At 40.5% G+C, this 288,358-nt stretch overlaps 5 protein-coding genes and 1 long non-coding RNA gene across 13 annotated transcripts; 3 read left to right on the top strand and 3 right to left on the bottom strand.

Annotated features, from left to right (window-relative positions):
* Positions 1 to 30,609: 30,609 nt before the first annotated feature.
* Positions 30,610 to 35,908, bottom strand: stx19 (syntaxin 19). Its single transcript, XM_044019163.1, has 5 exons — positions 35,693 to 35,908; positions 32,190 to 32,483; positions 31,866 to 32,102; positions 31,322 to 31,534; positions 30,610 to 30,895 (listed from the first exon to the last, which is right to left on the bottom strand). Exons 2-5 carry the CDS (start codon positions 32,415 to 32,417, stop codon positions 30,659 to 30,661), a joined length of 915 nt encoding a protein of 304 aa, XP_043875098.1. The 5' UTR covers positions 32,418 to 32,483; positions 35,693 to 35,908; the 3' UTR covers positions 30,610 to 30,658.
* Positions 35,909 to 125,920: 90,012 nt separating this feature from the next.
* Positions 125,921 to 127,908, bottom strand: LOC122760621. Its single transcript, XR_006358451.1, has 2 exons — positions 127,833 to 127,908; positions 125,921 to 126,473 (listed from the first exon to the last, which is right to left on the bottom strand). It is a non-coding gene; the product is annotated as an uncharacterized LOC122760621 (long non-coding RNA).
* An 18-nt stretch (positions 127,909 to 127,926) lies between these two features.
* On the top strand, positions 127,927 to 271,081 carry LOC122760597 (ephrin type-A receptor 6-like). Its single transcript, XM_044015716.1, has 17 exons — positions 127,927 to 128,429; positions 135,619 to 135,683; positions 163,144 to 163,807; positions 206,958 to 207,113; positions 209,833 to 210,168; positions 245,185 to 245,309; positions 245,749 to 245,911; positions 248,858 to 248,966; positions 256,746 to 256,816; positions 258,820 to 258,945; positions 259,379 to 259,564; positions 264,656 to 264,717; positions 265,078 to 265,287; positions 265,406 to 265,555; positions 267,467 to 267,660; positions 268,081 to 268,230; positions 269,549 to 271,081. The coding sequence occupies exons 1-17, from the start codon at positions 128,321 to 128,323 to the stop codon at positions 269,661 to 269,663; spliced, it is 2,991 nt and encodes a 996-aa protein (XP_043871651.1). The 5' UTR covers positions 127,927 to 128,320; the 3' UTR covers positions 269,664 to 271,081.
* A 1,722-nt stretch (positions 271,082 to 272,803) lies between these two features.
* Positions 272,804 to 275,954, top strand: LOC122760607 (ADP-ribosylation factor-like protein 6). Of its 2 annotated transcripts, XM_044015726.1 has the most exons (9): positions 272,804 to 273,118; positions 273,312 to 273,362; positions 273,473 to 273,534; positions 273,624 to 273,692; positions 273,791 to 273,885; positions 274,648 to 274,777; positions 275,332 to 275,387; positions 275,487 to 275,499; positions 275,694 to 275,954. In XM_044015726.1, exons 1-9 carry the CDS (start codon positions 272,996 to 272,998, stop codon positions 275,725 to 275,727), a joined length of 633 nt encoding a protein of 210 aa, XP_043871661.1. In that variant the 5' UTR covers positions 272,804 to 272,995; the 3' UTR covers positions 275,728 to 275,954. The 2 variants fall into 2 exon arrangements, with proteins under 2 accessions (XP_043871661.1, XP_043871668.1); XM_044015733.1 differs by lacking the exon at positions 273,312 to 273,362 and having other exon boundaries at positions 272,805 to 273,118.
* Positions 275,955 to 276,255: 301 nt separating this feature from the next.
* LOC122765066 (F-box only protein 47-like) lies at positions 276,256 to 281,155 on the bottom strand. Its single transcript, XM_044019134.1, has 10 exons — positions 281,005 to 281,155; positions 280,598 to 280,753; positions 280,373 to 280,449; positions 279,931 to 280,005; positions 279,559 to 279,667; positions 278,997 to 279,173; positions 278,667 to 278,816; positions 278,276 to 278,418; positions 277,197 to 277,356; positions 276,256 to 276,487 (listed from the first exon to the last, which is right to left on the bottom strand). The coding sequence occupies exons 1-10, from the start codon at positions 281,153 to 281,155 to the stop codon at positions 276,387 to 276,389; spliced, it is 1,299 nt and encodes a 432-aa protein (XP_043875069.1). The 3' UTR covers positions 276,256 to 276,386.
* A 1,914-nt stretch (positions 281,156 to 283,069) lies between these two features.
* Positions 283,070 to 287,842, top strand: LOC122784807 (claudin-14-like). 7 transcript variants are annotated; one of them, XM_044050189.1, is made up of 5 exons: positions 283,071 to 283,278; positions 283,564 to 283,857; positions 284,726 to 285,054; positions 285,225 to 285,486; positions 286,402 to 287,842. In XM_044050189.1, the coding sequence occupies exons 4-5, from the start codon at positions 285,253 to 285,255 to the stop codon at positions 286,906 to 286,908; spliced, it is 741 nt and encodes a 246-aa protein (XP_043906124.1). In that variant the 5' UTR covers positions 283,071 to 283,278; positions 283,564 to 283,857; positions 284,726 to 285,054; positions 285,225 to 285,252; the 3' UTR covers positions 286,909 to 287,842. The 7 variants fall into 7 exon arrangements, with proteins under 7 accessions (XP_043906140.1, XP_043906149.1, XP_043906132.1 ...); XM_044050165.1 differs by having other exon boundaries at positions 283,460 to 283,857; XM_044050181.1 differs by having other exon boundaries at positions 283,071 to 283,520; positions 283,661 to 283,857.
* Positions 287,843 to 288,358: the final 516 nt, after the last annotated feature.

The following is a 288,358-nucleotide window of genomic DNA, read 5'->3' as shown; positions in this document are numbered from 1 at the left end:
CTCCCTCCTTGCAAAGCCTATGCATAAAGGAAGGAAGAATGAAATTACTTTTGAGAGGTAGCCACGTCCTTTGTCATCTGTTTCTCTGAGATGGATGATAATGTGAGCTATCAATCAAAGACTTGGGAAAACATTCTTTATGTAGCAAGTGACGTGGTGTACACTACATACCATTCGCAAGGAAAAATAAATACATTTAAGATATTTTAAATTGGCAAGGATAGGATCGCTCCCTGGCCTCACAGTCATTGTATGAATGCCACGAGTGATGTTAGAATGTAAGTCTGGAGCCAGAGATAGAACTGCTCAATTCAGCTCCCAGCTGTGGTGCATCTGACAAACAGCTCCCTAGCTAAACATTTTAACTGCATCATATAGCATTATAGGCTTTCGTATACTGGCGTGTTATTTCAGTTTCAGCAGTGTTACAGAGGCTACGTGTCACTGGTGGTCAGATCGCTGACATGTTAGCATATTATCAATATCCATGATACTTAATCACGTCAACCCTAAAGTACCACTTTATACCATCGGTATATAAGTGGTACTACCTACCAAGTAAACGTACACGCCTGACCGAGGGCTTTACCATTCCAAACCATACCATACTGTACCATGATGGAAACACGGCTTTAGTGTCATTGGGGTGTTTACAAAAGCTGCTAGATGCCACTTCTCTGTTGCCGTCGTGTTAAAGGTGACATAGAATGCTTGTGACACACATATAAGTTAGTTATGGAGGTCTACTTACATATATTAACTTGTTTTCGTGATTAAAAACCTCCTAATCGCTGCAAATGAGCCGATCAAAATATCTCCTCATTGACGCTCTCGTCAGCCGTGCTGTTTCAGACCAAAACCACACCCCCAGAACGTGGACTGTGTTGTGATTGGCCAGCCAACGAGAGCTTTCCCACTGTCCTGTGATTGGCCAGGTACCTGGAAGTGACATAATAGATAGGCCAGCTCTTAGATACACAGCTCCCCCTCTGGCACGGTGGTGAGAGGAGTGGTGAGGATTTCTGATGACGACATCAAATTAAGTGCCGATCCGCTTCACAGAGCCCAGGAAAACAATACAACACTATTTTCTCAGCAGTTGCTGAACTGTTTGTTCTGAAACTTTAGGGTTTCATGAACGAGGTAATGACGCAGATAGACACACACAAACGCAGCGTTAATTGGAGCTTCCGGTCTATGTGGCCTTTAAGCCCGTCTCTAGTGTGCCAAGGGAAATAACACATTTGTGATTGGTTCCCTCTTTTTAGGAGATTCTGAAGTTGGCCAAAACGGCGTCTTTGCCAGTCGTGTCTTTAGAGAGAAATTAAATTGCTGGGTTCACCCAAACTACTTAGATCTAGTACTGGACAAGAGTTATGCTAACCTGATTGCACAGGTGGCACAAGATGAAAGGTCGCAGGTTTCAAAAGTGATTACAATCAGAAGCTTATGATGGTTGACAAGGGCAGACATGAGTAAAACACAGCTATCGGGTGCATCATTGGGAACCATGAATTGCAGGAACAAGTTTTATGTTGAGGAATTAAAAAAAAATATCAATCTGAGGAAAATTAGGACCAACAGCTGGCACCAGAGTGAGTGGAGGAAATCACCAGTCATTGATTTAGAACACACATATTGTCTCACTTGGGAAGCAATTATTACTTTGGAGAGAAATCTGAGGATGATTTACAACCATTGTACTTTGTGTCTAAGAATGATACCTGTTAATAATCGGAGTTTCAAGGAGACCTGTTTTCTATTAATTACACACAGTAATTGCATTTGTCAGCCACAAATTCATTCTTTAGATCAACTGAATTACATTTCTAACTTCCCCGTGAACTGGAAGTTGAACAATCAATTCTTTCTTCTACAGTTCCGACCGCACTGTAACCACAACATACATCATCTTTGTTGTGCACCAGTATTCCTTACAATTAGTGTGTCGTGCCAAATCTTTTTCCGCTTTACTCAAATCGATATTTGCGCCGTCACCGAAGATAGTGTCACGTGTCATTTTTCCACTGTTGTCAAAGCTTCATAAAATAAAAGTTTTCACATTCTGTGTCTGTAAAAACTACCCTATAACAAATATGTTGTGTAGTTGGGTGCATGAGGAGTATGACTATTCGGGCATTTTGCCAAGACTCTGGGTGTAAAGTGGGGAGTATGGAAACAGCAGGTTTATTTCTCCCGAGGTTATTGTTCATATGGAACATAAATAAATTGTTTTTCCCCCCCGTTTCAAGTCATAAATAATTGCTCTGCGCACATGTATGCGAGTGTTCCTCTTTGTGTGGAAGTGCGCGTCGAAGGAAATGATTTACTCACCATGTGTATGAACTAATGGACTGTGGCCAGTAAACACAGTGTTTAAGATGTCCACAAGTTGCTGCCATGTGCTAAATAAAATAATGAAATTGTCTCTTTTTCACTTTATTACTTTCTTTTACTGCCAGCCCCCCGTTTCCTCCTGCTTGTTTCAACCCACCTCTTTTGCTCTTGCAAAGAAAAGCGTTCCGACATGCTGCCAAATTCATTTCCTGAGCATCCATTGTGCTCGCCGGATAATTGTTGAGTAGTTTCAAAAGACAAGGCTCGATCCATGGAGAAAGGTGGCGCCGTTGCAGATGTTTGTCCTGTCACTGTCACGTAACAGCATTTGCATCTGTTCTGCCATGTTGGTTCATCCTTTCATCCAAACTCTCTGCGTCTTATATGCTGCTCGCAAGAAAGCAGTAGGATAACGCCCCCCAGATTCTGTTGGTGCACCTTTATACATAATAGTGGGGTGAATTAATGGCATACCATTCTCACCTTGGACAAGCAATGGAAAAGAGAGTACTTAATGCCTCCCCGCTCATTTATCACGGCTTATATGCGTCACATTGTCGTCTTACACATTTTAATGGTCTTTCACCACCGTCTTATCTTCATATCCCATCTGGCGTGACTATACGTTGGTAACCCAAGAAAAGGTGAAGGGCATGTCGTGAGAGGGAAGGAGGTAGGAGACATATGGTCATCATCAAAGTGACCCGTATAAACATAATGATTGGAGCAGTTGATGCATTTTTTCTCTTGTGCTGAAAATAGTTATTCAAAAAAGTCATGTGTACAATGACTACAAGTGGTATTTGAATATAAATGACGTCCGTGAATTTCAAACCTTTTGTATGAGCAAAGACGCATTAGAAAATACAATTGAGGGAAATCTCTATCTTGGTAATGGTGATAGGAGTTCAGAATCACTGATGGAACGGATGAGGTTGAATGAGGTTTTGCTAATTAAATAGCATCATTGTAATTCCCTTTCTCTGGCATTCAGTCTGCCTCCCTCTCTCTTTTCTCATCTCTTCCTTTGTTTCACTCACACACACACACACACACACACACACGCTGGCGTAGTGCTGCATGTACAGCAGAGCAGGAGGTCTCAGAGGCCTAATCTCGGTGCTAGCAAGGTACAGCCATAAAACTGACAGGCCAACTAATTATCCCAGAAATTACAACATCTTAATGTTCATGCTCACAGCATTGTTCACAAGGAACTGCCTATGTGTGTGTATGTGTGTACGTACGTGTATGTGTGTGTGTGTGAGAGAGAGTTTTTATTATACAGGCAGCTGGAGGTGGTCCCCTGCATGCAGATTAAAGAGGACAGATGTGTGTAGCAGCTCTTTGTTCTGGTTCTGCACTGCCACTCTTCTCATAATCTAAAAAAAAAACAAACACGCAGAGAGGTTTAAGTGTCAACACTTCAAAACATTATTATTATTTTTTTTTAAATTGAGATCTTTATATCCCCCTTCATTTATAAATATACCACGTCTCCTTTTGTGCCTTGGTCTTTGTTTCATGTTGTGAGCGCCGTGTAATCCTTAGCTCCGTTCTTGACTGACGTGCTGTAATGTTCACATCTGTATCTAACCTTGCTGTCCCATGATCATCCGACTGAACTGAATCCTGCATTAGTTTATCATGTCGGGGGCTGTTTTACATTGTTCAAGTGTGACGTATGAAAGAAAGGGAAGAAATTATGGGGGGGAAAAGAAGGAAAAAGCTAAAACGAAATGAGGAAGAAGGAAAGAAATCATTTTAGCTATTCTCTCCTCCACAGCTGTCAGAGGCAAGGTGGAGGTGAAGGTAATCCTGGGGTTTCTACGACAGGAGATAGGCAGTGTGATAAGAACTGTGCAAATGCCATCATCGATTCACATCACTGCTAAAGCTCCAGTACGCTGTCAGAAATCAGACACAGGATTACAAGGGAACAGATGGGATTTACCCACTACTTCTGGCAAAAGAGCACAATGACTTGTCGGCCTGCCGTGTTACTAATGTATGGTAATGACCGTTCTCAAAGAAATGTTGAAGGATAAGGGAGATTATCTGCTGGTAATCCATACAAATAGCATTTTTAACATCATGCAATATCAAAATACTGAGAGTATTATCATTATACATATAGAAGTGTGTCTGTCGGCGCTATTTCCGAACTGACAATTTACAAATGGGTAGCAGTGGATATGATGTCTGCAGGTACTGACAGTCAGGTACCAAACTTTTTTTTTTTTTACATATTTAAAGAAAAGTGGCAAAACGGTACTTGCATTTAATAAGAAATACATGTCAGTCATCTGAGATGCCTGATGGTTTGTCACACAGAGCCACAGAGGTGGATTCGTTGGAGAAAAACGCTGCGTCTTCAGTTCTTAAACCTTAAAAACTCCTGCTTTTGAAAAAAAAATCAAGTTCAAACAAAACTTATAATGACCCATAATTTGTTTGAATGAATTTGAACACCCGATGCCCCCTCTAATACTCATTTGACTGACAACAGGAGCAAGCTCCAATAGCTTTAAGCTAAAATGTTATAATGTTACATTCTAGTCGAGGCAAACAGCCCAACTTAATTCCTCTATTATTTGCCTGAAACAGAACCTGATTGTTTACGATGTCAACCACGGACGAAAGCACGCACTCAGAGTGCACAGATGTGCCTGGCACACACAGATATTTTGGAGCCAGCTTACAGAGAGTTGCGGAGAGGAGTCTCCCTCATGTACGCTTGTATTTACGAGATGCTGTCGGTGCTTTGGCTGCCTTTGCCAATAGGCTGGGTCTTCCTGAACGTGCAGCTGACGAGGCAGCGCAGTCGAGATGAGGAGGAAGTCGGGCGCTCTGAGAAATTAGACTGGTCTAGCCCAGGGCTTCTCAATCAACCTGTCCTCCAACTGAAACGTACATATAGGTCGTTTTCTGAAAACGTGCCTGTGGGTCGTTTTTTTTCAAACCCCTGAATGCGACGTAAAGGTAGTATTTTCCAACTCGAATATGCACAGATGTTACTGAGGGTAGGGTTAGGGCAAAAAAGACAGGGTTAGGTAGTAAAAACGGCGCAGCGCTCTCGCTACTGAGCCGACTGCCGGTGCCGACAGTGGCGAAGCCACTAGATACAGCGTCTAAGGCGGAAGTGGTTGCTGTTATATATATATATATATATATATATATATATATATATATATATATATATATATATATATAACCGCTAGGGGCGCATGTTTTGAAAACGTAAATATAGGTCGTAATTCCTGCATACGACCTATGTGTACGTTTTATTGGAGGACAGTCTCTCTCAATCCTGGTCTGATAACTGATTTCAAATGGTCAGCTCATCAGAAAGTACTGCAGAAGCCTGTTAACAACCCTTTTATTTGAGTCTGGTGTGTTGGTCCCCACGACCAGGATTGATTATTTTGTATCCGTGTTTGGTATACAATTATCCAGGCTCCACGAGACCATTGTTGTACCAAGCAAAGAATTCATAACCTTTAACCCCCACTGCACAGTTTTTAAACATGCATTTCAATAATGAAAGAAAAAGAAAAAAAATATCTGAGTTTCAACTTTCTCCACACACGCACACACACACTCGACAAAGAAGCAGCAGGTGCGAGTCCTGCTGTTTTGCTAATGCCTCAAGATCATTATCCGTATCCCCAATTAGTAAGAAAAAAAAAAACTCATGCAAAGCCAGTGAGAGTTCATCAAGAATGAATACTGCATGAGAGGCACAGAACAAAAATGCAAATTGCTTTTGAAAGGCCCATTCATTTTTATGTGTTGCTTTCTCTTTTAGAGTAGTTTTTGCACGGACAAACTTTCTTACAGAGGGGACTGATGCCAGTCATTTTGGAAGAAAAGATGGGAGCAGAGAATGGAGATAGAAAGACTGATGAATGGAGATCGACAAGAGATAGGCTGAGAGATGGGGATGGAAGAAGAAGGATGGACGTGTGGGTCATAGCGCTGGAGCATAGATTGATTTGGAACGAGTGAGAGGAGCCAGAGCAGGTCAAAGCCACCACTGTATATTACTGTCCCAGGCTATTCATCTCATCTCCTGATGAACTACCTTGTCTGTTCATTGTTCAAAGAAGAGAACGGGAGAGTCTGTGAGACAAAAGGCAGAATTTACAGTTGCACATATAGGAGAGAAAATAAAATCTGATAAAGGTGAAGGAGACATAGTATTGCGGACAACTGATTTATAGCGTAGAAAAATGAATTTGTATAATTGCGGGCCACGAATGATGAATTACAACAAAAAACAAACACATTCTTCCATGTTTTGTGTATTAAAGTGTTATGACATGGTCATGTAAACCAGCCATGCCGATGTTTGTTGGATTTCTGAAGCGTTTTGTCATATGCATCTCGATTGGTAAACTATTTTTTTTGTATACAAACACAAACAACACATCCATGACGAAAGGAAAAAGAAAAAAATCATATACATCATAAAAAAAGTGGACTGACCATGGTTGATCAAAACATTGTTTTTTTTCATTGAGCCAGACATGTATCTCACACCGTGTGATCAACACTTACCCTATTTTTTTCTTGCCTTTTTACTAAATTCTTACACTAAAGAACCATCGTCCACACTGACAATATTTATTTTTCTATGATTTTGTTGTGGGAGGTGGAAAAAAGGAGCAGGTGGGGTAAATTAGTGGGCGCAGCTGTTCAGATGGCAGGCTGAGAATGATGTGTTACCTGACACCATTTTCATCACCATCACATTCATGAAACAAAATGGCATTGTCTGCCGCTGACACGTCCCATGTCCATGTGAGGGTGTGTGAAGATGGCAATTACACTTCACTTCCCCTGGGGATCAGAAGTGAAATAAACATGCTAGGTGAAGGTTTTAGTTGGAGGTGGACTAGGTTGTGAAGTGGTTTCTTCCTTCCAGTAAGCGTGGACCAGGCTTTAAAATTGCTTCACACCTGAGTTTGCCCAGTTCCTGTATGTTCACACATATTCTGTCTCAATACTGACATTGATAATTGTGGTGTTCAATGTCTCTGTCAGACACAACGACTGAGCTGTGGTTATGAACGATCTTCATCGCAATCAAAAAAACTCTCTGATGGCATCAAAGCAATCCTAAACATGGTCAGACTCTCCTGCAGCCAATATTGTACAGGACCAACCCGCAATTACAAAAAGTGACCCTTGAGGACCTCTATCTAGACTTGGCTGCTTTCTTGTCATGTAACCTTTGTCAGCTGAGGACACACAACGGTCAACTGAAGTGCATAAAGGTTTACTGGTTTATGAAATATGTGTATATGACAAACTGGTTATAACCGTTGATTTCATAACATAATATGTTTTTTTTTTTTTTAAATGGTTACATAATAAGATATACAGTACACAATAGCTTAATTTTCCTAAACATTCACTGAACAACTCTTATGCTCTCTCGCTCCTATCTCGATTATGTATTGACCCTGAAATGCACTATTTTCAATAAAGATGATTTGTAAACATCATTTTGAAAAAAAGGAAGTAGTAGTCCGCCAATTAGTATTGTTAAAAATCATTTTGTTATTTTTACCTCTACACATGTTGAGTTATTGAAATATGTTACACCTTCCCTAAGTTTAAGAGTGGTAACCTCTGTGCCAATGTACCAATGCTATTCTGCGCTCGGGGTTTATTGCTCTACAGTCTTAAAAAAACTAAATTCTAAAAGATTTTAATATCATTATTTAATTGGTCATAATAACATCATTTAATGGTGAACAAACACACATACATCATTTCTCTAATTCTAAATCAGGGCCAAATAAGCTCACTTTTATGATTTGTTGGTAAGAGTTAAGGACATAGAGTAAAACTACTGTGTACTGCACAGCATTTAAACTCCATAGATTTTTACGTTTGCTATATGCATCGCTGAATTGAGCGCATAGAGCACATAAAATATAAACGAAAGTCAAACACTTGTTTGTTTTTTTTAATCTCAAAAGCACATACTGAGTTTACTCTTAATGTCACTTCTCTGCCGTCATTATAACCCTCAGTGGTGCATTTATAGGCGAGAGTAGTAATCATATTAGCATACCTGGTGGATTGATTGCTACATGCCTCATATCTAAATAGCAGACTTTCAGGCACACACACACACAAGACCATTTGGACCTGTTCCCAGTCACAGAGTGGATTAATGGCTCTTGGCTGACAGTCGGTGCTACAGTACTGTGTCTATCTGCGTGTGTTCCCTTAGTCCTGTGTTTCCATATGGCTGTGCATGTGTGCAAAATGCAAATGACTCTCTCTCTCTCTCTCTCTATGTGATGTATGTATTGGGGATGATAATCCTGCATTATGAATGAGTAGCACAGGGAGTAATTGATTGTGTTTTCTCTGTGCACTGCAAGTTTATTCTCTCTCTCTCTCTCTCTCTCTCTGGTGCGAGCAAAAACCAGACGGATGACGGAGTGTCCTTCTCCTTCTAAGTCCAGCAGAGATCTTTCTCGGCTCTCCTCTCACTTCTCACTCTACTCCCTTTGATAAAGACCATTTGTCATATAAATTTCAGATAATGGATCATGTTGTGGTGAAATGTCGGAGGAGTCGGTGCCGGAGGTTGAAAGTTGGCGTGTTGAAACTATTGCTGTTGCAGATATTTTTCATGAATGTGTCATGAGCGAAATGTTACACTATACCTCCACGAGTGAGAAAGGAAGTGTGTCCAATGTGGGTCATAGGATCATGCTGGTAACAAGGAACTTGGGGCGTGTGATCATTACACACAGAGTTTGATTGAGAGGTAGACTGGAACATGGGGCATAAATCATTTACACATCAAACTTCAAATATTGTGTACAGCTATAGATTTTCCCACAAAGGAAAAGAAAGCTGTTATTAAGACGGCTATCTCTTGCCAAGGCATCTGCCATGTCCATCAGAAGTTAATAAAACAGTAAAAGCAGTAATAAAGCGAACTATACTGTAATTACTGCCATTATCATTACAAACAAGGTAAATTATATTTAAATGATGTATAAAAGACTGTATGACTTTATCTTGTGATGGACTCTAGCCACTCTTATGTTACCCCACTATTTTTGGTGAGTTCTGTAGCCTAATTAAATCCTTGTGGATGATTTAGCTCACGTCAAACAACACTAACAACTCAAAAATTGCAGCTCAGAGTTGAGTTGTTACTCACGGAAGTGCATTGCATGCATTAAAAAAAAAAAAAAACAACAAAAAAACATTTTACGTTTTACGGTGCAAATTTTTTTCTGTTTTCCATGTTATTTTTTTTTCTGAGTAATTTTTTTCCTGAATTATCAAGAACTCTCGGGATGTCTAACAGATCGGAAAGAGTCCTCAGCTGCCTGCGTGAAGTCGACAAACTAATGGTAATCAGATCAAAGTGGAACTTGATTCAACTAAACAAGCCGTCCAAGTTGCTATAAATCGAACTCTCAATGTTATAAAATGCACTCTAAACGCAGAAAAAAAAAATTCAGAAAAAAATTACTCCAAAAAAAAAACCAACCATGAAAAAAAACCTCTGAAAAACAGAAAAAAATAAATTACACAGAAAAACAGAAATAATTACTATTTCGTATTTTATCAATTCATTAATCACATTAAAAATAAAATGAAAACTGTTTCACTGAATGAAATAAAAATAATTATAATTTCAAAAAAATCCCACATGTAAAGTCACGTTTGCGGTAGTACACTGACTGGTCTGACCTACGACCTTCCGATTTGATGGTGCCAGGCACTAATATGTTTCAAATAAGTAGGTAACCTACTGCAATTGTTATAAGATGATCCTTCTTCCTGAAGGGTAATTCTTAATTAAATATCTGTAGGCAGTGTGAAGTAGCCTCTGTTGAAAGGGGCCACAGACGAGAAGGTCACAGGATCAGATCCCGCTTTGTGGATTTTGCATTTTCTCCCTGTGTGCACATGGGTTCTCTCCATGTACCCCCGCTGCCTCCCACAGTCCAAAAAAACATGCAAAATTGGGGATTAGGTTACTTAGACACTCTAAATTGACCGTAGGTGTGAGCGTGAAGGGTTGTTTCCTTCTGATGGACTCGTGATGGACTGGCAATGTGTCAAGGGTGTGCCCTGCCTTTCGCCCTATGTCAGCGAGGTTTGCTCATGTGGACGATAAAGCAGTAGAAAATTAATAAATAAATGAGTGTCTTTCATCTCATGTTTTTTAGAGAACTGGATGTAAATTTCTTCATTTTTTTGGATTATCGTGTCAAAGACGAGGGGGAATATATGTGGGTCGTTTGTTCTCTTGGTGGAAAATACCTTTGGATTGTATCGTAAGTGTTGCAGTGACTGTTGCTGATTTCCCCCGTTTTTTAATATAAAGTCAATATTACACTTTTTTCCGTTACCAACCACAGCACATCACTGAAAGCTGTGGGGTTGCACCTGCTGTGGCTTTGTAAGCCTTATGAAACACATTTGGCTCTTTGACTTGAATTGATTCGCCATGACATCTGGACGCAATATGAGCCTTCAAACACATGCTAGTCAATATACTTGGATAAGCGTCCACACGGACTTTTAACATTCACACGGCGACACCAGATCTCTCTCTCTCACACACACACACACACACACACACACAAGTGTTACTTATTTTGTGAGAAACTTCACTGTGTGTAATAATAAACGGTAATATTGACCAAATCAGTTCTTAATTCACAAAATTAGGTAACATTAAGACAGTTTAGTTGAAAAGACAAAAAAAGCGACATCACATTCAAGCAAAAAGAAAAAAAAAAACAAAGAAAACCAAACACTTAAATCTATGTTAAACTTCCAATCACGTCCAATTTCCCAACCAGAGTGGAGTCATGTCTTTAAAATGTCTCCACTCCTAATTCTCAGAGAGACAGAAGTATCAAAACATGCACACAAAGTGAAACTTGTGCTACTCAATCCTTGTCATCCCGTTTTAATTTATGGCAAAGAAGGCTGCTCCAGACATTGGTTCCAATTCCCCGTCCCCGCCTCGCTAGTTGACTCCCGCTGGTGTCTCATCATCCATCAGCGGGGGCTGGAGCTGAAGACGACACCCAACTGGGGCATAGCACGACACCACGGCTGTGTTTCCTGTCAAACACACCTCTGAGGTCTCTGTCTATATCCACTTTGGCTCTTAGTCCTGTTCTCTTGTGATATTTTCTCATTTGGCCCTTTTGTCTTTTTAGAAACTTTCTTTGTTATGTCTCCCTCTGCCATTTATTGTCCTAATCCCAAACGGCACATTCAAATGTTTCATCTTGATCTAAATTAGCCCACAAATCTGGATCGGGCCCTTTGTAAAAGATTGACAGGTGAGGTCAGGCAGAAGTCTCTGTGGAATTTTTTGTTTGCAGATGATATTGTAATCTGTAGTCTAGAGCTGAAACGATGAATCGATTATTAATCGATGAATAAATTAATCGACAACTGTTTTGATAATCGAATAATCGGTTTGAAGTTTTTTTTCATGATTAAAACGAGATTTCCGGTTGTTTATGCTTCTTAAATGTGAATATTTTCTTGATTTCTTTGCTCTGGATTACTAAGAAATCATTCTGGTTTGTGAACAAAACAAGACATTTGAGAACATCATCATTTCCAGGTTTGACGAACACCGATCAACACCGGTCTTCTGATATTCTGAACGCCAAACGATTAATCGAGAAAGTAATCGATAGATTAATCGATTATGAAAATAATCGTTAGTTGCAGCCCTACTGTAGTCAGAGTACGGGAACGGCAGAAGAGAACCTGGAGAAGTCGAGCTATGCACTGGAGGGAGGAGGAATGAAGGTTGGTGGGAGTAAGACGGAATACCTGTGAAGATGCAAGGAGTCGAGGTGGAAAAAGTGGATGAGATTAAATACCGGGGTGGGTCAACCAATGGACCGTGCAAAAGAAGAAGAGAGTGGGTGGAAACGAGTGTCGTCGGGGCTGATGTGTGACACAAGGACTGCAGCAAAAGTGAAAGGGAAGCATCTACAAGACGACGCTTAGACCTGCTGTGATGTATGGCTTGGACACAGTGGCGCTGTCTAAAAGACTGCAGGCAGCGCTGAAGATGCTGAGGTCAGGAGTAGAAATGAGCATGTTGGGAAGCTCACATTGAAAAGTTTGGAAATAAGAATAAGAGAGGAAAGTTTGTGATGGTTTGTTCACGTGCAGAGGAGGGGTAGTGGTTTATATTAGACAAAGAATGTTGAAGATGGCGCTGCCGGGCAGGAGGAGAAGAGAAAGACCACAAAGACGATTCATGGATGTTGTGGTGGAGGACGTGAGGACAGTTGGTCTAGCAGTAGGGGACACAAGGGATAGGACAAGATGGAAGCAGATGATCCGCCGTGGCTGCGGCAACCCCTAAAGGGAGACGACTTGAAGATGTAAAGCAGTGATGTGTGTGTGGATTTTTTTTTAATTTATTTATTAGATAAACCACATACTGACTCCAACCTCTGGTAAATGAATAGTTTTCACAAGTACGTGCAGCAGACCTTTAGATTCAGATTTTCAATAGCAATACCTACCGTCTTGTACCGTGAACATAGATTTTACAAACCGTTTAAAGTTTGTGGCCAAAAGAGAACAGCATTTCACTCCATAAATCTCAGGTCTGTCCGCTTCTGTGCAGGAACTCTCCTATATCCTGTCCTCATTTTAGTTTGTGTGTAGTTTTACTGCTCGTGTTTCGTTATGGTGATGATTTAAGACGACGACGATGATGATGTACTGTGTGTGTGTGTTGCAGTTGTTTGTGGCAGATGAAGCTCTATGCGGCGCTTGCTCTGGGTTTCTTGCATTCGCAGTTGTTCAGTGCTCAAAAGCTAAATGTAGACCATCTTCTCTTACCCGGGATTTATACACACGGGCACACACAATAAGTCTGACATTGTTACATTCGTCTTCTTTCCTTGAATGTAGGCCATAAGCGAAATGCGTAATGAGAGGGACGAGGTAATCTAAGACGTACGTGTGCGTATCACTGTGTTAAAATGCCCCCAGCGTTTTGTAATGCATCAACAGAGGCACATCACCATTCATTTATTTTAATTGCTCTCCACCTGCTATGTTAATCAGGACTTAAATAGAGAAATTTCCATTTTCAATTAGAAACTATTGCAAAGACATGGGTGTGTGGCCCACTTATTCCCTTGCTACTGTATATTTCGCACTGAGTGGGATAATCTCAAATGTCAAAAAGCAGCCATGCTAGAACACCGCAGGTAACAGTGAATTAGCTGTGGTCTCGTATGCCTTAGACTTGGAGTTAAACATAAGATCTGGGAAATCATATAGGCCTTACTTTTACTGCACGGCCGCCATTTCAGGTTTATCCCACAACACCAGCTGTTTCCGTTATCTTTTTTTCAAGTTGGCAGAAGCCTAATGTGTCCATGTATAATGTATACATAATGCAGATATTTTATTGTTTATCTTCAGGATGCAGGTATATTTAATTGGCAAGTGGGTGCATGTGAAAAAGAACAACAAAGAAAGCACAACGAGCAGCTTCAGGAAGGGAACATTGTGACATTGTCAGTAAATAATGCAAATGTAATTGTTTCACATATATGAAATAAGGAATTTACATGGTGCCGTCGGCTGGTGTAGTGGTAAGCACCACGGCCTTACAGCAAGCGAGTCCCATGTTTTAAATCTCGCCTCTACCGGGCTCTCTTCATGGCTCCAGCTCCCCCCACAACGCTCTAAAGAAAACCAGACGACAATTGAGTGAGATGACTTATGAGTTGTTACTCTTCAAAAGCTGTTCCCAAAAGCTTTTAATAACTAGAGTCATTATTCCAAATATCCCTACCATTTGATCCAATGAACCCCTACCCTACTCTGTAAATTTGGTTGTCTAAAGGATTCAGTTTTTTATGATTTGCCCCATGTCTTTTTTTTTTTACAAATTTTACTTTGCAAGTGATGTAATTTTCCAAAACTCCCCTAAACTGACTAATTATGTTGGTGGAAGTGTAACAGATTCCCCGCATGCTTTCCACATTAGGCTCTTTGTTCTTGTTTCATGTTTGGCACTGGCCCAACTCCACCACAGCAGATATGCCTCCCTGCTCAGCTTATCAGCCTTTGTTTGATACATGCGGTTGAGATTTTTTTTTTTTTGGGGGGTGCACAAAGAATCCTCTGAGAGCTTCCGTGAGCTACTGTAACCTTTTCTCCACTTTTGGTAAATATAGTCTTTCATATGGATCCTTGCAGATGATGCAGCCTTGAAGGGAGCGCCAATACCTGGATTGGACACAGACAGATGTTTTTTTCTGTACTGATAGATAATGTATGATGAGACTTTAGGAGATCAATCATAATCTTTGGCAACTGAACCCCCCCCTCCGGGATAGAGATTGAAGTGTGTGTGTGTGTGTGTGTGTGTGTGGTCACCTTGTCCCTGTAGAGATCATTAGCAGTCGAGTACCTCCTGGTCAATCAATGCGTCGGCCCCTCTAGGCTCCTCTCCATCTCTGCAATAGAGCGGAAACTAATTCACGGTGTTCTGAAATGTGCGAGACAATAAATGTACCACCACATCCAGGAAACTGTGGAATCAGTGGAACATCCCTGGGGTGACGTGAGGTGGTTTTTACACCCTCTGATGTGGTATTCCTTCTGGTTGTGGTGTGTAGGTTCAAACAGCAGTTGTTGCATTAGCGGCAGGTAATCTGCAGATACACACGGGATGTGTATTGGATTTTTTTAATTTGATAATCCAAAAGGTGTAATGATTCACTCCAATCCGAAACAGCACTGAAATGTTGGTGGTTTCGGGGGAAGGAAATGAGAGAGGGAGACGTACAGCCAGATAAAGAAGAAAAGTTGAATTGTTGTTGTATGAGGTGGACACAAATACAACAACGCAATGGCCCTAAATTGCATTGCATTGGCTAATGAAAACATGGCTGCCAGCAGGGACAAGCCACTTAATGAAAGGCTCACGAAAAAACATGTTAAGTCTGCAATATCTTATAAATAGGAATGCCATTACACAGCCTTTCTCAACTGGAAACTGAAGTTTGTCTTGCTTTGCTCATTTCATGCACCAAATTCCATTGAGAAAATCTGCATCAATGTTTACATCGTGGCACACAGGGGGTTGTTGATCCACTCCTACTTCCACAACTGTGGGTCGTTTTGGCCAACCCCTGAATACGACCCATGGGTACGTTTGAGCACACCTGTCCAGTATTTTTTGGACTGCACACAGGTGTTAGTGAGGTTAGGTGTGGGGCAAAAGTAAGACGGGGTCAAAATTAAAGATTAAAATTAGTAAAAAAAATTAGCAAGTGTAAAAATCTTATTGAGGGAGTCAAACCCATGCCGACCACGTACAATGCTTTGACCACTAAGCAAACTGCCAGTGGTAACCTCAGTGAAGTTTCTGGATGACGACACATCCAAGGTACCAGATTGCTGTCATTTATATTACCACTACATACAACACACACACATATATATGTATATATATATATATATATATATATACGTGTGTGTGTGTGTGTGTGTGTATATATATACATATGTGTGTGTAACCCTAACCCATATGTATATTTATTTTTGTGTATAAATATATATATATATATATCTACCCATTTTGTTGGAGGACAGCCTTCATATTGTGACTTTGTTTACATTCCTACATTCAGATTTTCAGTGAAGATCACTGTGTTCAGCTGCTCAGTGGGTCATAATTTAGATTTTAGTATTTGTCCCTGTTCATTGCGTGTTTTGCTTTTTCCAATCTTTGTTATTTATTTGCACATTCCTGTAATTATGGAGACATATTACATTATGTAAATTTCAGTAAATATTGGAAAAATGACGGGGGGGAGGGGGTGCAAAATGTTTGACCGGTGTGTGTATGTGAGGTGAACATATAATAAGCCACAGAGAAGGACAGATGCAGAGACGGGGAGGGCATGGTAATGACGATATCCATCACTATGACACACACCGGCACACTTCATGGATCAGAGGCTTTAAGAGCTGAGCTATGGTGGGTTCAACAATAATACACAGTACAATACCAACAAGGGAGTTGATTTATTATGGCGCTGACCTGCACCTATGCTGCTTGTAGGAACATAACCTTGAATATGTTCGGTTATGCGTTTGTGAGTGGTCTGTGAACAAAGGTGGAAATGAAATCTAATGGTTTCTCCTCCAACCGTAATGACTCTTAATGAATAGGACTGACTTCTTAGATCTTTAGTGATTGTAAACAAAAGAGTGAACACACTTAATCCATTTTGCTTGTTTGTAAAGAACAGTAGGAAACAGAACTGTGTTCACCATTTTGAACACACCATCGTCAAAAGGTCATCATATCAAAGGTTTTCTTTGTTATAAACAACTCATGTCATCTTGCTGCTCAGCCACAAAACGCCATCATCCTCTGTGAGGGCTAAATTATGTCCACTGCACATAAGCAATTAGAGTTCATCTCTTTTGTCCCGTCAGTACTGTTACAAAGAAGACTGGTGTTTAATCTGCCCAGTAAAATGACTCATCTAAATCCTGCAGCTTTGGAAATTGAAAAACCCTTACGTCATGTTCCGTTATACTGCAAGTACTACAGACATTACATGTATCCTTTGAAGTAACTTAAGTAAATTATTATTTAATTAAATAAACTGATTTTTATATATATATATATACATATGTACATACATACAGTATATGTATGTATATATATTTATATATGTATTAATACCATTTGCACCTATGTATTTTGTTAAATTAGCATAGCTTCAATTAAAAATAAAAGCATCACTGGTAGTGTACACCATCCATTTGAAGATGAGAGGAGTCTTCTGTCTGCAGCGCTTTGTCTCTGTCCTTTTTTATATTTTCATGGAGACGAGCATGAGAGACATGAGTCAATGGGAATAATGAACACAGGAATCTCTCATGTGCAGCATGTTTTATGGGAAATGGCATTTTAATTGCCCTGTAACCATGGAAAGATGATAAAAGCTAACACACAACTGAGCTAACTGGGGTACTGAACATATTAATTATAATTTCCAGCCTCGACTTGGTAATTAACGATTATAGTTAATTTTTTTTTACATTTATTCAAAATGTATCCAAAATAGGGAAAATGAAACATATAAATGTTATAATTGTATTACTGTTAATTGTATTAGAATGTTATTGAATAACTTAAATGGACAACTTTTCTTTTATGTGTAGTGTTTTATGGTGTGTCCAAATTTATTCTAGACTGAGTTTCATATTATGAGGTAAACCTATAAAAGCCTCATTTAGCACAGCAAGTACCCCCAGACAAGTTTTTTTTAAATTATTTCTTTTTAACTTGTTGGGACAATAAAATAAACCTGGTTGCTGGTTTAGGTTGGTGTTATTGGTTTACCAAAACATTGTCTTTCCACAGGCTGTTATTTTTTTTTTACACATTTTAAACATTTGAGTATAAAAATGAATAAATAAACAAAACTAATAAATCCACTTTAAGACTTTAATAGTTTTAATTTTCAAATGGCGGTTATGTGGTTCATTTATACAATTAACTCTGAACCAGTGACCGAAATAGCTTTAGTCAGCTGAAATAACGATCACAGAAACAACCAAATATAATATATATATTTATATATATATGTGTGTGTATATGTGTATATATGTATATTTGTATATATATGTATATGTATATATGTATATGTGTATATATACATATATATCTTTCAAAAACATAAACATTCAAACTGCCATAAAATTCAAACACTAAAACTATTTGTTCTGTTCAGGAATGCAATTAAATAACATCACTATAATTAACATCTTGTGCAAGAAATAATATTGTGCTTTATATTTTTCTGTTTTTTTTTTGTAAAACGGTACATTAATTTCATATATAACAATAATTATTATATTTAAGGATTAAAAATATAATTTTGGTTAAAGATCTTCTACATGCTGGTGTATTAACCATTACAGAAACATAAAATGTTTTGAATCACCAATGCTGTTAATTTAGGGAAGCTGTGGTTTTGGGTGGTGGTCTAATACATTTGTTAAGTACTATGTTTGTATATAGCTTGTATATTTGTAAGTTGTTTAAAATGTACTCGCAGTAAAAGTTACTTAGTTACTTTTTTTTAACAAGGTTGGGGTTTTTTCTTGTGTCATTTGTGAACATGTGTTTGAGTGTGTGTGTGGTGAAGGAGGAATTGTCCCAGTTCAGTACCTGCCTTTTCCGTTTCTATGTGTGTGTCTGATCCTCTTGTTCTTTTGACCCTCACTGTCTATCCGTTCAATTTGCTCTTCTTCCTCTCTCTGTCTCTCCCCTATCCGTCCTCATGTCTCAGTCAAAGGCAGCCACTGTCTGCAGCTTTGCCTTACGTGACTGGAGCTCATATCAGGGGGAATAATTTATGGCCACCATGAATAAGAGATGCTGTGGAGTTTCCAATGATTCGGTTCTGATATGGAAACAGTCTGAAATATTTGGACAGTGCAGGATTGAGTGATCATTGTTCACTGGTCTGTTGGCAAACACATGTCGGGGGGGGGAACCAGCTGTCAGTGAGACTCATGAGGCATGAGTACAGAACAGAGGAGAAGGAGACAAATATGAGCAAAGTAAAAAGAAGGAGAGGGAATGACGGCAAAGAGAAAGGGAGAAAAAGGCACGTCAGATTTCTTAGTCGCAACAAATGAACCACTTCATCAAATTGACTGTGCGCACCCTCAGGTGTCTAGCCTCTAATGCCTGGGAGCAGGTATACGTTTTATTTACGCTTACTCTGCTTCACACATAACAGTCAGATCATTTAATAATCATCAATTATAATGCGTCGTGAGGCTCTGTATGCGGCTCAGAAGATGGGAACAATCTTTAAATATAAACAAACGGGAGAATATTTATATTGATTCTTTGATGTGCTGGGTATCAAAAATGTCTAAATGGGAGGCTAAGGATTTAATCTTCAGTGTCGGTGAGCCAGTAAGTATGCTGCATGCCGGTGACCGAGATCTAACGGTGCTTGTGATTGGCTGTCCTGAGTCATGCAGGTTATGTTACGACAAGAGATTCCTCTTTTTCCATCTTTCAAGAGGAAGACTGGGCTTAATGCACGTGTGTGTGTGTTGTGTTTTCAGAGGCAGGGGCTTGTGAAATGAATAAAGGTTTGTAGCAAACATCTAAAGTGCACAGAATAACTGTGAGAGCAGAAAGTTGTGTTCGACTGCAGGAAGATGACAGGGCCGGTCAAAACTAAAGAATGTTTCCACAATGTGTATCATAGTTAAAAAAAGAAGATTTGATCCAATTGGTAAAATAAAAATCATATTATTCAGGGTTTAATGCCCAGCCCTATTCTCGTCGGTGGTTTTGTGTTTTAATGAAGCCTCCAACTTGGCAGCAGGCTTTTGGCCATTTTCCACTTCCCTCACTAGGCAAGAGAGTGATATTGTTTATGCATATAACATTTGTTGCAGTGTATTTCCTTGCCTATAGCATCCCACTGCAATGCAGTATATCCATATTTCCACCCCTGTATCAGGCTTTCGAGTAAATATCCAGTGAACCATGTACCGTATATCAATGTTTTCAGCGAGCATTTCTTTGATTTATGTTTGAGCAACAAGACAACTTCTCTAAACTGAAAGCGCCGTGTCTCAGTTAAAAATAACCAACTTGTTGAGGTCGGACGATTGCTGTCTTGGTGAAAACAAACCAACATTAAGAACGTCGACCCGCTGATGAATGGCCAACGCCAACTGTTGACACAAAGTCGCAGCAAGTCCAACTTTACTGTACCAGCAACAGTTCTGATGAATGTTCTCTCAGAGTAGTGTTTTCTCCTCGCTGCGGGGATTCCTGACAAGATGGATTAGACCACTACCTGGTTCCTGATGGCCACTGTGAAGAAAGGATCACTGAGTCCCAAAAGTCCTTAAAACCATTATCTGAAGAATGCTGCTGCATTAGAAAACCAGCTGTCCAAGAGTCAAAATGTCCAGTGAGTATTTATGTGTGCTATTCAAATCAGAAATTGTAGAAGCACAACTGTGGCAGCTGTGTCGTTTTCATGTTATGGGTTGTTGTCGGCATACATTTCCTTGCGTGGAATCCATAGGTATTGGTTTCATCTGGCATCAGTGGAACCTGGATGGAAGCACGACAGCCTCGGGGGGAGGAGACGGAGAGTGGGGTTTGTGCTGAGAGACACTCGGAGATACAGGAAGTGAAGAACAATACGCGCAGTGTGGCTTTGGATGACGAGCTGCATCCATATGTGCTATAACTCACTGGAGATTACAGGATACTGACTTATTATTCCAGCCCTCATGTATGTTTTGACATGGCAGGGGAAAATGACTTGTGTCGTTATAAATCGTATACAGTCAAAGCTCAGTTTTAAATAAGGATGAGAATCAATGCCTGTCGGTATCGGACAGATAAAAATTTAAAATCCGATACAATATTGATATATAGCACATGCTTCACAATGCTGTAAAAATGTAAATTAATATAAATATTAATATTTGTTACGCAGTTGGAGAATTATTTTTTTGAAATGACTCGGCACAAATGTGTTGTTGACAGCTTCATAGTTCATAAATGTTCTAAAATTACTGTATTGGACTAATACCAGTGTCTGTAGACGCTTGAGTTTGTTATATCGGTATTGGTAAAAACTTTATTAATGGTCATAACATACTGTACATAGACAACACAATTGAGTCATTCTCATGTACTTATATTCCTGTACTGGAATGTTGATGTAATGTTTAGTATGTATTTTACTGTCTTTTAACTCCCTGCTCAGGGACCACAGGAGCAAATTAGCTATTTAGCTAACTCTGGTATAGCTAACTCCGGTGTAGCTAACTCCGGTATAGCTCTGGTTCTGTACATGGTCCCTGTCAACTAAACTAATATATTAAACTAAACTATGTTTTATTGTATAGCTATTTTATATTTGTATTTTACCTGTATTAGTTTATTGCTTCTTTTACTGCTAACTTTTTCTTTTTTTCTACTGACATTTCCCAGCTTTATTGTACTAGAAATGGGTGTCATGGAGGAGTCGTCTCAGGCTCATCACAATTCCATTTCATTCACTATTCCTCCAGTTGTCTCATTCCCCCATTTAAGAGAGATGGCGTGTGTGTGTGTGTGTGTGCGCATGTACTTGTGCTGTTCAACTAAATGGTCTTTTCATGTGGTAGCAAATGTGGTTTGTTAATACAGAGTTTGAGTTTACACGTCAAGTCAAACTGTCAAACACAGTGTACAGTTCACATCAGTGTATTGTACACGTGTACATTGTGCACGCAGTGTATGGATGCGGGTGTATTTAGTTTACTGGCTTGCTTAACGGCATTGGAGTGGCACACGTCGGCCTCTTCTATGAATTTGTAGTTTTTGGTGTTATCTTTATTTAATCAAAATGGGATTTGGAGAATATGAAGTGCCATCTCACTTATCTCAATCTAAATGGGATTAAACATTTTTCTCACTTAACTTTGGGCAAGGAGAAAAGATTGTTTTATTCCTAAAAGACAATAAGTGTTTGCTCTCACTTTAATACATAAGACTTTCAAAATTTCATAAGTTTATTTGATGTAATGATCAGGATACTGACTCTTCACCTCCTTTTTATACTGACATCCTTTTACACCATCCACCAGATTAAAACTCTTGAACAGTCCGTAGCAGTGCCTGCTGCTTATTCCATTTTCCTCATGTGCTCTCTTCACTGAACACAGCGGGCCCAGTAATATCTGGTCTGTCATCTGGTGGAATCCCTCCCTTTTCCATTGCAATGCCTCCATACTGAATAGCTATTTAAATGCAGTTCACGTCACATTTATTTGAAATCTCATTAACCGGATATAAAGACCCAAAGAAAGGTGGTGTAAATAGAAAATCTCGGGCCACGTGGATAACGGGGGAAATTTATTCATGATTAGTCTTCTATTTTGTTCTTCTTCCATTCCAGGAGCTGAGTTTAGTGAATTTCTGTTGAGTGTCAGCAGTCATTTTCAGGGGCGAGTGCCAGTATCTCGTCTAAATATGCTCCGTTTGAGCAGACACGAGGACGTTTACAGACGGGGAGAGGAATGGATCGCGTTGTGAAATAGGCAAAGTAAATGCCATCGCTTCTTAAATGACATTCGTTCAAGACAAGCATGGAAGAGAAATTGTATATTTATATAAATTCTTATGTATCAGGGAAAACTGAAGGGATTATTTATAAAAGTGGATCGAGATAAATTGAATTGCCAGACATCTTAAATTCTATCAACTCTTTTTTTGGCACTGCTGGAAAACTTCAGCTCTATGTTGACATATGATTGTTCTTCTTTTTGTCAGAAATTAATATTCATTTCCTGCTTCTTTTTTTTTTAAGTCATTATTTTGGTGCCACAGCCCTGCTTGTTGATTAATAAGCTTTAGACATGTTAAGGGCAACTTGTCTTTTAAAAATAGTTGTTATAGTTTCATTAAATGTCTCAGGTCTTGTGGTTTGCATTGTTGTGGTGAAGTTAGTTCCTTCTGAAACGAAATTACAAAGGAATAACGGCAAAAACAAACCTATAATATTCAACTTATGATGAGAAAAGAATTGTCGGTTTCTGCGCCTGGGAAAATAATCAAAAGCCGCGAGTCTCTCTGTCTCTAATCTCATTGTTTCACCATACTGTGTGTGTATATGTATATATACATATATATGTATATATATCCTGTGATCCCTGGAGCCCCATCACCCTAACGCAGAGTGACGATAAATAAATGGTTGCATTTGCGAAGATTACGCACCTGAACTGAATCGTTCTCATGGCTTCCCTCGCCGATGTAAATCTTCCCAGGTCACACAGCACTACGTCTTAATATTATGTGCGCGTCGTCATACCGAGCGCAGTTTGGCCTCCCACATCTCGAAATTCAACGCAGACAGAGTACGACGACACTCGCCAAGAGCTGTCAGTCAGGGGGCAAAGGGATGTGTGGACCTAATGAGAGTCGGGAGCTTTTTAAAGTCCCCTAGGTGAGTCCTGGACTGGGGCGAAACCACTGTAATCCATAACCCAGTGACACTTAGGATTGTTGGCAGCGCGACTCTCTCACTGGAGCCGTAATTCATATTTCATCAGAAATGAACACATTGGGGATTATAATCATATTAATCAATTTCGAAGGAGAGACTTCCCTGTGGTTTTAATGTACACTATTTCTAACTTGGACCTTTTTTCTTTTTCTTTTGTCATAATTTGAGACACAAAGTTGCGTACCAATTTAAGTGTGTCTCATTATCTCATTATCTCAATTTCATTTAATGGCCAAGCTAAATGATGATCATGCGGAGGCTGAACGATACCAGTGACAGAGGTAGAAGTATCCGGTGATAAGACAGATGGAGAATAAGCAGCAATTATTTTCTGTACAAACAAACACACGCACACACTAAATGTCTTAATTTTTTAATAAGATTTCCATCTGTGGTTTCAGACTCTTATTTGGCCCAAACTTGTGAAGAAAAGTGAGGTAATTTAGACACATATGGCACATTTGTGGCATTACATTTCAAAATGAGTCTTAGCTCTAAGAATCTATTATTTTATAATATAATAAAAGTTTTCGAGAGTAATTTGTGTATATACTGTTATTGTCTTGTGGAGAAAGAAAACAGCTAAGATTAAACAAATGGGTGAAAAAAAACAATGAAAGGAATGACCTGACAGATACTGTTTGATTGATGGTGAAATCACACAGAGCAGATTTGTGTGATAATTCCCACACTTTTTCAGTGTCCTCAAACTACCCTGGCCAGAGTTTGCCAGCATGGTGTTACGATGGAAATCTTCCACAGTTTCCAGTTTAACTGAATGTCAGTGGTGCACGCAGCGCAGTCTGCCTCGTGGACCGAGACACAACTTTGCACTTTTGATTATGATGGCAGAAAATGCTGAATGCACTTACCGCTCCTGCACTGGACCACATAACTATTTCCTCACGCAGTTATCCAATAGAGTAAATAACATTATGAAGCTTAGGGAGCCATCTAATCAATTTTTGAGTATGATGACAGGGTTGGGTAGAGCATGTGGAGTCAGGATCGTATTACTTGTTACACACACTGGGGCTGGACTAGAACAACATCAGTGCAGTTGGCCTGAATAGCTTTTTTTATGATTTCATGAGGTCAAATGAAGGTCCTGCAAAGACAAAAATTGTTAATTAATTATTGCATTGTAAAAAAGCACATCCTTGTTTCCATTCCAATGTTGCTAGGTTTGTTTTTGACACTGGACGGGTGACGCATTTGGAGCTGAAAAAAACAGTCGATTATCAAGTGATCACAAAATATGTATTAAATACGTACACAATTGTGTGATTGTAGTGTTTGCTTCATTACTGAGAGGATGAGCCTTTAGGAAGACTCTCCATTCCTTGTGAGCGACGGAACAATTCGGCGTCCTCGGAGACGCGTTTTATTCCATTCACCCACGTCTCAGCTCATTTTCACCTTTTCTCTGCTCGGAGGTGTGTGTGTGTGTGTGTGTGTGTGTGTGTGTGTGTGTGTGTGTGTGTGTGTGTGTGTGTGTGTGTGTGTGTGTGTGTGTGTGTGTGTGTGTGTGTGTGTGTGTGTGTGTGTGTGTGTGTGTGTGTGTGTGTGTGTGTGTGTGTGTGTGTGTGTGTGTGTGTGTGTGTGTGTGTGTGTGTGTGTGTGTGTGTGTGTGTGTGTGTGTGTGTGTGTGTGTGTGTGTGTGTGTGTGTGTGTGTGTGTGTGTGTGTGTGTGTGTGTGTGTGTGTGTGTGTGTGTGTGTGTGTGTGTGTGTGTGTGTGTGTGTGTGTCAGCTGTGCCCTGAATGGCCCTCCCACTGTTCACATTTTATTGTCAAGCACATGAATCAATACTCAACACTGAGGAACAGCAAGGGATACTAAGGTGAAGGTAAAAGCACATTGATGGAACGCTGAATACAAGCACTGTTTTCCTTACAAGACTGTTTGTTACACACGGCGAGTGAGTGCAAAGCCATAGGTCAACTATTTTATTAGCTTATAAATGGCAGGGAAGCATATCAAGAGCAACTGGATGTGAGATATTATAATGCTTGGATATTAGCTCCCTCTGCTGGTCAATTCCCACATCTATTAGGGCCAAAGAGGAAACATATTAATGGTTTAGCAATGAAGACTAAACCAGGAATTACTATATTTCCTTCAAAACAAATTATCTTGGGATGTTCTCATCTACTGAGTAGCTTTATATTTCTTATAACGCTCACACATTCAGAAGCGTCATCTCAGAGCCGTGTGTTTTTCTTCGATTAAAGCAAAACACAGGCGGAGATTTCTCTCAGATTCATCAGATATGATTGACAGGATGATTGTACGCTCGGCTCGCCACTACAGCTGTGGCAGCATGCATCGTCTCCGCTGAGAGGGTCCCCACGTAGTCTCACTGTCCTGTTTTACATCTGTAATATCACAATGTCATCTGGCGGAGAAATTGAAAAGGACAAAAATCTGAAGGAAGCGGCTTGTTTGCATCTGAGCCAAAAGGAGAAGATATTTAGTCCGAGTGAGCCGGAGCTGGACCTCCCAAAAAAAAAAAAAGAAAGAAAAAGGCAGCTTATTTCACAGATAATAATTCCACAATACTATCGTGTTACTAAAGCTTCAAAAACTGCAGGAGCACGATTAAACCGTGGATATAATTTACAGTAACGCTGTGTTGTGTTCTTGTCCAGTGGCCGTTATAAAGATAATGTACGACGGTGACCCCGATGACATCAGTTTCACATGTGCTCGGCATTAACGGCACTGTCCATTCATCCACCCACCTGTCAGACAAGATGAAAACATCTTTTAAGTCGCTGTAGCTGCAACACACATGTGTCTCTTGCCGTTCACTCTATCAGGATAGGATCTCCACAGATGGCTCGCACAGATATCATGCGCTGACCTTCCCGTGCTCTTATTACTGGAGTTCATATATTACTCTGACAGTGTATTTTACGTGCGAACATGAATCATTTGATAGGCGATAAATAACGGTCGATATTTGAAAAGGTTACTGTAGTTCACCGTTAAATCTGAAGCACACGTTTGAGCTTTTTGAATGAATGAATGAATGAATGTTAAAAAGCTGTGGGGTCGTCAATGTTACTGCCCTATAGCATTGCCATGCTTTTAGGCCCATTATTAACCCTTTAACAGCGGGCGTATCACAGACGTAAGTGCACTTTGCATTGCGGTACTTGCACAACAGTTTGTGCTATTGTTTGTGCACACATTTTTTAAAATAAAACTTTTAAATTGTTTTTATTTTATTACTATTTTAACATGCGGTGAATTGTAAATAACTGCCAGATATTGGAAGTTATTCTGGACAAATGGGTCATTCTGGACATTTTTCTGTCCCTTTTTATGGTTAAAATAAGCAAAACAAATAAGACCTTATACCAGCACCTCTACACTCCCAAGTTTTAGTCCTGCTGAAAAAGTACACAACTTAAAGATCACATAATGTAGTGAATGACAACGAGTGTTGCAGCAGTTACTGTGTGGGATTTTATTCCCTTTTCAAAAGTGAACTTCATTTTTGACGAGCCAAGATAATTAGCTTCTGGCTCTCGCTCCATATTTTGTACAACGACATGAGAGGAGAGGTAAAGGAGAAGCTCGACGTACTCCGCTAAACGAATCAAGCGGCCGTTTCTGGAAAAAAAGAAGAAGAAAACAAACGACACTGTACAAAGTGAAGAATCTGAGTCAGTGGAGCCATTGCTTGCTGGTCAGTTTCCCTGTGATTTATCTCTTTGCCGGATATCTCTCTGTTCTGATTTTGATGGGAGTGATAAAAGCGGCAGTAAAGTAATGTCAGCTCTCTATAACCACAGCTGGTGTTACTCACAGGAGGGTCGCTTTGATGTTGTTCAGACATTAAAAGAGAGTCTTTTGCCGTCCTCCTCGTGTCTGACGGAGCAAACACAACAAATACGCGCCGCACACAGTCACCGACACGCGTCGGCGGTCGACTCTGACGCCCATTATCAGCGTTGTAAACCCTTTTGTGTGGCTCAGATGTTCACATTATCGCTGTATCAGACATGACTGATGGGCTTTGTCGGGAAAAGTGGGCGCAGCACTTACTGTACAGTGTGGTTCCAGAACTGACTGTGAATGTGAAGCGCGTGTACATGAAAACATGAAACTGCTCAAGTTACGCGATAAAAAGCCACAAATCGACACCGAATTAGTCATTTTTCCCCTCATTATTTCCGATAACCCATCAGCCCACGTCTGTTAAGAGCTTTTTGAAATGAAGGTAACGGCACGTGTGCGTTTACCGCGTTCACGTTTGGTGTCGGCAGCCGAAAACGACATCGTTAGTGCGGAGGCGATAAATGGGATTCAGGCAGGAACACGAAAGAAGAAAGTTCTGAAGCTTTGTTTCACATCAAAATAAACAACTCGAGAGCTGAAGGTAAATAAGGTTGAATCCACAGTGGAGCTAATAAACATGAGGGGGGGGAAAAAAAAAACAACTTGTTTTACAGGTCAGCTCCCAGAGCGCGTGCATCTGAATTTGAAGTAGGGAGATGCTGGGAAGAGAGGCGGCGTTACCTTTTTTTATACGCACACACACACAAACACAGATGGAGATAGAGCTTGGGAAAGGAAATGGGGAGAAGCCGGGCACTCTGATTGACCTGCCTGGAGATCAGATGTCTGGAGGTTTCTGAACTGACCACTCTCATGAACTTCTAAACCCAGGAAACTCTCTCAGGTCTGCAAATCAATCCCTACTCTGTCTTCGTATATTTAGAATAATCTCACTCACTTCCCTTTGACACATTTCCCACTTCTAGCTATTCTAATTTTTCTTTTTTGGTTGCGATCAATCCTCTCCACAGTGAAGGTTGAGTCTGGCTTGGTTCACGTTTAGGCGTAATCGTCAGATTCTGGGTTTTACCTTCACAGTTTAAGATGGATAAGTGGATCCAACAAAAGTGTAATTGCTGTTTATATTGTCTTTTCTAATGCTTCAAGACAGACTATTTCATTATTTAATATCTCTATGTGCTGCAGATAAAGTGCCCCACTCTGTTCTAGTTTTTGTGGGGACATTTAGTTCTTCAGCACCGACTGAAACTGAATTGTAAAATCTTGAAGGACTGTCTGCTGTTGGACCGTCACCACTCGCCTCATCACAAGTGGCGGTTTGCCCTTTAATAGCTTTTATTAAGTGATAACCTGTATTAACTGGCAATTACCTCTGTGAACACTGGATGGCATTGTTGCTGTTCAAGAGCCCTGCAATTTGCAGCAGCACTTAATTTTTTTTCCTCACTAGGTGTGAGGCTGGACGCAGCTCGCTGTGCTGCATTGTAGTGTAGCGTCGCTTGATTCACATATTGGGGGATTTTACCTGTTTGATGCACTTGTGAAAGAATGGCGTTCTAATCCGAGTGGAACTGATGCAAAAAAAACTAAAAAACACAGGGGATCAACAAAGTCAGATAGCAAAAAATCCTAACCTAAATAAAGATTGTGCTTCATCGTGTCCTCATAAGATGAATTGTTATCTTTTTTTCCAACTCTTGTTGAAGTGCAGGCTATTTCTTTTTTTTTTAATTATTATTTCCTGAACCGCGTAATTTGCTTGAAAAGAAGACGGCTCGACAGAGGTTTTGTCCTCTTACCGTCTGCTTCAAGTGAACAGCTCTGTTTACACTCTGTCTCCTACAGGAGCGCACAGCAGCTCTCCGGCAGCGACAGCAGACTAACCAGATTTTCCAGTCTGACTTGGGCACACCCAGTTCACCTGTATTTTGTTTGGGACATCGGACACCAAGTGTCATGAGGATCATCCCTATCACGGCTGCTGGGAAGCAGTGAGTGAGTGAGTGATTTACTGTAACTTATCGTAACATCAGAGAAAAGGAGAGTGCTGTTTCGACGTCGGCATTAAGTGAAACGTTAAAAAGTCAAAATGTGTGAGCGTGTTTATTGATTGTACAGCTGCTGTTATCCTCCCTCAGTTAAAAGCGGCATCACTTTATCTAATTTAATTATATCAATAATATGATACATATGGATGCCGGAATTAATCTTTGTAGATGCCAAATAATGTGTTAAAAACAGTTCCTGAAATGTAAGACTTCAAATATTCCATCGTTTTTTGATCAAGGCTTGTATTTCAGTTGTTCTTCCTCAACCTCCTGCAAAACTGAATAATTTCATAATGTCAGTTTTCACTAATAATAATAATAATAATTATGATAATAATAAAAAAAAAATCACCACAAGTTGAAATGCAAATGAGACTAAAATGATTAATCTTTCTTCATTATGTGGACTGAAAATGAATATGGAGTGACTCAAACTCTGTCAATAAATAGCATTTTTCTCCACTACATTACACATCGATCTGTGCTGAAAATGAAAAGAGAGAAATGGAATGTTAGTAATAAAGTGCACATACTATGTATGAAATGGTCATTAACTAGAGCTCCTGTGGCCTTTTTTTTTTTTTTTTTGTTTAAAGAAAGAAATTGTACTATATCAGTACATTTCCGCTGATGTTGCGGTGTCGGCTCTTCCCTCGTGTGTGACCTCTGTCAGTTGACAGTGAAGGTCTCCAATAAGCAGCAGTGTTTGGTGAGTAGCACTCACTGAACTGTCTCTTCCAATAGTGGTCGCTTCACATCCCGTTGAAAGAAACAAGTGCCTCAAATACCAATTCTGGCCCTTCCACCTAATTGTTTTCCATGCTCTGCTGAATCCTGTCTTCGCCTCTGCTCTGCTCGAGAACTACAGGACCATAACATTCACTCTAATGGTATTTGGATCCAGTGTTGCTTATTTCCAACTGCTAAGTGAGGCCTTTGAAATTAAGAAAGAAAGTGTATATGTATGTATATATATATATATATTTATACAGTATATATATATATATATATACATATATGTATGTATATATATATAAATATATGTATGTGTGTATATATATATATTTATATATATAAATATATGTGTGTATATATATATATATATGTATGTATGTATGTATGTATGTATATATATATATATATATATATATATATATATATATATATATATATATATGTGTGTATATATATATATATATATATATATATATATATATATATATATATATATATGTATATACTATATATATATATATATATATATATATATATATATATATATATATATATATATACATACATAAATAGATGGGATGAGGTAATATGTTGTAATGCATTATAAGCAGCATCTCCAGGGAGGGCAGCAGCAGCAGCACAGCTTCCGCAGAGGGTTGTTCTTCTTATACCTGGCTGCCAGCTTGAATTTCTCGTTCGACGCCGCCACATAGTCCTGCGTTCGCTCCACGTTGGTCTGGATGTGCTCCATGTAAGACCCTTGTTCCTCCACCAGCATGAAAATGTCCATGAACAGGTCCCTCAGCTCCTTCATGTTGTTCTCCAGACTCAACAGCTCCTGTCAGCGGAGAAGGATTATGGGATTAATGCTGTTGATATAAGGGACATTAGTCAGAGGCGGAAGGTGGCGGGGGGGAAAGACAACTGGGAGGATTTAAGGTTCAATTAGGAGACACATCCAGCATCATCACTGCGATAACAAAGGTGTGCATGCGGCAAATCAGCAATAAATTAGAGTGTATGTATCATTAATTAGGAGTTTTAGACGACTTGAAGCGTTAGGTGCGTGATTTATGAGTAAGTATCTGCGTTTCACACCCTTGCAAATTATTTAGTGACAAGTTGGGCATTTTTAGAGCCTCCAGATGAACCTGAGATTTACACTATAGGTACCAGATGGATGCTGACAACAAAGAAGAAACTTTCTTCACACTGAAGAAAAAAAGCCTTTGCAAAGGGGGTGGGGGCCTGTCACTGCCCTTACCTTATGCCGCTGCTCGATCTCAGAAAGTTGCGATCGCGTGATTCTGGCGTCGTTCAGCAGGTTCTCATTGAAGACCTCCCACTTCCCCGCGGCGACCATCTCATTCACCTCGTCCTCCGTCACGTCCCGGCCCAGGACCTCCAGCTGCCGAACGATGAAGTCCTTGCAGCGCTCCTGCTTTGTCAGCAGGTCTTCGTTATACTGCCGCATTACCTGAGCGTCACCGTGGCGATCACATTGGAAAAGACAGAGTCAAGAAGGAGGAGTGGGAGGGGAAAGGGGAAACGAGAAGGCATTTCAGTCCTGTCCTTTTTTTAGAATAGCGTAATTTATACCCATTTCCTCGGCCCTCTTGACACTACTTGTGATTTATTGGTTCTGCATTGTGCAATGGAGTATATGTACTGTGCCTTTTAGCACTGAAATGTGTTCATGAAGTGACTTGATCCACAAATTATACATTGTCTGGCTCTGGTAATGCAGTAAAATACTGACAAAATCAAAGTACTCCCACCAAATGTAGTCGATTTTAGACATGATCAACCTGCTGGAATTTGGAGTAGAGTGCTGCATGCTGGCAGCGTTGAATTCTTGTTGTAACTGCACATGGTCCCTGCTGGTCCTCGGTTCTTTCCACTTGTTTTGACAGTGCGTCTAGTCGCCGGTGGAGGCTTTCGGCCTGGAGCTTGATGTCTCGTGTAATGCTGCTCTCTTTCTTCATCACACTGAAGCGGCGCATGGTTGCCACCAGGGTTTTCTGCTGCTGTGTGAGCTGATGGATCTGTGTGTGTGGTTGAGATTAGACGAAAATCTTCATACAGCCTCACTTGTGGACAAAACCGTCTTAGTATGAGCGTGCTATTTTTACCTCGTTCTCCAGCACTGTGATGTCATCTCGGATTTTCTGGGCCTCAGACAAGTAGTTCTCTATGACCGGCTCTTCCTCAAACACCACGGCCTGTGGCATTGTGATCTCCACCTCCATAGCGTCGTCCCACTCATCCTCGCCCTTCACTGAGACGGGGTCGGTTATTTCAATTGCTGTCCCGGAGAACTCGTGGGCCCTCTGCTGCAGCTCTTCCAAGCGATCTCTCATTGTGGATCGCCAGTGCTCAGTCCTCAGGGCAGTGGTGTTGTGAAGGCGGGACAGTTCTTGTCAGCGCTGAGGAAAAACATTCAAATTTAATGATTCTTGTTGGCAAAACTGGGTTACAGGAGACAGTGATGACGAGATTAAAGCACGGGGAAGACAGACAGTGCCTGTGTTAAGGCAAAGGGTAAAAAGGAATACACATTGGTATTAAAATGACCGTCTCAGGTACAGGTAGCGAAGGAAAGCTTGTTTGTGAAATTGGTAGTAATTTGTAGTTTCTGCATCTGTGAGGCAGATCATGTGCTGTACATTGTCTTTTTCCACCCATGACTGCAAAGGTACACAGTGCAGCCCAACAGTGTGTGACCACACATGCTCTAGAGCACTGGTTCCCAACCTTTTTTTCCTTGAAGCCCCCCTTGTTCAGGGCACACACACAAAAAAGAATAAAGTAAAAAGTTCATATGCAAAAATAAACAGCAGTTGTAGGTTTGTCTTCCTATTCTCACAGTGTGTATAGATAAAAACTGTCCTGTGCTTCCATTAAATCAAAACGTGATCAAGTGTTGGTGATAGATAGCTTAATAAATTGGGTGATACTGACTTCTAATTATCCAGTAGAGTGTCTGATTGGGATGCACAAATATAATTACATTAACCTCACAAACTCAGAGCAGTCAAAGCTCATGTGATCTCTGGCACCCCCCAGGTTGGGAACCATGGCTCTAGAGCAAGGGTGTCAAACATATGGCCGGGGGCCAGAACCGGCCCACCAGAGGGTCCAATCCGGCCCAAAGGATGAATTTGTCAAGATTTCTTACTATGATTACAATCTAAACGTAATGTCAAATGGAATATTTTTCAATTCCAGATACCTGTGACTAAATGTTCATGCCTTTATAGATGATGCGTAAATAGTAAATTTAGGCATGATATTGTTGAAATTGCACTTGTAAAAATGTTTGTAAAAATATCCCTCATTAAATGTAAAACAAAGGAGAAAAAACAAAGGAGTTCATGTTGGTCATAGGTTATTATGCTATTATTTTACTAATTTTACTAGTCCGGCCCACTTAATATCAAATTGTGCTGTATGTGGCCCCTGAACAAAAATGAGTTTGACACCCCTGCTCTAGAGGTACAATATATTGGAATGGAACAGAATGTAGGGCCACACAGTTGATGCCTTCACAGCGAGAAGACCCGGGGTCGGAACAAGGGCCCATCTGCATGGAGTTTCCATGCGTGGGTTTTCTCCAGGTTCTCCGGTTTCCATCAGACCGATGCAGCCCATCACTTTGATGCTAGTGTAGCCACAGGTATTCATGCATGGGTGGAACAGTGACGCAACTCTTTGCACACGGAATGTGGACAGTTTGATTTAACTTGTGTAAACATTGCATTTGTCGGCATACACACAAAGGGAAAGGTTCGACATAAATTCCCAGCTCACGTATAGTTTGAAGTAGTAGTAATAATGTGTAGTATTGCGTGTATGGTTTTTTTTCAGTGACATTAGAATTACTGGAGATGACTTAATTTAATTCCAACAAATAGATACGTGTGTTGATCCGTCTCAGAGGTGATGAGGTCACTTTAGCCAAACAGTCACTGTAATCCCTCATTCAGGCATCACTTGGTGAGTGTTTCTGCGAGCGACCTTTTCACGGCCGATATAAAGACAGATGAGGCTTGTTGAGCTAAGCTAACACTCACTGTTGATGGTCAGTAAATATTTCTAAATGTTAGGGCCGGCTGCTTTTAAACTGGAATGTCCTGTTTGAAAGGAACTCACATGTTCATGTCAAAATGAGTGGTTTTTTTTAAAAGAAATGTATCCACATGAATACTGCTGAGTATTCTGAGCTGCACTTATAATAAATACAAAAAATATAAGTTTAAGAGCCTCACAGATGTTTAAATATTAAATAAATGTTTGGATGAGCAACCTAGTTTCCTAAAAAACACATTTATTTGTGGTTTCTGCTTTGCTTTGCGGGTAAGATTCCCTGCTTTTGGTGGAAGAGTGATGTCTAGAATAATAGCTCAGTAAACCATTATTTTTATTTTTATTCTTATACAGTCTACCCCTAGTATCGACATGTTTGCAGAAAATACTGCTGCATGTTTGTTTACATCACGGTAAATGCAACTGTCCTGCTAATATGGCTGTAAGTGATGAACCAGACCTGCAGAACTGCTGTGAACGCTCTGATGTATTTTTAACTCGCCGCGAGGAAAACGTCACGAGACGAACGAGCAGAAAGTTTATCTGCAACATCAGTCAAATTGACTGGAGTGCGGTTTTCCCATGGGAACTGAGTCTGTTTTTTTAGCAACAACATTAGCAAACGCAAAATAAGAAGGAAAAACAAATGCAAGTGGGAAACTTTGTCAACATAACAACAATAAGACGTGTCAGACAGACTGTTGGTTGTTGATTGTAAACAAGTGAGGTTCTTAGGATTAAATAAACGTCGAAATTAAAATCCTAAATGCCTTCGCTCGCAGATTTCTTAGCAAGTGGACATTTAGCGTCCTTAGCCACACAGGGATTTAAATCCGGCTGTAAAGATAATCTTTTAGAAGCACATGACTGTGTGTGTGTGTGTGTGTGTGTAAGGGTTGGTGAGTATTTTGACTGCATTTCAAATCACTTCAAACTAAAAAAAAGAAAAATGCAGTTTTTTGGCCTTGTGTGTGTTTATTTGTAATGATAACAAACTTCTCCACGCCAAAACAATGTGGTGATATGCTGTCCTATGGCCTGATCTTTCTCCACCCCCTTTAACCCTTTAACCCGGCCGATTAACAGAATTACTCAGAGGATCTGAGAGCACATACTCTAGTGTTTAGCCTTAAACTCACTGGAGAAAATGGAGCATGGTACATGGAGGAGTGTGTGGCTGAACACTGTGTTCTCTAAAACAAGCAAATATCTGCTTCCTGCCGTCCATCTGTTCCTTTGCCTGTGTTCCTGGAGGAAATGTGGTGTTGACATTCTCTCATCTCCGTGCAGGTGGAAGAGACTAGTGTACACTCTATGTTATCACAGGTCAAACATTTGCTCTGTGCATGCTGATCATTCTTTTCCAACTTTACCAGAAACAGTATGTGTAACAATATGTGTAAAATATTCCAAACGTTGTAGAAGTTTAAGTAAATGGTCCTTGTAAGTTCAAGGTGAACAATTTGTTGACATCAGAGAAGCAGAATCAGAAAACTAATACAGACATCGTTGTTATTTTACACACTTTGGCTTGAATTAAAGATTTTACCTTAAAGTTGTTTGTACTCCATACGTCTGTCTGATAAATAATCCCACTCAGAGTTCACCAGCAGTGTATTCCAAGACATTGTCAGATCTCCTCAGATTGAACTGATGCTCGTCTGCTGTGGTGTTACAGACCTGAACACTGTGGGTTTTTGTTTTTTTTTCCAGGACAGTTAGACTCTAAAGCAGGGAAAGTTTTGAGAAAGTCTGCCTGAGTCGGGGCACAAGCTCCTCCCCTCCCCTTTTGAGAAAAGCCTTGGTGTGACCAATGGGAAAGGAGCAGACTTGAGGCCCATTTGCTTATCCAAAGAAATGAAAGAGTGACGTGATTAGGAAGTAAGAAAGGAGAGACGGCGTGGGGAACACAGGGGATTCATGCATTTTACCCTCAGGCTGATTCCTGGACAGGAAAATGGAGCATAAGCACAAAGAGAAGTGTTTGTTTACAATGCTGAGGCCAAACAATGAGGACTGCGGTTAGAGTGTCAACCAGGGCGTTTGGTTTCTGATCCGCAAAGTTACTTTTTATGTGTGGGTTTCATGGGGTAAGCCCTCTTGGTCTGGTACTTTTTAAGCTCCAGTAACTCCACTGAGTTCATCTGACAGATTTCTACTGACAGGTTCCCCTAAAACCCAGGCGCCCTTTTCAACACGGGCAGGGATGCAGTCACTCTGTGCTGTGCAAAGCCGTTTGTCGCGCGGTGTCGGACGCAGTGGGGAGGGAGGAGTTTGGAGGATGAAAAGAGTTTGGTAGGGGGTCAATTGATTTCGGTCATCCTTTGGTCACTGGTCGCAGAATTTCCTGTCATTTTCCATTCAGAAAGCCTCCCAGAAACGTAATGCGGTGGCCTATGATGCAAAGGAGGAACACTTAATGACCCTTTGTACTTTTTGATTCCATCGAAGCAAAGTTTAAAATACTTTCTCAGCACAATGGTCCTTTTCTTCAGTGAGAATGGGGCCATTTAATCCTTTGGAAATCACCATGGGGTTCTTGACAAATAATTCTTCAGTGGGTGGTAGCGTGTTGCATCTTTAAGGAAAAAATTAAAGGCACATTAACCGTATGATGACGATGCAAAAATGAGGTTAGTCGAGTTTTATCTGCGCTGTACCAGATGCTGCTCTGCGCTTGTAATAACACCGCAGCCGTGTGTTAACTGTGAGTCATCTGTCCCTAACGGCAATATATTATGACAACACAGCAGAACCGGTTTTTGCGAGGTTAGAATCCACCTTAATCAGCATCGCAGGAGCAGGCTAACTGTCCTGAATGGGAATTTGCTTCCTGTGGCTGATTAATCGTCCATTATTTCTCTTCTTTCTTCCTCACGGAGGCACAGGTTGATGGAGAGTAGGTTGGGAGTTTGAATGTCACAGAATGTGTTCTTGTACACAGAGATTAGGTGTCACAATCTATGTACAAGCGCGCACAAATTCCAAAGCTCGGGACAAAAAAATATTTTGACACTGGAATAGAAGTGTTTATTCGCAAACTCGTTTCCTCCAACAAGTGCGTCTGATCTTTGTTTGAATTATGTCTAGCGACGTTTGACGGAGAGTTGCTAAGAGGCTCAATTTATGCAACAAAAGTTTGCAAAATGGAAAAAAAAAAAAAAAAGAGGAAGAGGAGACATTAAAGTTGCATCACTGTGCTAATGGATCAAATGACTACATGTAATAGGGTCATTAACGCACAAAAACAAATTATCATACTGTGCTGTAGTTTCCCTCAGCAAGAGTTTTGAAGCTGATAACTTTAGTTTTAGTTGTTTTTGGTGTTTGTTTGTTTTTTTTTTATTATTATTTATTTCCTAAAGGGTTGGTGAGGACTAAAGCAAAATGAATATTGTCCATCTACCCATCAATATTTAATTTAGATTTCATTTCCCTGTAGGAAGACAATAAATGATTAAAGAGGTAAAAAAAAAAGAAGAAGAAGCCTGAATTATATGCTAAAATTCACTAATATTTGCATACATGAGTAAAATCCGCCTTAAAATCCACATTTCCTTAGAATAAAATAAGTACATGACCGTACATACAACCAGACATTCCCATCGTGTAAAACAGATTTGATATTTAGAAATCGTCATGGAAAATTGGTATAAAAGAGAGCAGAGAACAAAGAACACGCTGCACTTTAACTTACAAGGAACGATGCATATATAGAAGTGACGAGAAGTGCATTAAATTACAACCCCTCCTTTACACAACATGTAGGAGCGTGTCAAGTTGTCTTGGCCATTGTATTACTGAGTAGAGTTTGTCTCACAATAAAGCTGTTGGAGAGCTCTCTGGGTATTCCTGTAATTGAAGCAATGTCAGCGGCAGAGCTTTGCTATTCTTCACTGTAGGGTCCAGAGAGAGAGAGATGGAGAGAATGAGAAGGAAGGCAAGACAACAACTCCCATGCAGCCTCTCAGCCTCAACCTTGAGAGCAATATTTAAACACTGCCAGAGAAAATATGCTGTGTTTTCTCTCTAAGGGAGGAAAAACCAGCAAGGATTAGATGTAACTGATATGGAAGTGTTCTAATAGTGATACAGTGAAACTGTTGGATATTTTCCACCATGGAAAATCAAAACTGACATCCATTCTTTTTTTTTTCTTCTCACAGTGAAAAGCCACCTACAAAATTAATAAAACAGCAGTTCTATCATGACACACAAAATGAAGGTTTCCACTGACAGCCAGAAGAATAACATTAGGACATATTATTTCAAAAAGGCTGCTCACAGAAATGATTATAGCTACGTCTGCTTTTACGGAATTACAGAAAGTTGCGTCCATTGGATGAACAGCCACACAACAGCCCGGATTTATTTATAGTCACAGAGTGATAAGGAGAGAAGACAAATGAGATGAATGAGTGAATGGGGGGGAAGAGAGCAGTAGATAAGGATAATGGGGTCAAAACCACTGTTATTAAGCCAATCAGAGAGATTGATACTGAGGTCTGTGGCCTTGTCTACTGAAATGAGACGATCAGAGATCTGGATATTATGTCTCCTCTTTGCTCTCTATGGGATTTGACTTTAGGTGGGTCATTTAGGTTTTAATTTACAGCTGATCCTGCCGGTGTCCCAGTGCTACACAAATGCTGTGTTTTCCACTAGCACGCCTCACCTCAGTGAGGTGCTCTGTGTGACGGCGTCAGACTGTCGGCCACCGATTGGTCAGAGTGAAATCTTTGATTATTCTCCAATAATTACCAGGGAAATGTCTAAAATGTCAGTATTTAACGGAGGAGTGTGGTGTATTCAGCTACAGCACTGCTGATCGTGTGAGCTGTGTTTCCGTTCATGCAGGTACTGAAGAAATATTCTGCATGAACTGATTCTAATGATTCAGTCACACTGAGAACAACAGCTTCATGACTCCGCCCACGTTGAGGAGGTACTATACTGTAATGGAAACACAACCTAAAGTGTGCCGTGATGAGGCGAGTCGAGCTGGGACTAAAAACTTCAACCTCAGCCTTTGTTACCGTCATTCTATCCACAATAATCAGCCATAGACATAATGTGTTAAGCCGAAAGAAAAACAACAAATGAAAAACCAAATGTTTACTGATGTTATAAACTCAGTGAGAGGCTAACCAGAAGACTACGTCCACTTTTTCTCCACCCAACTTGTTAGTGATCACGTGCATAGATTTGGAGATCAGGTGTGTGTCAGGTGAAAAGGCTTTAGTGTGGCTGGTATCTCAAGACTGATGGGGTAAAGGTGAAAAGGTGAAAGATGAACTCTGCCTAAAACCAGTAAACCTGAACCAAACACTCGACTTCTTAAAAACGTGGTTGACTGACGGCAGCACTTTGAAATATTGCTTTAAGCGCAGATCATTTCCATTTGTGTTCCAAACTTGAGCCAAAGTACTGCAATCCTGTTATCCCTCGACTAAACAGCGGTATGTCTCCTCCCACACGGATGCTTTTGTTAAATGGATGGAATGAGAAGCATTGAGACTCAGGAGGGAGAGAGAGAGAGAGAGAGATCCACCGCTCCACACCATCACCATCAGGACTCTCTGTGCTTATGTTTAAGCAAGCACTTCAAACATGGGTCATTTCACCACCTAGTGTCATGAGGCTGTTACATCAGCCTGGCTTGTGCATGCAGCAAAAAAAAGGGAGATATGAAGTGGAGCCTGGAAAGAATCACACATAACATTGTACGTGTCATACCGCAAAGGTGGTTGTCTTTCTCAGTCACTTTGTATCCAGGAATAACTCTCGAGTCATTACACTAACTACTGACACAGCTCATTTATGTAGATGGCGCGTGCCGTCACATTAGCGTGTATTATTCTCTTATTGTTTTTGTATGCATATTGGTAAATAGGTTTCATTTATTTTCTCTGGCTTTCGTTGATCTCGTGCGGCCTGTGCGTTCTGAAGGACACGCCGTGTTGACAGTGAACTATGTGGCAATAGATTCACGATGGACTAGCGAGTTCTGTGTCCATGTGAAGAGAGGAGCAAACACATTTAGTGAGGGCAAACAGACTGTGGAGGACAGCTCTGTGTGTGTGTGTGTGTGTGTGCTCTCCATGTTTGCCCGAGCAGGGATTAAACAATGGGATTAAGCAAACATCGGCCACAAAAAAACAGGTACACTTCTGTCAATGGACAGACTAAAATCTCAGGCTTGATAAAAAACACAGTTACATGAAAGTAATGTGATGCAGAATGTCCGTTCTACTAATTGTATAGGTCATCGTAGAAGAGGCTGATTCGGTTATCACTCCATTCTCCATACAGGCAATGGGAAATTATACTCTTTTTTTTTTTGGGTTCCTGTAAAAGAACTATTCAAACAAGTTAAACTGTATACTCAGATAACATTACTTTGATAACGTGAGATAAAAAATCTATAAAAATGTCAAACTATTACGGAAATACAGGCAGTGAGAAGAAAAAACACTGTCTATTATACATTTTACATTGGATTTGAAAGCATCAACTCATACAATTGGGGAAAAATAAGATGTGTCATTTCTACTCGACGGATGAGGGGAAAAAGAGGAGCTGAAGGAGTTAAAAATGCAGCAGAAAGACTCACAGGTTGAGAAAGTGTTTTTTTTCTGCATATGTGTTCAAGCCGACAGCTGACAGCGTAGCGTAGTATCGATCAAGTCTCCGGCCTCGTATCCATCATATGAGAGGTGGACAGTATTGACGTGTGCATGTGCGGCTATTGCACAAATCTCTCAAGGCCCTGAAATCTATGAGAAATAAACGAGCCACGGCAATTCGTCCGTTATCAGAAATAGCAGATCTGAGATTGGCTGTTGTTAGCTGCTGTTTCCCATCTCGAGGGGGACAGTAATTGTCATTGTGGAGGTAAAAGGGAGTTGTTCGTCAGATCTACAACATGACAATGGCATTGGCTTTGACAGGTGGATGACAGTGTGGAGGGAGAGGGGGGCGGGGGTGTTGCAGTGCAGGGTAGCGCTGCCTCAGACCCCACACACACACACACGCTCATCCACATCCACTGACTCGTTTCCAGCCAGCAGGCCACCCCTAATCGAGATGGAGGAGCTCTGTGGCAGATCAAAATGCCTGCAGATGACAAGGTGGGAATGGATTAGTTCCTGCACCCTTGTCAGTGTTGCTCCATCTGCACCAAAGAGAGAGGAAGACAGATGGATTCCATGGCAGAAGGCTGTGAGGAGCAGGCAGACAAGTAGACAGAGGACAGACAGCGGTATTTAAATGTTTAATCGTGGGGTTATTCAAAGTTTGTTCCTGACTGCGTAATCTGCTCCTTCATGGAAAACTGAAGGGAATTTTGACTTTGTTTGCTACTGGGTTTATTCACACTTGACAAACACTATTCTTCCCTAATCCTGACACCCAGGGGCTCCACAGAAGGGACACTGGGTGCAAACCAGGGGCGATCGCTCTAAGACGGCCAGGGGAGCTCAGCTTCCTCTGAAACGTAATTGTCAAATATGTAGTGTGATGTTGTATTTACATTTCAATACTAAACGGGCGCTGGAACACAATCAGGGAGGTGTCACTGGTTCATTCAGAATCCGCTGTTTTGTCACGGATTATGGATGCAACTGCCACTTGTGTTTTACTGTAATCTAGTGTTTGTCACTCCGATATAGTTCTTCAATCCACATTAATTCACCTTCTGAGATGGTCATGATAACTTCCACAGGTACAGGCATACACTATACGCCTTTGTTGTTGTTTTTTGTTTGTCTAGTGTCTGCAGTGATTTCCCGTTCTGACCTGTCATTGTTGTTAGCATGCATGGTTTCCGATCTCCAATACAATATTTTTTGAACATCACCATCGATGAGTGTTTCTGGGTTTTTCTGTGGCTGATGCCGATAGCTGAGACCCCTGATAAAGGATGTCAATATTCTGATTTTCTCTTTCTTTTTTTTTCCCCCTCCATCTGATCAAATAGAACAGTTTAATGATCACAAAGGATACACAACATTTCTTAATTTGAGTTATCATTTATTCAATAACACTGTCTCAGGGTCTGCATTTTCTGTCTGCACTGTAGTGAAAGATAATATATGAACTAAATATCAAATAAATGAAACAGGTCATCATAATTAGCCTTTGTCAAGATAAACTAAGGTTTTATAGAGCAACATTCATCAAGATTTTGAGAATATTGAAATTTGAGTACGTAAGTAAATTCATTAAATAAGAATTGGCCGAATTAAAAAAATGGCAATAAATCTACCTCACCAAACCCCATTAAAAATCAGATTAATACTAATATCTTAAAATGTGACTCAACACCATATATAAAATGAACGTAATGCAAGTCAAACTGAATGTCTGTAAATATTTAATAAATGTATATATATGTATATATATATATAAAAAAAACTTTCTTTTCTTTGTTCCACCTCTGTTTTTCCCAGAAATGAGAATAATCCAGGATGCTGGTGCCTCCATCCCTGCGAGAAAAACCCTCCTTTGTTAACTGTGAACATGTCACTGCAAAGGCGACTCCTATCTTAAGTGCTGCAGGTGCTAGAAGGCATACTTACTGTGGAGAGTGTATCCTATATCCACCTGCACAGGCTGCGCCGGTGAGACCTCGCTACCCCTGGCAGTCTTTTACGGGTCACTGATCTCCCATTACTGCTCGGAGATCTGAGCCACGTTCCTAACAATCCCTCTCCTTCTTTAGCTCGGCTCAAGCATCAGATAAGACCATAATACGGGGCATTTGGGGGGGCGCTGTTGTACTTTACAGTAGCGTAGATGGTTAATAGTCAGAACAGTAGTGCACAGTTAACACTGATCAGTCTGTGGTAATTTTTTCTAAGCAATACAAGCGTTATCCAAAGATTTGCATTAAATTAACGTCACTTAAACTCTCTGACCCGACTCTGAGGGTGGATGCGAGTTGTCGTTCGCCCGCGCTAATCTCATTGTCATTGGCAGCGTATTTAAAGTAGATGGCCGCAATTTTAATTAAGGATTCTGTAGAAAATGCCACCGTGTTTATAATCCAAACTGTATGGCGTAATATGCTGTTGGCAATTGGCCCGGTGTGTTTCACCTACGGTGATTTGGTGGCAAATGCTGAGAGACAGGTTAATGTTGTTTCCCCTCCTTAGGGGATTAATCACCTGGTCTCATAACAACCTGCCAACATAATCATCCTGGAGAGATAAGGAAACTCTGCCAACAGAAAACCTGGGAGAAAGCAGGGGGAGACGCGCAGTACAGAGGAGGAAGGATAAAGAAATTAGCCGCGTGCATTTTATCATTTTATCCACTAAATATTTCTGTCAGTCTGACACTCTTTCTGCTTGGTTCGCCCGTCTATTTTTGAGGCTGTCTCTGTTTATTTATTTCCTGTCCTCCCTCTCAGGAAAGGTGATTCAATCAAGGGATGTTTTTTTATTATTATTCTAAAATATATATATTATATATTCTCTCCAGCTGAGAGAAAATAACACAAATACTGCTGTACTTGTTGTTGTGAGGCAGAAACGGCAGGTTAAATTCATGGATAAGAGATAAGAACCTTAGCTTCAAGGAATATCTTTCTCATCTTCTAAAAGAAAAAAAAAAAAAGGAATTATTCTTAAAGGATATAGTTTCCATCCGTCTTGTCGTCGGCGAGACAGGTGTGCGGGCTTGATCGGCGTAGTGGACGGATGTCAGGGAGAGAGCGAAAGAAAGAGTGGATGCAAAGCGGACGACGTGTCAAATTGAGATCGAAGCAACCCAATTTGTTCCCGTTAGCTGGGCATCTCTCATCGACATCTGGTGATGACAGTTTGTCTTGGATGGTGTCCTTCATTTCACCTCCCAAGGTCTCTCCTGACACCCCCTCCCCTCCCCTCTCCTCCCCTCTCCTCTTTACACTGCTTTCCCTGCATTGAGATCATAAATTGCCGAATATAAAGCCTTGTTTCCAGTCCGTTAGATGCGGCAGCCAACGCCAAGGGCCTTCACGTCCCGTTTTGTACCTGAAGGCACTTAGACGGAAGAATGTGCCGCTCTCCCACATACACCACATACATAGCTCTGATATGTGCGTGCATCATTCAAGCAGCAACCCCCCCCGCACCCCAGCTTAAACTGTTTCCCCCTACAAGGCCATGACGTTTTGGCACCATTTATTGTAAGGGCCCACTTGGTTAGAAAACCAAAGATTAACAAAATGGCTCCACCAAAGGACAATATTCACCTTTCCTGATAGTCTGTTCTGTAATGACCCGTCGTTCGGGATGCTTTTTCCTTGGCGCTCATATTGCTGAATTGATCATAACATCGAGAAACCGAGCAACGTTCCTTCATCTTCATGTCAAGTGCAGCCTGGTAGTTTTAGCAGATGCATGAACATGGATGGAGCAGCCTAAATAATCTCTTTACGCTTTTATTTTTTTACTATGGGCTTCTTTTTGTACCCCCTTGAGTGTCCTGCCATCTAAACTGGGCAGAGTATCCAAATCTGACGACTAAATGTCTTAGTAGGCATTTGTCTCAATGTGGAATTTTGAATCTTTCCAGATGTTTGTTTGTAATTTAGCAAATATTCAGAATATATTTTTTTTTAGTGGTTTACTTAGGAAACATCCTACGATGCATTGGGACACATCATGAGTTGTGTTGCTGAGATCGCTGGGTGTTTCTGGGTCTTTCAACATCACACAGATCAGGGTTCTGGTTTTTAGTCACCGAGCCGCTGAGTGGCTTTTTCCTACTACCTCCATGGAAGACTCGATGGCTCTCCTCTCTGCTGCCCCTGTCATACGCAGCATCATCAGCATCAGCAGCAGCAGTGTGCACAGTAGGCGGTCATGCAGCCAACAGTAGCGTCCCTCCCCCAGGGCTATTGGGCAGCTGCTCAAGAGGCCCTCCAGGGACTCACTACCAGAGCTGTGTATAGCCTGGTGAGTCACTCTTGCCCCTAGATGTGGACAACATTATACTTATGTACTTATCATGTAATTATTTATTTTTGTAGATTCACATGCCATTTGCAGGAGTGTTTTTTTTTTTGGTGGTGTAGTTACAGTTTGATTGGCCATTAATATCAAAGTCCTCATGTACTACAGACTTAGGAATTTCTCCCTCGCTTCACAACCTGATTCTTATCACTTTAAAAGCCATTACAAACCCAGGATCCACCCACATACAGTGTGTGTTTTCAAAAACAACATGACATAACATGGTAATATAACAGGTTTTAAAAAGTCATGCGTTCTTTGCAGCTTATCCTAATCAATTATTAGGTTACTGCAGATTCTGTAAACTTCTCACAATTAGTAATCTTTCCAGATCATCATTCTATAGACCAGGGGTGTCAAACTCATTATAGTTCAGGGGCCACATCCAGCATAATTTGATCTCAAGTGGACTGGACTAGTAAACAAATAGCATAATAACCTATAAACAACAAGAACTCTGAATTGTTTGTCCTCTTTTTTTACATTCATTGAAGTATCTTTTTTTTAAAAAAAACATGACATTTCTTGAGAAAAATAAGTGCAATTTCAGAAAAATCATTTACACATGTGCATTACAAGCTATAGATCACAGTGGATCTATAAAAGCGCAAACATTTAGTCACATGTATGTGGAACTAAAAAATAAATGATTGTATTTGACATTACATTTTGACAAATCCATCCTGCGGGCCGGATTGGACCCTCTGGTGGGCCGGTTCTGGCCCACGGGCCGTATGTTTGACACCCCTGCTATAGACAAAGCCGTCATTAACGAGTCTTGTAAACACTGTTCTCATGAAATGCCAGTGTTATCACAAGCCTGAGCGCCGCGTTAAAAGCAGATCTTCTGACATTTTGAGGCTGATGCTCATGCACATATGGGTCACAAAACACAGGGACAGTCGGGCTATTTACCGGAAATCTCCTCAGATCAGTGACCAAAGCACAGAAGTCGCGTGCGTGACCTCTATAAGCGAACCGGTGAACGTTAACATACACGGAAACTGAGTGAACCCGCGGGCCGGTGTGTGTACAGATGCCCGCCCCCCATCCCCCGTTAAAAATGCTTGTTCTTACGGCTGCGTGACAAACAGGTGCTGCTCCGCTGCTCCCAGCACACGCAGAGACTAGTTGTTCTCGGGCTGTCACTGAGACAATTTCAGTGTCAAAGGAAATGGTTATGGAGCTTACTTTGGCGTGAATGTTCCAGCGTTGGTCGACGCGATGAATTGTTTGAGCGAAAAAGGTGCCCTTACTATTAAGTGGAAAGAATGTCTTTCTACCCAACCCCTCTTCAGCGTTGCCTCTGTATGAAGCGTCAATATTGAAATAAAGTATAATGAACAAGTTACAAGGCCAGATGACACCTCTGTAATCTATTCATTGTAATTCCTCTCTTTTCTCACCTTAATTGCTGATCTTTACTCTCTCGGGTGGTCGAAATGTTACACTTTGTGTTTCATCTGACTTGTTGCCATGGTTGCTACCAGAGAGGTGTTGATAGAGGGGGAAGTAATATTTTGGAATTGCTCCTCATCTACTTTAGGAAGTTTGTCAGCGACATCCAGTGCATACCTTTGTATAAACACCACTCACAACTGGATACTGACTAGACACAGACTGAAGATGTGTGTCTGTGATGGATTTGTGATGAAGTAGATCAGTCATTATTGACTTATGCAATTAAGGTGTCCTGGAAGTGTGTATTTAACCTTGTGATCAGGCTAAATACAGTCTGATCCCCTCCTCTCTCAAAAAAACACATTATTTCTCTTTTGAATAAACCTCCTCAAGTGTTGCCTCCCATCTCCTCCTTGACCTAATCCCATCTTTGCTTCCTCACATGGTCCTGCAGCATGCTCACACATTCCATCAGTCACACCGTCTTGTATGATAGCTCCCCCTGTTGGCCCACTGTTACTCATTTCCCTGTTGTGCATTTCACATCCAGTGTGTGACATTGTCTACTTTGACCTTGTAACTTGATTCCTGTTGTTTGTAAATCCTAAAACCTGCTTTCGGAGATTCCGTATTTGGCCGAAACGGCGCCCCTTGCAGATCAATACAACTACTGAGGTTCAGTGGCTCTTAATATCTAATACATTCTATAAACATTTGTCTGTATGTTAAGTCTGTTGTGTACCTGTTGTAAATCCCAATGTGCTCAACAATTACAGTAACCAGTTGATTAATGGAAATGACCCAGAGCAGCATTAAGTCCACTATGTAATGACAGATTTACTTGAAGATTACATTTTGATTGGATTATAATGATTTAATTCCATCGCTGCTTTGCTAAATAACAATGATTTTTGTAGGGACATGTTTTAAATTGTTCTATGAGGGAAGACAGACTGTCTTCTGCTAAAAATCCAATGCGTAACTATCGCCTTCAAACCTCTGTCTTCGGTCTATCGGTCTGTAATCCTTCATTTTCATTTTGCTCTACTTCAGGACAGACTAATTGGTGATTAGCGTCTGCAACTTGATCTTCCCATGTGTTGTGCGTTGTCTTTTGATAATACTGACGTGCATTAAGGATACATGTTTTCCTTCTGATCACAGGCCAGCGGTATTCTATTTCACCTTCTGTTGGCATGTGTTCACGACTGAAGCCCCTGGTTATTGGATCCATTATATATATATATTCTCTCCCTGCAAATATGTTTGCTGAAGCCTATCAAAGAAATGCCATTGCAACCTCTATTTCCTCTGCTGCTAAGCTTCTCTTGAGCCTGGCTAAATTAATTTCCCGTTTCCATTCCTCCTACTCAGCTTTCCTGGACTCCCTCAAATATAGACATCCAAAACTGAAATCCCATCAGTAGTTAGATGATTCAATCGTTTCTCTTAGGCATGCCTGTCGGAGAGCTGAGTGCAGATGGAAAAAAAAAAAAAAAAGGAAAAAAGATTGGCTCTCGGTTTCATTTGAAATATTTAAAACAGTCTGGCTAATTTCCAGTCAGCAGCTAAAAAAAACCCCGTCAGAGCTGAATATTCCTTTGAGATAATGACTCAGTGTTATCTTAGACCAACAAATGGAGTCTAAAATAATGTATTTTCCCCTTGAATAGCTTAAAAAAATCTACAAATAGTTGATCACTGATCTCTCTTTGTCTCACTACTTTATCAAACCCCGTGACCACAAATCAGTTTCAACTAGTTTCCTTGTCTGGCTTAAGGCACAAAGTCATGCATCAATCCTCCCTCATGATTTCGTCCTCTACCCTTTTTAATAAGGGTACTTTTGATGCCTGTTCTATGCCTGGGCAATGCAAATCGGCAGTTGTTAAATACAATTACTTGAATGTAAGAATAATTTCAAACATGACTTTTATAATTCACTATTGGTGAGCCTCCATTATTCTTTATTAACCTGCCTGCCGGTGGTTCAAGATACACGGATACTGACTGGTACTTCAAAGTGTGATCATCAGAGCCTTTCTTTCTTTTCTGGCTCCTTCCATTTTTTCTTTGTCTTACCACAGTCGTTCATATAATATTTTTTTTAGCTCCTAGGTGTCTTAGATCTGTCAATTAATCACAATGAATGTTAATGTTAATCTCAGCTGTGTGTCCTAATCCCCACATTGCATGTTTTTGGACTGTGGGAGGAAGCCGGAGAACCCGGAGAGAACCCACGCACACACGGGGAGAACATGCAAACTCCATGCTCGAACCCGGGTCTTCTCGCTGCAAGGCGAGAGTGCTAACCACTACACCACCGTGTGGCCCTCATAGATTGTGTTGATCTTAATATTGTTATCACGTGTTTGTAGAAATACCACTTAATATTGTAGTAGTACAACAATGACAGAGGTGATAATATTAACGTGTCATAGAAACCGTGAGCAGCCATCTGATAATGTTTGAATTATAAAGAGAAACAGATGACGCATTTGTAAAGTTTAATTCAGATCTAATCTAATTCAGTTTACCTTCATTTTGTATAGTTTTGCACTTATAAACCATGTGTTGTCTTTTTTGTGCTCCCTTAAACTGGTGAAGCTCCTCTTCCGAGAGGCGTTACCAATGGATGTAGCTCCAAATGCCCCTGTACGCATCGAGTAGACATCAGGACCAATCAGACCAATCATGCGGACAATGTCTGCGGAGTGATGAAAAAAACGTGTTTGTTGTAGTTTTTCAAGAGCGCGGTCTGAACGGTAATGGGGTTGAACGACTTTTGCCCCTCGTGGATAGCCGGATCAAAAGACAGCTGCGCTCCAGTGGCCGCCATGTTGGGTGTTTGCTAGACTTTGCTTCTCTGTCATCATTAGGTTCAGCCTGTCTCTGCCATAGCAGGGGATTCTGGAGGTTTTGGAGCTTCTGTAGTTGGCACATTTGTCTGGGTTCAGGTTAGACAATCAAAACACCTATTGAGATTCAGGAAACCTCTTAATATCGAATAAATTATATAAATATATGTATTTATGTCTGTTGTCTGTAGCAGGCTTTGTTCAACCTGGATGAAAAGGCTCATCAACTGCCTCACGGCTGTTTACACCTTGTCTATATTTGGCGTATCGGTGTTGCTGCCGCTCTCTGATAGTTTGATATGATGTTTTTGTCTGAGTGAGTTGTCATGCCCCATACATGAACCCTTGGTAATGTCAGCCGGAGAAGAGGGATGAGTTGAGGGATTTATTCCTTGTGTCGCTCAGCGTCTGCAGTGCTGAACAACATTTTTTTTTTTTTGCCAGAGACAAATAAGTCTTGGTGGGATTTCTCCTTTCAGACGTGGAAAAAATGAGAATCCATGTCACGCTTTCCTCAAAAAAAAAGCAAAATATTGGAAAGCTAAAGTGACTGCCCCCCTGCCTGTTCTATCAATGTTACGTTTTCAATCTATCTTATTGAAGCGCAGTAGTCATTTCCTGTTTGATCTCCTGTAACAAGATAATTGGGATGTGGAGGGATTATTGCAACACCTTACAGTTAAGTCTGCACTGCTTAGTTAGAGTTAGATTTTTCCAGTATTTTATTAAGGAATAACATATCCAGTCATGTCTCTTATAGAACTTTAAACTTCAAAGCTGTTTCACTTCACTTTCATTTTCTGTATTATCTCTCAATCTGAGTCTATTAAAGTCATGTAGGACACAGGTAATTTAATCCACAAACCAAGATTACAGTGAAGTTGATATGGCCTAATGATGAAGCATTGTGTTTGGGGGTTTGGTTAATAGGATTTTGTCATGGATGACAGAGACAAGGTTAATCATCAGCTATAAGGAGCACAACATACTATAAAACTGAACAACACGTTTTGTGTGACCGTCATCTAGTGCCATTTTAGATTTAGTCTTAGTCGTTTGGACTAAAATGCTAATTAGATTTAGTCACATGTTAGTCATTTCTATATGACTAACATTTACATCCATTCTCATCTCATCCGCGAAAACTCACACACGTCTCTTCATGTTTTAGTCATCAAAGATCCATATCCATCTCGTCATGAAAGAAAAGGGGCGTCAACACTGGCCAGGGTGAATTAAGATTCACAAGTTACAGATACATTTTAATGTCCCCGCCCTAACAGGACACCATGTCCCTTTACAAAAAACACTAGACAATATTTCTGCCATAGTGTCACATTCCCCCGTTCACCCTCTTTGAAACATTTGCAGTATCAGCTCAAGGGCATTTTTTTTCCCCCCAAGATGCTTAGTAAAGGAAGAGTGTGCCTCACCACTTACAGAGCATTTCCCCAGGCCAGGAACTCGGCTGCACTTTTACAAGACCTTGAGGTCTCTTTGATTTGGGCACAAAAGAGTATCTGAGCATCTTGTTCAAATGTCTCACACCAAGCTAAGCAGCTAAACAGGTCACTGCAGAAGCGATTTGCTGAGCATCAGTTAGGTTTAGGATCATCTCATTAAGTCGGCATTCATTTGGAAAGTTAAAAAATGCATTTGTCACTGACAGATTGCACCTTTTGGACAATTTTGTCTCTGTATCTGCCATCCACTCCCTCATCCCTCAGTGTGGACAGGCTTGATTGTTTTCAGCCGACACACTGGAGCTTAGATAAACCCGAATTTTCACCTGGGAGGTGTAGGGTCTTGACACGCAGTAATAACGCCCTCCTCCTCCTTTTTTGTCCCTTTCTCTCCTTTAGCTGGCAGCACATCCGCAGCTTCCTCTCCTATTTTTCAAACACATGAATAATAATTACACGCTGGGCTAATTCATTGTTTCTCTCTACCAGTATTTTTCGGAATTCATGCATACTTAAACTGCTATTATTCTGATATGGGTCATTTCATGGCAACAATAGGCTCTGCACTGCCAGGTCTGTGGTTTCTCCTTGGTCTCCTTCGATGTTTCATTGCCTGCAGGGGCCATGAATCCATTTGATTGTACAGCATCAGCAGACAGGTTGGCAGAAATATGCAGTTTTCATAGCCTCGAAAATGAATAATAATTAAAAAGAAGAAATACTGTTACGTCGGTCACCAATAGCTGGATAGGGATTTGTGTTTCGACAATGTGGCTTTGTGATGGTACAGTTTCAAAGGCAAGTTTATCCCTGTTTTATGATGCAACTGTAATAGTTTATTAAATGATAAATGTGTCCAATAATGTTCTAAACAATAAAATTTCACTGGCGAAAAAATTAAACGACTATAAGTGGTACAAATATGTCATACGTGGCTAAGCAGAACATGCTTTACAAGCTGCTCTGCCAGGTTAACACAGAAACACTCCTGAGAACTGGATTGTATTTCCTCCTCGTAGACTGCCATTAGTCATTGAAATGCTGCCATTTTCATTCATTGGATAATTGACTCTTACAGCCGGACCACACAATTTCCCGGGCTTTTACAGAATAATAAACAACACTGGGTAAAAACAGCAAGGCTCATTCACTAGATCTTTTATAAGCAGAGGTAATGAATAATTATTTCATGCACAGTCTCAACAACAGAACGGGAGGAAGGGAAGAAAAGAGGGAGATGGTTTTCCAGAGAGGAATGTGGCCTGCAGGAGGATATGGAGAATTAATAAAATGCAGTATTGTTTTACTTTATCTGCCTCTAGAAACTGTTTAAAACCTGATTAAATAAATGCACTGTTGTTTTCTTGTCGACAGACAAAACTCGCAGGGAACGCAAAATATTTCCGCACGGGTAGGATGCGATTTAGTCGATGTGTTGCCATGGGTACTATTAGTTGGCAGCAGCTTCGGGTTAGCGGGAGGAGCTAACGTGTAGTCGTGCGACGATGCCTACAACCACAACCCTGTTCTTTTACACCTCGGGCACGCCTGCAGGACGTCACACTGGGGGCGTGGTTAAATCCTCGATTCCACTTCTGCTTTTGAAGGTCCACATCGTGCCGTGGTTTCCTAGTAATAAATAATAAACATTAACCAACTTAAATTAACTTAAAGTGATGACTGCACGTGTACTTTCACAGGCGTTTGCCACTCAATCATGCATTCCCATGATGAGAAGTTCTACTCTTTCTCCCCGTCCTCCATCTGAACCCAGTGTTTATCTGCGCTGCCAACCCTCCTCCATCCTCACGCTACACATTTCTGAGGAAGCACAAGCTACTCATTTGCATCATCCAGTATGTTTTGCGTGTGTTTGTGCACGCGTGTGTGTGTGTGAGCACATGCATCGGTATGCGCCCTGACTTATTCTCTTCATTCCTAAATCTAATTATTCCAACTGGCCTGGGGACAGCGCCCACTCAATAAGCAAGAGGAGGAAGCTGGTCACAGATGAGAATGGAGCTGACAAAAACCAGTCGGGCTGCAGAGAGAGAGAGAGAGAGAGACAGAGACGGAGACGGAGACGGAGAGATAAAAAAGAACACAGTGCGTTCTTAAGAAGTGGGTCACTGTTTTCTATAACTCCATCCATTTTTGGAAGCGAGAGAAAACATTCTGTCCAAAATGGACTGACCCAGCCAATTATGAATCCACAGCTGCGGGCCACCATCCAATATTGTGCGAATTCAAAGACCGGCTTCTTTGTGGTGCACTTCATTAATTGTACCTGAAGTATAACAGCACGCAGTCACAGCGGAAAGCATATTTTTATACATATATATATATATATATATATATCCGAAGAATGCTGCATAGCGCTTTGTTGTTGCCACTGTCACCCCCCCATGTGATTATTTTGTATTTATAGTTTAGTTTAGCACGTATGATTCCTCGATAAAGTTGTTTCAACCCAAAATAAATAGTCTCTTTTTTTCAAGATTCAGGCTTGTTATTGTGAGGTAGGGCACAGATTTGGTGAAACAAAGCATAATTAAAAACAGGAATACAACTTGGAGTCACCACACTTCCCGCATTAGCGCTGCCGTGAATAGACACACGTTGACAAACGGTATTATTATTTTATTAGTATTTTCATGAGTTTGGTGGACTTTCTAGACAAGAAACACACTCGACAAAGTTATCAGGCAGTGGCAGTTCATTTATGTAAGAAACAGCATTACTGGATATGCTCTGCACCAGGGTCTTTTGCCATCCAAGTCCATCTGTGTCTTAATCCTCTTCAACTGAGCGATCACGGTGGCTCCACAGACGGAATGAGCACGAACTGGAAGACGTCGACGGACAGGCACGGAGAATACTGGGAGCCAGAGCTTGGCAGAGTTCCGATCCACACGATAATCTCCTCAGATCGGAATCCTGCCTTGACTTATGCAGATCCTCTCCCGCCCCACCTACCCAGCAACCCTCGCTCCGTCTTCTGCTTGCCTTCCTTCATCTCGGCCTCCCCCTCGTTAAAACTCTTAATTGACTTATTCACAGCTGCTCGTGGGCTGGTTCACTTGGGACGAGCCTCCACCGCCGGAGCAGATTTTCTCATCAACTCCAAGTTCACGAAGGTGCTTGCTGTCCTGTACTCGTCCACATGTGCACAACAATGATCGCAGAGTGTGTCTGCTTCGGTTCAGTGCGATGTGTGCGAGTATGTGCCCACGACTGCATCCTGTGCTCATATTTGTATTGGTAATTCCAAAATTGTGACAATTTACTCGTAAGAAAATCATTTCTATAGTGTTTTACGCAATAGGGAGTAGTGGCTGTGTACATAAAATATTCATGTAAGCAGGTAAAACAATAGAATATTATAGAATGTTCAACAATTTCACCTCTAAAATGACTTATTACAGTAATCTGCTTTACAAAGCATCAATAGAATTCATAGCAAACACACACACACAGGCCTCTGTCTCATTTGAAGATGAACCATTACATTTTTTTTAGCCTTTCAACCATCTCTCTCAACCCTCAACCCCCCATTCTCCTTTTATCTTGAATCTGTAATAATAAAGGCCTCTTCAAAAAGCGGGTGTCCTTAATGTAGATGTAACCTTTTCGAAGTGGCAGGAAATGAGATTTCCCAAAATACACCACGGAAGCAGGTCAGTGGAAGCAAGTGGCCAGTTGTTACCTGTCCAAACTGTCATCTGTCATCCAAAGACATATCCTGTCCTGCCAAGGTGTATGTCATCACTACATCATCCTGTCTCGCTGCTAATGCCTTCGATTTCTCTGCGCAGGCTGTGGTTGCAGTCCCCTCTCTTTTCTGATTTGTTTTTTCAGAAAAACACATTTTGTTTTTGTTGAATTGTTTTAAAATCCAGCTTCTTGGATTCATTCTCGCTCAAGTCCCAGTGGCCGCATGTAACGTTCACACCCAGACAATAAACTTTTTTCACTTTTATATCTTTATCGTTTCCCTCTTGTCTGTCTCTTTTCCCCACATTCCCAGTGCATTTCTCAGCTGTATTAAGACATCGGGGTCCGAGCATGTGTATGCGTATTTATTTCCCTTTTTAGGACCTTTTATAGCACAAACCCTGCGTTTATCAGGACCAGTAGTCCTAGTGGGGACCAAAACCTGGTCCTAAGGAGGCAAAACATTTGAATTGTGTTTAGGATTAGGGATTAAATGGTTCCAGTTTATGTTAGGGATGATGCTTTTAAGCTGTCCTAATGAATGGAAGTCAATGCAGTGTTTTTAAAAGACTAGATGCGTGAATGTGTGTGACCACAGGTCCAGAGGATGATAAACTGGTATTGTTTTTAACTATCAAAAACAAAGCGTTGCATATTTACCATTTATTTACCATTCATTTGATTTATTTTGAAAAAAAAAGTCACATATATTGTTGCACTGAGCACTACAGAATCCCATTAATAATGAGTCTTTACTATTCAGACTTGCATTAACCATTGTATACATACATTACATACATTATTACACGGAGCCATGTGATGCTCAGGCTGCAGCGGATAGATTTGGTGTAAACTTAATAAAGGATTCCAGATGCTTAAACGTGTCTATTAATCGTGTGCAGACAGACAAATTATTTCTGAGCATTAGCAAACAATCACGCAGTTAAAATTAACAATCTCGACAAGGAGCAGAGTGAAATTAGCTTTTAATGTTTTAGATTATTTGATGTATGAGAGTATGACAGAGGTTTACTGTTTGTGTACGGTCACACTTTGTATCTTTGTGTGGATCAATCACGTAGACACAGAGGTTGTTTTTTTTTTCTTTCCCAGAATGGGGATGCATTGCCTCAAAGGGCAGCTCGAAGAGAATTGATTTTTATAGGTCTTGAAGTCGGAGCTGGGTTTAGGTCAAAGTCTTTCAAATTCATGGTAAGGACTGGCCTTAGGCGTGAGGTGGCAAAGGTTATTTTTTTGGAAGGATATTTCGAAGGATTGTGGCGCTTGATAGATCAATTAATCCCATGTGCAACGTTACTGTAAACATCAGTGAGGTCTTTGACTTGTAGGGAAAGATTTCAGGTCGAGGTGGGCAAGATATAGCGTCTAAGATAATATCATGATTGTTGTTTTGAAGATAAGAACTTTGACTTTATCGGGTATTTCCTTGACTTCATGAAACCCCTGCTGCAGCAGTGTCACATGGTCCACCAGTGGGCCAGCCCCTGTAAGTTAGTCTTTGAAATAGTTGCATTAGTTGCTCTTTCTTGTTTGCTGCTCAATTTACCTTAGAGCATCTGCATGTTTACCCAGAGTTCAATGTTTATACACTGTAGTCCAATTATAAGTCTTAAGGTTTAAAGGAACAACGGTGTTTCCATTGATCTGTAAGCAACAATTAATGATTTAAACAATTAAAATCAAGATAATTGTGTTTTGCCCATGTCTCCCACCATTAATTTCAAATGCAGCATCTCCTTTCTCAGATAACGCTGAGATAATAATATGATGATGACATCAGACAGCGCCTGTTGGTGTGTAACATTCAATATTTTGTTTTATCTGCCTTTTATCAGAGCCACTAAGAGACGGGAGAAAAAAACCCAACTTAAAAACAATTGTTCTTACAGTTGTGTTCGTGCTCTGCGCCTTTCTCTGTGCCCTCTGTACCCCTCACTTCACACCACTCAGAGATTAGTTCCCAGAGTGGTGCTCGCTCCAGGAAAATGGCCTCATTAACAGCCAACGAAGCCACACCGAGGGCAATCTGACTCTGTCTGCGATTAGGCCACACAAGGCTCTTAATCTGCCCCGCACATGATGGACACTGGTGGAGAAATTGAAACCATCCACGGCAGGGCAGCTCTGTTATTATAACATAAAGAATGGTTATTAAAGTGTCTGCAGTGTGGGAGAGTCAATCCCAATCAGCTCTGGAGCTGCCTCTGTTCTCTTGCTCTCTGTGTACTCTCTCTCTCTCTCTCTCTGATTTCATTGTCATTCTTTTTCCTAAACACACACTCTTTCCAAACTCTCACTTCTGTGTCTCCCTCTGTTGAGGTGCTGTGGGGATATTGAAACATTAAGGGCTTTTTCGATTTCTCTAATTACATCTTTTCTAATCCAGTGCAATCTAACTTTCAGAAAGAGATTTAAGAATCAGGGAAAAAAAAATGACCTTGTGCAGCCACTCTGCAAAAGTTTAGTTTTTAAAATGTTCAGTTTTGTCAGTTTAACCGTGCCAGAGAGAAGATTTGATTTTTTTAATTATGTAGGTCTTAATGATAGCAGTGCTCTGCATTACAGAGTAGGTTCTTAACTTCCATTTGAATACATTTACAAATAATGTATGGAATCTCTTTTGAAACGATGTGAGCATCCATTCCTGAGGTGTACATGCCAGTAATGCATTTGTAACACACCAAAACAAACAGAACTGTCTCTATAACCTTAAAGACCTCACAGATTTGCTTTTAGCTTTGTATTACTAGAATTTTTTGCAAAATTGTGCTTCTCAACCTCAGTTTCCCCTGAGTTGAGAAATATCTTCATTCTTTCGCTAGTTCCCCCATTTTTAGACCCACTGGTAGGGGGTCATCTTTGCTAACAGTTAAGCTAACAGGACCAAGTATCATGTTAGCATAATACAAAGCTAAATGCAAATCGGTGAAGTATTCCTTTAATACATTTTCTGACTCGGCTACCTTCTTTCACCAAGACATCTGCAAGCATTAGCAATGTCCTGCTGTTGTGAAATGCTAAAATATGTTTGTTTTTTTATGTCACTGTTGCCTGAATTTAATGTATCATAATCATAACAGTTAGTGTTGTTCTGCGGTGGCTATTTCTTCTTCATCATCATCTTCTTCTGCCATTTATGTCTGTTATAGTTATTCCACATATTTCAACATGGAAACTTCAATCAAACTTAAGCTCAATTAGGCCATTATTGCTTGTATTTGTCGAACTGGAATATGAAAAAATATAAAATTCAAGAACACAAACCGTCAGTTTCTTACTAGTTCCACATACTTATATTCAACCTCTTACAAACCTCAAATGTTCATGTCAATGAGGACATTATTCTGTCCATTTAGAATTTTGGAATATTTCAGGTATTAGTATTCGACGTTTTTGAAAAACAATTTCTCATTCATTGAAACACACTTCAGACACACTTATTTTCCTATAGCTAGCTTAAAAATAGCTTCATTCAAACTTCCAAACATTCACAAAAAGTGAGACTTTCATCCCTCAATTCAGCTCTTTCATGATCTCCACAGATTTGTCACATTTCACGCAGTTAAAAATGTATGCAATTTTCAGCCTATTGCAGAATTTTACATTGGTGCTTACTGCATGGAAGGTTCAGAGCTCGGCTGGATGACTTAACATGCGAGAGTGGTCGCTTCAACTTGCTCTTCGGTTCCCAAATATCATGCTTCATGCATGATTTTCAATCAGAACGTCGACAAGTTTGCCTAGTGTCATACAATGTGACTACCAAAGCACAGTGAAATACAGAATTTTTACTGCGACTCTGCGAGTGAGAGGAGTATTCCATCGGGTACAGTTTTAAACTGACCTATTCCACCCTTGGGCAAAAAAACAAAAGTCCCCAATTTTACAACTGCCATTTCTCAGCTATTGTAGACTCAATCTTCACAAAACCAATATCGTGGTTGTTCAGCCAAGCCTTGTGACACTCGCGTTGAAGACATTTCAGCAATACAAACTGTGGTCTTTGTTTTGCAATGAGTAGTTCGGGAGCTTTGTCAGTGGTCTCTCTGTGTAGTGTTGTAATGGACCTGCTCTGCACCGTCACTGTAGCAACGACTAACTGCAGGTAACACACAGCTAATTCAGATGAGCATATTAGACTGCATGCAGGTAAACACACACAGTGACAATAATTCGGTTTTCTTAATGTAATGTAAGCACATTAGTCCGACTAAAATCCAGCTAGTCTAAGTCGGACTAACACACCAAAAAGAGGCGATTCATAGTCTGATTCATAGTCCGATTACTCCTGTATATGTATGCTAAGTTTGACTAAAGTCGGACATGGCATTCTGCGCATCCACCCAAAATTTCCTCCTACTTCCAAGTCAAAGGCCGTAAGTAGGAGGAAATTTGTTTAGGAGTGGGTGTATAAACTGTAATGTTGCCGGAAATCATACGGCATACACAGCAACCACAAGAGCCACACTTGATTTAATTTGTATCTGTTTGATAAACAGCAGGTACGAAACATGCAAAACCACAGCACGATCCATCTCACTGTCCATCTCGCCGTTGGCTGTTTGTTTTTCTGTGACAAGGTCAACAGGAAACTGATTAAATATGTATTAGCTTATAGAGAGATACAGCGCCACCTATGGAGGTGGAGTCAGACATACACAACCAATAAATAGTTTTTCTCCTCTCCGCATGTATACTCGGACTATGGCCTTAGCTCGATTAAACTGGGTTGTAAGGCTTTTATGTCCTGACTTTACAGAGAGCCATTGCTGAATATATACATGTCATACAGTGAATTAGCTAGAGTGTCACTAAATAACAAAGCGAGGATATTCCCAGTGGATTCATAGTCACGGTAAAAGTGCACCTGTTTGGGCACTAGTTTAGTGCTTATTGTTGCTGCCAGAACCAGTCTTAATACGAGGCGACGTCATGTGCGGCTGTGCTGTATCTTGGCTTCCTCTGAGATAGTCTTGTTCATACCACAATTATTTAATTTTAGTCATTACCACGACAGCCCTGATGGATGCGTTCAGATTTTAGATGTATTTCCTACCTTCAGTCCCTCGTTTTGCATTAATTTTCAACTTCTTTCTAAACATTCAGACATACAGTTGGAAATGAATTCATCATTTCAACTTCTCATTCATACAATGCGGTCATGCCAGATTGGCTTCAGCTCGGGCAAAAGGCTGCAATTTCTTCTTCCGAAAATTGCCTTGTCTTGTGGTCTTTAAAATAATTTTCTTTTCCCAGTAATTTTGTTGCCACCAGGCTTCTCTCCTCATAAAACCTGCAACACTCACTCTTTCTCGAGCATTCAAATTTGAAGTGGATCCAAACGACAAGCCATTTTGTTGCCGTCATGCTCTTTTCTCTTCACTGTACGTCACCTGGTCTGCTGCAGCCGTTGTGTTTAAGAGCGTCTTGGTCCAGTTTGGCACTGTTTTCACTCCTGCTGCACAGAATCAATAGGAAAATCATTTATTCATGCAGGAAGAGAAAAATTGCAACATAACCATTCAAACAATATAATGATATATAGGATTGCCATTGTTAGGAAAATGGATCTGTAATTTAAATATTCTCTCAGTACAATTCTCAAATTCTGATGATAAAAACTAATACTGCATCTTAAAATAGTCGAAGCTAAAAGAAACACGTATCGCGTTACAGCTCTGGAAATGGGTCATGTGATAGCAGGTGGTTGTCTATGGCGTGAAGGTCATAACCTATAATCTGTTGTCTCTGCTCAAGGATCTTTATTTGGGTCGGAGGTGGATGGCCTCCCTAATGTTTCTCAGCTGCCACAGACACCTGATCTATGACTCTGACCCCTTCCCAGTCAATGATGTTGCCAGTATTTCATACGCTGACAATGTTGTTGCTATTTCAGGCTCCGATCAGGTCAATTTCACAAGGAAGACAAGGTGTTGTTGGAAGCTCTATAACGCCCACATTTGGTCTTTACCTGTTTTTTGTTTTTTTTATGTCTCCTATTCCAAATGGTCAAGAATGAACAATATTTGATCATGCTGCAATCCATTTTTATGTCAGTCTTTAAAAAGGAGAGAAAAATACCTTTTACTTATGTACAAACCACAGATACATGAGGCAAAGCTTGTTTTGTATTTTTACCACATTCACCAAAGGACAAAGGTTGCACTATCTCATTCTGTACTTAGCCCCCTTTTCTCCACCCCGATCTAATGTTTGTCCTCTTCAAACGTCCGCGTAAAACAACTTGTCTGAACACACAACGCAGCAGACTGATTATGAAAAATCTGGTTGTTCTGATCTTGATCTACAGGCTTTTGACAGTAATATCCAGCGTACTGTCGTCCGAGCTATCTGTTAATAGTTCATTCAAACCCCCCAGTATAGTGTTGCCTCTCCAGATTGCTTAATTTGTCAACATGCCAGGGCTTTGCATAGAATGCATAATTACAAAATGATTTATGTGTCGAGCGACTACCAATATAGAACTTTCCTCATCAAGGCCCAGTATTGGTGATGAAACCGCGTGAAAGGCGCCGAGCTGGTGAAGAATTGTTTAAGGTTGTGTCAGTGGGCATAGCAATGACAGATCTGCAGTTAATCACCGACAGAGTCTCACTCTTTTGATCAGAATGCGTTGCAATGGTCACACTCGGTGATCATAGATGAGTTATTGACCTCCCACATAACGGAGGCAGTGAAACCGCCGCAATTCATCACAGGCCTCGTGGCGAGGGATAAAAGGCTTCTCTGGAAAGACTTTTAGGAAATAAGAGACACTCACGCCTCCAGTTTGCGTGTTGTCAGGTCTCTCGTGCAGTTTCTACCTGCAGAAACCCCACACACACACACAAACTCTACCTCGCATAGCACTGACTATAGCTGTTTGATGAAATTGAGCCATAAGGACTGTAAGCAAGGTACAGTTCAGTGAGTCTCCAGAGGGTAAATGCTTTACTTACAAGGCCACTTGGTGCCTGACGGAGTCTCAGTGGTCTGTTTGGTATTTGTTTGGTTTCTCTTCCGAATGAACACAAACAACGTTGCTCTGCCTCTGCCTCCCATGACTTCTACATGAGGCATGGAGACATTCTTCAGCCGTTAGGGGGTGGAAAAAAAAGGACTTTGTAGATCACATCGGGTGCTGAAGGGGAATCATCCTGAAACATACTCACAGGTCTGTTGCTACAGTGCACCTTCCCACCTGCCTCTGCTTTTGTTAACATGCCTGCCTCTGCCTGACCTTAATTTCTCACGGAATATGTCCGAAAGACGTTTTCTATTTGAATCATGTTTGAAAGTTCACTGCACTTTAAATGGTACATTTACAACCTACACGGTGATCGGGACAGGAGCCGTTTTCTGGGAATCCTTTAATCACTGTCAGCAGCCACATTTACACGCACAGAATAGCCCAGTTTTATAGTATAGTAGTATGTGTTTACAATACAACAAAAACTGCAATAACGCTAAATGCATCCATGACAAATCCACCCTTTCTCCCTTTTGCCCAGAGGATAAACTGTTGATATCCAAGGACTTAATAAACTTTATAAATAGGTGTTGTTTTTCTTTATGTGTAGTTGTTTTGAGTATGTGTCTCTCTATCGAATACAGGTCCAAGACTGCTCCTAATACACAATACAATATATGTATATTTACCTTAAAATGTTTAAAGCTTTTTATTAATGACTAGTAGAATGTGTCTTTCTTTTATAGCTGAGGTTTATCCCTCCAATTTAAAAAAAACCCCAAACATTTACAACAAGTTTTATCGTCTAAAATTCTCCTAAAATAGAGTTGGCGCCGTAGGGACTTTATGGTTCTATACAGGCAAATGTTTTTATTGCATTCGCGCACACACCAACGTTCAAACCCCATTTTGACAAGACGGTGGCAATGATCGAAGTCCGCCTACGATTCGCTACACACAGAATGCCACGATCGCATCTGTTACGTCTGATTCGCGCGGAATTGCTTGCGTTTTTCTTTGTTTGCTTGTATGTGTACATGTTTGTTTGTCCCCCACAAAAGCGCGTGCACGTGTAAGAGGTTCAGTCGGGATGCTTTGCGTGCACGTGCAGGAGGATTACCCACAAGGTGAACCCTGCTCAATTAGGAAGAACAAACAAAATGTGTGTCTTCCTCACTGTTGGAGCAGGAACACAGTCCTGATCAATAGCTGCCTCTATGGGCAGAGCTATTAGCAAACAGCACCGGTCCTAATAACTGAGGGCTGACCTTTTAGTTTAATGCCCCTCTACTCAGCTCCAGGCCCCAGTCACTGCGCTGTGGCTGCGTGGCAAGGAGAAAAGGTGAGCGTTGTTTTAGTCGTTTGTAAATGTAATGTGGATTGATCACTGTCTTGCGGCGGTTATTGTTGTTCGTCAAGGCTGCGGGGGAATAAAAGGGGACGGAGCTGAAGTTCTGTACGTAAGTGATTCATGGGGCTGCCCGTCTTTATTTATATTCAGTGATGGTGTGTGTCTATATGGATCAGGCATTTTTACACCCCATGCCATTTTCATCTTTCATGCATAACTGTGTGCCATAGATCATGGACGGGGAGGATATGCTCTATGTAGAATATTTACTGACGCTTCACATGAGCCCGAATTGGAAAAGGTGTATGAAGTGAATAAGAACACTTCAAGTCACATGAAGGTAAATATGAACGACTGGGCATTACAGGCTGTTAAAATGCAAAAGGTGTGACCCCTTTGAAACTCGTGACAGTGGCACAATGTCACTCTGTTTCCAACCCACTTTCATTTCGCAGGCCGTCTTTCATTCGTTCATTTGCACACTTTCATTGCTGCTTTTTGAGTTAATACTCCTCCATTCGACAACCCTGGCTCAGGTACTTCATCAGCTGTCCATCAAACTCTCTCTCTCGTCTCCTCTTTTCTGCAGGGATGACAGAAGACAGTAAAGGCTCCAGGCCCCCTGCAGTGAACACTTCTGCTGTGAGTCGAGCTTATTTTCACTAATGATATCGCTTTGGTTGGTTTTGTCTTTTCGGGGTGACGGGTTGAGGATGACGCTGGAAATATCCCATTTATCTTGGTGATAAATCAGTGTGTGTTTGGGTGTATGGCGGCAGGCAAACAGCTTTGGGTGAACATGCGGTTTTGTGCGAGACTGCAATGAGTACCGTGTGAAATTTGTGGCTGGAAGCAGCTGCTCTGCTACAACAAGTGAGCCCTTGTCCATAAACATTCATGTGTACATTAGTCTTCTCTCTCACTTGTAACATCCGTTTATTCTACACCATTTCCCTGGTGGTGAAGCGAGCAAAAATGTCCTCAAGCAAATGTCCAGAACTAGTGTAGTGTTGGTTAACTGTAACTCTGTATTTAAATATGTGCATCAGTGACAAATGACATCTCCAAAAAAACTGTCCTCTAATGTCAGGTGAAAAGTCAAATGAGATTTAATTACATTAAATTAAGTTAACTTCTTTAGCTTTTTGTTGACTAAAAATGCTTTACTCTTGATTAACCGTCATGACGCTGCTCATCTGTCGGTCCTGCAAATAATAAATCATTTAATGATAATAAATTCACAATAAAAAGTTTTATGCATTTGGTTACTTTGAGACAGGAACAGGCCGCGTTGTGCTCGTAGCATATACAGTAACTATAACCAGAGTTTATGCTAGAAAATATTTTTGATGGCCCATGTAGCTTTATATAATATTATATTTAGTACCGGACATACAGTATTCTTAAATAGACACGTAACGCTGAATTAACCAGAAAAACATTATGTGGAGTCCAACTCCTTTAAATTAAGATTACTTTACATGCTTATCTCTTGTGTTAACTTCAAAATAAATAAGGGAAATAAGTGCGACTTATGAAAATACCTGCGTTTGTGAAAACAAGTCTTTGTGACAAATTCCAATGTTCATCAACCTTGTCATTTTGTCCTCAGTGAGACGTCTTCTTTGGACTGTTTTTGAACAGATATAGACATTAAAACTGTAGTGAAAGATCATTTTCTTTATTTTCGCTGATAGAATACATGACATTATGTTATTAGATTAGATTTCTTTTTCCAAATTAGACTAGATTAACTGTCCCCCTGTACAAGGGGAAATCAATGTTTTTGCTCATTTACATCCCAATCCCAAAGCTGCAAGGCAGGAAAAAAGCATCTCATTCCTCCACAGGCAAAGCTGATCAAACATCTCTTACAAGTTACAGCCGTGTTCAGGTTTGCTTACTGTTGCTCGGTTGCGCATATTTGATTCCACATATACATCCACATTGATCCTTTTTCAATGGCTTTGAAGCACAGCTCATTTGCATGTAGCCAAATTGAAGCAGGAGCAGGACAAGCAAGACTCACGCTGGATTAGATTGGCCCGTGCCCCAGAGACATTGGCAGGTAAACAGACACTTCACAAGAGTTTACACAGTCATTTACAGCGCTGTTCCATGGGCAGTGGAATCTGCTAATTCAGCATTTGCACTTTGTGTCAGGGAGACAGAGGAGGTTCAAACAGGGTACGGAGAAACAACAATAGGGTTACCTGTTCATACACTGCTCATTTGAATATCATTTGTTTGCCCTCGATTGATGGCACACACATTTATACATGGAAATATACTTGATTTGATGTATGCATTTGCGGTTTGCATATGAATGAGCATGTGCATCATAATTCTAAGTCAAATGTTTCTAGAATTAGAAATATTAGTTAAAATCTGATACAGAATAAACTAGCCAGGACTGAAAAGTGTAGGAGAAGGAATCTGTAAGACCAGGTTCTGTCAGTGTCGTTACAAAATGTGTGGCTGCCCACCGCTGCATGTTTAATATTGCTGGATGTCCCTGGAGTTGTGTTGTGGCGTCTTGAATTCAGTGTGACATGTAACAGCTACGCAAGGAAGAAGGGATCAAATGAGTTTGTTTGTGCAAGTGTGCAGGTTTTTGCCAATGCTATGAATATACTGTAAGTACATGAATATGACTGAGTAAACCATATTTACAAGGTTCAAGTGTTGAGATTGTGCAAAGTTATAAAGGTGCAGAGATGCAAGGATTTGCAAGTTATGTGTGTTTGCCTTTCTGATTCAGGGGTAAATAATAAAAAAAACCTCACATATTTATGCAGATTTATTTTACAGGACACATGCATCTACATTACATACCTCTTAATAAGTTTATAGTTTATCAGAGATGCATATGTTTTCCAACCACTCAAATCAACTACTTGTCTGAGAATAAAAGATGATGCCGAGCCTCATTTCTAAAATTGTTGCACGTGATTCACCTGAAAAGTTGGAGCACATATGAAAAACAGAAAGTGCTTACAGACGGAAATTTTGTGATTTATGAAACCATGTGCGTGCAAGTTTTCCTTTTATAAATCACAATCCACTCATTATTTGTTTAGGCGTGTGCGCATGGGTCAGAGTTTCCGTGAAGGGCCGCACATTTTCCATCATATTTAGGTTGATTTTTTTTTTTCTTATAAATACCAAACTTTGCATAGAAAGTGGCGTACGGCGCCTTTTGTGCGCGGCAAACTATATAAACGAGGCCCCAGGTCTCATTCATCAAAAGAGATGACCTAAAAATAAACGGCACAAACACAGCTGTGATGTTTGTCGAAAACTGTCAGCGTGTGTGATGAGTCCAGGAAAGACGGTGAAGTGGGAGTATGCCAGTTCAGCTGTGGTGTCAACAGATGGAGAGGGAAAACATAGATAACACAGCTGGTCTTTTGCGGCGCCACTCATATTGATCACCAGGAAGTTTGCATGATTCTCACAGCCAGGGATTTCTTGTGCCTCTCAGGAAACCTCTGTTTGCTCAGATTTTTGCCTGCTGGCATGAATCTGCTGGCAAATTCAGCATCCAAAACAATCCCGTTTGTAAGATCTTCTTAAGATGAGTCGTACTTTGTCTTGTTTGGTGATTAGAAGCAATTGACAACACCTTTTTCGGAGATCTGAAATGATTTCGCTATGCATCGGTGCAAAAAGCTCCTTTGATAATTTCTCTCTCAAGATTCCACCTGGACACTTTTGAGACCGTCTTTCATGAGTCTGCTGCTGATTAGAAATTATACCCAAGCCGCCTCAGGAACCCTCTGCTACCCAATTACCTCTCAAGTTTCAGTCCACTGCATGCCATACACTCCCTGGAGGACTGCATTTCAAAATCTGAGGAAAACTTCATCCACTTTGCTTGCATACTTAAAGGCGCATCTCCAGTGACATAGCGTTATCTGCGGTATAGGCTTTATTACGCATCGTGATGATTCATTGTTGACATTCACTGGCAGTTATGCGTGAGCAACAACTAAAATCAAGCTAGTCTTAGTCTGACTACTATACTTGGATAGTGCGATTCATAGTCCGATTACGATACGCATAGTCGGACTGGAGTCGGACGTGGTGTCCCCCCTGGCTCTTTGACCGGAAGTAGAAGAAGGCGAGGTATAAACCGCAGTACTGTTGCTGGAGCTCATACGGTGGCGGCGTCTTTCTGTGCAACCACAAGAGCCATATACTGACAGGTCAGAACACAGACACGGCCCCATAACTTTGGAATGAATTAAGGATGAGTGAATAAATGATTTACCTGTCGGGAGAGACATCAGACATAATGAGCATTTTTCTTTGAAAGGCAAAAACCTGTTAAGTGTTTTTGCGTTGAAATGATAATATGCTTTTTTTTTAATGTCTGGGTGACATTACCGTTCTCATAGCTCCCATCCTTCCCAAAGCTTAAAGTAGTGCAACTGACTCAAACTTAAAAAGTGGTTGTAAAGTGAGAGTATTATTCGAGAATGTCCTGCATTCTGTGCGTAATATTTGCAATCCCTGTGTGGCTTTTTAAACAGAACTCGATACATAGTTTGTATTTTTTCTTCTGTATAGGAATAAGTTCATGAGCTTCATTCACCTTAATCCAATTCTCATGGCCCATCGATCGTAGCAGGGCCACAATTCTACAATAGTTCTGCATGGGGAGCCGTATTGACTGCAGGAGGCTGCTGTGTGTTGCAACTTAAAGGAGAGAAGATGAGTATGTCTATCCTGTTATGATGGATGGCTGTGGGCTGCGGAGGAGCTAATTGGCTCTTGATGAGGCTGGTGTTGCAGAGAGAAGGCATACCAAGGTAAATTAGCACATTAGCGGGGTTAATCAATGAGGAAATTGAGGTGTGCTGTTTCCCTTTACAGGTTTCTGTTTGTTGTCTCCCGACAGTTTTTCCTCTCTTCAACGTTGCTTCCCTGCTGTTGTCAAACATGTCAATTTTTGCCTTTTATCACCTGCTGTCCATTCTTTAAACACGTTGCATTGAGGCAAATTTCTATCACAATCTTCTTTTTTATACAATTATCTTTTTTTTTTGTCTGTTTTTTTTGACATGGTTTAATATTGTGCCCAATTAGCTTGTAGAATGTGTGAGTGGTCAGGGTAAAAGTACTGTCTGACCTATTCATCTACCATCACCACCTGCTCTGTATGGCAGCTTTGTTGTACCTTAAACGTCTTCACCAGTCTCACTGACAACTCCTTCTAAAGAAATGTTTTATTTTTGTAAGTCCCTTACAATCACAACCTTGTCATCCATGGTGTACACATAATAATAATTTATGAATCCTAACATCACCATCCAATCAGGAGTGAAACAAGCCATGCAAGAAGTCCAATGGATGAAGGAGTCTGCACTAGGAGTGAGATACTGCAGTATTCTAATTTAAACTCTCGCTGAACCCTGCATTTGAATTCTTTTGAAATCCTCTACAGAGCCGTCATGCAATTTTAAACATGTCTGTACAATATTTGCTGCCTTTCATATCTGTGAGCATATACCCTCCTTTTTCACACACTGTGGCACATTTCTGAAATAGATTTTGCTGAAATTTTCATCTGATTTCGTCGTACTAATCCTTTTTTTTTTTTTCCCCTGAAACTTTTTCTTTAATTTTACATTCATCCATCACATCTTTGCTCCTCACTGCCCCCCACACTCTCTCAAACTCATTCTCCTTTTTATCACTGCTCTCATCCTCCCACATACAGTATGCATCTCTTTATATCTGGCTCTCTTTTTTTTTCTTTAGACTCATAAAACTTTACATCCTGTCATCTGAATTGATTGGACTGAATAATTAGATCATACTGCGGTGCTGTGTTGCTCTCTGTGTGTGTGTGTGTGTTATTTAATGTGATGGGTATGATGTAGGGGCGTTCCTGCACGTGTGTCCTCAGGTTTATTTGTACATAACTATCTGGCACGATGCATGAGATATGATGCAAGTGTTGCTTTTGTTGACGGTACGTGTCATAAACCTCTTGGTTTTGTGTGAGAAATACTGATGTCGAGCCTTACAGTTTACAAACCAGATGTTGAGATGGCAGACAGCTCAATTTCTGTTTACAGCTTGGAAGTAGACATTGCTTTCAAAGTTTACAGTGGAACAACATTTTGCTGATTCACATCGGGGGAAATGACAGCTTTTGTTTAAAGCTGCTGTCAGAGAAATACGTTATATAAATATATGTATTAGATTTTAGAGTTGTGTAAGTCTCTTTTATAACGTCACAGTTTGCCTCAAAGGGCTTTTACATTATGTAGAGCAGGTGACACCCTCTGTCCTGTAGACCTTGCATCGAGTGAGGGGAAAACGCCCCGAAAAATAACCTTCTGCAGTGGAAGATTGGGAGAAACCTCAGGAAGAGCCAAAGACTCTTCCAGGACGGATAGACGTGCAATAGGTGGCACATGTACTCGCATACATGTACAATGTAGAAGATAACAGGAGTTATAACAGAAACTAGAAACAGAAGAGAGTAAAATGGTCACAGTAGCAGTTAATCAAATTAGTCGTGTTCACAAGGCTGTGGGTGGTCCACGGTTACAGGTCTGGAGGAAAGCGAGGTGCATCATCGCAGAAGCCTGCGTGTGATGCATCTCAGGCTGAGAGACGGCCACACCCGAGTCATAAGTTATTTTAAATCCTCTTAAATCATCTTAAATCTCTTCATTCTATAAGCATTAACATGTGACTAACTTAGAATATGATTTTCCAGCACAGATTTCACAGATTTGGAACCACTTTTACGATAGTTTAACAACAACATCGGAGTCAGCTATTCAACCAACGCAGTCAACAATATAATTATTATTAATTATTCACAGCAGATCATTTTCGGCATGAAGTAGTAGGACAAACAGGTTTGAAAATGTAAAATGAACAGGGATACGCTACTTCTTCTTCTTCTTCTAATTGCAAATTCTTAATCCAGATGGACATAAGCATGTCCACTTGGATGGACTGTTTACATCACTGCCTCTCTGATGTGGTGCTGTCTTACTCTAGGACTACCATGAACAAATACAGGCAGACTAGTATGCAAACGCACACAATTCACTGTTTAAATTCATGTCTATTCCCAGCTGTGGATCAATTAGACAGATCAGAGGGACCTTCATCACTCTGAAGAACCGTAGTTGGGCCGTGTGGAGTCAGCTAAGAATAAGGGTGCATGGAAGGGCAGACTGTGTTATCACAAAGGCTCATTCCAGGAGGAGAGTTGGTGGAAATCATGGATGAGAGAGAACAGTACTGACATATTGCTCCTTATATTGAATCATTTTATTTTTAGTTGAAATACAGGCTTGACTTACAAGGAAGATATGCTGGATTCATGCATGGCACATGCATTTGTATCTAAAGTGTAGTACTTTTAATGTATTAACAGGTTTTTCTCTAAATAAACGGTGAACAAAAAGATAAATTTGATGCATTCCAAGTCACGTCGTTGATGGGAAGGGAGAAACCAGCTTTACAGATAATAGCATGTCTTTCAAAATCCTTGTCTCTGGTGGACTAGCCGCCTCTCTGCTGACAGCTATCACCCATTGTGACTGGCTGCTGCTGCATTGACTTCCTTTCTAGTTGACCCTTGTGGCAACCAGCTGCTTTGCATTTGCATAATACTAAAATGACAGCTCATCAGCGTACTGGGTTCACAGGCTCCCTCTTCCCCGGTCGCACACACCCGACCCTGCTCTATTTCTCCTTGCCACTCTGTTTCTCAGTAAGGTAGTCTCATGCTGGAGCGACTGCCCTGTGACTGAGGCATTAGGTGTTTAATCCCATGATTTTAAGCTGCTTTTTAGGGATTTATGAAAATCTTTTTGTTATATCTGGTGACACTTGGTCAGAAAACTGTTTACACAAAGTCTTATTCAGTGTGCAAACACGTCTCTGAATCTGTGTGTGTGTGTAACAGTACATGGTGATGTACAACTTCACCGAATCAAAAACTACAATGCACTTACCTGTAGCATGACCCTCATCACTCCTTCTGTCAACTAGAGGTCCACATTTACTAAGTTAAGATTGCTGGAAACATTTATCAAAGCGTCTGAGCCAGCGACAGAGATTGCAAAGGCACCGCAAGTAATACTTCAGCGTTTCCCTCGTCCTTGCCAGCAGACAAACACTTGACTTTTCCAGGTTTTCACCAAGCTGATGTGTCTTAGACATTAAACTATGAGGACAGATTGCTTTTAATACATGTACAGACATTAAATGTAGAGGTTGCCTGACCAGATGTGGTTCAAGTTGTAGTCATTTATCTGTTTTAAGTCCATCTGACTGATTATCTGTGTCACAATATAAATTGCGCAGCTGTCTGCACCACATAATGACTTGTGCTTCACTTTTTTTGTATTTTGGTTCGTGGTAACCTTATACCACCATTCAATCTGCTGTTTTTATTCTAAATACAGACGGATGGATAGATTGATGCATCATTTGTCTGTAAATGAGCACTCACTGTCATCAGAGTGAACCTGGTTTAAAATGAAAGATTCAACAGTAACATAAAGGTAGAGATTGATGCAGGAAGACCGTGTGGCTGATGCATCAGGCTATGGCTGCACTGCAGCTTCAAGGAATGAATGATTGTGACCGTGTCTGTGGAGCACTGGTGCTAACGAAATCTCCCCTGTATGCATGGGCTCACCATGTACAATCAGTATTTACTGCTGCCTAAAGTTCCCTCAGAACAAAGGTTTATTTTGGATTAATTGTTTCTAATACATTTCTTCTTACTTATGAGAAAGTGCTGCCACTCCATAGATCATGTACAGTAACATGTAACGCCTAACATTAAATTTTTTTCTTCGTTTAAATCGTTGACATTCGACTTTTCCTCGTTCCTCCTATTCTTCCTTACCTCCTAGCCATTAGGTCTGATGGGCTTTGCCGTCCTCTGAGACTCATAGTTGATTGACAGGTGGGAATTAGCTATGTGCAAACACTTTACGCATCTATTTGCATCCTATCATCTCTGGCATCACTGATCCTAAAACACCCTGTACGTCTGCTGGTCCTTTGCACGTTGTGAAATGATAGAGAGAGAGAGTGAGAGAGAGAGAGAGTGAGTGAGAGAGAGAGTGTCACCTTCAAAAGTGGCAAGTGGTTGGATGAGGTGAAAATAGTCTCTTTACTGTATATTTCCCAGACATTCATCTGTGTGAAAAAAAAAAAAAGCAGGAGTGGGTGTCATACACATTATATCAACTTACAAAAGTTCTTTTTAATTTTTTTAAAATGTTTTTCAGTTGTAAAACAAAGTCTTAGCTGATAATTACCTGAACGTGACGATGAGGTGGATTCATCGCTCATTTCGTCAGCGTCTCCAGCTTGACTGGCTTCAGGGGTCACTTTTGACCGCTTTCGTCTCGCCATTATTGCTGTGGTGCTCTTGTAGTCTCGCGACGCGTAGCTCTCACATTCTCGCGCTCTCCTGCAAATTTCGAGTACCAACGTTTGGCACCGATTCATTAAAAATGAACCAATACTCGGTATTAGTACAAAAAGTACCGGCGTACTTTCGGTGCCCAATTGTTTTTCAATTCAACTGTGAGTATACACACTGCACCGTCAGACTAATAAATAGTCCTAAAAAGAGGTGTTGTATAGGATGTATATCAGAGTAAGCTTGACATGGACGTTTCAGTCCTGAAAAAGTAACACATTAGAAATAAAAGAAAATGAAAATACATTCAGTGGTTCCTTTTTTGACATGCATTTGTGCTGCAGGCTGGAACGCTAGCCCTCTGCTTCTGCTCTGTGCCTCACCAGGAGAGACAATCATATTGCCCTAATCCAGGAAACAGTGCTATTGATCTGCAATCATTTTACTCACCGAGTTCAAAAGTTATCGATTACAAAGCGGCAGGTTGTCCATTAAACTAAGAAGAAATTCTGGATCCTGGGAGGGAAAGGTCTGCAGGGATGGACAGAAAAAATATATTAACAGCAACATGTGTTCAATGCCACTAACATTAATTGGACGGTTTGATTTCAACAAGGGGATCCTTGAATCAGAAACACAGCCACCATTCTTATACACTTATATGAGCACATGCTGGGGAAAGTGATATTAGGCCAGAAAAGACAAATGTTATGTTTGTAAACATGTATATATCTACTATAAGTTTGTGCAAGCATGTGTCCAAGTGTGATGTGTTAAGGAGGGTGTAGCCATGCATGTGATAAGTACATGGAGCCCAGATTTTTATAGCCCTATTATCCTCACTCTAATATGAACAAACCATTACTCTCACCAGCCCTGACACTAATGTCCAAATGAGCAATAATTAACTCAGACACTAAACCTGAAGCATGAGCAGCTTTGCACGCACACACGCACACACACACACGTGTGCGCACATACGTGTGTGTAAGTAATTCCATTCAAGTTGGATTCCTTTTGTCCCGTATTATTACTTCAGCTCTTTTAATCAGTGCTTACCCAAGCAATAGGCAATAAAATGTTATGGAAATGAGTAAGAACTGTGCAGGGATAAATGTTATGCACAAATTAGTGTATTACCTTTAGCTTGAGTGAACTTGAACACTGTGTATTTCCCATAAACAAGTGAAAATGAAAATGTCCACTCGAGTGAGTTCCGCGACTCTCCGAGCAGTGCCGCCTTGTTTCGTGTTGTATAGCATCGCGGCGAGGCTGTTCCAGCCTCATCGTGGGCCGCAACAGCCTAATGTATAAATCAAGCCATTGCACACAAGATGCACGAGCATGTGTGCGCTCCCTTGTCGAGAGACTGTTTCGGCTGCCAGAGTGCCGCGAGTTTGAGCACGTCCTAATGACTGACAAGCGAGCGTCAGCTCATGCAAATCAGGCAGTGGTACCAGAGTTGAACCCCTGCATCTGTCTCTCTGTATTCACATCTGCACTGCTCCCAGTATCAATTATAACAGTCCTTCTGTGTGTGCCTAGTTAGATGTGTGATATAAGTTAGCTAAAGTTTTACTACATCTGTCGTATTACTATTAGTCTCTGTCTTTAAATGTGCAGTGTGTCAAATTTGGAAACATTTATCGGTGAAGTTGCATGTTACAGCTGAATATTCCTCACCTCACGCTTCCCCTCCAGGTGTGTGGTGAACCTGTGTAGCCTTCGGTATAAGACGTATAAGACGATCACCTACATTTTGCACACTGCTGCATTTAACTCGAAATAGGTTGTAACTCTGCACGTTTCCTCTGACTTGGAACTATTATTGATGCTTATTTTGTCACAAATACTTATTTTCTTAACATTTACATATTTGAATCCAAGTTATTGAAATAATAACAGAAAAAATAAACTTGGACACCCAAGTGCACCCTTACTCATGTGTGGATTTTCTTACATTTCAGCCAGCAGCACATGCTGGGCACCATCAAAGCTGCACTTAGTATGTGCCACTTATTGAAAATAGCTCTCTGCTATAACAACTGTAAAGCCCAGGAAGAAGAATGAAGGCGGCAAACAAGGTTTCTTCTCATCTATCCTCTGTAATCTGAAGGTGCCATCTAATTCTCAACAGATGGCACACAACACCAAGACTGACTGAATATCAATTTAGCTCCCCCATCTGTTTCCCCTGCTTACTTTTGATAACAGACACTTGACAGACTGTTCGGATGTTCCTTTATCATGAAATCCATTTTTTTTTCCAGGCAGGTTGAGATTGACTTCAACACATACTTATTGTTGTTTTGTGTTTGAATGTAGGCCAATAATATATATATATGTGTATGTATATGTATATATGATATTCAGTCAGTCAGTATATATGTATATATATATATATGTATATATATATATATGTATATATAATATATATGTGTATATATATATATACTGACTGACTGATGGTATTATATACTGCTATCTATTTAACCTCTGCATGTTTTTGGACTGTGGAAGGAAACCGGAGAACCTGGAGTAAACCCATGTGGGGACAGGGAGAACATGCACACTCCATGTAAAAAGCCAACCCTGTGCATCATCCATATTTACAAAATCAGTACTTCCTTTAATGTGACTAAACAGAGTTTCCAGAAGAAAGGACAATACAAAACAAAGTGAAACGCAACCTCCAAGACATTCAAAAAACACACTGATCAAAGTCTCAAGCAAGTCCAAAGTCCTTCAAGCGAGAATCACGCAAGTTGAGTTGAGTCCCTGCTTTAAATCAAACAAGATACAAGTCAAGTCGTGTCTCCCTCCATCCCCATCATTTAGCCTCGATCATTTAAACAGAGAAAGATGATAGATGATTTCCCAGATATTCCACATTTAAACATGCTAAAAGAAGATTTTTATCTGTAACGGAAACACATGTAAGGACTGCTTCATGGTCCCATACAAGTCTCAAGTCCTCAAATGTGCAACTTAGATCATACTCCCCCACTTCTGTTAAATGATGTTGCATTGTTTTTTTCCGACAATTTTTAGTGAAGATATAAAGAATATGCAGAGTTAGACAGCAGCACAGAGGGAGGGGTCGTTCCTTATCAACTCCCAAAAGTGCCATCACTAATCAAAACTCTTTCACCTTTCCTCCCTCCATCCCCATCATTTAGCCTCCATTCATTTTAGTCTCATTTCACAAACAGGCATTTCATTGCCAGCACTCACCACATCCTTAACATGCATAGCAATGACTTAACATTTTTTAATGGCAAGGGTTGCATAGAAGCGGAGCCTTGGGAGTAATATGGGGTGTACCAGCTGAAATGGAAGGCAACACCTGGGTCAAGGGGCAAAGAAATTTCTCTTTCTTTATGTCTATTTTTATGACAGCCCTATACACGAGCAGCAACTCGATATATTCCTGGACGGATCCGTGAAGCAGCTGGGAAATAAATAAAAACACCAACATATTAAATGAAATGCACTACTATAAAACACATCCTGGCCATGCAAACTCCGAGTCACATGTGGACGAGTGAAACCATGAGGGGTGTGTCCCCATCTGACCTGTGTTAATGAGGGGTCATGAGTCCAGAAAGGCCTCATCTCCAGGAGTCCAAGGTCAGCGGGGCCGTCGTCTTAAGCCGATGAATTAAACATCAGTCTATCTGTCGGGCAGGTATAACTGTTTCTCCTCCATTCTGATTGGAGCGCAGTGACACAAGGCAAAAGTCCTTCCACAGTATTGTCAACACAGTGTGACATAGGGGGGCAAGATGATGATTCTCGCTGTAATGGGATACTGGGTGAAGCATGGTTGTCGAGGAGGTTTCATATTAGGCCCGTGAAATTATGTCTTACTGCAGAGGAGGAATTGAAGGAGGTGGGTGTGAGTGTGTGTGTGTGTGTGTGTCGCTGTGAACCGAACTCATGGCTGCTTCTCAGCATGGCAGCGTTTCTGCGGGATAGAGATGCCGCGTGCTGTACAGAGGAGAGATATTATGGTGCAACTCCATGAACTTTCAAACTCATGGTCGTCTTTTCACTTTCCTAAAGAATGTGCCTTCCTTTCAAGAGGCTCCCTCTGCCTCTGCTGTGCAATTTATGGCAGTGGAGTGTGGAATAATCTTTACAACAACACTGCGTTACCAGACAGAAAAAAATCAATCAAACACAGAGAGAGAAAAGTGGTCCAGTGAAGCAATGATGCAATCACATCAGCATGTCACCTCCTCCAAGTTGTGTCTTTGTGGGATGCATTTTGAAACGGAGAGAGCGTGTTGTTGAGGGTGGGCAGCTACCATCGCTCCATCAACTGCAAATTCATATACTGTAGTTATTACTCACATTCAAGGTAATACAGATAGGGTCATGTAACACATTTATAAACCAGTGTTTTGTCAATGTGCTCATGGAGGCTGTTTGATCATAGACACCCGTGACCTACTTTGATGGAATACCATCCAAACAACTACACATGTAACACTCTTTTGCTTTTATAGAGCAGGTGGATGAGTTTCACCTTTCTTAAAACCCTTGCATGTATGCAATGCCTTTGCAATGTCTACATAAAAAAGTAAGGAAATTTATGTTTGGTCAATTATTTCTTTGTTGTAGCGATGCTTCTTGGCAGTGAATCTTATACCGATGGAAAGGCCTGTTTATTTAATTTAACAACTGATTCATTCAGTAGTATGTGGAAGAACCATACACAGAGACACTCGCTTGGCACCTCCTCCTCCTTATTTGTCCTAAGTCAGCTAGTGTGGTTGTGTTGGTCACTCTGGCATGGACAGCATGTCCGCCATTCCGGCCTCTCCCAAATTCTGGAGGTAGCCTCTGATAGATCTGTGGGGGTGATGGTCATCTTGGTGGCCAGGCTGTTGTGGCTGTGTATGGTTCTTCCACATGCTCCTGGGACCCCTGTTTGTTAAATGAGTCAGTTGTTAAGTTCAATTAAATTAAATTAAATTAAATTAAATTAAATTAAATTAAATTAAATTAAATTAAATTAAATTAAATTAAATTAAATTAAATTAAATTAAATTAAATTAACAGGCTTTCCAACGGTATAAGATTTATTGCCAAGAAGCATTGTTACAACAAAGTTATGAGTCCATGGGTCCTCAGCAATGCACCTGCCGAAGCTTGATCAGTGATTGTTGAGGTATTAGTAATACTTCATGTCGAGTATTTTTACTTGGAGCTTGTGCTATCCGTGACATATACCGTCCAACTGTCTTCTCGCCTCTCCTAGTTTTCAAACATTTTGAGTCATCTGGATCCTTTTCATGGTTTGAGAGGGAGAACAAAGGCCTTTGTTTTAAAATCACGAGGTCCACTGGAGGTCAACCCAACAGCCGATCAAAGAATGCATTTCCAGGAACTGAGGAAGTACATCCGTGTTTGATCTCCACCAAACTGTGGACGGGAAGGCAAACCACCGCCTGCAGCTTTGGATGTGTGTTTACTTTACGTCAAGAGTGCTTTTCTGGACGAAAAATTCATATTGTACTGAGTTAGGAGGGAGGATAAACACGCAGGCGGGTGGAGGGTTAAGATGAGGAAAGAAATCCAAATAACTTGAAAGCCGAAATACTGTGTATGGATACTTAAAAATCATCATATTCACTCAGCTTTGATCAAACCTTTCACATCTGAGCAGCCTCTTCACAATCAGCTATAGCTTGTAATCACGGTTCAGGGGCTGAGATGAGGAATGAGGAATTTAATATTTCAGAATTATACATTTACATTTGTTAATTCATGTTTCTTCTCTTAGGAACCTGCAACTTCACCTTCTTTGTGCAGTATTTATTTCCCTCATAATGCATCTTGTCTTCACATATTCTTTGCAGCACCGTGGGGCATACAGTATTAAGTCATTATTGGATGTTGGTTTTTTTCGTGACCGTGGAGAAAAACAGACGAGGGCAAGAATAAAATATTGGCACGACTATTGCAAGAAATCCCAGGCTGAACAACATATCCTTATAATACTCCTATGACTATAACATGCTGTTATCTTATCATCATACTTATAACTGTCGTATAACGGAGGATTCAATCTGGAGACAGCAGCAGAGGACACGCTCTCATATTACTGCACAGTCTGACCTGGAATCTTATAATAGTGTGTGTGTGTGTGTGTGTGATGGTGTGTACTGATGACAGCTCCTTCCATTTCCTCTTCACTCCGGTCTGTAAGAGATTTATACTTTATTCCTTTAACACTTGGTTCACATACATCAGTAATTTCTGTTTCCATCAGAAACGGGGACATTTGAGGTGGAGTCAGGCCAGAGCACAAAACCCCTCCCGACCCAGAGACACAGCGAGGCTTCCTAAATCGCTTCTTGTCACGCAAGCCTCCACTTTTTTTATTTATGCATGACTTTGTAGCTGAAAGGGAGTCCCTTTTATCGTGGCTGGAGTTTTATAACGCAGCACTGGATTTAGTTGTGATAATACTGTACAAAGTATTTATTCAATGAAGCTAAATGAAAAGAATCTGCTTTTGTTGAAGACGGCAATTCTAGCTCACCTTCACTTTGTTTGTCTTTAGCAAATTTGACAGATGCAAATCACAATTAGTATGTAGAGGAGTGGTGTGTGCTGTCACTTATTTATTTGTTCATATGCTTATTTATTTATTTAATATTTGAAGAAATATCTGTTATGAGACTTCAAATTGTACAACAATATTTGCGTGATCTATTCCTTAGTGGTGATGGGGGGAGGTATGGGAATTTCAATTTTATGTGTTCATTTGTCAGGGACCGTGCACAGAAAACATTAGACTCAGTCAGAGTAAAGATGCTCTGTACCTGATTATGAAAACTGCAGCTTTCTGGCTAATTTCCTTTTGCAGGGCCTGTGGCAGGCAAGAAAGAAAAAAAAAGATTAGGATAAGAAAACAAAAACAAGTTTAAAAAAGTGCATACTCTTGGTACACAGTGGCAAATATAACTACTATAACTAACTAATAACTACTATTTTACTATCTTAAAATGATGGAGTACATTTATTATTAAATGATCAGTTAGGCTGAGTAAATCAACATTTAATATCAAGCCTGAATATTTCACCAAAAGATTACTACTACTGTGTTAAAATGATGGCAATTCTTTTCTTTTACTAATTTAAAGTATTCGTTTTTTCAATCTAATAATTGTCAGCCCTGAAAAGCCTGCACCGATCGAATCACACTGCGTCTCTTGGAGTTTCTCACTCTGTCTGCCCCTCTGCACGCATCTGTCTCTCCGCCCGCATGTGTAACAAGCGCAAATTATCCTCTCAACATGCCCTTGCCCTTGTACCCTTGTTTTGATTCCTCTGTCCTCCCCCCTCTCTGACTATGTTCCCGTCTCCTCTCCTCTCCTTCCCTCCTCTAATGTCCCACTTCACAGTGTGCTGGACAGGTTTTGTCTTTATCATAAGCACCATTTAATCTGCTTTGGAAAACGCATAGCACCACAATCTGAGGGCCCTAATTGATTTATACAATGTAATTACTCCATTCTTGCACGTCTCATAAACGACAAACCTGGTCCCAGAGCCACTAATTAGAGGGGGAACAGGATTTGCAGCTAATATAATTAATTATTTCCAAATTGCAGCCAGATAAGTTGTCACAATATAATGATCGAGCAAATGAACGCAGTTGTTTTCTGCTGTTTAGGCCCTTTTTTCTTTTGTTTTTTTCTCTTCCTGAAAAGAGTTTGTCTATTAAGCTGTGCACGTTTGCCAGAAAAAAACAAATTCATGATTCTTGGATGGTTCTTATTGTTTTCATACAACCACTTCCGGTTTCATTCCACGATTACATTATACTTAAAAATCAAAGGTTTAGGCCTATTTTGCAGTGGAATTACCTTTTTTGTATTACTGTATAATTGGGAGATGTTGTGTTATTTTGTTTTTTATTATAACATTAATCACAGATGTTGGATGGCTAAGCTCTTTTCAGCCATGGGTGCCTACAAAACCTATAAGCAGTGATGTTTATACATCAAAGAAATACTTCACCAATTTGCATTTAGCTTTGTATTACTAGAATAAGGCTAGTATTTTTGAAAAATTGTGCTTCCAAACCTCAGTTTCGCCTGCGTCGAGAAATATCTTCATTCTTTTTTTCTGTTACGTGCCCACGAGCGACACTTGGTCCCGTTAGCTTAACTGTTAGCAAAGATGGCGGACACTGTTTACATTCTGGGAATGAGGTCCCGCCCCCCAACAAGTGGCTCTAAAAAGTGCGGAATTAGCGTTGCAGTTTCAAACCTCCGACCAAGCGGCACTGGTGGTTACGTAACAAAAAAAAATGGAGATATTTCTTGACTCAGGGGAAACTGAGGTTAGGAAGCACCGTTTTTCAAAAATACAATCCCTGTTCTAGTAATACAAAGCTAAATCTCTATAATCTTGTCACAAAAGAAGCAGCTTACTCAGAGGAGGAGGACATATTTGAAGATTGGCTGCATTGTTCTTATTCAAATTCTGCTGAGGCACAAATACGCCCTGTGTGTATCGTTGTAATGATCACACTACAGTATGTGTGTGTGTGTGTGTCCGTGTGAGTGCCGGACGCACGCAAAAAGTGAAGCAATTAATAATTCTGTCCTCGATGTTTATGCAGTTAGAATAAACAGCCTTGAGGGTGTGGCTGTCAACACTCATTAGTGCTGATGTCACCATCATCACTCCAATAATTACTGCCTCTGTGAACTCACTAGTGTCACTACTCCTCACACACGGCTCTCTGCAATGGCACTGGCCCATGATAATGTCGCCGGTCAATTAGCATGAGTCACAACAGATTTACTCACACGCTAACGCTGAATGTGCCGTTTGAAAGTCCTGCTGAGAGACGGGCGATTTCACAGAAGCAGGGGGTCGCCAATGGTCTTCATCATGATTTTCCCTTTAATAGTCCCGTCAACTTCAATTAATGAGCGAGCCGGCCCGTATACTGTATCTGCAAAGAAACGTGTAATAAAAAAGAAAATACACAGGGAACTTCTTTGAAGACTGTCCAGGTTGTCCGTTCTGTAGTTGTCATTGTATTATATATATTATGCTTGTTCGTTTGATTACTACAGTTTATTATGTATAAGTACACCAGTATTTGTTGATTATCAAAAAATTATAACGTACAAGTTCAAAAAATAAAGTACTGATTGTGAATAATAGCTAAATGTCATTCACTGGTAACTTTTCTTTGTTTACATCTCTTTAAGGACTTATTTGGTGAAATTATGCAGATTAATCAGCCATTTGCTATTCTTTGTATTGTTTCATATCTATTTTAATAGGCAAAAGCCCTTCAAAGTAAAACTTTTCGCCGTTTCTTCCATTAAACCGTTTCTTTTTTGCCCTCTTTCACTCTCTTTTACAGTCCCAAAACAGTATGGTGCTTATTGTTTTTATTTGTCCCACTGTGAAGTCACTGTAGATAATTAATGTTGCGGCTAATGCCAAAAAAAAATTGTATGTAGTGCATGCATGTGTTCCTATTGTTTAAATAAAGAACACAACAGCATTTGACTTTGGCAACACTGCACGGTTTGTTTCCCCAGTTATTGTTTTGCAAGGCATGTACTTAGCACATTTATTTTTTGTAATTTGACATTTCTAATATGCATGTTTTCAATTGTTACAGAATAATTGGTTGGCTGTAATGTGCTTGGTGCTCTAACTACGGCGCACCATGAATACCAATGTGGCATTCTGGCACAAAGAGACAGGCAAAGACATTACAGCTGTGAGGTTTAAATCATTAGGTTTCCGGGAGGAAAAAAATCAGCAGATTTGCACGGGAGACTGATGAAGTTTCGTCATCCGACAAGTATGTATAGCTGATAATAGTCGGTAATTTAAAGTAACGTTTTGCACCAATGGGAATGACCAAGGTTTGATACAAGGTGATTACATGAAATGGATATTTTCCCTGCATTACCCGCAACTCTCCACATTTAAATCATGTTATCATCAGCACAAGGACCCTGAGGTACGGAATGAAGGTTGAGTGATTTTCTTCACTTTTTCCAAAGAGAAATAAATTCTAGCCTACAATATAATTCTTCAATAAAATGTTGCATGCAGGTTGTTTTACAACTGTCACAATGGCATTGGGAGAAAAAGAGTGTGAGAGTAGGTGGGGGCGAATGAGAACGAGAGAGAGAGAGTGGAAAACAGGGCAGCAGGAGAAGAGGAGAGGAGAACCAAGGAGAGGTCGATCGAGGGTCAGTGAAGGCCCGGCGGCCATGGATCCTTCTCCAGGAGGACAGACACAGATAAGACCTAGGTAGCTCATACAATGCTGAGGTATAAGAGGGCACCAAGATAACAGCCTGCTGATCGGAGTAACCGACTCAGCTGGACTGCAAATAAGAGGCAAGGACTTGTTGCCCTCAACAGGAACAAGACAACTAATTCTTACACGAGTCTTTTGCATCGCAGCACTGCTATAAACCCAAAATTAATTCAGATTTTCGCCTAAAAACTTAATACGTGACACAAGAGGTCACGTCTGCGGACGGCAGGAAGTTGGCAGTTTTAAATTTACCTGCCATTTCACCAGGACACAGGAAGTGCCCTGTAACTTCGCCACGCCTAGACCAATTGCCTCGAAACATCATACGTGACACAACAGGTCACGTATGCTCTATCATTAGACGGGAGACGGTGAGGTCAGGGAACTGCTGCCCTCCCTGACTCGTGTGGGGGACACCTGCGAGGGGCCCATCATGACTGTGTGAAGTCCTCGTTAATGTACTGAAATTATACTTTATTCAGAATTGATAAATCACGTTCTCTTTTCTACACTATTTCTTCATACAGTGAGGGATGCACGATATTGTCTGCACCATATCGGTATCGGCTGCTAGCACACCAAGCTAACACGCCGAGAGAGTTTTTTTACATCTATTTTGCTCAATGAAGAAAATGTATTTCTACATCTGCTGTGACACAAGTAGACAAAATATTATGTTAATTTCACTTTAGAAGAAACTAAATGACCTCTGCAGTTGGGCAGAGGGAACAATGTATATGTATCGGTATCAGTTATCAGCCCAATCACTTCCAGATATATCGGCATATCGGCAAAAAGTCCAGTGTTGTGCATCCCTAGAAGAAATGTAATTATTTTGTCAGCATTATTTGGATCAGACAAAAAAAAATCTTTCAGTATAGTCAAAGCCTCATTTTTGCTGTTCTAATACAGTGTGTATTATTTATGACACGCAGCTGTGTGTGGTGCACACATCTACCCAGAGGCATGATGAGTCTGAGTCATGCTCTTTCTCTCCCTTTCCCTTTTACCGAGCATCAGCTGAAACACAGTTGTCAAATTTCCCTGCGGAGCCCCAAGGACACAAAATATGAGGTAGGAAGTGTTTTATTTTGGAAGTAACATTCTGGCACTCTGGTCATTTCCTATTAGCTTTTGTCTCTCTCCTCCTGCTCCTCCTGCAAACGTCGCTCACATCACAGTGATTCATCGCTGGCCACTGAAAGTAGTTCCTCACATACTTCATCAATATCAACTATCATCAATAATCATCATTTATTATACTGTATATTAGTACGTGTGTCTCATACACACGTCTGTAAAGCTGCATCCATTGTGCTTGTATGAGGGATGAATTATGCACAGTAAAAAAACTCGTTTTACAGGAATAGTTACATCTGCTTCATAATTTACCGTGGACAAAGGTCTTCCGGGAGGCAAGTCACGCAATTGGCAAACGTTTCGCATCTCGACTCTGTTTCATTTAGTCAGGTAAAATCAGACGTTGACAATACCCTCATTTTAAGTGTTGTGGTGCGGTGATTGCGTCCGCGGAGGTCTCTGATTGTGTCTCGGAAAAAGATACAGATCATTGTACGATGTTTGTGCTGTTTTGGAGAGAAAAAGTCATATCAATGGTGTTACAAACCCCTGCAGATATGGCCTATATTATATATTAATAACCCCAACCAATGTTTTACATCAAGGATTCCGTAGTATCTCTGTTTGTGTGTGTGTAGATGCAGCCTTTTAAACAATGGTGTGATGCACAATTAGCAGATATTGTGCGCAACCTTCTCATTTCATGTCCTCTTGGTTTTTGATCTGGGGCTTTGATTTGACATCTATAAATCAAACAAGATAACGGAAAACAAACATCTTTATTCTACTGCATGAGAGCGATGAGCAACAATTTAGATCATGAGATTGAAATTGTGAAATATGTTTATTTGAGCGACGCACGGACAACAGTCCACAGCATTTATTTTACAGCTTCATGAATTGTTTAAAAAAATGATGTCGCACTTTGTCGTGACTTAGAACATCCAACTGCACATGTAGCGGCAGGATAAAATTAGATGAGTAAAGGGAACTATTTTTAATGCCAGGCTAAATTAATTAAACATTAATATACGTGTACAATTTTAAAGGAATACTTCACCAATTTGAATTTAGCGAAATGCATTCCTTTAAGATGTAGACCACTGGCTGGAAGACAGGTTTTCATTTTAACTAATTAAAACTTTCCGTCACTGCTTTACCACATGGTTTTATGAAAGTAATACACCAGCAAAGAGTCCAAATACTTCTTCCATGTCATTGTCCTATGAGAACACAGACCCACTGATTTAATGCTTTTGTATATGGGAGCGACTCAGCTGAGCCAGGTTTTTAAAAAAACTGCAGCAATCTTTCTGGATTACTAGCGAGACACCTCCTCATGTGCTATGGTGAAGCAATTAAACCACACTTAAACCTTTTTGAGTCACTGTCATGTGTCCCTGAGCGGGCCGTCATTTTTCTCCCCTCACTTTGTCTGAATCAGTCTCCTCCTCCCTCCTAGATTCCCGTCTCGTCTTCTTTTTCTCACATCTTTCATGCGGTAACTCTATTTATCTATTCTTTCTTTTTGCCAGCGTTCACACTCTGCCTCCTTCTCTCCTGAGTCACCTTCACTCCTCCTCCTCCTCCCTGCTCTCCTCCTCCCACTCTGCTGTGTTTTATGGCTAAAAGCTGTTATTCCGCTCGGCTGCAGCCCGACTCCTCTCTGTAATATTTCATTCATCAGAACAATTAAAGCGGAACATTGGTTTCCAGGGTGATAATTAGGGCTTGATGAGTGAACCTGAACACCACCAGGACAAGACAGCTTGATTACTCTCATTTGCTGGTCTCTGTGCTATTCCAGGGTTATTATCCATTGTCTTGTCAAGCAAATAGAGGAAGAAAACAGCCATGAAATGGAGGAGAGAGATGAGTCCAGGAAAGACAGATTGCAATAGCGGTGTGGAGGTAGGAAGAGTCATGGGAGAGTTTGTTGGAGATGAGTGGCTTGTAATAGGACGGGGTCTTTTGGATACTGATACACCACATTAACTTAATCTCCTGCTACTTTTCAGTAAAACACCCATGACATATTTAACCCAGTGCCCTGGACCAGGGATCTTCTGCCCAGCTACTGAACACGCTTCCAGTCCTATTCTCAGCTTTAATTCTCTTTTATTCTATTCAAAACTTCTTCTTCCTCTTTTTTTTCCTTTTTAAACCCACACCACAGTTTTATTCATGAGACAGGTCACCTTCACACCTCCAAAGTGACTGAGAGGGAGACAGGCAGACGCATGGGAGTTTGCACCATTACAGATACTTATGTAAGGTGTTACAGTGTCCTTTGTTATTAGACATGAAGGGAAATAAACAATAAATAGCCGTGCTTGGGAATATGACTCTATTACTACTTAAAATAGCAATTTGGGAAGGCTTTCATTCAACCAAATTCAATTTAGCACCCACACAGACTTTAACTGGTTATAAATGTTGATCTGTGCCCTGTTTTAAAAGTTTAAGAGTTCCTTTTTTTCTGATCTTTAATGTCATCTTTCATAATTCCAGTGAAAAACACTGAGGATAGTGATAGTTAAAAACCCTTTGATAATTCATGGCTATTGAATCATATCAACGTGTCAGCCGTCATCGCAAACATACAGAGTCAGAGTCAACATTAAAACCACTCACCTGTTTTATTGTTGTGGCTGATCGGTGTGGACTTGCAATGCACTATTCTGCATGATATTCACCGATGGAGTCCAAAAAAAGACCTTGTTGCAGTAAAACGTTCACGTAAGAATCGAGCATGCACGTGTGAGAGAACTTGTCTCTCGGTGGCATGTGTGTGAGAATCACCTATATCCCCCATTTACCCACTATATACATTCTCTCAGAAGTAGCACCCAGTCAATGTCTGACATTACCAATTCAAGGTTGTTACCCTGAAGGGATCAACCACTGAAAGAACCGTTTAATCTTGACCTTCTGAATACCAAGCGGCACTGATCATTTGCCAATACACTTGTGTGTGTGTGTGTGTCTGTGTGTGTGTACTTTATGTATGTTTAAGCTTACGTTAACACACAAATCTATACACAGGATATTATTCGGCTTATGGTACAGTAAAGCAGGCCTTAGTGAAGTTCTGAAGCCTTAACAATTGAATCTTTAATGCTCAAAGTATACACAGACAAACAAGAGGGGTTCATTCAGATTATTAGTTGTTTTTTTTCCCGCTTGAAGGCAGCAATTATGCCCGTTCTAAATTATTCCTTGAACCTTTTGGACTTCATTTAGTATCTCAGTGAGCATTTCATTCCAGGACTTTGAAGTCCTGTTCAGTGGACTGACACTTTTAGAGAGGCATTGAGAGGAATCAAATCCCCTCAACTTTCCTTTCAGCTACAGGCAAATCAGCGTTTCTTCATCACGCGTCTTCCGATGCCTTGTTTCATGAGGCATTGGTTCACATTAGGAGAATTTTATTGTGATTATCTCAAACAAAATGAGTGTCGTGGAAGCTGTGTATGCTTCAGTTACATATTTAATACGGACAAGCGCTCAATATGCTTGTAAAATGACATTGTTGAGTGAAGCTAATTCCAAAGGGCTCACTTGCTTTCCCTTGCCACTGGACAACACTGTATATGTGTAAAATAAGTTTGCATCAGTTCAGAAGATAAGCAGCTGTCAGCGAGATGTAAATGTTTGACCTCCTGGAGAAGCTGTTTCTCACAGTGTGCTGCACTAGAATAATAGCAATGTTTGAAGCTATCGCTGACCTCTCGCCGTACACAAAAAACAGCTTTCCCACCAAGTGGAAGTAAATTGCTTCCAGTCAGTTTTCCTTCGTCTTCTTCTCTTCTTCTTCTTCTTAAGGGCAGCTGAGTGGCATTCCATGAATTCATGGGTCTGTGACACGTGCATCTCTGTAGTAATCACTTCAAACTTGTGACGCACCATTTGCTTAACGATTGAGCACGGAGAGGAGACTGGAAGAATGTTGCTGCTAATTCGATGCTTTAATGAGCCAGGCAATTAGAGCTAAATGTTAATGAACAGTAGGTACTGCAATGCAATGCCCAAGCGGGGGTTTCCAGCTAAACTCAGTGAGATATGAACTGCTACAATGGCTACAAGCGACATGAAATGATGGCACCACCATCACCATCTAGGTGAGGGAGGAGATACTTTATCGACAGTGCCCTCCAAAACTATGGAACATTGAGGTCAATTCCCTTTATTTTTGCCATGGTTTAATTGCAAAGGTTTTGCAACTAAATATTAAGTCTTATTCACTTGAACCCTTTTGAAGTCTACCTGTTCCAATACTTTCCTCACCTAAAAATGTTGTGTTCCATTACAAATAATGCTATCTTCTTACTTGTGTATCAGGTCCAGATGTAAAGTAAAATGTAAAATGTTGATCTCTTGTCACATATTCATCTTTTGATGTCAAACCAAAATGTGTTCAGGTCACGGCAAATATAAAGGCCTCACTGTTCCAGTACCTTTGCAGGGCACTGTATAAGCATCTGTAGAATATTAGCCGAAAAGCTCATAAGAATGGCGTTAAAGAAGTTAAGAATATATCAAGATGATTTACATGTAAAGTTAACACATCTGTCAGAAACTTAATGAAAAAGAGCAAACCTGAAGGGAGTGAGGGAAGGAGCCTCTCTGTGTGCATGTGGCAACGTGAGAGGGAGGGGGAGGGGGACTGGGAGGGGGGACAGAGGAAGTGGTGTTCTCCCTGCAGCAGTCTGTCGACACGGCGTTCACGGTGGCTGAGCAGACTGCAAGGCACAGCCTGTCCGCAGGGAGCACTTGGCACGCCATCAGCTCTGCACCAGGCACACTTGCCGCCCAGCCAGCCCAGCCCAAACACACACGCACTGGCGATCAAAACAACGCCAAACAAACACACACCAAACACGGGGTGGGGGCGGGGGCTTGGGGGTCTTGGGCCACAGCTGAGTAGTGGCGCGCTCTCTGCCGCTGGTGCCTCAGCCCGCTTTAGGTGCAAGTGAAAGGATTAGTCGACTCCACGGCTACTAATTTGAAGTTGCAAATGTAACCACTGTAATTCTAAACCTTTTCCCAGTTTACATACAAGTCACATTTAAAATATATCTCCTAAATAAAGCAATTACAATATACGTCTGATATACGTCCAATTTGATTTCTACATTTGGTTGGATGTAAAGATGTATGGTCATACACTGTAAAGGTATGCTGTTTAGTGATTTAAAATGACTTTAAACATGTTCCATGTGTGATTAGCGAGCGTGTGCTCAGAGTAAAACATGCAGCAGGCTTGAAGTCATTCAAAGACAGCTTGGTGCGTCGCTTGTAAAGTCAAAACACGGTGATTAGAAGTGGGCTTGACAGAGTAGTGAGGGAGGAGTCGTATACAGGGGAGGTTTGATGGTAAGCCAACAATGTCAAATCGTTGCCAGAAGCGGCAATGATGTGGCGCTGCCGGCTTTCATCTGGCACAGAAAAAAAATGGGATGTGAGCCTAAAGTGGCCCAAAATGTGGCCAGAATATCCTTAAACAAATGCAGGCCCCTTTTTTCTTTTGGCAGACATGTGGTGCCCTTGGCAATGTATAATCTGGATGTCACCCTAAAGTGGGCCGTGTCATAAATAATAAATATAGCCTCAGTATCTTCACACAAATGTGGGTCACCTTTGGTAAATGTGTGGCAGAATTGCTGACATGTGGGTATGCAGTGGCCGGTTTGTGGACCTCCCACATGCCATCATTCCCTGCCATATGTGGGCAGATTAAAGTGTCAGGTAATGAGCCACAAAAATGTTGATATCTGTTCTGATTTGTTCTCCTCCATGTCCTTTTATGTGAGACATTGAGTATGAGTCTGGAAACTGTGTCATCATCTCACAAGTAGTGTGACCAACGGACGTAGATCAAAAATGCATCTGTATGCAGCTGGATAGACCTATAACCAACCTTGTTCTAGTTTTCTATCAACAGTGACTATTGCCTGGGGTTGCCTGAGTTGCTTATTCGTCTTGCCAGATGTGTCTGCAGAGAGAAATCAAATTGTTGGTAGACTCGGCTGGGTTCACCCAGGCTCATAAAATAATAAACAACAACGCTCTTCTAAAGGTTAAATCAGGTGTTATTTGTATAAAAAAGCAGCGTTTGTGAGTTGTTAACATTATACTCAACGATCCCCATCTATTACGTTAAGTTATTTACTGTAAATAAAAGAGATACACCTGTCCTAAAAAGACCTGCATTTCTGCAAACATTTTTTTTCTTCTTCCACTCAGACAATGACAGTGTAGGTTATATTTTAGCCCATTTAAGATACACATATAACATGTTCCATTCTGATCATGAATATTGTTCTATATTATACTTTATATTATACTTATAAAGTAATATACAGATAACTAAAACTGTATATATATACATATATATGTATATGTATATGTATATACATATATAAAAACAGCCATTTACAAAGTGCTTTGACATACACAATCAAAACAGACACATACATATATATGTACAGTACAGATCTTTACATATCATGGTATGGAAAAAGGGGGAGATGGAGCAGCATTAGATGAAAAGGAAATTATTATTAGCATATTAGTAAATTAATTTAAGGTGCTTGCAAAGAAAGAAGAGCAATGAAATAAAAGGATAAAAAGACGGCATCGCATAAAGGCAAGTCTATAAAAATGAGTTTTAAGAAGTGATTTAAAAGATGACAAAAAGGGTTTGTTTTGATTTGAATGCATACATTTACAAGGTCTGAGACACGATTATAAAAAGTATGTCTTGGAACTTGTTCGTCTGCACGAGTCCCATAATAAGACATTGACAATACGGCAGCTTTCTGTGAGAGAATCTTTCAAACCACTCTGCACTTGACATTGCATTTTCATGAATGCTGAGCAGGACATACCTGTCATGACACAGTTACGTTCCCTCGCCACTGTCTGAATACTGTCTGGGTGATAGGGCGAGAAAGTGCCATTGCAGTTGAGTTCTGCCTGACTTAGTATCCTTGAATCTGCGCCCTGTAAATTGTACCCCTGCTTCACTGCCCTTGTTGTGTACCTCCAACTTCTCTTCACCTACAGAAGCAATGTTCCTGTTCCCTGAAAACTTCATACTTGACTCTAGGGATGGGACGGTACCATTTTTTTGTCCACTACCGATATCAAACTCGAGTATCTATTGATATTAGTCTGATACAGGTATTTTAGAACATTTAAGAACAATGAAGTGTCAAAGGCACTTCAAAGACATCATTCTCCAACTGTGCAACAAAAACAAGACATAAAAACAGACCTAACATGACTCTTTTATTTGCATTTTTAGTCCGTACATAGTGAAGCATGCGATGTATATATATATATATATATATATATGTATATGTATATGTATATATATACATATATATGTATATATATGTATATATGTATATATATATATATATATGTATATATATATATATACTGTATATATGTATATACATATATATGTATATATATGTATATATGTGCTTTATGTACGTTTCTTATGTACGTTTCTACAGCAGCTTGAACAAAAACACTGATATTAAATTTAAAAAGATAAATAAACACATTATCCAGACTTCTTTAAAACGTAATGCAATCCCATTTCAAAGTCTGATGTATTACAGATTTATTCATTTCAGTTCATATTACTATATGATTTTATACTTTAGATCGTAATGCTTGATGACAACCACAGTAAGGTCAGGAAAAGAACATGATCATTTACAATTAGTTCAACTCTTAATATAATAAGATATATGCTGGAGACTACTGCTGAAATAAAACATCTTCCACCTCCAATGCAGTGTTTCTGAACATTATGTCAGTTTCACACTGTGGAGCAGGGTGGTGAAATCGCCTCCTCGCTGTTCTCCTCATGAAGAAGAGCCACTGCTTTGGCCTCCCTTTCACGCAGTGCCAGTTGTCTACATGCCAGTGAAGCAAAATAAAAGGAGCCATTAACGGCGGTACCATCTGGAGTTTGTCGTCCTGCTGAAGAGTGAACAGAGAGGTGGTGGGGGTTGATTTCCAGTTGATTTCAATCAGCTCCTTTACAGCACAGGAGCCACTCCATCAGTCGCCCTGAGGCAGCGGCTCTCAGGATGCTTACATATTCCAACACAAATGCCAATGGGAACCAAGTCCCAGGTTTCAGGTTCCCTTCGGGCTGATGATGAACAAAACAGAGCTATTTATTGCCAATGTCGCCTTGGGTTTTAGCGGAGGAAAGAGCAGTTATTTTTAAGGCGAACATTGCAGCCTCGAGGATGAGACGGAAACACATCAGCATGAGATTAGAAGTGTTGATGCAACGATAGGAACACTTTGGTTAACGGGTTTGACTGGTTGGTGAGCAAATGTCTCTTCCTTTCTCACTTTCCAACATGTGCTACATGTAATCTTCAGGCTATGTTCCTCAATACTGACCTTGAAGAAAAAGCGCAAGGGAGTATCGCTTTTCTTTTGCCAAATTAGCTGGCTGTCGTGGGTCTAACTCCACCCATACTGTACCATACCATTATTCTGGTAATCCAAGGGAAGAGTGCCAAAAAAAATCTGTACTACTCTATACTGAACTGAACAAAGTTCAGTTGATAAGTTGTAGCTTATCATTAACACGTGCTATATGTATATAAATATATATATATGTATATATATATATATATGTATATGTATATATATATATATATATATATATATATATATATATATATATATATATATATATGTGTATATGTATATAGATATTTATATATATGTGTGCGTATATATATATATATATATAAATGTGTATATATATATATTTATATATGTATGTATATATATATAAATGTATTTATGTGTGCGTATATATACATATATACACACACATATATATATAGATATATATATAGATATAGATATATATATACACAGTGCCCTTGCAGTGTTCCTGAGAAGTTTTTATACCACAATTCATCAAAACACTCGCCAACTCCAAGTATCCAATACCAGTCAACCATGATTTATTAATTAATTAACAACTCCCTGTTTAATCCAATTAAACAGGTTGTCAGCACGGGACTCCAGCCTTGAGACTTTCATCACTCACCTTTTCTTGGATTTAATCCCACACAGTTTGACTTGTATGTAATTAGACAGGTGTAGCCATTTTGATAGCTTTTTTCCTCACGTTAATTAGCTGTGGATAATTAGGTAGGATGGACACTAATCTGGGTACTGTGCGTCTCTATCCTCCAGAGCTGAGGGAAGTCACGTACACGTGTGAAAAGTTGAAGCGCTACAGGTTCCTTGTTTTAATGGGAGTCAGCGGAGCAGCCACCTGTATTATTTTCACACTGTGACTCCATGTGGTTTTAAATGTCAGCGTGAAGGTTTTTGTGACAAAAACGTGGAAACAAAATATTCACTTCTATTTAAAAGGGTATTAAAGTGTAATTTACCTTCAATACATGATGTCCAACTTAAGTAGTACTGTGTAGAAACCCCCCATCCAAAGTCCATACATATGTATGTAATTTGTACATATATGTATATATGTGTATATATATATATATATATATATATATGTATAAAATGTAAGTGTTAAGAAAAAGAAAAAAGATTCACTTGCAAATATGACTATTGTGAAATCTACAAAACAACCTACGTAATGTCAATATTGGGTCAATATTTGTCCTCTCTGTCAGCAGGCATTCAAAAATGAACACTGTTACGCATCGCACCTCAACTATTACATAGGTAATTGAAAGAATTAGAACATAATGAGGTTTTCCCACAGGAAGAGAGATGACTCAGGTGGCAGTGAGACCACAGCAAATCAAATCTATCTTTCATTTTTCAAAGCAACAAATTGATTTTGTGGTATTTATTAAAGGTGTTACATTAAAAGACTGAAGGCGCCACGTAAACAAATGGGTAACGATGATTGTCATAATTGATGTTACACAACCCTGTTGTAAAAAGAAAAATTATTTATATATATATGTGTATGTGTATATATGTATGTATGTACATATATATGTTTATATATATAAAAAAAATATTTCTTTTCAAACATAAACAAGAAAAGCATATATATAAATATATACATATAAATATACATACACTTATATATGTATATACATATATATGTATATATGTATTATATTTTTGAAGAGAAAATGGGTAAAATCAGGGCATTTAAAGCCCAGGGATCGTAAAGAAAGAACTGATGCAGAGAGGTCGGCTGGACAGAACAAAAATTCTACATAAATGTAGAAAAGAAGGAGGGAGACAGTAAAGTCAGTAAACAGGAGGAAGTGTCTTTAACAACTTCTCACTTTTAATCAGCCTTTTTCAAGTCTGTAACAGGTACACGAACATGTGCATACGTATGAGTTAATGAGTCAAGATTCACACTTGACTACAAGTTCTAGATCCGCCCTCCCCACACGAGTAAATTGAATTTCCATTCATTTTCCACAGTAATGTGTTATTTTTATGCCGGTTCAAAGTGAAGTGTCCTCAAATATCAGAGTCCGCAACTGTATTAGCACCTATAAATTATATAAACCTATTTGGCTCTGAGAGCAGAGAGGATGGAGATAAAGGCCCTGTGCTTCATTAATAAATAACTATGTGAATTTACACATAGGCACACACACAGGACCACATACACAGGGACTGTGTAGCACAGCTCAATTTGTTTTAGGTAATGGTCAGTATGTAGCTTTTTTTTTTTATGTCCATTTACACAGTCAAAGATAAATGAGCACATATTCTATCACTATCAAATTCATCATTACTAAACTGGAATTCCCAGTGTTTGTATCAGCCGTCAAACATCACATCAATCAAATGGTGTTTTTTGTTAAAATTAAAAAAAAAATAATAATAAAAATAAATCTTGGCTGTAAATACCAACATGGTGGTCGCTCGAATCAAATCAATTCATCCCTGCTCTGTGGAGACACTGCAAATTGGACTGTCATTGGTTACCAATATGACATCGCCTTGAATCTCTCTCTCTCACTCGTTCACCCAGTAGGACCCAGTCTGTCCACAGAGCATAAAGTCTGGACAAAGAGATTGTGCTCGGTGGAGGTTAATGAGTAATGATTAGTGAGGGGGGGGGGACACGTGTGGGAGAATTGGCTGAAACAGAAACACATGTGAGACCTGGCATCCCTCGACTCAGGCTGGCATACCTGCAACGTCTCTGCTGTGTTGGAATGAGTTAAATGATCACAGGACACACAAAGTAACACATTATGTTACAACAACAACAAAAAAAACATGCTGTGTTTAGCATTGCTTTTCTTTCATTCATAAAGTTTCCTGATGATCTGTAGATAAAGCGACTGAACAGCTGCACAACTCGCCTCTACCCATAAAAGAACTTTCCCTGACCAAGTCTTTACTGTCCACTTCCGAGTGTCCGTGATGTGGGAGTGTAAAGGAGCTCATCTCCAGACTGTGCTGTCAGTTATGTGGCTGCAGTGAGCCATCAGTCAAAATTAACAGCCTCATCGAGCATTCAGGACAGGCATCAATTAAAACCAGTGGAGCTCAATATTATTTTATGGTATATTTACATTTTAAAGCTTGATTTAATTATCCTTGGACCAGAGAGCTTCCACAGTGGCCCGTCCTCCCTTTATGCCCCCACATCACTACTTCCTTTCATGAAAGTAATGATGGGACGTAAAGGACAGACTTCTTCTTCTCCTAGTGCTGAGTTGGCCACAGGAAGTAGCTCCTACATGATGAGAGAGAGTTTTTATGCACAAATGTGGCAATTGTGGATAAAGAAATAGTAATATTTATATACAGTGCTTAAGAAATGTATTAGACCACCACCCAAAGCCACAACAGCATTGGTAATTATCAAAATAATTGTTTTATGTTTCTGTAATGGTTAACCCTTAGTGCTCACGACATAGATCTGTGCCACTGGCACATCCATGGTAAATTGCAGTGGGAATAATACATAACTCATATGGACATCCTGGGTTATGTGTTTATAGATCATATCTTCAGGCTTTACAAAATATGTAACGTGTTGTTGAGTCAAAGTTATGAATAATTTCATATTACACTTTAAAGAAAACAAAAAAAAAAACGGGAAGAGCGATACTTGTGCAGAAGTGACAAATTAAACAGTTTTTCTTTTATTTGTGCTCATAAAATGAGCCAAGCGAACTTTGAAATGTGACATAAGATTTCCAAAATTCACAAATGTAATCTGATTTTAAAAGTGTTTATTATAGTTGGTGTGTGAAGTAATACACTCTATATTGTACATTCTTATACCCTCTCTGTATATGTTTTAGCATAGTGATGGGGAAAAAGCAGCCTAAATGCTCTGTGTTCTAAGGGTAAATACATTAGTAAGTCAAAGCTCTTTAACCAAAATTATATTTTGAATGCTAAAATGTAATTATTGTTGTTGTCTATGCATTTTCAAATTTACTGTTTTACAAAAACACAGAAAAAATAGTAAAGCACATAATAATTTCTTCATTAAGATGACAAATTATAGTTATATACTTGCTTTCCTGAACTTAAAAATTAGTTTTAGTGGTTGAATGTTATGCTTAAATAATTTCTGACCTCTGACTCAGAGAAGAAGCCCAGTGAGCCGGCTCAAAATGTGGGTCAATTTTTTTCAAGAAAAAATTACATTTTCAAATTTTAAAAATTACATTTTTAAAATATAATACATAATAACATATTTATTATACATACATGTGACAGACATTACATGTATACAGACATTTTCTGGCAGGGATAAAATGCATCACTAAAAAGTCCACACCTGCATTTTACACTGAGCATACACATTGGATATAAATTGTTTAACTTCAGTGTTGGGCAGCGTTTTATTTAAAAATGTATGCATTGCAAACTGAAAACACGTGTTTCAGATCATCTGTGAATATTTTAGATTCTCTTCATTTTGATGCAAAATGTGTCTGCTATTCATAATCAAATCTCATTATTTGTTGTGTTAGTGTTTTGTATTTTTTTGCCTTGAGGGTGAGGCCCTTTGAGAGATATAGTAATTAACTGACTACTTGTTATGACACAGAAACCTAGTGTAATGGAATATATTGAATAATGTATATCACCGTGATTATTGCTGGACACCATGCTGCTCCAGTGGCTCTGGTTTCCATAGCCGGTGCTGACATTGTTGTTTAATAAGCCTCCATGGTGCATTGCCACTAGGTAGTTGCTGTCCATGGTGCTGAAACAGCACTACTGTATGTTTTTCCTCAGTGCAGTGATTTTGTTCTGTTGGCACAAAGGATAACTTTTTGCGGGTCACTGGATTTTCTTTGCCCTCACTTAGGGATCTTAGGGAAGTGCTCTTTTTAAAGACTTCCCTTTTGAGTATTGTCGTACCAGAGTCACTGTCGGGAACAAGGCTGTTTGGGATATTTACAGTAATGCCAATGGATTATTGTAGATCAAATTTCTAAAAGATATTTTCTTTTAAACTCTCTAAATTTGGGGGATTTTTTTAGAGGTATGGATGTAAATATCTATATTTTCTGGAGCACCTCCCTCATGGCATTACATTATAAGCTCATACAGCATAGACACTTATACACCATTATGTACAATAATGCTGGAGGGAGGCAGATATGTAGGGTAGGTTGTGATGATATTGAAAGTCCGATCAGGCCGCTGTTTACAGGGTTTTCTCATCTCATTTGGCAGCATCCAAATAAAATAATCTTTAATTTAGCATTAATATGTTAATCTGCTAACTGAAATAAAAAAGAAAACGATAACTCTTTCAAACAGAGTACAGAGTCTTATTTAAATTAGGCCGCTTTAGTAAAGGTATTGTTCATTTCAGAAAAGGTCAGTAGCAACATTTAGGGGCCTTTTATGTGATACTGTATGTGTTGTGAATGGCAATTATGGCAAAGGACCCTCTTTCCTTAATATTTCCCTCAAACTGGAATAAAATTTGTGTTTGTTAGGGCCATTAAATTGTCTTGCCGTGGAGAAGGGAAGTGTGGCACAGACTGTAGAAACTGCAGCAGAGGAATCGGAGAAGCTGCTGGCAAAGAGAATGACAAACTGGGGGGATCATATGAAAGAAGAGGGGCTCAGTGTGGAGATGGATAAAGAGCATTAAATGTGTAGGAAACTGGAGGGAAGACAAAATGGCAGAACATTGAGGAGAGCCAGATGGACAAAGTGATTGGGAGAGAGGATTCAAAGATGGAAAGCTATGGTACTATTGTGGGTGGTATAGCATGATAAGGAGGGGACGTACAGATGAAGCTCGAGGCAGATATGTATGGAAGTAAATAAAAGAGAGAGAGAGAGTGTGAGAGGGAGAGAGGGGAGTCTGGTGCTGATGGACGAGGGAAGCGTGTTGAGGCAGAGGGAAAACCATGTATTAAGTCAATGGGATAATGATGTGTCAAAGCGTGACCAAGCTGTGAAAATGGGAAAATGTCTTTCATCATCACTAAAGTGTCCTCTCTCTGACCCCTTCAGGTGAAAATTAAAATGGTCCGGACTTGATGGAAAAACAGTTTCAATTTACTTTTAAGTGGAGTAACATTGATTCTGGGTAGAAAGCAGGGCCTGCAGGCACAGACACACCGGACACCCCGCCCCCTCTCTCCCTCTATCTCTCTCTCTTCCTCTCCCTCTCTCTCAACCATCAAACACAACACCCTAGTTCCTGTATCTCTGTTGCGATCGCATATTAAATTGCACATGTGCTAAAAAATCATCCACCACAAAATGCCACCACTTGTCATCTTAAATGTTTAACTTCTACTATAGTGATCACATTTTGTTTGGAAATTCTTGGAAATTATAATAGGACAAGTACTTATTTACACTTGACTCGCAGGTCTATTTTATAAACCAGGACAAAAACCGGGTCACCACGTCGGGCCTCTCTTAGCGATGAGAAGACCACACTTTTGCAACATACACCTCAAATTTCAATTGATGAGATGCTGCGTGTCATCATGTAAACATCACATTAATATCTCCCTTGCCTCTGTTCTCATCATGGTGTGTGCCGGGCTCCGAGGATGCTGTACAGCCCAGTGGCTACGAGGCTCCTGCGAGACTTTGTTTGGTCCCAGAGTCCCATGGCGTGTTGTGCGTGCTGTAACCTAGCATCAAGGTTTCCATCAATAGTGTGAGCAAGCAGTGACTTAAGAGCAGGAGTGAGAAGGGGAAAAAAAGGTGAAAGCCCCAGGGATTCACACAAAGGCTCTAGTATTTGAATGCAGCACAAGTGAATCAACAAGTCCTCCAACCTACACAAACACACCAGTCACTTCATTAGGTATTACGTAAAAGACAGTTCAGTTTGTCATCCATTCTGCATTCGTTGGTTGTAACAAGTGGTTATTCGAGTTTCTGTTGCCGGTCTTTCATCTCAGTATTTTACGACAATGTTTTCTTCCCATTTTTTGGATAATTATCTGTAAAAATCTGAGTCACAAAGTCACTTAAATCACCTTTCTTACACATTCTGATTCTGCACAGATTTGGGTCCTAATCTGGCTCTTCCAACAATTGTGGGTGCCTTTCAATTTTAGGCTCACTTGAACAGATTATCTGGCCAAATGATCCTGTAGTGTGAGGGATTAACGCTATCGGACATCTTCCTGATGTAACAAATTGTAAGTATTAAACATGTTTAATATTTATGACTGAACAGTGATTGGGAGCTGTGAGCAGAACCTGCAATAACCAATGAGAGCGAGTTGACCGGGAAACTGGGATGTTGCATACTTTTCATGGTTTGAGTTAAAGGTTGTGGACAAAGCAAACAACAATGACAGTTGCTCACACAGAGACCGGCCTCCTCTGTTGATGTCTTGTCTTTCCCGACCGATCCATTCAACTCTACGTCCCGTGAGTGCGTGGGCAACGTCACACGACCTCGTCTTTTGCTCCTTCTAAAAATGACCATCGGGCATCTCCGTGTCTTTAAAGGTTAGGGCCATAAGTTGTTTTGGGGGGCATTTGCTGGAAAGATTAATGTTGTTTCGCACAAGCCGCAAGAGGTAGCTCACCAATAAAATATAACAATGTGTCGTAATAAGTTTCCGCTGCAAACGACCTGCAGGGTTGTTGTTTTTTTTACGAGTGCGATGGTCTCAGGTAAATAAGCAGCATCATCGAGGATGAAAAACTAACGAATCCTTTGGGACGCATCATGGAGAAGAATTAATTTGTGATACGCTAATTTGCAACGCAGTGCATTATTGCTCATTTTCAACGTGTCCCCGTTGCCGAGATTTAAAAGATACAGATTGCGTGTTTGAACAGATTTGTTAACATTCGATGGGCCACATTTTGTGCGAGAGCAAGGACTTCTAACATTTGCCTTGCCTCAGTGTGCTTTGTGTGACTGCAGTCCCATAGTCACGGCTGTGCAACACGTATGAGTGCTTTGACAGAAAAGGCACTGTGACACATATTGACTCGTGCTGGGCTGGAAACGGAATTGATTTCCCTCTCTGAGATCCAAAGAGAGAGACATACAGCAGGGGAGAAAGAGGGCATATTAACTTGCCAGCTGTGCTCCGAGTCAAATAACTACCTCCACAAACAACTTTAAAACGGCGCAAAGCAAGTTTTCTCCACGAAATAAAGATTCCAAACACCAGAGGAAACACTTTCCCCGTAAGGAACATCGTTTTAAACGAAACAAATGCATTAGGTCGGCCAGTGTGGGTTTTTTTTCAGTGGTGTTGTTTTTCAAGCAGAAAAAAAAAGTCTTCATTTATCTCTAAATCGCGTGTAAGCGCGCACCTTTATCAGGAGTCTACGGCGACACGGAGCACACCTGGCCCGTGTGCTTGTGCACGTTGATGGCATGTCTGACATACGTTGCGCTGTGTTCACCTTGGTCAAGCGCGGCGAGGTTAATGGTGTCCACATCAGCAGGTGCCTTAAAAAGCATTTAGCAGTTATAATTGATGATGCAATTACTGTCCAGATAAAGCTGAGGTCTGTTTCCCCTCCAGCTTTATGCCCTTAGAGCCATATATCTTGCTGCAGACTGGGCTCTCCTCCTCATTCCTTTGCCCTGTCAGCTCCTCTACAGGGAAAATCGTGTCATCACCACAAAGGTTTTTTAGTTCAGTTTAGTTAGTTGAACATCGAAGCCAAGGGCTTGCACTGCACTGAAAATAGAAAATGTTTGACCTAAGCCTGAATAAATAAATTGCTAACTCCAGAATTAGTTCATTGTCTTCATAAAACTTGCTAAATTTATTCTGAATGAACATACATATGGAAGTACCCGGCTCTTTAAGTGTGCTAACCCCTACACCCACCGTGTACCCCCTGTTTTAAATATGTCTCACATAGAATCTCCAGTTATATATTCACTTTTTAATATAAAGCTTCATCTTGGCTAAATAGCTGAGAGTCATATTTTGGTAACAATTATTAAAAGTTTTGGATGGTGATGATGGAGTAGTTTCTTACCTGACGACGAGTATTTCAGTCACATGAGAATAATCACCCTGCTGTTCCTTCTTTTTTTTTTTAACCTGCAGGTGAACAAGTGCAGTTTTGGGTCACCAAAAAAATCAGTCAAGTCACCAAGTGTGTTGATTTGGGTTTGGATGGCAAACCTTTCACCTAATTAGAGCCTTGTGAGACCTCCCGGGTGGCTGCTGCTGGTGGTAACCTGCAATATAAACACAGCCTGACAATGTGAGGTGTGTGTGTGTGTGTGTGAGAGAGAGTGTGCGTGCGTGTGCGTGTGTGTGTGAGTGGCACTGATTTCACTCCACACAGCAGGTATAGGGCTTTTACTGTTATTACCTGAGGGCTGTTATGCAGACAGATGCCCTCTCAGCGGGGAGCATCCAAGTGAGCAACACACACTTAGATATGCCAGGTTGCACACCCACACCCACCTTGTTTCATTTATATCCACTCATAAACTCATGCATAACTGATTTTAAAAGAAAATGTTGATGACTGATGATCAGAAACTCAGGAAAGTCACGCTGACTTTAAAAGAAATTGCTCCATCCTCGAGTTGTGTCCTGTTTGTCCTGTTAAACAATCAGCATGTGGACTTGGACATGGGTGGGTTGAAATGTTTGACCTTTTTATTTCTGTATTTTTATTGTCATAAATCCAATTCATTAAACTTTCAATATCCGTGTGATGGTTTGATATTGAAAATCATTTTAGATCCATCAGCACAAGTTACTTCACTAGCCAGGGATGTTTCTTGGATGTCTATTGAGTCAACTGGAGTCCATTCTTTAAGGATTATTCACACAAGGAAATTGCTTAATTACTTAGATGAGGAACAGAACTATGGAATTAGATTTTTGTGTCAATATATTCAAGCAAAGCAAAGCAAGGAAGAAGAAGCAAAAAAAACTTGTTGTTCCGTCTGACAAATAATTTGAATTATCTAACGCTCGTCAGATCATAAACGTTAGAATTATTTTGTCGGACGGACAGCAACTCCAAGACTTCCGGTCCATTGAGCTGCCCTTTCAAAACTCAGTAGCCAATCAGCAGGCAGCTTCCCTCAGGGCCGCCCGTTAACAAAAAACCACGAAGCAAAAAATTCCGTACAAAACAATTGAATTGGATTACACGTTATTAAAAAAAGAGATTCCACACAGATTAGACACTGCATTAGAAATGGTTCAACCCTGTCGTACACTGGGGTAATTAACAACACATTGGCTTTGTTGTTGTCGTCGTTGCTTGTGGATATCATTCGCTAAAACATCTAAAAATATTAATATTAGTAGCTTATGAATTTCTTGTCCAGTTTTCTGTGCTTCATAATTTAGAATACTTGCCCGTGTATGTGACGTAGGACGCGCTGCGATCCTCTTCTCAGTTCACTATGTATGCATGTTTCTTTTGAAAAAAAAAAACATTATTAGAATAATAATCTGAGAAATCACAACACATTGGGATGGATGATTATTATTGTAATACATACGTCTCCTTGTTACGCTAAGCACTCGTCAGGCGGTTCAAATAGTCGTAGTTGTCACAGTTTACCGGTTTAGTTGACAGCTTCTCTCTGGCTCACTGATTTCCAGACACGCTGGGTGGTGACAGGGAAGGAGACGGTGGCTTGTGGCTCACCAGTTTACTAATTGGTAAGTCTTCCTCTGCCTGTGCTGCGGTGTCACCGACCCCGTCATTGTTTTGCTATTTTATTTTGGTAGAAAGTGTCGCCATTACACAGTGATCTGCAGCAGAAGCCTCTCACGCCGTGATATGGATTTCCTGTGGCGCAAAATAATGTTGCTAAATGTGTTTGTACTGTATGTGAAATATAATGAGGCACCAAACTAAAATTTGACCAGTGTTCCATGTTTTTTTGCTGCTGCTTTGTTTAGGGATACTTCAAACTACACTCAAAGTGTGTAAGTGTGTATTTTGTATCATATATTGATTATTGACCTCTTTGAAAGAAAATATAATAATGCGATATAGTACAGGTGTGCTGCAGTAAATATGTGTTCCTCCCACAGTCCAAAAACATGCAATATGTCAGCTAAGATTGGCAGCCGAGCAACTGTCATGTGGAGGATAAAGCGGTAGAAGATGGATGGATGTGTGGAGTGTTGTTCTGTTATTCCTCATTAATACACTCTGTGTTCCATTCTTTAACTGTCTGTTTGGCCGAGCTGTGAAGCAGCTGCACGGTCTGACCACGATGTGATTTGTTAACAAGTGCCTGTGGATCTGTGTGCAGGTTATTGCTTGACGTGCAATGGCTTAGTGGTTCTGTATGTGCATATGCATCAGTGTGCACGAGTAGCTTTTAATGTGTGCTGAAGGTTGAGTGCTGGTGGGATGCAAAGAGAGAGAGAGAGGGGGAGAGAGATTTAAACACGAGTCATAAAAATTGAGTGACAACGGAAAATCGGTTAATAAACCGTGGTTTGTCCACACGTGACTGTTTTTTGGAAATGAAGGGGAAGTTGTTTTGTGAGGTTGAAACTTACAAGTCAGTCTGAACAGCAAGTGACACCCTCTACCCTTAGACCCTCACATGGACACCACACATAAAAAACCCTAGTACAGGGGGAAAACTGGGAGAAACCTCAGGAAGAGCCACAGTGGAGGTTGTCCCTCTCCTAGGACGGAGGCGTGGCATACATTACAATAAATGTAACCTCGACTGGTAATAGTATGAGTGTTAATAAATCTGTGGCTTGTTCTCAGATGAAGGTCCAGCCTAAAGCAAGGAAAAGGGAAACTTTTTGGTCACATCTGAACAGTTTGACAACCCAGGACACTGCAAAACGGAACAACCGCCGAGGACAGACGGCAAGAACATGAGTCCAATAGAGTGTATAGAAGATTGCAGAATGTTAAGTAATCAATTTGTCGATCGAAAGAAGGGGTGGGGCTTGAGAAACTGCTGCGATTCCACTCCAAAGAGGTTGTGTTTGTCTTGGAGACTCACTGCTGTGTGAGTCTCAGTTATAGGTCAACTGAATACAGTAAAATACGTTTTTCCCCAGCCACAGAGTTAAACAGAGGCAAAATGAAATGTTATGAAACATGGTTCACTACATTATAATGTCTTTTATAATGACTTGGATGGCAGTGAGCTTCTGCTTTTTAATCACTCGTGCCACAGATTTACATTCTTATCGGATAACTGGGAACATCACGGTTGCACCCGGTGCCAACAGTCCTATGTGAACCAGTGCAACAGTACCACCGGACACAGCTTTGAGTCCTGTGACAAACCTCCATGTAACATTTATTGTTTCCCTGCGTGTGTCACAGCCCAGTGTGTAAAGTGTAAAGTCTGCTACTCTTTAATAATCCGACCCAACCTCTTTCTTTGCTCACATCATAATTACAATGGCCACGAGAGGGCTTTATTATTTGAAGATGTCGCTATGGGACACTGGAACCATTTTCTTTAGATGAGGTGTGAGCCAGTGGATGAACAACAATGACCTCTCCTCGCATGTCACATATTAAGTTGGCTTTTCAATCCCTATACACGCAGACCAAAATCAACATAAGGCAACAAACTCTCTTCCTGCACGTCGCTCCATGTGTCTTTCACTGCTCTCTCATTACTCAAGTAATTCTGTTACCTTGCACCGAGATGAGACATCAATTCCTCTGCCACTGATAATTGCAAATTAGCTTTGAGTTAGTGCTTGAGGAAATGGGAGGAGACAGGGTTGAGGGGTGGAGAGGAGCTGAGCTGATGAGCATGTATGAATTAGTTCTCGCATGCAGTGGGGGGGGGACGCACGGTGCTGGGAAATTTGAGACACTTGCGGTGACAAATTGGGGTATTTCAGTGTCATAAAAGTAATAATTTACACCGCACAGCAGCGAGGTGTTGAGCTGCATTCTGTTGTGGTTGAAGTCTTTGCAGAGCAGGTTCCAGCCAGGGGGGAAATTAAAACACTCCTGAACTTCAAACTGGCTTTGCAAGGTCTTACGAGCTATGAGCACCAGAAGAACACCAGAGGAATTAGACCCAAATAATGTAATGTAATGTAAAATAAAAGCAAAATTCATGTAATACATGTTACTTCCATGTTAATATGTTATTTATTAAAGCGCGTGATGTAGCATCAAACGCGACTTCCTTTTGATATTTGAACATTTTCCCTAATTCCCGTCCCGCACAAGCAAAGCAGGGGTAGATTACATTTCCGAGCATAAATAAATACGGTGAAAAGGTCACCTTTCCATCTGTTATTTGTGCAGCCTCTAAAAGTAATTACATACGGAACGGTGTCGGCGGTGCTGTTTGTGCGCTTCCGTTTTCTAAACAACACGTCTCCCAGAGCTCATTCCATATACACTTGAGGACCGTGGAATGATGAACAGGTGAGGTAAACAAGGCTAAATAAATATGAAATTGGATTACTTACAAAAAGGGCTTGCGGAATCATTTGGATTTAATTCAGTAATTATACACCACTTTGCCACAGTTTTGCTGATTTGTAAATATGGACACAATTAAACGGAGTCCGTTTTTAAGATCCGCTGTATGTTTTATTAGGCCTTCGTTTTCTCTCTGTCTCTGATCCCAAAGTCATTGGCCTTTTCTAGAAAAACAGACAATGAACGTGTCATCGTTCCAGTCAGACTTTATGAACTACCTTACAATAAGAAATGCATTATGAATGACACGATCGGCTGCGTCTTCCCTGCAGCGCAGGGTTGCGTGCGTGCCTCCGCTTAGAAGAGGCAACAGAAGGAGGTCAAACGTGACATCAGGACGAGGCAAGTGATGGCACTGAAGCACCACCGCGTTGCACTTTGAGGAGCGTCGACTTCCTCTTGGGGCTGATTTTTAAAGGGCAGGTGTTTCTCTGTGTTGTCTATCTTTAGGTTCGGGCTATACGGGCTGTTCAGGAGTTGTTGTTTGTTTTTTCTTCTTTTCTTACCCTTCTTAAACAATAGATAGATACATTTATTATTCTGTGGACATTGTCTTTTAGGACACTGTAAAGACTGACAGTCAAACATGACATTTCTCTTCACTTTGTTTTTGATAAAGCCATTTGAAAGGAATCTGTTTGGAAAATTCAAATGCGAGCCCAGTATTTGCAAATCCATGTGCTGCCACGGTAACACTTCCTCTGCCCAAAGCCCCATTTTCCTCACCATTGTCATGCTAAATTTGCCACAGATGATCGCTGTCAATGCAATCAACAGGATCATTTCAGTTCCAAAAAAAGATTCCTCCACTATTCACCTGTGAATTCACCCACTGAGGAATTGAGTCTGTGAATGGAGTGGAAAGAGAAAGATAACAGCTTTCTGTTAACTGTCTCTCTCAGAACACTCACACTCTGAATAAACCCACGACAATCTGGAGAGTGTTGCCCCTTCACCTTATTACAGCAGACAAGGGCAACATTTAAAGATGGCAATTTATTCGCTAACAAACAGCCTAATCTCACAAGCAGTCGGGCTCGCCTCTTCATGCACTCCGAGTTTCTGATTAAACAGTGTTGTGGAATACTCAACTAGTGTCTTGTGGATTTACTGTTGGCCTGAGAGACCCGGAGAATCTAATTGCGATTATTTTGACAGGAAATGCGCGATATCAGAGGGAATGGTAATATTTACATCATTGTTCTCATTTTCATTAAACAAAACATATTTTAAAAGGATTAATGAGTGATATTTGTGCGGCTCTGTGAGAAACGAAGATGTTCTCTTCAGTATGTAGATTTATTATTTTTTTTTTACAGCTGTGTTCATGATGCGATGAAGTTGTGCTTTGGCTGTTAGCGCGATTCTATGGTGCTTTTATTTCTGTACGTGAGATAGAACCCATGCCACTGGAGTAGTTCAGTGACTCTTTCACAGAATGCCCCCGAGGAAAGAGTTAATTTAACTCCAATTCTGGTAAGGACCAAATAAACTCGGACACAGTGTTGAATGAAAGTGTTGATTTAATACTGCAAAATATACTGTGTGTGAATACAAACCTCAGTTATAATATTAACGCTGCATTATTTAAGAAATGTCCACACTTTCTGTGAACTCTGAGGAAGGAAGTGCAGATAGAATACCCGCTCCGGGGTTGCGTGGCGGTGTTTTGACATTCTAGGATAGCACTTTTAAAAGCCGAGCCTTCTGTGCCAAGGTCTTATGTGAAACAGCTTGTCGTAAACTCTTTGTTGGCCTCACAGCCCAGGAACCACGAGGCTAATAACATCACTGTTTGTTAAAATTTACTGTGTCTCTACTTGGCAGAGTCATATCCCTCATTGATCAGAGTAAATCAACTCCCACCAAACCATAAAACATCATCTCGGAGTGATGCCATTAATGATCTGCCCCAGCAGACTAACCCACTGTCTGAAGGGCTGCTGCTGTATCAAAGCCACGCTGTCTGTCTCTTCCACCCCCATGGTTTTCTCACACTTCATCTCATAATTGGTATTTACTGCAGGTTTTCTTTGTTTTTTTTTTTGTTTGTCGTTGACTTGCTCGGTGAGATAAACAGGGCGATTGATGAATCAGCCGTAATGCACGGGCTTACGGGCACAGACGGCACGCAGCCCACAGTAAATATGTGCAGACAGGATCGGATTTCGGCATTAGCAGTGAGGAGATGCATTTATTTGCCTCTCACCCAGACTCATAACGGCACTGAGCCTCAATTACCACGTCTGAGAGGTGCAGATAATACATGCAAACGGCACCACTCCCCACCATTACCAGCACATAAATACAGTTTGCTTTTCGCACCGACTGTCTGGACCGCACTTCATCAAACAATGTTCGTAACGTTGACACGAGAGTGATTATGTTTTGGAGGGTGCGTGAGTGGCTTTGTTTGTTTTTCCAAGTGTGCGGCTCAAACGTGTGCGTGACCGTATTCTGTCATTTCGGCCTTTTCTGATCTCCATGATGGACCACAGGTGACACCTTTAGTAAAGTCGTGTGCTTCAACGGTGAACACGCTTCCTTTATTTTTATTTTATATGTGTGTCATCTGAAAAGGTGAAGAAATGAAAATGTTGAACATGTTTTGGGCTGTGGGATTTCTACACACTAATCTTACCTGTGTTCCAACAGAGACTGTGTTTACTGTGTTGTGTTACTGTAAATTAAGCACAGACAGGTCATACATATCAAGGGAACCATGGGAATTAAGCAATTTGGCCCACACATTAAACCCAGTATGTCTTAGCAGTGCCTCTGGTCCCCCAAGAACATAAAGTGAAACCCCTGTGTGTATATATATATTATTTATCCCATTTTTTACCATATTTGTGTGCATTTGAGAGTCCCTTCTGCTGTCATTTAGAGTAATGTTTCTCTCCTCTGCTTCCTGTCAGCACGTCTCCATGCACGCAGAGCAGAGCAAGGAGCAGGCATTTTGACAACCTCACATTAAGTGCAATAAAAGCTTTCCCCCCCAAAAAAGAAAAAGTGTCCAAATCCCTTTTAAAAACCCAAAGTGTTGACCTCAAACATGTAAAACCCAGGCCAAAATATCTGCTTTTCTGACAACAGTAGCACAGATGCAGTTGCTCTGCTCCTGATGGCAGTGAAGCTACTCCTGGCCTGTGCATGACTGTAGATCAGTGTTTGGAATAACGGCGTTATTTTTTCAGTAACGCGGTAATCTAACTAATTACTTTTCCTGTCGTTACAACGCCGTTAACGTTACTGGACGTAGAATGCGGTGCGTTACTATGCATTGATTGAATAAACTGTGTAATCCCAACGCACCCCTGGCTCACAGCTAGTGATGAGGCGGGTTAATAACGAGGTAAGCGATTATGATTGACCAAGGCAGAGTCACGTTTCACGCATTCCAGCATACGCGACACACACACACACACAACAGCTAAACAGAGAATCAATGAAGCAGCAGAGATGGCGAGTCAGGATTCCGATGTAAAGCATTTTCATTGTTTGTGGCGATGAAATCACTTCTTCAAGTTCATTGTGATCAATGTAATGTGTACATTATGTCCCGGAGCTAAAACTTTGTCCACATCCGTTGTAAGCAATTCTAATTTAATGAAGCATCTCACAATGGCACACACATCTACAAAGTTCGTTGCCAAAACCACCGATTATTGAGAGTTTGATTTATTTAATTAAGAATAAGACTACAGAGCTAAACACACTTTTTTGTTGTTTACTTTTGTTGTCTCAGGTTGAGAGAGTTTGATTTAATTTGCTAGAGTTAAATGCGTTTTGTATGGTGTAACTGATTACTTTTCTTACAAAGATAATACTTGAAGTGCAGGATAAACATCTTGCCGTCTGTCGACGCGCAATAAATATAGAAAGTTACGTACAAACATCTGTCTGTTCTACTCATTTCAACTGACTTGTGAAAACTACACAAAAAAATCAAAATTCTTTGACATATAGAAACGTTTTTTTAACAGTAACGCAAATAGTTACTTTCCCTGGTAACAAGTTACTTTTATTATGGAGTAATTCAGTTACTAACTCAGTTACTTTTTGGAACAAGTAGTGAGTAACTATAACTAATTACTTTTTTAAAGTAACGTTCCCAACACTGCTGTAGATGCACCCTGAAAAGCAGAGGCAGACGGGCTCTGACCCAGCTTAGCTGAATTTACAAGAGACAAGAGTTATCCTGATAAGTTTATATATGAAAACACAACACACACACACACACACACACACACACACACACACACACACCATAGACTTCAAATGTAGACATTTTTGGGGAAATACGTCTTCATCTTCACTGAGATTCCGCTCCTTGGATGCTCACTATTGAGTGTTAGGAGAAGCCTTGCTAAGGCAGCAGCTTAGCCGCAGTGCAGTGCTTGCAGCCTGGATAAGCTGTCACCCTCCCCTCCCCTCCCCCTCCCCTCCCCTCTCTGTTGCCCACTGGATGTCAGCCCTGAATTGTGTTTTGATGTTTCTTCAGACTCACAATTGAGCTCCGTTCTCAGCAGCCAAAACAGACATTTGTCAATTCACATGCATCAGGGCACTTTTTGTACCACCTCCCTCTCATCTGCCGCCTCTCTCTCTCTTTTTTTCTCTCTCTCTGCTTTACCACTGCACTCAGTAACATCAATCCAGTAGGAGGATATGAGCGGCCACGAGCCCCCCTGCTGCGAGTGGTGTCACATGTGATTACCATTATTTATAAAGCTCACTCAGGCTCGGTTGCGTAGTTGGCCTCTCCCGGCCCTCGGCCCTGCACACTACAGTCAATATTTGCACGCAATCCTGAACTGTTGAGTGTTTCCATGGTGGTGAGAGCCTCCATTACATGAAATATTCAGGGCACACGGAGACTCCCGTGAGGCCCAGTGCACAGTTTTTACTCCGATTTGATTATACGACATGATTTTTTCATGAGCTATGACAGTCCTGTTGAATTAGACTCAGCTCTGAATCCTTGTGATAGTCACGGAAGCAAAGGAGGAGGAGGAGGAGGAGGAGCAGGCTGTCCCCTTCCATGACTCTGTCTTTACTGAATAAGTTGGAAATGAATTGTAATGTATATATATATATCTCTATATATATAGAGATTATATATATATATCTATATATATATATGTGTGTATATGTATGTATACAGTATATATGTATATATGTGTGTGTATATATATATTTTATAAATATATATATATATATATACATATATGTATATGTATGTGTATATATATTTATATATATATATATATATATATATATATGTATATATATATATATATATGTATATATATATATATATATATATATATATATATATATACACATATATATATATATATATATATTTATATACACATACATACATATCGTGTGAACATGTGCACCTTGGTATATAATATCATCATGTCAGAGATAGTGGAGTTCAACCAGGGGTGTCATACTCAATAATGAAATTAAAAACTGTGTCCAAGTCTAGGGCCAGGTGAGGTCAAATAAGAAAACCTTCCGAACACATGATTTTCTATTTTCCATTTCCGTCTGTCTTGCCTGATTTCCTCAGCACAAACTGTCCTGTAGTCACATGTACTGTTCATTAGCCAATATTTTGCTGCGCTCGGTCATTTTTACTAGATGCTTGAAGCTAAAAAGAGAGGAAGCCAAATACAAATGAACCCACGCTGTGTTTTCAAAGTCTACATTTCATTTTTGTATTTATTTTAATGGCGAGGTAACTTGATAAGCGTGGTACTAATCAGTGCGTCAGTGGGTAGAAAAGTTATCTCGCGGGCTGAATACGATTGCTAGGCGGGCCGGATGTGGCTCGCGGGCCTTGAGTTTGACACCTGTTTGAAATGTGTCTGTTGTTCCCCATGTAGTTGCATCTGTAGCCTTGGTTGGAACAAGGGCCTTTTTGCATGGAGTTTGTGTGTGGGTTTTCTCCGGGTTCTCTGGGTTCTCTGGCTTCCTCCCACAGTCCAAAAACATGCAATATTGGGATTAGATAAATTGATCGTAGGTGTGAGAGTAAATGGTTGTTTGTCTCTGTATGTGGCCCTGCGATGGACTGGCGAACTGTCCAGGGTGTGACCCCGCCTATCGCCCTATGTCAGGAGGGTGAAGCGGTAGAAAATGGATGGATGGATGAAATGTGTGTGTGAAAATCAGTAAGAAATATCCAGTAAATAAGCCAGTACTCTGTTACTCCTGAACTCATTCACATTTTCAGTGCAAACTCTGCTGCCACATATTGTCAATGATCTGTGAAAGCTGCAGTCATGAAGTGGCCAGTGTTTTACTCTAAACCAATAAAAACAGCGGTAATCACAACTAAGCCGAGCAGGAGATCTAAGTTTGAGTGGTCAGACTAAAAAGCCTTGAGTATGTGAACACATAAGAAAGTGTGAATAATAGAGAGAGGGAGCGACAGGGGGGAAAATAATGAATGCAAAATAAAGTATTTCATGATAACAGTGGTGCCACAGACAGTCGTGGTATTATGAGCGTAAAATGATCATTAGGGGCTTCTAATGGCAAAATCAGTCACGCTACCACACAAACACAGCCTGTGTTAAAGGAAGTTAACAATATTGTGTCGTTGCTGTGTGATGATTTTATGCCCCATAAAAATCTGATTTATTTTTCCATGAGTGTCAACATCAGAACCAAGACCTGAATTAAACATCCTGCTTCGGCTAAATGTTTGACGACACTTCAAAACACACACACACACACACACACACACACACACACACACACACACGTTGTGTGAAAATATAATAAAGCCTTGTCTCGTTTTCTGGGAGCATTAATTGTTTATTTATTCACGTATTAATAATAAAAAAAAAAAGAGTTGTATTTAATCAAGCAAACAGTCATACACCATCCGGCTGCTTTGATTAACGTCGTCAGCTGTGGAATACGCAGACAACGCGGACCGCATTATAATACTCTTTATAATACTATTTCATTAACATGGAGTGGCTGTAAATGGAAATTAGACAGATAATATAAGATGTAGAAGATATGAGAAAAATGCAAAGTATACATGTCAACAGAAAAAAAATATGATGCAAATGTTATAATAAGAATAGAAAAGAATAAGTCTTTAATGTCCACCAAAATTATTATTAAAAACAAGACCTGAAAACCACATTCAAAGCACATTAAAAATAATTTATAATAGCAGTACATTTTATATTATATATTATATTATTAAGTCCAAAGACTTTAGCTTGTGCAGTGTCAGGAGTTATGTTTTTTAGTCTCATTTTAAAATGTATTGTTAATTTAATGAATTTAATTGTAATGTTCTTTTATTGTGGTTTTAGGTCTTGTTTTTAGTGTAATCAGTGTTTTGTTGTCTGTAGTAGGTGACAATAAAGATTTATTCTATTATATTCTATTTATACCACAGTAAAAAAAATACCATCAAACAAGTGAAACTAATTAAACAGTTATTTTTCTGATGGAAGACAAGTGCAGTAATCTAAGATACTGTTCCTTCACCGATGTTTCTTCACAATTAAGTTCTAGAACTTAGAGTACATGAATATCACATAGTTTGAAAGTAGTCAGTAACAATTGCTGTACCGTGACAACGACAAAAAAACGCTGTTGCCGTCATGTCATCATTGTTCTGCCACTGTGATGATACAAGAGTGCTAATAAACGTAACAAGTGACAAGCATATGTCAGACTGTCACTGAGCTGCCGTTCTCCAGTCCCAGCACACGTGCAAATCTTATATTCATATTTTATTTTTCCATCTTAAAACAAATACTATAGTATTATATTGATTTACATCAAATCAAACACTCACTTTCAATGTATATGTTGTAAATATTGTGAATGCTGATATCCCAAATGTCTCTGGAATATTGGGATATCATGTTAAGCTTATATTTGCCCCTGGTCTGCATAAAGGTGATTGCACTGTTTTTATGTGACTACAGTATCTATAGCATAATCTAAACATAGATTTATTTAGACACTGCGAGCGCCTGCTGCTGTCTACAGTCAAGGTCATTCTCATACCTGCCTTTGGTCCACTGCACCATATAATTGTCAGCTGAGTCCAATATTGTCGATTCACACACACAAACACACAATTATGAGGGATGTTTGGGCTCCTGACTCCAAACATACAGAATCCTGGTTGCCTGAACATAGACTTGTTTATGTGTGGCCCATCTTGAAGCAGTAGGATTGGTTGTGGGCCCACCAGTGAGCACAGAATGACAGCAGTGACAGTGTGTGTTGGTGTGTTGTAGTCTGGGCTGACTGCAGATGGCAGGATGCTCTCCTTTCATTGCCAAGCTAATTGCTTTCCTTAGCACAATGCTGTGACAACAGTTTACTTTTCTAATAACACCGTGCAATAATGAAGGAGGGGGTTGGCTTTCACGAAACCCTAACTTGGCATTAGTGTACGCCGTAATATTTATAGATTTTTGTAAACTAATCTTTAAATGAAATCAAAAATGGGAGAAATGGCATTTCCTTTTTTCGCCCACGTGTAACTGAAATGAGCGATGTTAGACTGACTGTGAACATGTTTGATTTTCCTTCCTGATGGACTTAAATGTGCTGCCATGAAGACACATCGACATATGTTTGTGTGTTTCTCTACAGTCATTCTGTGTTTGGTTACGCATTAGCGTCCTGGCCAGTGTTTGGCAAATTATAATCTTCAGTCATTTCATTTTTGGACTTCATTTCCTGCTCTTAAAAGAACTTTACCACAGTACATATTTAGTTGTAATTGCAGGATACAAGACGAACAAACAATCATAGCATTATTAATGATAGTATTCATTTTTATCACATCACCCCACAGCTTCAAATGGGAAAAGTGCTTTGCTTTAATCCACACAATGTTTCTTTAATAACTAACTATACAGTGAGTTAAAAAAAAAAAGCAAACTCCTCATATTTCTTATGGTTTAACCAATTTTGTGCAATGTTGGAATAACTACTGATCTGATTAAAGGATACGGGAATTTGTCAAGAAATGATTCAGAGATCATTTATTAAAAATGTGTTATTATGATCTATTATTTATGAGGAGGTGAATGTGTCTATTCAAACTCCAAACAGTCAAAATGTATGTATGTGGTCCACTGTGTATTATTTATTGTTTATTAAGATTTATTCATTTATGTATTTATTTATTCATTTTTACTAAATACAGGCATGGTAGTATTAAATTATGATGGAATGTCGTTGTTCACAAGTTTGTCATGAATTCTACTTACCAAACACTAATAAAATAAGATTACATTATGTAACAATATAAAGCACTAATAAAGCCAAGCATGGTTCGAGATGCCGGGTCAGCACACGTGATTAGAGCAGCCACACTGAGTGGCTTTCGGGTAAGAGCTCTGTTAATTATAGAAAATGGAACTTCTGAGCAGAGACATGTAGACGGCACACATTTTAATCATCAATCACAGTAAAAAAAAAAAAAAGATTCACTTAATACTTAATAAAAAGTTAAGGGTCACTTAAATATAGTGTGATTCATTTACAGTTTTTTATTGTATTTGCAGTCTCTTATATTATTTTTAAACACTCATTTAGAGTAACTTGACTAACTGCAGGGTTGTCGGTTGAAATCTTGACAGGTCAAGGTGCCCAATCCCTGTTGCTCCTCATTGATTGGGTTAATTGGACGCTCTAAATTGACCCCAGCTATGAGGGGGCACGGCACATCCAGTGTGCTCCAAATAGGAGTGTTGCATCAGGAAGGAAAATCTCTGATATTTGGTGACCGACCCCTAGAGATATAATAATAAAATAAAATACAGTCCTCCTTATTATTGCTCTTGGTCTATTTTCCACCTGACATTGAAAAGTACCCTGACATGAAAATATGAAATATGAAAATGATGTCAGTATGCCAAATTTCATTTGGAATTCAGTTGTATACATGTATATATATATATATATATGTATATATATATATTTATATATATATATATATATATATATATATATATATATATATATATACATATATATATATATATATATATATACATATATATATATGTATATATATATATATGTATGTATATATATATGTAATCAATGCATTTATTAGACATTAGAATGTTTTATAGTAAAGTAAATCTCATGAAAGTCTTGTGGTTCCTGCACAGACCCGTGATTCCTCTTATAGCCGCGCTCATCAAAACCGTCCACGCAGACCTCCAATTAATCAATTTTGTCAGCAGAAAAGGTCAAGTTTGCATATTTGCTTTTTTCTTAAGAAGCCACACACCGTGTTATTCAAACACGCTGGTGAAAGCCCTGCTGCTCTGAAACAAATCAAACCCATCACTGGAAAAGCGCTGCGTTTTCCGATGACAGCGGGGAGGGAACACACTGAGGAACTGTGTCTGATTATTAAACTCTCAGGAGCGCTGCTGCACAAACGGAAGACTGACTTGTGCTTGTTGTGTGGATGGATGCCACTTTGCCTCCGGATGGATTAAATGTTAAATATCCATTAACAAATGAATCCATAAAAGCAATGTCTTAAGATACCAACGTTTATAACCCACTGAATCTCAATAAATGCATGGCGAACGTGACATTTTGTCAACATGTCTACAATATAGCACAGCAGTTAAATACACTAGTGTGTTAGAAAGATAACTGAAGTTGTAAGCGCTTCATCACTGCAGCCAAAGGCTGTGAAGTAATGAGGAGTACTGACTGTGGTTATCTATTATAGGACTAATTATAGGGATATGCCTTGGGCTCAGCAAGTGTCCCTGGCACTATACTATCTGTGATCTATTCCAAACCTTGAGAGAGGGCTCTACAAGGTTAGAAATTGAATGAAATAGACAGCTCGGTGATTGTAGCTATTGTTATATTATCTCATGGTATTATTACCCAACAAAAACAACGAAATTGCCTTTCAAATTAAAGAAGAGGTTTGATTGGGACTATTTGGCTGCATGTGTGCGCGCACACGCACACAGCTGTCTGAGGGTGATTATGGTTTGACAGCTGCTGACAGAGAGCCCAACTTAAAGCGAGTGAAGAGGTCTTAAAAACGGCAGTAGCTCTCTGAGTAGCTGTACCCCTCTCCGTTCACGTTCCCCCTCTTCTCTGAAAAGCTGCAATTACCGTGTCAGCTGCTGTGCTGCTAACGTGAAGAAAATAGCTCAAGCTAATGATTCACTCACTTGTTCAGTCAGTAAGAACAGCGATGACTGGAGAAACAGGAACAACAACAACATTAGATGTGCGGTGTTAATTCTCAGGTGTGAACATTGTTCCAGCTTAGTGGAAACGCCATTATACTTCTGCCCTTGTTCTAGAAATAGAGCCGTTGTCTGGAAAACTAAATCAAGCAATTGTAGCCTCCATTATTCTCACCAGCAGCGTCAGGCGTGCAGTTGGAACGGACTGTGTTGTCTAATTGTCTGGAAGTTGCGGCAGAAGACAAAACTTCACTTCCGCTTTCGCAGTAAACAAACGCTGCACGCGTCTGCTCTTCCGCACCTGCGACTTTGTTTGTCCCTGCATTAGTCTTTTGTGGAAAGGAAACACACCGTGATCATTAGTTTAATACTCACGTTACCGTGGATCAGACACGTGACGGCGCCAAACCAGCATGTCATGTTCATATGAACACTGAGCCGAATGACGAAAGACTAATGCCAGGCTTCTCGTTCGGAATGAAATTTGTTTTTGTGTCTCACATGACATATTTTTTATTCCAATCAGGCTCTTTTATTCTCCATGTAAACATAGCTAATGATGATTGATTGACTTTTTTGAAAGGAAGGAAGGAAAGAAGCCTGAAAGGACTTTTCACAGCTTCTCCTTTTAACCTCTGTAAAGCAACAAACACAACAATAAGAAAAAGTAAAAGCTGCTGTTTCTTCCTTGTCCACTGGATGGCGTTATATAAAGTCCACCAATATTGATATGTTTGCCTTTCACACCCTGAAAATTATTGTTTCTCTCTCGGGTTTCAGATGTAGCGCACTTTTCTTAGCCGCTAATTGAATGGCTTAACCGCACTAGTTTACAACAATAAATGAACAATTATATGTTCGTTTTGTGATGTTCACATAATTAGTCACAATTAAGAATTAGGGCCCGTGTCGTACGGTGTGTCACCGTGTAGTTAAATCTGCAGGCTGCAGAGAAACACAGAGGTAGGTATAGTAGCGAGGTACAGAGCAATGACACACCAAAAAAAAGGAAAGAGACATTGTTGGTTGATTTATTAACAATAAATGTGCTTTTGATTTTTGATTTTTAAACTGCTAATCGTAAACATCCCTATTTGTCACACAAGGCTGCTTCCTGTTGTCAGTAGGTGGCACCATAAATTCTCTCTCGTGTTTTTCAACACAAAGCGATGCTCAACAGTTGCCTCTCCCGTCATGGTAAATGTAATGCTGATATATGATATACGGTATATGCTGATATATGAAAATATTTTCATAATCATGATGGTTTCCTTAGCTTGCAGTTCATTACAGATAAACCAGGATTCATTTTCCCTGCTGAACATGATTTTTAATGGGCTAGCTTAAAGTGTTTGAGGGGTTTTTAATATTCTACTTATCATTAAATGCAGCTGTGGTGTATGAGCCTCCTACTTTGGTCCCAAGAGCTTTGTGGATGTTACCTCTGAACTTGTTCTCGGTAGTTTCGTCTTTGTTTATGTTTTTGGAGCGATCCTCTATTTATGTCCCTGCGAATCAAATTTTTTTTTTCTGCAACCGAGTGAGCCTTTCAAGTTTCTATTCTTCTCGTGGAGAGCAAAGCTTCCTCAGGATTTAAGTCGTGTAACCGCCTCTCATCAAAATCAAACTCAAAGGTCATTCAGAACCTCTGTCACTACTTGCAATTAGCAGTCTCCCGGTGAGAGGTGCTTAAGTGGCTTGAAAGAGTTTATGTTGTCTGATGTTGAGCTTTTCCTCTCAGTGAAGTTTTACTTGCAAGTACTTTGTTTTCCTCCCACACGATGAATTAGACTAATGAGACAGCTCCTCAAGTGTGACTATCTCTGTCCGGTCTGCATAATAATCCTCGTATAACCTTTCACGTTGATGCTTCCAAGTATGAACCGTGAGAAGTGATATTCATGTCATTTTCGGAAGTTTGTAGTTGTTTTTCGTTTTCTTTTTAAGATAAATAGAAAATATCAAAACACATTATGACTGGCGACCTGTTCACGGTGTACCCTGCCTTTCACCCGATGTCAGCTGGGATTAGTTTTTATCTGAATCAATTAACCCTTAAACACCTCAAAATGTCTGTCTGGACTTTTTTTTTTTTTGGCTTATTTTAACCATAAAAGGGCCAGAAAGTGCTTTTGCCCATTTTTCCAGAATAACTTTCAATATCTGGCAGTTATGTACAATTTACTGCATGTTAAAATAGTGGAACAATTTAAAATGACACTGTAGTTGTACACAAACACCAGATTTGAAATTTGAAAATTAGAAATTTGACTTATTTAATATAACATTTGTTTGAGTCTTTGTCTCAATGTCCAAAAAAAGGCCAAACAATGGAAACTCATGCACAGACATTGTCTTTGCAGTGCAACTTCTCAGCTCAAACGTGTCGTCTGAGATACGCTCGGTGTTCAAGGGTTAAATTTGGAAAGTAATGCAAACTATTATGGCTCATAACTAATAGAAAAGCCTCACTGTGGTCACTTGCCAGCTCTTCTCCTCAGAGTATTTTTATTTCCCTTCACATTGTGTCTACTTTACACAGTGTCAGTGATTGTGCGATGGCTGTAGTGTTGTTGCAGGTTCTGCTGTCCTCTGATGGAGGCCGTGGTAAGCAGCAGAGTTATTAAGCTGCATAATTTATCAAGCTGCAGTACTAAAGTATCGTTGAGAACATTGGCTTCACACACAATGTACGCCGGCACTACCACACTGTGTACATGGCTGATATCTCTCACCCAAACTAACCTGAGATGTTCTGTGTCATTGTTTATCTCCCCCAACGCCATTGATTTAATTCAATTGGATAAACAAGCACAATTGTCACAAAAATCCATCAAATCATTTTTGTAAAAAGGCTGACATAGCAGTCTTGACACTGTTCCGTTGTCTCTTGGTGTGTGTTATCATTTTATCTCACACACAAACTGAAAACGCTTGTCCAAAACAGCAGTGGCAGGTTCCAAAGATACAATAGTAACTACGTTACAGGGCCACGATGCATTGAAAGGGAGAGGGTGACATGCTTTTGCATAATTGAATTCAGCTTTCACTTTGAAAGCGGTGGGTAAGGTTCCAGTTTACCATGTGACACTCATCAGGAAGTAAGAATATGTTGAATGGTCACCAGGGGGCAACGCTGCTGGTTGCAAAATAAAGAACTCAGTTTGAATAGACATGAAAATAGAAATGAGCCTAATTCTTACTTGATTGGTTAATTGAACAACCATTCACTCTCACTCCTAAGGTCAATTTAGAGTGTCCAATTTACTAATCTAATCCCCATTTTGCATGTTTTTGGACTATGGGAGGAAGCCGGTGGACACCAGAGTGACTGACAGCTGGTATCGTCCAATAGTTGCCTGGTTGCTGGTTGCTTGTTGCTTGCAAAGCATCTTGACCACCGGACAGACAAAATGTAAGGATTATAGAGAATGTAAGGAGAATAAATATGAATTCACAAGAGTAGAGATTAAACACACACACATCGTAAAAGTGAGGGGAAAAAGATGGGCCCTTACTTTTAATCCGCGGTGTTTTCATGCACAGGTGCTCTATTAGACAAAGGTTAGTTTCAGGTCTGAGTAAAATACTAACTTGCTGTTTTACAAATGTTCTTTGTTTTCTGTACGAGGGTATAACAATTCTGAGGTTATTATATTATAATAAAGTCAGAATTGAATAGCTGCCTAAATTTTGTTTTTCTCAAAGCTGAAAATGTGCTTTTTACAGTGAGTCAAATAAAGGCAGCCACTTCTGTGTCCTGTTACACAGAGGTCACGGAAACCAGGCTCTAAAAAGGCGTATCTGACAGAGCGGTGCTCTCTTACCCCATTTAGCCCCTATGATGGATAGATCATTTTATACACCATTAATCCATCCATTTGTCAATTACTACGGGACATTTTAGGGCTGAGGATCTGGCTGCCCAGCAGGTCTGGGGAACTGTCAAGTCACTGAATGCCACGTTACATCACTGTTGACTGTAATTACAGAGCCTGTCTGCAAAGTAACAGAAACGCTCATTAAACAAAAAGGTGCAATGGCTTATAGTGATGCTTTTTTGTGTGCTTTCAGCTATCAACATGGCGATTTCCATTTGTGGAATTTATTCTCCCTTGGTTCTGGGAACATGTCTGTGCTGAGGAGTATTTATTGTTGTGTTGTTTAAAAAGCTTTCACGGAAAGACGAGTGCTCTGCTGATGACACTTACTCTGCTGAGTGAGAAAATTATGCTCAATCTGCACTTAAGAACATCACATTTTGACACAACGGAGGAGTGAGATGGATTTGTTTCCAGACACCTTGTAAAACTCAGTTAATAAAAGAAAATATGAGAAAATTGCACAAGATTAGGCAAATTAGTGCACAAGGTTCTTGCCAAGGATTTGTTATGTTCTGTCCCTTTTATAGCAAATCTTAGTACATTACAAAGAAGTGTCTGCTTCATTTTTTTTGCATTATATGAACACCAGTCAACAGTTTATTTGGATAAGTGCTACTTATGCACACGTAATATTGTGCTATTTGTTACAGCTATATGAAGGTAGGGAAAAAAAGGTCGGCAAGAAAACTGTCCTCTACACATCCCTGGAAATGGCCTGTGCTTGTGAAGATGTCCAGTTTTCGTCCTTCATCTTCATCAGTGATAGGCGGATGTCTCTTTAACAGCTGGGGTTACAGACACACTGGCTCTCAGGCCCAATAAGCCGCTCTCTCTGTTTGCTCTGCTCATTCTCCTGAGCACCGTGGCCATCCAGATTAGAGCCTATGGCCTATTAGGCAACCAGGGAGGTGAGCAACCTGGAAGTGTGTGCATGCCTGTGTGCAGTGAGATACACACTGCAAGTCATTCTGGGTAAAACATTAGGTCTGTAGAGGAGAGTTTGTGCTCTTGTTCTTTTCTTCTTTTCTTCTTGCAAAAGTAGAGGCTAGAAAAAAAACATGGATTTCACGCCAATTCAATGTACACAAGGAGTTTTTTTTTTTACAAGTTAAGCATTATTTTTACTTAACACAGCATTTCCAGACCTCTGAATTTCTCTAACTGTACAGGTGCTGTACATACAGTGGATGCATCCAAGGATAAAACGTAATTAACCAACGTGTATAATTTAGCATGTATTGACTATTGTACGCCTGACTTCTGATTTTTTACATGTAAAAAAAATCATTGAACAAAAACAACGACTGTATCTTTCCTCATGTAACCATTGGCAGATGTTGACTTGTTAATCCAGTCAACAGTCCACACTGCAGTGCCTCACGTAGTATAAACAAGATTTTAGACACTGCATATTCACTCGCACTACTGTTAAAAAGAAAGCAGGAGCCACAAGAACTGACCAAGTCAAGTTGTTAATTCAATTTATTTTATTGAAAATTAATTATTTTTTCACTCTTTCATTCAAATGAATGTCTATTTCTTGTTTCATATTAAACGCTAACTTGATATTTCAAGGGGCTATATTGGGGCCACATTGAGAATAAAAAAAAAAACACAGACTGTGAATTGTTTTGTTCTGTGTGGCCCTAATACGCCATCGTAATTTTCACTAGGTTTGTAAAGACTTAAAATATTGTACGTGTGTTTTTTTTTTTAAATGTGAATGCACTGTTTGACGCTGAAAACCTAATTCATGTCACATTCTGTAGCATCTTTACGTGCTGAGTCTATGTAAGATGACGTGCAGATGGCTAAATCTAGACAGAATAAGCTGGGAAAGCATCCAGTGTGACACTGTGGCAGTCTCTTTAAAGCACTGGGTCTGTGACAAACACACACTGTTGCATATCGATACAAGCTCATAAATCAGCCATCATCCTCTCACACTGTGCACAGTGTAAGCCGGGCAGGGGACAACAAAACACACATCGGGAAATCTAATTTGCCGCGCTGGAACACAGTACTGATTTCACATGAGTGCCACTCTCGGAGACTTCCTCGTCTCTGTTCTCATTTTTAGTCGCGCGGCCTTCTAAATTCAGCCGTCGTTTGTTCCACGCTCATTGTGTCACCTTTTATCCGCTTTTTTTTTTTTATGCCGCACATTTCCTAACTCCACTGTGCTGTATTTTTATCAGCACCCGGCAGTGGACACGTTCAGCATTACCGGCTAAAGTGTCAATCGTTGCTCTCAGCAGTTGGTGGAGCTCACATTCAGAGTTAAAATGAGAATGCTGGCTTTCATTGTCTGTCATGCACCTACATGTACCAACATAAACTCAGAGGGGGCTATAAGTGCTCTTGCTATATATAGCCAAACATTATCATTAATAGTTGTTAACTCATCCACTGGAAACACAGTTGCCTCACTTTTGTTGTCGTAGCTGCCCATTTTATGTTTGTGTTGCTTCTATTGAATTTAGTGCGGTCAAGTTTTTCATAGTTTCATTCATATTGATATCAGTATGTGGACTTTTGTTTACATTACAGTAAATGTCTTCAGTCTCGGGAGGCCTGGACGTCTTCTTGTCTTCAGTGTCAGGAGGCCTGGTCGTCTTCTTGCGGTTGAACACAGAGCAAGTTTCTGCTCTCATATTTACACACGGTTGGTGTAGCAGGTGGGCAGGTGGGCAAGTAGCAAGACCCGGCTTCATGACCCGGCCGGGTCTTTCTGCATGGAGTTTGCATGTTCTCCCCCCGTTTGTGCGTGGGTTTTCTCCGAGTTCTCAGTCCAAAAACATGCAATATGGGGATTAGGTCATTTGGACACTCTAAATTGACCATAGTTGTGAGTATAAGAGTGAATGGTCATCTATGTATGTAGCCCTGTGATGGACTGGCTAATTGTCCAGGGTGTGACCCCGCCTATCGCCCTATGTCAGCTGAGATGTGGAGGATAAAGCGGTAGAAGGTGGATGGATGGATGGAAGCCTCTCAAAACACAACAAAGACACACTCGCACACATGAATTATGTCCCGTCCATGGTGAATGAGCTCCATCTCTGGTTGTATCTTCCTGTACACTTCAACAAAGCCAATCGTCAGATCTTAAACACAGCATGCTGCGTGCCTATTGGCTCACTGATGAGATTCACTCCTTAGATTCTGATACTTGCCATCACATGGCCACACGTACTTGATATTAGGTGATACAGAGGACGCATGTAAGTGCTGAAGTTTCATACCCAGCCCTGAGTTCGGTCAATACAACAGATGTATTGAAGTCCATGCAGTATCTCGTGGTGAACATGTGACGCGTGCAATGCTGCTGTTTTCACACTGAGGCTGTTCACACTCTCAGGTGTATCTATTTTTTGAGTTTCATGTTGTAGAACTATTTTAGCTGTATATGGAGAAAGTAGAGGCTACAACTACCAGAAAACCTCTCTCTTGCCCTATTTTTCAGTCCGAGTAAACGAAATTTAGTTTAAAACTAAACTCATAAATATGTTGGTGGTGTGGGTCGATGCACACATCAGGCGCGTCACGCGCCACACATCCAGTGTGAACCAGGCCTTGTGATCTCGACTGCGCTCCGCCTCTCGGGGGCCTGTGTTTTGACTTACAAACTCATCTTGTAAGTCAAAAGCTGAGCCTGATTCAAAGGAGAGAGGAAAAAAAAAAAGAACACAAAAACAAATCAGAAGACAAGGCAGACTGTAAATGGCCGCGGGCTATTCCGAAGCGGTGCAATCACGGTTTGGTTTGAGCCACTATTTTTCCTCTGCTGTGATATTTGAAAATATTTAGTGTCATCATCGCCTCGCGCAGTAGAATGAAACTTCACATTGATAACGGAGTGTTCCCGTAGGGCCAATGCAATAATCAAGAATAGGAAGATGTGTTAGCTGTTGCGGTGCAAATCTTCGGAGTCTCAGAAGTTTATTGTGGATGAAGTGCAACGTAACCCCACCATGGGGAAACATTTTGCTCATATTAAATCATCACTGAGTGAATGTCTCTATAGTCGATGTTATTTACTCTTCTAATCAGCAAGTCGACGTTGTATTAACTGTAGTTGATTAACAGGGAGATTTAAGAGTTGAACTTTATTGTACCGACCCAGAACAATGATGTTTAATTCTCCTCAGACAGCACAGCAACAGCTTCACGGCCAGTTTAATTGCTGTAGTTTTACTACAGCTTTAAGTGTGACTAAATTGAGATTTCTTTTTTTTTTTCAGCTGCTTAGGATTTTGTTTTTCAAAGAGACACAAAATGTACGAGCGTAATTGCTCAAAATGGCACTGTGCACCTGTGTAGGCTCTATAACGATCCTATGCAATAGTATAAATCAGAGACGGCAGTTCAAACAGCCACATTCAGCCATTGGTCTAAAGCAAATGACTAACCTACATTTATTCACATCTTCTACTTGCACTTTAGTTTTTTTTTTCTGATACTGCACTGCAGTCTCTGAACTCTTTTTTTGTCCTAAAGAATTGAGTTAAAAGCGCTAATGACTACATTGATATGTAAATGAGAGTCTTAGTTTTGATATTTTGAGTATATAATTATGCTAATAATTATGCTAAAACGTATGTGCCATTACCAAAATGTGGACGATCACACTATTTGAATATCTATTCTGGGTCTTAAGCTTCAACACCTTTTTTTTTTTGCTTATTTTAACCATGAAAGGACCAGAGCAAATACTGTTTTACCACATTTTAAACACTGCGGTTGTACACAAACAACAGTTTTTGCATGTTGAATTTGAAATTTTAACAGCATGAAACGTCATTTTTTTTTGATGTGCAAAATGTGCACAAACAGGCCAAAAAATGGAAACGATCTACAGTTGTTCTTCCCACTCTCTCCTCTCTAGTGACAAAAACGCTGATTCTCCGTGCGATGGCTTTCAGAAGCCATTGGAATTTTACCGATAGCCCAAACCGTTGTGTAATTATGGTAAGGCAGAGTGCGCTTGTTCAAATGTGTCGTCAGCGATACGCTCGGTGTTAAAGCCTTGAATATTACCCAAGTCAAATGTCCTAGTGCTCACTCCCAACCCCAACACTGCAGTATATGCTTGAGCTAATCTTTCCATCGATAGACCACACATGCCGCCACCACCATGGGAGATATGCTGCTTTAATTTTTATGTCATTCTGTCATTTTTGGCCAGTTAATGGAAGCATACGCACCCGCGTACAACACACTAACAACAAAACTGGACAAATGTGGTGCATTGCAAGGACTGGTGTTTAATATACTTTGTGTTGCATTTTCCCTCTCAGCCTCCTCGTTTTTTTAAAAGAATCAGTTTGGATTCAGTCCCGAGTCCGTGGGCTAGCTCTGTGCGTGGCTGGCACTTCATTGTGAGCAGAACATTAGTGAACCCATTAGCGTTATAAAGTCTCATTGTCTCTGTCAGTTGTGCTGATGTGGTCTCGTTCCAGCTCTTTGCTTGTGATGAGTACAGATGGACGGAGCTTGTTCTCTTTGGACAGGCGGAATCATAGCTCACAGTTAGGCCCCCTATACTCTACAGTCACAGCTCATTGACCACTATTACAGCAAAGGAAACCAAATCATTGCAGGGGGGGGGGTGGCGGCAGTAGAGGACCTCTTCTCAACAGTTTGCCCTCTTCATCATCATCATTCATCCGTCATCACCAGTCTCAGTATCTGCGGGGATGAGAGATGATTAAAGTCATCTGCAGCTTGCTCTGTCGAGAGTTTTTGCATGAGTCGGAGCAGCAAAAACAATTGAAAATATACGGTGAATGAACGTTTCACACAAACATTTGTATGTGCTATGAAAATACAAAGTACTGAGAATATTAATTGTCTCCTTTAATGAGAAAACAGTAGGTACAAAGTTATGGCTATAGTCTGAACGATCTCCCCTTTCACGGAGAGGCACCGCAGCGTTCATCCCTCCTTTATAGCTGCACCACATCTGCAGCGTGGTGTTAAAGAACGTTTCTGCGGAATGTCTCAGGCTACAATAGACACAAACGGGCCACTGTGGACAATTACATTCTATGCCACAACCCCCGTGTCCTCCAGTGTGTTTGCACATTGTGCCGCTCAAAGTCAGGATAGTCTGTTGGCAGCTTCTCTGCATTGTTTGGTGATTGGCTGGAAACTAAGTGGCGGTGACGGATTGTGATGTTGATGTATTTACCTCCTCCGCGCTGACAGGAAGCTGTTCCTACGTTCTGACTGACTGGCTCTCGTCACAGCAGCCGACGTCGCTTTGTTTAACCCGGTCAGGCTGGGGAGGGTTTGCTTACTCACTCAATGAGACGTCCATGAAGATGAGAGGAAGACCTTCCCTAATCTTGGCTGACATTGGTGGCTTTGGCAGGCGCAGCGGCTAACTCATGCACTGCAGATGAAGCTCCACTTCCTCTGGGATAAAGTTTGCTGTACTAACACGGCGAACACATAGTGCCTCTTCCACACCAGTGCTGCTGTAATCACTGTTTTGATCTGTATGGAAATAACACACCTGTGCGACAACACTTTTCTCCTCCGAAGTAAGACGCAAGAAATAAGGCAAGTTGAGCAGTCTTCCCTGATCGGTGCATTTTCACAGGTGGCCTTTCTACAGTCAATGAGTCACTGAGCTGTTGGATTCGTCTCCACATTATATCATCACCGCCGTCTGTCTGTCAGTCTGCTGGCAATTTAAGAGAGAGATATCTTCATATTTAGCCATTAAAACAATTTTTGTTTGGTCACAACTGCTGCCAAACCATAGTGTTAGAAACCAAATCATATATCTCCCCCCCTTACTTATTTCAAAGATGTGCATGTATTCATTTATTTTTTATTTAATTTGCCACTGGCTTCATCACCTAAGAACAACAACCATGAAGTTGATGAGGTCAAAGACAGTAGATGGAGCTATTTTAGTGTTTTGTAAGGTGACTGTGGAAAATTTAGGAAACCCTGTACTTGAACCATTGAACCAGTAGATAACACACACACATACACAGTGTCACACACACACACACACACGCGCGCGCGCGCGCACACCTTTGTCTTGTCAGCTAACCCCCTCTAGTGCCGAGCATCCTGCACAGATGCGCACAGTCTCCCAGTGTAGCCGCCGCTCCAGCTGCGCCTCCGCTGTATCCCACTCATTTTCTCTCTCCGCGCCGCTCACAGCTCGCAGCGGACGTGTTTGGAGACCGACAGCTGGCAGTCCGCGGCGCGTCCTCGTGCCAACAGCGGTGATTCGTTTAACCTGTGCGCCACGGAGACGCGGGCACTTCAGTCTCTCTTTGAAACAATGTAATACAGGAATCTGTGAAGTTGTTAGGAGCCAAAAGTACCTCGATTTCACTTCATATATCTCCGCGACTTTATCCGTCACAACCCGTCTGTTCCGCTGTCGCCAGGTACAGGATGGATCTCTTGTTCCGCCGTCCAGCAGTTCTCTTTGACCGGGACCAAATGTAAAGGATCGGGACCAGTAAGGACCGCTTTTGCTTCGACCCTCTCGGCCAGACTGCGTCCCTCAGATGAAGCCGATGATGGACGTGGCAGGAGACATGAGTTGTGGGAAGAGATTCTTCCTTGTTTCACTCTTTCTCGGAATTGTCCTCACTCGCTTCAGCCAGTGCAACCAAGGTGAGGCGAAGAAACGCACGCACGCACATGAAATGAACGACCCACTCAGGATTAATCAGCCCTATTTCCTATGAAGTAACGTGGACACCGTGTGTGTTTACCGCTCTGCTCCTGCTCTAAATGTCTGGTAAATTGTTATAAATTAGACTCCGTGTTAGTGGAGTGGGGTCCGATGATAAACTGAGAGCAAATCACCGCAACGCGACTGACATCCACGCGTGTACAGTGTGATATCAAAAAAGCAGTATATATATATATATACAGTATGTCTATATATGTATATATATATATACGTATGAAGGGATTTGGATTGCAGACTATATTAATAACTGCTTATACTGTCGTTTAAAAATGAGATTTAATGGCTTTACTTTTTAGTCCTTACAATGTTAAGGCTTGTGTGCGTAATCTAGACTTAAAATTGAAGTTTTTCTCCAATATACTTTATTGGATTGCTTCAGCAAAATTTTCATAGGCAAGAGAACAAGAAAAAAACACATTTTAATGGAAATCAACTGTGAAAGTGACAAACCTGAGACTTCTTTAATTACACAGCTTTTCACACACACACAGAAGAGCAGCCGAATATTGAATCCAAATGTGGGTGACAGTTCTGTGAAAGTGTGAGCTCAGACACTTAACAGGGAGATGCACGTGTTTGTGCCCAGGGTGTTTTTGATATGTGCAAAGTTTAGACGCCAAAGACGAACACATCCACTGACTGAAGTGTTGGTAGAGTGTACACAGGGCGACACTTTACCTCATCCACCTTTCACATACCTCTCCGAGTGTATTCCTCATGCATGTACACACACACACACACACACACACACACAGCTTCAGCATCAGTGAACTTTAAAATAGTCGTATTGATTGTGTGGGGGACTGAGAAGGATCAGCTTCTCTCCCACATCTTGGTAATGTTTTATTGTTCTCTTAGTTCAATAAGAGTAATGCGACGCCGCGCTCTCCCCCGACAGCTGCTACACAACAGCCTCACTCTGTGTTTTTCTCTGCCACAGATTGAATGATTGAACCGAGGTCTGCTTTCCACTGTACTTGAGTCTCTCTCTCTCTGTCTTTGGCTTGGTCTGGGACCTCAGCAGCACAATTGCAGCCTTTGTCTAGAGTAGTGTAGACATGATAATGACACAGATATAAAGAAAAGGTGAGGTTAGGTTAGAGAATATTAAAAAAAATTAAAAAAAAACTTTCTTTGTTAACCTTTCCAGTAAAATCCAGCTGCATTGTGACTGTGACAAAGAGAACTGTTTAACGCATGCTCTTCTATTTTTCTGCTCAGCTACAGTTATATATACACTGTGTACTTCGGGGACATTTCGGTGTAGTTTGATGCTTCTGAGCGCCGACAAATAGAACTCCAAAGATTGGGGATTTCACACACAAAGAAGATGTCAGCTATTAGGGGAACAATGGAAAAAAACAATCACCTTTCGCTCCTGGTTTCTCTGTTTGCACTCTTTTTCTCCCATCAGTACATCTCCCATCATCTCTTTTTATTCACCGTTCCCCCGTTTCCCTCCCCTGTGATCATAATGTAGCATTCACAAATTCCATTTGCTAACCTTTGTCATTTTCCCGAGCAGACGATTGCTTAGACCCAGCAAACCGGGGACGTCTTTGTTCCGCACTTCTGACATCGCTCAGATTGTTCCCTCTCTGAGAGCCAAATCCATGCATGAAAAATCATTCCAAACTCCAAAATGGAATCAAATGACGGCGCCACACGTTTGACACATTTTTACATTGTATTCATTTATTCGGTGAAATGAGACGCTGCTGGGTCTTTGAAAGCACAACTGCTGGAGGATGCGCTGCCCTCAGTCCTTCATGATGAGGATTTTATAGTTAACGCTTTTTTTTTTTCTTCAGTCTTTTCTTCAGACTGAAAAAAACATTCACTATAAAATCATCATGAAAATCAGCTCGCCGCTGATTTTTGAGGACGGCTGATTAAATTGTGTGATCTAACTGGTGCCACCCACAGAGTGCTGATAACACGGCCACTGCTGCAGATGAAGGAGATATTAAGCAGCAGTGTGCTGTCAAAGAAAATCAATCAGCCGCCAAGTCCCAGCCAGTCACCATAAGAAAATTAACTCTGCACGTCTGACTCACGCGGCACTGTGGTGTGTGTGTGTACCGCTTATGTCTCGATATTCACAGCTTTTGCTTTTCGCTACGACTGTGTTTGTAAAATAGTTCCTTCACTTTACAGTCAAGATGCATTTTTTGAGAAACCGAGACGTCTCCAAACCGGAGCGGAGGCTCTGCCTCCTGAACTTTATGAAATACTGCTGAACAACATCCATTTAATAGTCGACTCTTCAGCCAAACAAACCCTCACAATTCATGTTTATGCCTCGAGGGGGAAACTGTTTAATTTTCGAAATGTCATTTATATGAATTAGCTTTGGTAAAAATCGCTGTGCTGGTGTTGCATTCAAACACGCCCCCCCCCCAGGGTTTTGTCAGTATGCTATGAGAGTAGATGTGCTGACATCTTTAACTTAGTTGAAGCCAGGTCATTACACATCAACCCACGCAGGTGTCTTTTTCATTTGTTTCGTCTAAATTACAATTTGGCTGATTTCTCATGTTTTAAAAAACCCCAAAAGGTATCAAGATGATCACTGCCGTGTTTACTCTGCTTGTAAAAGCCCTCCTGCATAGTAAATGCACTTAAAAACTAATGGCACACTCTGAAAACGGCCAGTGTTGTTGTGGGAGTGCTGCTAACTATCGGCAAGTTTTGCTAAATGGAGAAAAAGTATTTGTTTATTCACAGAATGTCGCCACTAAAAGTGGAATTGACCATAACCGCTACTATAAAGGATCATTTGGCCACGCGAGCGCTTCTTTGTGGACACTTAAAGCGCCCTGCGTGTGCTTTGCATTTCAGGCAGAATCTAAACACCTGTTGCGCTGTCATGTACCGAGGTGTCGTCGGGAAGGCAGCGTGTCCGCTAATTCACCCTTTATTGGCACAAATTCCTGTCACTAATCTCTAATTTAAAACACTTACAACCTATATCAAACTCTAATCTGGTGTTTATCGCGTCGTCAGCAGTTTGATCTTGTGTGGAGACGTGCTAAACACCCTGTCATGCTTGTCTGACTGCCTCTGCTATTGATAATATCACGGCGTATCCCAGAACCCGTCACTAAAACACTCATCAGTATCCATTTCCACAAGTCTCTGTTTTATTTTATTCTATTCTTTTTTGTGTGTGTGTGTGTGTGTGTGTGTGTGTTTGTACTTATACGAGTCTTGATTAGAGAGATAAAGTATTACGACATACTCAAGTGTCTCCAGACTGGTCCAGTTTTACAAGGAATGCAGATGATGGACTGTCGACCTGTCCGGCGCCTACTCGCCCGCCGCCTGGATTGGCTCCACCCCCCCCCCGTGACGCTCAGGGACTGCGTTAAGAGCCATGCTGTTATTTATAGACATTTTTAATTGTACATCGAAACACGTTATTCTGTGACTCCGGGGTCACGTGAAGACTCGTTACCTTCGGCAAACTTTTAAATGTCACAACCTGGGTTTAGAATACTCGCACTCTTTGTAAAAGCTTCGTCCTTTTACTCATCGAAGGAGAACCTAAACTCGTTGTTGGTTACGGGTTTATAGGTTTACATATTCACACCTGCTCCAAATTGAAATTTACATGAAAGTAACAGTGGATGTGACTGCCGCTGGGTCGGTTGTTAGCGCTGTAGTTATTTCGGGGTGTTTTTGTGGCCTATGAGGGCTGCAGGCCAGACAAGAAATGTCTTCTGGTGCTCCATATATTTATGAGTTGGCCAGCTCATGTTCTATTTATATCCAACCATGGAAGTCCCAGAGGAGCCTCAGCTCCAGGCAGGGTATGTGGGTGCCTTGCTGAAAGATGACTTAATGGAGGGATAGAGGGAGAAACAAAGAAAGGTAGAATGGATGGATATGTATCCTGTTCAGGCAGTTTTAATGTACATTGGTACACGCTGTACTTAAACCCAAACACACAGTACATACAAGGGAAAGTGCACACACGAAAAAGTATGCTTACACAGACATTTAGGTTCCTTTCTTGTGGCCTAAATTTGTTGATGTATTTTTAATGGACAAAATGAAAAGTTTGTTAAAAAACCCACCGTGCGATAAAATACTGCGTCACAAAAACAGCACATCTTTGCTCAAGTTTTGGCATCCTGTCCCCTGCTGAGGTGTCAGATCACACTACTAACAAGTGTAATCCCACTTCAAAACAAAACCGGAGGTGTTTCATTTCGAAGTTGTTCACACACATAAAGCACACCTGTCGCAGGAGGGTGGGTTCAGTCACCTCGTGACACATTTCATCTCCGTCGCACTGTTTTTCCACAACTCCTGTGAAGTTTGCAACAGAAAGGTTTTGATCCAATGTCGCAGTGTTTTCTGCTGGATGCCTCCGCACTGCAGTCCGTCACGACACCGCACGTCCACTGTTCTGTATTTATGGCAAAGTGAGGTGTGAGACTGCTCCCCGCAGCCAACTGTCAGCGACTGCGCAGTCCGTCGGGGCTGCGCAGCTGCTCAGCTGCTCAGCTGCTCACAGTAGCCTCAAGGTGTGTCCATTAACACCATTGGCTGTGCCAGCTCGTCCTTCAGCCTGGCACTGGCACAGATGTGGTGCGGACCCATCGCTGGGCAGGAAAGAACAAACACACGGAGAACTGGACTCGATCCAAATCCAGTCAACATAGAGGTGGCAGGATTGGAAGATGGAAAGGTCAGCTGTGAGTCATTCTTTGTGTGTGACGGCACGGTCAATCAAAAGACCAATCTGCTGTTTCAGATTGATGTAGCACAAAATGTGCTACGAGGTGCTTTATGTGTTTAATGTGCGAGGTTCCTTGTGAGCCGTTTACAGTGAAATCACAAAGTAGTGGCCATACCTTTGTCCTCTCACATATGCACTTAAGTTCCACTAAACTTAAGTGAGACAATGGCTGAAGAGGGATTTCTCTTTTGTATATATATTAAAGCTGCAGTGTGCAACTTTTGGTGATTTGCTGATGTCATTATTCTGCTTCTGTTTGGCCTTTTGGAAACACTGCTATACGGATAAATACTGTCTTAATCAGCACTGTATGAACTCCGAATGTAAAGGATGTTTTTTTTTTATATTTAAAAATGATGTCACAATCAACATGAACAGTCAGAACAGCATTTTTGTTACACCTCGCCTCACCATACGTTATCAGACGAGCGATATGCTCACTGTTTATATGACAATGATCAGCCGTGTGTTTATGAGCACAATAAACTCTTTATGTCTCCCCAGTGCATTAGTAGACGTGTGGCAGTTGCAGTTCAGTCCTCGGATATTCTTCTTCCGTGGGTCTATCCACGGGGTAGATTTCAGCGTCGACTGGCGTGAAAAGATTTGTTTTGCGCTGCTATTCTGTTAGAGGATCGCGTATTTGTTACGCAGCACCGTGCCCGCGCAGATAGACACTCAGGGCTCGTCTCGTGTAGCTATGTGCACTCGTCTGCTGAACAGTCAACCTGTATATTTTGCCGTGTGTTTGTCGACTGTGACAACACAGACGTTTCATTCCCTGTATAGTCTTCTGGCTCCATCCCAAACAGGTGTCACGTTGTGTCTCTGAAGTGTGTCGTGTGCCAGTTCTCCGGGAGACGAGGGGGGGGGAGCTGAGACACATTTACGCGCAGACGAAAAAGTTAAAAACTCTGTGAGCAGACATAGGTCTTCATCAGAGTGGTGCAAAAGAAGTATCAACGTACTGTACATTCACAGACGTAAACATATTCAGTCTCATTCGTTGATAGATATATATTTCATGTTGTAATAATGTACACCTCCTTAGGTGTACATTAACTTGCTGTTAGTGGAATTGTTGTCACTGATAGAGATGTGCGTTGGTATAATAAGCTCTCCGAAGACTACTTACAGGGCTCGGAGTGGACATTCTGGACTGACTGGTACTTAAAACTTGATCATCATTCAAGTAGAAAAAGAGTAGAATCACTGTCACTGTAATAAACACGTGTGATTCTCAGCCTGCCATAACTGCATGTAAATTACAACCTGACCCGACCCGGCCCATCAAGCAGGCAGCCAGATTTACTCTTCACCACATGTGAACAGCGATGATTCAAAACAAACAACATAAAATTGACAACCTGCAAGAAACGTGTTTTTGGGATCCATGTCAGTGGCTGTTCTGATTCTGCAATAATGATTAATAGCTTGAGATAGAACCGACTCGCTTCAGACAAGTCTCTGTCAGTGAGGACTCGCTCCGCCAAATGCCAGTTGTTTTCTTCTGATTCATGAAGATGTACAGTACACGTACTGTAGGTAAGACGCTGTCTCGTTGTTGTTCTTACACACGCACTCACACCGTGAATTTGACACAGTAAATGAATGGGCTCCGTGTATTTTTTATGGAAGCGACCGTGTCTGCTCCATATTCTCCCGTATTGGCACGAGTGCGAGGAAATTGATGTTTTTAATTTAGTGATGTTATTCTGGCAACACAGTGGAGGTAAATCCAGGAAGCCGTTCTGCTTCTTGTCACTATAAATCACTGGTCACAATTTCCTTCGGAATATATCGTCCTCCACTTCCAGGACTAAACGCCGTCAAAGGTTTTTTTATTTTTTTTCTATTTTCCCGGGTAAAAATGCATTTGCTTTTCACATGGGACAATTATACCAATTTTAATATACCAAATTAAAATAACTGCATATTAAACCCCAGGGAAAGGCAATAACAGAGATGTAATTTACAGTAATTAATAGTTGGCATAATGAAAGAGATGAATGCAGAATTATCCCTGATTGTATCTCAGGAACACTCGCAGACACGCACACACATTGTTGTGAGCGAAACTGTGGGTGGGAGCAAAGGACAGCAGGTGAGGGAATGGACTGTTGACAGCAATCTGACGACAATCCATCAGTCCCCAAATTGTGTCACAAGAGGCAAAAACGTTGCTCTCACTGTATGCCCTGCTACGCTCATACATATTCATCTGGGAAAGTCATTTCTGCTAATATAAAAATGTCTAAATGAACATGTTTGTGACTGATATTTCAATTTCTCGTGTGAAAGTGGAGGCTTTTGTGTGTTGACAGATTGCTAATGGCTGTGTTCCCCCTTTCTCGTTTCAGTTGTGCTGCTGGATACGACGTCTGTGCTTGGAGAGCTTGGATGGAAGACATATCCCATAAACGGGGTAAGAGGGGCAATTCCATTTCCGATTATATATCGTTTTTAGTCCTGTGTGGCAGCTGCAGGATCAATAAGATGGATTATATTAATGCTAATAGGTCAATAAGAGTTACAGTTGACAGTTGTTTGTCCACATGGGAAAAAAACAGAAAAGTGGAGCCTTGGTCTTTTAAGTTCACCCATTTTATAAATGTTATCCAAGTACTTATTCATCTGAATTTAATACTTAGAGCATCAACATTACATTTAGATTTGGTTATGAGTCTAACTGTAATACATTTTTATTGATTTTAATTGGCCCTGATGATCTTCATGTTCAGGATTTCATAGAAAAGATAAAATAAAAAAAAATAAAAAAAGCTCAGGTCGCAAAGACTTTATGTTCAAGCCTCCATTTTATCTCCAGCTCTTTATCAGTTACCAGAGAGACAATGGTTGCATGAGCTGTACCTTATGCTGTATTTTTGTCAGTCAGCATCCCAAAAGGGGTATTTTCATTTTGTTCTGGCAGTAAGTGCCTCCAGCTCCAGTATTCTGTCTCGCTGAAAAATCTGTAGCAGCGAGTGCCAAACCGAGGCATATTGGCATCATAAAATATAGATGTGCTGACAACAAACTGCAATGTCCTCACATCAAAACATTCATGTTTTGATCTTTGTCCTGTCAGAATACCTGGAGGTTTGATTTAAAATGTCCTCCTGTTGGATGCGGCACAAGCAAAGGCAGAATTCTTCTCATGTGAGTTGTGACGGTCAAGTTTACAAACCTCTCTCCAAGTCCACTGTGTAATAATTAGTGACCTCTGATGGTGAGGCAGCGAATTATGGAGGAGTCTCCCGCTCACCCATCGCTTTTCCAGGGGCGTCAGGGAACGACGGGGGCCTCAAAGAATAAATGTCGCTCTTCTTCATGTCTGCAGTAAGCTTCCACTTCAATATGTAAACACAAGCTCTGGCTTGGATGTGGCCGCCGTAAAAACACGTTGGCGGAAGATGATGTTAAACCCTCTTTTATGTAGAGCCTTTTTCAATATGTCAAGTGTTAAGTGCTTCATGTAATGAGGTGAATTTGTAGTTGTAGTATTATCACCTTATAAGCTGTGAGCTCTCATGGCAGTGTTTATTTATATTTACTTTCAGAGTCAGGGGTCTATGATGTCTGTCAGGGAGAAAAAAAAAAAGATTGTTCTTTTCAGTATCTAATTCAAAGTGACTAAGACAATAACACTCTGTACATTTATAGGTCTAGAAAGTGATGAAACGTGACATTGTTTTTAAATGTGACGTTTTTTGCACAATTAAGTATGTTTTTTTTTAAAATTTCATTGGAACAGTATAGTTCTCCACTGTTTATTTATATTCACTCATGTAGCTTATGCCTTTGGACATAAAGGGCAATCCCGCAATAAACCGCTCATAATGCAAAAAGTGAGTATTAAAAATATAAAAAATTGAAAAGATAAACATAGGATAAAGGCAAAGATAATTTGGTCTTGTGATATGAAATAATATATCAGAATGTTATGTTCAATTTGAGTAAGTGCTGACTGAAGTCTAATTTGGATTAGAAAAGGCAACCGCTGGTGTCTGTTAATAAGTGATCTGAGGTTGTGTTGAATTATTTAGCTGTGATAGTAAACTTTTGCAGTGTTTCAACTTTAAATGATCCTCAGCTGGAAGATCCCTGAGGTCCTCCCTCTCCCTATGTCTCTCTCTCTCTCTCTCTCTGTCTCTGCAAGGCCCTTTGTGGCCCATATCAGTATTATGGAGGTGATTACATCATGTAGGTCGTGGTGACAGCCGCCCACAGCGTTTAGGATGAGGAGAGAGGGTGGCTGCTGCCTCCGTGATTAAGCTGTCAGCCCTCTCCCTCCTCACTCATCCACTATCCTCCGATTTACCATTAATATTTAAGGCATTGAGGTGAGAGTGCCTGAGGGAAGGTGTGAAGATCTTGGGAGGTAAAATAGTTTAAACCCTCCTCACTACCAGGGAGCCAGCAAGAGGAAGTCAATCCCCACCATATTAGACACAGCCTGGTATCAGGCCAATACAGCAGCACGCCGTGTAGCTGCCTATCAGAGTTACACCGCTTCTAGTTGTGGATATAAACTGTTGTCTGTCAGTCCGGCACGATTCACACCCTAAAATGATGTCATGTGCGGTAACGACTTCATCATGACCTCCACGTGTTTGGGAGGAATCTAGCTGCTCGTGTAAAATCAAATATTGGAAAGGATTGAAATTGGGGGTGTTTATTTATGGATGGACTTTTTATTGCAAAGCAAGTAAACGACTCTTGTAACACGAGGAAGGTGAGTGGCTGGGGAGGAGGAGGAGGAGAAGAAGGTTAACCACAGGAACACTCTGTGGTCTGCCAGCATTACATCACTGACTGTGGCAGGACACCAGATACCCATGGGAGGTCACACTGAAACTAAACGTACGAAGGCTACATGATGTGTTTCAGTGTACAGAATAGGCTGAGGTGACGTTTTTTACCTACAGATGTCTCACTATATTCCCCCTTTCGACACACACAGAGTCTGATCTCCATGAATTACCATGGCTACTACTAGCTTAACCCTAACCTCATCGTCTTCACCATAACATGTATTACACATACATACAGTAAGTATGACTTAATGACTGCAGGGTCAGAGTCCTTAAAAGAAGCTGTATACATGCAGTGTTGTACAAATACTTTGTTACTTGTATCTGTACTTTTACTATTACACCATACATTTAATACATTTCCTTATTAAAATGTGTACTTTTACTCCGATACATTTCCCTTAACCATCTTCGTTACTCGTTACGACAAATTAAAAAGTTGAGTTGGTGACCTGATTTGACCTGTTTGTTGTCGCTAGTTGTTTTTAGCGGCACCAGCTCGTAGCCGCTCAGCTGTTAGCTGCAGATTTCGGCTACATGTGGACTTGAAACACGCCAGCGGCTCGTTGTTTACCGTGTCCGACACCGAGGCTCTGGTCTCCGGGTTTCTGTTGTACACTCCGGACGCCAGGTTTCAGCTCTGAGCTGTCAGCTGAGCGGCCAACCGCTGAGCTAGCGAGCTCGCGCAGATAAACCGCAGATTTGGTCTCCAAGTTGAATTAAAACACAGTGTGACGTCTCGAAGCTCCACAGACTCCGAAAATTTAAAAAAATACAAGCAGCAACATGTCACGAAGCCAAAATAAATGTCAATCAAAATTGTAATCACTCACTTTGTTTAAATACGTTTACTTTTAATTCTAATACTTCTAATAAGTACATTCTATATCACAAAATTACTTTTGATAAGTACAGTAAATGTCAGTTACTTTAAGGTGACTTTAACTTCTACCAAAGTCATTTTCTGGTAAGATACTACACTTTTACTCAAGTGTTGCTTTCAAGTACTTTACTCATTAAGAAACACAGCAGCAGCCTTTCTGGCATGTTTTCCTATTTCCAGCTAATTCTTACAGGTCAGTTTTGTTTTAAAATCATCATGGGGCACCTTGCACTTGAACGGTGAGCACAACAAAGATGTACTATCATGTTTACCATGTTCACACAACTGTTTACAGCTTTCCACTGTGCCGGGGACGCCCTGAATGTGGACCGGGGCAATGCATGATGGGGGGTGGGGGAATACCTGGTGCAATTAATGCATTAATTGATGAAAGTGTCGCAATCTTACCAGGTAATTTTCACTGTAATTATAATAATGAACTGTGATAATCACACATAAGTGTGTGCTCGTTACAGGAAACTTGTTGTTCATGAATACATTACTGTATATGTATATTACCAGACTGGCAATCACACCTATACCATCTACCAATTTTAGAGAGTGTCTGTCCAATGAAGAAAGGAGAACTTGTAGTCTGAGGATGTATTTCTTCATTAAAAAAAGAACACATGTTGCTGTTTATGTTGCAGGGAACAGGTTTGCTGGAAACTAGAAACAAAAAATATTATTGTTATGTATGTTTAATATAGGAAAACCAGGTATTCTATCCGTGTGTGGGGACAATTTGGCTGGGCCTCACGTCATGTCACACCTAAAAGGGCTATTAATACCTTATTTATGAGTAACTGGTAATTTTTTAGGGGCCACACGACTGGTGTAGTGGTTAGCACTCTTGCCTTTGCAGCAAGAAAACCCGGGTTCAAGACCCCGGGTCAGAACAAGGGCTTCTCTGCATGGAGTTTGCAAGTTCTCTCGGTGTGCGTGGTTTTTTCTGCAGTTTCCTCCCGTAGTCCAAAAAAGATGCAATATAGGAATTAGGTAAATTAGGTGTGAATATTGTGAGCCCTGTGATGGTCTGGCAATCTGTCCAGGGTGTACCCCGCCTATCGCCCTATGTCAGCTGAGATTGGCACACCCCCCTGCAACCTTAATGTGGAGGATAAAGTGGTAGAAAAAGGATGGATGGATGGATGGTATTCATTTATTCACGCTGTCCAAATGAATGGCGTTCAATGCAGCGTCCTAAGGAGAATAGCTGTGCAAACCCATGTGTGTGTGTGCATGTACTATGGGTGCGTGTCAAGCTCATACTTTGAAGGAAAAAGTGTGGTCTCCATGAGAGGACGATGTGTGTGTCTATATTCTTAGTCGTTCTCGCAATTTTCTGAAATGCCAAATACTGATGAAAAGCAGGGCGTCAGAGGGGTGGAATAAAAAAAAAAGACACATGGAGCGAGGAGTAGGGAAAAGAGGGTTGATTTGGCGTCTGCATGTAACCACAACAAGCTCCACTCAGAATGGGCAGACACGCTGCTGAAATATGCATGAGTCACTTCCCCACTGGTGGGTGGTAGCAGTAAGGAGGAGGCAAAGGGAACAAGGCTTATTTATAAAATTACATGAAACAGCTTTAAGGCTTTAAAGAGTACCTAATGTTGTCTTTGGCTTTCAGCCGTCGATATTAAAATGCAAAGTGAGCGTAAGCAGCTCTGATGACAAAGAAAGACAGTTGACTTTCATAGAAGGAAGGAATAATCCTATTATGATCTATTGTCAGGGATCCCAAGCAGCCAAGTAATATCTACTGGGGGTGGATAAACAAACCCAGCAGTTTGCTCATTTAACTGCTCAGTTAAATATGAGGCTGTGCAGTCTTGGTACCCAGCGCACAGCAAGACATTTCAGAGTAAAAAACGCTCGAGTACAGAGGTGTGTGTGCAGGTGTTAGTTGGAGCAAGTGCAGATAGATCGGGGGTTTGTTTTTGCTTTCGGCAGCCACTGGAAACTCACTGTCTCATGTGATGTGGAAATGATAAAGGTTGTCATTTGGATTTTGAAATTGAGATTCAATACCACAGTTAAAAAGTGTATTGCGGCGCTGAATACGGCAACCTCAGCAGAAAATGCTCACTCGTGCTGTACGTGTGTATTAATCTGCAGAAAATTCTGTTCTCTTTCTCTGCTGCCCGTTTGGAAATATTTGCATCTTTGGTAGAAGTTGCCAAATTGAATCCGTCTGTTTTTGAGGGACTGGATAAAATTAGGCAAAAATAAAGAAGTGCCAGTTATATCCTTAAGCTTCGGAGTTCTATCCCTCAATTAAGTGTCAATCTCAACCATTAAAAGACGCTCCCACCCACCCAGCTTTGTTTGCGCAGCTTTCATCATGCAGCATCCCGCCGTGATATTGTGTGAAAATGCACTTGATAATACCCAGCATTCCCCTAAACAAACAAGTGTCAGCACAGGCACCCGCTAATGGACACAAAGACTCCAGAAAAAATTGGTCTTTTCAGATTTTTTTTTTCGGAGGATTGCTGTAAGATTTAGTTCGCAGAGAGGAGAGAGGTTGGCAGAGACAAGAGAAGGAAGAAGAACAAAAGCAGACAGATACTGCATGATACCATGCCGGGCGTGATTGGATATAGCATGAGAGTGAAAATGACAAACATACAAAACAAGCACAACTTCTCGAGCCTCTCTCTTCCTCTGACACGTACTGATCTTTAATCTTTCCATAGCAATATTTAACCATAGTCATGGATCCCAACTGCATGACCTAAGGCTTATCTCAAAGCTCTTCATCCATCCCTAATACCATTAGCCTTGACAGTAAAAACAGATCAACAGATAGAATATAAAAGGAACATTTGTATGTCAAGTGCCCTTCATATGGCTCAGATAAACTAAGGTGTGCTGCTGAGTGATGGCCGGCAGCGTTGCGAGGAAGAAGAAAAAAGAAGGGAGGAATAATCCGGAATCACTCAACTTCTCCCCATGGAGGCTCTAATATAAAAAAGGTATGATGATTTAGCACACCAGTGTTCATCGCAGGGACCTCTGCCATAACCGGGCTTAAGCAGTGCCGGGGGATTCCTTAATTGGCTTGTTTCTTGTCAGGGACACACCGAGGCTGATATCTAATGCGCTCCCACTCGGCATCTCACTGACAGCAGAACATATCCTGACAGCTTTTTGGGGCTAACCCTCACCATGTGAGAAATGCTGCAAAGAAAGAGAGAAAGAGCAGCGGGGAAGTGTTTGACTGGATGGGTGCAATTTGAAGAAAGAAAGAAAAGAAAAAAACAGAGAGGAGGAAATAGAGGGAGAGGAGAGTGAGGAGGTTATTAGGGCCCAGCTGAACACAGGAGCTGAATACATGAATATGGGAACTAGTGGCAACCGAGGAGGAAGAGCAGAGTATGGGGTTGTTGCGAGAGTTTAGACAAAATAGAGATGTTTCTTTGCACATGGAGTGAAATCTCTGTGGAAAAAAACATGTGTCAGATAAGACACGGGTCAACAGTTCAGTCTAAATAAAGAATACTTGAGAGTAAACTTTCTAAACAAAGAACGCGAAATGAAAGAAAATACGGCACCACACGTTTTTGTGGTTACATTTGCTGAACAAGCTTGGTAACTGTATTTTTCTTTTAATGCAATCAGTTTGTAATAATGTGTCGGTGTGCACAAAAATGCCACTCTAAATATGCTATACAATAAAGTAAATGGAGTAGACACAGAGGAATAAAGGAAATGCTCAGTTCTAAGAAAGCACTCAATATCAATGAGGCATCAGCATTCTGAGTGTGCTGAGCAGAGTGGCTTTATTTGTCTCAGTATCATATGCAGGGTTATTGTTTTTGCAACTTTTTTTTCCTGCCACTTAGTGTCAAATGCAGTGACATTTAGCAGAATAGAGTTAAATTGAGCACATGTTTAAGTGAAAAATGGCGCAATGTGGCTTTTAACTATTTAATGTTTTGGTTTTTCATCGAGACAAAGAGTGCGAAACGTTTCTGATGAAGTGATCGGTTGATCGATTAGCTGCATCCTCCGCGTTGTGTCTTTACCTTTCCCGCATATTGGCGTCAGTGCTGTGGAAAGAAAGAAAGAAAGAAACTTGAAAATACACAAAAGCAACCTCTAAATGCGTAAAGGAGACGGATAGAAAGGAAGGATAATGAAAGGTGAAGACAGTGGTATATGCTCTCTCTCTCCCCCCACTCCCCTCTCTCTCTCTCACACACACACACACACACACACACACAATTATACACACCTGGAGAACAGCGAGATGGCCCAGTTAGAGGGAGCCTGCCCAAGGTCACAGTACTTTATCTCCAGTAGGCTGTTTACTCCTGTCTGTTTCACTTGACTTGCATCAGAAAAATATATTACTGTGACACTGATGCATGTTGCCGTATTCCAAGCCTGAACCTCAACTCTGCACTTTTTCGAGCAATGGATTTATTGCAGTGCCAGCAGCGTGATTATGGTAGACCTAGGTTCACACCATGAAGACAAACACCTGGGTACAGCCTCAGTGAGACACATGGAGGTAATTACAGCATTGGTTTTCACCGATATTGAACACTTTGGATTTAGTATCAGTGGATTTTTTTTTTTTTTATTATTAATATGTCGCATTAAATCCATCTAAAATCTGTCTTTTGTGTCAAACAAGCTCCGTGAGCATAATCATGCTAAATTATCAACTTCAATGAGTGCATTAAAACTTGCCAAATGCACCATTAGCGGCCACTTTTGTGAATTACAGTGGAGAAAAAATTAGTGTCTGTGTGTTGTTGTTTTTTATTATTATTATTATTATTATTCCAACAAAACAGTGGAAATCACTGAATTACCTGATTTTGAGATGAGCGAGCAAATAGGGTTTGGATATATCGGGTATCTGCAATTGGCTGAGTTAATTTTTGTCACTCTTATCTTGCTAATTTCTGCTTATGAGGATTCACTTATAGCCCACATGATGTATAATTGTTTTAACTACATCCATTGGAGCTCAGACCAGCAGCATTACGTATAACGACGTGCCTCAAAGCACACTATCATGATGGACACTTGTACTGTACACGCTAGTTCACTGGTAATAATGAACAATGTGGATTTTACCTACACATTTTACTTTAGCTATTGTACTGGGAAAGTAGAGCGGAGCGGTTGAAAGGGGAAGCGATCAGAACCATGGACAGCGCTCAGTCCAAGTGCTGAAAGGTGAAAACAACGCAACTGAGCCAGAGCAGAGGCGCCGGTTAGCATCTCTGTGGTGCTGAAATGACCACTGCAAAAATGTCACATGGGGCGTCAGCTCCCAGTTTGGTGGCATGCTCGGCAGGATGGTGGATCTGCAAACGCTCATGCAGACTGGTCGCTTTAGAATCATTTACCGCTTTGGCAAAGACGCCAACTATAGGGGATTTTGTGTTCTCTTTTCCAACAAACTCTTTCATAATTACTGGCTAATGCTGTGTGGTGATTGCCTATAGCCCCGCCCCCACCCCGGGAATACATCAGCAATGGGCGATTGTTATGCTGCTGGTGAACAATTGGAATTTTTTTCCATATCGCTCAACCCTACATGCATACATGGTGCATGTTAGATGGTCTATATTTAGATTACAGTTTTTACTAATTCACTCACACATTCATACAGCGCATTGATGTGCAGCGATTTCCCTTTCACACACAGCCATCATGAGCAACTTGGGGTTAAGTGTCTTGTCCAGGGACACATCTACATGTAGACTAGGGATCAGTGACTTTCAGGTTTTCAGATGCCCCTCTCAAAAAAACCCAGTATCATCATTGTTAAAGCCCCATTGCTGCAGTGACATCTTCTGAAATAAATGAGCTTTAAACTTTGATGAGTTGTGAATCACAAACAGTCTTTTATTTATTGTCAGTGAAGAAGCTGTAAGGGCTTTATGACTCGTCCCTGCCCCAGATAACATGTTTAAGTGCGATGAATAAAATGTACACAAATCTGATTTCAAGGTGCTAAGGTATTTAAATTCTGTGCGCGAGAAAATGAACTCTCTCGACGGAGGTGCCCTGACTCTTTCTATCAGCGGGAGAACATCTTTCTTTGTCTCCCAGATTATGTGTGGTTGATTGAAACAGGATTTTCCTTTGGAGCTGTCTATATAGTTTTGTAATAGCTTTGTGCCTAGCAGTGCAATCGCAGTGCTCCATCAAGCTTTGACACATCCATTTGTCACACTCTCGGTGGTCAGATACAAAACCCGGGGAAGATGCACACGCGCGCACAAACTGAGATGTAACCGCACCAGTATAGTTTTAGGGTATTTGATGTCAAAACAGAACAAAAATGTGTCGACACTTGTTTTATTGTTTGGATGCGGACATGTCGGTGAACTGTTCCAACAGCCATTGATGAAAATCCAACCTGACAGAAATGGAAAAGAAAAGGTTCCGGAGAGAGATTGATCAAAGCAAAGTTGACATTTTGCGCTCGGTCTGATTGATGTACTCGCTGGAGTAACAAGCTAAAATGGAAAATGCATTATCAGCAGTACAATTGCACAAGAGGGCAATGCAGATTAGGGTCATTTGTTAATGTTTGGCACATACGACTTAATGACTGAAATGTTGCATTCGGAACATTTGGAGTCACTCCATTTCCGTATTTTTTGCATTCCCTGTGGTGTTTTACCTCATGAGAGGAAAGTGTGAGAGGAGCGAATCAAACGGAACAATGAAACGAAACAAAAAACAAAAAACATGATTTTCCTGTTAACTTTTTTTTTTTTGCAGTGTGATATTAAGTCTGCCGTGGGAGCAGCTGAGACTATTTTTACACCCACTCATTCTGGAAGGACTTACATGAGTGCAGAAAGCACAGGCTGGAAAATGTGATATTTTGGCCCGGGCCCACGCACTGAACCCTCACAGACTTATAGAGATGTCACCTGTGTGATCAGTGAGCGCAGCCAGGAGAGTGCTCCAAACTCTGCATGAGCAATGGGGCAGCACTTTGTGAAATCACATTTCACCCATTCCTGTGGCCAGTAAAGTAAATATGACATTGCACACTATGGTGTTGTGACGTGCCTTTGGTTTAAGGGTCCAACATTAAGGAGGATGCATTAGCAGAAAGTAAATATATGTTTAAGTGTATAATAAAATGGGATTTTGTAGCCTTAGAATAAGCCTTTTATAGGTTTGTACTGTAGTTTTCTAACTACAAGATTGGAGTAAGCAGAGGAGTCCTCCAGTTGTTACCATCTGCATTCTCACCCATAGATGTCGCCAATTCTTGCACACGGGACCACAGCCTATAGAGCTTTAGGACAAGAGGAGGAGGATGAGAGAAAAAAGATGAGCATTGAAAAGGGAGAGCAAGTACTACCTACTCTGACAAGGATAGGAGCTGTTGAAAGGAGCTATTGATTTAATGCATACTCACTCCGAGTCTCCTAAAACAGAAACGCACCTGGCATGTTGCATAGGCCAGTGAAGGTGCTGGCTGGGTTTAGCTTAGCACTAAATGCTGAAATAATGATGGGTCTCTCATCAGCTGGGACGTGTGTGCGTTCACCTCTACTGTCAGTGCGGTGAACACTCTCTTCCCGCTGTGTCTCATAGTCCCATGCAGCTCAGTGTTTATGCAGTGAGACAGAGAGTCTGAGTGGACACTTTCCAAGCAGATCATTTGAATTCAGATAAGACGGCTAAGAAATTAGTGTTGTACAAGAGAGAGAACATCATCAACTACAGCGTACTTGTGTTTTTTTCTTGTCTGTCTGGCTGGCTGCAGCCCCTGTGGAGGTTGTGTTGTTTATACTTCCTCTTCCTTTTCTGCTGCTTTAGCAAGTCACTTGCTGGAATTGTGTTTGGCTTCTTTCAGTGCAGTTGTCGCCTAATAGCGGCATAAGTGCATTGAAATCTTTTCAACATTTTACTTTCTTGGTGTAATTTCACTTTTGGCTATTTTGAATGAACTACAGGACAACTTTCATGTACACATTTCATCGCTGTAGTGTATAATTATGTGTCCTGGACTATGCGTTCAGTGTTATGAGAGTGGGAAATAGGGAATATTATCATGACAATTTGAATTTTAGCAGAACATTGAGAGACAAGCTTAAATTGAAAATGCATTTAGAGTGTGTATCCGAATCCATTTTTTACGAGATTGACAGCGTGAAAAAATGTTTCCAGTGGGATGGTAAAATGACATTTGCGTTACACTTTGTGCTGCGTTGTCAGTTTTCATTCTCAGACATAATAGCCCCATAATATGTTATACTTGCCTCCTCCTGGTCTTCTCTGTCACTCACCGTCTCATCTCAGTTGGAGTTCATACAGTAAAGATGACCACAATTCATCTCCGTAACACGTAGAGTTCAGTCGTTGCACTTGCTGCTGCTTCAGTCCATTGTTGCGGCAGACGAAGGTTATGTTTCCTGTCATGCTGAAAATTGAAGTGAGTAGCATACATAAAAGTCAAATGCTTTTTCGGTGAGTTCAAATAGTTCACATCCATATTCATAGCATGTGGCTACTCCAGTTTTATGGTCAGGAAACCAGGCGGAGATTTGCACAGTTGACTTCTGATATTGGAGCCTGTTTCTTCTTAGATAGCAGAGTTTACAGGATGTTTCTATTTAAAACCGCTGGCGGGAAAAACGTCCACTTTAGCTCATTCTGTCCAAAAACAAGTCACCCCATCCCCATGAGTATGATTGCAAGTTTATGGAGGTTGTGGATGGATTGTGGTTCTAGTGACAAAATGCTAGCGTGAAATATTAATTGCAGTGCTGCAGCACAAAAAAAAAACCCAACCCCGCCATCCTGTCTCCCTGTTTCTCTTTCCTTGTGGTGTCAATTTACTGAACCCCCCCATGATGATGGACTCCTCTCTTCTAATATAATTTGCCTCCAAGACATTTAAAGCCCACTCATAACCTTCTGATAAATTACTGAATGAAAGTCAACAAACTATCAGATTAGAGGGCTCAGATTTACGGCAATCGTCTTCTAATATGAGCTTGGTTAAATTACAAGCTTGGGGAGGGTCCGCCTCTAATGGACAATGTGCATGAAACTCGCAACACAAATGTTGTGTTAATCTGGATAATATTTGCAATGTGGTAAAAGCAGCATTGTGAGGATAGCATGCCATTTGTCTGCTTTTCATTTCTCTCCATCCCCTTCAAATAAGTGGAGTTAGAGCCGTGATAGAGGAGGGACAGGGTCACTTGGCAAAGATTCCAGAGCTCCACTGTTTATCCTCTTTGTCTCTTCTACGAGCTGAGACAAAGGGAACACAGAGACAAACATCTTGTTATTTTCTCACCTCGCGGGTGTAACTTCAATCTAAATCTAAATCCTCGTTGAGATGGTGGGTGGGGGCGTTTGAGGTCAGCGGATGGTGCCTACTACAGGGATATGGTTTCACTGGAGATGAATGTTTTGTCTGGCAAGCTCTCTAAAATGCACTTAACATTTCATACAAATTCGAAGGATGCTGAAAGCTGTGCCTCACCGCACACTTTCTCGGTCTCTTTGCTGCTCCCTCTAATCCTATCCTAATATCCTAATTGATCGAGCAGGCCGGGCAATCCCGCACTGTCTGCACTCATTTCCAGTCAGGCTTGTTTAAGCATTACAGATTGGAGTCATATGGCTTTGCTAAAGGGGAAGATGTCTCCTAGTGTTACCAGAAAGACAGGCGGCCCGACAGGCAGACGTGGGAGAGAGACAGCAGCACACGCTACCTTAAAACCCAGAAGACAAAACCTGGGATTAAAATGCTGTGCATCCTGGAAGCAGCTCTGCAATGTTTTACAACACTAATGGGCCGCTACTGTAGGCTAAGCTGTAATATGATTCTTCATTTAAATGTCAGAGACTGTTTGATATCACATATAAATCCCCATATAAATGTTATGCATAGCGTTCAATCAAATGGCACACCAATCTGCCCGATGCATATAAGGCGCGTTTCCACCGAGTGGGACGGTTTGGTTCAGTATGGTACAGTTTGTATTTTTTGTCCATCCATTAGGAATAATGGATGGACCGTTCCATTTTTTTTGTACCCTTCCCTTGGTGTACAAGAGTCACGGTACAGGTGGAGCTAGACCCACGACAATCAACTGATTGGGTGAGATAGAAGAATAGAATAGAATAGTATGGCCTTTATTGTCATTATATGGTGTACAACGAGATTTGAAGATGTACCATGATGGAAACATGGCAATAGAGGTCAACAGTCACCTCCTCCCTTTTAACCCTTGTTAGCTTTGTCTTATACTGAGTATGCTCCCAGGCATGTTAAGCTACGGTTGTAGCTTGACTACGGCGTTCATTTGGACCACTGCGCTTGTCTAAGTATACAAGCACACGTGGGGAATCGCTTGAAGGGTGTCTTGTTAGTATCAGGCAGTTTCCGGTTTAGCTTTTGGCTAGTCGTTAGCATCTTGAGTGCCATTTTGAGATTCCCTACTGTACCACACATGAGCTTTAAAATGTTAAATTCTTTTAGATGTTAGTCCAGAAAGTGTACCAGCATGAATTTGTCCAACTGAGTTTCCAGTCATTGCTTGATGTGCTGACTTTGAGGAAATTTGATCCAGTACAATTTCAGTCGGACTAATGCGTTTCCTCTTTTAGTCGGAAGAACAATAGTTTTTTTTCTAATGCCATGTAAACCCACTGACTGTCTCGTGACTCCTTTCATGTCCATCCTCCCCTGTATCTCTGGACTATATCTTGTTTTGTTTTTTTCCTTCCCATATGTCTGTAATGGGACGGCAGGGTATATAACAAAACGACATGCAAGCATTGAAGTGAGACTCACCGTGTCATTAATGATAACATTATTTCATTATTTTGGTTTTACCATATCTGCTCTTCACATATACCTGCCTCCCATGTGCACTCTGTGGAACTGTTAGTGGAGATCAATTTACACTAAAAGCCTTTTCACAAAAATAAGTTGCTCTTACACAAATAGTGAAGTTATAAAATGTGTTTATAAAAGAGAAAGAAAAAAAAATAGAAAGTAAGAAGCAGCATAACCTTTACTGTAAAGTGTCATTTTGGTGTCCCTCCTCTTTGCTTTCCGAATCACATTTAATTGACTTTGTAGGTTCCTGTATGTGCCTTCAGTATTACTGGATGGAAGCGCCACATTACTGGACATCAATCAATACAAAATTGTTTTTCAGAGTCTGTCAGAGCAATAAAGTCGACTTGAGGGTAAATGAATGGGGGCTGAGATAGAGATATGATGGAGAACGAGGGAGCGGTGACCTTTTGTGCAATTTAAAATGCCACAGTTGTCTTTGCCAGTGGCCCCCAGTGTTTGGCAAAAGTTAATAGCGGTTAGCGCTGATCTGAAAATATATACACAGAAAAGTTAGGGTTAAAAAGTTAAAAGAAAAGTTAGGTGAGTGACTTGGACTTATCTTAGCCGAGGGTGAGTGGGGTGGGGTGTGTCGTAACACTGTGTGCAGCCATCGCTGTGATCTCACATCAGTCAGAGGCAGCTGAGCCATGCATTGACATTCCAGACGGCGCTGCCTCTCTGGCAAAAAATAGATATGTAAAACGTCAAGCTCTTTCTCCCACGCATAGTTTGTCTGAGCTGCTGGGGTAAAAGAAAATAAAAAAAGAAAAGAAAGAAAGGTCTCTGGTCTGTGTCAGAGTCAGCATGTGTGGAGAGGAGTGACATGTCGCCGCTTTGGCAGTGAGACAGGAGGAGGACATGGGCAGTGGAGACAAGGTTCAACAGTGTTTATCCTGCAGAAATCATTGTATTTGTTTGCAGGTTATAAAGCTGCTGATGAAGCATATTTGTCCAGCAAATAGTCCATGAGTCATAGAGCTTTGACCAAATATAATGTTTATCTTGTGCTGGGCAGTACGACCAAAAATGTATGTCCTGTTATTTTTCAAAATTTCAATGGTTTCACAGAAAACAACAGTGTTTTTTTTAGGCATGAGCATGATTGAGTGATCCACATTGAGTGAACGGTTGCGTGAGAGAGGGAGCAGTGCAGTACTCGGTACACATTTTCACCTGCGTGTGATGCAAGGTTGACCAGGATGGACAGGATTAGAAATGGGCATATTCGAGGGCACAGCTCAGGTTGAACGGTTCGGTGAGAAATTAAGAGAGGCAAGATTGAGATGGTTTGTTCACGTGCAGAGGAGGGATAGTGATTATATTGGACAAAGGATGTGGAAGACGGAGCTGCTGCGGGAAACGAGGACGACCACAGAGAAGGTTTATGGATGCTGTCAAGGAGGACATGTAGACAGCTGGCGTAACAGAAGAGGACACAAGGGATAGAACAAAATGAGGGCAGATGATCGATCCGCTGTGACTAGCTGAAAAAAAGAAGAGTCTTAACGTGTTTTCCGCCAAGTAAAGTGCTCATTGCTGCAATTACTACCACAGTTACTTCTTCAGCTAAGCCCTAAGGATGTGTGGTGCAGCAGTGAAAAAGGGTCCCCCCTCAAACAATGACTTTTTTTTAACCTTTCCACCACCCAGCACTACCCTAATGCCTGATTTGAAAAACGCTAAAGAAGTGGGCTGAGCCCTGAGTAAGGGAGGGAGTGTGCAGAGCAGTTAGGGGGCGTGAACTGATAGTGAAATCTGACACCAAGTTGCTGCTTCACATGCTGGAGAGAGAAAGACAACATAGCAACAGAAAAAAAAATAAAGAGAAAGGGAAGCCTCATGCTGATTGGACTAAAGAGTGATGAAAGAGTGTACAAGTGATGCAAGCGTGGTCTAAAATAGTGCAGATTTGTATCACGACATGTTGAACTACAAGACTTTACTCTCAACTGTGGAGATTTGCACCTGGATCAAATATGATAACTAGATACCCTGCATGTTTTAGATGTTGCCCTGCTCCAGCATACCTGATTCATGGTCAGCTTGTCAACAAGCTCTGCAGAAGCCTGGTAACAAGCTGAATCAGGTGTGTTGGAGCAGAGCAACATCTAACACATGCAGGGCAGTGTTCCCTGAGGACCAGGGTTGGGAAACACTGTTCTAGATATGCACTGGTTTTCGTGGCTAACGTGGTTCAGCAATGAAGTGAGGTGTTTTCCATATTTTCTAAAAAATAATTATAGTGTATGGACGTTATAGCATTGCTAAAACAACAAATCTAATGGTGGCCCAAGAATACGTAACAGCACTGTACATCCCAAAAAATATTTATCAAATGTGGTCAAAGTCTGACAGACAGACAAATGAGGCCACAAACATAACAGTTGTGGCATGTGCAAACGTTTTGTTGCAACACCAAAAATTGATAACCCTCCAGATGGGTGATTAAACACCATGGCAATCTGTCCAATAGCTGTCAAGAGTTTTTCATTCGGAGCCATTAATGTTCACCGCTAATGCCAGCATTTGAAAAGTCAGAGAAACACCAAAGTTATTACAATATATTTCTGGGGGCTGCAAATGTCTGTTCAAATTTACACAGCCATGCCTTGATCGTGACGTTGCCATTCCTAAATCACAGACGGCTGAAATAATGTACATCAAACTGTGGCGTAGCTGAATTAGCGTCTGCAATTTTTCACAAGTGAGAAGTTTAACATTTGTTAATTTAATAAGTTAGGGCTCTTTTTTTTAACATCTCTAACTTCACATTGGGAGGTTAGAAATCTGACATTCTGACTGGAATGGACATTATAATGTGCTAAATAACACAAGGCATTGCTGCAACAGTTGTAGATATTATACACTGTGTCTAACCATGTTGCTATGGCAGTCTCATGGTCTTTTTTCCTTCAAGGAGATGCATTTATGTATGTCTTTAAAGCATTGGCATTTATCATCAGTCATTCTGATGTTCTTTTAAGGAAAACATGTGACTTTAAAAAGCAAATGAATGAGATGTGGTATGTGGAAATCAACAAAATCTGGATGGATGAACGTGGCCATTGGTTGTCACCTTCTTTTCCCTTCTGTTTCCGTCAGTCTTTTGTCTGTTGTTTGCTGGTTTCTTCCCTCTGTGCCCTCAATGTATTCAGGTTGGTTATCTAAATGAAAAAAAAAACTGCACAAACATACTCAGCAAAGATTGTCCATTGTTGCAGAAGGTAAGACGTGTAGTAACCTAAGCTGTGTACTTTAAAAAGTGAAAGGTTTTATCTGCCATTGTCTGTCTCCCCCTCATATCTGGGCATTATGGAAGTTTTCTCACTCTTGTGCTTCAATAAGAACTGAATGTCCAAACTAAAATGTAAAAGTGGAGATGTGTTAGCTTAGCTTACCCGCTAGATTGGTTCTGATGGCAAAGCAATCGTACGCTGTTCCGGCACAAATCAAACCACAAGTGATTTGTTTGCACAATTTAGTCCTGTGTCCTATGAATAGGTCATTCTATGCCACCAGAACATGTCTTCTCCTTCTGATGCAGCAGCAGTGAATCTTCTTATCATCATCAGATACTGTATATGGCATTGTTTTCAAGGCATAGCCTAGTTGCTCACTCAAACAGGAAATCTTTATATCCTGAACACGAGTACGTCACCATACAGAGAACAACAATAAATGCTATTGCCCACGCTCGCTGGTGGTAATCCATTTTTGGATACGGGACACTAAAGGATTTCCTGATTTCCTTCAAAATTCTGGCCAATCTCGAAACTGTTTAACATGGGGTTGAGTCTACACTGCAGTGTGAAAACAAATCAAACTAAAGTTAAGTGCAATATAGTAACATATTACCCCCTGAATCGGAACGAAGTACAGGTAATAAAAGCACTCTTAAAGTTTTAGAAGCACCGAAGCACAGGGTCACATTACATACACTTCCACACACACACTCTTTGCACAGGCCGTGGTTCCCTCTTACCTCATAAACTGCGATGTTTGCAGAATTGTTCTGTGATGGACCTTTGAGGGCTTACGTTCTGTGACCTCCATTCTTGCCCAAATCAAATCACCGATGTTCGTGACACCCGTGTTTACCTGCAGAGTGACTTAGGTGTGTGAAAATCTACTTAAACTAAGTGATACTGGCTGATGTAAACAGCATCTCCTCGACAAACACCTCTAGCCCCCTAACACTCTGAAGGTACAATTACTGTACACTTTCAGTGAACTTCTTTCCCTGATCCTTTGCTCTTTTGCAGTTTTTTTTATTGAACCGCTTTAGCACTTGGCAACTTCTGCAGGTTCTTCATCTGTCCTGCACACTTTAGTGTTGCCCCTCACTTGTAAGTGGCTTTGGATTAATGTTAAGTTTAGAAGTTTCTTTTTTCTCAGCACATACTGCTGTGGCAGATCAGTGTATAATGGATAAGGAATTCCGTCTTGTAAACCTGCCATTAGTGATACCCTAAGAGATAATGTGAACACTTAATTAACATCACATTATTAGTCTTGCTCTCACTGGTTTCCATTAATATTCGGATGTATTACACTATGATCAGAATGTACTTTAGAGGAAACTATCTGTGTCATTTGGGTGTTATGTAAAGACCCTGAAAAGGAGTTGCAAACATCAATCCTGCGTCAGTCAGCTTCAAAATATCATAGAGGTTGAACACCATCTTCGGTGCCCTCGGCTATCTTTGGTGGATGACTGAGGCCGTGACCAACAGGGCGTCACTTTGTGAGAGCACCACAGGGATGACAGATGGGTGTTCTGGCTTCACCCTGCTGGCTGCACATCCACTGTGATGGATGCAAGAATGAGAGGAGCACAGTCTTTGGATTTTATTTGCTCACTGCTGTTCACTTGTGCCTATTGATTTAGTATGTGTGGGCGTGTGTGTGTGTGTGTGTGTGTGTTGCATCTTACGCTGTGTTAAGTGATGATGAGAGAGTAGATATCTAAGAAGATAAAAACATATGCTGCACATGAATATTAAATCTAAAATGACTTAGTAGTCGTTTAATGATGAATCCAATTACTGCAGCAGTGTAGTTGTGATCCAAAGTGCACATTAGCATTATTTGCTTGGTATTCATGACAAATCAGCCTGAAAAATAGTGCACGTCTGTCATTTTTTTAACATGTCATTATAAAAACACTTGTCAGACCCTGCTATTACCCTGCACACCCTTAGTAATTGAATTGCTCCACAGAAATAGCTATCCTCGTTTATCAAACTTGCGTAGGAATCACTGTACGCCAAGTCTCGTGTCATGTGTGGGATTCATGAAATGTGCATATGTCACCCAATCTATATATATTCATAATTTAGAGACCTCGCCCCTAGAGTTTATGACACTGAGATGCAGAATACGACCAAGAAGAGAAGCTTCACAAGTTGAAAATAAGCATCATAATGCCCAAAAAACGTACATACACTGCCGCTCTGTCACGCCCCTTGGCCTCGCCTGACAAATTCCACAGAGGTGTAAAAATGTACATACAGGTACATTTCGGTTGGGGGACCAGAAAAAAAACATCTTTGTTAATTTCTATGCAATTTCTTAAGTATTATATATATATATATGTATATATATAATTTTGTTGCACCAGGCTTTCAGTTGACTCCAATGTAAACCTGGTAGTAGCTTGAAGCTCACAGTGATTAGGGAGTAGGGATGACACTGAGGGCAGCTGCTCTACATACGCCGCCCGGTACGTCTCTTTCAGCCACGTATGCTACGCCAGTGTCCACATTGACAAATGCCAGTCTTTACATGGAAAAAAGCACACCCACATTATTGTGTACTCACATTTGATAAATGAGGGCCAGTGACTCATCTGAGGTTGCCAGATACCGACAAAATCCACCAAGTTAGTCCCCACTTGTCCCTAATGAGCCCTCGATAGACCAACTCCTGAGACACACACACACATACACGTACAAAAATACAAGTCCGTGTTTTGAATATAAAACTGCTGTTCATTGTCTCTGAAATGAAATCATATTAAAAAGTGCAGTGAAGGGGTGGATGAGTAACTTTATTCCCTTCCAGTCATAATTTTGAGTCAGTGATCATTATGGAAGTTTTCATTTAGTTTTGCATTATATTATATCCTCTCTTTCTTTCACTCAGTTTTAGTTGTTTTACTTTCTTCTCGTGGTTTGTTCTTTTTTCCTATAAAGTCAAAGAGCTGACATCGAGTCCCCTAGTGAGCCAAGACTTTCATCCATCTCCCTAATACTTATTACTATCACTCACACTCTCACACACTCGGTGCACGCGCGGGTATTCGTGGGGGAGGTAGCAGTGGATGTTTTTCATCCATCACTGACAGAGACTCTTGGATTAAATAAAAATCTCTCAATCCCATTGACAGTGGGAACACACACACACAACAGAAATAGAGTGCATCAGGTAGACAGGATGAGACAAACAGAGGAGAGACATGGGAATAGAGGGGGGAAAAAAGGAAGGAGTGAGGAAATGTAGAGGTAAAAGACAGAGATAAAGTGAAGAAAGAGACAAGGGGAAAAGTCTTTGTAAACTTTAAGAACACAATGTACTTTTTGTTCAATTACCCAGTTTGCTGGAATGAAGTTCTAGTGTTGACAAATGGACCCTGGTAACTACGCAGGAATAATGAGCCACTAAAAGGGACTTCTGCCACTTGGACAGGTACAGCTCTGATAACTAGTGTTAACTAGTGCTATGTTTGGGGTTCAGAATTTGTTTAGTAATGCACAGGACCAAACTTTACCAAGGTAGATTGTGTTGATCATCACTCTCTGATGTTTATTACTAAACCGAAAGGACATAATCCCAGCTCTCCTTAAAAAATTGTAGTACATTCAGCCGGTACCTAAAATGTTAGCATTGTGAGCAGAGGTGAGAACAGATAAACTTAAAAGACGAGAGGAAAAATAAAAAAAAACATAGGTAAATATATTAATTTAATTAAAAGGCTGAGTGTGGGTGTTTTGTCTGCTACTTGTTTTCTTATTTTTAGTCTTTCGCTTTAATTGAGAGAGAAAGGCCTCGAGGGATCAGTGAAAAACCCACCTGCACCCAACTTTGCTGACACAAAGTGTGTTTGTGTGCAACTGCAGCAGAAATGTGTCTCGCCCCCAAGTTAAGCAGGTGAAGCTTTAGGGCACTTTGCACAGTCCCCCCCAATCTCTGGTGAGGACAAAAAGGAAAATAGGCTATAAATATTCATTCATATCGAGTCTCCCATGCTGTAATGAGCCCCCGTGATGTCACTGAATTCTTCCCTGCCAAAGACATTGAACGACAGCCAAGTCCTGTCATAAAATATTCCTAATTCCTGTTTAAAGTTGCTGTGGGACACATAGAATAATAAGATTGACCGCATTTATTTGCTTACATTTATTATTGCAATGCACAATCGGTGATACCGTTCAGGAGACTATTTTGTCCATTATGTACAGTAGTTGTATTCTTTAATTTGATATGTTTCATTATTTGTAAATAAATTCACTGTGGTTGTATGGGTACTTCATTCAATTTACATATATTTATTTGTATAGTCCCAATTCACCACATACATTATAATAAGGCAGAAACTTTACAATATTATAGGGTTAATGTACTAAAACAGCTAAGCTGCAGTGCATAACTTTTGGTCATTTTTGTTGTTGATGATGAAGTTATTATATATTATATGTAGCTTTTAAAAGACATTTGTTTACATGTAAAAGTTGCACATGACAGTTTTATGTTTGAATGTACTTATACGGTATATTTCAAATATTTCATATTTGCACTATAATTTAGAACAGTTGAAGGAAATAGAGACGCCTGTAGTGTCTACCAGCGTGGAGGAGGGTCAACTAAAATAAAAAAGTGTCCCTGATGAGGCTGTGCACCCTTTGCATACTCTGCCTCAGTGGGATCACAAAAGTCTGATAATCTGAGGAGACTCAATCAGATGAACTTTACTGGCAAGGTGTTAAGAAGTCCTCCAAACTCAACCTCTGTCTCGTTGATCCTGATGATGTGTGTGCTGCCTTTTGCTTTTTTTTCGGAAATCCACAATGCTCTGTGTGGTGTTACTGGCACACTAATTAGCTAGGTGCTGCATCAGTTGTGCTGTAGGGTGAATCATAACATTGTTGCTGTGGTCACATATTGTCAGGTCATCTGTAAACTTGATAGTGTTAACAGGAGTTGTACAGTAGTTGGAGTGGTAGGGGAGGGAGAGGGCCTAGCACACAGCCCTGTGGGACACCACTGTTCAGCCTGTCTAACTCAATAATCTGTTGGTGAAAAACTCCCGGAGTCTGTTGCAGATTAGGTGTTGCTCGAGGTTACTTAGATTTGTGACCAGTCCAAAGGGATTGATAGTGTTAAATGCTGAACTGATTGCTGTCCAGGTAGGAGAGGACAGGGTGTAGCACTGTGGGCGCAAGTCTGGTTTCAAGATGAACCGAAAGGCCGAAAATCATTCCACCTCACAGTAGAGTAGGATATTTTGGCAGTGGCATGATGGGAGTGTTTTCAAAGCAGCAGGGAAAGGTGTATTAACTTTGGTTAAGGTGGTAGAAGGTAGACTATAATAATGTGTGTCAGCTCATTAAGAAACCACCGCGTGTGTGCGCGTGTATCTGCATGGGCATTTAGCATTTATGCACAGTGATTACACATCTCCTGCTCATCTAATTGTAAACCATTGAAAGCACCATCCTGAAACTGCCCCGCTATTTTCTGCCTATAACGTAATTATTAAGTAATTCTTTTATAGTGGGTCATTCACACAGAGGACCATTTGACTTTTAAATTGTGTTTAATTCTTCTTCTTTACAACCTCACACCCAACCACTTGTCGGGAAGGTTTAGCATCACTAAATGTTTAATTTCGATTCAGGACAAGTGGAGCGGGTTATGACACTGTAGTTAAAAGTGCAGTTCTCAATGGAGCGCCAGGTTTCACAGTTTTAATAAAAGGAACTCACCTCTGGGCGAGTGGCCAGTGAGATGACTGGCTCTCTTTCATGTAAGAGAGATGGCCTATACAGGCCTCGGTTTCAGTCTGCAATCAATCAACCACATTCTCTGACCTTTTTTCCTCTTTTCTTTCTTTTTTTTTTTTTTTTTCAATTATACATGTTGAGGTTGGATGGCAAGAGAGTGAGGTGGCAGGTGAGGCTTCGTTTATAGATTTCTACTTTGACAATGACTGACAGAGATTATTAATCAGCTGTATACACCGTGAACTGGATTAATTAAAGGAATACTTCCCAACCTCAGTTTCCCCCCGAGTTGAGAAATGAAATCTTCATTCTTTTCTTTGTTACGTGCCCACCAGTGACACTTGGTCCTGTTAGCGTAACTGTTAGCAAAATGTTAGCAAATGGCGTACACTGTTTACATTCTGGGAATGAGGTCCCGTCCCCCTAGAGGTCTAAAAAGTGCGGAATTACCGTTGCAGGTTCCAGCCTCAGACCAAGGCTCGGACCAAATGTCACCAAGTGAAACTGAGGTTGGGAAGCACAATTTTTCAAAAAATACTAGCCCTATTCTAGGAATAAAAGAAGGAAGTGAAGGAGTCCTTTCATGTCTAACTGCTGCTTCTAAGTGCACTAAGGTCTAATGTTGTTCTACCGTTTATTTTTAAGCCAATTATGAGCAATGTTTCTCAGTTTGGAAAAAACAGACTTCACATGTTTCATTAATAGAAAGCAGCAGTGCTGCCACCACAAAGCTGCTTGACATCGTCAGCCTGCTGACAAGATGTGGAGGTCCTCAAGGCTTTTAGATCACACTGTGAGTGGCTTTAGTTGGGATTTCAAGTAGCAATGTGTTCCCACCCCTTCTGGTAGAAATCACTCTGACTTTTTCTCTAGCCACCGTTTATCTGCAATGGCACTTTAGCTCTGTTTTCATCCTCATGTCAGTGGTTCCATTGTAACTGCTGATGAACACCAACATAAACCTCTATATATTCTTCACCGACCGACCTTTCTTTGTCGGTTTCAGATTCAATACTTTTCCACTTAAGATTGTAGTCAAAAAGGGAGAATTTAGTCAATTCTATACTAAGATATTAGATAGTATCCAGAGAAACTGAGGGCTATGTCTGACCTCTATGTGTGTGTGCCTTGTCCTTACAGTCACACACACACACACCATAGTTGTCGAGTACAGTGAAAGTCATTCGCTCCTGATTTGTGATCGACTAGGATTTCACTCGCTTGGTTGGTCTTTAGCATCTGCTGAAGGAACGTAAAGTTTAATTTCGACACTTAATATCGCTAACTTTTATGACGGCACAATATGTTGTCCTAAACTAAACCCGGAGATAATTGTCAGTGACTAAAAATATTTCTCGTTGTTGCTGCAGGAATCCTCTCCAAGGTACTTATCATCAGGCTCATCAAATACACTGTCTGCTTGAGCTGGAAGCAGTTGATGCAGCTGTGCAATATTCCTTGCATGTGAACAAACCTTTTATCACCGTCCTCACTTGTAACTAAAATCTTGAACAAAAGATATGCAGTATTTCATTTCGGTGAATTTTTACGATGTTTTTTATAAAAAAAAACCAAAAAAAAAACCTCAAGTCATGTCTCGAGTGATACAATGTCAAACATCTTTTAAACTAAGGCAGGGCATTCTCTTGTGGAATATCAATTTCTTGAGTAAGTCTCTTAAGCTGCAGAGCTTACCATGCTTAAAAGAAAGTCTTTAAGCCCAAGGGTGCTGATGCATCTTTCCTCCTCCTACAAACTCCCCTGCAGGTCAACAGCTGACGGAGTGATGAAATCACACTGAAAAAGCCCGAAGGTTGGATTGAATCAGCCCATTCAATAAAGAAAGATTTAATTGAGTATCTGTATTAGGCTGGTAACTAACAATTATTTTCATTAGAGATCAATTATTCCCAGTGAATTGTTTGTTTGCAAAAAAATCCATCATAATTTATTTTTGAGCGGTAGTCCACAATCTGACAATAAATACAAGCGTATAAATAAATAAAGTTAAATATTATTATATATAATTCAGCATAGTAATTAAATATAATTGAATGATTTTAAATGCTTAAATAACAACGTTGCAGTGACTGAGCCTCCGTGAAAGTGCATTTGTGTGTCACAGTATCAAGGTAAATATGGAGGCATATATGTAGTAATTTATTTTTGAGCAAATTAGCTTTCCAATTGTTCAGATTGGGCTGAAGGTACTTAAATCTAAATGTTTATGAGGCAGTTTTGATGCTGAAATGTTGGACACAGTGAGTGAGCAGTCTCTACTAACTCATGTTTACTGCCATGTTGACATTGACGGTGTTTCATCATCAAAAGATGTTTTTGTTTTTTTGTTTTTTTTTAATGCAGCGGTGCTCTTAAGATGCGCGTGTGATGGGCAATATCACGTCTAATCAAAATCAATTTGCTTGACTGTAATGCCACAATTGCACCTCAAGGGAAGAGCAGATTAAAGCCTGTCGTCTTTGGATGATTGAATTAGAACATGTTATTAAAAAGGATAATGAGCAAACATTAGACTTTGATTACTACTCTCATCAAGAGGTAATGTTTAGTTCAGTGCAAATCCACTTATTAAATGTGCAATCTTATGGGGCAAATAGTGTTGCTACATTAACCAGCTCGAGCAACTCTCCAGACTGTTTTTTGTCTGTGGAAAAGCTACTTTGCGAGATAAAGTAAGGTTATTTAAATACAATATGAAGTATTAAAAGAGATAAATTAAGATAATTAAAAGTATGTCGCCTATGGTAGGAATCATCATTGGTATTCTTTGCTCAAATATGGGATGTCTTGCCTTTTGGTGGGACAAAAGTTATGAAGTAAAGCTAATCCATTCATCCATCTTTTAACGCTCGAAGGTTAGGGTTCCAAACCCAGGTAACATAGGCCTAAAGGCGTGGTACATCCTGGATAGGTCACCAGTCCATCACAGGGCCACATAGAGACAAACAACCATCCACACTCACATCACATTTGCCTAATCCCCGAGGTAAAGCAAACGTTTCTCATTAGCTATTTTACTCTACTATTGCATTTTAATCCATATTTTAAATCTAGTGAAAATGTACCCACAAATTTGTATTTGTGATTCGATGAAAACGCACATGTATCAGGTAAAGTGTGAATTGTGAAAACACACCAAGGCACCTATGGATGTTCCAGTGCTGCATTTTAGGTGAAATGAAGAGCCCTTTATTCCAAACAGGTCATTTGATTCTAGGTGGTTGATGTAGGGTGGTTTTGGGGAGATCCATTTTCCTAGTCCCCACTCTATAAATAAAACCAGAGACCAGTTCAGGACCAGGGGGGCTTAAAACCACCATTCATTTCTTTTACATCAACACAGGGACAAGTAACTCATGACCCTGCAAAGCTGCCATGCTTGCAGGTCATTATTCTTGGAGCAAGTCAGTAAATCTGGTCAAATATACCAATACAATACACCAAAGAAAGCCTTAAAATGTGAATTAGTGGCAAATTAACATTATGCAATAAAATAGGCGAAGGTACAAGTGTTTTTATAAATCTACATCGTGTGTTTCTTGTGTTGTTGAAAGGAGGAGGAGAATTAAAATGTTGTCAGTCATCGCTGATTCACTCCAAACAAGTTATGATAATGTAGACATTGGTTTCAATATGTTTAAATTGATATGTTTAAAAAATAATCTATTTCTTCCATCCAGAAATATTAAAAAATATACTATATTATTATAGAAATAGACCCAACACAAGTTATAAAGTTCTAGGTTATTTAACTTGCTATACTAAGTCTAACTTGCAGCCATTGTTTCAAACCACCTTTATTTCCCCTGCCTCCCCGCGTTTGTTTGTTTGTGTTTAGTGGTTTCTGTGTATTTCCTCCCGGTGTCTATTCAGGTTTATTTCAGTCTGCATTATTTCAGTCTTCAGTTCCACTATATTGCAAAGAAGAAAAAAACACAGCAATTTGATATCAGTAGCTATGGAGTGAGTGACTTTCCCATCCAGACAGTGGGTGAAAACAAGTGCAACCGTTGTTTGCGCACATCCATTGTGTCTATTTTTTAACAAAGCCATTCATGTGTCATTCAGGGAAAAAATGTCCTTGACTGCCAAATAAATGTGTAGCGTCACAATCAGGACAACATTTCTATTCATGCATTTACAATCATAAGGGTATTGTTCATTCTGTCCACGTGTCACTTTCATTTTTAAAACTGTTGTCTCGTGGGGTTTTAGACTTAGATCTTATTGTTTAATGACTTTTTTGTCTCTCTCTCCCTCCTCCTCTCCCCCCTGCCACATCCTCCTTCGTATTCCCTCTGTAGTGGGATGCCATCACAGAGATGGACGAGCACAACCGGCCCATCCATACTTTCCAGGTTTGCAATGTGATGGAGCCCAACCAGAACAACTGGCTGCGTTCCAACTGGATCTCTCGGCAGGCGGCTCAGAAGATCTATGTGGAGCTCCGCTTCACCCTGCGGGACTGCAACTCCATTCCCTGGGTGTCCGGCACCTGCAAAGAAACGTTCAATCTCTTCTACCATGAGACTGACGAAGCTCACGGTGTCAAATTCAAGCCCGTGCAGTACACAAAGATTGACACCATTGCCGCTGACGAGAGCTTCACTCAGATGGATCTCGGCGATCGCATCCTCAAGCTCAACACAGAGGTGCGCGAGGTGGGGCCCATGACCAGGAAGGGCTTCTATCTGGCGTTTCAGGACATCGGCGCCTGCATTGCCTTGGTTTCAGTGAGGGTTTACTATAAAAAATGTCCGTTTACGCTGAGGAACCTCGCCTCGTTTCCAGATACAGTGCCTCGTGTGGACTCCTCCTCATTGGTGGAGGTGAGGGGGGCATGCGTTGACCATGCTGAAGAAAAAGACACCCCAAAACTCTTCTGTGGAGCTGACGGTGATTGGTTGGTTCCCTTGGGAAAATGCGTCTGCAGCGTTGCGTATGAGGAGATCGACGGCTCGTGCGTCGGTGAGTTTCCCAAAATCAGTCTTTTTTCCTCATTGTCAGTAAATGTTGCATTTGTTAAAAGATGTCCCCCAGTTTTGATAAACTGGTCTTGGTCCTGTGAGGAGAAATCACAGCGGTTAAGACCTCGAACCTTAAATGCTTTGACTTGTTCGTGCAGATGCAGCCCTGGCTTAAATTATTGTGGTATTTATTTCAAGCTTCTAGCGCTTCATCGTTATTATTGTTATTATTTCATAGTGGCAAATGCAAGTAGCTATTGCGGTGACGTAGTCTACAGGATACGCAGGTGTATGCCATATACCCACTACAAAAGGGACAGGATTTCAGTATAACCCTTTAAAAATGTGCAGTGATACAAATCAGCGCTGTTCTCTGACAGAACTTACACTCAAGAAGTTTGTTTTTGCAAATGAAAGGTGGCCACGTCGGTCATTCTCATTAGAAAACTAGCTAAATGTAATAAAATGCAATATGTGTGGGCCTCAAGGTCTCAATGTCTGTGTATGCAGAGCAGTACTTTTCACAATATAATATTGTGTAAGATATTTTTCTTCTTTTAGTGTCTGGGTTTGCAAGTTATGTAGATAGCATTCACTTGCTAGCACTGTGCTCCATTGGTGAACCCAGGCACAGTATTGACATGATCTCCCTCCCTGTTGATCACTGTCACCATTTAGTGTTTGTGTGGTCTGTTTATGGGTCAAAAGGGGTAGGTTCAAAATGTGTTGATAATGTTAAGGTTACGTTAATGGGGGGAACAGGAATGTTATACTCAGTACAGTAGACCACACTATGCAACTGTGTTCGGATTGTTGGATTTTTCCTCACTTATATTTATCTAAATATGACCTTTTTTTACTTAATGCACGCATATAATCTCCCGTAAACATGGTCACACAGTATACGATGTACACAGCATAGCAACCTAGATTTTAACATAAGTACTGATTAATCAGTCAAATAGATAAAACTACTGCAACTACTATAAATTATGACTCATTGGTCGGTGACTGTCTATTTATCCGCTGGCTCCTCTGCTGTGCTCTCATACATCACAGATTTCTTTTTGGCAATTTTGCCTCCTCACTCCATTCCCTCCTTCATTTTCCTCTGCTCACTCCGTGTTATTGCTTGCTGCCAACTCTCTGGAGAATGGGGTGAAATAATTTGAGGGGATCAGACTGTTAGGGATTGTTAGTTTGATGGCAGAGAGTTGTCAGCGGCTGTGTGTCTGTGTTTGTTTGTTTGTTTGTATGACTAATGTTTTAATCAAGGTCTGCCAAGCACTGTACTTAAACTGTTGAAAATATCATCATCATGGGTTTTGGTTACTGCAGGGATATCCAGTAATGCCATTGCAATGAATGTTAAAGCTGAGTAATTGACTGGTTGCTCTGTTGAGATGTTCAAAGGACAAAGATATTGTTGTTAGTGAGTTTGTGTGATATATAGAGAAATGTGATTGTCTGGATGTTGTATTGTGTTGGGGTCTAAAACTGCTATCTCAGGGTCTGTGTTGGTTTGATAGATTGACCCAGCTGACATTGTAGCAGTTTGATCCTCGGCTCTTTGATTTGAGCTTTGGGTTATTACTGGGCACCACCGCTCACTGAGAATGCTACACAACAGCCGCACACCTCCACCAAGGTCGAACACTCGCTAAAACCTTAGAAATGCCTGACATCAACTCAGTGCATACATGTGACATGTGAGTGCAATCAAACAATTTTAAAGGCGACATAGAATGCTTATATCACACATATATGTTAGTTATGGAGGTCTACTTACATATATGAACTTGTTTTCATGATTATAAACCTACTAGTCGCTGCAAACGAGCCGATCAAAATATCTCCTCACTGACGCTCTCGTCAGCCGCGCCGTTTCAGACTAAAATCACACCCCCAGAACGTGGACTGTGTTGTGATTGGCCAGCCAACGAGAGCTTTCCTACTGTCCTGTGATTGGCCAGGTACCTGGAAGTGACGTAATAGATAGGCCAGCTCTCAGATACACAGCTCCCCCTCTGGCACGGTAGATGCTCTGTATCTCAGCAGCTACAACGAGAGTAGTTCTTCTTCTTCTGCGGTTGAATGTACGCAACCGGATGTGCCCGGACTAGTGCCCGCACCAGGAGGCGCTACGGTGGTGAGAGGAGTGGTGAGGATTTCTGATGACGACATCAAATTAAGGAAGTGCCGATCCGCTTCGCAGAGCCCAGGAAAACAATACAACACTATTTTCTCAGCAGTGGCTGAACTGTTTGTTCTGAAACTTTAGGGTTTCATAAACGAGGTAATGACGCAGATACACACACACAAACGCAGCGTTAATTGGAGCTTCCGGTCTATGTCGCCTTTAAAATTTGAATACACACGAGTAACACTGTGCCATAGTTGGTGCTTCTTGAACGACTTGTAGACACAAAACTCAAACTCTGTTCTGCGACTCTTCTTGTATCTGTAAGGACAAAATGAACACAAAAAAAATGTAACACTGTGTCATTCTGTTCCTCTCCAAAAAACATCCATCGGTCCTCTAGAGCTCTTTTGAAAAATGCTTTCAAGTCTACTCCCTGCTTTTCTCCATCCATCGACCACGGAGAACCAGATGTCCTCCTACCGTTGATTACAATTCATCTTGTGACACGGGTCAGCGAGGTTTCCCAGCTGCACTCACAGCTGCATTGCAATCAACAGGCCAAGGGTGAGACTGCAGCTGTGATTAGAGCCAGACTGGTTACTTTATTCATGTCTGGTCCTTTATTATTCTTCCCTATACTTGTACAGTACAGGCCTTAATTGTTGTGTGACAGGAGAAGCTTAGCAATGGTAGATAAACTTGCTCTTGGGGACTCGGAGGAAAAACAGATGGTAAAGTGAGTTTATTTTTTTCCAGACAGGCTGTGATGTACGCAGAATTGTACTTAATTTTACAGATCATGGTTTGGTTTGGTGCGGTGCATCCCTGTTGCCATGTTGCGTGCACTGTAGGAACTAATAACACAAAACCCAGAAGTTTTAATGCACATTTAAAATCTAATGTATTCTAAATGCTTGTCACAACAGCATGACACATATAAACACCAAGAAACTGTGCCGTGTTTACCAAACCACTGCTCCACATCATATATACAGTGCATCATAGAAGTTTTTTTTGCCATTTATAAACATAAACAACCACAAAAGGGTCACCTATCAGCACGCCTGTGGCCCTATAAACTAAAGTAATTTGTCTTCCTTCCTCCTCCTTCACCGCTCCGTCTCTGAGAAGCAGATTTCACAGTTGGGTTAAGTTTAGCCTTTTGGGCAACGTGATGGCATTTTACTGCAGTGTCAGCCCCGAAATGCAGCCGCTGCTTATTGTTCCAGGGTTCAAACAAGCGCTATTATTAAAAGCCTCCACACAAGGCACCGCACTGGAGCGCCTTGGGCATTGAAGGAGAGAGACCGAGGTGGCGGGTTAAGCTAATGCCTCAATCCCCAGTTTACAACCAATCCGTGCTTTAAATGTTACGGCTGGTTGGCTGTGTTGATAAAAAAAAATATATATATATATATGAGTTTGAATGATTTGTGATTCAAGTACAATCCCATGATTGGAAAGTGTTTAAACACATCAGTGACCTTTGATTTCCTCATCTCTGGTTGTGTGTTTGTTATGATATGGAATTAGCCTTTCATGCAGCCCATGCACTCAGCGTAGATTACTGAAAAAAAAAAAGAAAAAAAGGTCAAAGCCTGAAATTTAAATGCCGAATGCATATTGGACAAAATCCTGAAGTCTCTATTTGTAAAGAAAGAGAGTAGTATTTTGGGTCAACACTATATGATCTTATTCTGATTCATTCTCAGAAAAAAATCCCAATGCAGAGATTGAATCTTTCTGAGGCAGCACTGGAAGATCAATCAGTGAAGCAACCTTTCAACGACTTCTTCAAATGTGCCTATAAATGCATCCTTCCATCCGGAGCCATGAATTATCCAACGGCTGGAACTTTATCAGGCCAGTCTGTCCCAGGATTCATTGCATGCCAGGTCTTTGGTATTCAAAAAGACATGGTGGACAGTGATGAGACAGACTGTCATTTGTGGAATACACCTTAAAATAAAAGTGTCTGGCTTCAACTCAGTTGCACAGTATTCACACTGAAAAAACACAAAGGGGCCTTAAAAGTTTAGTTTTTGTGATTAGTGTCCATCTTCGTACAGCAGTCTTGTTTTGGTGTCTCCTCCAAAGGAGTCAGCCAGTTCCTAAATTGGATCACAGCTCCTTAATGCTGATCAGTTTTACTACACACATCTTTTTACTTGAAGATAACCCTTTACATAGGAAATCAGCTATGTGACGAACGCTCCAATCCTGCCTTAAAACCTCGTTTATCCAAGAAAAGGGGAGGAGCTTTCATTCAATACTGAGACTTTTTTTTTTTTCTTAAAGGAAATGTTGTCCAGCCAGTTAAAGCTAAATTTCCATTTATTTTTTTCTTTCATTCAAATTCAATGAATTTGTTACAATAGTGCTATAATCCCTCATCAGTTTCCTGGAATAAGTTTTGAATGTTCATGTTGTGCAGTCAGGCAAATTCATATCCTCTTCTGATCAATCTGTTTAGCCCACATTTACTGGTTTCATTATTTCCTTTAAAGGTTATTGCACAGAATCTGTCTCATAATGTTTTTTATATATATATATATTATTTATTTGTAATTGGAGCTTGGCCTTAACAATTTTCAGATTTTTATCTGGACTCGACATGTACCACTATGGTTTTTTGCATTCAAAATGACCCACGACTGGTTTGAAAAACATTTCACATGGCGTAATTGCAAAATAGACTTTTGCAAATATGTCATCCATAACTCTTGTGCTGTTGTTGCTCGTTTGGAGGAGAATAAATCATGTCGTGAGTTGTTTTGGCACAGACTACTGCAGCCCAACAGGGTGATGTAACTTGTGTTTGCCCTTTCTGACCAATTTGTTCCAGACACCTTTGCATTTACTCTGGGGTCATTCTTATTTCTTTTTTCTATTCTTGATTTGTAAATGTACAATTCAGACCCTTAAAAAAAAGATGCAAATTGCAGTTCCCGGTTGCTGGCACAACAGATGACGTCTTTAAGACAGTGGTTAAGGTCTTTAAATTGCCTCTCATTTTTATAAAAAGATGGACTCCGTGGTGTTAACGTGATGTTGCAGATCCACACTGAATTGCTTTTTAATGGTGTGATGTTAAGTGTAAATGTAATTGAACAATCTCTCTCTCTCTTGTTTTACCTTCTCGTGTGTACATACATGGGCATGATGGATGGTGCTCACACACCACACCTGCCCCCCCCCGCCAGTAGTATTATTTAAATAATAACAGGTCGGTTTTTCAGGGAGGTGTAAATTATGGCCCGTGGAAGAAAATATTGGTGCTGATGTTGTAAAGTGAGCAGCCTTGGCACAAGTGTCGGCTCTGTGAGTGCTTCTCTAGTATTATAAATATCACAGTTCCTGCTGTTTAATCATTACATTCAGCTTATGCTGTTCAGTTTGTGCTGATGTATCACGGCGTCGTGTTTTTATTCCGCATTAACTGTACGTTTTTAGTGTTTCCTTTTCAATTTTCTGAGGTTGTTTTAAGCCAATTTTTATGGCTGATTTTTATCACATTGCTTTAAGCGCTAAAGTAAAATGTTGCTTTATGAATGAGGTCTTTCAGTGATTTATGTTCCCTCCTCAGAGAGGCAACTGAGGCATGGAGACCGAGCCAAGGGAGAGAGAGAGAGAAAGTGCTTCTATTTGAAGACATCAGTACACCATTTATCTCTATGAGGTATTCTTGTTGCTATACTTATGGTACACTTGCTTCAGGTTGAGCATTGTTCTTTGGACGAACTGTAAAACCTACTGTATATTGTTTAATATCGTCTGCGCTGTAGCACAAATACCCCGTGTGTGTGTGTGTGTGTGTGTGCATGAACGCTGATCTTGTCAGAAGCAGTAGACCTTATGGGCGACCAAGGGCCTTGACCTAGCATTACAGATCTCAATTTCTGAGTTATTGGTTAATGTTAGAGGTAAAGGTGTGGATTTTGTTTAGTTGAGGGTTAGGGTTACACTTTATCGGGTTATGGTGGAGGTCAGGGGTAAGGTTTTGTCTCGGCTGTCCAAATGAATCAAAGTCAAAGCAGAGTCCTAACAAGAACGGTTGCCTTTGTGTGCAGGTCTGTCAGACAAGTGATATGACATAACACATGCACACTTTGAAAGTTCATGATGTATGTTATGTTGACATTGTGTAAACAGATATAAGTCTCTATTTTTCTCATTTATTCATTTACTATAACCAGTTGACCCTTAGAACACAGAGCATTTCAGCTGCTTCTTTCCATTATTTTTTAATATTTCCATTATAGTTTAAACATACAGTATACACAGAGGCTACAAGAATGTGCAATATCGAGTTTCTTCTATCCTTTTTTGCAGCACAACCTAAATAATCTGATAAAAAAAATATATATTTTCACCAACTATATAAAGACACTTGAGCAAAAAGTGCTAAAAATGTTTAGAATCGTTTGTATGGACAAAAAGAAAAGAAAAACGGTCCATTTTGTAACTCCTGCTACTTTATATCACGACTAAAATGCCACTTAACTTTGACTCAACAACACATAAGCAGACCAAAGAACACATTTTGTAAAGCCTGAATATGTGACCTGTAAACACACACCCCCAGGATGTCCATATAAGGAGTTGTGTATAATTCCCATTTTTCCCAGTTTACCATGGGTGCACCTGCGGCACAGATCCGTGCCGAGGGTTAATGCCGAGCCCTAACCTTAATCTAACCACAACTCAAATTTAACCCCTAAATTTAACCAACTGAACCAGTTTCTCATCTCATTAGGACCTAGTTTTTGATCTACATGAGGACTTGGCAAGGTATTAGTACAAGACGGCTCCTTCACTGCCCGACTGACTATATTCTCTCTCTCTGCTTGCCTGTAAGAGAATGTAACTGATGCTGTTTTACAGCAGCTCCTGTGTGTTTGTTTGGTTCTCCGTAAGAGCTCTCCGCAGTGCTATGAATAATGTAATAACAGTGTGTTTGTGTGTGTCTTTATTTATATGTGTGAGCACCTGTTTTTTGTTTTTGTTTTGTTTTTTTCACTGGGTGTCATTTGTTATTTGCCAAATCAAAGTCGCTCTTGCGCTTGTTTGGCTGGAGTAAAATGTGAGCCGCCTATTTTTACGTTACTTGTAAATGATGCTGTGCCACATGCATTCAGACTTAACTAAGTAAGTGAAAATAACAAATAGCACCGCAACTGATTAATTAATTCGTAATAGATGACTAAATTGAATAAACTGCCAACTTTTTGGCGATTTTAATTGATTAAATAAAAAAAAAAAAGATTTTGACGTGTTGAATGTGAATATTTGCTGCTTTCTTTGTTGTGTAAAGTGAATGTTGACATTTTATCATCTTTTATTTTCAGGTTTGGGTGACACTGAGTGACATATTTCACCATTTCCTGACATTCTATGGATTATCTTATAATTAATTCAAAACTTAGGATTGATTTGTATATATATAATGCCTTTTATATCCTGTCCTAATATTTCACTCAATCCAGCTAGCGGTGGCTGTCCGTCAGTCAGGTGTCTTGGAGTTGGGCTAAAAGGTAATTGGCCAGGTAACTGGCACAGCCGTGGTCATGTTAATTGGCATGCCGGTATAAACATCCTGCAGTTTCACACAGTTTCAAGACATTTTCAATTACAGCATGAAGACAGTCGGCCAACAATTACAGTACACAGCCTTCAGCCTGTCAGTCCACCAAATGAGATGTCACACGAGAGAGAGAGAGAGAGAGAGAGGGGCAACGCACAGGCGAAAGACACACACACATAATGAATCACACGGATAAAACACACAAACACCGGGGGCAAAGACACACAGCGGCTTCTACGGCGTGTGTCGAGCCGCCTTGTGTCACACAGTCAACACCACACAGCTCACTGACGCACTAAGGCATTCACAATGAGCGCAAAGTGTTAACGCGCGAGACAACATTTTGCTGTCACAAAAACACGCTCGAACAAACACACGCGAGGAGACGCGCGGGCTGCTTCCAGACGGGCCGCACTGCAGGGAGACACTGTGACATTTCAGAAAGGGATGGTTTTAGTTTAACAAGCATGGCCCTTCTGGCTTAATTGGGACTGTCTGGAAAGAGAGGCTGTGTGTGCTGGTGGTGCATGATTGATTGTCAGATACATTCTTTTTCACCGCTTTCAGCATCTGCACACACACATAGATGGAGGTTTTCAACAACATGTCACACCGTCTTTTCCGTTGTCCTGCATCAAAGAGAACCTCTGTAATGTAGTTCCGTTACATACTCCGACTTCACTTGCTTCCCAGATATAAATGCATGACGATCAGGATGAGGCGAAGGTGATTATGGCTACATAAAAGCAAATTGTACAGTATGGCTGAAATTGATTACAAGTTTTTTTTGTTGTTTGTTTGTTTGTTTGTTTTTTCATTGTGTACATAGCCGTCGTATTAGCATTTTGTTTTTGCAGCTATCACAAAGAATATAATTGAAAGCTCTTTGAATGCTGGCAGTATGCTAATGCCCGTTTCCCCTGAGTTGTCATTAAGCTCAGCGTAGCACTGAAAGGCGCGGAGTTTCCCTGCCAAAGGCTTGATGTTGCTTGAATCGTGCCCCGTGCAAGTAGCTGCTGTCAGTCCACTGCTCCATTTAGTGTCACTACGGGCTGTCGACGTGTAAAGAAAATGATCAATTCGGTGAGAATGAAATCATTCATTAAACGTTAGTCAAAAGATTGAAATTAAATATGTTTAACATCAAGTGAGTCATAACAAACGGATGACTCTCCAACGAGTGTACAGTAGATATAGTATTAATGCCACATATGAGCACAGTAACTGTGTTTTTGACGGACTGAAAAATCGCTTTCGACAAATACGGACAAAGTGTGAGACTTAGAACTCAGAAACAATGTCATGATATAATATAATATCGTTAAGAAAGGTGTAAAGGTAAACCGGCTGCTGTACGTCTCGCATTCAAACCTCATCAAGTTGTGGTGGGTTTTTTTTTAAAGTATTCATTAGCGATCGCTTGCATAAGACGTGGTCTTCCCGTCCTGCTGACCTTGAGTGTACTCTCAAACTTTTTTGTCCCACTGACGGGTGTTGACCATCTGCCATCTGGAGCAGGCCAGGGAGGTCGTCGAGTGGGCAGCAGCCAGTGGAGGGTGGGTGAGGTCTTATTCATATACAGTCGGTGGTTGTGCCACAGCGTTCCACCAACTCCAAGTGACACTGGAAGACTCCCTGACTGCTCTTTATTATCTCTGAAGCCAGTTTTAATTAGAGTCAAGTAAGTAAGTTGTATTGTTGCCAGTAGGGATGTGTCTGTTAAACTAATTTAATTTAACAAATTATGGAAAAAAAACACGACGGCTCAGCTGCACACAGTGTTACTTGTCACACCAAACAGAGATTTTCGTACACGCATTTTTCTGTGAACAACAGTGGGACAATGACATGTTACTGCAGCGGTAGCTGGCAGAACACAAGCACAACAAAAGCCTGGATGTGCCAAGCTTAAAGTGCAGTACAGCAACAAGATACAAGATACAGCATAGAGCGAGGCGGCACATACTGTAACTACACCGTTAATGCTTTGTTGCCACCTGGCATTAAATAACAGCTGCATGGCTACATTAGCTAATCAATGGCCGAAGTTACTTACTGAAACATTAAGCTGGTGCAGCAGTGAATCATATGTGAATGTTTCACTTGTAGCAGCAGTGAGTTGAGTGGTTGATGGGGGGTTTTCAGCACAAGGTAACCCAACAGCAGCCAAAACAGGTAAAGGAGAGTTGTATCTAGAGCCGCAACTAACCATTGTTTTCATAATCAATGAATCGCTTGGTCCATAAAATATCAGAAAACCTTAAAAAATGTTAATCTGTGTTCGTCAAAGGTGGAAATGATGATGTTCTCAAATGTCTTGTTTTGTCCACAAACCAAAATGATGAACTTTTAATGATTTCTTTGTTATCCAGAGCAAAGAAATGAAGAAAATACTCACATTTAAGAGGCTTAAACAATCGAAAATCTTGTTCTTCAAACCGATTCATCGATTATCAAAATAGTTGTTGATTAGTTGTTTTATCTAACTTTCTGACATGTCATCCACTCAAGGGTAATGTTGTAAATTCCACTGCATTATAACCGTAAAGGGTAACACTTTATGTTAGATATAACACATATTCACTATTGGTGCTTACTAACATGTATAAAAGCCCTTTATTGGTAGATATTAAGCACGTATTAACACACATTTGGGAAGGATCTTAGTATGCTACTTATATATGTTAGTAAGCATGTAGTTAATGGTGAATGTGTGTTCCCTAATATAAAGTGTTACCTCGTAAAGCCATGAAGTTTTTCTGCGGACAATAATCATACCATTATTCCTATAATAGTTGCCAGCATGGTGATGTTTTACAAATATGAAATCAGACTAAAGTTGCCATTTTTAAATGGTCTCTGGATGAACCCCCCCCCCGCCAGCTATAAATATGTTAATATTACACAAGTCGGAGCTTCTGCTCATACTCTGCCGTATGACGCAATAACCTTAAATCTAGATCATACCGTGAGTGGAGAAGCTGTTTGGAGTTGCACACACCTGACCTACTTTTGACAACTTATTGTTCTTGTGCATGGCTCGGCACATTTTGGTCGGTTTTCATAGCAAAAAAAAAAAAAATGAGGTTAGAGAATAAATTAAATGCTATGATTAGAGTGAGATTAGAGCCGAGGCTGAGTTGAGGTTAAATAGTTAGATTTTTTTTCTTTTGATTTTTACTTCTGTGAGTCGTGTTTTGACAATTTTCTTTGCTATGGGAGACGATGATGCTGACTGTTAAGGGGATTATAAAGCATGTTAAGCTCAATTAAAATGATAAAAAATACACAAAATCTAAAGAAATGTACTGTAGTGTGAGAGTAGAATGTTTCAATGCCTAAAATGTGTTGGATTGATTCACATGTTTCCTCACTTTCCTGCAGATCTTTGACACTTTTCTTTCTCTCAACACTGTCTCTTTAAATGGCTCACTTGATGAGCATTAGAGACGCTCATTTTGTTGCTCTTAAAGCCATAATTGAGAACAAATATGGAGGGGGGGGGGAGTATTTATTTGGGGTTGTCAAACAGAGAGGTGGGTTTATTGGGCACCAGGAGATCTCTGCATCTCTTTGCGTTTTAACAGTTTAAAAGAGTAATATATGCAGATTGCAGTTTCTGCGAGTCCTAGTTGCTGCGTGAACTTGCAGTGACTTCTGCTTGGCTCCCCACCCCCCACCCCCCCATTCGACGAGAGTTACTTCAAAGCCGGGGAAGTGATCAAAGACAGTTGAAAAAATAAATTCCCCAACGTACCGGCGCCCCGTGTGCACACACAGCTTCTGCCTGTCTCGACGCCATACACTCTTTCCCACTCAGAAAACAAAAGCAGGCGACATCGTCTGATGTTTTTCTGTCTTTCTTTCTTTTTTTCTTTCTTTTTCTTTTCTTTTCTTTCTTTCTATCTGTCTCTCTTTTCCCCCCTCCGGGAGCACGGTCCTGTCAGGCACTGCAACATTTCAATTGATTCTGCTTTTTCCCTGATATATGTGTGTTCTATTTTAGTATGTAAGCCAAGAGATGGAATTAGTCATTAAAGTGTATGTATAGCACGACATGGCCCAGATAACACATCACAGGCATCGGATTGAAGAGCAGACTTGTCATAAATGAAAGTACGTTTTAGGCGCGGGTGACAGCTCCTCCCCAGGAGAGAAAAAAAAGTGATGGGGTTACTGGGGGTTCAGCATCAGTATTAACTGTGTTTTGTCTCAGTGGCAGTTTGTTTATCCTGCAACGGTAAAGTAACTGATTTAATACTCATGCGCCCAATAATGATTTAAATATACACATGTTTCATCGACCATGTAAAGAAGCGATGATTTAAACAGCCCTCTTTAGGGAGTGGGGTGGTGATGGAGTTTTGGAAGTTCTAATTAAGATGTCGCCATTAGTAGCTGGATTTCTCTCATGCATATTGATAGACTGTATATGCATTAGTCAGAGCTCCTTGACCCACGGCTTCATCGACATAATTATTCATCTTAAGCAGTAAAGTTGGCGTCGCACCTGCATAGACGATCACAATCACTTTTGCATTTTTTTCTTGGGAACCAGTTTTCTGTGTGTGTGTCCAGGTATTACTAATGTAAACCTGTTTACACAGTCACATTATGGGGACTTGTCTTCCTTGTGGGGACAAAAAGCAAGTCCCCATAACGTAAATTACTACATTTTAAGGTGAAGGTTTTAAGGTTAGGCTGAGATTGAGATTAGGGTTAGGATTAGGATTAGGCCAGTAGTAATTGTGGTTAGGGTTAGAGTAAGTCTCCAGGAAATGAATGTAAGTCAATGCAATGTCCCCTCATGTCATGAATGTCGAACGTGTGTGTGTGTGTGTGTGTTCAAACTAGCAGAGCAACTTTTACCTATGTCTAGTGATAGGACAATGACACTTTTTTATGTCCAATACCCGACATCACAAACTCAAGTGTCTACTGATACAGATATTAGTCCAATACAGTCATTTTAGACCATTTATGAACTATGAATCATTTCAAAAACACAATTCACCAACTGTGTAACAAATATTGTTCTCCCGAAAAGAAACAGCCCATATTTTTGGTTTCTATCCGATTTTACTTTTTTATCCGTCCTATGTCAGATTCAGTGATTTCGACCCGATTCCCATCCCTACCTATAACCAACATAACACACATTTACATTTTTGGTAACACTTTAGATTAGGGAACACATATTCACTATAAATAAGTTGCTCATTAGCATGCAAATTAGTAACATATTGGCTCTTAATTAGTCCTGATTAAGTACTTATTAATGCCTTATTCTGCATGGCCTTATTATACAGCCATTACGCCGTTAACTAAGAGTTTTCCCTCAAAAACCTCAGAATTATTCTTTATTATTAGTAAGTAAGGAAGTGCTTTGCTTAGTATGGACAAGAATAGTTATACTGCCTCAATAACACCTAATGAATATGGTCTGTTCAAGTGTTAATAGTGTCCAAATAACTCTAAATGAAGTCTTTGTTACTTACGTGAATATGTTCCCCTTACTAAAGTGACATCTTGATCACTGCTAATTCACTAGTAGTTGAACACTTATTAACCAACACATGTTCCCTAATCTAAAGTTTCCTATTCTTGTGACACTACCACCTTCTAAAGTCCATACTAAGCAAAGCATATTGAGATCTTAATTCATATACAACAACTTCCTTACTTACTAGTACTAGCCAGTAAGCCATTACTTATTAGTTAATGGCTTTATGTGTTTATAATGTTATTCCAGAGACTTAGCAGTTCCCACCGTCACAAATCACTCTGCCACAGTGCCAAGTTAAAACTCATACAAACCCTCAGCACCTCGAGCAAAACCAGACTCAGGGTGGGCGGCCACGTGCCTCAATCTGCCTTAAGTTGTTAAGTCGAGGAAGGATGAGAGCGAGAGAACGGGAGGAAGGCGGCAGCACACACACCGCAAGTTACACAATGAATGAAATGAGGAATTCTGAGTGATTACCAAATCACTGCTGGCTCTGCCTCCATATGTGATGTCTGCCTAGGTGATCTTGCATAAGCCTTTATCCCGCGTGAAACCGCTGTATGTCCGGGGGTTTCTTCGGCTCCACTTCTGAAAGGTTGGCACTTAATTAGCAGGCACTTCTTGGCATTTTCCGCCACACTCAAATAGTTTGCAGCCATCCTGCTGTACGAGCGCCGTGCTACACGAACTGTGACGTGAAATGAATCGCTCTCCGTGTGAAGCACGAGACCCTCGTCGCGTGACGTGCTCCAACCGAACACTGCCGTGCTGAGAAATACAGAGGGAGACTTGCATGGAGCTGAGACGCTTCATACTGTAGGTGTTTCAGTGTAACAGGCATGATTTACATTTAACAGATGAGTGAAGGGTAGTCAGACAGCCGGATGTCAGTATGGAGGAAAACTGCACGCGGCAGAAACTCTGGGGACACAACAGGAGCCATGATATGATTGATATGAATCAAAATTGAATGCACAACTTTTGCTGTTGAAAGGTTGACTTGATTTGTTACGGTGGTTGTGATCCAGAAATAATTCATGTGTGCCAAGTTACGCGTGAGGGTTGCGTTTGAGCAGAACAGAAGGCACAGTGATAATGTATTAGATGTTTTTGGCGTGAGAGTGTATTTGCTCAGGTGATCTCTTGTCGTTCCTTTTTGTCCGTGGCTTCGTTCAAACGCGTCTCTGAACATTGTTTGTGTTTGAGATGAATGCATCCGACATGGTGCCAGGATGTAATGGAATATTTACCTGCTCCAAACACTAATTTAACACTATTTTTTATCCATGCAAAGGCAGCACACACGCAATTTTTGCACTGAGAAGATATAAAGATATAAAAATCAGCTGTCATAGGTGTTTGCAGAGTGTTTTTGTTGTTTGATTTGAACTCACAAAGATGACCTGATACAAATATGTTGCACTTTTTAAGAAAATGTTAGCCCACTGACTCTGCTTTGACCTGTTTTTAATGCTCTCCCTGATCCTGGCCTCTCTCATCTTATGTATGAGCAGCACCAGTGCATGATGGGAGCCGGTGACCTCAGGGTATGAAAGGCTTTAACTAGCAGTAGGTGTCTCTCAATCTGCTGAACTGCAACAGCCAAGCTTGTTAGTCACACGAGTGAAGCGTGGCACGCACGCACACACACACACACACACACACACACACACAGTCGCACATGCACGAGTGTGCCCGTGGATAGACTTAATCCAGCCATTGAATGCAGCAAGCAGCGTTAGCAGAAGTGGGTCAGTTCTACTGAACACCGCGGTGTGAAAACGTCGCCGTCAGGGTGGATTTGGGTGTGAACTTTGGCTGACCCCGCCAACGAATACAGACGTACAAAGAAAACTCAGAATATGCTGGAATCTGTTTGAATTAATGCTGACAACTTCATCGAGCAGGCTAAAACGTGGGCTTAAGCCACACGAGGAGTATTTTGGACATGGATAAAGTGGAGTGGCTGTAATTGGGTTTTCTTCATGCCGAGATTGAACTTAAATGTGAGGAAGTTGGGGGTGATGGAGGGTTGCACCTCCGGTAAAACAGGTAGAAATGTTAGGGGTTAGATGAAAACACCATTACAGTGAAGCCTGTATTTGTACTTGAGAATCACTCAACTATACATCCCATATGGACTCGTCGTGCATATATTCCAAATAATAATAGAACCGAATTGACTATTGTTTATATCTTGCAGAACACTCAAAAATCACTGCTGAAATTACAGCACTGGTTAAGGCTTTATTAGGCCGAGGCACATAAAAGACTTTGCGTTTAAACGACCACTTTGGTCATAACATTTAAATGAATATTTTAGTGCTTTATTCACAAATATGTTGCTTGAAATGTCCCCTACACGCCCGTATACAACCCGATAATAATCACAAGAGACAATTCTAGACTTGTTTAAATTGGATTCATGACAGACCAGATTTGAAGATTCACATTCTGAACTCCAAGCGCCTTGGAAACATGACACAACGATTCTGTGTTGATCAACATATATATATTGCAAGACAATTATAAAGTGATACATCACGATCCGTGAAAGGTTAAAGGTGCAGGACTTCTCCGCAGCACCACCACGAGGATTATCGCATTGCACGAGGAAGGACGGCAACACATTTTGACCCACCCCTGTTATGACAAAAACTCCATATGTCTAATCTAGATCTGATTTAGAAATCAGAATTGGTCTAGTCGTTTGTCTTCCATGTTTAGTTGTGTCCCTGCTGTGCTACTGGCTACTCCAAACACCATCGATGTGTTGATCACACCCTCCTTTAACTGGACATACAGTACGTCGATACGTGGAAGCGCCCAGCGCCCTGAGAGCCCCGTCAGAGGACTAATGAGAACAAATGAGGTTACAAATTACAGGAAGGTAGACACGCTTTAAAAAAAAAAATGGTTATTGTGAAAACTCAGTGGAATTACAGTAGGTCATTGCAAACTTAATTAACACATTCTGTGAATTTCATGTAGTTACCGCCAGAGGAATAAAACACACATCACGCTTCACTGTCGTAGTTCGGTTTTCTGTCGTCCAGAGGTTACGGGGGTTTGTGTTGTTGAAGTAATAAGCCGAACACGCTCTGCTGCAGTTACAAAATGAACTGTGGCGGAGACGCACTATCACCAGCGCATAGGGACCGGCATAGATCTGAATGCTGAATGCTGGCCCTCGGCCAGCGACATTAAACATGAACACCCCATCCCTCAATGAGCCCGTGAGTGTTGGCAGCCTACAATGCAATATTTATACAGTCTGTTCATCTTGCCAGGTGAGACGAATGACAGTGGAACTACAGCCACAGCTAATCTCGCTAGGTTTAACGCCTTCCTCTTGGGTAAAATTCAGTCCTTCCACTTTATGTAACAGTATTAATGGATAAAGTCCTGACCTGGAAAAGCCTGGTGATGGGAGAACTTAATGCATGTATAAAAAAAGAAAAAAAAAAGGTAAAATATTTCCTGCATGCACAGCTATGAACGCAGAGTCATTTTGAAGTGTAACTTTTTGTGGGGGTGCACTCGTGTACGGTTTGAGGTTGTGATTTAAGTGGTGGTGCTCGGCAACAAATCAGCTGAGCGTTGGAATATTGCCTTTTGTGTGGAGCCATTTCAAACTGCCATTAATCTTTGTAATGGTAACACTCTGCACCATTAGGCTTCCGTAACTAGTCAAATAGATGGTTCACGCTCAACTTTGTATAACCTCGGAAAAGCCAAAGAGGCATTTTATATCAGAGAAAAGGCCAATGGTTACAGAGACAAAGAGCACTCTGCAACTGTATGCATTTATTATAAGTGTGTGTGTGCATCTCTGTGCTGTTTTCTCCTCTTATTTTTCCGATTTCTTGTCGACGTGTAATGTTTTTTCTGGAGCATAAGTGCCTGTGTTTGTGTTGGAGTCTTTTCTGTCTCGCTGAATCTTATCGACATGTTTTCTACATTATTCTTTCTCATATTTGTGTGTTTGGGTGCACGTATCTATCAGCAGCTGCAGCGAGCAGGCAGCTCACCCCACGCCTTACATTAAAGCTGATGTATGCTTATTGAGCAACCAGAGGCGGGGAACGCAGAGCTGATTTATAAACCAATGCAGCTTGTTTTATGGGGGATTGATCTGCCTCTGTCTCTATCGGTGAAGTGTTCTCCTTGTCTTTATTCGGAGTGAAAGAGGGTAATAAAGGTGTGACAATGAAAGAGGACGATGAGCGCGTTTGTAATTATTATGTTTCGTGCCATTACCTTTCTGACATGATGCTTTCCGGTCGTGTGAAAAGGCTGAAAACACAGTCAAACACTGAAATACTGTATGTGCGACGTCTATATTTTTTATGATAGGTATACCGTCTTAAAGGGCTGTTTCACCCATTTTTTTTCCCACTTGGTCAAGTGAAGAATAAACTTCAAATCATTATGATGCTGCAGTATTTGTTTAATTAATTGAATTTGACCAGTTGTTGTTTTTATATTATTTATTTTATTTTTCAGATCTTTGACTCACTCATAAATCTTGTCATAAGTAGTGTAGGGCTTTTATGGAAGTGACTTTGACGTCCAATTTTTGTTAGCTTTATTTACTTTACTTCAAGCCCAACTTCCTCTGTTGTTGTGGGAATGAGACATGTCTCTCAGATCCACTGTGTGACGATCGAATAACACATTTATCTCTCGAAATTAGTAAAAAAAAAACGATATATTTTATGGGTAAAGTGGCCCTTTAAAGCTTTTTAACCTTTTTAATGCTCATTTCTCTATTACATTGGCACAGTTTTAGTTGTAATCACAAATTCTGTTCCTATTCTTTTATTCTAATCATTTCTTTGGTCTGATCATGTTAATATGTCACCAGTGGCTAAACCGCAGCGCACACACACTTATCAAATGGCACACTACATGTTATTTGCTCACTTGTGTCAGACTTATAGCGCTGACATGAGAATTACTCTCGTTGATGTAATTGTCTCTTTGACATCCCATTCTCACACACATCAACCTCAAGTGCCCTGGAAATGTAGCGCTGCTCAAAGTGTGTAATAAACCCTCTTGTCTTATAAACACTCAGATGACTGGAAAAACTTCCATTGCGCCTTTGTCTGACTCATAATAGTTCAGGGGTAAAGCCTAGTTGAAGCACATTATCTATTGAAACTTCCCAGTGTAGTTTTTTTTTTTTTTGTGCATATACATAATTTATATGTCTGGCCCCAGGACTCCTGTCTAACTGTGCATGACGGCATGGATTTGAATAAGTGTTTTAAAGTAGCCCCTGTCTGCAGAGTGTTAACAGCAGCAGGACCAGATCACACACACTGATTAACATTCTGTGTGTGTCAGGGCACAAGAAGACCCAGAGTATCAGACCCACACCTTTGAACCTGACTCCAGTCTGCCCTCTGTCTTTCTCTCGCTCGCACACAAGGAGCCACTGACTCGCTACCATTTCCTCTCCCTGTTTCACTGTCTTTGTCTCCTTTAATTCAAGTTAAAAAAAAAAAAGAAATTGCACTGTGAAAAGGTGCAAAACTCCAGCAGCTGCTGTGGTTCTCAGACCAGATAAGAGAACAAACACACACATAAACAGTCTTAGTTGCAGTGGTGCAGAAGTAACTGGGGGGTCAGTTCATGTGTGGGAATATGAAAGGGATCAGTTTGTTTCATCGTGTGTGTGTGTGTGTGTGTGTGTGTGTGTGTGTGTGTGTGTGTGTGTGCCTTCTCTAATCCATCTGATACTGATCTCTTTTTCATGGTCTCAGGTGGCCAGTAGGGCAGGGAAGTGTAGTTCACTTTTTTTTTTTATTGTCTTTTGAATTAAAAAAGTTCAATGATCATAACATCAGGACATCTATCATTTTCCTTATGTCATGTATCAGTAACAATCCACCAGTGATCTCTGTGCCTGTAGAAAAAGTGTCTTTTAATCAAAATGGTGTGAAAACAGAATGTAAATGTATTTTGTTGGATTCCTATTTTCAACATATGAAGGATTTTATTGCATATTTTATACAGTTTGTTCTACTTTTGTATATCTCATTCTATACTTTGCACAACAACTGTGTTCTAGTTTATTCTATTTGGTTCTGTTTCTGTCCTTTTGCTTCTGCGACATGTGAATTTCCCCAGTATGAGATCAATAAAGTCTAATGTGATCTAATGTAATCTAATGTAATCTAATCTGGAACCAGGGAATTGTATTGCACGTTCATTTCCAACAACACAACCCACGTATAGTTGATTAAATAGCAGAAACATTAACAGTGGTACCACTGTAATTTGGTAGGTAACCAGAAAAGTTGAACGGCCTCAAGCTGATTTTATAGTCTCTTGCAGACTTTTATACAGCCACATACTATTTATGTTTTCACCTTATAATACTCCTTTTTATTCCATTATCCGTGTCTATATTGGTGTCTTTTTTTTACCGTAAACTTGGTATCCTATTTGGTTTTCCGGTAAATAGGCAGTGGAAAAATAAACAACAATATAATATTACATGTACGGCTCAAAGTCACTGTTGCACAGTTTCTCTCACAAGGCTCCTCTCTCGTTTGCACTCTCCTCTGTGGGGAGGGAGAAAGGGTTTTCTGTCGTAGGCCAGAGGAAACAGGAGGGCACTTAGGTCTGCAGCCTCTGTGTGGCCTCCTCTTTTAGAACTCCAGCTGGATCCCAAGGAAAAGAGGAGGAAAAAAAAAAAAAGAGCAAAAACCCTTCGCCGCAGTTGGTTTATTAGAAGGGGTTTTACACCTCTGTTGGAAATGGCTTGCAGCTGTTTAGGTGCTTGGGAGGGTTGCCCACTGGAAAACAGGTGTTTGACGGAGTCACAGATGCCGGTGAATTTGAACAAAAGCAATTATATATTTTATGTTTATTGTTGTTGCAAACACATGAAATCTGCCTGCGCTCCTGCACCATCACAGTCTTGCAAATAGGGTAACTGATGATCAACCGATGATAGAATTTGCCATCCTTATGAGAGCAGCACCTCTTGTATTTGCCCCCCAAAAAAAGATGAAGTTTAATAAACACCTTTACTGTGAAGGATTCTTCCTACATTTCATCCTGTGCAGATCTGCTATTTTATTCCCTTCCACACGAGATCCTTCCAGCACCTATTTGATAGAGCATTCACTTTCATCACGTTCTGTCTCATATAGTCTCATCTTTTCTTTTCTTTTCTTTTTTTTCTACGTCGTCTATATCGGAGTCCCTCTCCAGCAAAATGATAGGTAGGATGGATTTGGGAACCTCAATCTGCCTTTCTCTTCGGTCTAAGTGATCGCGGGGATGTCTGGCTGTCCGCAGGCTGCCACGGTGAAGGCCGAGCAGCCCGCAGAAGCGCGCACAAACAGAAAGCGCGCTCAGTATTCTGATTTGTCGCTCTGATGGTGCTGTCAGAGAGACTGGGTGTCACACTGAAGGAATCTGTTACAGGATCGATTCAGCCGTGCAATTAGGCAGCAATAGGAATTTGTCATTTCACTTTTCTCTCTGTAACACTCGTCTCTCGGGAGCTTTGAGAGAGGGATAAAGTGATGCACTGTGATGGCTGGCAGAGGAACAGAAAAGTGGCAAGATTATTGGAAGAGGGAAAGTGTGTGTGTGTGTGTGTGTGTGTGTTGCTGTTTTCCTTTGACAGATGCGAGTGGGGTTTGTGCTATTCATAGAACCACGTTTAGAAAGTAGTGGTTGATGGCTTCATCTTTATCTGATTCACATATGCTATATTATGTGTCTTATTCTCTTGGCAAATTGGCTGTTACTCATGCTCCACTTTTAAAAATGCTCAACATCTTTTCCCCCGCTCGTCTTCTTTTCTCATCCCTTCTCTTTACCATTCAAGACAACCTCACTAATTGGCCATTCTGAAAACTTAAGAGCATGAGAAACTTTTCTCCTCAACTTTAGCTCTGTGAATGGGTGTGAAAGATGAGTGATAGCAAATGTGCCGCACGTGGCTTAAACTCTCGTGTCAAGCAGCTTTGAGTGGTCATCCCGACTCGAAACGTGCTAAATAAATACGGAGCACAGACCAGGATTTCTTTTTTTTCTTCTTCTGATTGACATCACAGACATTTTTCTTATGTGTGATTTTTATGTGTTTGAGCTTGAAGCAAAACCGTCCTAAACATCCGTTTCTTGTTCAAATTCATTCCTTGTTGGCAATTGCAAATGTACTTGCACTGTATTGCTTGATTATTAGGCTCTCGGGTAGTCTCAAATTGAATTTTGTCAAAATTGTAATAAACACACTACACAATACCAGTATCTATTATTTGTTGCATCCAGAAAACAAGACTGATAATCTGAAATTGATTGCTAAATTCATAATTTATCTGATTTTTCAGCTTATTAAATGTGAGTATTTGTTGTCTTTGATTTCTGGACAAAAAAAGACATTGTCATTTCTTAGGCTCAAGATTTATTTTATGGACCAAATTACCAGGGAATAAACAATTGTCAAGATTAACCAATAGGGTTAATGTTGAATTTGAGATTGAAGGTCTGATGGCAATGATCGTATCGGTCACTTAAAGGCAAAAACTAAAACTACATTGAATATGTCAATGGAAACAAAACAAGGTATAGTTATGAAGCAGATGCTGAAGCAGTTTCACTCAGACTGAAAGTACTGTGCATTAAGTTTTACCCTTCACTCCGACAATCCTGTCGTCGACGACACGATTTGGCATGCGTACGTCTCGTTACCATAACTCCTCGACCGACCAATATGGACTGGTGATCCGTCCAGGGTTTACCCCGCCTTTCACCCTATGTCAGCTGAGATAGGCACAGCACCACGTGCAGCCCTCATGTGGAGGATAAAGCGGTAGAAGATGGATGGATGGATGGATACCGCAAAGCCATGAAATAGAGCATTGCACGCATCTACTTGTCATTACGGTAGCCCTCAGGACTCAATATAAATCCAGGCAGCCAGATTATCATGATGGTCATAAGGTTAACATAATCTCTCTTTGTACATGTGTCAGTATATATGGTAAAAAATCACAGATGACCTTCTCGCCATATAAACATTAACGACAACACGTCGCACAGCATCACTCGAGAACACAACTCAATCAGTGACATCGACAGTGCAAAGATTGATACCCCCCATATACCAGGAAAATGGCCAAGCCGTCAGCCGTGTGAGCTGAGCGGTCGCTTTAACTGACTTCCTCTTGTCATTATGTGGTAGTCCTACCTGGCAGTGGGAGTTTTGTATCAGAACAGTGCCTGGCAGGATGGAAGAAGCCAGCGGAGAGATTTAATGAAGCTTCCTCTGCCGACTAATTAAAATCTTCCTCTCCCTCGCTCTGTCATTAGGCAATGTTTTAACAGAGAGATTGGAAAGGCGAGATAGCCGGGGAGTTTTTGTTTGCAGCTCACCTGCAGTCCCGAGTGTCTTTGTGTGGGTGATGAATACAGAGCATTGATTTTTGCTGGATCGTAAAATGATGTGGCCTGTAATGTTTGTGTTTTAAAGGTGATATTTGTAAAATATGCACAAGCGCTACTTTTAGCATTTTAAAATGGTTAGCATGTCAACAACTGGCAGACATTTGTGTGCCTGGAAATGTGTTTTGTGAAAACACTGGCACCATTGTTATCATTGAAGCCAGCATTTGCATTTAGCTTTGTATTACTAGAATAGGGTTAGTATTTTTGAAAAATTGTTCTTCCCAACCTCAGTTTCCCCTGATTTGAGAAATATCTTCATTTTTTTTCTCTGTTACGTGCCCACCAGTGACACTTGGTCCTGTTAGCGTAACTGTTAGCAAAGATGGCGGACACTGTTTACATTCTGGAAATGAGGTCCCGTCCCCCTACGAGTGGGTCTAAAAAGTGTCACTGGTGAGCACGTACCAAAAAAAGAATGAAGATATTTCTCATCAGGAAGCACCATTTTTCAAAAATATTACCTCTATTCTAATAATACAAAGCTAAATGCAAATTGGTGAGGTATTTCTTTAAATTTAACATCTCTAATGACATATTGTAGTCATTTTATGTATTAATAACATACATTTCTTACACGCTCTACATCTTTAATGTGTTTTGAGGTATTTAGTAGGGATGGGACGATACCATTTATGAACTATGAAGCTGTTAACAACACATTTGTACCGAGTCATTTCAAAGACAAGTATCGTTTCCCCTAAAAGACGGAAAAAACAGCCCAAACATGACTCGGCCAAAATGCTTTTGCTGATTTTACTGTCCGATCCAGTGATTGTGACCAGTATTGGCTTGATACAGATTCCCGTCCTTTGTATTAAGATTCTTCTTCCCTAAGTTTCCTCCTTGTGTCAGTGTGTGTGTGTGTGTGTGTGAGTTCATGCGAGCATGTGCCAGCAGACAGACTGTAGTCAGGTTCAAAGGTTTGGGTCTGACACTCCAGGGTCTTCTGTTGCCCTGACACACATATAATGTTAATCACTGTCCATGATCTGGTCCTACTGCTGTTAACACTGGAGGCAGAGGGTCCTCAAACACGTATTCAAATCCTTGCAGTCATGCACAGTTAGACAAGAGTCCTGGGGCCAGATGTATAAATTATGCAGATGCACAAAAAGAAAAAGAAAAAAGAAGAAGACTGCAATGGGAAGATTCATGAACAGTGTTTGCTCTCTGTAAAAATATATTATGCTAAAGTCAGGCTTTAAAATCTGACCTCCACCTTGTTTTTTTGAGTCAGTTAATGGCGGTGAGTTCTTGACAGCTCACTCGTAAAGGAAATCATTAAATATTATGAAATCTTGTAAGGTTAAGGTAAGGAAATGCTTAGTTATGCTTGCTACACTGACTCTACAAGAAATACAAATCAATGTCATATCCTCCGAGGTCTAGGGATGCAACGATTAGTTGACATTGTCAAAAATCTGTGGCAAAATGAGTTGCTGATTAATTTATTTGTCGATTTTTATTTGTCACTCTAAATTGACCGAGGTGTGAGTGGATGGTTGTTTGTGTCTGTGTGGCCCTGCGATGGACTGAAGACCTGTCCGGGGTGTTCCTCGCTTTTCGCCCTTTGTCAACTGGGATTGGTACCAGTGACGCCCCCCGCGACCCTCATGTGGAGGATAAAGCAGTAGAAGATGAATGGATGATGGATTTATATGTCAAAATACTAACACATGCCACCTTTCTGATACTTTGGTGTTGTGATTATCTGACGGACGGTGAGGTTGTGTCTTCCATTGTCACAGCAAGACAACAAAACATCCCTGTTTTCTGCGTCTGGTGAGCAAAGGATGTGGGCCGAGCTGTGCTCACAGCGCCCTCTGCTAGACAACTACTCCAAACAGCCTTTCCTGTGTGTTTATTTTACACTCAATTTGTTTGTTAGCACATGTCGAAAACAACAACAAGCTACTATCAGATTAGTTATTTAATTATTTCAATAATCAGTGAATAGTCATTAGTTGCAGCCTCCCGTCTGAGGTCATGGAGACTCTCCTGTGTGTGCGTGCCTGAAGAAACAAGCTTGCGGCCATAATGCTTCTTGAAATATAAAGTCTCTACCAAATATTAATTCCTCTCCACACACAGCCCCTATGCGCCCGTGGATAGGCTAATAGGCTGCAGCAGCAGCCTCTGACATGAGAAATTCTGTAATATGTCTGAACTGCTGGAGGACTCCACCAGGGTTTAATTGCAAGGGAAATACACAGATATGTACTTAATTAAATCCTTTTACCATGCCACGTCTGATATTTGCATTCCATTTATATGTAGAGCAGACTTGTTAACTGTGTTGTGATTTACAGAAGAGACGCTCAGTTCTTTATCAGAGAACTTTTCTTTCTCTCTCTCTCTCTCTCTTTCTTTCTTTATGTAGCAGACACTGTGGCTGACTCATGGGAGCCTTTTGGCTCAATAAACTTCTTGGAGAGCTGCACATTCAACAACTTTTTAAATTATTTCAATATGCTTATTTTTTGATATACCGTGTGTCTGCTGGAGGTTGTACCTGGCCCTAGAGCCTTGTACTGTATTAAACTTTATTATGTAGGCTTTGAGCTGCATCACAGCTGCATTATGGAAAATACACTAAAGACGGAGTGGATAGAAACAAGTGCCTTGCAGTGTGCAGCTCAAATATAATGTTAATAAACCATATGGAAATGGGTAAACTTTATACTCAATTTGTGCAGTTTTAAAACACTTTCAGCTCCTCAGTGTCATGCTTCCTTCAGCTAAACAACTGTTTGGGGAGCCTGGCTGATAGAATAAACAAAGTGTAGACAAAAGCAAAAACAGAGCTCCTATGGCTGTTCAAGACGCACATACTGTACAGTATCAGTGGCCCAGAGTTCATCTACACCAGAGGTGTCAAACTCAAAATGACCTGGGGGCCAGTGAACTTCTAGTCTGGTCAGGAGGGGCCGGGCCAAGTGAAAAAAGTCCAACAATTCGGGGAAAAAATGAACGGTTTAGTGATTAGAAATGAAAATGATATATTGATAATCCATCATGATGTTGCGATTTTAAATACTTAGGATGAAGTCACACATCATATTTCAACGTAAAAGTGTTTGTTTAGATCATTTCAAAATAAGTGTATAAGGGCGACTGGCGGGCCGCATGTGGCCCCGGGCTGCTAGTTTGAGACCCCTGATCTACACTCTATATGTAGCCTTTCCTCCCCATATTTTGTGCTGTTCATAATTAAATTTTTCTAAGAAAAATGATGTGTATCATTTTAGAGTTAGTTAGTTAAAGTTAAAGTTAGGAGTTAGTTTGTTTTTGTTTCTTTCCAGATAATAAATAGTTAATTTTCTCAATCTATAAAAAAAAGTGGCCTACAGTGAATCAGTTTTTTTTTCTCATGCCACATTATTTTGACATTGCAATGCTCCAGAGGTCAGACACTGGTGCGTTCAAGGCCCGTTTGGAAAATCAGGAATAATCCATATTTCATATAGTTTGATCCCTTGTGCTTACACTACAGTATGACAACACTTCAGACGTCATATGTAGCCTGTTGACAATGAAAAGGATTGTGTCCAAAACCTATTGGACTTACATGCTGTGCTCCTATGATAAAAACCAAATGTTTTTTTATTATTATTGCACTCTATGAAATAACACACAAACACCGTATGTGGATGAATTTAATATTAATTCTTGATTTAAGACAAAAAGGAGCTAAAATTAGCTAAAAAAAATAAAGTGACGGGGCCTTCATGAAATGGCAGTATCTACATGACACACTATGATAAGAACGGCCCCTCATGGTGGATCTATTTAACTACTGGACGCCACATTGCTCTGACCAGCGGCGTCCAGCGGCGGCGGTGACAGCTTTAATTTGGTAGCTGGCGGTCAACATGATTAGTGGACGGCAGGAGGCTTTTACAAAGTGGACCGACTGTCTCGGCCTCACACTGTGCGAGAGAAGAGGAGCAGAGTAAAACACTGGGATTTTTTTATTTTACAGCAGATATCCTGAGGCTGTGCAGATCATGTGTGATGCAGCTCTTGGCGGGTGTTACATTTATTGTTTTAGAACATCATGAAATCATAGAAAAAGCTTTTTCTTTTAGTGCATATATGTGGAACTTCACCTTCTCTTCATTACTTTGAATAAGATATTATTCTTTAACGTGCAGCAGAGGCGATTGCTGTATGATAGCAAGGGAAGCTGTGCGACATTTCATTAAATAAATGGTCAGATATGTACTGTTGTGTTTACTCTTTATTACTAAAGGGGGACTTTGCTTCAATTGATCTCTATGAGACAACAGAGAATAGCTTTTTTTTCACTGTAGTGACTGGAAGTGAATGGACCATTGGAATTGTAGGCGGAGTTTGCCAGTGAAGTCTAGAAACAAATAGCAGCCAGTTGTGTGTTATTAGCCCCATTTGTACATGTTATATACACTGGAAATAAAAAGTATTATTATAGCATTTTCCTTTTCTTTCAGACTTACATCATTATTTAGTTTCCTTGTTCCGTTTTTACCAACATCGGTTTGGTCGTAACCCTAACCCATAAATAACTGGGCCTGAAATGAGTCTCCGCTGTTATACAGTACATACACACACACATAAATGTAATTGCATGTATTACACACTGACATGTTATTTTCCACACACACACACACGACCTGGACTTTTAATTCATATGCAAGCAGAGGCCGAGCTGCTGTTTCATTTTCCAGTTGGCGGGGAGTTGATGTGTTCAGATATGATTTATTGATCATATTGAGCACATTCGTTTACCCACTGTGTTCAGTTAAAAAGCAATAACACATTTTACACCCTCTGTTCCATATGAATGCAATAACACTAAACTAATTACACAAACTGGGGACACCAGTGTGACTTGTTAAAGCCGGGGCTGTGCAGCGACTCCGTGGTGGCTTCTGATCCTGAAAGCAGACGTTCACAGTTATTCCTGGATAATGCAATGGGTTCATTCATATACATCTTCTCTCACTCATACGCTGATTTGTGGGCGCGGGGCTGTAGGTCAGAGGCAGTGATTGTGTTTACACCCCAGCTAAAGTGTTTTTGTCTTAGCTGCTATTCTCTGTCGAACATTGCCGTTCCAGTCTTGTGCTGTCACAAAACAATTTCCTCTGCAAGTCATTTCAATAATTGTCGTTGGAACAGATTTGATGAGTAAGGATTTCTCTCCAAAGGCTCAACATTTCACAGCAACACTTGCTTGTGTTAGTGATAAAAAAAAAAAATCAATCCTGCGTAGAAGAGAGACAAAAATGAAGCCATTTTGGTTATGGATCTCTCCCTTACCAATTTATTGCCTTGTTGCTTTGGCAGCATGGTGGTGGAGGTCCCTTTCTCGTTTTGCTGTGCCTTCATGGACCGTCCTGCTCCACAGATCTCTAATGACAGCAACCTCCTCCCAGTTGTTGAGGTTGAAGCGGCACTTTCTAACGTGGATGTGGATGTTGTCTTTGTACCTCGTCTTCCGGCTTTCAGATGTCAGCTGTACGTGGTCCAGCGATCAGCCCCGTAGATCAGGGAGCGGAGAGCGACTGCTTGATAGACAACAATAACTGCATACACTGACTGTGTATGCAAAGAGAGGAAGACCTTTACTTTAAAAAACGTCTGCTTTGTAAGAGGTTCCGCAAGAATCTATCATAGGTCCTTTCTTTTTCTTTTTCTAATAAATGCTGTACATGGAGTTGAAACTGTCACTGGATTCTTAATAAATAATGAATAAGAAGCCGAAACCTGCAGGCTGTATTCTAAACGCTTGTCATGTTCCTCTTGTAGGGTGCAGCCAGATTTTGACAGAGAGCACGTCCGTAGTGCCACCGTGCACATATTAGTATAAACTCTGCTGTTTGTAAACAAACTACTATATTGTTTTATTTCACTGTGTCAACCCTGGTTTTCTTGACTGCAGCTGCTTTTAGTATTAACGTCATATGGCGAACTTTACTTTTTCTGTTGTAAACCTCTTTTAAGATATTCTTAAGGAAAGTGTGTTAATGTTAATAACTTTCTTTATCGTGGAAGTTGCTGTGTTTTCCCCCTGAATCCTGTCTGCATGCAAATATGATGCATAATACTTCAACATTAACATGGAGACACACAAATCCACATCCACACACCACCCGCTCCTATGTCTTATTCCAATTGTTATTATTAATTTTTTCCTCATCATATGCTCTTATCGCACAGGAAGTGTCGCATCAGTCAGCTTTTTTCTCTCCGTCTTTCCCATCAGTGGTAATTGATATTTGAGGCTTCATTTTGTGCCCGGGCCTTCTTTTCTTGAAATGAGCTTTTGGAGCCCAGAGAAAACAGCTGAGGCGATGGAAATGGAATTGGTTGTGTGTCGGCGCATGAGAGAGCAGGATTATCCTAGCATAATGTCAGCCTTATTAAACACTATTACACTGTATAGATCAGAGTGGGATCTGGAGAGGATATAGTGCCTGCTCATCTGAGTGTGTGTGTGTGTAAATTGGGATTATATGCTCATAAATGAGAGTTTCTATTAGACATTAGATATGATCCTGTGAATATTGTCCACCTCTGATGAGATTTCATAGTTTTAAGGAGTCGTTATATAAAACATATGTAGAACGTGTATAGAACATTGAAGGACAATTGTCTAAATCCTGTCAATGATGCAAATGTTTATTCTGCTCCAAGAAGCATCACATACAGTACTGTATGTGATGCACTGAACGGCTGGTTAACAGGTTTTATAATTTAATACTATATGAAAAGATCATTAGTGAGCTGGAGAAGCTTGAGATGCTCTGGTGTAAACAAAAGATTTTCACACGACATCACATGACATGTTATATTTCTTTCTTGAAAGTGAAGCACTTAATGTGTTGTCTTCCATGCCTGTTGGGAGACATAAACACTCACATGAGCTGGTTTAATCAAACAAAGCTTACTTGCATGGGTTTCGGATGTTTTTAAATATTTTGTGAATGCGACTAATCTGTTCTGCAGTGGTGGATGTGGACGTCAGCCTTGGAAAAAATCTATTTCACGTCTACAATGTGCCGTCAGACTGAGGCACACGGTAGTTGAATGTTTGAACAATTGTGTAATGCAAACGTCAGCACTCATCATCACACCATGTCTCGTATTGCTGTAAGGCGAAAATTTGGCTCGTGTGCTGCTTTATTGAATCAATGCAGGGGAGAGTTGTCACAACAGTCAAATTGCATGTTACATGAAATGACAAGTTCAGCTCAGCAATTCAAACAAGCTGTTAGGAAACCAAAAAAAAGGGTGTTCATACAGAGCTGCTATGAAATACATACTGTATTTCTGACAGAAAATGGACTAACACATTTATTAACCACGCAGTTTTCACTCAGCAACTCAGCTATGACTAAACATTGCTGTGGTTTTTATTGTGACACTCACTTCACTCAGTTTAGTTATTATAAAAACAAAAAAATCCACAATGTGTTATTACCTGGTCATAGTCTGTGAAAACAAGCTGACTTTCACAGAGTAGACACTCGTGATAACTAAACGTGGCGTGCATTATTTCTCCTGCGCTTTACATTTAAACCATTCCAGTCTTATTTTGTCACTTCAGGTGTCGTTATAGGGACAGAACAACCCATAAAAGACAGCCCGTATATGCCAAGATGTGATTGCAGTCCCGACGTACCGACTGAATTTTGTCTGCTTCAAAATGAGTCACGAGGTAGTTCAATATGTTTCAAGACATTTTTTTGTATTTCTTTAGTAAGATAACTGTTCCTCGCCATTATAAATCCATTCTTGCACCTTTTATTCACAGTTGTCAGAGTGCCTTTTGGTTTCCCGGTGTACGATAACTCCGCCACTGTGGAAACACAAAGCCTTTTTTTATCTTTATGATTATGAACAGCATTCCGCAAACGGTGACTGCCTTTTGAAAGACTTAAAACATTGAACAGCGGGGGAAAAGGTGACAAATAATGAGATTGTTGGCCTTCCGTAACGTGGAAGGCACATTCTTCGCTCTGCTTGTTTGTTTTGAAAATGTCCTCTCGCCCCATCTTCTTAAACACGTACCTCAGCACTATTGATTGCCAGCCATAGTAATAAATATACAATTAAGAACCTGGGAGCGGTAGAATGCTGTCACTGAAACAGCAGCCACTAATTAGGACAAACAGTCACAGATGGAGATGTCTTTGCCAGAGTGAGGATTTTTCCGTCGAACACTGTGAATGTGCAGACTGAGCCCGGCTGTTTGTATGCAAACAACCCTCCGTCATTAGGCGCAGACGAGACGGCGGAGGAGAAAAGTGGCACTTTTAAAACAGAGATGACTCGAGTATTTATAAGCAAAGACGAAGCAAATGCTGCGTTGTAGAAGAAACTTTTTTTTTTTTTTTCTTATAAACAAATTCTGCCTCATTGGGCATCGTGCACCATATACTGTAGGACAACATGCTTTGCTCTACACTTTCAAGAGCAGTGTTGGTTTCCATTTGTTCCGTCAGCTGTCACATGACCGGACTGCCGACAAAACTGCAGTGACATTAAAAACAACCGCTATAAATGAGCCTGAAAATGTGTGCGTTAGTGATTTGGGTCAGCATGCGGGAGGAGTGTGTGGTCCTCAGATCATTAACAAGGGAAAGCTGTGCTCTGATTGTGGTCATTCTCTCCTAATAACTGGCAAATGCCTCCCACTAGTCCCATGAAGGTCCACTCCATCATCCCCAATGACTGCACTTGGAGAGCTTTCTGTCCTTTGCCAAGCAACTTCCCTAAAGTCTCCAACAGAAAGTATTACAGTGTACTGAATGGGATGCCAGCCATAAGTGCATTATATCTTAGACTACATGTTTGATTGCTTATAATGATTCTGGGTTACAGATGAAAGTCGTTTGACGTGAAATAAACGTCAGTTTACACAGGCTGCAAGGTTTGAGTAGCAAAGGTTTGATATTATGTGAACATTTTTACCAATACGGGTGTAAAAAGTGATCAAAATTGAAGCAGTCTCACAGTGATGCCGTGGTCCTTTAAATTGACGGAGCTAGTTTATTTTCACTCTCCATCACGACGTTGTCGGCGCCGCTAAAGGGCTGCCGTGTCATTAGCTCCCTCTCTTGTTTGTGCCGTTTTTAGACGAGACATTGCCGTGGTTCATTTTCCACAAGAAGGCCTTTATGCTAATACAACCTCGGCTAAAAATGATTCGCCGCTGATTTAACAGCGTGTTAAAGCCACATTCGGCATCAATCATGCACAGGGAAGGCAGAGAGGGAGGGGGGAGAGGGGAGAGATTGGGCCTAAGTCATGTTAATCTTCATAACACCTTATAATAAATTAATTAGGCACCCATGCACAAAACACACTGGTATGCATTCTCTCATTTCAAGAGCCGTATGGAGACGCAAGATTTATAATTAAATGTAGTCGCAGTAAAAAAGCAATAGGTGAAAGAGGGAATGTAATGAAAGTGATAAATGACTGTACTGTTCTGTATGCACGAAAAACTCATGACAAAAACCAAAGGTATTTTTACTCAAGGCGCCTCTGGGCTGCACTCCTGTTGCACCTTTTGTTACTTGGCAACCAATACCTGTTAGCTGCTGAGATGACAGTGAAGTTGCTGTGGCATCACTGAATTAATTAATGCATTCACCGAGGAAAAAAATACTTAAAAAAAACAACAAAGACTGTGGTTTGCCAGCACCACGTTTCCCTTCACTGCTCGTGTGGTAAAACACAAAAACTTGCAGAAAACTCTCCTGAAGCTGATTCAGCCCTGCGCTTTACCCCGAAATGTAGTTGTTTCTTGTACGTGATATACTTAGAAGCCATCTCTTCTTCCACTTTTCTGAGATTTCTCTCAAAATCCTCTATTGTAGTGAAAACTTCGGGACTTCTAGCTTGGGGAATGGTTGCCGGCGTACGTCACTTCCGGTACCACCGCCCTACGAAAAATCCTCAACCGCCCCGCCCCCTAAAGAGTGCAGAATTAGCCATGCAGTTTCAAGCCTCCGACCAAGTGTCACTGGTGGGCACGTAACAACAAAAAGAATGAAGATATTTATGGACTCAGCACAATTTTTCCAAACTACTACCTGTATTCTAGTAATACAAAGCTAAATGCAAATCGGTGAAGTATTCCTATAAATGCATTTAGTGTAAAAAGTGTACATATCCAACTTAAATATGACCAGTGGTTCAGCTCATCTTTTTCTAAATACTGTACAGATTTGACAGTGGTATTATTATTGTTTACCTGGACGTTATAGCCCACTGTGTCCCACCACATCTAGTCGTTGTTTGGGCTGAACAAACAAGTGTCACAAACCATTTGTTAGCGCCACAGTTTACAAGCCCAAAAAGTGTCACATTCCACCAGTAGTTTATGGGGTCGGCAACCACTGGCCGACGATAAGTGCTGTCGTGGATTTATTATTGTAATAATGCCGCTGAGATATCCTAATACAGGTCAGCGGTGTAACGTAGCCGGCCACTACATTATGTCAGCAGTCCAGCTGGAATATAAAAACACTGCTTTACTGTCCATCCTAAAGCCTCCACTCGCTACAGGCTCTTCTCCAGTGGAAGATTTAAAGAGGAACCGCGCTCTGGCTCAGAGTTAACGGATGTCTTTTGAGAGGTTTACTGCTCTGTTAGTTCATTTGGTACAAGCCTTTTTTTCTATGCTGCCATAAATGTGGCCATAAAGGGATCAGTGAGTCTGACCTCTGTAAAGTCCATAAAAAGATCTGTGATAACGTCACTGATACAGTGTATAAGTGATGGCGGCCCCTGCGGCGCTGTCATCCTCAAGAAGTGGCGCTTTCTTCCTCACCTTTTTGTGTTTTTAACTTCTCATTGTCTCTTTGTTAATTAGTTCATTTTTCTTTTCTTTTTTTCCACCACGGTTCTCTTTGTTCCCTTTGTATCCTAATCTCCCTTTAAAATATCCCAAAGCCTAATCTAACAGTACATTTCCCAAAGTGGGTCTCCCGTGTTACTTTAACTTTGGATTGACCAGAAGACACTTTAATGCCGTCTCAGTTGTGATTCTCCTGGAGTGTTGGAAAGTCACGCGACAGAACAAAGTTGTCTTTGATGCTAGTACTAAATAGTGTTGTGTATCTGAAGCTGCATGCACGGTGTGAGTTTTTATAACGCTGATTTCAGAAGCGAGACACTTTACAGCGCCTCTCAAATTCTCTTTGTTTTTCCCTTTACAAAAATCTCCAAAGTATAATAAATAGTGAACTAATTGTGTTTATTTATTAACCTGAAAAAGTCCAAATTATTCCAAGAGAAATACATGTGGGAGGTCACATAATATCAATTCTATTTACATAGCACTTTTGAAAGCAATTTCATAAAATGCTTTGACACACAAAGCAAAAACAAAATGGCAAAATACACAAAATCAAAGCGTAGTTGTCAAATTACATCAGAGCAAAAGAGCAATAAAGACGATAAGACGTCAGACAAAAGCAAATGGAGCAAATAAAAGAATAAAAACACACAAAAAAAGAGAAATTAAAAGGACAACCTCTCAATAAAGGCAAGTCACTAAAAATGGGTTTGTTTGTTTATTGGATTCTGAGTTCTTTGTGGTGATTAGTTTTACTTACACTGGCAGGGAATAAGGAGTCTAGTGAAAGAACTTCATCAAGTAAACATGTCAGATAGACATCATAGGATGACAAAATAACAATTACTTATTTGTAGATAAGAAGACTCTCCGTTTAATGGACAAACGTGTGATTTGTTGAGGAAGGAGCTGCTGTGAAGAAAGGAACACAAACATGTGTGAATTTATTAGCACAGCTGGTGAAGCTAGTGAATGTTAGGGTCTGGAAGCACCACAATGAAACCATCACCTGCAGAGGAAAATGTCTCTGTTGTGGACACGTGGCTTGGTGCCACCATTGCAGTCGAAGTTAGCTTTTAAACTTGAAGTCAAATCCTTTTTTCTCTAATGCTTTTAGTATGCATGTTGCTAATTAGCTCTGATCATCCCAGTTAACAGTGTTTTGTTGTTTCCCCCCTCGAATAAAAAATAGCCACCATTAAACGATCTTATTATCTCCATCACCTTATGTTTCGGTAATTCATCTCCAGACTGATTTAGTGTAATAAACCTCCATGCTACAAAATGCCAGTCTAATTAAACTGAGGAAATCAATGCAACAGGTGAAATTCAAATAGCCATGGAACGAGCGAACACAAAGAAACAAATTAACCAGCAATCGAAACTCAATCAACAGAGACTCGCTGCCTTCTCTTCACTATTATGTCAAGTTTGCCGTGTCCACATTACCCTTTGCTTTATTGTGAGCTACTGGCAGCACCAGACACGGTGGGAAAATTACAATCAGGACGCAAGTAGGAGAATGTGAATACAACAAAGTAAACAGTCACTGTAATGAAAGTAGAAGTGATTGCGTTGATGCTAGGATGTAAACAGCATCATCACCAAGTCAAAATCAGATCTTTTCAAATTGAGGTGAAAGTATTTACAATCACATGCTAATGGCACTTTTCCATTATACAGTTCTAGCACGGCTCGACTTTGCTTTTCCATTGGGGACACTACCTGGTCGACACGTTCTGGTTCGACTCAAATTCTGATTGGTCGCCTTTTTGCCGTGTTAATTTCACACAGTCTATGGTTAATTTGATTTCATCTGGAGGAATGTGCCAAGTGCTAATGGGGGTGTTTTCACAGGTAACAGCGTGTCTTCAGAGAACACGCCCCCTTGTTTTCAGTATTCTGAATTATCCCAACCCACTAGAGACAGATAGATGAAAGAACGTCCATTGGTTTTATTCAATTTTCAGCTACAGTCAGTCCTCCTCGAACATCCATGTCATCCATCATCCATGTACAAAAATAGATGGCGGCAAAAAAGTCGAATGCAAAGTTTGCCAGCAACCGTTTGCAAATCACAGCTCGACTACAAACATGGCATATCATATAAAAACAGTAAGCTAACTTGTCTTGCTCGTTTTGAGTATATGAACATATCAGAATGAGCATATTTCAATGTTTTAGTCTAATAATCGTTGATTCGTTTTATAACTGCAGGCGCAGTCTATGTGGCAGCTTTGCTCGCTGTACAGTGTGATTGTTTCTGTTTTTATCTCACGAGGAATAAATCTGCTTCCTGTGAAATGTCCATACTTTAATTTGGTATAGGCTAATTTACAAAACTCTATGTTGATAGTGGTTGTAGTGGTGGTACTTGCTATATAAAATTTGACAACACTATGACACAGTACGGACAAGGTATTCGTGCACTGCATATTCAGAGAAAATTTGAATTATCATACAGAAAATAAAAATGCATTTCAAATGGAATGTGCAAAGACAGTCCACAGCTGATGATTACATTTTCCCATCCGGTGTCTGTAAAGTGCAGAATTCGCACACGTTAGGTATGCATAATACCGTTATTATGACTTCCCGGAGATCTCACATCTGCTGCGTTTTCCTAACTAATTGAGCAAACACCGCACTCGACACTTCAGCAGAATATTTGGTGGAGAGGCCCACTAATCCTCAAGTGCAAATCAGAGATAGCGCTCAGCTAATGAAGAGACGGATGAAGGCTGATGAGTAAGGCAGATGGACTGAAAGTGAGAGGAGGAGGCGGGGGGGGGGGTTGGTGTTCTTTTTCTTTATGCGACGCTTTCACATACAGGTTACAGACTGCAAAGAGAGGTGAGACCCGATGGCTTCGAGCGTTATTAAAATGTTGCATAATGCATCGTAATTAGAAACAGTGTAGGTGTATGTGGTGTTCCTGGCTCGCCATCACACATGAAGTTTATCTCACCAATATCATGATTCCTCTCAGTGATATTGGCTGCGCTTCTGTTGTGAATATCACGCTGCAGTGGTGGGGGGTGAGATTTTCCCCTTGTGGAGTTTGATAAATAAAAAAATAAAAAAAAGTGTAACTTATGAAGGGAAATTGGACCACTGTTCTGCTAATATGGGAGATATATGTGGACAAGATGTGCTCCGTGTCAGCGCAGACAAAAAGCAATAAGGATTTCATTTTTGTTGTTTTATATTTCCCATGGATAGGACACCGCGGTGGGTAATATCTGTGTGGAATGAAACTGAAAATAGGCCACATCTTCCATTTTTTTTTCTTCTTTTTTTTACCCCCTCCATATGCAATAAGTTTGAGGCCGCATCGCACCTTATAATGCCACCATCTCTGCAATGATTTCTCATCCTTTGCATCGCCTCCTCACCACGCCGCCTTTGATTTCAAGAGCTGAACTATTCTGCAACATTTGTTGATGTGGTTCTGCAAGTAAATGCTGCAGAATTGTGCTCCTCTTGGAATTGTTCTTCTTCGCTGACCACCGGGGAGAGGAACCCACCATCATCGGCTATACACCGCCCAAAAACAAAAAAAAAAAAGAGCCAAAGAGTTTCATTCACTCGCGCACGCAGGCACAAAGCACACATCGCCGATGTGCTGCTTTTGACTGATTGCCACAGAGAGATGGACTCGGTGTGGAAAGTTGGCCATATCATGCTATCAAACTGCATTAACAAGAAGTTACTGTTAAATAGAGCATGCTTTTTTTGTATAAATTTTTTTTTTATTTTTGTACATTTTATGAATCTATTAGACAGATATAGTCAAACAATGACAGGAAATTGAGAGAGACAGTGGATGATGTGCCGCCGCACACACTGGCGGTCTGGATAAGAAACAGGGACACTGTGTTTCATGGTTATTACCCTGAATCTCCTCTGTCACAAAGGCAGCCCCCATTAAATTAAGTGTGATATATTTTCAGCGCCTGTTTAAAGTAATACTTTAAAGACCAATTTTGTAGGTTCACGGTGAAACTTGATTGAAGTGGAAATGTATTGTTTATTGTACAGGCCATACTCTTTTAGTAACCTGGCAATCTATCGAGCAGGGATCTGTAATTTAATTTCTTTCATGTCCTCTGTCAATCTTTCTGCTCTTCTTTGCTCAACATCACCACATAGTAGTTACACACCAGGGAGTATGGGATGGTTGTGGTTATAAAAAAGAAATTATACTGAATGTGAGGTCAGGCAAAGAAAGTATTTGAAGGCAGTCTAGGGCTGCAACTAATGATTATATTCATAATTGATTCATAATCAATTTATCCGTCAATTAATTGAGCACTTGTTTGGTCCATAAAATGTCAGAAAATGTTAATTAATCAGCGTTTCCCAAACCTGGACATGACGATGTTGTCAAATGTCTCGTTTTGTACACAAACCAACATGATGTCTTCTTATATGCAGAAAATATTCCCATTTAAACTTGAATCATCAACTATCAAAATAGTTGATGATTCATTTAATAATCGATTAATCGAGTAATCGCTGCAGCCCTAGAAGGCACACTGCTCTCTGTGGATGCAAATGCTATCATTGTACACAAATCACAGTCATGGGACAATTTTTCACAAGTAAATACATTTCTCTTTTAATGCATTCTGTCCTGTTTTTGTTTAAATTAACCATCAACAGAGGTTGAACCCCCTAAACCGACCAACCGCGAAGTAGCTTTTTTTTTTGCAGATTGTCATCGTCACAGCCAAAGTTTGAACTCCAATTTGCCTGCCAGTTGTTCCGCTGTTAAGGTCCACTGAGTATGAAGCAGCAGGCTTTACCAAACAATCTGCTGCCTCTGCGTCTCAGGGCCCAGCTCACGCTCCTGAGCCCCGGGGATTGAAGATGCTCTGGGTGACTTCCAGATCTCATTAACCTTGGGCTGATGGCCTTGGAACGATGTGATCAGAGCCTCAAAGGCCAGTGGGTCAGACTACTGGCCTACATGCTCCACAGGTGGACATGCATACATTTACTGGGGAGAGTGTGACTCAATTTTTAATATGTTTAAAAGAAAAACAACTTCTCTCACATTGGTATGCTATTATAATGATGAAACTTGTTGCTTTTATCCATTTTTCATGACATAATCGTTCCCTTGAAGTCTGTGCTCCAGTATATTAAACATCTACAGTACGACTCGGAGCCTTTTTAAGAGAAAGACATGCTTGACTTCTGTTGTCATTTACGATCCATCATCGTATGTGACGTCTGCTGAGACAGCCCTCAAATGGATGTGCTTCTGTTTCCCTTGTGCTAACAGACACTTTAAATGTCTGTCAGGGGCTTTGGTGTCAGGATCAACAAACAGAATGATGGTCATGTCATTCCTCTCTCTGACAGACAGACAAACACACACAGTACAGTATGTTTTCTTACAGTGTCAGCACACACGCATCTGGCCATAGCACCTTACATTATTTCATAATGACTCTAAATGATGCTAATTCCTACAGCTATTTTCACACTACTTTGTGAAGGTGTGTTTTACAGCTATACCATAATTTGTTTCTAAATCCTTGTCACATCCTGATAAAGAAAAAAGAGTAAAAATCCACAGTCTGTCGCTTCCTCATAATACTCGTAATAAACACGAGCAATTATTTAGTTTGGACCAGACATGTTGATACGATGCGATACGTGATACATGGTCCACGATACCGATAATATCACGATACAACAATTGCAGTAATCAATATATTGCAAGACAAAAGTGCAGGATTTTTTCTATTTATTTACAACATAGAGAACAAAGAGCATAAAGTCTTTGCATTTGAGCAGCGCCACCACAAGGAGACATGAAGTAGTGACGCCCAGTGGCGGGTGACCGTTTACTTTAGAGTGCCTTCATTTATAAATGAAAATATCAATATTTTGCCCTGGCCCTATCGATAATTATTGCACTGCAAATCCCCAGTACCTGCCACTCACCAACCTGCCTATCTGTGTGTTTTATTATGATAATATTTAAAGCTTTGGGTGTGTTTATGTGTCATTATGTCCAGACAATTTTATTCATCCATCTGGATGTGAGGACAATTTCAACAAATGACATAAAAATGTGATTGAAAAACGAATCATGGACTCAATCTTTCATGCAAAGTGCATGTTTTATGTGCGCACGTTGAGTTCTGATGTGGAAAATGGTACAATAACTAGTAATAAGTTGCATGTGTTACTACTAAAATCCTACATAGATTGTCTGTCTGTCCTTCTCACACACACACACACACACATCCCTTTCCCCACTGCCTCTTGTCACTGGACTGTTTTGTTCTGGCTCCCATGTGAAAGCCCCAGACCATCAGCAGCTGTGTGTGTGTGCAAATCCACTCAATGCCAAATCCTTTTCTCCTGTGTGGATCAGTTATCATATTCATAGGGGAAATAATACTATGAATTCTTGCATCCTTTATATGAAGAAGAAATCATTGTCCTTGATGGATTAGTGGCAGTATTTGATTTGCGGACTTGTCTTGTCTTTTCACACTCACAGCCTTCAGGCTCATTTGGCAGCCTGTCCAGTTGAGCAGAATATGCTGTTTGTCACTGCTGTTGCCATGTGAAGTGGCGTGTGTGTGTGTGTGTGTCTGTGTGCGCTAACCACCTTGGCACAATGTGTGTGTGTGTGTCTATCCTCACACGATGCACGTTGTTGCAGACAGTGGTGCTGACAGATTGCAGAAGGAAGGAAGCTGGAAGGTTTGAAAAGGAACATCCCCTCAGTTCAGTGAAGGTCGGGCAGGATTATCATTAGTTTGAGTCTGAAACAGGTTCTTGTGGTGGTGGTGGGGAGTTGAGTGACAGTTTTTGACTCAGGGACAGGTGCATATCAGAGGTTAATGGCACCGGCAGCCTTGATACACCATAGGGGATGTCACTTATCATTCTGATACAGATAATGTGTGTATGTGCGGGTGTGGTAGGAAAATAGTTTTGCACAGAATCAATTCCAATGTAGGTTTGACTCTTTTCATTTGTGTAATGTGGGTCATTAACCCTTTAACACCTAATCCTCAAAATATCTGTCTGGACTTTTTTTTTGCTTATTTTAACCATAAAAGGGCCAGAAAATGCCCTGTAACTAAAATGTTAAGTGCTTTTGCCCATTTTTTCCAGAATAACTTCCAATATCTGGCAGTTATTTACAATTTACATGTTCAAATATACTAACACCGGATTCTCCGCATTAAATTTGAAATTTGAACAGTGTAAAACATATTTAAAGTAATATTTGTTTGAGTTTTTGTCTCAATGTCCAAAAACAGGCACAAAATTGGAAACTTACAGTATGTATAGGCGTTTTTCCAGCGCTCTCCTCTCTGGTGACTTAAGACTCTGATTCGGTGGCTTCCTTGAACAGCGCGAGTAAAATGGCCACGATAACCCCACGTTGGCTTTGACGTGCAACTTCACAGCTTTCAGAAACCGTTGGAATTCTTCCGATAACACAAACCGTCGCATAATTACAGTAATTCAAACGTGTCGTCTGCAATACGCTCGGTGTTAAAGGGTGAATAGAAATTTGGATCATTTTATAAACTCCAACAAACAAGTGACCCGTGCTGTGCTTGCGTGCGTTTCCGTGCCTGCGTGTTAACCTCTTTGCCTCGGTCCTAATTGTCCCCATTTGATCAGAGCAGTCATGGTTGCGGGCCACTTCGTTGTCCTCCTCACGGCTCCATTTATCACGGGCAGCAATGGAGACACACAAAGGCATGCTATGCGTCAAGGTGAATCCCTTCAAATTGCTCAGCTTGTGTTACCTTGTTAAATCGATGTGCTTGGCGACGACCAGCAATGAAATCCCACCGGTCAGGAGATGTTTACACGTCTCTGTGAAGAGGACGTGCTTTGAAGATTATGAAAATGTAAGAGGAGGACAACTGTAATCATTTCTGTTTGTTTCCGTTTGATAAGAGGATATTGCTACATGTTATATCCATGCCTCACTTTTCACCCCCTCTTTTTTTTAGCATCAGCCTGAAGTTATTAACCAAATTCATGTCGGAGCAGTCACTTTCTTCATTTTCCCCTCTGATAAAGGCGTTATGAGATAAAAGCGGCTTCAGTGTTCTCTTTAATTTCTGCTGTAGACTTTCTATTTCCATGTAGACAATTCCCAGTGCGTACTTTCAATGCCACCTTTTCTATTCAATTTGGAAATTTTAATAGAAGTGAATTTGGGTCTGTAATAGTAATTCATGTGTTTGTGTGAATACGGAGGCAACAGAAAAACCACATTACACGCTTTCATACACAGAGCCTCTGGAATAAGATAAGCACATTTGGAAATATGTTTCATGCACCATTCAGACCAAGGCGTTGAAAGGCTTTCTGTAAATGTAGAATACAGGAAGGGAGGTACATCTTTTTATATGTTTTTATTACAAAATGAAATTAAAATGGTCAGAATTTATCATACACTTACTTGGTCATTCCAGGCCAGCAAAGCACTGCTGCTGAAAAAAGGATGCAGCATCATTTTTTATCTTTATTTATCTTTCTTAAATGATGCTGTGCTCCTAAAAAAAAAAAGTGCACTGGATTCCCACGCTAAAATGTAATGGCCTGGTGCAGAATGAGATGTAAGCGTTATCGTGCTACGAGGTCCAGTTTTACTGTGTAAATGTAAATTCTAATTATTCTATGCTCATTATTACTTAATCTTTCTCTGAACTAATGATGTTTTTAAGTGGCGCCTTGAAAGAGTTTGAAATGCTTAAAATAAATAAATGTTTAATTCTGCAAATTAAACTATTGTTGTCCATTTACTCACAGTGAAGTGTATTTTTTAACCATTTAGGAAAAGCACAGTCCTCTCATATACTTTTAATGCGCTGTTTGCAAATTTAATAATAGAAAAAATAACTCCTGACACTCTTTGTAACACTCCTTGACGGATCCAAGAGTGACTGCATCTTGATGTTGCCACTCAATTAGCCTTTCTGTCATCACATTTCACTCACAGTTTTGATTATTCACGCACAAAAGAACGCCCACTGTGAAGATGACTTGGTCTTGAAACTGTCAGTATCCTTGAGGTTATATATATATATATATATTGTATATATATAGTATATATATATATATGTATATATATATATATGTATATATATATATATATATATATATATATATATATATATATATATATATATATGTATTAATATATGTATTAATTTGAAAGAATCCAGAGTGTATATCTGCATTGCAACTGTGCAGAATAAACAAACAATGACATGAATTGTCAATACTAAAGAGTAAATGTTCCTGAAACCAAACAGATGGTCTCATTATATTTTAATGAACTGTGCTGCATCAATTTCAGATTTTATTCTCATTTATCTGTTGAAATTCTTTAATATTCTTTGATACAAAATTCTGATGAGTACTGCTGTCGTGCTGGATTCATAATGACTATTGACAGCCACACTAAGCGGCTCCTGTGCCTTTTGAGTTTTGTCGTGACGTATAATAATGATGGAAGTGTGAAAAGTTGAACGCAGAAGTTGTACTCTTTTTTTCTTTTCCCCTCATGTTGTCTTTCTGTCGCCACCAGCTTGCCACCCAGGATTCTACAAGGCATATGCTGGAAACATCAAGTGTTCAAAATGCCCACCACACAGCTTCAGCTATGGAGAAGGTGCTGCCATGTGCCGCTGTGAGAAGGGCTTCTTCAGGGCTGAGAAAGATCCTCCAACTATGGCTTGCACTCGTGAGTATAATACCATCACATACCAGTGTTGTAATGAACCAAGTACAAATACTTTGTTGCTGTACTTAAGTAGAATTTTCACATGTATTTCTGACAACTTTTTACTTTTACTCCGGTACATTTCCCTTAACCGTCTTAGTTACTCGTTACTACAAAATAAAAGTTGAGTTGGTGACGTAATGCCCGTTTGTTGTCGCTAGTTGTTTTTAGCGCCACCAGCTGTTAGCCGCATATTTTGGCTCCAAGTGGACTCAAAACACACCAGCGGCTCGTTGTTTACCGTGTCCGACACCGAGGCTCTGGTCTCCAGGTTTCTGCTATACACTCCGGAGACCGGGTTTCAGCTATCAGCCGTTTCAGCTCTACGCTCTCAGCTAAGCGGCCAACCCGTGAGCTAGCAAGCTCACGCAGATAAACCGCAGGTTCCAAGTTGAATTAAAAGGGAGGACAAAGGGAGGCCATTCATGACAGAAGGTTAATTTAAACGTTGTATGAAGTTGTTCGCCTGTACCTATGAGGCTTTCATTGTTAAGAAGCCAGAATAAATGTCACATTCAAAATTGTAATTTCTCACTTTGTTTAAATACTTTTACTTCTAATACTTACGTACATTTGATATCAGAAAATTACTTTTGATACTTAAGTACAGTTAATGTCTGACTTTTACTCAAGTAATATTCTAAAAGGCGACTTTAACTTCTACCAAAGTCATTTTCTGTCATTTTTCAAGTATTGCTTCCAAGTACTTTATACAAGACTGACCGTCACATACACATCCTGTGGTTAAGACTCTTAATAAATAAGTGAGTCATGACAAATAATGAGGATTAAGAGTATTCAGAAGATACAGAATGTTGTCGAAGTATGAATTTACATGAAAGAATGTAGAGCTGTGTGTACGTCCAATACACTGTGTAAGTTATTACTTTGGCTCTATGAGCTGTTGGATTTACCCCAGTGGTCCCTCTGAATTTGCTGTGGCTGTAAATCCAGTCTCGTCTCCAGCACTTATCTGGTGTGAAACTGTGCATTAGAGAGTCTCTGGATGAATTACATGGCTTTTGTTCAGCTGTGTTGTCTCCGTCGATGATTCACGGACTGTCATTACGACTTCATATTTGCATTAAATTACAGTTTAACTGGACTAATTCCACTTTAATTAAAAAGCCATTTAGCTGTCACAGAGATCGACAGGGGGGCACATATGAGAGCTCTCCACGCAGTGTGGAAGACTGCGTTTGCCTTTTACAGCAAGCCGGGAGAATGTGGCTTTACAGTTGCCAAAGCTTCTCTTTTCATACAAAAACACAGAATTGAAAATAAAAACACTGATGATGCACCTCGGATCTAGTAAGATCCAGTATGCAGACTACAGAAACAGGCAAAATGAGGGAAACACTGATTCATCCAAGGTGATATTTAAGTGCAGATGTTGTAAGTTGTTAAACTAAGTCTTAAAGTCTGAGGCAAATCCTTCAAGGAAACCTTTGCCCTTAATACAAACACACCTAGTCTATAAATGCTCGTGGGGGTGTGACAACCCAGCAAGCTAAAAGAAGTAGACTACCACGTTTATTTTTACAAGCTGTGAACTCATGTGAGCTTGTGGGCTAGAGCACAAAAAAAAGTTTTTGCTTGCTTAATGTCTATGACAAATGACAAAAAAAAAAGGACCAGGGATTAAAGAGTGATGGTGTGAGAGGAGGACAAAGGTAGAGAGGGAGAAAGACGGGGCGGTGTCACAGAGGAGAGATAAAAGTGGAGGGAGAGTGTGAAGCCTGGATGGAGAGGACAGTGGAGAGAGAAAGGAGGGAGGGTGATGATACCAATCTCCCCCCCGGGAGTAGAATAGGAGGTGACTGATGGCAGCCAGGTTGCGACGTAGTGAGGAGGTGAGTTGATTCTCCTTGATGGAGAGAATAGAGGCGGTGAGATAATGGTTGATAGGAGATTAAGAGAGGGAGAAGGGATGTGCGCTGACAGAAGTTGAGGAGAACTGGGAGGAGCCTTGCACTCTGCTGAGATTTTAAACCAAGTCAGGGATGGAGGGATTGGAGAGAGGAGGGAAGCATCCCATTGTCTAGGCAGACAGCGTGCCTGGCAGGATGGGAGTGTTCAAATCCCTCAGGCCTTTTAACTCCACCCTGTTGACAGCTGGCTGCCTGCTAAAGCACAATGCTTACCCTGACACACAAGCGCACATCCCCACAGCACCAAAATACCGAGGTGAACTAAGGGAGGGGAAATAACATAGGATGTTTACTGCACACGAGAGGAATACATTATCAAGAGTTGTGTGGTACAGTAATACTCTCTGCAATTATTTACACTGTAAATATGTATTGATATTTGTGTACATCTTTAGAATAGCATGCAAACTGTGGTCATTAGTGCTTTTCTCAGGAGTGCTTCCTCCTGTTTCTCGTATGTTCTCCAAAATGTGTTACCTCCCATTTCGTTAACAAAAGACAAACATTAATGCATACAAGAATAAAAGCAGAATTTAATTTGGATCAATTAAATCTGTCATCATTGTTTTTTTTAAGGTTGATTAACTCATTATCTCATCGTCCTTTGAATCACACAAAGCTGTCTGGTTCAAAATCTGCACCAAGAGCCTTTGCCACCAGTTTAAACTCGACAAACTTCATTTGCACGTCTTCTTTTCTTACCCCCCAACCAAAATCGACCTAATGTATCCTCTTTCTCCTGTCCACAGGACCTCCGTCTCCTCCTCGTAACTTAATGTTTAACCTGAATGACACCTGTCTGATGCTGGAGTGGTCGCCTCCAGGCGACACCGGGGGGCGGCGGGATCTCACCTACAACGTGCAGTGCAAACGCTGTGGCCCCGAGCCCAACCAGTGCCGCCTGTGCGAGGAGGACCTCCGCTTCCTGCCGCGACCGTTGGGCCTGACCAATGCCACCGTCACCGTCATGGACTTCTCGGCGCACGCCAACTACACCTTTGAGATTGAGTCGCTCAACGGGGTGTCGAATATCAGCTCTTTCCCGCGCCAGGTAGCCGTCATCACCGTCAGCACTGATCAGGGAGGTGAGTAACACATTTTGAAGTTATTTCACTTGAGCCACTTTTATATTTCTTATAAGATGTCTCACATGATAATAAAACAGTATTAATATCCATTGTCACACCACTTCATAAGCCATTGCAAGTCACTGAGAACAGATTCAAGAACATTTTCACAAAATTTGATAGTTGATGAACTGTATGAGCTGTATTGATAAATTAGGATAGCGCACAGCCAAGGGGAAAGAGAATTTGGCTTGTGACCAAAGGGTTGCTGGTTCAATTTCCCGCCAGGTCAAGGGCTGGGGTACCCCTGAGCAAGGTTGCTCATTGTTGATTGGACAGTGTACTCCTTGTGCCAGTGCCAAGCCTGGATAAATGGGTCAGGATATTATCAGATATGAAGAGGGAAAGAAAGACAAAGAAACAGATGTTGTTTCCACATATTATATCTGTCTGTAAATGCATGCGAGTGAAGTGAGTCTCTCACACTGATACTCGCTTCATAAGAAGAAGGCATTCAGCACATTTTTCAGACATCACACCCCTGATGTGTCGACTTTTTGGCAACTTGATTTTCTACTCTTCTTTTTCTCACTCTGTTTCTTGCAAATAAGAAATAAGTGAGAAGATTCTCTTATATTATTCCTGTAATCGTGTCCCAAAGCAACAGCCTGTCTGACATGATGTGTAAACCGTTGAAGATTATTGTTAAAGTTAATTCAATTTTGAGTTCAGATGCGTAAACTTGACTTGCAGGAGATGTATGTGCTCTGTATAAGGAGCTGTTGAAAGTCCCCGTCGTTCCTTTGGGACTTGGTCTGGTGTGTCAAGTGAATATGCATTTACTATGTGATTTGCAAGCATTGTGTTTTCTCACTCCTCTCACTAACACTTATCTCACCTCTTCAATTAGTCATTTTTCGATGTCTTCCTTTCTCTCTCTCTCTTGTTACCAACCTGATTTGTTTTAACCCCCCTCTCTTCTGTGTTCTCACCTCCCTTCATTTTCCTCCTTCCCTCCATCCTTGTGTTGCCGTGGGAGTCAGGGAAAATACATTTACTCATACAGTCAAAACACATTAAAAGCATTATTCTATGTCGCTGGGGACAGCCCACGTCTTTATAGCCAACTTAATGTTACATGCAGTCTTTTTGTTTCATTAAGATGCCCAGTTTAGTCGTGGCTGCTCCCCGAGCTGTACACAAGACTCATTTCATCACTAATACTCTGAGCTGCAGCTATTACAAATGCTCAAGGGAAAAGGCAGATTCCCGGAGCTCAGCCGGTGATGAACAGACTGACGTCGAGTTAAGTCTTTCATGGAGATCATAAACACTTACGCTGATACCCTCACATTATTTATTACATGGCTTTTACGGTGGCTTTCATTATACAGTCTGCCATCATTTGCACAACTGCTAATTATTCTGGTTTGCATTTTGTGTTTTATACCATGACTGACTTTAAAGGTGTAGGTTGTCACCGTTAAGACGAAGGAGGGTGATTCATGCTGCACAGTTAATCAGCCATTTATAGTTCATTTATAGCAGTTTATGCTATTTTTTTTTTTAACTTTCACTATGTTTTATTTAAGTCGTCTCTCGTCTTCAGCGATCCGTTTTTTCCATACACGGTGTATGAAAAGTGGACATAAACCATAAATAGAATAAAGCACATAATGAATATTCACCAAGGGCAAATCCACAGGTTGCAAAAAAGTGCTTTTAATTTTAATGGAAGTCTGCTCCTCCTCACTTGATTTATAATAATGTCAGTTAACACGTCACATCTTCTTCAATAGAACATGATGCCATTTTTGGAAATTTAGATTTTCATAGAAAGGAAAGTAGACAACAAAGCACACCACATATGAGTGGACACCGGTGGGATTGATGGCTGGTGTTGTCCACAAAACGGGTGTTAGGATTGATTTGATAAAGAGGTTTTTTTATAGTCCCATTGTGTGAAATGTTAATACGGTGGCTGTCAAAATGTCAGGATATTCATATTACGATGCATAGATTACCGCGCAAGCGCTCCGAAGAACAGGAAAACCTGCTCGCTGCACACACTCTACATACCAACGCTTATACACGTCACCTTCCCCCCCAGATGCGTCCACCTAGACTTGTCCGTGATGAGCCACTTTGGAAATGCGCTCAGAGAATACTAAGACCATTAGCATAATGTTGTCATCAGCAGAAACGAGGCGGCCGTGTGAAATTCTGTGTGCGTGTGTGTTGTGAGGAATACCGAGACTCTCCTGTAATAATGTGCTATAGCCGTAGATAAATTAAACTTAGTCATTAAAATGCAGATGGCCCCTTTCGGTGAATGCTGTTAGCTGCTTTTACACACACACACACACACACACATACATGAGTGGCGCTGAGAAGCTGAAGTTCTGTGATCATTTCCTGTCAATATATAAACTTTTCACTCTTTTGGGATTCATAGAGTGAAGCTCATCTTATGTGCGCATCAGTCTTTAGAACACACATGCTACAACTGAGTGGGGAGAATTATAAAATGAGGATTAACTCCTTAACTCTGAGGGTTAAAGGAAACTTTATTGTCATTTTGACCATATAGAAGAACAAAACACAGGACTCAGGTTTCCATAAATACCATTGTCAATCTGTTTTAAGCTGCCTGCATCAAATTCAAAGAATTGATGTTAGTCTACAAAGTGTTCCATTGGTTTGTTCCCGCCTACTTAAACGCTCCCCTAAGGCCTTATGTTACCCCTCGACTACTCCGTTCATCCAAGGATTGTCATGTGACAGTGCCAGCACCCTGCACAAGACAATCCAGACTCTTTTCATGTGTCGTTCCACGCTGGTGGAATGACCTACCGAGCGCTACCTGTCTATCTTCAAGAAGCTCTTGAACACCAGAGCTCCTCCAGAAGCATCTTCTGTCCTGGCACCTACACTACCCCCTATCTCCGTCTGCACTCGCATCCAATTCCTATCGAGTGGCGTTCTTTCCAAGATTTCTTCTATGTAGCTTAGTCCTCTCTTGTAAGTCACTTTGGATAAAAACGTCTGCTAGATGCTTGTAATGTAAATGTTGAATGAATAACTATAAACAAAATATGGTAAAGGGTTTGTATAATATTTACTCACACCTCCACACAGTGCATCTATGCACAGCTCCTTTCCTGTCACTCATCTTTCATACCCAGTCACACGCTGCCCGCACAGCCGCCAGCAGCCGTCAGGGGCAACATGGAGTTAAGTGTCCTGCCCAGCGACACATTGACATGTAGACGAGAGGAGCTGGGGATCTAACCCACGACCTGTTTCTGAGTTGAGTAAAGACTCGCTCGGCTACTGTCGGCCCCCGTAACTATAAAATAATAACTAAAGTCATAAATAAATGAACAATATAAAACTATTCAAAAGGCACTGCAAGGCGATAAATAAACAGCAGCATATGGGGACAGTGACAGGAGGTTAAAGTGCAGTATGTGCCCATAGTACATAATGCATAGCTGTGAGTGTTGGGCATGGTAGTGTGAGCAGTTCATCAGTCTGACAGCATCCCGGGAGAAACTGTTCTTCAGTCTGGTCCTTGTCCGGATGCTGCGCTGCCTCTTGCCTCAGGGCAGACAGTCGGTGTGCAGGGTGGGCGGAGTCTCTCATGATGAAGGGCTGCCTTGTCCTTGCGCCCGCTGATGTAGATGTATGAGATGGGCCGGTAAGCTGCGTCCAGCGGTCAGCAGGGGGTTGTGGAAGTATCGAGTCGAGTATTTGGAGGCAAAAGAGAGACTGTCAAACGGAAATCCTGTGTGCATTTGGCAAAAAGGAACATTCACACTCTGCAGGACGAACATGAGCAGGGGTTACGGTCGCTCTGTTCTCTTGAAGAAACATAAACTCGAATACTCTGTAGGCGAGCGCGGGTCAGCTGCAGGATAAGACGCAGCTGAATATGGATGTGAAAGGTTAAGTGAAATAAGGGAGTGAGCCTGAGAGACTTGAGAGAGAGAGGGAGAAAAATAGAGACGGAGAGGTGTTGTGAATGTGGAGAGCAGGGGCACAGTGGGAACGTGGACGGATGAAGTGACAGAGAAAACAAAGAGGGTGAAAAAGAAGACAGAAAATGAGACGCAGTGTGTGTGAAGATGATTGAGCGAGGGAGAGGACGACTAAAGGAGCAAGAGAAAGGGGAGGCAGAATGAAGAACAGGCTAAATTCGCTGACAAGAAACGTGGTGGGCCGAGGATCAAGAGAGTGTGACGGAAGAGATGCAGCCACGTTTAGTTTTAAAGGGTTTTAGAAGTCTGATTGTTTTTGGTGAAGCTAAAGGATTTTACTGGCCACTTCAATCATCGCAGCACATTTCTTTCATTACCAAATTATACTCGTTCCTTTTATGTCACTTAATTACAGAAACATAAATGCATCGGGCACAGTAGTAGATGTTTAACATTTTCACTGTTATTTGAGATGTTCATCTCGTACCTTGCAGCTGCCTGTGCTCTAATGAATTTCAACAGAAGCCTTTGTTTTATTGTTTTTAAGTTTCATGAAACCAGATTGATTACATTTGCCTAAGATTGGTCATTTAGACGTATCTGTTTTAAAACCTACAGCATTCCCCATAAGAAGAAAAAGAAAAAGTTATCAACTATCAAATGTAACTGTGCTAAAAACATAGACATCATAGATTGTTTCTGAAACTTCATTTATGAAGGTATTTTTTTCAACACATAATTACACCATAAAGTCTGAGTTTAAGTTTCAGACTCCAACTCAAATTTGCCCAATTAAGTTTAAACCTTGAAAAGTTTCATTTTGTGCATATTTTTACACTCAATAAACACCAGCGATTCTGGCGTGTCTGTCCATGTCATGTTCACAAACCTGTCCACCTACAGTTTGTGAGCGGTTACATGTGTGTGTTTTAAAAATACCGAGGATGCATATATGCAAAAAGTTTGTTCAGGTGGGAATTTGAAGTGAACAGCTGCGTTTCATAATGCAAAATAAAAAGGGGGAGGTGTATGAGTGCTGAGAGGAGCGCAGGAGGCGGAGATGTAGGAAATGGCCTAGAAACATGAGGGTTGCTTTAATCACAGGAAGCAGCTGAGTAATTGTGAATGTCACCGAAACCGATCGGATCCTCACTTGTGGCAATGCATCACAACAGTCTTGCAGCAACTCGAGAGGCTGTAATCAGACGTGCGTTTGTAGATGAAAAGCCGACGGGCGAGGCGAACAGTCTGAATCATTGGGGAGGAGCTGGCGAGAGGAGCGCCGCTCATCGACTCGGCATCGACTCCAAGTGTCCAGATCATTTCCATTTGATTCACTCCCCCGAGGGCAGATGTCGAATGGCATCCGCAGTGACATTATCTCATCAACTGTCAAAGTCTAAAGTTGTGCTTGTCTGTGGCTTTAACTGGCGGCACGTTGGCGTCTCTTCTCATCTGCTTCCTACAACAAAAAAAGTGCTGTACCACCTGGATATGCCAGTACAGTGCATTAACCGAGACTTCATCAAAATCTAAATTCATTTAAAAAAAAAAGAAAGAAAAAGTGCTTATGTGGCATGTAAGCTTACAAACCAAGCACACAGTGAGACTGCAGTTAATGGTGTGTAAAGAAGGTTGTAGAAGTGAAAGATTCTGTGGTAAACCTCATGACGTTCACTATGAACTCTTATTTCTATTATCTAACAGACTTTGTCAGTATGTTGTGAAAGTTCATTGTGTCTACTGATTGAACTTAGTGGTATGGTTTATTTTTTTAGACAAAATGAAGTTTTCTTGATTCACAAGGTCAAAAAACTGAATGAATCGTCAACTAATTGGAACTTTTTTTCATGTTTAAAACAAGATTTCAGATTGTTTCAGCTTCTTATATTGTTCTTCATTTATTTGCTCCATATAACAAAGAAATCATGAAAAGCGAATCATTTTTGTTCCGTGGTCAAAACAAGACATTCGAGAGCATCATCGTCATTTCCAGGTTCGACAAACACTGATCAACATTTTTGTAGCGTTTTCTGAGGGAACATAGAATCAAAACAAAATAAATACAAGTGAAACCGTTGAGCTGAGCTGCTTTTCTCTGGATACTGGAATTTTTTTTAAATCCCTCATTTGTGCTTTGCTTAAATGTATCACCAGCAGACCTGATCATCAGAATATATATAACACAGCCAAATCGTGGAGCTTTAAAAACAATCAAAAGAACAAATCCTGACATGAGCAGGGGAGCCAGTGAGCTGCATGGATATCCATTGTTAAGATGAATGTGTCATTTCCCAACGTTAAAATCCAACATGGGCAAAGAGGTGGTGTTCGCATGTTAGGAAATATTGTTCCACGATGTTGTTAACGCAAACATGCGGCGTATTTGACGCTGCATCGTAACTTAACTGTTATTTAGCGCCTTCGACCCAATATCGCCGCAGGGACAATGAAGAGAGCACAGTGACGTCGTTGCATCTGACAACTCCCGCCCTATAAAACTTTTTATCGCGGTCCGACCTTTTATTACCATTTGTCGTACTTTTTGTTTATGGGCGCTGGCAGTACAAATGTGTTCAAATTACTGCTTCAATTTTTCAATAACGCTGAGCCAAAAAGATTAAATCCACAGCTACACGAGTCACGCTCCTTTGCCTCTTGAGGCTTATTTATATTTCACTGTCATGTCTATAGAAAGTAAACGAGCTGAATACTAAAACTTATGTGTCTCTGGCAGAGAATCTCGAAATAAAAGCACGGACGCTATTCGTTGTCAAGAAATGTAAGTAAAACAAAAAAATGAAGAAAGCCTCTGAAGCTTTCCTCTGCAGTGGCCTCCTGCTACGCCTCCAGTCAGCGCCAAAGTAAATGCACAACAGTGGCTCTAAATGAATTGTGTGTATTAACGTCCCGTGCTTCGGAGCCACCGCGCCGATCCCAGGCAGCCCTCTACTGGCATTGTGGCAAATTAGACCCACGTTTAATTACTCGCCTGGGAAAATCAAAATGATGTTTGTGAGGCGCGGCGTCATAAAGCAGCGTGTCCGTGCCCCTCGACCGGAGCGCCGTGCCAACGCAACACTAATAACAACAACAGCCGTACAAATTGGCAGAGTGTAATGACCAGGAGCCCCGGGGCAGCAGCCAGGGTGGAGTAAAGGGGAAGGTGACTTTCTGTGAATGAATCAATACTGTGCTGAGCAACCGTGGAACTGTGTGTATGTGTGTGTGTGTGTGTGTGTGTAGCACTGATTTATCTGTGAACATTACTCCATTATGGGTTATAAGAAAAAAAGAGGCGCTGATTAAAAAATGCAGAATACATCATGTTGGAGAACTTTCTTTTTTTATTTCCTTGACACGTAGTCGTATGAGCACGTTTATCTTGGCGGTCCTCTGTCTGATAAAGAATAAGTGTGTGTGTGTGTGTGTGTGTGTGTGTGTGAGTGTGTGTGTGTGAGACCACAGCCGGGCCTGTGGCACTGGCCTTGTAGCGAGCGCTTGTAAATAGAGCCTCCATGCTCGCCGGCTTATTAACAACTGATTTATCTGCCTCTTTGTAAGGAATGCTCGCCCTTGGCACCCGAGCCCAGAGATCAGCCCCAGGGGGCCCCAATTACCCGGTGCCACGTGTGTGTGTGTGTGAGAGTGTGAAGCAATATTTTGTGTATCATATCATAAGTGTTGTGTGTGCCATATATTGCCGTATACATCAGTGCAGCACCAGGGTCATCTTCGTCATCACACCCCCTCTGTTTCTTATACACGCTCTCTTTTTGGAGGGAGGAACAACAGGATGGGATAAATATATTTGACAGCCTCTACGGTGATTTATTTGAGTATTTATCCCAGTGATGAGTCTTTATCGTGCTCTCCTTTCTCCTCTTCCGTCTCCTCCCGATACTTCCACATTGAAGCCATGTACACGCTTGAATCGCTGAAGTGTGCGTCATTTAAAGCACCGGACAACACGCACCGTTACATTTTACTGTGTCGCGACAGTTTTGCGACGGTGATTTACTGCGTTGACGATGAAGTGTAAAGGCCAAATCTCTCTTTATCCATAATGTTTGGCTCTCTCCCTGTGTGTAGTTCAAAGATGTTTGCTTTATAATCCTATCAGCAAAATGTCATTTTGATCAAAAGTTGTTGTTGTTTTGTTTTTTTTCTCCTCCCTGTCTGGAGATTTTTGTCTGATGAGAGAAGTTCGGCAATATTTCACATATTTTGCAGTTTCTGCTGCATCTTTTTATCGCCCTCAGGTCATCATTGTAACATTAGTACCGCTGACATTATTGATTGTAAGTGCTGTAAAGTTGAAAGAGGAAACGAGCTGTGTTTTCTGATAAATCTTCAAGCGCAGGAAGTAAAAGGTCACGGCGACGACACGTCAATATTCGTGCTGCACGGGGTTATTTATTACTCTAAAGTGAATCTAATTAGACACACAAATGTGTGAAGTACGAATGATTCAGACTCTTCACAGAGAGTGAATGATAGTTTATGCCCCCTGTCTACACATTAATAATTCTATTATTCCTCTAACTAACCATCTTCTTTGACATGTTAAATAATCCATTATTCTTTGCTGCCTAAGCTCAAATGTGATTTAACTTTAGTTTCATTTGAAAGTTTCTTTTGTGGCACTTAAATAAAATATACACACATGCATTATATTATTAACTTCTGTTGTTGTCCCCTCACTCTGGACTGACAGTCTAGAATCTGCATTACAGCGCTCCTGCAAGGAAAGTGAGGCCATCAACTTGCTCCAGACTGAAACTTTTGCTTAAAATGTTACTTCTTGTGGATTTAATGAGGTTGTTTAGAACAACATGAAATTAAATGTCTCGTAACGTGCCGATAATTGGAAAACATGGGAGGTTTTATCCACACACAAAAAATTAAAAAAAAAGTCCCCCTCACAAAAGTGTGATCCTATGAGTAATTGCTCAGTAAAACTTTTCTGAGAAATAATGAGAAATGTAATCAGCTCACATATCACTGTCTGTGTTAATTTGTTTTTCTTGTCAGTTGCATCTTTTGAGAGATGGAAATTTAATCCTGCATCTGCATCTTTCTCTGAATTCCAAACCTGTTTTCTCCTGCTGTACGGTGAGGAGATGTGTGCCGACTGACGCCAAACACGTGCTAATTACATTTCGCAACATGTTGACATGTAAAGCTCATATCACTCAGTTATCTTTTTAGGTGTTTGCTCATCTTATTGGTGCTCAGGTTACATCTCACGAATTTCTAGTTGTTGTTTTTTTACATATATATTAGTTACAACTACAACTTGAGGCAGAACTCGGTAACGTCGCACTCTTTGTCGCTGATGACAATCTCGTATATCTCATGGACATCGATACTTCAAAAAACAAAGCTCAAAGAACAGTCAGGGTTTGAGATTAATTACACAGTCTGCGTCCCAATGCTGTTCAATAATGCAGCCAAAAATGCAGTAACGTCAGGCCTACTCCTCATATTGACAAAAATGACATATTTAGAATTCATTTTTTCAAACTAATAAAGGATAATTGGAAATTTGTTAGTCAAAATTCATCATGAACCCTTTCAGTTTTGCCCTACCCTGACCTGGTTTGATGCTAGGTAACTTGTAGAAAGACCTTCACGACATACTTCTTTTTTTTTTGATCCATTCACCGTCATCAAATGTATGTTCAAATTGTCCTTAAAGAGAAGTTAGCATGATGGTCCTGTCATTATGAACGCAGAAAACAATTTGGGACGAGGCCGGCCCAACGGCTTGTGACATAATATAGATTGCATTGATTGCAAACAGGACTCTAAACGTATTATTGAGGTTTATAGCAAAAAACTGGCACAGTCACTTTGTATTTGTATCTGTATGTGTACTTGTTGCAGTTACAATATGACCCTACACAAAATGTTATTACACACACAGCTATTTTAAAGAGACCGCTGACAATAACGACTGACTTCTTCCTGGCCACATGGGGGCAGCAGAAACAAGCCAAAACACGTCAGTGACTCAAATGCTGCTAAAAACACCGGGCGATGCAGGAGCCGTCTGTGTGTGCACTGAAAAGAAAATCTGCCGCACGTACACAGCTCACGGAGGGATTTATGTTATGTTTCCAATAAGAGTGATATAACGTGAACCGTGGTCTGAGTATGTGTGTTGAGTTCTATTTCAACTGATATTCCAAAAACTTACTTAGCCCACCTTTCAGAGCAGACGGCCGATTTACGCACCAGATATGGACTAGAATTTGAATACATTTTAGTCCATACACTACTCGAGCAATCAGAGTCCTGAATACTGATACTGGCCTGCTCCAACACACCTGATTCATGGTCATGTCGTCATCAAGCTCTGCAGAAGCCTGGTAACGAGCTGTTCATCTGAATCCGGTGTGTTGTAACAGTGCAGGGCAGTGTTCCCTGAGGACCAGGGTTGGGAAACGCTGTGTTAGAAGATAAATGCTCCAGTGCTGACAAAATGACATCAACAAAAACACAGGCAGTACAATGGCGCTCGATAGAATTCCAGTAAAAACAGCATCTTTTTCTGCAGCTGTCTTTCCATCACTGCGGTCGACACAGAGTGCTCGAAGCTGGAAGATTCACCTGCTGTGGGGGTTCTAAGTGTCTACGCTCTCACACCAGTGTTATGGTTTCTCTGTGGTTGTTTTCCGGCCCTGTCGTGACCTCAACACCCAGGAGTAACTGATCCAATCACACACCCACCAACACCGACATCCGCAGAGTCTTTCACTTCCACTTTCCCACACTTAGTCTGTGCTCCCCGGCACTGATGGTGAAAACCATGGTATGTATGAGGACACTTCAGCTGTGGCTGTTTTTATTGGAAATAATGAAAACTGCCTTTGTTCTCTTCTTCATCTTTACATGAAGAACACGGAGGACCCGGATTGTACGATAGGAGCCGCTTTTGTTGAAGTAATGATTGAAAGACCCAGTCGTTCAACAACAGAGCACTGTGCTGTTAGATGAAAGGGAGATGTCTGTGTGCACTTGTGTGTGTGTGTGTGTGTGTGTGTGTGTGTGTGTGTGTGTGTGTGTGTGTGTGTCTGGAGGACACATTTTTGATTCAAACCTGTCTTTGTGGGGACATTTTCAATTTGTGATGGCATTTTTTTCTGGTCCTCACAACAGATCTGTGTCACAGGTGCACCCATGGTGATTTACCATGGGAATAGTATGCAACTTGGAGGGGTGTGTTTATAGGTCACATATTCATCTTATGTGTTGTTGAGTCAAAGTTATGATTCATTTTGTGTCACATTTTTAGTCGGGATATAAAGTAGTAATAATTATCCACAAGTCACAAAATTAGACCTCCTCTTTATTCATGAAAGGAGCCGTGAACTTTGAAATTCAATTCGATTTTAAAAAATCTTAATACTTTTTTTGCTCATTTGTGTTTATATAGCATAATCAGATTGTCTAGTTTGTGCTGAAAACAAGGATACACGACTCTCTATATTGCACATTCTTATACCCTCTGTGTATACTGTATGTTTAAAGATGTAATGGAAAAAAGCAGCCAAAATGCTCTGTGTTCAAAGGGTTAAAGGGCTTTTTGTGGGTTAAGTGTTGGTTTTAGGGTTAGATTTGGATTTAGGTTAGGGTAACACATGCAGACATTCATATCCTATTACCCTTTTTAAAGTAAGAGTTAAGTTTAACACTATTTCAGAGTGTATTTGGTCCCATGGTTTTCTTTCCTCCACTTGCGACCACACAAGATCAATAAAAAACAAAACGTAACAACCTAAACAGATGAATTCCTCCATTATGGATTCTTTTGCATGTTTTACCCACACATCAGCACTGGAGAGCCACAGTACGTTGCTCTGGCATAAACACGACTCCACTTTTCTGAGACATATTCATCTATGTCACATACACACACATCAATCTCATTGCATGTTTATACAGTATATATATATACATCCATATGGGATGCATCTGTGCATTTATATACATAAGTCATACGGCTGAGTTGATTTTGCGCACGGTGTGTGCATCGTTGATTTACATGTTATTATTAGAACACGTCGACGTACGCGTGGCAGATACTTGACACGTACACTCAACCACCCCGTCTGTAACAAGGCTTTGCTTTGATTATGGAGATATGGAGCACTATGGATTTTATGGAATATTGATGCGATACATGATGTCGCCTACTATATTGCAGGAACATTTCAAAGACATGGCATGGTAAAGCCTTCTGACACCATTATCTTGGTCATCTTTGACTTCCTAATGCAAGTCTAAGTAAGAGACGTATACTTAAGTTCTAAAATTTAGAAGATACAATTGAATTAAGTTAATCATGAGTAAATGAACTGTCTATGTGAAGGAAATTAAGTGTGAGGTGTTAATGGGCCACGTCTTTAAAATAACCACTGTACCAAATAATGTGCGGCATATTGCCAGCCTTAGCCTCTTAATTCTGTGTGATTTAAAAAGCCATAGAAGCGTGATACTGTGGTTGATGATTGTTTCTAACACCTAGAGCTGTGTCCCATTGTCTGTCTGCCACTATAGCTGCATGGAGGGTGTCCACCCTGACCTGGGATCATCTCCTCGTCTCTGTATCACCCGCCGTATCGATTTCTGCTCTGTGTGTGATGGCCACAACCTTTGAAGTGGGACACAAACAGATAAAGCAGAAAACAAGTACTCGAGAGACCAGAAATAAAGGAAGGACAGTGTTTTTTTTGTTAGAAAAGCTGGAGAGAGTAGATTCTATGATAGGCAAGATGTCCCATCGTGTTATCTTTGTTGTGTCAGCTCAAAGTCCAAAAGGCTGTTCATTTAAAAGGATGCTCTGCATTTTTACCATACTTTTTAAGGTAATACCCTCAAAATGATATTGTCATTGACATTTTGTCTATACCAGCGCACATAATACACACACTTTTACCAAAACCTTTCTTTGTTGTTGCATGTTATTGCTTGGTCGCCACGGGAAGACTTACTCAGCAGATGAAAAGGTGTCAGTGGCAACTACTGTATGTTCGATGTTTACACTCAATACTGTAAAACAGAGTAACTCTGTGTGTGTGTGTGTGTGTGTGTGTGTGTGTGTGTGAAGGGAGACAGTAAATTTTGTTTGTTCTATTCTTGTGCTTGTGCTCCTGACTTTATACAGTGGGAAATCTAGAAGGAGAGTAAGGAGACGCTCGCTCTCTCACACACAAACACTCAGAGAGAAACTTTCTTCATCTCTCTTCAAGATGCATTTTTAATATTCACAAAGCCATTCTCTCCATGAACCTGCTGTCACTTTGGAGATTCAAAGTCTCTTTGTTTTGTGTGTGTTTGTTTTTGTTTGTTTGTCTAACAAAGAACAGCGTGGTGTTGAGCCAGGCAAAATTTGATGGTTTAAACTACATCCATAACTACTCAACAATACTTTGAAAGAAAAATGATGTTAATGTCTATTTTTGGATATTTGACTTTGCATTGTTATTGTGTTTTATCATTAATCAGTGAGGTCTTAAAATAATAATGTTTCTAAATATTTTTCTATATAATTTATATAAATATGAAAATAAAGCATTTACCAATTTGTCTTATTTTTACAATCTATATTTTAGGCATAGCTTGTTGACTAGTTATCTCAGGCAATTGATGAGCAGGATTTCTCAAAAACTACTGAAACTACTTGAAGTATATGGCATCACGCAAGGAAGAACCCATTCAGTAAGATTTTTATTTGTTTGTTTGTTTATTTAGTTATTATTGTTTTTAACATGGGCATTTTAAATTGCCCGTAAAGCAAACGCAGAGTTTCTCCCCCTCACATAAGAAAAATAAGTTGCTGAGAACATGAAACAAAATTTGTGGAGTAAAGACTGAAAACTCTTTTGTTTTGTTGAGGATTTTTAGGCATTTCTTGAAATATGTCTCGATGACATACCGGAGCCATAGTTAGCACAAGTCCTTGTCAGAACTCTAATCCTTCTTTTATTAGGAGTTTACCCCGTAACTGGACCTGAAGAGATATTTTCCATCACTCTACAGGTATATGTATTTGTTCTTCTTTCTAATTATCAAGTACTAATTACAGAAAAAAAGCAAGGTTTTGAGCATATTTTGTTTTTGTTATTTCCAGTTGTTCGTGCATTCGATTTTTTAAAATTTCTTTTCAGGTAAAGTGTGGACTACAAAACTGGCAGTGAAACAGGTTACATGTTCCATCTTCTCTCTATTAAGTAACCTGGAACCTGTGTGTTCTGGTGTCCTCGTCGGTCCTTTTACAAAAGCTTAAAGAGGTAAACGCACAGCTTTGTCCGCGCCACTTAAATACTGCTGTAGTCGTGAAAAATTTGCATGATTGAGTGCACTTGTCAGGACAGACTGTTCTACGTGTAAAGAACGCAGAGTGCTGTGTTTGCAATTGTGCAAATACCACTGTACACATGCAGAAGAAACGCACAAGGGAACAAGGGAAGAGCCCTGCACCTGAAAGAGAAGTGATAATGCTGAGTAAGAGACGCACACAATGACACATAATGACTACAGCTCCATCAAACTAGCGTGGACTGCAGAGAAGTGACCTAAATGAGTTGGGATTGCAGCATCATTGGTAATTACCGTCAGACGCCGTGTGATGTACAGCGCCGATAAACAGACTATAGGGGGACATGTTCACGAGAACACAGAGAAGCTCCATACAGAGAAAGAGCCATATATCGAATACTTAATCTCTCATTATGACGCACTGCATAGCCACCGGGCTTTAGGATTAATATTGTCACCTACTTTTAATATTGGTCATCACATTCCAGAGACAGAAACAAAACAGTTTGTTTCAATCTCACCCTTTTTATTTACTGTCTGTAACTGTATCAGCTCCTGGTCTCTCTCTTCTGACTCCACCTCACGTCCCTCTTTCACTTTCTCTCCCCCATGTAGGCCTATGTGCAGTGCCGCTGAATTTAATTGTTTTTAGTTACCACCTTTATGGAACTTTTGAACCAATGTTTGGTTCATCTTTACTGGGCTAATGTAGAACAACTCAACAAAGTGTTCATTCTTTTGTGAATATTGAATGTATTCCTCGTTTCAGGTCATTATTGTGCAGTCTGGCTTATGGAGCTGTCTTGGTTTTGTTAATGAAAGGTAAATGTTTGAACTTAATAAGCAGGTGATTGATATTGTAAGACAGTTGTGTGGTCCTGTGTATTGTGTCCTGTCTTTTGTTGACTCATTCATTCACTCTGATATCTTCTTAATTTGGACTTTGTTGAAGTAACTTTTGGATACAATACAAAAACCAAAATGATGTAGACCCATAGACTGTGTATCAAAATGGACATAGTCTTCCAGTTTACTGCTTCAAGCCAACAGGGAAGTAAGAATATTTTGAATAGCCACCAGGGGGGCGGAGTTAATAGTCTCAATCGTCAGTTTCAGGTCTTCCTCAACTGCACATGATGTCAATTTTGGAAATAATGTTTCCATTTAGAGGAAAATAGACGATATAGCACAGCAAATATGAGTGGACACCGCTGTGATTGACAGCTTGTATATCCAATAGGAGCCTGGTTGCAGGTGAGGCAAAACATCAAGGCTTTATGACCGGTTGTCACTCGTGTAAAGCATATTTTATCATATTATGTCCTTTCTTCTTAAAAAATTCTCCAGAAATTACTTCAGACAATCAAGTGAGATTAAAAAAGAAAAAAAAAAACTGCCTGTAGCAAACTCAATAAATCGCACAGATTTTTTTTGGCCCTGGCTCTGAAAGGAGTGAAAACACATATATTCCACAGTAAATTACTCAGTTTGGTTTATGGAAAAACCTCTGTAAAACACCTTGCATGTCTGTAAGGGGGGGTACACACATTTTTTACTCGCGGTGTTTATTTTCATCTACACACCTGTGCACTATTAATTTTGATGTTATTAACACGCGAGAGGTTGCTGGATGCAGGACGTCTGAATATATCTCGCTGAGAGTCACAGAGAAGTCACATCTATTCACATTCGTATGTGTGGACATTAAATGCCCATCTATTCATCTGTTCACCGCTGTGTGTGTGTGAGACCCATAAATGGATAACACACAAAACTCATGCGCACTCATCTGGCATTAAATCCCCAGCATACTCCCGTTACTCAAAGGTTTTTTTTCCATCAAAGTGTCCTTGAGTAAGACAGTCGAGCCCTGCCTGGTCACTCATCATAAGTCGGATAAGAACCTCTGCGAAATGAATAAAATATTTTGTGAATATTCTTCTGTAGACGGCATAGTGTCCCAATCGAAGCATATAAAGGTACAGGGTTTCAGGTTGGGTTTTTTTGTTTTTACCCCCAAGTAATTCATACTCCTACTCAAGCTCTTCTGCCAACGACAACTATTTTTAATCTCCATTTTCTCTCCTCTCTTCTCCCTGTGAACAACTATGATGTCATATTCCATGGTGCTGACCATAATATTTCTTATGTAAAGATGAATAATCTGTCTCCTTCCTGCTGTACTGTACAAACATGTAGTCAAAGTATCGCAGATATAGAAGAAAAAAAAAGAAAAGAGATGTGCTGAGGGGGGGATGAGGTTTCAGGAAAGAAGGACAGAAGGAGTGAAGGACTAAGTAAAATGGATTTTCCTATGTGTGTTAAGAGCCAAGAGAGAAAAGAAATAAAAAGTTGTATTATTTATTAGTTCATTGCTATTTTACAGAGAGATTATGTTTTAAAATCAGTTACTTATCTTTGTATTGTTACAAAAATTACTAAACCTTTTATGATATGTTTGAAAAGTTCAAAAAGTGTGTGGCAACACACGTAGGGAGACTATTTGAAGGCCAAATGGTACACAGATAAATTAAGTGAATAAATAAAGATAATATCTCCAAGTCTCCCCTCTGAAAACTATACTAAATACTATACTAGACTAAATACACTCTCACAGATTCAGTTTCTTGCCTCTTGTTATTGTTATGACTCTATATATTGTCACTGCAACAAGCCAATTTTCCCCAAAGGAATCATTAAAGTTTCATCTTATATAAAGATGATTTTGGGAGAGTTGAGGATCGCAGCGGTGGATTAGGAAGTGTCACTGTGAAAAGAAAGAATGGGGGGAGGGGGGAGTCAGTGGGGCGTAGCGGCTACTAGCCCATGTTGTCATTGACAGGAAGTGAAGAGTACATGCCTGCTGACCTCATGGGAGACGAAGTGTGTGTGTGTGTGTGCGTGTACATGTGCGTGTTACACGCAGAGAGAGAGAAAGAAAGAGGCCCCAACTTCTCATTGTCTTTCCCTCCATGTCTAGAATGAATGATGCTCCCAGCGGCATGGTTTCACCCTGGTCGACACACACACACAGCTAAAGATAAAGCTGTGTGTGTGTGTGTGTGTGTGCATGTGTGAAACTGTATGAAAAATAAGCATAAAATAAGGGGTCACATTTTCATCGAATTACTGAGCTGGAATTGACAGCTTTTGTGGGTTGAACTTGTCATTTTGATGTTAACACTCGTGTAATGGCGATAGAAAAAACAAGAAGCCTCACTTCCACTGTTTCTCTCTTTGCAACCAGGACGAGGTTTTCCCAGAAACATTACGACTCGATTTACAGCTCAAATGAACTGCATTATTCTGTTTCCAAAACACTGCAGAGAATAGCATTTACCCGATATCTGTTGTGTTTTTCATGCAGGGGGTGCTTATTATAACACAGCTCTGGGAAACAAATATCTGTCCTTACTGGCATTTTGCTGCTGCTGCATATTCACGTACGGTGACCAAACTGGAACCACTGGGGACAGGGAAACTGTGTGTTGCTTCTTTGAAGGACATATTACAAATGATGACAATGACACGTCTTTAATGATACTAGCTTAATACATTAGTGTATTACGGAGTAATATTACTTTTCGGGGCGTTGAGAAAAATATTTCCAAGCCAAATGTTTATGGTAGATGTACTGGGTTAGACTTGAGTATAAGTACTCTATCATAAAGTGACTTGAGTAGAAGTGGAAGTGTTCTTTAAGCACCACACTTAAGTGGAAGTACTAGTGTTCAACATTTTTTTGTAGTAGTAGTATTTTAAAATGTACTACTCAAGTGCTGAATGTATTGTGTAATATGTGAGGAACCGCGGGTAGCTACTTACTGATATGTAGTGAAGTATAAGTGGAAGTAGCAGGGGGAAAAAAATACTCCATTAAAGTACAGGTACAGCATTTTAGTACTTAAGTACAACAGTGAAGTAGTTCTACTATACATCTCTGCACTTCACCTCCTTTTTCGCTGGTGCTCAGGTGAGCTGAGGTTCAGCTAAAAATACTTTTATTTAAGTGTTTTTGTCATGAGGTGAGTACAAAAGTGAAATACAACAAGAACAGTGGGTAGATAGAGACACAGTGTTAACATGCAGTCTTTCTTTTGTCACCTTTTGTGCCACAAAAGGTGTCGATCTTAAACTAGCACCTCAGTATGTTCACTATACCATAAACACAAACCCTGAATGAAATGCATGGCTTTAGTGTGAGCAGCCCTACGTGGAATGTTTAATGGAGTAAATTAAAATATAAGGCTCAGTTATAACTGTAAAGACATATTACACATTATATTATATTATAAATGTAGATAAAGTGGCTGTCATTTGTAAGAGACACTGAGAAAGTAGCGTAAAAACAAACTGGTTGTCAGAATGTAAGAAGTTTTTTAGCAGAATACAGGAGGAGCAGTTTAGGACACAGAGGAAACACTGTGGTATTTAAGATGCTGGACACATGCTCACAGACTGTAATTGAGTTTCTCACTCCACAGTGACACCTCCTTGAGATTATTGGAAGTCATAATCAATTCCTGTGAGCTTAAATTGAAGAGGGATGGAACAGACTATAGGGTGATTTGGCAGTGGTGCAAGAGCAGAGGAGCAGGAGTGACAAACTGGGATGTTAATGAAGACCCAGATAGTCAGTGATGGAGCACAGGGATCACCTGCAGAGAGACGTAATTATCCAAGACACTGACCTTGCCACAAAGTTACTCTTCAAAGTACATTATATTTGCATTATTATATGTGATGTTATTATGGTTCTTAACATGACTGTTAAGTGGAGTAACACTGACACTAATTTGTGACGACAGCTTTTGCTGTTTCCACTTTCCCTGAAGACTGGAAGGTGTCGGCTCAGTGGTAGGACCTCGAAATAAGGAATTCACCCCAGACTTTTTTTTACTTCTTTAATTTACTCCCCTTGAAGTCATTACTGTGCTAAAGCCTATGCAGTTTTGTTATTTAAAGCACTTGTTTACCTTTGTGGTTTTTAGTATCTGGATTTGGTCACTTGGCTACCAAAGTAGACCACATATTTTGCTTAAACTGTATACCAGTTCTAACTGTATAGTATACCCATCTAAATATAAAGTATTTTGCACCAATTTCAATAATTTCACCTCTTCAAGAAATCTATGTACTGTTTCCATACAGTTAACTAGGGCTGTTGAATAAATATCTAATTGGGATTATTTTTGACTGAAATTGCGATTGCAATATGATTTGCAATATCAGCGGGAAAGCAAGGGTAATTTTTACATATAACATATTTTTGAATGATTACTGTGTGATATTTGTGCAGATCTGTGAGAAACAGAGATGTTTTCTTCAGTCTTTAGAATTTAATGTGTATAGGTCAGGACAATGTTTAATCAAAAAAACGGTAATTGAACGCACATTTTGGCTTTAAGAAATATTGCGATTTGAAAAATTGCAGTAGGCAGTATTGCAAATTTTGCTATCAGCCCCACAGTTGTGCAGCAACAAATTAAACGGAAACAAATATTTGCCAAGCTCTTTTATGCACTCTGTCACTCACACTGACAATATTTATATTAACAATACAACACAACAAAACAAAGACAAACAAGACAAACTTAATTACACATTCACTGCCAGTTAATCTGGCATGATTTTGGAGAAAAGTAATATAAACAGTGACCGCAGTCATGGTATGTTTAGGTTCAGGCACAAACAAATAAAATAAACTTCGGTAAAGATAGTATTATTTATTCCACATGGAAAACAGTCAGCAGTCACCTGTGTTGAAGTCTTATGCCGTACAAACTGATTCATTCTGCTAACATTGACTTTTTGCTCTGTATTCTACATCACATACAGTAACTTCCCTTGTCACCTGACATTAAAACACAATAAACTGCAAATACTAGACTCTACATATTCTAACATTGTGGATGCATGAATCTGGAACACTGCACCTATAGTGCCACCCTATGAAGAGTTGCTGAACTGAATTTAATGCAAAATAGAACTCAATTTACTGTTTAATTTTCTTATAACCTTTTTTTCTGTATTTTGTTATTGGGGGAGTGGGGTGTGTGTTACCTGGCACATTGTCAAGCCCCTGACCTCCATTATTGAAAAAAGATGTTGCTGCAGGCAGTTTATTATGTATTAATTAGACTGTATGAATTGCCATAAATACTTCCACAAACCACTGTACAATATTTTTTTTTTACATCTCTGGAAGAGGCACGCGTCACTGGTTGGACTCACATTTGTTTTAATTCTGTACGACTTCACAGGAGTCCGTAAATAGGACATACAGTGGGTTAGAGGCGGATACAACATGCTGAAGAAAGAAAAATACAGGATACAAATAAAATGGACTTCAAAATGAACACGGGTCAAGTCATTGTAACTGAAGGAGTTATTATTATTGCATCCTATATTTACTGCTCTTTAAGCACATTAAAACCCCAAACACTGATCACATGTTGTTGGGAAATTAGTAACAAGCATTTAAACAAGATGAGTCTTTTTTCTTTGGAGCCACTCATGTCATGTACTATACATATTTTGCAGCACCTGTGTGTATTGGTAATTACATTTACATTTACACGTCCTGCCACTGGATGAATCATGCGTCTGCTGTTACCAGTGAATATTTTGGGAATTTACTGTCGCTGCGATGTTGTGCCTTGAAGATTAGCTTACTTTCACTGGATGTTTAGATGTGAGAGTTAAAGCTCGGCTTATTGATGTGGGAGTTTGGGTTTTGGTGTGTGTGTGTGTGTGTGTGTGTGTGTGTGTGTGTGTGTGTGCAGTGCTTCACTTCATTCACTTATATTCTTCCTCATTGTGTCCTCTGTGCCACAGTGAGGTGTTGCAGGTCTTGGCTGCAGTCTTGCATCATGTTCTAAAATACGTTGTAGCAAATCGTCTTTTATTAACCATCACATCTACACAATTATGCTGAAACCTTATCATAAATGCACACTCTCGGTAATTTACTTTTATGTGTAGGGCCAAGTAAGCTGCATACACGTAGACATTCATGAAGGTTTGTGTAGAGACAATGGAAATGATGATGTGGAGTCAAGAAGTGTGATATAGATGCAGAGAGAAAGGAACTAAGTCTCTGTGTATGTGTGTGTCTGTGTGTGTGTGTGTGTGTGCATCAATATGACAGCTTTCAGAGCAGCACTTCTTGGCCAGCTGATTCTCTCCCATCAGAAATCTTGAGTGAGGATTATAAAACCAATCAGCAGACAGTGATTGCTGCAGCCAGTCTGTGATTGGATCACAACCCAGCTGCTGCCATCAGCTCGACAAAGAAAAAAGGAACAAGAGAGGAGAAGAATGAGACGCAGGGAAAGCGATGAGAAAGGAGATAAATAAAGAGAGCCGTGAGAGGGGAGGTGGCGGCGGCGGCGCTGGGTGGAAGAGATACAGAAGAGATGAGGCAGACAGAAAACATAAGATCAAGATCTTCAGTCTTTGCTCGCCACGTTTATTTACTACCACCAGCACGTAACACATTGACTGTAAGTGTTGCCAGTGTTGGTTACCAATCATGAGGACCACTTTAATGGTTGCTGTCTCTTCTATTCAGCTTTATAATGAAACATAACTAGTTCTGTGTTGATGCTACTCCACATCCCAAAGCACGTCCACAGCATACTGTCCTACAGAGCTGTATGATACTGTAAATGGAAGAGAGTCACTCAGAGGGCCAAGTCTGACATCTGTGTTCCCTGTCTGGTTTAAGTGATGACATGATGTCTTTTTTTTCTATATATTTCATTTTATTCTTTACGTGGGGTCTAATGCAGGAATTGTATGAAGTGGATTGTGTAAGTCAGCTGTTGGCTTGTCCGTGTTTGTCCGGAGTTTTGTCGACATTTGAAAACTCAGATATCAAATATATTAAAAAAAAAAAAATTTTTGATGATTTAAGTGCTTGACGCATGGGACCTACAGTACATGTATGCATTTGCATGTTGCAGCCTCCGAATCACAGTGAAATACATATATAATAGATATTTCTGCTTACCCACACAGCTGCTTTCCCCCTCCTTAATATAAAGGAATGTCCGTTAATTCCAAACAGTGGTCAGATTGGTTCACAAAATGCTGATTCAGCATGTCAGCGCCACACGACCCTCTCTGCTTTTCTCAGCACAGCTTTGTTGTCATGACGTCATCACTGTCTGAGGTAACCGAGGGAAGGCGGAAGCACAACAACTACACTAGCGAAGCTAGACGGCTGCACATTTTAGATTAAGGAATCAACCCCAGTTCTCTGAAACATGAGTGATGGAGTGAAATGCCAAAACAAAAGACAACTGTTGGAATGTTAACCAAGAGGCTTCCTTTCAGAAAGCTCAACCTGACGAGTGGGGAAAGTCTGATGTCAAAAGCCAGAAGCACAAAAGCCAAGACGTGCTGTCTCCATGTGTGTACGTGTGTTTGTGCACGTTTTTATATCTTTGTACTTGCCTATCTTTGTGAGGACATTTTGTTTGGTCCCCATGATTTTGAAGGTTTTTTTTCCGAGTTAAGACCTGGTTTTAGGGTTAGGGTTAGTTGTGATGGTTTAGGTTAAGGTAAGGGGCTAAGGGAATGCATTATGTATATGTTTGTGTGTGTGTCCTTAATTGGCCTAAAAACTGACCTTGTCAGGACCAGTAGTCCTCATAGAGAGCAAAGCTAGTCCTACTAAGGCAGAATCATTTTTAAAGGAGCTGGTTAAGTTTAGGAATAAAGTTTGAATTGTGGTTCAGTTCAGGTTAGGGATAACACATTGTGTGCGTAGCTGTGCAAACCTGTGTCTGTGTGTGTGTGTGTGTGTGTCACAAGATTTAGAGCATCACTGCTGAGAAACTGGTGACGCCACCAGTGTTTTGGTAACAGAAGTTACACACTGGAGCTTAAGGTCCTTTAATGTCCCTGACCACACCATATTTTATTACCAACGCACCATTAGGCACTCAGATGGATGCAAGCACCTTTGCTATTTAACCAAATAGATGGGAAAATCCAGTGCCCATTACCGTCTCTATGTGCTACTAAAGACCTAAAACAATTGCATTCTGCTTGGTGTTGCATTGTGCTGCATCTTACACATTTAAGGCATAATTAAATTAAAAATCAATTACATTTAAAATGAAATCACACCTTTTATTGTTGTTTTTCTTCACCCTTTCCAGAATAAAAAAAAAATCCATGTCATTTAACAAATGTTTTGTGAGTTCTTGAGAATTCCACAGGTCCTCGCAGTAAAGCGTCCAGAGTCTCTCTAAGAGCCTGACGAGTCAAGCCACTTAATGTTACCTTCCTGCTCTGCTATTAGCTCCTTCTCCTCTCTGCTGAGATTTCTTTTTCTTTTTTTTTTAACTAACTCGTTTAATCGTGTACGTTGCCGTCTCCACCGCTGTTTTATTTGAGCCAGAGAGAGTGAAGTGACAGTGGGTTTAATGGAGACAATGGTGTCCTCATCATATATCATCATTATACTTAAACTCTGTCGTCTACATTCAGCACTTGGTTTTGCAAAAGCAACCGCCTCCATCTTCTGCAGCATCGCTGCGCTCCCGCAGGAAGTTGAACACTCCAGCTCCTCCCGCTGTGCTGTTAGAGTCTGCGAAGGAATCACTTGATATTTTCATTTCAAAGCATCAGCGATTCATAATTACCTGTGGATCGTTTTCAAGAGACGGGAAGGGACGCAAAGGCAAATATGAGTCTTTATTAAGTTTGTTGTTATTATTAACGCGGTCATTAAAACAAGACCAAACTTCCTCAGCGTTCTGTTGTGTAGTTTTTGTCTCTCTTGTGCATTTTTATACCTTTCATGTTTCGCAGTTGGTGACATTTTTTGTGTGCCGTCGTATGTGGTTGTGGCACAGGAGGTGGTGCTGAGTGTTCACTAATTGGACGGTTTGTTGTTCAATCCCCAGCTCCTCCAGGCTGCAACACTGAATTGTGTGTTTTTTTGTCTCAGTGTTTCACTGTCTTCACAGTTCTTATAACAGAAATGCAACTAGACATCTGTCTTTTGGATTAGCACCGTAGATAAATCCATCTTTCTTTATATAGCACCTTTCATACAACAACACGTAATTGCTTTATATAAATACATACATTCACACACCTTGATAAACACGAAAACACTATATGACTAGGAAATAATAGGCAGAATTTAAAAGATGTGGTAAATCAAATAAATAAACAAGTCAGTAAAAAAAACAGATAGATTAAAAAAAATACAATACTGGAATACATGAATACCCAATAAATAATCAAGCAATGAATAAAAATGGGACAAAAAATGAATAGGAATTCAATTAAAAGCCAAACTAACAAGGCTTGAGTCTACTCAAACACGGCTGTTCCACAGTAGTGGGCTGTAATAAGAAAAAGAAGTCTCACTATCAGTCTTTGGAATCATTAAAAGGCGACTTCAGGAAGACCTGAGGGCTGGTAGGTTAAAAGTAAATCAGAAAGATAAGAAGGACCGTTAAGAGCTTTAAAGTTATTTGAAAACTGATTCTGAAGCACACAGGGAGCAGTTTACTTACTCTGGTGATGTTCTTAAGGTGATTAAAAAAAACAATCTTAGTTTTATTGTGATTTTTGTGATGTGTGGATTCAATTTAAAATCTGCACCAAAATATTTTAAAGTTGGATAGCTGAATTTAAAGTCAGTACTATTCACTTCATCTAAGACAGGAACCTGATAAAGAAAAACATCTTTCATAACATCTTTCATAACATCTTTCATAACACAAAAGCAGGAGACACGCCGTGCCATGTCTCACCAAGAGGCAGCTTGCAAAGTTCAGGTCCTGTACCCTTAAATAATAATGGGTCTGATTTTTTTTTTGACTCTGTAAGCAACAATCAGTTTGGGCGTGTGTTTGTGTCGATGTAATAAACGTGTACATCTGCAATATGATGCTCGCAGATGGTCGCTTACTGTTTTTGTTTCCGCTGGTTTCCCAGGAGGCTTCGTGTGACCCGGGGCATCTGTTGTCCTCTACCCATTTTCTGCCCTTTTAGCGCCCTCTTTTTTCTGCGTCCATGACCTGCTGCTGCTACTGCACTCGCACACACACGCACACATACAGCTATCCTTTAAAGGAGTTCAATTTGGACAGCCTAACCAAAGCGTTATCTTAACCAGAACTCAAATCTTGGCCCTAAACTTAGCCATTTCCACAGACATGAGATTTTCTGATTTATGCCAGAAAAGTGAACAAAAGTATAAGAAAATTGTGCCAAATTAGAGTCAAATAGATGATAGCTGCTCCAAATGTGTGAATGTTGCCATGTCAGCTCTCAGCATCCAGGTAGACACTATTAAAGGACTGTGAGAGAGAGGGAGGACAAGGGCAAGAAGGAACGAGGAGGTGAGAAGAAGCCTTATTATAGCACAGCTGGGCCAAGAGAGATCAGAACCTTTGTTGGCCTCATATCTGTTTATTTTGTATTTAAGTTGCCACACACAAATACGCACCTGATTATTATGGGTAACATTAGTTTAGAAGGGCGAGGGACAAAGTCAAACAGTTACCTTGTTACTGTGAGGTATTACATTATTGCTTGGCCAACAAAATCAATTGAGTTACAATGAAATGAATTTGCTAGGCACCATATTTTCCCCTCATTATTCCAGATTCTTTTATATATTGTTGGCTATGTAAGGGACACTTTAAATATCAATTCAGAAGCTGCGTTTCTGCTGTCTCTGTTCAAAGATAATCAAATCAAATAGGACCATAATTATCTCTACAAATCTGCTCGCTAATAAATTCAGCATCTGGAATATTAGTGAACGCTCATAACTGGAAAGATTAGAGGCTACGACCGAGCCGCCCACATGAACACTGTTGTGTGTGTGTGTATGTGGCCATAAATATTGTCAGCCACCTCCTCTGAGCTTTCCAGACATAATAGTAACTCACCTATTCACCAGCCAGCATTAAGAATAGCTATTTCCCAGGACTGCTATTCAGCAATGTTCAGAGCAGGGGAGTTTGAAGGAAAAAAAAAGGATTAGCTGCTGTATTTCTACACCACAAAATGATTTATGCCCAGACTTTTATCAGGAAGCTTCTTCTTTCTTCCCCCCCCCTGCAAAGATCATTTCCCCCGACTTCACCTCACAACGGGAACTATTTTAAGCGTTGGCTCATTAATGCGGAGTGATTGGAGTCATTGTTCAGCAATCCTGATGGATGTTCTCTGAAGTTTTCTCTCTCTACTCCCACCTCAATCCCCTCTTCAATCTTCGGGGAGAGTTTCCCTCCCCAGAATGCAGCGCCATTGTCTCCTAAAAGTTAGATAAATCAGTTCCCCATGCCCTTTGTCACTTCAGTTCATTCAAATGACATTGCATTAGCCTCACTCCATCAAAGCTTTCATAACGACAGCAGTTGTAACCTAAATCTCCCTGGGCCTTTAGACACACTCAGCTTAAGGTAATACAGTTTGTATTCAATTTTCAACAGTGTATGCAGATTATGTTCAGAGTGAGACATCAAAGACATTGACAAGTTTGTTGGGTTGTTTTTTTTGGGGGGGTTTTGTTTCTTTACTCTGCCTTTTTCTGTGAAAATCGTCAGATATGTGACTCCAGGTCATTCGTTAAGGTCAGAGAGTTTTTATTAAAATGGGAATCTGAACGTATCACCGGAGTGGATTTAGCCTCTTAATGCACTGTCCTCCCTGAGGAAATGTGCCTAATATTGATTAGTCCGGCTGTTTTATTTTTCCGGAAGCAACATTATGCTACTGCTGTATTCACTTTTAAAATCCTGACGGTTATGCCTCATTCCCACTGTCCAACGACCCAGTTTAAGCTCTAAATTTGGTTTGCTTGATATTTATTGACCTCTTCCCCAGTCTTCTGCTTGGTTTTCACGCACAGCACTGCAATGCACATTCATTCCGACGGTTAGCGTTAATGTCCTTAACTTTTGGACAGTGCTCAATTTTTATTTCATCGACCAGGTTTTCAGTAAACAACATAAAATATGCAAAATAGTAATGAACACATAACTGAGAGCTTATGAAGTATAAGTGATTCATGTTATACAGGGGGAAAAAAAGAGTTAAATGGTGTCTTTTTTAGCATCTTCACCAAGTTTAAAAATCCTATGTATACAGTATCTGCTTCTTTTAGTGTGAAAGAGACTATAGAGAGGGTGATTGGCAGCCTTTTATTACCTCTCCATATCGGGAACATATGTTCTTGCACTGTGAGCGAGTTTGGCTCACATCAGCATCACTTCATGAATGATAGTCAGTGGCTTAAACTGTCAGAATGGATCATTCTGAACACTAAGATCACGCACCAAGTTTAAGTCATTAAAAAACAGAGTTTATTGCCGATACTGGGTGGAAACTTAAATAAAAATCAGGAGAACTTCCAGAGTTTGGTGTGTTCCTTACATCGAAACTATGTTCCGTCGTTTGAACCACAAGTAGTGGATTAACTACTACTTGTGGTTTGAGGAGCTACTGTTGCTCAGCAAAAAAAAAAAAGTATAGCTTTATGTGTCTCTTTGTTCCACTTTTGTTAGCTGACACAGAAAAACACTGTTGTGTCGTCAAATAAAACAAACCACAGAGAAAAGATTGAAAGGAAAGTTCCCCTGGGTGGTGGCATTTTCTTTGATTTAAAACCATGGAACTGTGACCTTTTACACAATAGCAGAAGTTACGAGTGACGGTCTGAACAGCGGAGTTTAATATTCGTCAACGTTTCACTGCCGTCCTGTGCATGTGTTTAAAAACGATATATACCGTCCTCTGTACTCGAGCCGTCCTTCATGACCATTTCACATGGCAGTGTTTCAATATTGTGGGTTATTTTTAACTCCGGCATGGTTGACTTTGACAGCAGCGTTGTGTATAGATGGCTCAGCTTGAAATGAGCGCCATAGGATACAGTGTATTGCCACGCTGCCTGCTGTGTGTTCTGCTGCAGTAAGTCTGCTGTGGGTGCGATGGGGAAGGGTGGGGGTTGGACTACTATTTATACTGTACCTCCACTGCAGAGGCACTCCACTCCTGTCCTTGTATGCACTTCACTTCAGAGAGGAGAGGAGATAACAAGGGACTATATGAATCTATGTGAAAAAAGTTTTTCTTTTTTTTATTATTATTCTCTTCTGAAAAGTCAGTGTTAACTATATTTCTGTTTTAAAAATCTAAGTGTCTTTCTGCACCACAGACTCATTTCCACTATAATTACCACTGTAGGTGGAGACTTTTCAAACATTGAAGTTTAAACAAAGTCAAGTAACATTACACGAACATGAAAATTACCCCTCGAATGCCATCGAATGCTTTATCTTGTTGTAGAAAGAAACGTTTCAGTTTAGGGTTTTATCCCGTAATGTTTAAAAATACTCTGCACCTCTTCATCCGTGTCACCCTGTAGCTGTGTCACCTTCCATTACTGACTGCTTGGTTTCATTTATAATGAAGCGTTTAAGTATAGGTATGAGAAGTGGCCAGGCTGTTAAGGACAGTGACCGGCAGGGAAATCAGCTGTCAGGAGCCACATACTTCTGTTCTTCTCATTAATTACTTTTGGGGAAAGAGAGGCGGAGGCAAAATGAGTATTGATTTTGGTGGGCCGGCACAGGGCGGGTTTCTCTGGCCTTTCCCACATTTCATTGCCTCTCCACATCCCCATTAAGTGGGAACAAGAGGGATCAGTGGCAAGCTGGGGCCCTATTAAAGACGGGACCTCAGACTATCAGACAGGCCTGCTAGCACACAGACCCTGTTACCACGTGACAGAAGGCAACACTTCCTCTTTTCACTTTGTATCTGCAGGTCTGTCGTTCTTCTAAGCCCTCTGTCACTGCGTCCGTGCAGGTCGTCAATAAGAGAACAAAGGCTTAAATGTTACAAGCCAAAGACCGTCCAAAGGCAAACTTTGTCTTGTGGTTTCTTTGATTTGTCTCTGTTTTGTTTTTTGTTTCTTTTTTCTCTCTCACCTGTCTCCCATTACAACTAAAAGTCACCGAAATAGGTGCAAACTCTCTCTTTTCCCCCTCTTTCTCTCGCTGCCTCCCCATTCCCTGCTATTGTTGCATGACCGATGATTTTAATTACCTGTTAACTCCCTGTACTCAGCAGATACAAATGATAAATGGTCTGGGTAGCTATTGAAGCCACCATCTGGATGGGGCACAGGAATTTAAAGAGGCTTTCTCCGCGGTCATGCTATAGACAGGAACTGTAGGGGAGGATTGCAGGTGCACCAAGGGAGAACAAGAAACTGTCCCAGTTTAGGTCCTGTTGACAGCTATTTAGTGTCACCGGGGTCACATCCATTTTTCCTATCTGAGACTGCAGGCAGTGACAGTTTGCCTCGAGAAAAAGAAGCCCATATCACCGCAGTGGGGTGATAGATTGCTGTAGATGATTTTGCCAACAAATTGCAGCACTTTATATGGAGATTATAGTGGAGCTACCATGGGTACATGGTGGAATGGATTCAGAAACAGATACTATGCCCTGATGCACAGGTGCAATGGCCAGCAGGGAGGATAATAAGAAGCTCCCAAGAGTTCCATAAAGTCCCTCCAAAAATGAAAGGCACTCATAAATGGATCTAAAAGCTCAGCAGAGCAAGAGTGCATAAAAGTCTTCACATCGCCCAGTGTTGGGAGTTTATCTGTGTTTAACCACATCTGCATGACGCTCACACGGTGTTGGATACGGGTGTGAATGAGATCATGGGACGCGATGCACAGACAGACGGGATGACGCTGAATCTGAAACATCTTCCAGTAGATTGTTCAGTGTAAAACTCGGGTTTTTCAGCGCAGACAGAAGTCTGAGTGAGAAGCCGATGACAGCTGTCTGGTGTGATGAGGTCTGCTGTCAGAAACGGCATGAGCAGAGTATCAAGTACATTGTAAAAAAAAAAAAATAGAACAGAAATAATTGCTAAACTTTGTTGCTTGCATGTTCTAGTATGACTTCATATCGACCACCAGAAGAGCACAACTTTTTAACAACACATTCATTATGTTCTTAAACTACAACACACTAACAATGGGTGGTTTTCTCTCAAACCTTTTTAGGTGCATCGTTGCATTAAGAAAAAAAAAACTTCTTTTCTTTTCCTAGCTATTTGAAAATTTGGTGAAACATTTCACTGGAGACCGAGCAAATGTCGATTGGATGGAAATTGTTGGACGCAGTTTTTGTCAAATAGGCCAACATTTGGGTGAGAGTGGGCTAATTTGGACATCTGGTAGAATTACATGACAGTAAGGAGAACACTAGACCTCTGCTGCCTCCATAGTTCCAAAATATTCTGCCTTAACTTGTTGGTAAAAACACAAATTTGAGGCGTTGAGAAGAGTTAAAAAAAAAAATACAATGAAGTGCATAACTGTCACAGGAAAAGAGGAAGACCATAGAGAAGGATCATGGATGCTGTGAAGGAGGATATGAAGACAGTTAGGGATGAAGGGAGAAGCCAAAAGAAGAAGATGTGCTTTATTTATTCATTTTTTATTTTTTATTTGATCTCCTTTTTACATTGCAATCTAACAAACAAGGCAGGGACTGCTGGGGTGCAGAGTTTCTCCCAGGTGGATGACATAGAGGTCGGTGCTAATTAAGGTGCAGCTTCTATTATACTGTGCTTAACTGAGTCGAAAAGGATCATTTATTTGATTCAGATTTCACATCAACTCTCCGTTATTACACTTAGACCTCGCTGTTTTTTGTTTTTTTTTGTGTGCCATTGTCAGGTCCCTGTGGCGTCAGTGTTTATGCCGAGTTCATGGTGCAGAGCAGATGACCCACTGTGCAACAGGAATGCGCTCCAGCATTAATAAAGGCGAATGTTGATAGTTCCCCAAGCTGACCCAGTGTCACTTTGTTTCTGTCTCACGGGTCGTGGAAGGAGCTCACACAAAGCCACGTTCACGCACACGTTCACACACACACACACACACACACAGACGTTATGGACTCTATCAATGTGACTTCACTTTACCAGATTGTTCGAGGTCCCAGCGGTAACACTGGAGACGAGTTCAATCCATTCATTCGTTCCCGTACCTCCCTGAAGCGGCGACGAAGTGCCTCTGAAGCACGTCACGTACTTGACAACGGCAGGCGGTGAATGCAAGCCGCTGGAATATATGTACGTTTCTTTTTGGTTTTTGTTTTTTTAAAGCTGACGCGCACAAGCGTACGTCTGCTCGCCAACGCAAACACATTTGATCCCATTTTTCTCCTGAAGCTGAATGCTGTTTCGACCAATTTCCGCCGGCTTCAAGACAAACACAAGCAGACACCCGGCAGAGAGACAGATATATCAATGTGAAAGTTGTAAACAAGAGCACCTTCTGTATTTTATGTGTGTGTGTGTGTGTGTTTCTTGCTCGTTCTATCTCTCTATCAGTGGCGAATTGGTGGAGCGTTAGGACATCGTTTAAACTCTCGCGCAGCATCAATACTGGGTCTATTGACTTTTTTAAACAGTTAATGGAAGCCTTTAGGGCAGGAAAGCTAATTAAAATCATATGCAGGTCAAGCTCATTTAAAGACTCCCAATTAGTTTATGTTGAGCTTAACCACGCTTGACTGGAAAATCCATCCATTGGGTTTTATAATTGACTGGTGTTTCTAATGGCTTTCCAATGCTCCTGCATTTCACAGAAACCAAGTTGGTTCCTCTGGCAGATTTTGTGCTGCAGCTCTAATAACCCACATAGAGAATCATTGAAGATGCCTTTACTGTGTCCTCAAAAGTATGTTGTCAGTGCCTGGAGACAGTGATGTGTTTTGGGTTGTTTTTTTTCTTTTTTTTTCTTTACTTCAACCTTTGCAGATAAACACAGAGGCTGACAAAATTGACCGTATTGTCTCGGGCAATTTTTGTGGAAATATTGTGATCTATATTTTTCCGATAGAACAAACAACATGTGCAAAATGAGTCCTCAGTGGATTTATGGGTGACTATCATGATGATTAGGGTCCAGACAACCTGGATTATACATTCACAATCAGAGGTGGTGGAAGACAATGTGATTAAAATGTGACTTATCTGAAAGTATTATTGGGTGAAAAAATCCAGTTAAAAGAGTCCAACTGGGTATTTGTCATGTCTCAGTCAGGACTCCAGTTAAAAGAATATGCAGTGTGTATGTTTTTTATCTTTACAATGGCATAATTACAACAAATGTGTTTTTCATTTGCTCTGGGAAAGCACTGTGTCTTATATTTTTTGCGGTGGGAGGCTGATTTGAATCCGTGAGTCAGGGGGAGATTGTGCTGAGGCTTTGCTCATTGTTCCCTGTTTGGAGCCCGTATGCTAACAGCAGACGCCGACCGCCTTGCTGGGTCTTAGTTCGATGCCTTCATCGGCAAGACTCTGGCCACACACTGCACTCTCTGCTGCCGCTGTTTTACCAAACTACCACAAGCAGCGTAGAAAAGCCTGCAACCGCTTAGCGTGGACAGAGTGGCTCATTAGACAGAGTTAGATCAGATAAAATCCCCAGAGATGAATGTTCTCTAACACACTGGACAGAAGGAGCAGAGAAAACAAACACACTCTGAGTTGAATGGCTGTATATGACATTATTTATTAATAATACAATGTCACTGGCATTGTATTATTGTTTTGTGTAAAGGCAGGGCTTTATTTTCTACTCCAGCTGCTTCACACCCCGTTTTTAAAGTCACCAACAAACACACACACGCACGCACCTACATAAACCCTACTACACACGTGTGCGTACACACACACACACACACACACACATCGTGCCCTTTGAGCCCACCGATTATGTTAATACTTAAATTATTAGCAGTTTTCACTCACGCATGATATTGCATTCTTCTCTGTTCACTCGCATTTTAGCCAACCTACCACATTTTAAATGGTTATTATGTGTCGGTTATTAAGGTGAAGCCAAGCATTGAAATGCATGTAATAATATGCATGTAAAAAAAGTGACTGTAAACCGCAGCCTTTCAGCCCTATTTCACCGCTCACCTGCTTGATTGACTGCAGGATCGAGGCACTTGTCGTCACCACGAGTGCGTCACGTTAATCGCGGGCAACATGTTTGGAAAGTGTCGTCTCAGAATTTGTGTAAAAATGTGTTGTTTTTGCATTCACAGGCCTGCATCTCTGCTTTTTAGAGTGTAGTACATTACAGTAGAGCTGAAACAATTCATCGATTACTAAATTAATCAATAACTATTTTGAGAATCGATGAATCTGTTTGATTTAACAATAAGAATTTGTCAAATTGTCATTTGAGATCATCATCATCATAATTTTATAAGTTTTTCTGATATTTTATGGACCAAGAGACTAATCAACAGGTTAATCGATTATGAAAATAATCATTAGTTGCAGCTCTACATTACAGCATGTAGATAAAATACTACTAATATTATATAATACTATTGAAATTAATGCAAATTGTAAAGAGGTTTTATTGAAAACCTTATTTACTTAAAAACAAAGAAAGAATAAAAACCAATGAATGTGAAGTAGTTCTTTTTGGAACTTTGAAGTTCAAAATTTTGAAACTTCATCCATGAACATGAACTTGGAACATGTTCTTTTTAGGTGTGAAGCGGCACCAACACCGTGTACCTGCTGCCACGTGTACCACTCGTTTCACACCGCTCCAAGTGAAGAGTGAAATTTGGGGATGTGGATCATTTGACGCTTAACAACATGCGCAATGATAAAAAGAGTTGAAGTGCCTGAGAAGGAGGGAACAGAGACGTTCACTTCCTTCTTATTCTATTAGATTTTTAGCAGGAGGTCTCGCGCTACCTCGCTAAAATGCTCAAACCCTGTACAATAGCGCGACCTCTAACCCCCACACCTTCCACCACCCGTCATTTTCCCTGCACACAAATCTCCCCGCACCATATTGCATGGACTCGGTCCAGGTAAGAAACCTCCAGACACAGCGCCACAGAAAGCATGGGGAAAAACCTCCCGTCAGTAGCCGGTGCCATTGTGTCAAATTGAATGCACACGAGAAAAGCAAGCCTACATTTTTTTACAGCCACATAATGGCTCAGCGCTGTAACATTAGATGATATAATATATAATAATGACTCTCGTGGCAGTTACATCTGCTGACCTCTCCTGAGAACCCAGCGCAATTATTTACCCGGCAGAAATTCACAGAGCAAATCTAATGCATCCAAGAAAAGATAGCTCCCACAACTTATTTTCAATTAAAATCAGATGGTCTTGTGGGGGAATGGTGTGAATGCTTTTTTCACAGTGATTGAGTGTGAGCATGGGATAATTATTGCTGACAAGGTGGTCAGGTGTTCTTCTACAGTGTGTCTGTGTGTCTGCCACTGGTTGTACCATGAGAAAAAAATAAATAAATAAAACCCCTCACTATTTAGTTCACATTCACATGCAGCTAGCTGCTGGGGTCAGCTGCTTCTCCACAGATTAAAGTCTACTTTCAAGTTGTGCTGCGAGGCTTCACTCGGGCTAAATGGCACCTGAATAGTAACATCAGCATGGATTCAACTAGAAGACATGCCCAGAATGAACAAATGTCTGCCACTGCATAGAAAAACACAAGCTAAAAGCTGTTTCAAAAGCGGGTTAAACTCTTTATTGTGTCAACGCAACATCAAAATCTTTATCTCATTAAGATAATTGTGTTTTTTTGTGTGTGTGTGTGTGTGTGTGTGTGTGTGTGTGTGTGTGTGTGTGTGTTTAAACCAGGTCCATCGGTTGTAGGGGCTCTGAAGAAGGACTGGGCCTCTCTCAACAGCATCGCTCTCTCCTGGCAACAACCTGAACAAAGCATGCTGTCCATCCTGGACTATGAGATCAAATATTATGAGAAGGTGAAGTGACGCCAGGGTTGTGTCCCTGTCTTATCTTAAATGAGAGCAATACTAAGGTATAGACCCATCTCTGTCTGATGAAGTCATCATCGCAGCTCAAAGACTATTTGAAGCAGCGAATTTTGAGAGTCCAAAAATAATTCATGGGGGTGGAAACAAAAACGTAAAGACACTTTATGTACTGTATTACGTCCTTATTTATAAAACAGTTGGATCAGTTGTCAGATATTTTATCAGCGTTATCAGAGATGTTAATGTCAGTGAATCTCAGGGTTAAGGTATATCTTTGGTTTGGAGGAGAGGAGGACCTCAGGGAGGACTGCGTATCGGTCCTTTGCCTCAGTTTGGTTAGGTACAACAAAGATATAATGAGGAACACTGTAAGTTGCTCATTTAAAGAAGGCCAAATAATAACTTTTTCTCTTCCATCCCTCCCCAGGAACGTGAACAGTTGAGCTACTCATCGACACGCACCAAGGTGCCCAGTGTGATCATCTCAGGTTTAAAACCAGCCACTTGGTACATCTTCAGTGTGCGTACGCGCACGCCAGCCGGATACAGCTCCTACTCGCCCAAATATGAATACGAAACCACGGGGGACTGTGAGTACTGTATCATCTACAGAACTTGTATTTATAGTTTCTTCAACAACACAAGAGAAACGTCCTCCATTAATATGCATGTGTACTCTTTTATTCCGTGGGTTTGCTCGGTAAGTAAAGTTGCAGCTGAAAAGAGAGGAGATGCCTGCCGAAAATAGCAGCACAGGGTCAGATGAAGTTCACTTAGCCTGGAGCGGCACCAAGGCAGTTTGCATTAAAGCCACGACAGGAAATGATAAACCTGGATATTAGCCCACAAACCAACACACGAAAAGTAGATTTTTTGACTTCGTGACTCGAGCAAGTATCTAGGAAAGATGCCATGTACCGTCTTCGGCGTCACACACGTGACTAGGTGTCATTTTCCATCCCATAGTCCACAGTCTGTTGCATCGCTTTTTTAATTTGATTTGATTTTACTAAAGCAGTGAGAAGTTTTCAGAAATTAAACTACAAATACAAAATTCACATTATTCATTTTTAAAATTACACAGTTTTATGTTTGCTCATGCGCCAAGTTAAATGTGGAAATAGCATAGTACACTGTTACCAGTGTAATCTTACTTCACTTAGGTCTCATTTGTACATTTTGCTAAAAGTACTTTATTTCTATGCTTGCTTTATATATTTTCTCTCCCTTAAAGAAACATTTCTATGTGTTAAAGCAAGTGACTCCAGTAAAACGGTTACTTGTAAGCGTGTTCTTAAACGAATATCCATAATGACTTTTTGATCGCAATATTTAGGCACGTGTTAAATACATTCACATGAGCAAATTGTCTACAATATATGTACTTTCAACTTAAATTATTCTAAGTTTTTGTTATAAGTAAAGAGACACATCTATTTGACATCAACTGGCACACTATTATGAGTCCTAGCATTTGTGTGCAAGTTAATATTTGATGACAAAGTTTGAAAGTCACTTCTCTCTAACAGAAAACATTGCTCCTGAAAAGCCTGTCCTGGCCGGCGACACCACGTAACATAATACCTGCCTCCTGGACAGTTTGTCTGGACATGGTACGGCAGAAGCGATGACGCCATTTGCCACAGATACGGCTTTATTTATCGCTGATCGGATGCCTCTGGATAACACAGAACGCGCTCTAAGTGGTTAAGCAATTACAGACGCGAGGTCCTGCCGATCAATCCCAGCAGACGGGGCTTTTTTTTTCGGGGAGGCAGGCTGAGACGGAGCGCTTTCGACCGAGGGTGAAATGAGGTGCTAAAGCTACACCACCTGTATATGACCACATTATTGACACGAACAGGTGATAAAAATGCACCTGCGAAGGCAATGTTGTTTGTTGATATTTGATCTCGAGAGTGATTTGTAAGCACAAATTTCATATAGCGTACAATAAACCCATGAAAGGACAGGACGGGATCGCCTACGCGCCACAATACAGCCTCAGCGCTCAATATATAACGAATCAATGTTTTCCGTGTGTGTGTGTGAGAGAGAGAGAGAGAGAGAGAGACTAGTAGCTTTATTGCAAGTCGACTCATAAAATACAAAGGTCCAGCTGCCCTTTTATGTCAGGTCAGGTATTGTAGAGGGGTGATTTGGCTTCACAGTAGCCCTCTCCTTTCCAAAGCTGCAGAGCTTTGCTTTATCTGTGGATCCAACAGTGTTTGTCCAAGCCTTTGTACTGCCTGGCCTTTTATCTGAAAGAGGAAGCGAGTTTTGGACCCTGTCACTCTCTGTCAGTCTGTCCACCTGTCAGACTCAGACTCATGAATTAATTTTGCCACCCATCTGTTTACGTCTCCCTCCCTCTCTCTCTCTCTCTCGCTCTCCGTCTCTGTTTTTAATGCACATTTTCGATTGGCACATAAAAACACCTGAGTGAAAAGTCTAATATTCTGTGGTGACGCGGACTTTTGCGCCACCCATTGATCGTCTCAGTGAATTAACTCCCGGTATTCGCGATGGGAGTATTCTTTTTTTAAAGTATAGTTATAACTTGAGTTGAATTTGTTCAGAAACCAAACCACTGGCTTCTAGTTTGTCTTCAACTCTCCTGTCATTCCTCACTTTTCCTTCGTCATCCTCTCCTCTTTCACCATCTCACTGTACACACACACACACATACTTTACAGTAGCACCAGACACATGTGCTTAGTTAGTGATGTGTGAGTGTGTGAAGCTGATGGCTGGGAGAAAATGTCGCGTGTAATCTGGCCACCGCCACTTTCACTCTCCCTCACTCTGAGTGATCTGTAATTACTTTCAGCCGCACACACACACACACACACACACACACCGTGTCCGTGCCCATATACTCTTGACTTTACACTCACACACTTAATGTACAGTATAACTCTACTCACTAGGCCGGTGGCTACGCAACCTGATCTTCTATTCGTATTCATTTAGCACAGAATATTCTAGAAATACATTTGGTAATAGCAATCATCTTTCAATTATCTGGGATTCGTTAGCCTTGTGACAAGACACAGAGAGGGAAAAACCATTAATATCAAATGGAACCAATTTAACCAAATGATCATGGACTAAATCACAATTTCATGAATGAATAATATTAATTAAACAGACGCAAGGCATATGAATCATTTCGGTGTGAAAGCTGACGGGGGATTTTTGCATGACAAAGAGCTGATCAGACATCTTAGCAAACTATATCTGCCTATAAAGAGAGCGCGTATAGTCTATGTACGATGCATGAATGGAGGGGATTATTTAAGATGTTGCTGAATTAAAATTGTCTTTTTCTTCTCCCTCATGCCTCCGATCTCATTTCCCTCCTTTCTTCCCTCTGCTGTTTTCATCATCCCGACTCGCACCTTTACATTTAAATTCTCACACTTTCCAATTCCATATTTTCCTCTCTGGCCTTTGGTCTTCTGCGCCGTTTTGTTTTTCCCACATCTTCCTTCTGTCATTCTAAATCAACCGCTCGCCACCGCGTCCACCTTCAGCGTCAGATATGGCTTCCGATCAAGGCCAGGTGTTGGTCATCGTCACAGCGGCAGTTGGCGGCTTTACCCTCCTCGTCATTCTCACCCTCTTCCTCCTCATCACTGGAAGGTAAGGAATTTCATTAGTATGGTTCGATTTATGTGTGGACCGATGTACGACCGAAACCTGGTAAAAAGCCAACGACTAATGGTGGTGAAACTTGAGGTTTTTGATTGACATAGCTTTCGCTCACTATCTTGGGGTTTGTTGCACATGATAGCCGGACAATTTTGCAGTGTGAGGAACTTTGCGAATCGTAAGCTCGGCTCAATAACTCTGGGACTTTAGTCAGTATCGATGTTCTGCTCAGATTATCTGGTAATATGAAGATTTGATAGAAGCAGTTCCTCCCAATTTTTTGCAAAGATACTCTAAATCATGTCCTGCAGTGTGCGACGTGCTTCTTTGAGATTACAGAGAAGGATCACGGACATTTATTTAGTCATGACTAAATACTGTCTTTTTGTTGTACAGTAAATCTCTGCTTTTTCCTCCTGAAGCACATTCATGAATATATTTGATCAGTGTGAGGGCTCACTTCAGGTCATTTCTGTCTTAGCCACCACTAACCAGAGGACAGGTCCAATCAGCCACAATGACTCACACACCCACAGTATGTGGATGTGTGCGGGGCCTTAATAGGCCTTTCTCACAGCAGACATTTTGACTTGTCACAGTGGGAAAGACACGAGGCTCTGTCCTTGTGATTAATTTCATTATTTTCTACTGTGACATGTCAAAATGTCTTCTCTGGTCTCCTCTGAAGGGTCTAAATGTCCCCGAGAGTCACTGCAATTCTTCTAAATGCATTGTGTTATGTGAACAAGGTCCACTGGTATGATAAAAGAGACTGGGATGCTGGCTACATGGTTTAAGATGAGAGACATTTCAGTTTCTTGTGACACACAGAAACTGTTAAAACTGCGTCACCTTTGTTTCATTAGTGCACCAGCACCATGTTCCTTCCAATAACTCCTCCAACTTACAGTATATTGTAAGATTTGAATGAAGTACCTCCTTAACATCAGGGGATCTTTGTTGTCATGTTGCAATAATGACATTTTGGTGAAGGTTTCAGAAAGGTCACGGATAAAGTGAATCATTTTGGTTAGCAACACGGACTGTCATAATTACTTTTGCCATCAAAGGTCTTCTAATAAAGGGCAAAGTACATTTATTTAACGCGCCATTCAGACATGAAACAATTATTAACAAAGACATTGAAGTTGAAATAAAAAAATAAAAAAACAGCACATTAAGGTGACATCAAAGTCCAGTTCAAAAGACGGTAGAAGAAGGGATTCAAGGTGTTTTAACACAATAATTAAAAACCCTTGAAATAAATCAGTGAGAACACATTAGCATTTTTAAAATGAAATGAATACAAAAGCAAAAACAAGAAAATAAAAAAGTAAATAGAAAAGATAAACTTCATTCATTAAAAGACAATGGTTTTTGCACAGGAACACACGTGGGCCTTTCATCTGAAGCTCAAGCTTCACATTTCTGGGCTTTTCATTATTTTCTCGGTGGAACTAACACAACTTCACAAGAGACTGAATTACATTTTTGCTCTTTAACACAAGACGCCACTAAAAACAGTCGATGGTGCAGACGGGTGAGATGGCCAATGATGGAACCTCTGCAGTCAGTGATGAGTTTAAGTTGAAGGATTTTATTGAAGACAGCTCAGATCCTAAGAGAGCATTATACAGAGCATTAAACATAGAATAGCACAGGTTCAGATTTCTTAAAGCCATTTCATCTTTCACATTTCATCCAAGAGGCTTCTTCAGTTCTCATGCTTTTTATCACCACGTACACAGGAGGACAATGAAGCCACATCTTATATATACATATAAACACCCTATACACTAGTGTGTCATATCATCCCTACATTACTGAAAGCATCTGATCTGTTAGCATAATATGCTAACACATGTTAACCCTTAGTTTTCCCGCCACAGTACAGTAGACCATCTACTAACCTCCGAGTGTTTCCGGTGTGAGCAAACATCGTGGATTAACAATGAAATTGGCCATAAGTGAATTACATTTAAATGAATACAAATGTATAAAGGACTGACAGAATCCATGGTAGTTTATGCAAATCCTTTTTCAGTATTATTTGGTCTATATATAAAATACATCTTACATCAACATCTCGTCACAGAGTAAGAACCGTGAACAATCTCTCAGCAAGGTAGTCCAAAAAAAAAGTAGTATTTTTTATATATATATTATATATATATATGTAGTATTTCTATTATTCTGTGCTCCTAATTTATTTATTAAAAAACTCCCAAGATAAAAGAGCTTAAAGAAATTCAGTATTCTATCACCCAGCAGCCAAAAAGCCTTAGAAAATTACATCTCTTTGCAGTTTTTTGAAAAGTGAGATCTTTTACAAGAGCAAACTTGTTCTACTTTGTGTTTACCTTGACTAACCTGTCAGACACTCGGCAACTTTTCTCTATTCTTTTTGTCGTCTTTTTTCTTCATCTCTCCTCTCATCCCTTCTTTCTTGCGAAGCGTCTGCGGCAGCGCGATGTGCCGTGGTGAGGTGACGGCGAGGGATGTTAGGGCAGGAGAGGAGCAGTTTGAATTACACTGATGCTTTGATTAACACTCTGGGCAAGGCTGTGCGGGTGTGAAAGGAGCTTGTGAATATGCATGTGTGTGTATGTGTGTGTATGTGTCGGAAACAATGCTAAAAAGCTCAGAGAGCAGTGAAAGCAGCCAAGGTCTTTGTGTGCGATAACTGTGTCTGTGTGTGCAGCCTCTTTTCATCATGAAAGCCAGTGAGACAGAAGGATAGGTGGATAAAGGGGATCAGAGGGCAGGACTGGAAAAGACTGATAAAGGTGCATGCCACCGTTTCTTTAATGAACAGCTTGACCCCATCAGCAGAGGTCAACAGTAGCTTTCCAAATCCCCTTCTTGTCCTCTCTGTTAGTGTTACTCGCCATGTTATCTGCTCTGTCTGTCATTGTCCACGATCCCACAGCCTTCACGTACACAGCCGAATCGCAATCTGGCAACCTGTGGCTCACAGCCCTCTGACACCTGCTTTAATCTGGCAAGCCGGATTATGTTAAGTCTTCAAAAAGACGGCAGGCTCGCATATGATCATATGATCAGTCCTCACACAATCGTACAATATTTACAAACGCATTTTCCGTAAGTGCCGGTGTTGACATTCTGCACTCATCAGGTGGCAGTTATCCCACCATTTAAGCAGGAAAATGCTGGTTTTCTGTGGATCCCGGCGGTTAACGGTGACAGCGCTCACCTTTAAAGCGCTTCAAAAGTCATTTGGATGATGATCAAATGCAGGGATCGCGAAAGAATGTAACATGAGCAGATTATTTAATGTATCAAAGGGATGAAATGACCATGTGTTCTTGCAGAGATGTTACTTTTAGACAGATCCTGACTTCCTGAGTCTCATCCATTGTACACCTCCATAATCGTCGTAGAGAACTCCAACAAGATTTATTTTATTTAAGATTTATTTAATGATGTAGAATTTACCTTATTGTCTCGGTGGGAATTTGTTCACTCATGTTGACACAAAATACAACAGTAAACCATCAGATACATATGTAATAAAAACATGGCAACTGCACATGGTGTGCTGAGGATGTAAATGGACAGAGGGGACAAAGGAATATTTGAAACATTTGACTGCAGGTGCACAGAGGCTTTAAGTGACCAGCAAAAGCCACTTAGACCCAGTGAAACAATAAATCTACACACCAGCCACCGGTCATCGCGCATTGGGGCCCACTTTGAAATCTCTTAAAATCCTCTGAGGTCCACACGCAAACCTTAAATCACGACTCTGATCAACAATTCACATGTATATTGCTGTTTTCAGGTGAACAATGGGACACAAAGATCCAGTGCAGATGACCGGTTGACACTGGATATTCACACATAAAATATCACAATATTGTGATATATACTGAATCTCAACTGCTACACTAGGTCAGATAAAAGAAAAACAGCACATCATTTAAATGCCATGGCTTTGTATTTCGTTAAATCTTTCATACAGATTTTTACAGCAATTTAAAACTTCATTACAAAACTGAAAATTCAAAACACAACTATTTATGTTGAATGACCTTTTCGCGGCCCACTTGCAGCAGCGTCACGGCTCACTGTGGTAGTAGGAGTTTAGTGGCGGTGCAGTGTGAGTGCACACCGAGGGAAAAGTGAAGTGCCTTATTTATTTATTCCATAATACACTGTCCTTCACCGGAGTGGCGAAGAAAACTGTGTATATTCCCTGAAGTGACTCCTTGTGCTGTGCCGCCGGTGATGTACAGACACAAGTTCCAACAACGCTGTGCAGCTGCAGCGGATGGAAAATATTTTGTTAGTTATGTGTTTGTTTGGAAGCGATTTGCCTTTTATTCAAGCACTTTGTCACAGTTATAGGTATTTAATGTGAGGAGTGCACCATCAAAGGCTCCATGAAAAAGGTGCAGCGTAGTTTTACTCTAATGTAATGCAGTTTAATTTGTGTAAATTGTGCCACATCCGTGGATGCAGTTATTTCCCGTTGGAAGCCCATAGTCACTTTCAATTTACTCTCTAATTATTAACAAGTATATTCATTTATTTGTTTCTTTTCTTATTATATCACGGGATTGGGAGCGAGGATGTAGGGGAAGTAGTTTGGGAGGTGCATGAAGCAAAAGGGAGATTTATTAATCATACGGCATTAACATTAGATATTTTACAATAATAAAAAAAGACTCCTCAGTTCCTCAGCTCCACCAGCTGTCCAAGAGGGAGACACTATCTCTCATTCAGACCACAGGGGGTGTTTGGAGGCTCAGGGCACACTTTCCTGTAGCAGTGACAGTGAGGAGAGGATTTTGCTCTGAAGTGACAGTCTGACGATGTGATATCTCTGTTTCTGTCTCTGCGCTGACACTGTTGGGGGTTTGGGTCAAGGCCCCGTTTCTGCTCTTCTGCTCGCAGCCGCTCCTTCAAAGTCCCCTTCAGACGTGCTTTTCATCACGTAAATGTGTTGGCGGTTTAACATGTCAGTCTCATGTTTGGATAAATGCCAGCTTTATCCATCCATAACACCAACACCTTTACAGAAAGGATACACAAGAGGAAAAATGACATGTCCTTTTCATGTTCCTAGGAGCATGCTACTAACTACGTTAACGTGCAAATACAGTCATATAAATATATACTATATAAAGTGCAAATTATCTGCTGAGATTATCTTGATATTTGTCTTTAACCTGTCCCGGGTGTACCCCGCCTTTCACCCTATGTCAGCTTGGATTGGCACCAGCGCTCCTCGCGATCATGTGGAGGGTTAAAGCGCTAGAGGAGCAATGAGCTCATGACAAAATATTTGTCTTTATTCCTGTCGCCGTTTTAAAAGTGTGATATTCACACAACGCTGATGAAGTCTATCAGCTCCCCGCAGCTCTCTCAAGCGGAAATTTGTCTCATCACATTTAGATCTTGTGTTGCCCACTGAGATTCCCAAGGCGCACACAGGAAGTGAGTCATTTTATATCGAGAACGATGAAAGCAAACGGCAACATTGCACTGATAAAGCAAGTTTCAGAGGAGAATTCTACTGGATTTGTGTGAATATGAGAGTTTAGATTTGGTTTAGCAATTTGGAGATCAGGTGGGACAGTGAGGCGGATGGAAGGAGGAAGGCCTGTGAGTGTGGATGAGCAACATCCAGAGAGTAGATGTAGTTATGGATGACTTCTACCCTGGAGACAGTGAAGCTGCTGAAGGACAGGCGGGATGTGATTAACGGAGGAGGTTGTGGTGACGATGAGAGAAAGCGGTTTGGACCAGTTGAGGCTCATGAACAGACTGAATTTGAGCAAACGTATGGCACTGCTGGACTGTGTGAAACAGTGGCTGTGTGACTTTTATTTAATAAATAATGAAATATGGGAGAATGTATTAGGGGGATCCACAAGGGAGACGTGGGAGTAAGCACACGGCCATTAATTAAGTTTTGAAATTCATCACTGATTTCCTCCTGTGCCCGAGCACTCGGAGCACCTTCTTCATTATTTTCCATCTCAGTGCGCTTCTTCGGCTTCTTTCCCCCCCGGGAAACTAGTAAGTCACCAAATACACAAAATATGAGCATTTTCCGGTCATTTGTTAACAGTGCACCGTGAGTTTGAGTTGAGCCATTACCAAACATTGAGGTAATGGAGAACTATATTGGGATGACAAACGGTCATTAATTGAACATTAGACCAGATGTTTGACTTAATGAGCAAGTTTAGCTTTGTTTGTGTTTATTTGTCGGTTTATGCATTGAAGGCTAAGTTAGTTAGTGCATTGAAAACTAAGGGTTGTAAATTCATGATATTATAAACACTCAACAGATTTTTTTGCAGATGTTGCCATCTCATCATTCGGCTTTCAGACTTTTTTTTTTTTTTGGCAGCGGCGTTTCAGCAGTCATTGGGCCAGATATGTCACTGAGGCCAGATAAACGCTCACACAAACCCGCACTGGCAGTGTGAGTGTCTGTTCTTTTCATTCATTTTGGCAAGCATTTTCAAATCTGTAGCAGCCAAATGGTTCGATGGCTCTCGCTGGTTTCTCCCACTGTATGATTAAAGTTAGGTTAACAGGAAACTGTAACCTCTGTAACTCTGTAAAAGGCTGATGAACTGTCCAGCCTCGACTGTGACTCCTCATCAACTCTGAGGTCGACGGATGGATTGATTTCTAATTTGTTTGCACTTGCACTATTTCCCTGTGTTGCCCAATCACATGAACTCCATCTTCATTATTTTATCCTGAAGTCACCATTTGATTGTTACCCTCTCTGAATTGTTTTCTACAAATCATACGTTTCTGTCATTTTATACTGTAATATTGTCTGGTTCTGTCACTGTGAATGGTAAAAAAACGTTCCTATGAATCTAAAACTGTGGCCTTTGAGGTATAACCCTACATCACATCATTCTTGTTCTACTTGCTCAGTGTAAGGTTGTGAAATAACACATGTAATCTGCAAATTGGTGCTTAAGTATAAAAATAGAAACAAAGTGTTTGTATGTGCTGCAAGTTTTACATAATGAATATTTTATCGCAATGTCTCACACATGCTCACACATGGTTGTGTAGTGAGGATGGTCATTGATATAGCGCATTCCCAAGCGCCTTACCTTAACTTTAACCATCACAACTAAATGCCTAACCCTAACCTTACTCTAATCCTAACCTAAAGCCAATTCTAACCCTCACCAGCTATTTTAAGTGGTGACAGAATGTGAGGTCAACATGTCCTCTCTCCCTATATAGCAGAGGTGGAAAGTAATGATTGTGGGGGTTTTTGGAAGTATTGTTCTTCACTACTGAGTAAAAAAATGTTGGCCTGAATTAAAAAATAAATAAACAAATAAAAATCATGTACTAGAAACTTTGGCAGTGAACGATGATGACAAGTGAACGATGATGACAGGTGAATGACGAGGACAGGTGAATGATGAGGACAGGTGAATTGGCGTTAATGGCCCTGAGTGAGTGACATTTGTGACCTTTGACCCATTTTGACTGACACATTATGTGTTTACATATTTTATTTTGTCAGCACTTTAATTTGTAAAGATTTTTGTGAAGAACCCCAACCTTGTTAAAAAAGTCTCTGAGGAAATTTTAAACAAGCTACTTTTTTACATTTTACATTAACTTGAGTACATTTTGCTTTTACTTGTACTCAAGTCAAATGTTATCAAAATAGTGGTTTCCACCTCCGCTATAATGGTGTATAGATATTTTTTTCACAATCGCCTCTCAGTTTCATTCAAACTGTTTGTTTTTCAGGTGCCAGTGGTACTTTAAGGCCAAGATTACCTCAGAGGAGAAAAGAAGGACCGATTATCAGAATGGACTTGGTAAGTCATTAGTCTCCTCTCTCCTGTTTTAACTCAGCGTTTGCCCGGTGCCTGTAGATATCAGACAAATCAAAATCTTTTTCCCTGTTTTTTTTTTTTTTCTCTCCACGTTAGATGTTTTCAATTTCAGTATGGGAAAAAAAAACACAGCGTTGTCTGATAACATTAATGATGGCTCTTTTGGTTCAATTATTTAGGACAGTGTGACAGCGAGCCAGTAGGCAGCCTGAAAATGAAGAAATGAAATGGAGCTCAGCCGTCATTAATTTTACTATTACCTCCATCAAAGAAGGATGTGTTTTTGGTCATGTTTATTGATCTATCCGTCTGCCTTTGAGCAGCATAACTCAGAGAGTAAAGGACTGATTTCGATCAAATTTTCTCGGGATGTAGGTAATAACTCAGTGAAGAGATGATTACATTTTGTTGGTGATCTGGATGCAGATAAGGATTCAGGACGTTTTGTATTGACGCTGTGAGAGACTGGCCTTGGCAGAGGTTTGTTTTCTCTAGTTTGCACCTGTGCTTTTCCCACTGTGACGTGACATTTCTTTCAGTGTCAAATCAGATAAAGTGTCTAAATGGTGGCACTGAACTGAGTACAATGAGGACAAAAATATGAAGACCGGAATAAAAATTACAAAAGGAGAAAGTAAAAAGAAATGATGAGTTTGAGGGCAAACAGTGAGGAAGATTTTTTTTAAGAGGAAAACTGCTTTTAGACTGCAGTCAGACACAAAGAGGCTAAGGTTAGATCACATAATAAATTAGATTTTAAAGTAGCTAACAAGCTGCCGCACGGCTCACTGCAATCCACACCTTTGGGCACAGGAGCACTGAGTGTTGTGTTCAACACTCTTTTTTGGGAAAAGGTATTGGTCACAAAAGAAAAAAAAATCTTTGTTACCACCCCTTCCATTGACTTGCTCAAGGACACTTCAGCACAGGTGGATGTCCTGCCTTGATAAGGAGCTAGAATCAAACAATCAGGCGCTCTGATACTGAAACGAAGGACAGAAAAACACGTTACAGGTGTTCGCGTGTCTGCTCTTTCAGCAGACAGGGTGACCCGTCTGATTTCTCATGATCAATTTCAGTGGAGTCTCTACGTCTCTTGAGACATTTTGTCAACATGTCTTGTGTTTGTTATTCCATGTCCTGTGACATCACTGTTAATGATGAATGCAAAAATAGAAGGAAAAAAAAAGTCTTTTGGCAGAATGCAAAATCTAAGTTGAATGGACCGTGCAGTGTAGGCATTCTTGGTGTTTGCATGATTAATTATTTAAGGATAAAGTAGACATTGATCTTGTGGGAACTGACTTTTCTGCACACTCACAACACAGAGGCATCGGTGTGTGTGTGTGTGTGTGTGTGTGTGCTGTGTCCTGTGCAGTTGACTTACTTTGGTAACTGGTTCATTGTTTGATTCCCGGTTCCTACCTTATATTTTTAGCCAGCGAAGAAGGCAGCAGAGTGTGAATGTTGAAAGGTTGAGTGTGAATCGAGACTAACAGAAGCTACCGTATAGCCTCACGTTTGTTTTTATTTCTAAACTAAAATGCATTTCATCTTAAATAATAAGTTATTAGAGTGTGAATTATATAGTCATCTGAGGTCAGCTACATTTCCCTTACGCCGGGGGCGTCAAACGTACGGCCCACCAGAGGGCCCAACCTGGCCCTCAGGATGAATTTGTGTGAAGTACTGTCATTTTCAGTCTCAGAATCATACAAATCCACTGTGATCTGTAAGTTATAATGCACATTTGTAAATGGTAAATTAAGCATAAAATTCTTGACATTGCACTTGTTTTTCTCACAAAATGTGGTTATTATTTTACTATTATTTTACTAGTCCGGTCCACTTGATATCAAATTTCGCTGTATGTGACCCCTGAACTATCATGAGTGTGAAACCCCCCCGCCTTACATGCCTAGACGCATATAAAACACCGCAGTCACACTCTCTGTCTCTGTCCTGTTCTCTTTCTATATCCACAGTCCCCATCCCAGGAATAAAGACCTATGTAGACCCTGACACATACGAGGACCCCACACAGGCTGTCCACGAGTTCACCAAGGAGATCGACCCATGCAGGATCCGCATCGAGAGGGTGATCGGAGCTGGTAAACACACACACACATTTGTTTCCCACTCATTCATGCTGATCAAAGGATCATTTTAACAATAACTTTAAATGTGCCAAAAGAGATTATCTGATTTCATTACAGGCCTATGTTTGCTGTGATCTCCCTCTGCCCCATTATACAGACTAAAGAGGGTGCCCTTTTTTTCCCATTTCCCAGTGTCTCACTGTCATTTTCTCTGCGCTGACTGCAGGAATATTAAAGCTATAATGGCTTAAAGAACAAAAGAAGGTGTAAGAATAGATTCTGGGCTTTTTTTAGAAGAGAGGGAAAGAATCTTATTATGCTATGTCGAATCAGGCACGTAATGCTGGGGTTTTGATGAGAATTGCAACACTGCCCCCAGGTGGCACATGATGATGATGGTGTTGAGTTGCCTGTGTGTGTTTCTGTGTATGTGTGTGTACTGTAGGTGAGTTTGGCGAGGTGTGCAGTGGTCGCCTGAGAACACCTGGAAAGAAGGAGATCTCCGTGGCGATAAAGACACTTAAAGGAGGCTATGTGGAGCGACAGAGGCGGGACTTCCTGCGTGAGGCGTCAATCATGGGCCAGTTTGACCACCCCAACATCATCCGGTTGGAGGGCGTTGTCACCAAAAGTAAGAGGAGATTTGATTTTGTATATATGTGCCACATGGTCATTTGTGGAGCCTGTAAAGTCCGTTGTTTTTCAAAAATAAGTCATTTGATCCTACTTTCCACTTGATTTATAACCTCGATAAACATTTTCCTGAGGAGGAGGATGTCCGTTTTGTATTATGTTCCTTTTTGCAGGAAAATAGACTAGAATAGATAATGTCCAGCACATATGAGTGGACACCAGTGTGATTGACAGCTGGTGCCGTCCAGTAGGTGCCTGGTGGCCGACCAAATCACAAACCTGGAGGTTTCACAGCGGGAAGTTCAGATTATAATGGGTGATGTTTTGACCAGTTGCCACATTAACTGTGCTTTGTTTTTTTCAGATGAATGAATTTTGAACATGAATTAAAAAGTTTAACAAAGATATAAAGATAAACAACTGTGGGTGAAAAAAACAAAAAGGAGTAGGTTGAAATAAACTCATATGTCCCTGTTGCTACCGATACCTGAAGTGAGTCGGTGCTAAACAATTCAATGTTGTGTTATATACACATTTTTATTATTTTTAGTATTATTTTTCTATTGAAATACTAGAATTTTAGTATATACTATATAATACTACTATTAAAAAGAAAATTAATCCTTTGGGTTGTTTGAATGGTAAAATATTTATTATATATACCTATATACTTATACATTTTTAAACTTATAATATATTAATATATTGTAGTCCATAAAAAAAGATACAGTTCTTTTTGTTACTGTGAAACAAAAGAATTTGTGAGCGTATAGTTAACACAGTGTTTTTGCGCGTGTGTGTGTATATGAAGTTGTTAATGAGCTCTGTTTTACGGGGCTCACCTGGTGCAACATATGGTTGATTTTACAGGGGGCATATAAACGAAGATATCACTGTGAATATAAATGTGTCTCGTGGAGACTTTCAAACTGTCCCCCTCGTGCATTTAGGGGACACCGCTCAGCTCTGACCCCACTGACGCGGATTCAACGGATAAGAGTTTTTTTTAAAAGGCTGATAATACCATTATTATGATTATCAAATCTCCAGATTGTTGATGTTTCGCCACTAATAGATTGATCATTTTCCATCTCTATAGCAACTAAAGACGACTAAAAGACTCTCTGGCTGAACCAATTCAAGCAATTATCAGTATTATGTTTATTATCTTGGTTTTTAGCACGACATGGTCGCACTCTACTCAACTGCTGTCCTAATTGTGTCATCTTTTTATAATTAACATCCTAAAATACCAACATTTGAATATGGAACAGTGTCGCCTTTTTAAACATTTCACATCTCAAAGAAGGAAAACGTTGTAAAACGGTTGAATGTGGGTCGTCCAATACGAGAAAACTGGGATTACCAGGTTTGAACTCGTCTGTGTTTATGAGACAGGAGGTCTATCCCATAGTGTACACACACACACACACACACTCACACACACATGCATACACTATATAGTCTGAATCACACAAGCAGCAGCCACCTCAGCTTGTCAGTGGGACATACCATATAGGTATGCATAAATTCACAGTATACCTGTCAGTTTGTCTTTCTCTCACTGCCTCCGTCTTCCATTCCTCCCCATCTGTTGTTGTTTCTTCAGAGACTAATTATGGGAAGTATTGTGCTGTGACTGACTGCCATACCTGCACCAAAAAAAACAGGTGACACATTAGACTGTGGTAAACAGGTGTGTTTGTTATTGTTCAGGCGCTGCACTGCATATTGTTTTTCCGGGCCTTGCTAATTAGCACAGGAAAGCCAAGCTTGATCAAATAATTCCCCGTCTATCCCTGCTGGGCTTGTGTGCAGAGACGGCATCTGTACATTTAAGGATATAACGCTAAGAAGTTTGATGGTTTAAAAATAGCATTGACGTGTTCGGTCTTAACCCTGAGAACACAGAGCGTTTAGGCTGCTTTTTTCCCCATTACTATGTTAGTTAGTGAAGTATTAATATGTTTTTTTTTATTAAGAGTTGTTTCTATATAAACACACCTGAGCAAAAAGTACTGTTTGGTTGTTTTTTATGAACAAAAATAAAAGAAAAATGTAATCTAATTTGTGGCTCCTGCACAATTATCGCTACTCGTTTTTTTGTTTGATTTTAAAATATGCAAGATAAAATGAGTCATAACATATAAGAAGACGAAAAAATGCGTGTGACCTATAAACACTCAGGGTTAAATAAGTGAAACCCTTAATATTCACGTTTTACTCTGTTGATTTTAAGCTTGTGCTGATGTTGTGTGTAGGTATCCTCACAAGTAAGCTTCAGAAAATAGTGTTTCTTATCGTGCGTATGCTGAAATTTTGTATTTGCAAGGCCGTCCTTACTGTCGCCCTCCTTTACAAATGACAGAAACTACTTGAAACAGAGAATTCCCATTTGTGCATTTTCCTCCGTGTTATTAGTAACCTTTGGTGCCTCGGGTGTTGATTATGAGGAAAAGTAAACACTTTGTTAGGAAACTGTGCTTAGAAAAGCAACACAAAGGTGAGATACTATACTGTATCTGCTTGATCTAAAGCTTTTAAACACAGTATGTTGTGTTTTAATGAGGCTAAACCAATAAGGTCTGAGCAGTTTGTTGTTGTTGGTTTCTTTCCTTCTTTCTTGTCGTCTGGACGCCCCCCACCCCGGCACCACTCCATCTTGCACAGACATAAACACAGATACACATTAAAGGAATACTTCACGGATATATGCATTTAGCTTTGTATTCCTAGAATAGGCGTAGTATTTTTGATAAATTGTGCTTTCCAACCTCAATTTGAAATATATTCATTCTTTTCTTTGCTACGTGCCCACCAGTGACACTTGGTCCTGTTAGCGTAACTGTTAGCAAAGATGGCGGACACTGTTTACATTCTGGGAATGAGTGGGTCTAAAAAAAGTGCGGAGTTAGCGTTGCAGTTTCAAGCCGCGGATCAAATGTCACTGGTGGGTACGCAACAAAGAAAAGAATGAAGATATTTCTTGACTCTGAGGTTGGGAAGCACCATTTTTAAAAAATGCTACCCCTATTCCAGTAATACAAAGGTAAATGCAAATCGGTGAAGTATTCCTTTAAATACGCCACTTAAGCAGCCACTGTCACTGTGCTTATCATTGTCTGTCTGTTATAAACATCTACAAGGCTGTCAAACAATGACAGATGTCGTTTCGGTTTGTTGTGATGTGGCACGAGCTGCGTTTGCCTGTAACTGTATCTGTAGAGCAAGGGCAGCAATGTTGCTCGGTCTATATTTTTATGGAGTTGCACAAGCCCGTGAAATTGTAATCGAATGCTTTAACTCCATAAAGACCCATTGCAAGTGGTCTCGTAATGAGAAACAAGGACAGATTCTGCATCCATTCAGATGAACACTCTTTTACATTACACGCATTTGTACTGATATTGCGGCACTACACCTTTTATTGATTTGACACGTTCCCATTTGAGTGGTTAAAAAAAAGGAGCTGGAATTTAAAGTGATACCACGGTCTTACTCCACTGCAGCAACTCTTTTATTTATCTTTGCAGCTGTTCACAACAGTTTACTGCTCACCAGCGCATAAGCCCTGGAACACTGCGTCGCAGCTGTAAAACAGTTTTACATCTGCTTGTAATCAATGCTTTGTGTCAAAGATGAATGCACAACAGGTCACACACTGAGCAGTTCAACATGGAAAGAGAAAGTAGTTGATGGATCAATCCACAGTCACAGTGTTTCCACAGCTCACTCTATTTTATTTCACTGCTTCTTAATGTCTTCCACTGGCAGCAATATTAAACACACTTTCTCCTGCTTTCTTTCCTCTTAAGACTTGCTGTTTTTATGTACAGTATATGTATAGATGGATGAATGGACGGACAGGCGGACTTTATTGATTCCACACTGGGAAATTGTTACAGCAGCATAGAAAGTAAGACCATTTTGTGCTAAAAGATAGACAAGAGTAAAAGAATAGCAAAAAATTGCAAAATGATATATATATATATATATATATATATAAACAAACATAGACAGCATTACGGAAGAGTGTAAGAAAAAATTGAATGAAAGAAAGAAAAATTAAACAGCATGAATTCTGAGAAAAAGGTGTTACTTTCTTTAATCTCAGAATTCTGATTTTCTTTAATCTCGCAATTCAGACTTTTCTCAGAATTCTGACTTTCTTTAATCTCGGAATTCTGAATTTTTCATGGAATTCTGACGTTTTTCATGGAATTCTGACTTTAATCTCAGAATTGATTCTGTTTTCTTTTTCTTTTTATATGTGGCCCTAATACTCTTTGCTACGGTATAAACTTGGAATATAAATGTATGAAATTATAAACTGAATGTGTATACAGTAATGCAAAAAATGTAAATGTATGCGTACAGTACGTGTATATGTATACGTACAGTATGTGTATATGTATATGTACAGTATGTGTATATGTATATGTACAGTATGTGTATATGTATATGTATATATGTACGATTTCCCCGCTCTGATAAACATGAAACTGCACTTATTGTGAGAGACATTACTGAATCATCCACTCTTGTAATAATGAACATATTACACTATCATCAGTGGCTTTAAAGTAGATCCCACCACTAAGTAAGTATTACGCGTACGTACACACACACACACACACACACACACACAGCATTGAGGTCAAATGACTAAATATTCCCATGAAACTCTGCCTCAGGTGGTGTCCTTGATCTAAAAAACAACCACACCGGCCTTTGATATTTACTTCAATAAATAATACGACAAGTAGATCATGTCCTGATATGTGGATCACATGATGTTTTTGAAAGCATCAGTCTCTCCACACGCACACAGAGAGAGCAACAACCCTTTAGTGTTACAGCCTTTGTTAACAGGGAATCTTTTGGAGACGCAGATAGAGTTTGGTCTAAAATAGTGCACTGATCTCAGATCTCAAACACACTTCATAAGCATTGGTTTAAGTCTTGTGCTCCCGTTCTGTTTTAGTTTCCTGCGTGTTCTTTTTTCACTGTGGACTGTTCTCCAGCGATAAGGAGACACACAATTGTGATTTCTCTGTGTGTGCGTGTGTGTGTGTGTGTGTGTTTACAGGCAGACCTGTGATGATTGTGGTGGAGTACGTCGAAAACGGATCGCTGGACTCATTTCTGAGGGTGAGTCCGGAAATGATCAAAGAGCTCAAGTGTGTTTCTGGCTTGGCGGTGGTTTGTGTAAACCACTGATACACAAAGACAAAAGCATAGCACAGCGATGCCTTTGCCTTGCTCTGTGGAAACTGCACTACATCATGTTGTGTAGCAGTTCATTTAACAGCCTCGCAGGCACATAGCAAGATCACTCTGTCACTTCACAACTTTGAGCTTAGTTGCTCAGGTGATGATGGAAAAAAACCTGTTTTTACAAACTCTACTGTATCCACAGTATCTGGGTTGTTTTGTTGTCTTTTTTTTTGCAATGACCCATTCTCCGTCCGCTCATTTTCTTACCTCTGTATCATCCTCTCCCGGGGTCAGCAACACGACGGCCACTTCACTGTCATCCAGCTGGTTGGAATGCTGCGTGGCATCGCCTCGGGTATGAAGTACTTGTCAGACATTGGCTACGTTCACCGAGACCTGGCAGCGCGGAACATCCTGGTCAACAGCAACCTGGTGTGCAAAGTGTCAGACTTCGGCTTGTCCCGAGTGCTGGAAGACGACCCGGAGGCTGCTTACACCACAACGGTACGCCTGGTTATTCAAAAAACGTGGTCATGTCTTAATGTGTGTTAAGGCTTTTGATGAGTCCACTATTTACCGCCCATTTGTGTCTTTATTTTAAATATTGTTTGTCTTTGAACAGGGGGGTAAAATTCCAATCCGATGGACGGCACCCGAGGCCATCTCATACAGGAAGTTCTCCTCGGCCAGTGACGCATGGAGTTATGGCATTGTCATGTGGGAAGTGATGTCGTACGGGGAACGTCCATATTGGGAGATGTCCAATCAGGACGTGAGTATTGAACGATATCGATTGTGAGCAGATAATCTGTGTTAACTTCATGTAAGCTTGCACATGCACATATTTCAGATTTAATAACGCTCTGCAGAATCCTACAATTTTGACTTTTGACGGGAGACGCAGCTATTTTTGTCGTTTATTTTCCATCACGTTCAGTCCGTTCGCTCTGCCGTATTTTGTCCCACTTAGATCCTGCAGGAAACATTTCAATCAAGTTTTGTTATTTTATGTTTATTCTAAAAATATCACAAGCTGTTTTCTCACCAGAGGATTCTCAGATACATCTCATTTGGGCAAAATAAATGTGGACTTCATTATATTCCACTTTCTCTTTTGCACATTATTGAAGGTAGATGTAGTTTACTGCTGGGGTGGCTTTATGAAGCAATGTCAGTGAGAGAATTGTTGATTTTTCTGTCTCTGTGTCACTTTGTGGCTCCATGTAGTGACACATACAGTATGTGGACTGATTGTGTTTCAACTCCAGGTATGAAGGTGATTGTTGTGTTAAACGCTTCAGGCTTGATTTCTTATCCACGTTTTTATTACATTATAACTGTTATAATTGTCGCCCTTTTTTGATCTGACCCCTGATGGTTTTCTAACATCAAAAACCAACCTCTTGAGTGAGAGGAGGTTAGGAGCAGAGAATCACCAAAAGGACGAAAAAAGCTGAGCGAGACCGAGCAGAAAAGAGCAGTAAAGGTCAGAGGTTCAGAGGACTTCGTCCAGCGGGGGTTTAAAGCCGTGGATTGACTGTGGCTGAGCAACCCGCTGATCCGTGAGCTGTGGTCAGGGATTGGAAGGGCCATGGAGGAATCAGATTCATCCCTCTCTCTGCTGAGTGTGAAAGCTCCACTGTAATCCCTTCAACCCCTTACACAGACTCATCTCTACATGTACACACACACACATACACATCCACTAAGGTCCCAGGGTCTGGGGAGGATTTGGGGATTGTTTAGATGTTCTTTCCAAGGCAAAGGGCTGGCCAAGCTGCAAAAACAGCCAAACTCTTTTTTTTTTTTTTAATCCCAGTCAGCCACTTACTCCTGCACCCTTCAAACATACACGTATCTTCCCATTACAGTTCCCGTAATGTGCGCTTTGAACCTGATTGATAACTGAGTTGGAACAGGAAGTTCTAGATGAAGTCGACTTCAACTTATTTTTTAATTCACAGGACCGCAAAGAGGAAGCACTGTGGGGAATAACAAGAACATGCAAAAAGAATTCAGTGTGATTTTTTCCCCTCCCACTTTGATTCATTTTATTCATTAGAGCTATAATCATATATTCACGCATCTCACACTACACTCTCTGTGGATGTTTACTGTCTCATAGTGACATGACATCACCGCAGCTCAAACAATGTAATGCAGACTGAATGGATTATACTAACAATTTCACCATATTTACTCATAGTAATTTGGGGCCACACTGTTAATTATTCTTCATGTGACCGACCCTGAGATTCTCAGATCTTATTTACGAAATGCAAATACGAAACAATCTGTTATGATTGAATCAAATATGTTATATTGGTTGTAACTCTTGCCTTTGCAGCAAGAAGACCCGGGTTCACGACCCGGTCTGAACGAGGGCCTCTCTGCATGGACTTTGCATGTTCTCCCCGTGTGTGTGTGCGTGGGTTTTCTTCGTGTTCTCCAGTTTCCTCCCACAGTCTAAAGACATGCAGATTTGGGGATTATTGGACAGAGTGTGAGAGCGAATGGTTGTTTGTCTCTATGTGGCTCTGATGGACTGGCGACCATACCCCACATTTTGCCCTATGTCAGCTGGGATTGGCACCAGCAGCCCTTTGACCCTCATGTGGAAGACAAAGTGGTGGTAGAAGACGATTGAATGCCGACTTCACGTCACATCCAACTGTTTCTCCAGGTGATTCTGTCCATTGAGGAGGGCTACCGGCTGCCTGCGCCAATGGGCTGCCCCGTGGCGCTGCACCAGCTGATGCTGCACTGCTGGCAGAAGGAGAGAAATCATCGGCCCAAATTCACAGACGTCGTCTCCTTCTTGGACAAACTGATCCGTAACCCCAGCAGCCTGCTGCCACTGGTGGAGGACATTCAGAGGTACAGCCACGAGGATTTTGTTCTACCAACTTAATCTAGTATTAGATTGCAAAAGCTGTGTCGGGTAATTTGAGCAGAAGTGGCCCTAAAAAAGAATCTTACTTTTAATTCTGAGCAGGACAATAAGAGTTAAAATAGGATATTTGTCCTGATAAAATCCTATATTCATCCACTTTTTGAGTTACAGTGGCCTTTGCATAATGAAAAAAAAACATAAAATAAGAAAGAAAACCATAGCAATAAATAAATATTAGGACTATAAAGATAAATATAGGATAGCTTTAAGTATTTGAGAAAGCTTTCACTACCACCATTAAAGCAGGTTCAAATGAACTCTTTTAAATACACATGCAACATGACTTTAACAGTTTGTTTTATTATTATTATTATTATTGTTGTTGTTATTATTATTTGTATCAGTCTACCAGAGTCTCCGGGGGAGGAAATGGACTTTCCGATGTTTATCTCTGTCAGCGACTGGCTGGACTCCATCAAGATGAGTCAGTACAACAGCAATTTCATGGCGGCGGGCTACAGCACGCTGGATTCTGTGGCCCGGATGAGTATTGAGTGAGTAAACATAATCATTATTAAAATAGAGCTATCTTTTATGTGCTGTTGAAATTGATTATGGGTTTTGGGAACCAGAAACTATGCAAGGTTGAAAGTCCAGACACCATTTTTCTGTATATTAACTGATAGTGGCTCTTCGAGAGTGCAAATCATCCTCCCCGACTCCTGTAGCCTACATGCTTATGTGTTCCAGGGCGAGATAATTAACCCGAATTGTATTTAAAGTATAGACCACCAGGAGGGGGTCGGTCAAGTGGGTTAAAAAAAGCAACTATTCAATCACGTCATGATATTCCATCATGATATCGCAGTAGAAATATTTGTAATGATTGATAGTGCACAGGATTTCAAAATAAAAGTATCTGTCTTGATATGGAAATATATAGTTCACAATAAAAGCTGCATGTGACCCACGAGCCACGACTTTGAGACCTCTCATGTAATGTGAAATGGCTTGCCACGGCGATGACATCACATTACATCCATATAGCAGCGTTATGTACTACAGTAAATTAGAACTTTATCAGTAAAGAACACACTAAGACAGTCAGAGTGTATATAATACAAATTGAAATAAAAGATTTTGTTCTTCTATTTACATTTTTTTGGATACCTCCCAAATGGATTTTGGATTTTTTTTTTTTTATAAAATACTTTGTTATTGTACTTAAGTACAAAATTCACATATCTGTACTTCACTTTATTTATATTACAAAATTCATGTATCTGTACTTCACTTTATTTATATTTTTAGCAACATTTACTCCACTACATTTCTAAATACATTGTGTACTTTTATGAAATCATTTATTTATATTTATATAGAGCTTTTCTAGTCTTGATGAACTGCTTTACACTATAGTTTATACCATTCACACGCTTCAACATGGCGTTTAGTGTCTTGCTCAAGGACACCTACTGTATAAGACGAGCAGGGCCAGGAATTGAACCCACAACCTTCCCGTTGAAAGACAATTCTCCCTACCACTGAGCTACCTCAACTTATTCAATACTTTTACTTCTAAAACGTAAGTACATTTTATATCAGAACACTACTTCTGATACATAAATACAGTAAATGTCATATACTTTTAGACTTTTATTAAGTAATAAGTGAATTTTCTGGTAAGATACTTTTACTCAAGTATCCCTTTAAGGTACTTTATACAAGACTGCTCGTACATACATCAAAAAAGGACAGAAAAAGAAGAGAAGTATCAGAAAAGTGGGACAAAAGCACCACAAATGACCGCTGTTCTCCCATGTATAGTCAAAGTGTTGTGTGTGTGCGTCTGTGTGTCACCTCTCGCCCTAGAGATGTGAGGAGTATTGGCGTGGAGCTGATCGGCCACCAGCGGCGGATCATCAGCAGCTTACAGACACTCCGCCTGCAGCTACTGCACGAACAGGAGAAGGGTTTCCATGTATGAGGACGCCCTGTCAGACAACCTGGGACACGAGTGAAGTTTAGACCACAGGACAGACGGTCTACAGCCTGTGCCAGAGACTCACTGGACAGACTGGCACAGCAGACTGACCCGTGGTCTCCCTCACATCCACTAGTTTCTTTTCTTTTTTTTTTTTTACTATACACCCGTTTCCCAGAACGCCTGGTTCTAGTGTGTCAGTCTGTTACAGACTTTACAGACTGGCCCAGACCCTCACTTAGAGGAATGTAATGCCTTGTTGCAGCAGCAGTATTTGTGTGTGGGGCGACAGATATCTAGAGACGTAGATTAACGAACATAATCTACGGAATATTTTCTTCTTTCTTCTTCTTTTCTTTTCCTTTCCTTTTTATTCCTCTTTCTTTTCTTGCTCCGAGTAATGTGCTAATGTAGCTGCTATCAGGTGTGCAATCGAAACATCTTTGTCTTTTGGAAAAAAAAAAAAAACAACGAAAAAAAAACGTATCCTAAATATTTCTATTTATTAATTCATCATGAAGGTAATATTTATGATTTGCATTGCTTTCGTTTCAGGCCCCCGCTGCCCCGCTGCTGCCCCCCCCCCAAGAATCTTTTACGCTAATACTTGAAGGAAGGAGCAAGTTGTGGGGATTTCTTGAATGTTTAAAAAGTGTATAGACAATTAATCGATAATTATTATCATAACCTAATATCTATATATGTGCAGTCCTGTATGTGAAAGCCCTAGTAAATCTGGATCCTATTTATAATGTTTTTATTTATTGGAAGATTTCTATCCAAGTCAGCAATACAGTGTTATGCAGTCACCTCAGTATCTCAGAGAGAGAGAGAGCGATGGAGACTTGTGCAATGACATAAACATGAGGCTCACACACACACACACACACACACACACACACTGCTTGCAGAACCAGCTTTGTTGCCTTCAGATGAAAACAAGTCTTCTACAGAGCTATTATTGTTATTTTGACTCTCTTTTTTGTGAATGTTCTACATTATTGCCTGTAAGTCTCCACTGTCCCAACATAATATTATGACTCACAGGTGTTAGATACTGAATAGACGGGAGGTGTCGTTTGGAAACTGAACGTGGGGTTTATACAGATGTACACATTCATCCTTTCTTTGTGTCTGCATACGCCAATTAAGTTTGTACGTCTGAGATAAAGTCGCGTTAGGATGTCGGGTGCATACTGTCGCTGCTTCCAGGTGGATTCAGGCGTCTACTGCAGCGTATGCTTGCATTGTGGTCGTGAAAAGCTGGCGTTCGTGGCCGTTTGGGAAGTCGGTGTACATAAGCGTAGAGTAGAGTTGAAACCTGATGACTCTGCAGTAGATGATGTCACATATTCAGATATGGAAGGGACAGGAAGCCGATGTGGCTGGGACCCGATTGCTGGTCTGTGGTCGGCGCAGACGCAGATATTCGGTGAGAGGACATGAGCATTAACAGCAACGTCACAACCCCGTCATGTGTCATCCTCCAACACACACACACACACACACACACAAACTGACGTGTACACACATTGAATGCCTTACAATTCACAAGACAGAGAACACTTTAGAGTTTAGAGCGCCCACGTTTGAGTGCAGTCAAAGGACCTAGCCATTACTTTGAGTTGTTATCCATATCGGAGAGTGCAGTCGCCGCCGTACAGCTATGTTTTTACAATGAACGGTGGCTCGGTGATTAACGTCAAAAAGGCAAACGGGATCTGTGCATTTGGGGGTCACGGCGCGGCTACGCGTCCTGGCCTTCAGGAGGAGGGGGAGGAGGAAAGGTGCACGTACACATCCAGACACACGGACATATTTGTACACACCACGGTCACGTTCACCACCCCTCTACAGAATATTGAGAATATCAGATACTGTTTGTTTAGCATGTTCTACTGCTGAGCAATGTTAGAACGTTCTTTTGTACAAAGTACAAGTATACTTATAATTCTTGTATTTTATTTTTCTATTATTTCCAAAGAGATGTTGTAGATCTTGCACACTGTAAGAGGCAGTTACAGCGATTGTTTATTTGCAAATAAAGATGAACAGTTCTGGTGGTTGACTGCTCATTTAATTTGGTTTTGATTTATTTATTTTACCTCTGGACTAATTAAGCAAAGACAACCAAACCAGTGTTTATTGACAGTAGATGAAATATTATACAGTATATTTGCGGCTTTTCGTTTGTAGTTTGACATTATGTCATACTTCTATATACAAAATGTTAAATTAAAGGTGCAATAATTCTATATAGCCAAAAGATGTGTTGTGTGTTCATGTAAAAACACAGTGGTCCAAAATTATGGCCTCAATAGATCTGACAATTCATACAGTCTGGTGATTGTAAAAGAGGTAAGTAGAATTATTTGACAAATGAATATAAATGCATCTAAATTCCACACACTGAAGCTTTAAAATGTGCACAATAGCATTACTTATACTAAATATATAATGATATTATCGAGTTTATCTCACTTTAATCTGGCAACTTAATTATCACATGACTGAAGATGGAGCTATTGGACCATTGACACCAAAGTCCAAAACTATGCAAACATAAACTTAGATACTACCTTTCTTAAGCAAATGCAAAAACCAATCATTTCGATTTTTACTTTTTCGCTGCAGACATGTTGACACATTTTGGCAGGAAAAAAAGAAATGGCTTTGCTCAGTTTATGTCTTTGAGGACAATGTGACAGTGAAGCAGCATGTATTTAGCTGAAACTGAGCTAAATGGAACTCAGCCGTAATGAATGAAATGTTTCACACCTGTGCTTTTCCTACTGTAACCTGTCAAACCGGGCGAAAAGGCCAATTACGCTGGTGTTTCTTACTTTGCCATATGTGTGTTTGCAATGTGGGCATGTCAGTTTTTTTCATTTGTCGTCATTTACTGAAATACTCATCTGTCACAGATGGATTGTAATTGAAACTGCAGCTCACGCACACTGACAGATTAACAGAGGCAGAAGGCAGTGGAGCTGCTGCTGCTGCGGTGTTTTCATGTCTTCCCTCAGAAAGGGAATGTACTTAAAGCAATAAATCTAATGCATGAGGATGGGGACAACCCGGGACGTACCATTCTCCGTGATCAGGTGACCACGTGGATCACAAAGCCTAATTCATCCTAATAGGATTATCTGCCTCCAGCTGAGATGCACAGGCGTCCTCTCAGTTTCTGACTCACTATTTACCACTATGTTTACCGTCATTGTTTGCTTTCATGAGGTTTTACAAATGTAGTTGACTTAATTACCGGTAATCCTACCACCTATGGGGGGATGTGTTGATATTTTTTTAATGGTGAAGAGCTCATTTCAGTCTTAATGGGGCTGCTGGATAAACTTTCGGGCTGGCTCGGCCTGAAGAAAAAAGAGGTCAATGTTTTGTGTTTGGGACTGGACAACAGCGGCAAAACCACCATCATCAACCAGCTGAAACCAGCTAATGTAAGCACACTGGGATACTGGGAGTCATTGTCAGTGCATGTTAATGTTTTAAGGGGAAAATAATAGTAGCACTAAGGGGCTTTTGTGTGTAGCCCAGCCATGTGAGTACCCATAAATCTGCTCTAATACAATGACCATTTGAGATCTCAGTAAGGGAAATAAATCTCCTTTATTTCACTGCGATCGTTCACAGCGTTCGAATCATTTAGGCCCATTGTCAGAAGAGTGGAAACATGTTAGTCAGGTAAAGCCCGTGTTACACTCTCCTCATATTATTTCCTTGTTGACATATTTTGCCATCACTTCTCTGTTTCTGTGTGTTTTGTGTGTTTGTGGTTGCACGCGCGCATGCAGGCGCAGGCACAAGACATAGTCCCGACAATTGGCTTCAACATTGAAAAGTTCAAGTGTTCAAGGTAGAATTCAAAAGTGAAGTAAAAAAAAGAAACAATGGTGAATGTAGCCACGCGTGTGCTGATCTCTCTCTGTTGTCCTCTGCACGCAGCATGTCCTTCACCGTGTTTGATATGTCTGGACAGAGCAGATACAGAAACCTCTGGGAGCATTACTACAAGTATGAACCCCACAATGTGCCCGCTGCTCATCAAATATTTAAGCATGCGAGTGTTTATCTGTTTTGTCAATCATCTTGTTTGCTCTTGTCCTCCTCAGAGAAGGTCATGCCATCATATTTGTCATTGACAGCGGCGACAAACTGAGAATGGTTGTGGCCAAAGAGGAACTCGATACTCTTCTCAACCACCAAGGTACAACAAACCTGTACTCTGTCTCATCCTCTTGTGAATATACATCATTTCTAGTGTATTCAAGCTGGTATGTTTACAAATTACCATGATATACAGTATGTTGGATTATTATAAACGAATTCATTGAGGTCAATATTATATCTACAAGCTCGGGAACTGAAGCAATCTTTGTCCAAAATCAATGCACATCACACGTCAGTCTGACAAGTATCTCCAGTGCATAACGTGTTCAACAGAATGTTCCTTTTTAAGTTAACGGCTACATTAAGCTGCTAACAATAAAATAAATACAACCAGGCCTGGAAGAAGAGAACTTGTTTTTAAGCTTTGCCTTGTCAGTGATCACTGAAGTAGTTATGTAAAAAAAATAAGATGAAATGCTGAGTTAAGATGAATATACACTATTTATAAAACTGGATTGCAGATAAATTCTGCGTTTAGCTATGTATGATCTGGGGAGAAAATGATTTCCCAAAAATCACAATATGTTGTAATTTCCTTTTTTATCCCTCTCCCATGTGAGATGTGTCGAGGAGGTTTGCTCCTCAGCTCATTAGTGCAGCGTCAGTCAAAGACAATGAACTAATCACTGGTGTCCTGGAGTATCAAGTGCTGGTTTTAGTCCTTTGTTGTGACTAAGTGTACAGCAGTGCTATAAATCAAGTGACTTCATTTCATGACCCAAGATGTGTGTGTGAAATATCCTCACAAATTAGCAGCCTTCTTGATACCGAACTGTGTTCTTATCTCGCCGACAACCAGACATACGCAGCAGAAAGATGCCAGTGTTGCTCTTTGCCAACAAGATGGATCTGCGGGACGCCATGTCTTCTGTCAAGGTCTCACAGATGTTGTGTTTGGAGAACATCAAAGACAAACCTTGGCACATCTGGTAAACTATCAGTCAAATGTGAAACTTCTCCAGTGTTAAGGTCTTCATTTCATTTCTCATGCACACTGTACAATCCCCAGTCACATGGCCACATTACTGAATCATATTCACCTTTGTAAGATCTAAGTCCAAACCTACGTTTGTTCCAGAAAGTATTACGCACCCATGAAGGAAGTAGACCTGTATTTAAATGACTAAACTCTGTTATGCTCTGCCACCTCCCATCCACAACTTTCTGTGCTTTCAGATTAACAGATTAACTTCCCGTCACGGGTCTGTTTAGTAGAACACACTCAGACACGAGAACATGTGTAATTTACTGCTTTTGTCCTCTCTTTTTTTTTCCTTAAATGCTTATAATTTAAACACCACTTGGAGCAGTGTGTCAGACTGTTTTGTAAACAGGTATTTTCCACCCTGTTTACCCATTAGACAGATGGAAGGCAGATTAAGAGCCAGACAGCTTTGAACATCCAGGATCCAAGAAAAGTCATGAGAAAGTGAGTTTGTGCCAGAGGGAGATTAAACTCCTTGACATCTTGTTTTTTTTCCAGTGCGAGCAATGCCATCAAAGGAGAGGGCCTGCAGGAAGGGCTGGACTGGCTACACGGTAACACGGTTTATAAAAATGTCATACCATACGAGTAACAAAGACTCTCTGCCACCCTCATTAAAACATGTCTTTTTTTTCCTCCCCCCTTACTTATAGAACAAATTGCACAGTAAGTATTATCGTGTCAACATGTCATGGTCATAGATTATATCTCTTTTGGGCTTTTGTGTGGTATATACTGTGCTGTGGCTCTTTTAGTTACATTAGGAGCTTTGTTTTCCCCAAATTTAATGAAAGGTTTATGTTTGTGAAAAGAATACAAACAGTTTTTTTCTGGGTTTTTTTCCTCTGTCTTCCAACCAGATCACATCAAAACAATGAACACATAAATGACTGAAGTGCTTGTGACCGTGGACACATTATGGATGTGGTGAACTCTATCCCCATTCACCTAATGGAGTACTCATCACACGTGATGTTGCAGGCCTTACAAAGTCTAGTACTTGTGTGCATGCTTCAAATGTAATGCCGTGTGTCTTTGAATAAATAAAACTGTGCAATAAGTATAATTTGTATATGACTAACAGTTTGAAGCGGCCATCATTAAAACAAGCTGCACTTCAATCTGTAATGAAGTTTCTTTATATAAACAGTATATTATTTGAACAATCAACAAACTTTCTTTTGAAACTGTTTCATTTTTATTTCATGACTTCATGAATTGTTTTTAAAAGGCTACTTGGAGATTATAAATACTGTTTTCATTAAAAAAAAAACAAATGAAAAAGAGAACAGGAACAATGCAATTGTTAAATATAGTTTAAAACTTTAAACTTTGAGGAATTAAACACTTTTCAACCAGTGAATTGAATGCTGCTTCCAACATACAGTGAAATGACTTCAGATTTCATACCTACCATGAAAACACAAGTCTCATTTTTGTTGTAAAGCTGCATCACTCTCTTCCTCTCTCCAGAGACTCTGTTTTATTCTCGCCATTTGTTTCTTCTCCATCTCGCCTGCTCCACATCTTGTCACTTTCAATCAGCATCATTCTTACATTGGCACCTGAAGGATGAGTTTAGTGTGGAAACGAGCACTGGAGTCCAAGAGGATACACAGGCTCTGGAAAGCCTCCCGGTTTTCAAGGTGGTTCCCTGGAACACATTACAGAGGAATGATTGACTTTATATATATCTCATCGCATGGCTCTCCGGGACTCTCGAAGCTACTGTGATAGAATCAATCAAACTGACACGAGGATATCACTTTCTTGGTGAAGTTTTCCACAGCTCTCATACACATGCGAGCTGTGGAGAGGGTGGACTAGTTGTTTGTGTAATTCATACACAAACAGTGGTAAAGAATATGGTGACACAAATGCCAGTCTTCACTTTAAAGTGAACTTTAAACTTTTTTTTTTAATTGATCCACATTAGCACAGAGATAAACAATGTAATGAATGAGGCAGGCCACTTGTGTTATTGACTACGAGCACTTAGTAGAATTAAAGGATGGAGGCTGGTGAAATTTTAAAATAAACATTTTCTGCAAGTGACTAAATTATGATAAAGACACATCCACTTGAGCTTAAATTGTTTTTAATAAAATATAGGAAGGAGAGAGCGCCATCTGTCTGAGCCATTACACATTAACTGCTCTACACTGCAGGTAAAATATTAAAACTCAAACACACTTCCACATACCCCGAATACAACAAAACATTTGTCTTATTTTTAACAGTTGTACATCTCACTCAATAGTAAATCCCCCATTCATGTTTTTTATGTTAGCAATTAAAATCCTGTATGTGTGGTTGTGTGATTTCAACATGGAATTATAGCACTTCATGGGACAAAGATTCACCTGCTACACAAACCTCGAAGAACTCCCTGGTGATTTCTGAGAACATGTTCTCCAGTTGTTGGATGAAGCCGGTCTTTTCTGCAGACGTGCTAAAGATCTTGCAGATCCGTATCACCAACTTCACCACATTGCTCATGTTATAGCTGTCCTTCTCAGACACCTAAGGGTAAAGACATAAACAGAGGGCCATACATTCACAACATTATTATTATCATTAATATATTATTGTTATTACTTTATCATCAAGTGTTTCAGTTTCTAGAAACTGATTTACTGACCCTGACTACATGTCAAAAAGACATCTTTTATATACAAAATTCCAAACAATACAGAATTTGACAGCCATAAACCCATGATTTGGCATCAGGAGGGCCAACGACAAAGCAAGTGGTGCCCTATTTTTTTGCACAGCACTGAATATAACCACTATAATGGAAGAGAGACTCAGCCGATGCCGTCTGCCTTCTGCCTATTGCATGCTGGGTCAGTTTCTAACCCCCTGAGTGCGCACAGGAATGAGCAAGCGTGGCAAAGAGTCACAGACCAAGGTCAGCAGTAATGGATGATTCATTTTACAATCTGCCTAAAGCTATTAGGCCAGTGGTTCTCAAACCATTTATACCAAGTACCACCTGAGAAAATATTGAGCTCTCGAGGTAACACCATTATCGCTAATAAGATCATTTGTTCTCTCATCATCCTCCTCTTCCTCACATATACTTCAGACACTGGTATAGTGAAATTGCATTAAGATGGAGCGAGAGATAAGGTGACTCTATTATTATTATTGAATTTGTTATTGTTTTGTTGTTATTCTGTTTCATTTTCTACGCACCACCACCAGAGGAAGCTCGCACACAACTGGTGGTACACATGTAGTTTGAGAACCCTGGTATTAGGGTGCACACACTTCTTAACTCCTTAATCTATGTTATATTATAATATTAATTGACTACTCCACTGTATTGAACTTTATCAGAAAAAGACAATCCTGGTAACTATCATACTTGACATAAAACGCTAGCGAAGGCCAGTATATCTAACTAACCCAAATGAGATGAAGCTGCTGAGGATCTTACCAGTATGATGAAGACGATGAGTCTGGAGATCTCAGCGAGTCGTCCGTTCAGGGCTTTGTTGGCCAGAACAGCGTAGCAGAGAGTGTTGCCACACAACACCAAGAGACGAGCCACGTTCTCCACATGCCAGGGCTGAGGAATGACTGGACATGAGGAAGAGCACAACAAACGTCCATTCTTATACCAATATACGGTATATTGAAATGTCTCAATATGGTTTATCATAGACCAAATAGCAATTATCAAATGCCATTTAATTAATAAATGCTACTTTTCTCATGGGACCCTGTGTTAAAAGATAATGTCACAGTGTGGTCAATAAACTACATCGATCTACTTGTCCTACATAAGTTGAAATTATTATAGTTTGACAACAATTGAAGTGTGATACCAATAAGCTCTTCCAGGATTGCCAGCATTGAGTTGCTGGTCCAGCCTTTGACTTCTCTTTTGCCAATGAGCAGGAGGAAGGATGTGGCCAGGTCCCACAGTGCTCCGTGGGACAGGCCTCTCTCCACCAGGTCCTGCCAAACAAGAGTCCCTGCAAGAATAGACAATCCCACTCAGTTACTATGCCTAATCAGCCTTGTATTGTACAGTATATTGTTATCCGATATCAACATAATTTGAATATTAATTAGTTTTTTGATGGTGAGAAATCTGGCACAGCACTAACCTCTTATTGATGAAATTCAACTGTCCAGTATGAAAGTTCTCTTACCCTCAGGCATCAGCGGTCCATAGAGGATGAACAGCAAGCGAGCCTGACTGACAATGGGCCAAGGCTTCAGGAGTTGCATTAGCCAGAACTGACACTCTGATGGCTGGTTCTGCCTCGGGTCCAGCAGAACCTGACGGCAGAAACTACGGAGCTGCAGCTCCTGGTACCACCTCGTTCCTGTTGACAGGCTTTGTTATTATCATAACTTGAAAATTTCACAGAGCTCAACGGGAAAAAGGTACAGAGTCATTAATTGTCAAGTTACTTCACTCTTCAGCACTGCTATTAGCGCATTGACATTTTGGTTTGTTGAATTTTAAGGGGGTGTTTTTAAGCACTAAAGCACTATATCAGGTAATCATACACATCACTGCTTTTACTACTATGGATCTAAGCCAGACAGAGACTAAAAGGAATGATGCACAAGGAATACAGATATGACACAGTGGGTTCAATGAAGAGAATGGCATCCTCCAAGATAAATTGTTTTCCCTTTTACACTTTAGCTCTGTCCTTTCCTATATTCAGTAGTATTTTCTCTCCCAGACATTGAAACACACACCTGGTTTTGCATAGATCACTGTCTCAATTTTTTGCAGCAGGTTTGTGTGCTCCCACAGGAAGTTAAACACTCTATGACACTCCAGCTCATCCCACTGTGCAGTTAGAGTCTGTGAAGAAATCAACATATTACTTAATATTCTTATTTTGACACAGGTTTTAAAGGTAAGAAAGGTGGTGTGTTCTCTTAAATATATTATCCAGAGTGTGTAGAGCTGTGTTTGTTACTGGAAGGTTGTTTATCGTTGAGAGCAAGTCTTCAGATTTTATGGTATCTACATTTAATATTATGATAAACTACTTATTTATATCTGGATTGTGATTGTCTTGAGATACATAATACAACCTTTTCTATCTTTAAAATTCCTCATACCTGGAGGAAGACACCACACCTGGCAAAGCCACTGCAATTCGGAACTAGACACTGCTCTAACATGAAGCAGGGGATCTGAAAAAGATCAATAGGATAACTTTTTAGGATTACTGTGCAACCTGAACACTGTTATCAATAATAAGAATGAGTAAGTTTGTGAAATAGTCACATTCTATGTAACGGTAAATGGTCTGTATCTATATAGTGCTTTTCTAGTCTTGATGGCCATGTAAAGCTGCCACCATAATGCCTCATAATTTAATAAGGCAATTAGGATCACCATGGTCCTCTATAATAGTTAGTTAGAAGACATTTTCCAAAAGGGTAAGGTTCATTTTAAATAATTATTTCAAACATTTATAAAGATAATGTGAATTTATCAGTGAGCTATTACACACCACATTTTGGTTCTGCCTGTTATCTCACCTAAGCCCTGTCTTACCTTTGACAGTTGGCTGAAGATAAACTTTAACTTCTCCTTTGCTGGCAGAAACAATGTACATCGTTTGAATAATAACCCTGAGAGAATCAACACAAAAGCACATTGTCAAATTAAATATCTACTAATCCCGGTCTCTCCCAGCCTTTCATTTCACATAGCTTATCCATCCACTGAGATGTGATCACACATAAAAACATACTGAGAAAATCAGGAGCTGTCCCTCACCCAGGTTTCTGAAGGGTCCATTAGTGGATCCCTGTTCAAGGCAACTGGAGTGGTTTTGGGTGATCATTTTTTTTCTCCAGGCCAAGGTGGAGATGTAGTCCATAACGCATCTACTGATTTCTTTGGACACCATGCTAAATACACTGAGCTCCAGCACTGACAAAGACAAACATTATTCATTACTATACATGTCTCCATTACCAATTACAGTAGAAGATTTTAATTGAAATGTCAGTTTAGTCAAACATTTTTGACTAAGAACTAAGAATTTCAATGATGAAATCCATATTATTTCTTGAAAAGTATTATATGGTTTCCTTAGGCCACAACATTATCTGAAATGTCCTTAAAATTAGGGACAACAAACAAAATATGACTATGACAGGAGTTTAGCCAGTTAAACTTACCAGACACTTTATCTAGTATCATGTGGAACACCTCTGCTGGGAGCCTGTGGAAGTAGCCGGAGCTGGTGAGACACTGGCTGCGTGTCATGATGGTTTTGGTTGGATAAAGAGTCCTCTTCACTTTTCTGGAATCTTTCCTCATCATGTCCATCGTCACTGGGTTGACTGTATTCACAAACACAAGGTAAAGTCGACCTGAAGCTAAAGTAAACTTAAGCTCACCGAACTGAAACTTGACTCACAAGTCACAAGCTAATTTATGTTAGCTACATGAAACCCTTTAAAAAATATTGTCTAAATCGTCACTTTGTAGGTTTACTTTTTAGTTTGTCATGTTGTCACTCGGGCTAGCTAGCTTGTGATGTAGCATACTATGCTACGTCACAAGCTAGCTAAATTAATCTCATTTAAAATATACTGGCTCATTTGTATTTATTGTTATTATTTATTACTTTTGGAAATGTATTATTTGTTCAGTCGCTGTATTATCAGAGGGAGAACCCGAAAGAAACGATGTCATATGTCACTTTATTTCCAGGTCTTCTCAGCTGAAGGAAAACTAATTAATCTAATTAATAATTAAACTAAGTCACAGGCTAAACTTGCAGCCTCCAGCTCAAAGGTAATGCTGGATAATTTGTCACTTTATTGTTGTAATTATTGTAATTTTAATTATTATAATTATTTCTGGCAATTTATTTGTATCTTGGTACTGTATTTGTCACTCCTCTGACAACTTTAGGAAAAAAAATGCTTAGTCAAAAGCTAATCTAGCTATAGCTAGAAATAAAACATGAGTAAACTAAAGCTGTGTAATTTGTCAATTTATAACGTTACCATGTTTGTAGTCAGATAGAAACAATTTATAGAAATACATGCTGGTGTTACATGTTTAATGTTTCTTATCAATACTAAATAAGGCATTTTCTGTCAGCTCTTGCAGTGGAGTTAGGTAGCTGTCAGCTCTCCTTACCTGTGATGACCTGCTGCTCAGAATAAACAACTGTGTTTTAGTGTGTATGAAGTACACAAGTCTTTCATTCTCATTTAATGTCATTTTCATAGTAATAAAACAAGACACATTGTGTCATAGTGTAAAACATATCTGGAAAGTACATTTTTCCAAGGAAGTAGACGATGACAAGGTCACTATATTGTTAAAAGAGAAATGTTTTATCTGAGCTGCATTGAGTCTCATGAAGTATGACTGAAAACCAGAGAAATATTCAGGGAGCAAGTGAAGGGTCACAAAAACAAGGTTTTAAATAAATAATTATCACTAAACCTATATTTATATGCAAAATGCGTAACATTTACATTTAGAAGTAAAAAATGCTCTAGAAATGCATACAACATGTGACATGTAATCTTATGGATGCATTACCTTTCCTGTGGCTATTTCAAAATAAAAGACTGGGTGTTTTTTTTACTAGTTAAATGCTATTAATGTGAACAGAATTCTGCCCCCATTAGTGCTTGGTGGTGGTTGTTTTGTTTCTGTTGGTCATGTAGTTGCACTTGGTCCATTGTGGTCAACAACCCATCATTATATAGCACAATCAGAATTAATAACATTGTTCATGTGATCACAGGTAGTATTTCACAAAAGCCATAATGTTTTACAGTCATATTTTTGACTTGTATTGAACAGAATGATGAATACTGTAATAATAATAATAATTTTAAAGTCATGTGCTGTATTACTTAGACTCAAAAAATGTAAAAAAAAATAAAAGTACTTTGCTTTGTGTCTCCCATAATTTACTGTAGTATAAACTGAACAATGTATATTAGTCATGAAGTCTTTGTGGGTGTGCATTATCTTTAGTGTCCTATCTCAAGAGAGTGCTGTGTGTGTCCGCTTACATGTCATTAAAAGGGTGTGTGTTGTTCAGCTTCTTTGACTATAGCACACACACACTTAAAAAAAAAGGAGGGCCTGTGCTACACTTGACATGTTTATGCTACCCTCCAGCAGTGTGTAAATCAAACAGCTATGCTCAGCTGCTAATCACAGGATTTACTCTGCTTTAAGTAAGACTATTAAGTGTTCCACAAACAAATGGTGTCTCCCACAGGCAGATCTTGTGGAGGATCATCCCTTGACCATGGGGCTTTTACAGGGAGCTGAATATTACATATGCGATCATGGAGCAGGGCAAGGCTAAAGCTCTTGTTTGCCAACAAAATGTCATGGTGGGCTGGGGGACAAAGATGAAAAGCGCTGATCAAGACGATGGACTTAGAAGATGAACCCGGGATTAAACTGGAGTTGTGAGTTACTCACCAGGTTTACCATGTCTTTCAGCACCGCATTACGATCAAAAATAGTGAGACTGGCAGTTTTTCAGTATTGCTTTTAATATTAAATGTCTCCTGATTGCAGTTAAATATAAATTGTTTTCCACATGTTGGACATTTGTGAAACTATTGTGTCAGTTGTGTTGTATTTCAGTATTATCCACAGATCTGGAGATGGAGGGAGCTGAATTACTGAGACCAAAACAGCACAAGCAGTAAGGACAATATCTCCTCTGTCTGTCTCTGCTCTTCCTCCAGTACTTGTCATCCGCCCTGTTTATCTGTCCAGAGCCACATGCCAGCAGGAGGACAGTCTCTTATGTCAACTTTGACATGATGCTCCTGTCGCTGACAGGGATAATGCTGATGATGACATCTGGCTGGTCACATATTTGACAGTCCTGCGGAAACAGAAGGAGGTGGTCAGTGTGGAATCAACGCCAGTGACCCTGTTTGTCTGGAACTTCTCCAAATACGTCTCTGTCACTTAAGACAAGCGTGCCGTATGGGCACCTGTGACTATGGCTGTGTAGTCCTCGTGTAACCTTGTTGGTGAGTATTCAAATGTCAAGAGAGTATTAATTAAAAATGTGAGGGGTTGAAGTAGCACTCCGTGTGCAGTAGTGTCCAGTGTAGAAACTGTGGTTGCTCAAAATAGGGTGGATTACAGAGTTAATTAGTGACTAAACCGGGCTAATTCAAAGACGGAAGAAAAAAAGCGAAACAAGATGCTTGTCACAGTCTTGCTTTTGTACCCATTGTTTACTTATTATGCTGTTGGTGTAGTTAGTCATTAAGTTAGCACAATGAGGCTTGTATCTCATATATTTAAGAAGCCCCAGCAGTGCCAGGTCTAAAACACTCAGCTTTATAAACAGCTTCTGTTCTCTGAAGTAAAAGAAACAGTGGTTCTATATGAGCACAGGATGTTTTCCCCCAGTTGGAAATTTAATGTTGCTTGTGGGCACAACAAACAATTGGATATTTAACAAGTGATATTTGTCCGTCTATGTAACAGAGTGCCTGCTTATTATTCAGGATCTTTCCACCTACAGGACATTTTGTTCAAAACACTGAGATGGGACATAAGTAAATGCTTAACCACCAATGAGATCTTTACTTGTGGCCTAGATCTATGGGGAGAGGGGTGTTTTTTTTCCCTTTTTTCCACTATGTGTTTGACAGTGTCAGGTGATCTCATGTCAGGGAAAAAAATAGACATAATAGGATTTGGCCAATTATTATTAACAACATTGTTGCCACATTTTAGGGCCCGGCACCGTGATCAAGTCATCCAATTGCTCTTTGTCAAATACCCTGCAGACCTGTGGAAAAAAATGTTCAAAGTTAGTGGTTTATAACAGCACTCTCAGCTTGGGCGGCTTCTGTAAATGTTTAATTTCCTCTCTCGTTTCCTGAGGGGCGGCGTAGAGCTTAACAAATGGACTGCTGTGGTTTGCCCTCCAGAGGAGAGCATTAAACAGGTGAAGCCGAACACTGCTCTCATTAGTCACAGATGCAGTCGTCTGCCACTCACCAGAGACTGATGCCAGAATACTGAAAGTTTCTATTGCTATTTCTGCCTGCACCCTAGAGACACTTGAGGAATGGCTCACACTCTGTGACTGGATGTTAGCTCAGTGGAGTTTACAGTACTGCTGGGGACCATGCAGATAAGAGGAGGAAACCAGCCACATCTTCAACCTGTGGGACTGTAGTTTCCTTCCAGAAATGCTACTTTTTCATGTGGTGACTTGTTGTGTTCATGTTAAATAATTTCTTTCTATTGATTTTCCTTTTGTTAAATGCAAATACTAAATTAATTGTATATTCATCATTTGACACACACTCTTTTGAGACATCCACTGGTACCACTCATCTCCTAGAGTATGACTATATCAACTTTTTCTTCTTTGCAGATTGAGGATCTGTGTGACTGAACCAATCATGGCCAGCACGGCGGCTCAGCTCCTTGGTTTCTTCTTAGGCCTGTTGGGCTTTACGGGAACTGTGGCTGCAACTCTGCTCCCCCACTGGCGCACCACAGCATACGTGGGCTCAAACATCATCACAGCCACAGCCTACATGAAAGGCCTGTGGATGGAGTGTGTGTGGCACAGCACTGGCATTTACCAGTGTGAACTGTACAGATCTCTGTTGGCATTGCCTCATGACCTGCAGGTACAGCACACACACCATGTCATGTGTTGTTGTTTTGTTTTTTTTACCTGACACATCACCATTCCTTGGTTTGTGCTTCTCAAACATGATGATATGCAGCTTTATTTGGTTTCATATCCTTACAAATGGCTTTATCCTCTTGAGGGTGGCAGAGGGAGCGAGAGCTAATCCCAGCTGACGCAGAGCAAAAAGGCAGAGACAAACAAACACGCAGTCTCATATTTACACCTGAGTGTCCATTTAACCTAATATCCGATATGAATTTGTTTTGACTGTGGGAGGAAACTGGAGCATGCGCGCACACATTAGTGGAGAACATGCAAACTCCAGACAGAAATCGTACAGCTAAATATTGTGGGGATTTGTACTGTTGGGTGCTTCCTTGGAATAATGGTTTTGTTTTATTTACCCTACACGTCACTGACAAATCAGTAATTCAGACTGAGCTATAGCAGCATTTATTTCTTAAGTCAAAGCAGTTGTTAGTTGCACAGCTTGGTAAATGCACAAATCTCTGTTGTTGTTTCCTTAAGATTCATTAAGTTGTTTAATATGTTGTCATCTGCCAGAGAAGTCAAACTCTAACTCCAGCAACAGGAATCCAGATTGTCTTGTTAGCTCTTTGTCTGCAACAATGACAATGACAATAACAGATATTAATAGATAACAGATGGTCTTTTGATTCCTGCCATTCCTTTACAAAACAAATCACTGTTTTTAATCTGTGTATTTATATGTAATGAAAAGCACTTTGTGATTTTGAGATTAGATTTTGAGACTAAATTAGTTTATTTCATAACATTATATTCTTTTATAACATTATTTGCATAAGTAAGTAAAAAAAGGTTGTTTTCAAACTGATAAAAAAGGCAGAGTTAGACCCAACAATAAGAGTTTGTCTGTTCTCCTCATTAGGCTGCCCGGGCACTCATGGTGCTCTCCTGTATCACCTCAGTCCTGGCATCTCTGGTGTCTGTTATGGGTATGAAGTGTACCCGCTTTGCCCGCGGCTCATTCGTCAAGACTCCACTGGCGACGAGTGGGGGAATTGGTTTCCTCTGTGCTGGTCTTCTCTGTCTTATCACTGTGTCCTGGACCACCAATGATGTCATATTGGATTTCTACAGCCCCTTCCTCCCCAGTGGGCTGAAATGTGAGATCGGCCTGGCAGTGTACCTCGGTTACGCGTCGTCCTGCCTCAGTCTGTGTGGAGGACTGGTGCTGTGCTGGAGCAGCAACGTTGCCAGGTCACAGAGACCCCCGCATATACAGAGGATTCCAGCATCATCACCTCCTCCTGCCTTCAACATCATTTATCCCCCTGCTCCACTCTACAAGCCACCGGAGGCCCTGAAGGATAATCGCACCCCCTCATTGTGCTCCCTTTCCAGCAATGGCTATCGGCTCAATAACTACGTCTAAATTGCGGTGGATCTGTGCAGCTCTGCACAATCAAACTGAACCTTTCTCCAACTCATTATTATTTTGTTGTTTCTTGTCTCCTCTACACCTGTGAAGCAAGAAAGAAAATGTGAAAGGAAGGACAAGTACCTCACCTTCTCATGTTTAACCAAACATTACTTGCAACATATCACACTTCAACAAATTCCTCTGTTCTTCTCACTGTCACCAGAAGTGAGGTCACACTTAAGTTTTCCCTCGCTAATCTGGGATTCACTGAGTGTTTGAAGAGAACTGCATGGAAAATAAAACTGGTTGCCCTGCTACACAACTACAGGACCAGAAGGTGGCGTCATTGTCCTGCAAATAATCACAGAGAAGCGAGACCATGTAGTGAAGTTCACTTCCCACATTCTAACCTCTGACACTCGTGTTAATTAATGACCACATGTTTAGTCACTTCCTTATTGAAGCCTGAATGTTTTAACTGGCATTAACTTTTTGTAGAAGACAATGCTCCACATCAGTACCTTAAACACATTAATCAACACTATATGGACAAAAGTATTTGAATTCCGGTGTTTCAGTCAGGCATTGAGCTCGGCCCCTTATGTCCAATGAAGGTCTTATGCTTCAGCAAACTTCTGGACAATGCTATGCTGCCAACTTTGTGGCAACAGTTTGAGGAAGGTCCTTTTCTATTCCAACATGATTGTGCCCCAGTGACTATGGTTTGACGAGTTTGGTGTGGAAGAACTTGACTGACCCGCACAGAGCCAAATCTGCCTAACGTCATAAATGCCCTACGGAATGAATAGACACAAATTCCCAAAGAAAGTCGTTCAAGAAGTGTGAAAGCTGTTTGAGCTGCAAAAGGGAAACCAACCCCATATCAAAGTAGCTTCTAATAATTGAAATACAAATGACAAAATAAAAACACTTGATATCGTCAAAAGTAGTTTTGATTGGCTTATTTCACAGCAGATAAAATGATATTTTGAAAGTAACACGATAGCTGTAACAATAACATTGTAGTTGTTACACATTAACAGCGTCTTCTGCTATGACACGTCAAGATATGGAGAGAGGCCTTTTGTTATTTTGTAAGGATTAAGAGTCTAAAGTGCTAAATCCACCAATGACATGAACACAAAAAAGCTCTGATCAGTTTATAAATTGATTATAAATCACACAGACTTGAGTAAGGCTAGTAAAGGCCACTAGATGGCAGTAAAGCTGCAGTGGGTCGATGTTTCCGTTTGAGCCATATGAAATGTGCCATTATCTGTGGCTCCTCTGAGGCTTTTTTTTTCATTCTGTCTGTATATCACTGCGTACATGTCTCTGTGGCTTAAATCCGAGGAAAGCTTCCAATTAGAGGAGTCCTCTGTCTCCACAGAGACACTACATTAGAAGAAATGTCACAAAATTCCAGCAAGTAACTTTTCTTGTTTCCAACTGTCACACACCA

Source organism: Solea senegalensis, linkage group LG2 (assembly GCF_019176455.1).
Source record: "Solea senegalensis isolate Sse05_10M linkage group LG2, IFAPA_SoseM_1, whole genome shotgun sequence".
Taxonomy (NCBI): Eukaryota; Metazoa; Chordata; class Actinopteri; order Pleuronectiformes; family Soleidae; genus Solea; species Solea senegalensis.
The sequence above is the reverse complement of the archived record's forward strand: the minus strand, read 5'-3'. Positions and strand labels throughout refer to the sequence as shown.

Excerpts from the sequence above, each read along its gene's own strand:
- LOC122760597 (XM_044015716.1), top strand. The coding sequence starts at position 128,321 with ATGAAGCCGATGATGGACGTGGCAGGAGACATGAGTTGTGGGAAGAGA. Across the intron at positions 128,430-135,618 it reads CTTCAGCCAGTGCAACCAAG|TTGTGCTGCTGGATACGACG; the intron begins GTGAGGCGAAGA and ends TTCTCGTTTCAG. Across the intron at positions 135,684-163,143 it reads AGACATATCCCATAAACGGG|TGGGATGCCATCACAGAGAT; the intron begins GTAAGAGGGGCA and ends TTCCCTCTGTAG.
- LOC122765066 (XM_044019134.1), bottom strand. The coding sequence starts at position 281,155 with ATGGACATGATGAGGAAAGATTCCAGAAAAGTGAAGAGGACTCTTTAT. Across the intron at positions 279,668-279,930 it reads GGTGTGGTGTCTTCCTCCAG|ACTCTAACTGCACAGTGGGA; the intron begins GTATGAGGAATT and ends ATTTCTTCACAG. Across the intron at positions 276,488-277,196 it reads CTTCGAGGTTTGTGTAGCAG|GGAACCACCTTGAAAACCGG; the intron begins GTGAATCTTTGT and ends AATGTGTTCCAG.
- stx19 (XM_044019163.1), bottom strand. The coding sequence starts at position 32,417 with ATGAGAGATCGCTTGGAAGAGCTGCAGCAGAGGGCCCACGAGTTCTCC. Across the intron at positions 32,103-32,189 it reads TCACAGTGCTGGAGAACGAG|ATCCATCAGCTCACACAGCA; the intron begins GTAAAAATAGCA and ends CCACACACACAG. Across the intron at positions 30,896-31,321 it reads AGATCGAGCAGCGGCATAAG|GAGCTGTTGAGTCTGGAGAA; the intron begins GTAAGGGCAGTG and ends CTCCGCTGACAG.
- LOC122760607 (XM_044015726.1), top strand. The coding sequence starts at position 272,996 with ATGGGGCTGCTGGATAAACTTTCGGGCTGGCTCGGCCTGAAGAAAAAA. Across the intron at positions 273,119-273,311 it reads ACCAGCTGAAACCAGCTAAT|CGTTCGAATCATTTAGGCCC; the intron begins GTAAGCACACTG and ends GATCGTTCACAG. Across the intron at positions 273,535-273,623 it reads GAAAAGTTCAAGTGTTCAAG|CATGTCCTTCACCGTGTTTG; the intron begins GTAGAATTCAAA and ends CTCTGCACGCAG.
- LOC122784807 (XM_044050205.1), top strand. The coding sequence starts at position 285,253 with ATGGCCAGCACGGCGGCTCAGCTCCTTGGTTTCTTCTTAGGCCTGTTG. Across the intron at positions 285,487-286,401 it reads CATTGCCTCATGACCTGCAG|GCTGCCCGGGCACTCATGGT; the intron begins GTACAGCACACA and ends TCTCCTCATTAG.